The 249,246-nt window shown below is 52.5% G+C and overlaps 12 protein-coding genes across 20 annotated transcripts in view; 8 read left to right on the top strand and 4 right to left on the bottom strand.

Moving 5' to 3' along the window:
- The window catches only part of AP2S1 (adaptor related protein complex 2 subunit sigma 1), a 7,298-nt gene extending 3,421 nt beyond the window's left edge, over window positions 1-3,877 (top strand). The window contains exons 3-5 of the mRNA XM_047792121.1: window positions 2,866-2,979; window positions 3,248-3,307; window positions 3,496-3,877. Coding sequence (XP_047648077.1) covers window positions 2,866-2,979; window positions 3,248-3,307; window positions 3,496-3,597 — 276 coding nt within the window. The 3' untranslated portion in view covers window positions 3,598-3,877. The remainder of the gene's footprint in view (window positions 1-2,865; window positions 2,980-3,247; window positions 3,308-3,495) is intronic.
- Window positions 3,878-36,734: 32,857 nt separating this feature from the next.
- Window positions 36,735-50,628, top strand: SLC1A5 (solute carrier family 1 member 5). The gene is made up of 8 exons (XM_047790879.1): window positions 36,735-37,956; window positions 40,226-40,268; window positions 40,716-40,763; window positions 41,999-42,165; window positions 45,502-45,735; window positions 46,754-46,948; window positions 47,086-47,220; window positions 49,842-50,628. The coding sequence occupies exons 1-8, from the start codon at window positions 37,388-37,390 to the stop codon at window positions 50,074-50,076; spliced, it is 1,626 nt and encodes a 541-aa protein (XP_047646835.1). The 5' UTR covers window positions 36,735-37,387; the 3' UTR covers window positions 50,077-50,628.
- Window positions 50,629-59,937: 9,309 nt separating this feature from the next.
- Window positions 59,938-69,877, bottom strand: FKRP (fukutin related protein). Of its 2 annotated transcripts, XM_047789751.1 has the most exons (3): window positions 69,846-69,877; window positions 68,249-68,310; window positions 59,938-62,905 (listed from the first exon to the last, which is right to left on the bottom strand). In XM_047789751.1, exon 3 carries the CDS (start codon window positions 62,864-62,866, stop codon window positions 61,379-61,381), a length of 1,488 nt encoding a protein of 495 aa, XP_047645707.1. In that variant the 5' UTR covers window positions 62,867-62,905; window positions 68,249-68,310; window positions 69,846-69,877; the 3' UTR covers window positions 59,938-61,378. The 2 variants fall into 2 exon arrangements, with proteins under 2 accessions (XP_047645707.1, XP_047645708.1); XM_047789752.1 differs by lacking the exon at window positions 69,846-69,877 and having other exon boundaries at window positions 68,249-69,571.
- STRN4 (striatin 4) lies at window positions 69,472-95,148 on the top strand. Of its 3 annotated transcripts, none has more exons than XM_047789749.1 (18): window positions 69,472-69,776; window positions 77,639-77,742; window positions 78,244-78,317; window positions 79,239-79,317; window positions 81,120-81,317; window positions 83,169-83,310; window positions 86,640-86,799; window positions 87,323-87,436; window positions 87,789-87,883; window positions 89,540-89,715; window positions 89,824-89,871; window positions 90,162-90,283; window positions 91,404-91,574; window positions 91,668-91,808; window positions 92,191-92,289; window positions 92,489-92,575; window positions 93,700-93,934; window positions 94,164-95,148. In XM_047789749.1, exons 1-17 carry the CDS (start codon window positions 69,495-69,497, stop codon window positions 93,867-93,869), a joined length of 2,262 nt encoding a protein of 753 aa, XP_047645705.1. In that variant the 5' UTR covers window positions 69,472-69,494; the 3' UTR covers window positions 93,870-93,934; window positions 94,164-95,148. The 3 variants fall into 3 exon arrangements, with proteins under 3 accessions (XP_047645705.1, XP_047645703.1, XP_047645706.1); XM_047789747.1 differs by having other exon boundaries at window positions 87,768-87,883; XM_047789750.1 differs by lacking the exon at window positions 69,472-69,776 and adding an exon at window positions 72,619-72,692 and having other exon boundaries at window positions 87,768-87,883.
- A 2,789-nt stretch (window positions 95,149-97,937) lies between these two features.
- Window positions 97,938-139,357, top strand: PRKD2 (protein kinase D2). Of its 2 annotated transcripts, none has more exons than XM_047789746.1 (19): window positions 97,938-98,236; window positions 98,569-98,940; window positions 101,162-101,300; window positions 106,131-106,262; window positions 110,135-110,289; window positions 110,409-110,631; window positions 113,110-113,187; window positions 113,263-113,416; window positions 118,964-119,081; window positions 119,321-119,398; window positions 121,547-121,805; window positions 123,446-123,498; window positions 123,646-123,718; window positions 124,477-124,583; window positions 125,697-125,858; window positions 130,261-130,359; window positions 134,864-135,131; window positions 138,475-138,560; window positions 138,899-139,357. In XM_047789746.1, exons 2-19 carry the CDS (start codon window positions 98,701-98,703, stop codon window positions 139,109-139,111), a joined length of 2,637 nt encoding a protein of 878 aa, XP_047645702.1. In that variant the 5' UTR covers window positions 97,938-98,236; window positions 98,569-98,700; the 3' UTR covers window positions 139,112-139,357. The 2 variants fall into 2 exon arrangements, with proteins under 2 accessions (XP_047645702.1, XP_047645701.1); XM_047789745.1 differs by having other exon boundaries at window positions 98,520-98,940.
- A 5,398-nt stretch (window positions 139,358-144,755) lies between these two features.
- On the top strand, window positions 144,756-155,182 carry DACT3 (dishevelled binding antagonist of beta catenin 3). The gene is made up of 4 exons (XM_047789744.1): window positions 144,756-145,309; window positions 151,328-151,424; window positions 151,587-151,739; window positions 152,940-155,182. Exons 1-4 carry the CDS (start codon window positions 145,061-145,063, stop codon window positions 154,334-154,336), a joined length of 1,896 nt encoding a protein of 631 aa, XP_047645700.1. The 5' UTR covers window positions 144,756-145,060; the 3' UTR covers window positions 154,337-155,182.
- A 2,996-nt stretch (window positions 155,183-158,178) lies between these two features.
- On the top strand, window positions 158,179-164,298 carry GNG8 (G protein subunit gamma 8). 5 transcript variants are annotated; one of them, XM_047792956.1, is made up of 5 exons: window positions 158,179-159,009; window positions 159,454-159,646; window positions 159,865-159,952; window positions 163,262-163,347; window positions 163,705-163,905. In XM_047792956.1, the coding sequence occupies exons 4-5, from the start codon at window positions 163,264-163,266 to the stop codon at window positions 163,831-163,833; spliced, it is 213 nt and encodes a 70-aa protein (XP_047648912.1). In that variant the 5' UTR covers window positions 158,179-159,009; window positions 159,454-159,646; window positions 159,865-159,952; window positions 163,262-163,263; the 3' UTR covers window positions 163,834-163,905. The 5 variants fall into 5 exon arrangements, with proteins under 5 accessions (XP_047648912.1, XP_047648908.1, XP_047648910.1 ...); XM_047792954.1 differs by lacking the exons at window positions 158,179-159,009; window positions 159,454-159,646; window positions 159,865-159,952 and adding exons at window positions 162,213-162,825; window positions 164,116-164,298 and having other exon boundaries at window positions 163,705-163,876; XM_047792952.1 differs by lacking the exons at window positions 163,262-163,347; window positions 163,705-163,905 and having other exon boundaries at window positions 159,865-159,946.
- A 6,658-nt stretch (window positions 164,299-170,956) lies between these two features.
- On the top strand, window positions 170,957-174,197 carry PTGIR (prostaglandin I2 receptor). The gene is made up of 2 exons (XM_047790778.1): window positions 170,957-172,174; window positions 173,243-174,197. The coding sequence occupies exons 1-2, from the start codon at window positions 171,407-171,409 to the stop codon at window positions 173,627-173,629; spliced, it is 1,155 nt and encodes a 384-aa protein (XP_047646734.1). The 5' UTR covers window positions 170,957-171,406; the 3' UTR covers window positions 173,630-174,197.
- A 9,187-nt stretch (window positions 174,198-183,384) lies between these two features.
- Window positions 183,385-191,546, bottom strand: CALM3 (calmodulin 3). Its single transcript, XM_047791225.1, has 6 exons — window positions 191,150-191,546; window positions 186,639-186,669; window positions 184,346-184,489; window positions 184,076-184,182; window positions 183,657-183,792; window positions 183,385-183,561 (listed from the first exon to the last, which is right to left on the bottom strand). The coding sequence occupies exons 1-6, from the start codon at window positions 191,150-191,152 to the stop codon at window positions 183,533-183,535; spliced, it is 450 nt and encodes a 149-aa protein (XP_047647181.1). The 5' UTR covers window positions 191,153-191,546; the 3' UTR covers window positions 183,385-183,532.
- Window positions 191,151-211,763, top strand: PNMA8B (PNMA family member 8B). The gene is given in 6 exon segments (XM_053743521.1): window positions 191,151-191,601; window positions 210,637-210,825; window positions 210,828-211,003; window positions 211,005-211,084; window positions 211,086-211,345; window positions 211,348-211,763. Coding segments are annotated over 6 exon segments (1,572 nt in total).
- An 8,396-nt stretch (window positions 211,764-220,159) lies between these two features.
- CCDC8 (coiled-coil domain containing 8) lies at window positions 220,160-223,018 on the bottom strand. The gene has a single exon (XM_047792040.1). The coding sequence runs from the start codon at window positions 222,250-222,252 to the stop codon at window positions 220,861-220,863; it is 1,392 nt and encodes a 463-aa protein (XP_047647996.1). The 5' UTR covers window positions 222,253-223,018; the 3' UTR covers window positions 220,160-220,860.
- Window positions 223,019-237,765: 14,747 nt separating this feature from the next.
- Window positions 237,766-238,573, bottom strand: PNMA8C (PNMA family member 8C). Its single transcript, XM_053743518.1, is given in 4 exon segments — window positions 237,766-237,800; window positions 237,803-237,879; window positions 237,881-237,949; window positions 237,951-238,573. Coding segments are annotated over 4 exon segments (603 nt in total). The 5' UTR covers window positions 238,373-238,573.
- Between the last annotated feature and the right edge of the window lie 10,673 nt (window positions 238,574-249,246).

Genomic DNA, 249,246 nt, shown 5'->3' with positions numbered 1-249,246 from the left:
AAAAGGCAAACAAAACAAAACAAAACAAAAATGATGGTCCAATGTCAGTTAAGGATCTTGCATTGCCGTGATTGCCACGTCTCTTTGGTCTCTTCACTGAGATGTCTCCAGCTTTAATTCCTGCAGTATTAGTCTGTTTAAGAGACCAGGCCAATTGTCCTATAGACGTCAACAAATATTTATCAAGGGCCGCCTGTGAGTGGAGCACAATTCTAGGCACTGGGGATACAGCAAGGGACGAGGCAGACACCAGTGCCTCCCCTCGGAGAGCTGACAGCTCCCATTCTAGCCAGGGGGAAGCTCTTAGTAAAGATGGCGTGTAGCAGGTGGTGATGAGTGACGAGGTGGGGGTGGAATTGCCGGGGTGTGTGCAGGGGGAGGTGGAATGCAGGTGTAAATGGTTTGGCCAGGAAGCCTTCATTGAAACGGGGACATTTGAGGGAGGACCTGAAGGAACTGAGGAGGGAAAGGAGATGCTCTCTGAGAGGAACATTCCAAGCCCAGGGAACAGCAAGTGCAAAGGCCCTGAGGTAGCGGGAGTGGGCTGGGGCATTCCTGGAATAGCAGGAGGGCCAGGGTGTCTGAGGTGGAGGAAGCCAGGAAGGACATCGGGAGCAGATCAGATCGAAGATCAAATGGAAGCAGAGGGGGCAGGACCTTGTGGGCCATGGCGAGGCCTTGGGCTCTTACTCTGAGTGAGACGGGAGCTACAGGAGGGTTTTGAGCTGCAGAGGGCAAGTGGGCTGACTCAGGCTTTAGGGATCCCTCTCTAGAAGGCAAGAGCAGAAGCAGGGGGAGGTGACTTCTGTGGTCCAGGTGAGGGTTGCTGGTGACGGGCACTGGCTTGGAAGCGGGGTGGGGGTGGTGCGGAGCAGTTTGGTGGCCTCGCCAACCGATGGGCCAAGGACTGGATGAGTGTTACAGAAAGCGGAACCACCAGTAGGGGGCGATATCGGGCTGTTTCTTGGCTGCGGCCAACTGGGGCAGAGCAGGTTGAGGTGAACATCAGCAACAAGGTGTCCGGGAAGGGATGCGGGAGAAGGGTGGAGACATCAGGGATGCGTGTTCTCCCAGGACGTCCTGCTGCGGGTCCCACACTGACTGCTGGAAGTGACAATGTCTGAGGGACTGGGTCGGTGGGGGCGAGGCCCTAATAGACAGGAGCAGCCTGAAGGGCGGGCCAGGTGATAATGTCACAAGGGGCCCTGACCCTCAGATCTTAGGCTCCTCCTGATCCAGGCCCAGGGCAGGGCTGGGGACACAATGGCGACAGGAAGGAACCAGGAGGGCGATAGCAGGAAAGGAAGAATTTTGAGAAGAGTGCTGCTTAGGGTCAGATCCTGCCAAGGCCATGCCAGCGATAACAGCCAGTCTCCAGATAAACTTTTCCTGCCCTCTCCACTTCAGATCTTTTTTTTTTTTTCCTTTTTAGGGCCAAACCCTTGGCATATGGAAGTTCCCGGGCTCGGGTTCGAATTGGAGCTGCAGCTGCCAACCTACGCCACAGCCATGGCAATGCAGGATCTGACCTACCCCGCAGCTCACAGCAACGCCAGATCTTTAACCCACTGAGGGAGGCCAGGGATTGAACCTGCATCTTCATGGATACTAGTTGGGTTCATCACCACTGAGCCACAGCAGGAACTCCTCATGTCTTTTTCTCTTTTTTTCTTTCTTTCTTTTTGGCTGTGCCTGGCATGCAAAAGTTCTGGGGCCAGGGGTTGAACCTGCACCACGGCAGTGACCCGAGCCACTGCAGTGACAATGCCAGATCCTTAACCTGCTAGGCCACCAGGGGACTCTTCCGCTTCCTGTCTTGAACCCTCCCCTCCAGAGCAGGGGCCTTTAAACATTTCATCCTATATTTGTATGGGTTGAAAAAAAAAGTGCAGTTAGAACCCTGGTATTTACTTACTAATCCATGGATTATGTGCAGGAAAAAATGTAATATTAGGAAACACTCAGTGTAGAAATTAACAGAAGGATAAGCTAGGGGGAAAAATGATTAAGAGCCAAGGACTTGTGTCGGCTTTTGCAGTTGCCACCAGGTGGCACCACCCACACACACACACCCACACCCCCCACACACACACAGAGACGCGTGCGTGCCAGGCTGGATTTTTTTCAGATTTTGGGGAGTTTGTGTATCTCTATCTGCTTGTCGCTTTATCTACTTAGACATGCATATAAAATTAGAGTCTGTGTCCCTAGTTCATGCATATTTATTCCTGGGTTGCATTTATGTGTTGGCTGTGGTGATATTTATATTATGTTCAGTTAAGGGCAGGGCTGGGATTTTCTTGGTTGTGGGTCTGCACTGCTCAGCCCGAAGCCTGCTGCACAGGAGGTACTCAGGCACTGTTTATGGAATGCGTGACTAGATTAGTTCCAGGCCAAGGAATTGGACCCTCCCCAGAGACGACAGGGAGCCCCAGAAAGGGGGCACAGGTGCTACAGAACACCCCTGCCTCTCTTTGGGCTCTGGGTTTTTACATGGGCGGCTCCCTCTGCCGTAAAGCACTCCTTCCCATTCACTCCTACTCATCCTCAGAATCTCAGTCCAGATGCCCCTTCCTCCAGGAAGCCCTCCCGGACCCCAGGGCTAGGTTAGCCGCCCACCCCTCTGGGCTCCCACAGCCCAGCCCTGCCCACTCAGGCGACCACCAAGGATGAGTCTCTCTCCACTGGATTCTGAGCCCCAGGCAGGGACAGCCAGGCCACCACTGTGACCGCAGCACGGAGTCCAGCACAGAGCAAGGGCCTCGGACCTCACATGGAACAAAGGGCTAAGGGTGTTGGTGCCCCTCTGGCCGGCACGGGGGGTCCCGGGAGGGCCCTGTCGCTCACATCCTCACCGCCCCGCAGTTCCGGAACTTCAAGATCATTTACCGACGCTACGCCGGCCTCTACTTCTGCATCTGCGTGGACGTGAATGACAACAACCTGGCCTACCTGGAGGCCATCCACAACTTTGTGGAGGTGCGCGGGTGGGCGGGCAGCCCTGGTCCCCTCCCTTGGGGTGCTCGGGACCCCCTTGTTTTCCCCTCAGTCGGGGGGGGGGAGCGGGGGGAGGCGCAGACATGAGGTCTTTCCCGCCCCACCTCGCTGTGTCCTCTGCTCTGGGCTTTCCCTCTTCCTCGGTTTCTTTCCGACCTTTTTCCGCCATCGCTTCCTGATGCCCCTCGTTGCTGGCGCTGTGTGTCTCCCTCCCTGCCTGTCTCTCAGCAACTCTGTCTTCCTCGCCCAGGTCTTAAATGAGTATTTCCACAATGTCTGTGAACTGGACCTGGTGTTCAACTTCTACAAGGTGGGTCCTGGCGGAGGGGCTGGGAGTTGGGGGCAGGAGGGTGGGCCAGAACCCTACAGCCACCCCAGTGCCTCTGCTGCCGCCTGGTCCCTGGCTGTCAGGCACCAGAGCGCCCCCCAGGTCCCGAGGTTCGGATCAGCATCCTGGGGTCTCGCCCCGGGATCTCCCCTTGACCTCCCTTCACTCAGGTTTACACGGTCGTGGACGAGATGTTCCTGGCCGGCGAGATCCGCGAGACCAGCCAGACGAAGGTGCTCAAACAGCTGCTGATGCTGCAGTCCCTGGAGTGAGGGCGGCCGCCCAGCCTCTCACCCCTCCCCGGACCAGCCTGCTCCCTCCCCGTTCCCAGGCCTGGCGTCATCGCCCCCTGCGGCCCCTCCCTCAGCTGCCGTGGAGGAAGGCACCCAGCTGGGTCTGGGCCACAAGGAAGGAGGCCCCACCCCACGGCCCCTGGGCCCCAACTGCGGGCAGAGGCCACTTCACGTGTACCGAGTACCCATGCCTGTTGTCATTGTGTGATGCTGTGAGTGCGTGCGTGGAACCCCCCAATAAATCTGTGGTCCCCGCCTGGCCTCGTGTCTTTGAGCACTTGTCTGTCTTCCCTGGGAACCGTGGGCAGCTCCCGGTGCCCTGCCATCAGTGTGTCAGATAGTCAGTCAACAAACACTCCTCATCCTGAGCAAGGTGGTGGGGTTGGGGGATGGGTGCATTCACACCTGCTTCTGCCCACAGAGGGCACCCAAGCCTGGAAGGGGTGACAGACTGAGACACTGAGCACTTGCTACTAAAATAATCATAGCATTGTTATCTCTGGTGGCTCAGCAGGTTAAGGATCTGGTGTTGTCACTGCTGTGGCTTGGCCCGGGGAACTTCTGTATGCTGTGGGTGCAGCCAAAAGAATATAATAAATGGGAGTTCCCGTCGTGGCGCAGTGGTTAACGAATCCGACTAGGAACCATGAGGTTGCGGGTTCGGTCCCTGCCCTTGCTCAGTGGGTTAACGATCCGGCGTTGCCGTGAGCTGTGGTGTAGGTTGCAGACGCGGCTCGGATCCCGCGTTGCTGTGGCTCTGGTGTAGGCCGGTGGCTACAGCTCCGATTGGACCCCTAGCCTGGGAACCTCCATATGCCGCGGGAGCGGCCCAAGAAATAGCAACAACAACAACAACAACAAAAAGACAAAAAAAAAAAAGAATATAATAAATGATGGTACTCTTAGCCCACATCGACGGCTCTTAAGCTCAGTTCTAAGGATCCATGCCTATTACCTTACTTAATCCTCACGGGATGAGTAGCCCCATTTTCCAGAGGAGATCGCCGAGTTTAAAAGACTCACATAGCTAGTCTGCAGCTGAGCCAGGTTGGTTTTGAGCCCAGGTGGCTCCAGACTCCATGTTCTTTTTTTTTTTTCCTTTTTTTTTTTTTCTTTTTTGGCCACGCTATGGCAAATGGAAGTTCCTGGGCCGGGCTTGAACCTGAGCTGGAGCTTTGACCTATGCCTCAGCTGCGGCCACGCCGGATCATTTACCCACTGCGCTCCAGCGGAAGTTCGCAGAATCCTCAATAACCGCCAGACCGGAGGTGGTTGCAAGTGCAGGCACTGGACCCAGTGTTCCGTGGTTCTCAGGCACGGCCCCGCTGGCACTTGCGGTGGGTTGATTCTTCACAGCATGAGACTGTGCCAGGAGTGGCCCGATTGTCTGCCTCCATCTGCCAATTGCCAGTCCTCAGTGGCCCTCGGCCATTGTGGCAAGAAAACATCATTGCATGTTTCTGGTCCCCTCTGGACTGGTCGCGTCCCCCTCCCCCCCACTCCCCCAGCCCCTGCCCATTGAGAGCAGCATGATGGCCTCTGGCTGCAGCCGTGACCAGCTCCCTTGGCAGAGCCAAGAACAGCACCAGGCATGTTGACTCTGCTCTTATTAATGTGCCAGCGCTTTGCGTCACTCTCCCAACTACAGAGGCAGGCGTGTTCCAGCTCAGCCACATCCACACTGTGCAGACTTGGGGTAAGTCACTTAACCTCTCTGACTTCTGTTTCTTCATCTGGAGTGTGGGTTGAGGAGTTCCCGATGTGGCTAAGTGGGTTAAGAACCTGACTAGTATCTATGAGGGTGCAGGTTTGATGCCTGGGCTTGTTCATGTGGGTTAAAGATCCAGGGTTGCCATGAGCTATGGTGTAGTTTACAGACGAGGCTCGGATCTGGCGTTGCTGTGGCTGTGACGTAGGCTGGCAGCTGCAGCTCTGATTTGACCTTAGGCCTGAGAACGTCTATATGCCACACAGGTGTGGCCAAAAAAAGCTAAATAAAATAAACTGAAAACCAAGTGCGTTATCTCACGGCATATTGAATTAAGGACCCAGCTTTGTCACTGCAGTGGCTTGGGTCAATGCTATTTGATCCCTGGCCCCGGAATCAAAGGGTGGGAACAAACAACCAAAATAAAACAAGTGCCAGCAAGCATGCAGAGCAACCAAACTCTCATATATTGCTGGTGGGATTGCGAAATGGGGCAGGATCTCATAAAGTTAAACATTATGCTTACTTTATGACTCAGCACACAGACTCCTGTTTGGCCAAGAGAAATAAAAACTGGGAGTTCGGGTTGTGGCTCAGCCATTACGAACCCAACTAATTTCCATGAAGATGCGGCTTCCATCCCTGGCCTTGCTCAGTGGGTTAAGTAAGGAACTGGTGTTACTGCAACCTTTGGGGTAGGTCGAAGATTCGGCTCAGATCTGGCATTGTGGAGTTCCCGTTGCGATGCAGTGGAAACCAATCCAACTAGTATCCATGAGGATGCAGGTTTGATCCCTGGCTTCGCTAGTGTGTCGAGGATCCAGCGTTGCCGTAGATGCGACTCAGATCCCCAGGTGCTGTGGCTGTGGCTGTGTCTGTGGCAGCTCCAATCTGACCCCTGGCCCAGAGAACTTCCATATGCCTCAGGTTTGGCCATTAAAAAAAAAAAAAGAGAGAGAGAGAGTGAGAGAATAGGCCAGAAACATACACACAAATCCATGGAGATTTAGTACAAGACAGAAGGGGCCTTCCAGACCCTGGGGGAGGGTGTGGGTTACACCCATGGGCTGGGAGATCTGATTGCTCCCTCACACCATACACAAAAGTCATCCCCGTGGGTTGCAGAACAAAGTGCTTAGATGATGGAGTTCCCATCATGGTGTAGCGGAAACGAATCCGACTAGGAACCATGAGGTTTCGGGTTCGATCCCCTGGCCTTGTTCAGTGGGTTAAGGATCCGGTGTTGCCGTGAGCTGTGGTGTAGGTCACAGACGCAGCTCGGATCCCAAGTTGCTGTGTCTGTGGTGTAGGCCGGCAGCTACAGCTCTGATTCGACCTCTAGCCTGGGAATCTCCATATGCTTTGAGTGCGGCCCTAAAAATTTTTTTTAAAAAGGGAAAAAAAAAATAAGAAGATGACAAACAGCCAAATGGGATAATGTGCAAAAGAGGAAGGGGAAAACAGCTTTAGAAGTCCCCGAAGATGCGGACAGGAGGCAGGCTAGGTACATGGGGTAGGAGATTGGCTCTCTAGCTCAAGCCACATACAAAACAGCTGAGATGTAGCCTATTAGTTATCAGTGGGCTGAGTGAAGAGAGGCCTGGCAGGAGGGTGTGGGAGCCTCAGGAACCTGGTTGAGAGTGAATTCCAGGTGGGGATGGGAGAAATTATTTCTTTCTGGCCGGGGGAAGGGAGAGGCCAGCCCAGCCCAGCCCAGCCCAGAGGGTAATGTTAGCTGGAGAACTGGCTCCATGCCTGACACCTGCCTGAGTCTTTTCAAGGTTGGTCAGGGTCAGCCTTGCCTTCCCTTCCCTGTGATGCAATCCTGCACTTGGCTGACAACATCCTCTTAAACTAACATGGCACAAGTTGGGCACTTTCCTACGAGTTGCTGCACATTAAGCGCTGGAATATCCTATTTCCTTGAGCAGCATGGAATCCACTGTCTTTTCAGGTATGAAGGCTGGACCCTTGGATGGGGTTCATGCCTCTTCTGTCCTTCGTACATCCCACATTCAGTCAGCAGGCAATCCTTTTGGTGTGAGCTTCAACCTGCATCCAAAGTCTTAATCCTGGAGTTCCCACTGTGGCTCAGTGGGTTAAGACCCACTAGTATCCATGAGGCTGGGGATTCAATTCTTGGCTTCAGTCAGTGGCTTAAGGATTCCGCTATGCAGTGGCTGTGGTGCAGGCTGGCAGCTGCAGTTTTTTTGGTTTTGTTGTGCTTTTTGCTTTCAAGGTGCAGCATATGGAAGTTCCCAGGCTAGGGATCAAATTGGAATTGCAGCTGCCAGCCTATGCCACAGCCACGGCAACTCGGAAACCGAGCCCTGTCTGTGACCTACACCACAGCCCACGGCAATGCTGGATCCCTGACCCACGGAGTGAGGCCAGGGATGGAACCTGCAACCTCAAGGATACTAGTCAGATTCATTTCTATTGTATCACAATGGGAACTCCTGCAGTTTTTTTTTTGTTTTTTGTTTTCTTCTTTTTAGGGCCACATCCATGGCATATGGAGATTCCCAGGCTAGGGGTCCGATCAGAGCTATAGCTACCGGCCTATGCCACAGCAACGCAGGATCTGAGCTGTGTCTGCAACCTACACGGCAACGCCAGATCTTTAGCCCACTGAGCAAGGTCAGGGATCGAACCCACAACCTCATGGTTCCTAGTCGGATTCATTTCTGCTGCGCCAGGACAGGGGCTCTCACTCCCACAGTTCTGATTCGACACCCCTCCCCCAGGCTGGGAACTTCCATATGCCACACCTGTGGCCTAAAAATAAAATAAAACAAAAATAAAATAATTAAATTAACTAAAAAAAACAAGGTCTTAACCCCAAGCTACCCACTGGGCCAGCCTCCAGCATCTCCTACCTGGACTATCACAGTCGCCGCCTTGCTGTTCTTTGCCAACAGAAAGTTCCCTGCTCGTTAGCAGAATCCTTTCGCAGGAAGCAAATGATAAGAGAATGATGTCACTTCCTTCCTCAAATTGCTCCTGTGGCTTCCGCTTCATTCAGCAAGACCCACAAGGTCCCCATCCCCTCTCTAACCCCATCTCACAGCAATGCTGGATCCCCAACACACCAAGCGAGGCCAGGGATCGAACCCACATCCTCTTGGATCCTAGTCTCGTTCATTAACGGCTGAGCCATGAAGGGAAATCCCTCACTCAGGCTCTCGAAGGAGGTTGGGACTGGCTCTTCTTCTGGGCAGGTGAGGGGCCGGAGGATCAGAGATGTGAAGTCCTTTAGCTGGAGTTGCACAGCCCAGAAGTCCTGGGATTGTAGGAGGTCTGTCTGTGGCCAGGGCCATCCTCTCACCTTTATGGCTGCGGAGTCTTTTTGCCAAAGCCTTCATGGAAAAATCTCGAGTCCTCATGTCATGGGCCGTTTTTTTGCTTTTGTTTGTTAAAGATTTTTTTTTTGGTTTGTTTTGGTCATTTTAGGGCTGCACTGGTGGCATATGGAGGTTCCCAGGCTAGGGGTGGAATCGGAGCTGTACCCACTGGCCTACACTGCAGCCACAGAACACCAGATCTGAGCGTATCTGCGACCTACACCACAGCTCACAGCCACGTCAGATCCTTAACCCACTGTGCAAAGCCAGGGATTAAATGTGCATCTTCATGGATACTAGTCAGATTCTTTTCCACTGAGCCACAATGGGAACTCCCATGGGCTCTTATTTTGAGTGTCTGTTTTGGCCGTGGCATGCCCTGGCTTAATGTGGGATCTCAATTCCCAGAGCAGGGACTGAATCCTGGCGGCAGCACTCAAAGTGCCAAATCCTAACCACTAGACCACCAGGGAACTCCCTGTTCGTTTGCTTTTCATTATGAACTCATCGACTCACTGGGCCCTCACCATCCAGGGACTACCCTTGCATTTATCTTGAAGCAATCCCCAGGAGTCTATCATCCAGGCACACATTCCCTGGTATCCAGGCAGCCTTAGAATTACTGCATCTTCAGCATGAGAGTCACTAGAGGTGATCCTGTGGCCTCCTCCATGCTGACTGACTTTGTGGAATTGCTTAGCATCATGGCCAACAGTGAGGCCACTGAAGCCAGATGGCCTGGGTTCAAAGCAGCTTTCCCACTCACTGGCTGTGCAGCCTCAGGTGAGAGCCTCTGTTTTCTCATCTGTCAAGTGGGGGCAATAATAACAGTCCCTACTGCACAGGGCTGTTGGGGAGGAGGGGTTATTTATTTATTTATTTTGGCCGAACCCACGGCATGTGGAAGTTCCCGGGACAGGGATCAAACCTGCATCCTCATGGATACTAGTTGCGCTGGTAACCTGCAAGGCCACCAGGGAACTCCTGGTTGGGGGTTTAAATGAGCAAATATACACCAAGAACTTAGAACGGGACCTGCATTTAGAGCAAATATTTGTCTTTGGGAGATTTCAAATCTTTGAGTGATAAAAATTGCAGCAATCATCCCAAACAAATACCAGGGCACAACTGCCTGTGGCGGTGGCGGTGAAGATGACTAAACCGGTATTTTGGTACATGTTTTAAAAAAAATGTCAAAATGCTCTTAGTAACACAAATATTTTATTTTAGCTTGGGAAAAAAAAAAAAACGGAGTTCCCGTTGTGGCGCAGTGGTTAACGAATCCGACTAGGAACCATGAGGTTGTGGGTTCGATCCCTGGCCTCGCTCAGTGGGTTAAGGATCCGGTGTAGGTCCTTAAGATCTGGCTGTGGTGTAGGTCGCAGACACGGCTCGGATCCTGTGTTGCTGTGGCTGTGGCATAGGCCGGCAGCTGTAGCTCTGATTCGACCCCTAGCCTAGGAACCTCCATATGCCATGGGAGCGGCCCAAGAAATGGCAAAAAGACAAAAAAAAAAAAAAGAAAGATAGCCTTTGATTTCCCTCTTCTCCACTTTGTTTCAGACCTTAAGGGTCAAGCCTAATCTGTCAACTGATGCATGGATACGCAAACTACGGTAGACCCATACAAAGTAATTCTTTTAAGTGGCTGCACCCACAGCATAAAGAAGTTCCGAGGCCAGGGCTTGAATCTGAACCACAGCTACAACTGCAGCTCTGACAATGCCAGATCCTTAACCCCCTGGCTGGGGTACGGGTGGAACCTATGCCTCCGCAGCAACCCACTGCACCGTGGCAGGAACTCCCATACAAGGCAATATTGTTCAGGCTTGAAAAGGAATGAAGTTCTGGAGTTCTACTGCAGCTCAGTGGACACAAACCCGACTAGTATCCATGAGGACCAGGGTTCGATCCCTGGCTTCGCTCAGCGGGTCAAGGATCTGGCGTTGCCGCGAGTTGTGGTGTAGGTTACAGAGGGGCTCCGATCCCTCGTTGCTGTGGCTGTGGTGTAGGCTGGCAGCTGCAGCTTTGATTTGACCCCTAGCGCAGGGGTCAAAACTTCCATATGCCATTAGTGCATCTCTAAAAAGCAAAAAAAAAAAAGAGGAATGAAGTTCTGATCCATGCTACGACATGGGGAGACATGGACGAACCTTGAAAACATGCTAAGTGAAAGAAGCCAGACACAAAAGACCACATAATGTATATTCCATTTATATGAATTCTCCAGTACAGGCGAATCCACAGAGACAGAGAGTAGATGATGGTGCCAAGGGCGGGAAGGATGGAGAGAGTGAATTAATGGCTAAGGGGTCCGAGGTTTCTTTTTAAGGTAAAGAAAATGTGCTAAAATGGATTGTGATGATAGTTGCACAACTCTGAATATATTAAAAACCATCAAATTGTACTTTTTTTTTCCTTTTTACAGCAGTTTTTGCAGCATATGGCAATTCCAGGGCTAGCGTTCGAATCAGAGCTGCAGGTGCTGGGCTACGCCACAGCCACAGCAATGCCAGATCCTAGTGGCATCTGTGAACTATGTGACAGCTCGCGGCAACACTGGATCCTTAACCCACTGAGCGAGGCCAGGGACTGAATCCGCATCCTCACGGACACTATGTCAGGTCCTTAACCCGCTGAGCCACAACAGGAACTCCAAGTTGTATATTTTAAAAGGATGCCCTGGTGGCCTAGCCGTTCAGGATGCACTGTTGTCACTGCTGTGGTGCAGGTATGATTCCCGACCCTGGAATTTCCATACGGTGCAGGTGTGGCCAAAAAAAAAAAAAAGGGTCCCCCAAAGTCACATGCTGTGTAATTCCATTAATATAATATTCTTGACATGATAAAATTCTAGAAACAGAGAACAGATTAGTGGTCCCCAGGCGTTTCAGAAGGAGGTGGGAGTAGAGAAAGTGGCCATGGCTATTAAAGGCACCAGGGGGGATCCTTGTGATGGAAATTGCCACTTTTTAAATTTTTAAAAATTTTTTATTTTTATCTTTAGTCTTTTTTTTTTTTTGCCATTTCTTGGGCCGCTCCCACGGCATATGGAGGCTCCCAGGCCAGGGGTCGAATCGGAGCTGTAGCTGCCAGCCTACGCCAGAGCCACAGCAACGCTGGATCCGAGCCGCGTCTGCAACCTACACCACAGCTCTCGGCAACGCCAGATCGTCAACCCACTGAGCAAGGGCAGGGATCGAACCCGCATTGTCATAGATGCTAGTCGGGTTCGTTAACTGCTGAGCCACAACGGGAACTCCGCATTGTCTGTTCTGACCACAGCAGTGTCAACATCCTGGATGCGGTACTGAAGAGCCCACCCCATTGTTTGCGGATTTCCTATTTGTAAAAGCAAATACAGAAAAACTCCAAAATCAATGTAAGGTCATTTGCGGAGCTGCACAGAGCAGCCAAAAAAATTTAGTCTTCAAATACAGACATTCCTGGCTGAGGTCGGCCGAGGCAAGGCTCTGCCTAGTCTTTTCAGCTCTCACCCTGTAAACAAGCATCCCTTTCACGGTCTCTTTGGTGCCACGTTTTTCACATTTTTCTGCTTTCTGTTGGTGACATTTGCTATTTAAAACGGCTCCCGGGCCACAGTGCAGAAATGCTGTCCAGGGCTCTTAAGTGCAAGAAGGCAGGGATGTGCCTTGCGGAGAAAATGCGTAAGATTTTTATATTTGTTACATAAGCTTCCTTCGGGTACCACTTATAATGCCGTTGGCCTGAGTTCAGTGTAAACCAATCAACAATGGACATTACACAAAGTATCTTTAAACAGAAATACACAAAGTTATGTATACTGATGGATTCATGAAACGTTGTGAGCGGAATTTCACAGAAACCCAACCCAGTATTCCCCAGGAACCATGGTTCAGTATTCACGAATGCAGTGTTTGCGGTAACTTTACAGAACACAACTGCATCTAGCAAGGAGAATCAACTGCTCTGTAGTTTTATAAGATGTTCCCATCAGGAGGGAACTGGGTAAAGGCACACAAGATGTCCTCGTCTCAGTGCTTAAAACTGCATGTGAATTTACAATGATCTCGTATTTAAAAGTTTAGGGAGTTCCCGTTGTGGCTCAGTGGGTTAAGAAGCCGACTAGTATCCATGAGGACCTGGGTTCGATCGCTGGCTTCCCTCAGTGGGTTAAGGATCCGGTGTTGCCATGAACTGTGGTGTAGGTTGCAGATGTGGATCAGATCTGGCGTGGCTGTGGCTGTGGTGTAGGCTGGCAGCCGCAGCTCCGATTCGACTCCTAGCCTGGGAACCTCCATGTGCCGTGGGTGCGGCCCAAGAAAAGATGAAAAGACAAAAAAATAATAATAATAACAAAATAAAAAATAAAATGAAAATAACATGCTGGCCCAGAATACTGGAAACAGCTTTTGAAGTCACTACACCACACACATACACACATACTTTGATTTTGGAGATTTATCTGTCTAATCAGCAAATACTCACCGAGCAACTGCTGTGTGCCCACCTTGTGCTGGGCAGTGCTGAAGACCCTGCCTTCATGGGTCTCACAGCTCAGTGGTGGAGACAGACACATTCCAGACTAGGCAGGATTGAGAGAGAAGGATCCCAGTGTGGGCCCTGCATCCAGCCTGGAAGGAGAAATCAGAGAGGGCTTCCTGGAGGAAGTAGCATTTGAGCTGCCCTCTAGAGGATGAATAAACTCAAATCAAAAAGAAGAAGGGTAAGGGAGGAGTTCCAGGAAAGGGATGCAAATGTGCAAAGGCCAGGAAGAAAAAGGCACATGGGAGAATCTGGGGAAATGACAATCTCTGTGGCCGGAGTAGTATGAAAATAATAGTAACAAAGACTTAAAAAGCATCGAGTATGTTCCAGGCTTTGTTCTAAGCACTTTGCATGAGCTAGCTCCTTCATTCCTCACCATCACCCTAGGAGGAAGGCCAAGTTTATAGATGATACAACAGGGGCACAGGGAAGGGTATCGGATTCCACCAAGGTCACTCTGCTGGTTAGCAGTGGACTTAGGAATCACTTGCAGGACTTTCTGACTCTGAGTCTGGCCATTAACTCTGATGTTGTACTTCAAAAAGTGCACATGAGGGAGTTCCCGTCGTGGCACATCGGAAACGAATCCAACTAAGAACCATGAGGTTGCGGGTTAGATCCCTGGCCTCACTCAGTGGGTTAAGGATCCAGTGTTGCTGTGAGCTGTGGTGTAGGTCCCAGACACTGCTCAGATCCCACATTGCTGTGGTTGTGGTGTAGGCCAGTGGTTGTGGTGTAGGCCAGCGGCTGTGGCTCTGACTCAGTCTCTAGCCTGGAAACTTCCATACGCTGCAAGTATAGCCCTAAAAAAAAAAAAAAAAAAAAAAAGACAAAAGGAATTGGGAGAGGGAGGCTAAAGGGGTGAATAAGGGGAGGTGGAGTCATAGGCCATGGTAGGCAGTTGGAGCTTTGTCCCAAGGGTACTGGGGAGCCACTGAAGTTTGTTTTGTTTTGTTTTTTGGCTGTGTTTTTGTAAGTTCCGGGGCCAGGGATCAAACCCGAGCCATAGCAGCAACCCCAGCTGCTGCAGAGACAACACAGGATCCTATTGCACCACAAGAGAACACCCATGGAAGGTTTTTGCTTTCTCAATAAATTTTATTGAAGAATGTATTAGTTATCTGTTGCTGCATAACAAATTTCCCCCATATTCAGCAACTTGAAGCAACAAGTGTTTATTATCTCACATTCCTTCTGGGTGTGAGGAATCCAGGAGCTGGGCAGCTGTGGCTTAGGATCCCACATGAAGTTGTGGTCACGCTATTCGCTGGGACCATAGTCATTCGAAAGCTATGGAGCTGGAGATTGGCTCCCAAGGCCACTCAGGTGATTAATGGCAGGAGGCCTCCGTTTTTCATTGGCTGTTTGTTGGACCTGTGGGCCTCTCCAGAGAGACCTTATGATATGCGTTAAATTAAATAAGGGAGTTCCTGTCGTGGCTCAGTGGTTATGGAACCCGACTAGCATCCATGAGGAGGCAGGTTCCATTCCTGGCCTCGCTCAGTGGGTGAAGGACCTGGTGTTGCCATGAGCTGTGGTGTAGGCTGCAGACACAGCTCAGATCTGGTTTTGCCGTGGCTGTGGCATAGGCCAACAGCTACAGCTCCAATTCAACCCCGAGGCTGGGAACCTCCATATGCCACTGGTGGGGCCCTAAGAAGGCAAAAAGATTTAAAAAAAAATTAATTACATAAGGAAGCCATTAAACTGGGGTAGCCCTAGTACCTTAGCAGCCTGCATAAGCAAACCCACACATAAGTCTGTAAAGGCTTCAACCAAATGACAACTGAAGAAAAACACACAACAGGAGTTCCCGTTGTGGCTCAGCAGGTTAAGAACATGACAAAGTGTCCCTGAAGATGTGGGTTCGATCCCTGGCCTTGCTCAGTGGGTTAAGGATCTGGTATTGCCATCAGCTGCTGCGTAAGTCACAGATGCGGTTCAGATCTGGTGCTGCTGTGGCTGTGGTGTAGGCCAGCAGCTGTAGCTCTGATTTGACTCCTAGCCTGGGAACTTCCATATGCTGCATGTGTCGCTCTAAAAATAAAAAATAGGGAGTTCCCGTCGTGGCGCAGTGGTTGACGAATCCGACTAGGAACCATGAGGTTGCGGGTTCGGTCCCTGCCCTTGCTCAGTGGGTTAATGATCCGGCGTTGCGGTGAGCTGTGGTGTAGGTTGCAGACGCAGCTTGGATCCCGCGTTGCTGTGGCTCTGGCGTAGGCCCGTGGCTACAGCTCTGATTCAACCCCTAGCCTGGGAACCTCAATATGCCGCGGGAGCGGCCCAAGAAATAGCAACAACAACAACAACGACAACAACAAAATAAAAATAAAAATAAAAAATAATAAAAATTAAAATCATTCCTTAGGATTTCCCTCTGTGGCACAAAGGGGTTGGTGGTGTCCCTGCAGAGCGACGGGACGCAGGTTTGATGGTTGGCCAGGTGCAACAGGTTAAATGACATGGCCTCGTAGCAGTAGGTCCCAATGACATCTGGCCTGGGGAACTCCTTAGGCTGCAGGGAGGCCAAAAAAAAAAGAAAAGAAAAGAAAGAAATTAGGAGCTCCTGCTGTGGCACAACTGGATGGGGGATTGGAGGCGTCTTGGGAGCTCTGGGGCTAGGGTTTGATCTCCGGCTATGCACCTTGGGCTAAGGATCTGGCGTTGATCCAGCTGCCCCTTAGGTGGAGACTATGGCTCAGATTCGATCCCTGGCCCAGGAGCTCCATGTGCCGCAGGGCAGCCACAAATGAAAAAAAAAAAAAAAGAAATTTTTCCTTAGTTATGTAGTTGATCTATCTAGGGCCAGTATCCTGTTTGTCTCCATCCTGAATTCCTCCCAGGACTCACCATCCATGTGGCTGCAGTGGCTCATGCCTTGATGCAACCTACAGCATTTGCTGACCTGGCAGGCAATGGCTTTTTTGTCTGAAGTCTCAAAAATGCGAGGATAACAAATCCCAGCCAATCCCAGCTTTCCCAAATAAGGTAAATGCTTAAGCTACAGCCAAACAAATAATTGCCCGGCTTCGCTTCTGGGTCTTTCCAAAAGTTTTATCCCAGCTCTTGTCGGTGGTGGTGGCGTGCTCTTAACCACTTCCAGTTCGTTGCTGCTTGATTGGGATTGATTTTTGCTCAATTTAAAACTGCTGTATATGCCTCAGTTTCTTTGTAACACATGGCAGCTGGATTCCTCCACAGCAGGTGATGAGAGATAAAGAGAGGCCCCAGTGTGAAAACCGCAACCTTTTTATAACCCAATCTAGGGAGTTCCCGATTGTGGCACAGCAGAAATGAGTCCGACTAGGAACTATGAGGTTGCGGGTTTGATTCCTGACCTCGCTCAGATTCAGCGTTGCGGTGAGCTGTGGTGTAGGTTGCAGACGCGGTTTGGATCTGGTGTGGCTGTGGCTGTGGCGTAAGCCGGCGGCTACAGCTCCATTCAACCCCTACCCTGGGAACCCCCATATGCCGCAGGTGCGGCCCTAAAAAGACAAAAGACAAAAAAAAAAAAAAAACCCAATCAAGAAAGGGACAAGCCTTTGGTTCTGCTATATTCTATTCATTGCAAGTTGAGTTACTAAATTCAGCTCACACTCAGAGGGAGGCGGGTTGGGTTCCTTGACTTGAAGAGAGAATATTGTGCTGTAATAAGACATGTATTTGATCTTTGTCCCTGGTTCTGGCGAGGAGCCCCTAAAACCCTTGGAATTTCCTGAGTGACAGAAGTGTCTTTTGTTATCCATAGGAGCCCCTTTACTCATCTCCAAGTTGATGCTAATGAGCACAGGGTCACCTCATAGCCTCTGGATGGAGCCAGTCACCAGAGAAATCAAGGGATTAGGGGCTGGGAACTTTTGCCCCCCGCCACCTCTGGGAAGTGGGGGGAAAAGGGGTCTGGAGATCAAAGCTCTATAAAAACTTTTCCCTCAGTTTACTTTCCATTTTAAGTATTGAAATTACTAAATTCTCCATCAGTCCATTTTTTTCTTTTTATTATTTATTTGTACCTGCAGCATATGGAGAGTCCCTGGCTAGGGGTGGAACAGGAGCTGCAGCTGCCGGCCTACACCACAGCCACAGCAACACCGGATCTGAGCCTCCTCTGTGACCTACACCACAGCTCATGGCAATGCCGGATCCTTAACCCACTGAGCGAGTTCAGGGATTGAACCGCATCCTCATGGATACGAGTCAGATTCGTTGCCACTGAACCACAACAGGAATTTCCATTTTTTTCTTTTTAATAACAGATAACATAATTTAAAGTTTTATATTGAGGGTTTGGTATAAGAAGCTGACAGTCATCTCCTGCCTCAAATTGTGAATCCATCTTCGTTTTCACTGTCTAGGAGAAATGAGTAGTTTCTTTTCTTTTCTTTTTGTCTTTTTGCCTTTTCTAGGGCCCTTCCGTGTGGCATATGGAGGTTCCCAGGCTAGGGGTTGAATCGGAGCTGTAGCTGCCAGCCTACGCCAGAGCCACAGCAACATGGGATCCGAGCCTTGTCTGCGACCTACACCACAGCTCACGGCAACGCCAGATTGTTAACCCACTGAGCAAGGGCAGGGACCGAACCCACAACCCCGTGGTTCCTAGTCGGATTCGTTAACCACTGCGCCACGACGGGAACTCCGAAATGAGTAGTTTCAATATTGGAAGCCAGGGCTGTCTGACTCCCAAAGCTACAGCTCCGATTCAGCCTCTAGCCTGGGAACTTCCATGTGCCACAGAATCGGCCCTAAAAAGAAGAAAAAAAAACCAAATTACCACAAATTTAGTGGCTCCAGAGAAGACACTTTTTTTTTTTTGACCCTGACAGCTGCATTCAGGGGTTCCCTTGCCAGGGATCCAACCCGCTTCACAGCAATGACCTGAGCCACAGCAGTGACAATGTGGATCCATAACCAGTAGGCCACCAGGGGAAAAAAAAAAAAAGCATTATATTTATATTTAAAAATATATTTATATATATTTAAAATATATTTTTAAATATAAATTTATGTGTAAATATATATTATATATATATATATATTTTACATATATATGTGTATATGTATATATATTTGCTTTTAGGGCCATACCCTTGGCATATAGAAGAGCTCAGGCTAGGGGCTGAATTGAACTGCAGCCGCTGGCCGACACCAGAGTCACAGCAACTCAGGGTCTGAGCCATGTCTGCAACCTACACCACAGCTCACCGCAACACCCAATCCTTAACTCACTGAGCAAGGCCAAGGATCGAACCTGGGTCCTCATGCGTACTAGCCAGGTTCGTTACCACTGAGCCACAATGGGAACCCTGTTCCATTCTATTTTTATTTGACAGCACTGCTCTATACATTTTGCTAGTCTACTTACTATCTGTCTCATTCCTACTAATAAAAAGTCCACTCCACGAAAACTGGGATTTCGTTTTATTTACCGCTGTGTCCCCAGGGCTTGCACAGTTCCCGCTAGTGGGTCCTCAATTAATATTTGTTAAATGAATAAGTATTATGGATTTTTTTTCCTGATAAACTCTCTCTCCCATGAACTCTCTTATATTCCCTCGTCCTACTTTACCCTTTTGGCTTCTTCCTCCTCTCTCAGGGACCCAGCATAGGAGCCAGATTGGGCAGGGAGGGGCCAGGTGAGAGGTGGAGAGATTTGGAATAATCCTGGAAGGCTTCCTAGAGGAGGGAGTAAGGCTGGTAAGAGAAGGACTCCCAGGCCAGAAAAGGTCTTCCAGATAATGACACTCCCTCCAGGAATGTGAACCTGCTGTTTCCATGGAGATGGGTGCCAGGTCCCGCCCTTTGACCCAAAGTGATGGAAATATTGTTGCCATGACGACCCCACATCCTCAGGATGGCAGATGTTCTTTGGGTGAAATTAGAGTGATATGAGATAAAAATAGCAGCTCTGGGGAGTCACATTCTACCACCTGCTGTGCAGGCTGGTTACAATCAATGGCTAGACCCCCAGCTGTCTGGCCCTTGGTCGCCCAGCTTCTATCCCTCTTTCCTGTCCTAATGCTTGGGCATTCCAAAACGCACAGAGAGGGCTGTTCCAATGCTCTGGCTCCTGAGTACCTTGGCCTCTTCTCCTCCAAGATCTTGCCTTCCACCCTGCCTCGGTTCTCCCTCCTTCCTGGGATCAGAGAAGACACCTTGTCACAACCAATTACCACTTTCACTCCATCCACAATCTCAACTTTGCACATCTTGCACTTGCCCTATCATTTGAACCTTTCCAGCTCATCCTTCTGCTAACCAGACTCTAGGAAGATTCCCCCCCACTCACCGCCCCCAATTCTCCGGCTAACATGGGCTGCACCTGCTCTGGTTGGATAAAGACCTTCTCAGGTCTCACTTTTACTTCAGGATCTTGAACCTCCAGGGGGCGCTCTTGTCTGGCAAACGGCTTTTAAAGAGACCTGGGCCCCTACTCGCCTCCTGTACCCTTAAATTGAATTAAAAGAAATTGTGGTAAAAGATACATAAAATTTACCATTTTATGCTGGAGAGAGTGTGGAAAAAAGGAAACTCTCCTATACTTTTGGCGAGAATGTAAACTGGTGCAGCCACCATGGTGAACAGTGTGGAGGTTCTAAAAATAGACTTACCATGTGATCCAGCAATCCCACTCCCCAGCATACACCTGAGAACGATTCTAAAAAATGAATACACCCCAATATTCATAGCAGCATTGTTTACAATAGCCAAGACACAGAAGCAACAGAAGTGTCCATCAGCAGATGGATGGATAAAGAAGGTGTGGTACGTATGTACAATGGAATATTACTCAGCCATAAAAATAAATGAAATATTGCCATTTGCAGCAACGTGGATGGACCTAGAAGTTATTTACTAAGTGAAGTAAGTCAGACAGAGAAAGATAAATATTATGGGATATCACTTATATGTGGAATCTAAAAAATAATACAAATGAACTTACTTATAAAACAGAAAGACTCACAGACGTAGAAAACAAACTTATGGTTACCAAAGGGGAAAGGCAGGGGAGTAATAGATACACACTACTATATATAAAATAGATCGGAGTTCCCACTGTGGCACAATGGGCTCAGTGGTGTCTCTGCAGCACCAGGAGACAGATTTGATCCCCAGGCTGGCAGAACGAGTTAAAGGGGCCAGCATTGCTGCAGCTGCAGTGTCATACCTTGGATCTGATCCCTAGCCTAGGAATTCCATATGCCATGGGGTGGCCAAAAGAGAAAAAAAAATTTAATAAGATAGATTTTAAAAAATAAGGATATGCTGAGTTCCCATTGTGGCTCAGTGGTAAGAAACTTGACTAGCATCCATGAAGGTTTGGGCTCGATCCCTGGCCCCATTCAGTAGTTAAGGATCTGGCTGGCTGTGAGCTGCCATGTAGGTCGAAGACGGGGCTTGGATCTGGCTTGGCTGTGGCTGTGGCTGTGGGCCGGGAGCTGTAGCTCCAATTCGACTTTCATATGCCGCAGGTGCGGCCCTTTAAAAAATAAAATAAAAATTAAAAATATATATGTATATTCTAAAATACTATATATATATTCTGTATATATATTCTAAAACATATAAATATAAATATGTATGTAAATTTTTTAAAAGAGAATCTCAGGACTTTCCCACCTATACGTTCTTGTCTCGCTTCCTCTTAGTGAGGCTAGCTGTGGTTGTCAGTACAATGAAACCATAACCAAACTAATGACAGGCTGGTGAGGTTCACGACAATTTTTCCAGCTCCCGTCAGTGATAATCAAGTCGCCAATGTAATCATGCTTCGCCATCACAACTAGAAACTAGAAAATGACCTTGGAGCCTAGCCTAACAAGAACCCAGCAGGTGCCTCTTTTTTTGGCATTGTCGATGCTCTCGAGAATGTCGGCCAGGGCATTCATGCCAGCATCATGATGGCACAAAAAGATGGTGGCTGAATAACATTCCATTGTGCCGATATACTGCATTTTGTTTCTCCTTATTTGATGGACACCTGGATTGTTTCCTAGACTGCTTGTTTTTTTGTTTATTTATTTATGTTTATGCTAGTGGCGTGCAGAATTTCTTGGGTCAGGGATTGAACCCATGCCGCAGCAGTAATCTGAGCCACAGCAGTGACAATGCCAAGTCCTTAATCCCTAGGCCACCGCAGAACTTTTTAATAGCTCCTCCTCTCTCTTCAAACTCCTACACCTCTTCCCTTCCTGCTCATTTTCCTTTTTTTTGTCTTTATTTTATTTCACTTTTTTGTCTTTTTTTTTTTTTTTGGTCTTTTTTAGGGCCCACCCACAGCCTATGGAGATTCCCAGTCTAGGCGTTGAATTGTAGCCATAGCCAGATCGGAGCCGCATCTGTGACCTGCAGCACATCTCACGGCAATGCCTGATCCTTAACCCACTGAGCGAGGCCAAGGATCGAGCCCACATCCTCGTGGATACTAGTCAGGTTTGTTACAGCTGAACCACAAGTTTGTTTGTTTTTTTTTAATAGCTGCATAGGAACTTCCAGGGCCAGGGATTGAATCTGAGCTGCAGCCGCAACAATGCCAGGTACTTTAACTCACTGTGTCAGACCGGGGATCAAACATGTGCCTCTGCAGTGACCCAAGCCGCTGCCGTGGGATTCTTAAACCACTGTGCCACAGTGGGAACTCCTGCAGACCTTTTAAAATTGTGAAATGGAGATATTTACTTTCTCCCACAGGCCTTTTGAGTCTTCTGAATTTTGCACCCTGACCGGATCTTATCCATTTAAATTAATAAATGACATTCTTTTTAAAAATTAGCCCAGCATTTGGCATGCAGGGAGTCAGCAACTGGAAGTTATGTTATTGTGATGATGGGGAAAAAAATGGTCCCCTTGGCTGGTCCCACGTGCTTCCCTCCCGCCACCTCTCCATCCCAGAATACTCATGCCTGGGGAGCTGCGTCTCCCCTGAGCCTCCCACGCTGGCCCAGCCCAAGGCTTGCTCCGAGGTGTTTGATCTGACCACTTCAGAGCCTTTGACTTGGGCTTGCAGCCCATCAGAGGTGGCTGGAGCTGGGCATCCTCCCTGGCTGGGCCTTTGAGGATGAGATGAAAGAGGCTGGGCTGGGTGGGGAGCTCATGGGTCAGCTGGGTCAGCAAGGGGCTGGGGCAGAGGGGAGGCAAGGAGGCAAGCCTTCCTGGAGGGGACCAGGGCCTTTGCTGAGCACCTGCCGTGTCCCCAGGCCTGCGCTGGGGACCCAGTTGTGACCACCCCTTTCCTCCCAGTGCAGCGGGGGAGACAGGCCAGTGACCAGAGAACTACAACCTAGAGTGAACAGGGTTAGGTGGGGGCTGCCTGGTGCAGTCGAGGAGGGCTTCCTGAAGGAGGAGACCCCGAGTTCCTAACAGAGTCTATGACATCCCTCATGAAAACCTACCCTTTGGGCTGCATCTGGCGACCCTTTCCCTCACTCCCTCCAATCTAGCCACACTGGCTTGTTTGCTTGCTTGCTGGCTTGCTTTCTGTCCACTCTATGGCAAGGGATCCGATTCAAGCCGCAGCTGTGACCTAAGCCACAGACGTGGCAAAGCTGGATCCTTAACCCACCATATGGGGCCAGGGATCCAACCTGAGTCCCGGCACTCCCCAGATGCTGCTGATCCCGTTGTGCCACAGTGGGAACTCCTGGCCTTCTTTCTGCTTCCCGAATTCTGCGTCATCCTCACCCTCTGAGCCATTGCACCTGCTGTTCCCTTGTTCTGATTCTTTCCCAGTTCCTCAGCAGGCAGCCCCCTTCTCCTCGTTCAGAGAGCCGACCACTTATTCTTGTGGCATTTAGCTCTTTTTAAGAATTCTCTTATTTCTACTTTCTGCTGACTGCTTCATTTCCTGCTCTTCCCAGCTAGGATGCAGCCTCTCCTCCGTGCCTGCTCCCTAATCCAAGCCCTGGCAGGATGCCTGACAAAGGGTGATGCCCCGTAAATCACTGTTACGAGAAGGAAGGAAGCTAAGATCTCCGCCATAAGCCAGGGTCCTGTGAGGAGGCAGGGAAAGGCATTCCAGGCAGAGGGAACAGCAGGGGCAAAAGCGTGGAGCCGAGAGAGGGCTGGTGTTTCAGAGGCGCTGGGGAGGTGGCATGTGGCTGGAGCAATGAGCCTGAGGAGGAGGCGGAGGAGGAGGCTGGAGGAGGAGGTGGAGGGAGGAGGGCGGGAGAAGAGAGGGGCAGAGGTCCGAAGAGGAGGGAGGCCCGGGAGGGGAGCTTTTATCCCCTGGCCTGTCGAAGACGGTGGGATCTTATTGGGATCTTTTTATGCAGGGGTGGAGGTGGCCAAGGTGCCTTTTTGGGAGACCCGCCTGTCTGGCTCATAAAGCCAGGCCTGAGGGCCAGACGTCACCTCGCAGCGCCTTCTAAGGGCTCCGGGTCCGCCTTCCGCAGAGAGGCCTCTGGATCAGGCCAGACGGCTTGGCAGCCCCATCCGGTCCCCGCTCCCGGGTCACTGCCCTGGCCTCCTCCTGGCCCGGGCTCACGCTCCTCGGAGAACCAGCTCCCCTCCGCAGCCCGAGGCGCTGCTTTTAATAGAACGCTTGAAAAAAATATGAATAGGTAATGAAAGGCACCGGCCCAGCTTTCTAAAGGTACAGGACGGGTGCAGTGTGAACGCCTTCTGTCCTCCCCAGGGCTCTGGGGCCAGGCGTCTCTTGCATTTTCTCCCCGAGACAATCTATCGTTTGTAAGAACACACAGGGGCATCTTATTCCAGTCATTCCCACGATGCTGCACCTCACTTTTTTTTTTTTTTTTGCTTGATGTACTGTGGATTTACAGTGTTGTGTGAGTTTCTGGCGTATAAAAAGCGATTCGGTGACACATGTGACTAACTGAATAACAGACACAGATACAGATTCGTTTTCAGATTCTTGTTCATCATCACAAGATATCAACTACAGTTCCCTGTGCTGTACAGTAGGACCTTGTGGCCTCTCAATTTTCTAGAGTGTAGCATCTGTGTGTTGATCCCAAGCTCCTGATTTATCTTCCCTTCCCTTTCCCCTTTGGGAACCGTAAGTTTGTTTTCTGTCGGTGAGTCTGCTTCTGTGTTGTAAATAAGTTCATCTGTCTCCTTTTGAAAAATTTTCTTTTTCAGCCGCACCAGAAACTTACGGAAGTTCCTGGGCCAGGGATGGAATCTAAGCCGCAGCTGTGCCAACGCCAGCCCCTTAACCCACTGCGCCAAAGCGGGAACTCCTGTGCCGTTTTTTAGATTCCACATATAAGTGATCTCATATGATATTTGTCCTTCTCTCTCTGCCTTACTTCACTTAGGATGATCCGCTCAAGGTCCATCCAGGTTACTGCAAATGACATCATTTCATTCTTTTTTTGGCTGAGGAATAGTCTACTGTATATATGAACCACATCTTTATTGATGTATTTATTTATTGCTTTTTTAGGGCCACCCCTGCGGCATTTGGAAGTTCCCAGGCTAGGGGTCGAATCGGAGCTACAGCTCTCAGCCTACACCACAGCCACAGCAATGCCAGATCTGAGCCCCACCTGCTACACACCAGCTCACATCAACGCCGGATCCCCGACCCACTGAGGGAGGCCAGGGATCGAACCCACATCCTCATGGATATCAGTCAGGTTCGTTTCTGCTGCGCCACAACAGGAACTCCGAACCATATCTTCTTTACCCATTCATCTGTCAGTGGATACTTAGGTTGCTTCCATGTCTGGGCTATTGTAAATAGTTTGTTTTATTTTATTATTTTTTTTATTTTATTTATTTTATTTTATTTTATTTTTTTACTTAAGTGTATATTCATTCATTCAACACATATTTATTGAGCACCTGCTATGTGCCAGGCACTCTTCTAGGCACTGGGGATACAGCAGAGAAGAAAACAGACAAAATTTCCTGCCCTCTTGGACCTGACATTCTAGTCAACAAATAAAGACAGTCAACAAATAAAGTGACAAGTGCATTTTAATATTACATAGTAGGTCAGATGGCACAGTCAGTGCTGTTGATAAAACATAAAGCAGGCGGAGAAGCTGGAGTGTTGAGGTGGCAGGAAGGTTTCTGTTTGATTACGAGGTGGTCAGAGACGACCTTGATAAAGGTGACATGTGAGCAAAGGCCTAGAGGTGGTAAGGAAGCGAGTCACGTGGTTATAAAAGCATAAGAGTGGAACAGCAAGGGGAACAGCAAGTGCAAAGGCCCTGAGGTGGGAGTGACCCTGAAATATACCAAGTCCAGGCTGGAGAGGAGTGAGTAAGGAGGAGAGCTTGTGCGGGGGTGAGATACAGTCCTGTAGAGCCTTGTCCACAAATTGGCTTTGCTGTCTCATCCTGAATATGTCTCAGTGGTGTGTGGGGGCTGACTTGTAACAGTTTGTGAGGCCCGATTGCAAAACCTCTGGGAATTTTGCAAGCCTGCTTTAAATATAGTCATTACTAAAACATATATAAACTCTGGGTCGCCTTGCTGTGCAGTAGCAAATTGACAGAACACTGTAAACCAGCTATGATGGAAAAAATAAAATCGTTTTTTAAAAAGTATATAAACTTATAACTAAATAAATTCTTTCTTGGCCACAGCTACAGCATGTGGAAGATCCTGGGCCAGGGTTTGACCCTCACCATAGCGGTGACCCAAGCCACAGCAGTGATAACGCCAGCCCTTCAACCCACTGAGCCACCGGGGAACTCCTAAATAAATTCTTTTGCACACAACGATTTATTCCTCCTCATTATTATACTACATTTTACTGCCATCTCTGTTCTAGAGGTTAGGAAAATCCCACCTGGAGGATATCTTCCAAGTCTGTGTTCCAGGATGTCACGTTGGTAGCTTAAAACCAGCTGTGTGGGGAGTAATTTACACCACAGACATGGGCAAACGCTGCAGCTCAGGACTGTTTTCTTCCCCAGATAGCTGGCGGTTAAAAATTCACCGACACACCACCAAAGCGCTTGCAGATCTGGCTCATTCTTTTGCAAAGCTGCATAGTATTCCCATGCATGGATGGACCATAACGCATTACGCTGGCCCCTTTCTGATGGGCGCTTGGCTGGCGTCCAGTCTTTTGCAAATGCAAACAGTGCTGATTTCCCACGTGTGTGACTCTAACTGTAGAATCAATCCCTTGAAGCAGAACTGCCATGTCAGAGGGCATGGGCCCTGCTAACGTCAATGCCTGTTGCCTAATGATTTTCCAGAGATCCACCAGCAAATGGGTCAGAGGCCAGAGGCTTCTTCTAAGGAGGCAAACTTGATTGTGTCACTCTGTTGCTTAAACCTTTTGATGGCTTCCGCTGCTCCCAGGGTGAAGCTTTCAGGTTCTCCCATGGCCTAGGCCCCTTGAGGTCAGGCCTTGTCCCTTTTCTTTTTGCAACTGGAAGGTTGCACCGTGACCCCCGCTGTGACCTCTCATAAATTCCACATTGCAATCACCTTGATGATTTGCTGTCTGTCTCCTGAAATTGGCCGTGTTCCTACCCACTCCTGTTGGCTCATGCCTTTCCCTTCTCTGGGAGCTTACTTCCCAGTACCTTAATCAAGAGGCTAACCCCCGCTCTATCAGTTCAGTCCCTTTCTGTTTCAAAAAGCTAAAAACCCCAGTGTAACTGTCTTCAGCAAAATTGGAAATGGATTGGCTCATCTCAATAAAAAGTTGTTGAGTTGGATGGCTTCAGGTATAGCTGGTTCCAGGGGCTTGGATGATCCCATGAAGCCGCTTTTGGCCTATGGGTTCTCTTCCATGTCGGGACCCCTTGCCAGCCCCTGCCTTAGAAATGCCCCTCATGGTCACAGGAGGCAAAGAGCTAGAGGTGGAAGGGAAGGGTCCAGGCAGAGAAAACAGCCCAGAACTGGTGTTAGTAAACCCAGCTCTTGGTGGGGCATAGTAGACAACTCTATAGCTACGTAGCATCCTCCAGGCTGAACCCCAAGGAGATAAGTTCTTGCCCCTACGCTAAATTCTTCCACTGAGGGTCAGGCTAGGAATAGCTGCTTGGGCTCTGAGGGTGGAAAACCTAGGTTCCAACCCTAGAGGGGTGAAAAAAACGTTCAGAACTGGATCGTGGTGATGGTTACAAAACACCGTGAATGTGCTTGCTCAAGGCCACTGAATTGTACACTTTAAAATGGTTAAAAGGGTTAAGGTCGTGTTAAGTATATTTTACCACAGGACAAACACAAGAGGCTGACGATGCTAAAAAAAATAAAAATTAAAAAAAAAAAGTAAAAAGGAGAAGAAAAATTCCTGGTGTGACTACTTAGCAGCTGAGTGACTTCTCTGTACCTCTGTTTATCGGCCTATAAAATGAGGACAATAATAGGCCTCCCCACCTCGCTGGCTTGTTGAGAGGCTCAGGTAGGTAATACATGCATGGTGCTCAGGGTAGCACCCGGGATATAGTTAAGTGTTCAGTAAATGTTAGTTATTATTTTAAATCAAAATATTGGGTGGCTTGCCCAGTGAAATAAGCCAGCTTCAAAAGGTCACTGCTGCAGCCTGTTCGGTTTTCTATAACAAAATACTGCAGATGGGGTGGCTTATAAACAACAGAGGAGGAGTTCCCATCGTGGCTCAGTGGTTAACAAATCCGACAAGGAACCATGGGGTTGCGAGTTCAACCCCTGGCCTTGCTCAGTGGGTTAAGGATCCGGCGTTGCCATGAGCTGTGGTGTAGGTCGCAGACACGGCTCGGATCCCCAGTTGCTGTGGCTCTGGTGTAGGCTGGCGGCTACAGCTCCAATTGGACCCCTAGCCTGGGAACCTCCAAATGCTGCGGGAGTGGCCCAAGAAATGGCAAAAAAGACAAAAAAAAAAAAAACCCAAAACAAAACAGAGGAGTTCCCCACAGTGCCGTGGGTTATAGGATCAGGCATTGCCATTGCTGTGGCTTGGGTTGCCACCATTGTGCAGGTTCAGTCCCTGGCCTGGGAACTTCTGCATGCCATGGGGGTGCCCCCCCAAAAAAAACCCCAGAAATTTATTTCTCGTAGTTCTGGAAGCTGGAAGTTCAAGGTCAGTATAAATGGTTGGGTTGCAGGCTTCTCATTGTATCCTCACGTAGGGAGAATGGGCCAGAGATGTCTCTGGAGCCTTATATATATATTTATTTATTTATTTTAGGGCCACACCCATGGCTTATGGAGGTTCCCAGGCTAGGGGTCCCATTGGAGCTAGATCTGCCAGCCTACACCAGAGCCACAGCTACCTGGGATCTGAGCCATGTCTGTGACCTACACCACAACTCACAGCCACACCAGATCCTTCACCCACTGAGCGAGGCCAGGGATCAAACCCTCGACCTCAAGGTTCCTAGCCAGATTCACTTCTGCTGCACCAGGACGGGAACTCCCAGAGCCGCTTTTATAAGGGCACTCATCCCAGTCCAGAAGGCTCCACCCTCATGACTTAATCACCCAAAGGCCCCACCCCCAAATACCATCACCTTGGGGGTTAGGTTTCAACATATGAAGTTGGGTGGGGAGACACAAACATTCAGACTATCACAGTCACGTCGTGTATGATTCCATCCGTATGAAATGTCCAGAACAGGCAAATCCATAGAGACAGAAGGCAGGTTAGTGCTGGCCAGGATCTGGGGAGGGAATGGGGAGCGAGGGCTGAGAGGCTCCAGGCTGTCCTCTGGGAAGGTGATGAGAGTGACTGCAGCTATGCAGAGGTGAAAGCTTGCACAACAAAGGCCACTGAATCACATACTTTTTTTTTTTTTTTTTGCTTTTGCTTTTTAGGGCCTCATCGGGGCATATGGAGGTTCCCAGGCTAGGGGTCGAATCCGAGCTGCAGCTGCCGGCCTACACCACAGCCACAGCAACTCGGAACCAGAGCCGCATCTGCAACCTACACCACAGCTCAAGGCAACGATGGATCCTTAACCTGCTGAGCAAGGCCAGGGATCGAACCTGCAACCTCATGGTTCCTAGTTGGATTTGTTTCCTCTGTGCCACGACGGGAACTCCTGAATCACACTTTAACATAGTTCTTTTATTTTCATGGCTGCACCTGGAAGATCCTGGGTCAGGGATTGAAGCTGAGCCACAGTGGGATCGTTTACCCCATTGCACCTGAGCTGGGGATCAAACCCACGCTTCTGCTGCCGCGACTGGAGCCATGGCAGTTGGATTCTCAATGCCTAAAACTGGCTCATTTTTGTGTGAATTTTATCTCAAAAAATTTTTCATTGGAACTTTGAAAAAGAAAATTTGGATGGAATGTGTCTGTGATGTTCTTAGGCTGTAAGTGAGACCTTGTGTCTTTTGTTGTCCTGGACAGTGTGTGCCCTTCCCTCTTCCAGGCCTGATATGCCACCCCCGCCCTTTGCTGGCATCGCTCACAGCGTCTCCCCTGGCTCGTGCAATAATTTGCTCTGGGTCTTTGGGACACACTTTCTTTGTCTGTACCAAGGGGGGATCTGACCCTTTGGTTTCTAACGTGTCCTCACATTTCATGGGCCCAGGCCTTACCTGAGCCAGAGGTGGTGGCCCCCTTCGCCCTCCCCTTCTCACCCTAGAAGAAGCCCGACCCTCCCCTCAGCTCTGGCAGCTTGGCCCAGGGCCTGCTAATCAACACCCAGACTGCCCCCTCATGTCACACCGGCCTGCAGATTCTTTTTGTGTGTGTGTCTTTTTAGGGCCACACCCACGGCATATGGAGGTTCCCAGGCCAGGGGTTGAATTGGAGCTGTACCTGTCGGCCTACCCCACAGCCACAGCAATGCCGGATCTTTAACCCACTGAGTGAGGCCGAGGCCAGGGATCGAACCTGCATCCTCATGGATATTAGTCAGGTTCATTTCCGCTGCACCACAATGGGAACTCCAAGTGGTTGACTTTTAATTTCAGTTTTTTGGAGTTCCCGTCGTGGTTCAGTGGTTAACAAACCTGACTAGAAACCATGAGGTTTCGGGTTCGGTCCCTGGCTTCACTCAGTGGATTAAGGATCCGCTGTTGCTGTGAGCTGTGGTGTAGGTCACAGACACGGCTCAGATCTGGTGTGGCTGTGGCTGTGGCATAGGCTGGCAGCTGTAGCTCCGATGGGACCCCTAGCCTGGGAACCTCCATATGCTGCAGGTACAGCCCTAGAAAAGACAAAAAAGACAAAAAAAAATAATAATAATTTCAGGTTTTAAAAATTTCTGCCTACCTGATCTAGCTCAATGCTCCAGCTTCATTTCTCAGCAGTTTCCCCCTTGAAATTTCCACTCTGACCAAATGGAACTATTCTTGGTTTCATAAATTTCTCCCCTCCAGGTCTTTGCCTTGGCTGTGTCCTCTGCCTGAATGCTTTTCCTCCTCCCTTTCCTGACCCTGTTCTGATAGCCTTCAAAATTCATCTCCGATGTCCCCTCCTCCAGGAAGCCTTCCGTGATGGCACGTCCCAAGCTGGGCTTCCCCACTGGGCTCCTCCATCCCAGCCCCACTCAATGTGGGTCATCACTGTCTGTCTGTCTGTCCCACTAGATTAGGAGCCCAGGAGGGCAGGACCTAGGCCTGTCTCAGCCACTGCCTGGCACACAGTAGGTACTTAGGAAAGGTTGGCCTCCTGCATGAATGCAAATCTGAGGGTGGAGGAGAGGCCTGATCACAGGTCTGGTGGAGAAGGCTGAAGGCCCAGAGTGTACTCAGTCCCTCCTGCTGTCAGCCAGCCGGTCTTTTTAGGAAGGACACCTTTCAGAAGAATACCCATTTCGCAGACGGGCAAACTGAGGCCAGGAAGGGCCTTCTTGCTCCATGGGGTTCAGGTTTCCGCCACTCAGGCCAGCCTCCTCCTAGACCTTCTTGCCTCCTTCTCGAAGTCCCTTTTTTTTTTTTTTTTTTAACCCTGATGATGAAATCTGAATCTGGGTAGGAGGTTTGGCTGAGTAGGGAGAGAGCTGGCTGAGACCAGTTGGTTTTTTTTCCTCTCCAAGCTGGAGGAGGGAAGGGGGTGGGACACTCCTGGCCAATCCTGAACCAAACCCTCAAACCTTGCCCTCTCCGCCCCGACCCACCCCTCACTTCCCAAAGGTTCTGGGATTCTAGGGTCCCCTGAGTCCTGGAACCTTCTTCCTGCCTCCCCTCCCTGCAGGTGGGCAGTGATGACGCTGGGCCTGGCCCATGTCCATGTTGCCAAACTGGCCTGGGCTGCGTCTCCATCCCCCAGGGACCCAGTTAGCAGGAGGGCTGTCAGAAGTTTGCTGGCCCCCAGCCTGGCCACGTGCTGCTACAACACCTGAAACCTGGCAGCCAGGTGGCCCCTGGAGCCTCTCAGGGTCCCTGTGCTCAGTGATCGTTGGGGCCTGAACACTCCTGGGGGGAGGCACCAGCCTGTGAGTGTCTGAGGAAATGCGTGGCCTTTTTTCCTTTCACCCTTAGATAAGATAATCAGCTTGATCTCAAAAGGTCATCATGGCACAAGGCTGTGATTTGTAAGGAACCAGCCAAAGCTTGCTTTCTTCTTTCTTCTTCTTCTTCCTTTTTTTTTTTTTTTTTTTTGCTTTTTAGGGCCACACCTGTGGCATATGGAAGTTCCCAGGCTAGGGGGCCAATCGGAGCTACAGCTGCCGGCCTGCACCACAGCCCACAGCAGTGCTGGATCCTTGGCCTCGCTCCGTGGGCCAAGAATCAAACTCGCATCCTCATGGATACTACTGGGGTTCATAACCCCCGGAGCCACAGCGGGAACTCCCCATAGCATTTTATACACATGAACTCGGCACACACCACATGACCTCAGAGGCCACCCTTATCTCCATTTCACAGTTGAGCAGACTGAGGCTGGAGGGTTGAGTGCCTTCCCTGAGGTTATTTAGCTGCTAAGCCAGGAGACAAGAAGAAGATTTCACAGCCCCTGGGTTGAACCACAAAGCCACAGATTTTCTCCCTAAGGCACCCACTCTGAGCAGTTTCTATGAATTCTTGCATAGACGGTCAGAAAGTCAAATGCTTCTTGCATTTGCAGTAGGAGCTGCTATATATTCATTTTTCCCAGAGATGAGAGGCTGTCCTATCCTATACACCCCCTGCGACTTTCCTTTACCTCCTTAACAATATATATATATATTTTTTTGCTATTTCTTGGGCCACTCCCTCGGCATATGGAGGTTCCCAGTCTAGGGGTCCAATCGGAGCTGTAGCCACCGGCCTACGCCAGAGCCACAGCAACGCGGGATCCAAGCTGCGTCTGCAACCTACACCACAGCTCACGGCAACACCAGATTGTCAGCCCACTGAGCAAGGGCAGGGACCGAACCCGCAACCTCATGGTTCCTAGTTGGATTTGTTAACCACTGCGCCACGACGGGAACTCCTATTTCTTTGTTTTTCTTTTTATGGCTGCACCTTCGACATAAGGAGATCCCCAGGCGAGGGGTCGATTGGAGCTGCAGCTGCTGGCCTACGCCACAGTCACAGCCACACCAGATCCCAACCGCTGTGACCGAGGCTGCAGCTTGCAGCAACACAGGATCTTTAACCCACTGAGCGAGGCCGGGGATAGAACCCACATCCTCACAGAGACAACGACAGGTTCTTAACCACTGAGCCGTAATGAGAACTCCAGTAGTATTTCTTTTTTTAATTTTTTTATGTCTTTTTTGTCTTTTTTAGGGTCTACCCACAGCATATGGAGGTTCCCAGGCTAGGGGTCCAATTGGAGCTACAGCTGCTGGCCTATGCTACAGCCACAGAAATGCCAGATCCAAACTGCGACTTTGACTTACACCACAGCTCATGGCAATGCTGGATCCTTAACCCACTGAGTGAGGCCAGGGATCAAACCCACAACCTCGTGGTTCCTAGTCAGATTCGTTTCCACTGTGCCACGAAAGGAACTCCTCCAGCAGCATTTCTTGACCCCCGGATTTGGTATTGAAACCTGCACTCCACCCAGTTCCCCATCTGTCTCATTCTATCAAACACCTCTCAGCATTCCATTCAGCGGATATGGTTTGATGAATGATTGAAGGAATGAATTACTGAATAGACAGATGCCTGGCTAGAGAGTTTAGACTTTATTCCCAGGGAAGCCACTGGGGCGAGGGATTAGATCTGTGCTTCAGAACATTCCAGGCTCTTCTCAGCTCTGAGGATGTGCATGCACTTGTTCCTTTACTTGCAAGACTCTTTCCCTGGGCTTGGGCCAACCCCTTCCTATCCCAGCTGGGATGCCTCCTTCTCTAGGAAGCCCTCTCTCTGACCTCCAGCCTGGATCGAGCATCCCTTTCGGGCTCCCCCATCCCGGTCCCACTCACTCTGTGTTGTCACTGTCCGGGGATGGGCCTGTGTCCCCCTCTGGACTGTACCTCCTTGCCTTGCTCATTAATTGGTCCTCATCACACCACCCATCATAGGGTCCGACTCTGTGCTCAGAATAAGTGATGGCCCCTTGAAGGAAATGTTTCTACCTGGGGAGGAGCCGATAGCAGGGGTAGCTGGGCTGTCAGACAAGGTTCGTCGGGGATGCAGAGACACCTGAGTTTGAATCCCCTACCCGAGTAAGGCTCAGGCCACAGGAACCCTCACTACGCCATCAGCTTCTAAGTCACTAAAATAGGAGAGCGCTCAGGGATTAGTGGAGATAAGATATCATCAAACAGGGCTGAACGCCTCTCCTGCTGCCTCAAAGCTTTGCACCTGCTCTTCCCTTTCACTAGAATATTCTTCCCGTATCGTCCCAAGGTGTTCCTCTTCCTCCTCCGCCTCCACCTTTTAGGGCCGCACCTGCGGCCTATGGAAATTCAAGGCTAGGGGGCAAATCGGAGCTGCAGCTGCCGGGCTACATCACAGCCACAGCAACGCTGGATCCTTAGCCCACTGAGCAAGGCCAGGGATCCAGCCCACGTCCTCATGGGTACTAGTTGGGTTTGTTACTCCTGAACCCCAAGGCAAAGTCCTATACACTCTCAAATCCACATGGGAGGATTTCTTTGGTGGCCTAGCAAGTTAAGGATCCGTTGTTATTACTGCTGTGGCTCAGGTCACTGCTGTGGTGGGGGTTCTATCCCTGGTCTGGGAACGTCCACATACCAACAAAATATATATATGTATATATATTTGCACTGTCTCTAGGACATATGGGGAAACTGAGGCTCAGCTGCTAAGTGGTGGTGCCAGGATTTGAACAAATGTCCATGTGGCTTCAGTGCCCTTGCCCTCGGTGTCTAGCATAGCATGTGGGAGTTTAACATGTGTTTGCTAAATGCAGATGATTTCATATGAGGAGGGTGGGATGGGGGCCAGGGACTTTCTGAAGCAGGTGGCATTGCAGCTGGGAAGATTTGGGAAGACAGAGTGTCTGAGAGACAAAAGGAGGAGGTTCTCAAGGCCACTTGTGCCTGGAGGGCCAGTTCTTCAGATCCTGGGCAAATTCTCAGCTCAGTTTGGCCCTAGTGCCTCAGATCCTGCAGGATGTCATCACAAGCTCACAAAAGTCCTTCCCACGCAGGCTTAGGTAGGGCCCATGGTGACCCAGGGACCAGGAGGACTAGCTAGCCACCAGGGCCCAGAAGCAGCTGGAACTGGTCAGGGGCCCAAATCCTATTCTTCAATAATAATGACAGCAGTTCCCTTCACGGCTCAGTGGTCAACGGACCGGACTAGGATCTATGAGGATGCGGGTTCGATCCTTGGCCTTGCTCCGTGGGTTAAGGATCTGGCATTGTCGTGAGCTGTGGTGTAGGTCACAGACGCACCTTGGATCTGGTGCTGCTGTGGCTGTGGCGTAGGCTGGCGGCTACAGCTCCGATTCGACCCCTCCCCGGGAACCATATGCCACAGGTGTGGCCCTAAAAAGCAAAGCAAAACAAAACAAATACAACGCCCCCCCCGCCCCCCAAAAAAGCTTGTGCCAAAGCAGCAACCCAAGCCACTGCAGTGACAGGCCTCATCCCAACCTGTTGCATCACCAGAGAAGTCTGATATGGTGACTCTTCCCATTTTACAGATTTGGAACCAGGCACCTAGAAGTGGTAATTTGCTTGAGGCCCCATGGCTGCTTCAGTAGGAAGCTCCTGAGAGGATCACTTTATCTTTAGTCTCTGAGCAAGTGTGAACACCTGATATTTTATCAGATAGCTGGCTGGGTGGGGAAGGAATTAGGATTTCAATAGGAGGCAGGGAGGCACAGGGACTCACAGCTGGTTCTCTTTAAGGTTAGAGCCTGGAGAGGCGGGCTTTCAACACCTAGCCTCCCCAGGTGTGGCCTCAAGGCCAGTGAATTGCCCTCACCATAAGCCCCAGTTTTGCCCATCTGGAGAATGGGTATAGTGGTGGATCCAACCTCACTAAGCAATTATGAAGATTCCAATGAAATCAGGAATATGCATTTGTCACAAGGCAGCAAATGTCACTTACAGTTTGTGCATTTTGTGGGGAAAAAAAAGGACTACATACAAATACTGAACTCTGATTAATAAGTGGGGACTTGGAGTTCCCGTCCTGGTGCAGCAGAAATGAATCCGACTAGGAATCATGAGGCTGAGGGTTTGATTCCTGGCCTTGCTCAGTGGGTTAAGGATCTGGCGTTGCCGTGAGCTGTGGTGCAGGTCACCGACACAGCTTGGATCTGTCTGGTGTTGCTGTGGCTGTTGCGTAGCTGGCAGCTGTAGCTCCGATTAGACCCCTAGCCCGGGAACCTCCATATGCTTTAGAGGCGATGCTAAAAAGACAAAAAAAAAAAAAAAAGTATGGTGAAATAGTTGCAGCCTTTGGGTAGTGGGTATATGGATGTTTACTGTAAAATTCTTAAATTTTTTTGGCTTGAAATTTTTCATAATAAAAAACGGGGACATATTTGGTGAAAGTAAAAGTATTAACAGTTGTTAAACTGAATTTTTATTATTTGATTTTATATTTTATTTTAATGGCCACACCTGCATCATATGGACGTTCCCAGGCTAGGGGTCAAATCAGAGCTGCAGGCCTATGCCACAGTCACGGCAACACCAGATCCCAGCCACATCTGCGAGCTAACGTTTCAGGGTGACTCCTTAACCCACTGAGCCACATAGGGAACTCCCTGAATTACACTTTTAATGGATAAATTGCAAGTTGCATACCTAGACAGAAGTGGATTACAATCTTAGTAAAGCCATAATCTGAACCGAGAAACTTTATTTTACAAATTATTACACTGTTAAATAAATCACTCCATCTCATTTAAATCTTACACCAATTAAGTGAGGGATATGCATTTTACATTAGAGGAATTGACATTGTGAGAAGGGGCAAAAGACCGAAATGACGCCCTTAAGAGGAGGCTAAATTGATCTGAAGATGAGCCGCCCCGCGGATAATCGGCACTTTGTACAAACAACTCTCGCCAGGAACTTTGGTAGTTTAAACGCCCCAACCCAATACCCGATCCTTTGGCGGGAAAAAGCCTCCTCCCAACGCCCCGCCCCCTCGAACCCGGTCCCGGGTCCCCCGCCCCTATTGTTATTCTGCCTTCTATCTGGGGTGGCTCGGCCCTACTCAGGCCTAAGCCCCGCCCTGGAGGGCTCCGAACAAGCCTCAGCCAATCGGCTCGCCCCGTGGGTGGGTCTCGGCTCTAACAAGCCTGGTCCGGGTTCTTAATTCTGGCAGCTTCCGCCAAGCGGGCTGAAAGCCACGCGGCAAGCCGGGGAGGTCTGGTCTCAGCTAACAGCTGTTCCCTCCCGGGATTCTGGACCGCCGCCTTAGCGACCCAGGGGCCGAGCTCTGACCCCTCGGACCCAAAAGCCTGGCCCCCACTTCTTCCTGGAGCTCTGTCTTCCAGCCCCCGGGCTCAAGCTCCCCAGCCCTCGGTTTCCAGGACCCAGGCACCCCAGTTTCCCGCCTCCCGGATCCACGCGTCCGAGATCTGCGCCACCCGGACCTAGCCTCTTGAAGACGGTCGTCGTCTGGAGCTTTTCGGAGCCAAGGACCCTAGGTCGCTGGTTGAGAAACTTACTTCCCAACCCTCAGGACCAGAAACCCCAGGGGCTCGCTCCCACTTCCTAGCTTTCGAGCGCCAGACGCAAACGAAGAGCGGAGGAGCCCCAGCGCCCAGCCTAGGGCATCTCAAACACTCAAGCTTTCGAGAGCCAAGAACTTCAGTGCCGTGAACTCGCAGCTCCAAGGAACCTTCCAAAGTTCCAGCCTCCAGGCTCCGTTAACTCCGTTCTAAGGAACGTCAGCGTCCTGGAAAGGAGCCTCAAGTGCTCCCAGCTTCCAGGCGTTAAGGAACCCCGGGGCGTCCGTCATGGTGGCCGAGACGCCCAAGACCGACCCCAAGGCATTCGCGGCTGTGGAGCCCACCGCCAACGGGGTCTCGGCCTTGATCCCCATAGAAGACTCGGACGCGGGAAAAGACGGCTGCTGCGGTTCCCGGGACCAGGTGCGCCGCTGCCTTCGCGCCAACTTGTTGGTGCTTCTGACCGTGGTGGCAGTGGTGGCGGGCGTGGCGCTGGGGCTAGGGGTGTCGGGGGCCGGTGGCGCACTAGCGCTGGGCCCCGCGCGCCTGGCGGCCTTCGCCTTCCCGGGCGAGATGCTCCTGCGCCTGCTAAAGATGATCATCTTGCCGCTGGTGGTGTGCAGTCTCATCGGCGGCGCCGCCAGCCTGGACCCGAGCTCGCTCGGCCGCCTGGGCGCCTGGGCGCTGCTCTTTTTCCTGGTCACCACACTGCTCGCGTCGGCACTCGGCGTGGGCTTGGCGCTCGCGGTGCAGCCGGGCGCCGCCTTCGCCGCCATCAACGCCTCGGTCGGGGCCCCGGGCTCGGTGGAAAAGGCCCCCAGCAAGGAGGTGCTCGATTCGTTCCTGGATCTTGTGAGGTCAGACCCTGCCCTGCCCACCCGGTGGAGGGGTCGGGGGGAAGGGGGCGCTTCGGGCACGTGGAAAGGGGCCGCGTGCTGGGGTTGATGGGAGTGGCCACTCGGACAGGACGGGGGTTTGGGGTCCTCTGGGGCCAGGACAGCCCCAGAGCCCCGGGAAAATGGGATGGAGTAATTGGAGTAGTTCTGGCCCCTCCTAGGGTACAGAGGGCTTGGGTATGCAAGCGGGCCCCAAAGGAGGGGGATAGGCATGGAAGCCGTATAGAGGGAGGAGGAGTGACCCTGGGGGGATTGAGCGGACATAAGAGGGTCTTTTCTGTGGGGAGAGGATCCCGAGGGGATCTTGGAAGGGGATCTTTGGGTGGCCAATAACGATTCAAGTCCAGTTTCTGGGTACAAGTTTTGGGAGCCTTGAGTAAGAGGTCCCTGGAGAACCTGAGGCCATCAGAGTGACCTCTTCCCAGTCCCAGGCTTCCCCATACCACGTGTCACCTAGACAAAGCCAGGTCCTTGTCTCAGCCTCTCTTCCCCACCCAGTTCAGCTGGCCTGGACCTTGGCTTCCCCTTTATATATTCCCGGTATGTCGAGCCACTTCTGCAAACTTTCCAGCCCATTTCCTACTCCGTCTGATCTTCCCCTCGCACTAGGCTGCCCGGAAAGGGGGCCTGATTCTTTTCCTTCTGGCTTCAGCTCTCCGCCCCTCAAAACTTCCCCACTTTTAAGGAAGGCAGACTGCTGAGTCCACATGGCCTTGCCTTTGAGGTCTGCTGATTCAGTGTTTCCAGTCCCCAGTGGTTGGGGACTTCCTGGAAGTGGGGGGAGGAAGTGATGAGTCACGGAACAGGGTTCCCCCAGCCTCTAGAGGCATCAACGCAGGCAGAGAGGGGAGACTCTGCGGAGGCGTAGTATCCAGAAGTTACAGAGTGTAGGTAACCTCCTGGCCGGCGGAGATTAGCTAGGTCCTGACCCAGCCCTGGCTAGCCTGGGTGGATACAGGCCGACTAGCAGGCCGGCACACCCACTCGAAGGCTGTTTATGTGTGCAAGCTTTTTTAACCCTTTTGCCAGAATCGATGTAACTCACTTGGCCAGACACTTGGTGACTTAGCTGGAACATCTCAGAGTCACACACAACTCTTCTTTTTTTTTTTTTTTGGCCGAGCCTGCGGCATGCGGAAATTCCTGGGCCAGGGATTGAACCCACGCCACAGCTGTAACCAGAGCCACAGCTGTGACAATGCCAGATCCTTACCCCCTGTGCCACAAGGGGACACCCCACACAACTGTATAAGCAGCGCGCACACAGCTGGACACAGGCACACAGACACTCCCCGACGGCTGTGACATCTCACATGGGCTTATGCACACACACACACAGCCACCGCCAATAGCTGCACACTGCATCATTGGTGAGAGGGAGGATTCGAGGTTGCCCAGTGGTTAGGACTGTGGAGCCAGCTGGCAAGTTCAAATCTCAGCCACTTCCTAGCAAGGCATGTTTCATCACCTTTAAGCGCCTCAGTGTCCTGTCCTGTGAAGTGGGGCTAACAGTGCACAGCCCTGAGGGCTGTTGTGAGGATTAAATGGGTCGATTTCTATAAAGCACTTAGTGCAGTGCCCACAGACGCCTTGGCTGTGGTTTTTGCTTCACCCTGAGACACATGGGGCCCTTGTCCAACCCCCTTGCCCGCTCAGTGGGGTTTAAGGCATGCTGCTGCACACTTAATCACCCTCAGACACTCTCGCCCAGGCGTGGCCACGGAAACACAGAGGCGCAGTCATGACAACACAGCTACCCTTGTCACTTTCTCACTACCTCTTCCCAACACACCCACATCTTCCCCATAGCCTGCAACCCACCCCAGGGGGGGCCCCCCTGGCCCTCTTCTCAGCTCTCCAGGGCCTCAAGGAGGAAGTAGCTGATGCAAGACGTCCAGAGTGTTAAGTGTGCTGCGTGGGGTGGAGCCAAGGCCGCAACCCTGCCCCAGCCTGCCCCAGGAAGCTGGCATTCCTCACCCTCAATCCACATTCCCTTGGGGCCAGGACACCAGCCTCCTGAGGCTCTAGGAGCCCTGCTCTGACTCCCCACACCCTGGAAAGATGTGCCCGCCCAGGTCCCTCTCTGCCTGGCTGAACCAGCTGGGGCTTGCTTGGGGACCATATTCGGGTACCCTCAGGTTTCCCCTCACTCCCAGAGGCCAGCCAAGCCCCCTCGACACCCCCTGATCTCCCGCCATATATAATACTCCCACCCTGTCTGTCTCTGCAGAAATCTCTTCCCCTCCAACCTGGTGTCTGCAGCCTTCCGCTCAGTGAGTCCTGGAACAGGGGGTGGAGGGGGTTGGGGGGGGTTGGGGGAGGAGGGAGACAGCCGGGAGCAGTCCTTTGGTGCCTGATTTGGGGGCAGTGCCTGGAAAAACACACCTGCTCACATATTTATAGGCCATGTTGCGGGGCTCCTGGGTGACTTCTGAATGCAGCCCAGCCACGCCCCTCCTGAGAATATGCCCTGAGCCTGCTCTGGGTTCTAATTCTAGCTGTGTGACCCCCGAGCGCATACCTTTGCCTCTCTGAGCCTTGGCTTCTGCCTCTGGAGAGGGGGGTTTTGCATGGTGCTACCCCAGCCGGGTTGCTGGTGGGCTGGAAGGAGCTCACGCTTAAGGGGTGCCTCGGGTGGGCCTTGAGGATTGTCTGCGCCTGGATGGGATGGGGGGGCCGCGATGACAGTGGACCCTGACTCTTCCCAACCCCACCTGCAGTACGCAACGTCCTACTCAGAGAGGCCATTCAACGGCACCGTGGTGAAGGTAAGTGGGGGCTGGGGATGGTGGGGGGCCCCTGTGCCTTGGCCCATTGTCGTGGTTTTTCCACTTCGTTCTTACCCCCCCTCTTGTCTTTTCTGTCTTTCTGGAACCTCCATCCTGCCCTCTTTTCCTCCAGCCCCCCCCTTTTCCCTCCCCCACCCCCCTTCAGCCCGGCCTCTAGAGCAGTCTTTTCTTTTTTCTTTTTCCTTTTTCTTTTCTTTTTGTGGCAGCACCCAGGGCATATGGAAGTTCCTGGATTAGGGGTCAAATTGGAGCTGCAGCTGCCTGGCCTACACCACAGCCACAGCCATACCAGATCCGGGCTGTGTCTTTGACCTTCGCCACAGCTCATGCAATGCTGGATGCTTAACCCATGGAGCGAGGCCAGGGATCGAACCCACATCCTCATGGATACTAGCTGGGTTCATTACTGCTGAGCCACAACGGGAACTCCTAGAGTGGTCTTTCCTTTTTTTGCTTTTTTTTTTTTTTTGCTTTTTAGGGCCACATCTGCCGCATATGGAGGTTCCAAGGCTGGGGTCGAAACTCGAATTGGAGCTACAGGTGCCAGTCTACACCACAGCCACAGCAACACCGGATCCTTAATCCTCTGAGCGAGGCCAAGAATCGAACCCACAACCTCATGGTTCCTCGTCGGTTTCATTTCCACTGCACCACGACAGGAACTCCTAGAGTGGCCTTTTCAAAGCTTGAACCTGATCCGGCCTCTCTCTTGCCTAAAGCCCCATCATGTTTCCTGGAGCCCTCGGAAGGCAGCCCAGGCTCCTCACCACAGGTCGTGGGGCCCTGCGAGGTCCAGTCTCTGCCCATTTGCCTACCCAGCCTGATCTTGTGACTCTACCCGGCCCCTTCTGCTCCAGCCACAGCGAATTTCTTTCTGTTCCTTGAATGCCCAAGATAGAGTCATTTCTAGGTTTTTGCCTATTGTTACCTCCTTCTAGAACTTTCCACCCCGACACTCTTTCCTGGGTTTACCCCTGGTCTCCGGGTCTTCAGCCCATCCTCTCTGATTCCCATACTGCCCTGGGTTTCCCCCAGCCCAGCCCTGCCCCCCCCCCCCCCGGGTGGTCCCTGGACCCAGACTCTGAGCCTTGGGAGGAAGGGGCCGGGGGAATGGTCTGTGTCTGCCGGGCCCCAGCAGTGCCCAGGTCAGGCCCTCAGTGACTGCGCAGGTTGACCTGAGGGCCGCTCCCGGCCCCATCTCTTCTTGCCCGAAGGTGCCCGTCGGGGCTGAGGTGGAGGGCATGAACATCCTGGGGCTGGTGGTGTTTGCCATCATCTTCGGCGTGGCCCTGCGGAAGCTGGGCCCTGAGGGAGAGCTTCTTATCCGCTTCTTTAACTCCTTCAACGATGCCACCATGGTGCTGGTCTCCTGGATCATGTGGTAAGTGATGGGCGGGGGTAGGGGTGGGAATGGGGTGACCCCCTGTCTGCTCCTTAGAGCCAGATGGCCTATATTCAAACCCAGTGTCTGCTATTCCCTGGCTGTGTGATTTGGGGCAAGTGACTTGCTCTCTCTGTGCCTCAATTTCCTCATTTGCTTTTGATCTTTTTACGGCTGCACCTGCAGCGTATGGAGGCTCCCAGGCTAGGGGTCCAATCGGAGCAGTAGCCTCTGGCGTACACTACAGCCACAGTAACACAGGACCCGAGCCTGGTCTGCGACCTACACCACAGCTCATGCAGTGCCAGATCCTTAACCCATTGAGGGGGGCCAGGGATTGAACACACGTCCTCATGGATACTAGGCGGGTTCGTTAACCACTGAGCCACGTCAGGAACTCTGATTTCCTTATCTTTTTTTAACTCTTTTTACAGCCACACCTGTGGCATATGGAAGTTCCTGGACTAAGAGTTGAATCGGAGCTGCAGCTGTGGTCTGTGCCACAGCCATGGGAACGCGGCAACTCCAACATTTTTTTTCCCTTTTCAGCCACACCCGTGGCATATGGAAGTTTCTGGGCCAGGGTTCGAATCCAAGCCATAACTTCAGCCTGTGCTATAGCTACAACAACACCAGATGCTTAACACACCGCACTGGGCCAGGGATTGAACTGGCAACCTCACAGAGACAAGCTGGGTCATTAACCCACTGCACCACAGCAGGAACTTCAATTTCCTCATTTTTACAATTTGGAGGAGTTCCCATTGTGACTTAATGGGTTAAGGACCTAAGATAGTATCTGTGAGGATGTGGGTTTGGTCTCTGGCCTCCCTCACTGGATTAGGATCTGGCGTTGCCATAAGCTGTGGCCCAGGTGGCAGATGTGACTCAGATCTGGGTGTTGCCATGGCTGTGGCTTAGGCCTCAGCTGCGGTTCCGACTTGACCCCGAGCCTGGGAACATCCATATGCTGCAGGCACGGTTGTAAAAATAAATAAATACTAATAAAATGAGGACAGTGCTGTATTCCCTGAGAGCTAAGACGGATTCCCAGGAGTTCCCTGGTGGCCTAGCAGTTAGGTGTCTGGCATTGTCTCTGCTGCGGCTTGGGTCACTGCTGTGATGTGGGTTCGCTCCCTGGCCCGGGACTTCTGCATGGCGCAGAAAAAAAAAAAAGACTGATCCCAGAACCTTCTTAATCCTACTGAAAGGTGATGAAAAGACAGCCAAGCTGTGGCCACAGCCTGGCTAACGCAAATCTCACTTTTTGAGATGCCTGTGTTAAATGTTCACCTTTGGATAGATGATGAAAAATAGTGCCTAAAAAAAAAAAAGAAAAATAGTGCCTACTTTATAAGCTTAATGAAAATGATGTGAGCTGTAGGTAAAGCATTACAGTGCTTTAAATGTCCAGCACCTACTGAGCATTCACTGGATGGCAGCTACAGTGGTTACCACTGTGTATGCGCTTTTGTTAAATGATCTCAGATAATGAGGGGGAAAAACATGCAGAGGCCTCCGGCTTCACCCTCGTCATGTCTCATCTCCACGTGGTGTCACACTGATTCGCATGACCCATCTTGAGTCAGAAGGTCAGAAATCAGAAGGGGGTTAGAACTGGTGCCTTTTTTTTAGGGCTGCACCTGCGGCATATGGAAGTTCCCAGGCTAGGGGTCGACTTGGAGCTACAGCCACTGGCCTATGCCACAGCCCCAGCAATACCAGATCCGAGCCACATCTGCGACCTACACCACAGCTCAGGGCAACACTGGATCCCCAACCCACTGAGCAAGGAAGGCCAGGGATTGAACCCGCATCCTCATGGTTACTAGTCAGATTCGTTTCCCGTGTGCTACAATGGGAACTCCCAGAACTGCTGCATTTTAAAATCCTCCCCCATCCCAGTTCCAGTGCAGCTGATGCCTAAGAAGCTGCTTTATGAAACTAATAGAAGCTCTCTGCTGCAGAGGCAGGGGTGTGTGTGGGTAAGAGCAGGCTCTACAGCGGGCAGCCTAGGTTCCCATCCCGGCACTGCCACTTGCCAGCTGTGTGGCCTTAGACAAGTTACTTACCCGGCTGGGCCTCAGTTTTCCCATCTGGAAAATGGCATTGATGGTTCCAGGCACAAGTGAGTTGATACCTGTTAAGTTCTTGGGACTCTGCCCGACCTAGAACATGTCTACAGTAAACAGCCTGAGCTAATATTTACCTAGTACTGTAGAATTTCTGGGCATGTCGCCCTGGACAGAACTTGGGCATTTGGCCAAACCTAATGCACTGGTGGCTAGGAACTGGTGCTTACTTCTGTTACTAAAGAGGAGAAGGGGTTTGGAGACAAACAGCCAGAGCAATCGGGCGGTCAAGGAGGTGGTATTGGGAGCCTTCGTGCCTGGGAGACGCGAGCAACTCCTGGGATCTTTATTCCAGAAGAGAGAGATAATAATCCCAGCTGAAGTATAGATCACTTGTGTGTGTGTGTGTGTATGTATCTTCTTAGGGCCACACCTGTGGCATATGGAGGTTCCCAGGCTAGGGGTCCCAGCCTACACCACAGCCACAGCAATGCGGGATCTGAGCCACGTCTGCAACCTACATCACAGCTCATGGCAACACCCGATCCTTAACCCACAGAGTGAGGCCAGGGATTGAATCTGCATCCTCATGGATGCTAGTCAGATTTGTTTCCGCTGAGCTATAATGGGAACTCTCATAGATCATTAATTGTGTACAAAAAGCTTTCAACTCATTTCAGCTGGTGTCTCGTGTCATCCAAAATTCCTTTGAGGTTGGGCCATTATGGTGTCTGTTTTACAGACCTATTCGATTTTGTTTAATGCGATGATAGCTGTAAGAGACTCCACAAAGGAGCTCCCAAGTGGGGTGGTGGTGAAGATCCAATCACATTCAAGGGCTCAGCACACCAGATATGCCTCAGACCTGGGAGCTGTCTTTAAGACATGAGCCACAGTCCTTTCGTTTTCTTGGTGAGAGAGTGTATTGGTTCAAGTCACTGCTGTTAACAAACCAACCCAGAAATTGTAAATGAGATGCCTGCTGGGTGTGTCTTTCCTGGTTGTGTGTTGAGTCCAAATCTGGTGGGTGACTCTACTCCAAGAGGTGATGGCGGGACTCAAACTACTTTTATCTCCCGGCAGCACATGTTCAAGGGCAGAGAGTGGAGGGCGGCGGAGAGGTGCCTGAACTTCAGCCCCGGCTGCTGTGGGCCGTCTCCTGACTTGGGGGAGGCTGAGAAATGTGGTCAGGACACGTGCCAGCCCGTGCCTGGCCCTGGTGGGCACGTGGTCAGAGGCGGCGATTTGTCTCCTGTGTCCTTAGGTATGCCCCTGTGGGCATCATGTTCCTGGTGGCCAGCAAGATCGTGGAGATGGAGGATGTGGGGATGCTCTTCGCCAGTCTGGGCAAATACATCCTGTGCTGCCTGCTCGGCCACACCATCCACGGGCTCCTGGTGCTGCCTCTCATCTACTTCCTCTTCACTCGCAAAAACCCCTACCGCTTCCTGTGGGGCATCATGACGCCACTGGCCACTGCCTTTGGAACCTCGTCCAGGTGTGACCTTGGGGCAGGCCAGGGCGGGGTTTTCAAGTCTAAGTGGCCTGGAACAGCATCAGGTGTCTGAAATACACCTGACATTTTGTTTGGGGATGTGGGATCTAGGTATAGGGGCCTCCCTTTTTTTTTTTTTTTTTTTTTGCTTTTTTAAGGCTGCACCCACAGCATATGGAGGTTCCCAGGATAGGGGTCGAATTGGAGTTACAGCTGCCGGCCTCTGACACAGCCACAGCCACATCAGATCTGAGCCGCGTCTGTGACCTAAACCACAGCTCATGGCAACGCTGGATCCTTAACCCACCGAGCGAGGCCAGGGATGAAACCCACGACCTCATGGTTCCTAGTCGGATTCGTTTTCTCTGCCCCATGACAGGATCTCCTTGGGTCCCTACTTAAAAGTTTCTCATAAGTTCCTGGAACAACCCACCCCCTTCACATCCGACTTAGAAAACTACTGCCTTGGAGGTTTATTCCTCCTTTCCTAAGAACCCTGCCTCGCCCCAAGGCCTGATGTTGGGGGACTCTAGTGCTTTACCCTGGACCCCACCTCTAAAAGCTTCCATCTCGTGGGCGTTCCCAACGCTCCCTACTGCAGCATTCCCGAGTGCCGAGGAATGCTTGGTCAAGGTCTGAGATGAGGAAAGGCTGTGAGTCAGATGTTCTAGAATTTACGTATGAGTTTTATATGTATTTTGAGGAGCAGCAGTCAATACTCTCCCAGGGGGTCCAGGATACCCTATATTTTGGAATTTCCCATTCTGTGGGCTCCCTAGGAAGAGACGAGCATGGAGAGCTAGGCAAGGCGGAGGGCAGTGCGAGGCCGACTGGGGATGTGGGAAGCGGGGGTGGTGGGGGTGGGGTGTCTAGGCTGGTGGGCGGAGCTTGCGCTGGCGGTACGGGGACTGGCTTGGGCGGGGCCTGGTCTAGCGAGGTGGGGGCGTGGCTTGAGTGATGGGCGGGGCCAGGCTGGGCTGCCCGGGGCTGGTGCTAAACTGACATCCTTGGTCCCCCACAGCTCCGCCACGCTGCCGCTGATGATGAAGTGCGTGGAGGAGAAGAACGGCGTGGCCAAGCACATCAGCCGCTTCATTCTGCCCATTGGTGCCACTGTCAACATGGACGGGGCCGCGCTCTTCCAGTGCGTGGCCGCGGTGTTCATTGCACAGCTCAACCAGCGGTCCTTGGACTTTGTGAACATTATCACTATCCTGTGAGTGTGGGGTGGCTGTGGCTAGAACCCCCGATCCCCCTGACTCCTCCCTTGAGGATGGACACCGACGGGGAAGGGCAGCCCTCTCCCAGCCTCTCCCACTATGGAGGGCCCCTGACCTCCCTTCTCTCCCCCAGGGTCACCGCCACAGCATCCAGTGTGGGCGCAGCAGGCATTCCCGCTGGAGGGGTCCTCACTCTGGCCATCATCCTTGAGGCAGTCAACCTACCAGTTCACGACATCTCCTTGATCTTGGCTGTGGACTGGCTAGTGTGAGTGTGGGTTTGGGATTTCGGGGGTGGGGGAGCTGGGATACTCCTGGCCAAGAGGAAGGTCACAGGAGGGTCACAGGGAGCCTCGGGCAGAAGAGGAGAGGAAGGAGGAGTTCTAGAAGAAAGGGGATGGAAACTTGCGTGTTCCAATCAGAGGGAAGGAAGGCATCTTTGGGGTTCTAAGAGGAACCCCAGAAAGGTAGCCTGCCCCAGTGGTTAACAGAGCAGACTCTTAGGCCGGGCTCCCAGAGCCGCTATTGCTAGTTTTTATGACCTTGGCCAAGTACTTAATCTCCCTGTGTCTCAGTTTCTCCATCTGTAAAGTGGAGAGAGTCGTTTCCCCTGGAGGATTAGATGACTTCTTGCATGTGATTCTCTTAGAACAACTACTTAGAAGGGTAAATAGTAAATGCTATGAAATTGTTAGCTTTCACGACTAAACTATTAAGAGCATAAAGTTTAGAAGACAGTTCAGTTTCAAAGAGTTCCCATTGCAGCTCAACGGATTAAGAACCTGACATAGTGTCCATATGGATATGGGTTCAATCCTTGGCTTTGCTCAGTGTGGCTGTGGTGTAGGCTGGCAGCTGTAGCTCTGATGGGACCCCTAGCCTGGGACCCTCCATATGCTGCAGGTGTGGCCCTAAAAAGAAAAAAAAAAAAGGAAACAGTTTGGTCTCAAAAGTTAAATAGTTACTGTGTGTCTTAGCAATACCATGCCTAGGTATAAACCCAAGAGAACTGAAAACATATCCCCATGTAAACCAGCTATAATGGAAAAAATAAAAATCATTTAAAAAAAAATCCACAAAAACTTATACATGAATGTTCCTAGCAGCACTATTCATAAGCGTGAACAGGTAGAAACAACTCAAATGGCCATCAGTTGATGAATGAATAAACAAAGTGTCATATATCCATATGGTGGCATATTATTCCGCAACAAAGTGGAATGAAGCAGTGATACAAACACATAACACATGACCGTTGAAAACATGATGCCGAATGAAAGAAGCCAGACACAAAGGACCACATCAGATATATGAATCCATTTATATGAGTGGTTCAGAGTAAGCAAATTTCCAGATAGCGCATAGATGAGTGGTTGCTTAGGGCTCAGGGGGTGGGGAGAAATGGAGGATAACTACTTCATGGGTATGAGGGTTTCTTTCTGGAGTTGTGAAATAAATTAAAAAACGACTGGGTGGTATGCTTTTTTAAATTTTTTTCAGGGCCACCCCTGTGGCATATGGAGGTTCCTAGGTTAGGGGTTGAATCTGAGCTGTAGGCACCGGCTTACACTGCAGCTCACAGCAACGCCAGATCGTTAACCTACTGAATGAGGCCAGGGATGGAACCTGCGTCCTCGTGGATGCTAGTCAGATTCATTTCTGCTGAGCCATGACGGGAACTCCAGGGTTATATGCTTTTAGAGGGTGAATTTTGCGGTATCTGAATTATATCTCAGTTTTTTAAAATGGCATACACACCCACACAAAAAATATATAAAGAGGAAGGAAAAATATCCTTAGGATTCTAGGGAGGAGAAAGGCCTGAGGGAGAATTTCGTATTTCAGAGGGAAGAAGAGGCCTCGCTGGGTCTCCTGGGGCCCTAAGAAAAGGGAGAGATGAAAATTTTTTTTTGGCTGCCCCCATGCATATGGAAATTCCTGGGCCAGGTATCAAATCTGATTGCCAGCTGTAGCAATGCCAGATCCTTGGCCCACTGCTCTGGTCTGGGGGGTCAAACATGAGCCCCTGCAATTGGATTCTTAACCCACTGTGCTGCAGTGGGAACTCCTGATGTTTTATTTTTTATTTTATTTTATTTTATTTTCATTATAAGGGCTTCACCCTTGGCACATGGAAGTTTCCAGGCTAGGAGTCAAGTTGGAGCTGCAGCTGCCGGCCTACACCAGAGCCACAGCAACACCAGATCCTTAACTCACTGAGCGAGGCCAGGGATCAAACCCTCATCCTCATGAACACGTGTCAGGTTCTCAACTGACTGAGCCACAAAGGGAACTCCAAAATTTTTTTTAATCTTTTTTTTTTTTTTTTTTTTGGTTGTAGCATGTAGTGGCTTGATAGGGGATTTCAGTTCCCAGACCAGGAATTGAACCTAGGCTGTAGCAGTGACAGCGTTCTAACCCCCAGACCAGGGAGGGGTGAATTTTTGAGGTTCCAGAAGGAACAAATCTTGTGTTCTCTTGGAAGAAGGATCACTGGGTAGCGGAGCTCCTTGGGGTCTAAGGCAGAAAGTTTGATGGACCATTCTGGGATCCTAGGGGAAAGAAGGTAGATTCTAGGGTACTTGAGGAAAAGCTCTTTAAGGTTCTAGAGGAAGGTTCCCAGGATATTTGGGATCCTGGGAAGATGGAGAGAGAAGCTTCTGGGTCCGGGAGGAGTAGAACAGAGCTCTGTGAAGGAGGGCTGGATGGGGTCTTCAAGATCCCAGGGGATAGAGTTCCCGACGACCCAGAGGTTGTCACTGCTGTGGCACAGGTTTGATCCCTGACCCAGAAACTAAAGCAAGAAAAAGATGCCAGGGGAGAGGAGGGAGGATTAGTCCCTGAGCCCCTCCCCTCTTGCTCACCGAACCCCTCGCTGTCCCCCTTCAGGGACCGGTCCTGTACCGTCCTCAATGTGGAAGGCGATGCCTTCGGGGCCGGACTCCTCCAAAGTTACGTGGATCGCACGGAGGCCCCCAGCTCCGAGCCGGAGCTGATCCAGGTGAAGAACGAGACGCCCCTGGCCTTGCCGCCGGCTGCCGCCGAGGAGGGGAACCCTCTCCTGAGACCCTCTCCGGGAGCTGCCGGGGACGCGGACCCCTGTGAGAAGGAATCAGTCATGTAAATCCAAGTGCGGGGCTCCCCTGCCCTGATGGGGGCACTTTGGACCTGGAATCATGAATGAACTGACAAACAGGGGCTCTTGGGGAGCCACTGCTCTCAGCGACCCTCCCTGACCTCGGGTCCCAGAGGCACAGGTGTTTGCTTGCATGTGTGGGCCTGTCTGTCTCCAAATCTCCCCCATTCTTGACTCTTGTCCCCATCCAAGGCTAGGAAATGACAAGATGGAGCAGTAGCAGCCTCCACACCCCATCCTGGGAGCCTGCCCAGCTCAGGGCACAGGACACAGGTCACCAGCGCACTCTGCCCTCTGAGAGAAGGATGTTCTGATGGGTTGCTGCCTCCTTTGCTGGTTATTTTGGTGGCGGCTCTAGCTCTGTGTGTACATGTGCGTGCGTATGTGCCTGTGTGTGTGACTCTCCACAAACATCCCACCCTGTCCGCAGGCCCCTGTTCCCTCCACAGTAACAGAAACACTCCCGGGGAGACTGAGGGTAAATACCGATGTTATTCCAGAGTACATTTTTTTAGCAATAAAACTGTCAAGTATATCTAATCAGATGTTTTTAAGAATTTGTTGAAAAGTGCTAGCTACACGGAAAACAACAAACACCAACCAGAACCAAACAAAAACCTGATAGGAGTTCCCCTTGGGGTTTAGCGGGTTAAGAACCTGACATAGTGTTGCTGAGGGTTCAGGTTCGACCCCTGGCCTCGTTCAGTGGGTTAAGGATCCGGTGTTGCCACAAGTTGTGGTGTAGTTTGCAGATGTGCCTTGGATTGGTGTGGCTGTGGCTGTGGTGTAGGCTGGCAGCTGTAGCTCTGATTGGACCCCTAGCCTGGGAACTTCCATATGTCACAGGTACACCTGTAAAAAGGAAAAAAAGAAACCCTGACAAATTGGACTTCATTGAAATAAAATAACTATTCATCCAAAACCACCCTTGGGGAGTTCCCTGGTGGTACAGCAGGTTAAGGATCCTGTGTTGTCACTGCTGTGGCATGGGTTTGATCCCCAGCCCAGGAACTTCCATGCAAGCCCAGCCAAAAAAATCCCCCAGAACAGTCTACCATTGAAAAGCACAATGAGATACCACTCCACCCACTTACATATCTACTTTCCATGAAACTCCTGAATCTTGGTCCTAGGTATTTACCCAAGAGAAATGAGGACTGTTCACGCAAAAACTGGTACCAGATGTTTATAGCTGTTTTCTTAATTGCCAACATTTAGAAACTGATCATCTGAGTCATCATTTGACAGGAGGCTGCTCAGCAAAAAAAAAAAAAAAAAGATATACTCAACGTGGATGCATCTCACAGGTAACATTTTTATTTTTTATTTTATTTATTTATTTATTTAGGTTTTTGGGGCTGCACCCTCGGCATATGGAGGTTCCCAGGCTAGGGGTTGAATCGGAGCTGTAGCTGCCCACCTATGCCATAGCCATGCCAGATCCGAGTCAGGTCTGTGGCCTACACCACAGCTCACAGCAATGCCAGATCCTTAACCCACTGAACGAGTACAGGGATCGAACCCGCAACTTCATGGTTCCTAGTCAGATTCATTTCCACTGCGCCACGACAGGAACTCCAATGTTTTTATTTTTATTTTTATTGTCTTTTTTTTTGCTATTTCTTGGGCCACTCCCGTGGCATATGGAGGTTCCCAGGCTAGGGGTCTAATCGGAGCTGTAGCCACAGGCCTACGCCAGAGCCACAGCAACGCGGGATCTGAGCCACGTCTGCAACCTACACCACAGCTCATGGCAACGTCAGATCCTTTAACCCACTGAGCAAGGGCAGGGACCGAACCCGCAACCTCATGGTTCCTAGTCGGATTCGTTAACCACTGCGCCACGACGGGAACTCCCAACGTTTTTATTTTTAAATTGCTGTCACGTGCAGTAGCTTAATGGGATCTTGGCTCTCAGGGGGTTAAGGATCTGGGGTTGCTGTGAGCTGCGGAGCAGGTTGCAGATGCCGCTCAGACCAGGGCTGCGAGGGTGAAAGCACCAAACCCTAACCACCAGGTTATAATCTCATAACACGTTGAAAGGAACTGGAAATAGCACATGCTGTGTAATTCCGTGTATATGGGTCTACATGGGCTAAACTGGCCTACGGTGAGAGAAGTCAGAACAGTGGTGATCTCTGGGGGTTCAAAGAGGCCGAGAGCACAAGGGAACTTCCTATGACACAGTAAATGTGTATCTTGATGTGACTACTGCTTACGGAGATGTAAACATTAGGAAAAATTATCCAGTACACTTAAGGTGCATAATATACCCTAGGTATGTTATCTTCCAGTCAATGATTTTGTACAGCCCATGGTAAACTGGCACTGTAACCACCACCATTGGAATGCAGGCATCGCTTCAATTATCCTAAGAGTTCTAATGATGTCTTGGTCTTTTTTTCTTTTTGGCTGTGCCCAAAGCATGTAGAAGTTCCGGAGCCAGGGATCGAACCCTCTCTACAGCAGTGACCCAAGCGACAGCAATGATAATGCCGGATCCTTTGCCCACTGAGCCATCAGGGAACTCCCTTGCTTTTTTTTTTTTTTTAACCCCCCAACTTCCTGTTTGAATCCAAAACCTGCTGCTGGAGTTTCCATTGTAGCGCAGCGGAAATGAATCCCACTGGTATCCATGAGAATGAGGGTTCGATCCCTGGCCTAGCTTAGTGGGTTAAGGATCTGGTGTTGCCTTGAGCTGCAGTGCAGGTCGAAGACGCCGCTTGGATCCTGTGTTGCTGTGGCTGGCAGCTGCAGCTCCAATTTGACCCCGAGCCTAGGAACTTCCATATGCTGTGGGTGCGAGCCTAAAAAGAAGAAAAAAAACCCCAAAAAACCCTGCTGCAAAACTTCTCAGTTCTATGTGAGTCCCGACACCAACCAGGACTCCCCTGTGGTGACAGGGTCCCGCCTTGTGCATTGTTGCAGTGTGTTACTCGTTACTGATACCATCTCCCATTTCCTAGGTCCCTATGTAGACTTCTGCCAGGTGCCTGGAGGCACCTGCAGTCTGGGTCCAATTGTAGATGTTATCTCATAGCTTTAGCATCTTCTGATGTGTAGCAGGGAAATCTAATTCATAATTTGATGCTGGTCAAAATTGTGTCTTGCACACAAATGTAGACACTAGTGAGTCCATTGAGTGTTGAATAATTAAGTAATGGGTGTTCACAATGCTTTCTCTTATGCTAGGATCCTTGATGGGTTGTTAAAGAAAAGAGTGTTGAATGATATTTGGGAAGGTGGGATTTTAGGATGAAGCTAGGAGTGCATTATTTTTCCCTCTTTTTTTTTTTTTTTGTCTTTTCAGGGCTGCACCCCAGGCATATGGACGTTCCCAGGCTAGGGGTCCAATCGGAGCTGTAGCTGCTGGCCTACACCACAGCCACAGCAACTCGGGATCCTTAACCCACTGAGCGAGGCCAGGGATCGAACCCGCCACCTCATGGTTCCTAGTTGGATTCGTTTCTGCTGTACCACTACGGGAACTCCTTTTATTTTCCCTGCTTCAAATAGTTGCTGGAGTTCCCTCTATGGCACAATGGGATCGGTGGTGTCCTGGGATCCCTGGGACACAGGTTCCATCCCTGGCCCTGCACAGGGGCTTAAGGATCCAGCATTGCCATAGCTGTGGCTTAGGTTGTAACTGCGGCTCGGATCTGATCCCTGGCCCGGAAGCTCCATATGCTGAGGGCCACCAAAAAAGAAAAAAAAAAAAGTTGCTTATCTTCAAATTTTTTTTTTTCTTTTTGGCTGCACCTGCAGTATATGGAAGGTCTCATAGCTACTCCCACAGTGGTAACTAGAGCCACAGATGTGACCACACTGGATCCTTAATCCACTAGGCCACCAGGGAACTCCCTTAAAATTTTTTTTTTTTTTTTGCTATTTCTTGGGCCGCTCCCACGGCGTATGGAGGTTCCCAGGCTAGGGGTCGAATTGGACCTGCAGCTGCCAGCCTACGCCAGAGCCACAGCAATGCGGGATCCGAGCCGTGTCTGCAACCTACACCACAGCTCTCGGCAACGCTGGATCATTAACCCACTGAGCAAGGCCAGGGATCGAACCCGCAACCTCATGGTTCCTAGTCGGATTTGTTAACCACTGCACCATGACGGGAACTCAAAATTTTTTATTTAATGCTTTTTTGGGAATGGATTAGATTTAGATGATGAGGCATGTGTGTTTAAAGAGATACATACTGACATGTAATATATTGCATATGCAATCTATAGTACTTAGCCATTTTTAAAATTCCCTTTTCTAAATTTGCTAGGCATATGCCACTAATTTGCCTAAAATGCTGATCTAGGTCATATAGAAAGACCAGAACCATCTCAAGCCTCCTTGGTGTGGACAGGGCCTTTTGTGATTCCCAGACCCGGTCCCCACTAGGATGTGCACTCCAGCGGGGAGCCACCTTTGTCTTGTTCGCTACTGAACACCCAGAACACAGCAGAGGGCCTGGCACATCGCAGATAATCAATATTTGCAGAATGAAGGAGTTGGGCTCCAGCCACAGACCTGCCTGGCTACAAGGGGCTGTTACCCTGGGACAGATCCTGCTTCTGTCACCTGCCAGCTATGTGACTTTGGGCAAGCACTGCCAGGGGTCACCCTCCAGTGACAACGGCTCTGTTACACCTCACCCAAAGGCCACTGATGAAGCTTCTATAAGAGCAGAAGCAAAAGCACCTGGGAGTTCCCCAGTGGCATAGTGGGTTAAGGACTGGGTGGTTGTTACTGCTGTGGCTCTGGTTACTGCTGTGGCTCAGGTTCAGTCCCTGGCCTGGGAACTTCTGCGTGCCTTACATGCAGCCAAAAAAAGAAAGAAAGGGAGTTCCCGTCGTGGTGCAGTGGTTAATGAATTCAACTAGGAACCATGAGGTTGCAGGTTCGATCCCTGGTCTGGCTCAGTGGGTTAAAGATCTGGCGTTGCCGTGAGCTGTGGTGTAGGTTTCAGACGTGGCTCTGATCTGGCGTTGTTGTGGCTGTGGTGTAGGCTAGAGACTACAACTCTGATTCGACCCCTAGCCTGGGAACCTCCATATGCCACAGGAAGCAGCCCTGGAAAAGGCAAAAAGACAGAAAAAAAAAAAAAAGGAAAGAAAGAGAAAAGAAAAGGCTAGGTACGTATGCCACTCTCTGGAGCCCAGCTTTCAACGCCCTTTCCTTTTTCCCCTGCCTCACCCACTCCTGTTATCAGAACACCCCTCTTGCTCGTTGAAGGAGCCTGGCATAGGAGGGAGGGCTCAGGCTGGCTTTGCATTGGGCTTGGGCCTGGGTTCAAGCTCAGAGTGACAGCCTGGCCGGCAGGCAGGGTCATGACTCAGCCTTGTCTTCTGGCGACAGATCAGTGTTTTCTAGGCCTCTTGGACCCTCTCCCCCATATGCTTTTGGGGCAGGGGTCCACCGTATTGAGGTATAATTTACGTACAACAAACGCCATCCATCCAAGCAGACAATGGGATCTTTTTGCCAAATTCATAGACTTGTGAAAAACCACCACAAAATACACAATAGTGGATTTCCCTTTGTGGCTCAGTGGTTAATGACTAGGATCAAGGAGGACACGGGTTCGATCCCTGGCCTTGCTCAGCGGGTTAAGGATCTGGTGTGGCTGTGGCGTGGGCCGGCAGCTGCAGCTGATTCAACCCCTAGCCTGGGAACCTCCTTAGGCCGCAGGTGCAGCCCTAAAAAGAAAAAAAGAAAAAAAAAACAACAAAAAAAAAACCCAGCACAGTAGTCCCACTACCTCCGAATTTCCCCGTGGTCCTTTGCAGACTCTTTCCCTCCCTTCACCCGCCAGGCTCAGGCCACCACCGATCTGCTTTTGGCCCCTCAGGATTCGTTTTTGTCTCTTCCAGAATTTCTAATTAGTGAATCAGATAGTGTGCAGCTTTCTGCCTCAGCTTCTTTTCCTCAGCCGGATGCTCTGAGATTTAGTCATGTTTTTACATGTATCAGTAGCTCGCTTCTTTTTATTTCTCCTTAATCACTGAGGAGTAGTCCATTGTCTGCATGTACCATGTGTCTCACGTGTTCATGGCCATTGGGTAGTTTCCAGTTTGGAGCGATCATGCCTAAAGGTGCGTTAGGAGACGTGTCTTTTAGTGCCATCTGCCTTTCAGAGCAAATATTTTGTAACGTCTGGGGTGATACACAAAAGATTTGCTGCTGGTAAATGTATTGGCCCATCTAACAGCACCTGGGACGTGCACCCCTTCACGCCCACCGTGCCTGGTGTTAACCCCTGGGCTGCCAGGTCAGGGCGAGACGCAGGGGGTCCTGGGGGGAGCCAGGAAGGCAATAATAGGGGACCATTGGTAATGGCCGTTTACCAACAGATTAACAGCCCACAATTTTTTTCTTTTTTCCTTTTTTTTTTTTTGGCTTTTTAGGGCTGCACTTGAAGGATTTGGAACTTCCCAGGCTGGGGGTCAAATTGGAGCTGCAGCTGCTAATCTATGCCATAGCTCACGGTAATGCCGGCTCCTTAACCCACTGAGCGAGGCCAGGGATCAAACCTTCATTCTCACGGACATCAGTTGAGTTTGGGGTTTGTTTCTGCTGTGCCACAAGGGGAACTCCCGATAACCCATAATTTAATATTGTTGTGTTTAGACCACAGGTATGGTCACACCAGTGCATGTGCTGGCTTGAATGTCAGCTCTGGGAAAAGTCCTCTTGGCTCTGCTGAAATGATGCTCATAGGGTTATATTACCTATTGCACATGATATTAAAAATGATCCATGGGAGTTCCCTGGCAGCTCGGCAGGTTAGGGATCTGGCGTTGTTACAGCTGTGGCACTGGTTTGCCAGGAACTTCTGCATGCTGTGGGCTCTGCCAAAAAAAATCCCAGCTGCTCAGCTGCTGTCTTGCCTTTTGAAATGGACTGCATTTTGTCGATGGAATACATCCCTTCTAGGCCGATCTCACCTGGGATGGCCCCCATTCTGTCTGTCTCTATCAATAAATCTACTTTTTACCTAAAAAAAAAAAAACCCTCATATTGCCTGAATTGTAATAAAAAGAAATAGGAGTTCCCATCGTGGCGCAGTGGAAATGAATCCAACTAGGAACCATGAAATCTCGGGTTCGATCCCTGGCCTTGCTCGGAAGGTTAAGGACCCAGCGTTGCCATGAGCTGTGGTGTAGGTTTCAGACGTGGCTCGGATCTGGCATTGCTGTGGTTCTGGCGTAGGCTGGCAGCTGTAGCTCTGATTAGAACCCCCACATGCCATGGGTACGGCCCTAAAAAGCAAATAAATAAGTAAAGGAGAAATAAAAGGATAGGAGTTTGTAATGTACATTTCATTGTTTTCCTTTTTGGCCACACTTGTGACATGTGGAAGTTCCTGGGCCAGGGATCAAATCTGCTCCACAGCTGCGACTTGAGCCACAGCAGTGACAACACTGGATCATTAATCTGCTGAGCCACTAGGTAACTCCTAACATCCATTTTAATGTGCAAATGTGTGAGGTGAGGTCTCATTCCTGGAACCTGAGGAGGCAGCCAAACCTTTACACCTGTGAGGCAGGCAGCTCCCAACCCCAGCTGTAAACACACAGCGTAGCTATCAAATTACAGAGAACCTGGTGAAACCTGATGGAATGTGGTTTTCTGAAATTGTTGACAATCCTTGGCCAAGTTTTGAACAAAACATAATAAAAGCTACCCTCATGTTACATGGTAGTTGCACTTCCTGGAAAATTCAGAACTTGGGAAAATCTTCCAAAAAGGACCTTTGTGTTTGCCTAATTAGGTTCTGGGCTCAGATAAGTGTTTTTGTTTTTCTTTTTAGGGCTACACCTGTGGCAAATGGAAGTTCCCCGGCTCAGGGTTGCATCGGAGCTATCAGAACCATGTCTGCAACCTACACTGCAGCTCACAGCAACACTGGGTCCTTAACCCACAGAGTGAGGCCAGGGATTGAACCAACATCCTCATGAATACTAGTCAGGTTTGTAACCTGCTAAGCCAGAACGGGAACTCCTGGGCTCAGATTATTCTTAACCTGGTCTTTCTAAGTAAGGCTAAAATTTTGTTAGTTTGCACTAGTATGCACTGGTTGTTAAATGTGGAAATACTTCTGTTCTGGCTGGTTAACAGAATAAGAGTTAATTGAGAAAGCAGTAAAATTCAATAACACATTGCAACAGATTCATTAGTTCAAGGTCGTTGTTGTGATGGGTTTTCTGTCATCTCATTGCTTAGTTGATAATAAAGGTTGAATTTTATTCAGAGCTATCAGAGAGTATTATAAGGGCTAGAAAACCTTCGAATGTAACTGCTGTCAGTTCAGGAAGAGCAAAGAGAAAACACCAAACACTATGGATGATGTTAAGAGAAACTTTTTATTGAGATCTCAAGTGCTGAAACATTCTTATTTTTTTTTCTTTTTAATGGACACACTGATGGCATATGGAAGTTCCCGGGCCAGGAGTTGAATCTGAGCTGCAGCTGTGATCCATAGCTACAGCAACCCCAGATCCTTAACCCACCATGCTGGACTGGGGATTGAACTCACGCCTCTGCAGCAACCTGACCCTCTACAGTCAGACCTTTAACCCACTGTGCCACAGCAGAAACTCCTGGTTCTTAACTTAATGGGAAGTTTCTAGAAGCATTTGATGTGGTTCCCTTATGAAACCACAGCCAAAACAAGGTTATTTTAAATATCTATATAATGTTATTTTATGTCAACACTTAGGCACAGCTGTGTCAATCAAGAAATCATACCAACAATTTCTAAATCAAACAAAACCATTATAATAATTTAAGAATGATTTGAGCATTGACTTATGCTTCTGGCAACAACTTAAGTATGTATAGATAGATAATTTTGACTATTTTGAGAATTAAAAAAATATTTTCAAAATGCAACACATATTGATTCATATATTTACATTATCATAACAGTTGCAAAAATATTTCGAACGCCACCCGTTCTTCATAAATGTCCGATGGGACATTTTTAAACAGTATGTAACAAGGGACACCGCTTCATTGCGTGGAGGTGCCCTGCAGGTATTATAAGACATCTCTGGAGTCCCCATTGTGGTGCAGTGGAAACGAATCTGACTAGTGATCATGAGGTTGTGGGTTTGATCCCCGGCCTTGCTCAGTGGGTTAACGATCAGGCATTGCCATGAACTGTGGTGTAGGTCGCAGACGTGGCTCAGAGCCCACGTAGCTGTGGCTGTGGCGTAGGCCAACAGCTGTAGCTCTGATTAGACCCTTAGCCTGGGAACTGCCATATGCTGTGGGTGCAGCCCTAAAAAGCAAAAAAAAAAAAAAAACCAAAACACTCCATTCTCTGGGCCATGCCTTCTGGGAGCCGAGAGGACTGTCTCATTGCAGTGATGATGCAAATCTTCCCCATGTTTCCAGAATGCTCCCTGGGAACCCAACAGACATCAGGCCACTGGCAGGTGCCGTGGTTAAACACAGAAGCTGTGTTATCAGAAGTCAGGCTTGGATGTCTGCGCCTCAGGAGATTGGGCAAACTGGCATTTATCTTCTCTCGCTGGCCTGTGAAGCCTCCTTCTCCAAGGGCTTCACACTTCTGCAATATCACCACCCCGCCCCCACCATTCAGAGAAGCAGTGACTTGCCTAAGGTCACAAAATAAGTAGCCAAGCCAGGAGCCACAATTAGCCCCATTTCCTGGGGGCAAAGCTGAGGTGGTGAGGGCGGCCCAAGTTCACAGCGGGAGGAACCTGCAGCGCCAGGATTTGACCTCAGGCCTCTCCCACTTTAGAGCCTGCGATCTCAAAGCCAGGGGCACACCCCCAAGGGGTGGGTGGGACAAAGTCATCAGGATGAGGCTGGTAAACAAAACTATTTTCAACTTAATTTTTTTTATTTTTAAATTTCCTGCTGTGCCCATGGCATGTGGAAGTTCTTGGGCCAGGGATGGAACCTGGCCCACAGCAGTGACAATGTGGGATCCTTAACCCGCTCAGCCACCAGGGAACTCGTAATTTTAAGATAGAGTAACTTCAGCCTTATTATTAATATACAGAATGATAGTCGTACCTGGATATAATTTATAAATAAAGACACACTTTGGAGGGACATGCCCAAACAGTAATTCCTCTTAGGTTCATGATCACGAGGAAGCTGACTACCTGCTAAGTGGTGTGGGTACCATCTCCGGAGAGGGGCATATTGGCAACAGCCTGGCTTCAAGTCTCTGCTCTGACACTTCCCAAGCTGTCTGACCTTGGACAAGTGACGTTACCATTCTGGCCAGTTTCCTCATCTGTAAAATCAAAATAGCAGCAGCTCTTACTTCCCAGGGTTGGGACGAGGGATAAGTCAGTTACTCCATGAGAAATACTGAGAACGATGCCTGAGACACAGTAAGTGCTCAGGAAATGTCAGCTATGGTTGTGGTTTACCCTGTCTTGCCAGGGGGCTAACAGGGGCAAAGGGCTAATGTAATGAGGTAACACAGTAAATGGAGTGAGGCTGGGATCCAGCTGGTTCCTCTGGGGGTTTTTTGGCAGCGACTTGCAGCAGCTTGATGTGGCATCTCAGCTGCCAGACCAGGGCTTGAACCTGGGCGGCCGCCACAGAGGGAGCTCTGACTCCTAACCACTAGACCACCAGGGGACTCCCAGAACCAGGTTCTTAACCAGAGCACCCTCAGACCTCTGAGCCTGTTTGCTTTGTGCAAGATGGGGTTAAGAGCAGTATGCACCGCACAGGGCTCTCCCAGGAGGAAGGAGCTCGTTTTCTGAAAGAAGGAAAGAGAGTCATCCTGTCCTGACCAGGCGCATGAGACTGGAGAGGGGACCAAAGGCTCGAGAGACATGAAAGCCATGGAACAGAGGGCCCCGCGGACAGTCGCCTTGGCTGCAAGGTAGGACAAAGACGCCCTCTAGTGGCGGAAGAAACCCCAACAGCTAAGTGTCCTGGGGCTCCGGGTGTGCTTGACCCTGAGGGCTGGCACTGAATCCGGGAGGAAACAGAGGCAGCGAAGTTGGGACACTTGCCAGGGGTCCACGTACCGAACAAGTGCAAGAGCCGAGGTTGGAATCGCGACAGTCTGGCTCCGGAACTTACACTCTTTCTGCCTCTTTTCCCAAACTGTCCCAGCCCTGGAGCCCCAGTTCTGGAAATCTTGGGCAGGGCGCAGGATTTGATGTCCGGGACCATGCAGAGCCCTGCAGGGCAGCTTGGCATCCCTGGCCCGCCCACCAAATGCCAGCAGCACCAAGACAAAGGACAGTGCCTTGTGCCCGAATGTTCTCCGGACCCAGGAGCAGGCACTGGAGCGTCAGCTGCTTGCTGCCAAACTCAGGAGTGCCGGGTTGGGGTACTCAGGGTTCTCGATGACCCCGGGGCCGAACTTGAGCTCGAGGAAGCGGCGGTAGTTGTTAGGCGCCTGCGCCACAAAACCGGCAAAGGGCAGGGGCACGAGAGGCTGCAGGAAGTGTTCGGGGAACTCGACATCCTGCCGGTGGTCCAGCCACGTGTCCTTGGTCATGACCCCGTTTCGGGGGTAGAAGGGCCACAGGTCCACGTGCAGGTGGTTGCTCTCGCTGTACTGCACGCGGAAGAAGTCGCCCTCTACCGCCTTCTCCCACACAAAGCCGCGCTCGTCCACCACAGAGCCCGCCTCGGCGCCCCGCAGCTGCTCGCAGTTGCCCACGTCCTCCAGGTAGATGCCCAGGTCCACGTCGTAGTCCCACGGGATGATGTCCCCGTGGCGGGCCGCTCCCAGCAGCGAGCCGCCCTCCAGCCAGTAGCGCACGCCGGCCGCCTCCAGCACACCCACCACGTAGCGTGCGGTTTCGCGCAGCGCGCGCAGGCAGCACGGGGGAGTCCAGCGCCCCTCGTACAGGTAGGCTGGCGTGTCGCCCACCACCGTCCCGAAGCAGCGCGGGGTCTCCTTGTTGCATCCAAACCACTCGAGCCGCCCGCCCTCCCAGCTCACCAGGCGGATGCCCAGCGCCTGGAGCAGCGCCGCGCGCCGCGCTCGCCCCTCGCGCTCCGCCTTCCAGCGCGCGTGGGCCGTGGCTAGCGGGGGCTGGTGGGCCGCGGCGAAGGGTGCATCCAGCAGCTGCACCGTCCAGCCGCGAAGGGCGGTCTGCAGGAAGAGGCTGGTGCCCACGGGCCGGGCTAGGGGCGCCGACAGGTTGAAGAGGTCGCGGGTGCGCAGGAGAACCACGGTGTCCCCGTCCACGGCGTCGCAGCGAGGTGCGGAGGGCGCTGGGCCATAGCGGGCGGTCCACTCCCGCAGGCTGACGTTCAGGGCCAGGCACCGAGCAGGGTTGGCCGAAGCGACGGGAGCGGCCACCAGGCGTGCGCCTCCGGCTCGGAGCACTTCCACCATGCGCTCCAGCTGGCCGGGTGCCTCGGCCCTTGCCCCGTCGGGCACCAGGGCCACGAACTCGGTGGCCACGTAGGTCTCGGGGCGCGAGGCTGTGGCGGGCCGGTCCAGGGCGGGCTGGAGCAGCGCCAGGCGAACGTTGGAGATGCGCGGCAGGGCCAGGGGCGGATAGGGGAGTGTGTCCGAAGCCACCACCACGGGCTGGGCTGGGTCCTGCTGCAGGAAGGAATCCACTAGCTCTGGCACCGCGTTGTCAAAGGCCTCGAACTCCCGCACCAGGACGGTGACGCGCGGACCGGAGGCAGATCCACGGCGGGAGCCCCTGGCCCGGGAGTTCCTGGGCTGGTGCTGCAGCCACGAAACATAAAACAGGACCAGGAGGTTGAGCGTGATGGCGGCTGCCAGAGCAGCCTGGCAGCGGGTGAGCCGCATGGGGCTGAAGTCAGGCCCTAGCTGGGCTTCCGGGGTATCCTGGGCAGGGGGGAACGAAAGCTGGTTGTCAGAAGCTCCCCTACCCATCCTCAGCCTTGCTTTCCTCTCCCAGCCCTTTTTTTTGGGGCCGGGGGGGGGGGGGGGCACGCCTGTGGCATATGGAAGTTCCCGGCCTAGGGGTTGAATCAGAGCCACAGCTGACAACACAGCCACTGGCAACACCAGATCCAAGCCATGCATCTTCTACCTGCACTTGTGGCGACGCTGGATCCTTACCCACTGAGCGAGGCCAGGGATGGGACCCACATCCTCACAGAGACAACGTCAGGTCCCCATCCCACTGAGCCACATCAAGAACTCCCTTCCCAGTCCTTATTTGGTTTCGGTTTCAACTTTTCCTCCTCCAGGAAGCCCTCCCTGATCCCTGGCTGGGTCATGCAACCCCCTCAGGGCTCCTTCAGCCCCCTGGGTTCCCACTCTAGCCTCCCACTCTAACTCACTGCTGAGTAGGGTCCAGCCTGAGGCCTCCACTGGATTATGAGACCCATGAAGGCAGGTCCTGAGCCTGACTGGTCACTGTTGGGTGCCCAAGGCTACCCAGCACAGGGCTAGGTACTTATTAGATGCTCAGGAAGTTTTTCTCAAATGAATCAGCTTCCCTTCTTTCTTGTTTGATCCCACCCTTTTATTCATTGTCAACTTCTCACTCAGATTTGGATTCAGTTATAAATGCCCGGATCCCATTGCTGTCCCCAAACTTGCACCTTCTTCTCTATGTTCCCTGCTCCAGGAAGCCACGCCTGATCTCTCCTTCCCTTCCCTCCCACACCCTGGCCCCCAGGGGTCAAAGCCTCGCCAAGCCCCCCCCACCTTCTTCTCACTTCCTCAAATCCTGTGCCATCTGGCCATCTCTTTCCTGATCATCAGCCAGATGGTTCTGGTTTTGCATGAAAAGCTAGAAATTTTTTTTAAATCAGAATTTTTAATGTTGGCCTCTAATTAGTTTTTTTAGTAGAATGGGTCAAACTCACAGAAACAGGAAGAAGATGATGGTTGCCAGGGGGCTGGGGGGAGGGAGCAAGGGGGGGGTTGTTGTTGAATGGCTGTAGAATTCCAATTTTGCAAGATGACAAAGTTCTGGAGATTGCACAATAACGTGGATATATTTAACAGTACTAAACTATCAACCTGAAAACTGTTAAGACAACAAGTTTTGTTATGTGTTATTTTATCACAGTTAAAAAATCAATTTTTTTTTTCTTTTTAGGGCCGCACCTGCAGCATATGGAAGGTCCCAGGCTAGGAATCAAACAGGAGCTGCAGCTGCTAGCCTGCACCACAGCCACAGCAACACCAGATCCGAGCAGCGTCTGTGACCTACGCCACAGCTCACGGCAACACCAGATTCTTAACCCACTAAGCGGGGCCAGGGATTGAACCCAAGTCCTCATGGGTACTAGTCAGGTTCTTAACCTACTGAGCCACATTGGGAACTCCAAAAAATCTTTTTTAAAGCAGAGTGGGCTGCATCAAGAGGTTGTGCTGGAGTTGCCTGGTGGCCTAGCAGTTAAGAATTCAGCTTTGTCCCTGCTGTGGCTTGGGTTACTGCTGTGGTGCAGGTTTGATGCCTCAGGCATGGCCAAAAAAAGGGGCGGCAGGGTGGGGGGGGTTAGTGCCTCTTTACTCCTTGGCTACACTCCTAAGCAACCCCTAGGTGGCGCTGTCTCCCTGTCCCAATCACAACTTGAAGCTTTGGCAGGTCTCCAGCACAGAAGGAGTAATTAACTCTCTGGCTTCTGAGCAGATACAGAAAGTTTCCCCAAGAAGGATCGTCCTAGGTTCTGCCCCTCCCAGAGAGGGGGACATCAGAGGCCCAGAGAGCCGTCTTGCCTCCAAAACACTTTTGACCCCTCCTCCCCATTCCCACAGCTCCCACTTGACCTGGGTTCACCCAGAACACTGCCCGGCCTCCCTATGGCCTCCTGATGAAGCCCCTCCTCACGGCAGCAGAGGGGTCTCCATAAAGCACATGTCGGACCTCTCCCTCTCTGCTCAGCATCTGCCATGGCTCCCTAGTGCCGTGGGGAGGAAGTTTAAGTTTCCAACAACATCCCATCAGGCCTTGTGTGACCTGGCCCTTGCCTGCCCCCCATTCCAGCCCCAGTTCCTGCCATGCCTCCTCGAGCTCTATGCTTAAGCCACCTTGGACTTTTCTTCAAACAGATGTTATTTCTAAGCCTTTGCAGATCCTGTTCCTCTGCCTCTGGAACACCCCTTCTCTCCATGCCTCTTTTCTCCTGGAAATCTGCTTATGCTCAGGCTTCAGCTCAGATGGCTCCTTTTCCAGGAAGCCCTCTCTGAAATGCAGGCTAGGCCAGAAATCCCCCTAGGGCTGCCTGTTCTAGACTGTGTTTCCCCCAGGAGGGGAGAGACAGCGCTGTCTCTGGCACTCCTGTCTGTCTAGCGTGTGGCTGGGCACTGAAAATGCATTTGGTGAAAAGATGATGACCAGGAGTTCCCACTATGGTGCAATGGAATTGGTGGCATCTCTCATGCCAGGATACGGGTTTGATCCCCAGCCTGACACAGTGGGTTAAAGGATCTGGCACTGTCACAGCTGTGGTGTAGGTTGCAACCGCAGCTGGGATCTGATCCCTGGTCTAGGAATTGCATGTGCCATGGGACAGTTAAAAAAAAAAGAAAAAAAAGATGATGACCAGGGGCAGGGTTTCTGGGTTTCTGTGCCTCTGTAAAGCCCACTCAGGTCCCCGGGGCCAAATTCTGCACTGTGGCCATGTGCTTGGGGCCCTGCCCTGGTCTCCCTGTCTCCTCTCTCTCTCTCCTACCAGGCACGCTCTCCCAGCCCTCTTCACCCATCCCAGGCCTGCCTGCCCTCCTCTGACCCCAGAAGGCACTTAAGAACCTGAGTTGCACTTCAGAGCGACTTATTATTCTTTAGAACCTTAGAATTGCCCTCTGGACCTTTGACGCATCCCTCCTTCCTTCCATCCTTCAGCATCTATTTGGGGAACTCCTACAACATAGCAGGCGCTGTCCGAGGCACTGGGGACACAGCAGGGGACACAGCACACACAGAGACGGACACGCCCCCCCCCCGGGGGGGGGGGGCTCAAGCAACTCACATGATTGTAGGGGGAGGAACCTTTGGAACCACAGAATCTTCAGGGTCTTAAAAAAAATCTTAGACTCAGAGCACTTAGGTATAGAGAAACGCAGCAGGGACCCTTGGGGGGCTTAAGATTTTAACGATTCTAAAGAGACCATCCTCCTGCTTCACCCATGTCCCCTTCAGTTTGTTCCCCATTGGAACCCAAAGGGATCCTGTTAAACCTTGAATTAGGGAGTTCCCTGGTGGTCTATTGATGAGGATTCTGCCCCTGCCCACTTGCTCACTCCACTGCAGTCACATGGACCACCAAATGCCGTTCTCCAAGTATACCCGGGAGCTTCCACCTGCAGCACTGGCTGTTCCCTCTGCCTGCATGATCCCCGCCCTGGGCGGCAGCTGCATGCCTCCTCCCTTGGCCTTTGAGTCTTTGCTCAAATGTCATCTGTCCAGGAAACCCTTCTTCCCCTGGCTTTACTTTAAAAAAAAAAAAGCGCTTCCTATCTCCCAGGTACTTCCTATGCCCCGCCCTGCATTATGTTCCTCCCCTAGTAGTTATCATGTAGATTTCACTTACTTTGTTTGCTCTTTTGTCTGTTTTGGTCCCTGCTATATACCTGGAGTACAGCTCAGTACCTGGCACACAGCTGGTGCTCAAGACATCTGTGTGGAATGACTGACTGACTCCCATTATTCAGAGGGGGAATCTGTGGCCCAGAGAGAGGAAGGCCGGAGGGAGTAGAGCCTCCAGCCCCGGGCCCAGGCCTCCAGCCCTGGGCCCTGGCTCTCACCACACACTGTTCAGCTGCCTCTTGCCAGGAAGTGCCCAACAGGACAGAGAACAGAAACTAGTTTCTCAGGGACCAGGGGGAATGAGAACCAGATGAGGAGGTGAGGGGACCAGAGAGGAAAGCAAGAGGAATCATCTAGTCCCTGACAAGGTCATGCTTGGCTTCCCCAACTGTAAGGACTTAAAATCCCTTCACTGGGGCAAAGTGGATGAAATGATGATTTTAAAGGATCATAATATGTCAACAGTTCTAGCTGCTCGTGATGTGCCAGACCCTGTTCTAAGAACTCTACTGATACTGGAGTTCCCTTTGTGGCTCAGCAATTAATGAACCTGACTAGAATCCATGAGGATTCGGGTTTGATCCCTGGCTTCGCTCAGTGGGTTAAGGATCCCACGTTGCTGTAAGGTGTGGTGTAGGTCTCAGACGTGGCTCGGATCTGGTGTTGCTGTGGCTGTGGCACAGGCCAACGGCTGTAGCTCTGATTGGATCCCAGCCTGGGAACTTCCATATGCCACAGATGAGGCCCTAAAAAAAAAAGAAAAGAAAAAAGAAATTGAGCAATACTAACTTATTTAATCTTTGTGTTATGATCACATTTGAAGATGAAGAAACTGAGGTTCAGAAAGGTAAAGTCACTTGCTTGAGGTCACACAGCTGGGAGGTGGCAGACCCAGGATTTGACCTGGAAGCGGGCTCCAGAGTTGGTTTTTTTTTGTTTGTTTTGTTTTTTTAGGGCCGCACCCGCAGCACATGGAAGTTCTGAGGCTAGGGGTTGAACCCAAGCTGCAGCTACAGGCCTATGCCACAGCCACAGCAATGTGGGATCCTCAACCCACTGAGCAAGGCCAGGGATCGCACCCGCATCCTCACGGATACTAGTCAGATTTGTTACCACTAGTATTTGAGCCACGATGGAAACTCCTCAAGAGTTGTGCTTTTAACCAATAAAAGCTGTCTCTCTTGGGTGCATAAAGACAGTCCATTCTCAGCCCATCTTTAGCGAGATAACCCCTGTCCCCAGCCCTGACCTGACAGGTGCTTTCAAAGTTGAATATGGCGCTTTAATTAATAAGTTCAACGTCGTTAACTCAACAAAGAGATATTTATTGAGTGCCCTCTGTGTTCTGGGGACACAGGATGAACCAGGCAGTTGTTGGACAGGCCCTCCAGAGGGAGGAAGATAGAAAAAACCATGAAAATGACTTACTGACAGGGCAGGAAACCAGCAGGGGGCGTGAGAGAGAAAAAGGTGGCCATGGGAGAACACTTAAGCTGAGATTTTGTCTCTCCTCTCCCCACAAAACAATGTAAGTGGGTCCAGATTCTGCCCTGGCTTGAACCTCAACTGCTGCATCTGTAGAATGGGAATGTGATGGGTAGAGCAAATGAGTGATATGTAGAAAAACCTTTGGGGACAAGGGCAGTTCCCACGAGTGCTGGTGACACTGAGGGGCTGCTTACCTCCTACGGTGCAGGCTGACGGAACTCCAAGGGGGTGGTTCCAGCCCAGCTCAGCTGCACTGCTGAAGGAAGATGAACCAGAAAACCCCAAATCAGCCAACTTCACACAACAGGGCACAATTTCATCTTATGAAATCTCATAAGCTCAGGCAGGCACCACCTACCTGAAGCATCTTAGCAGTGAAAGGAAGGCTGTCATAGCAACCTATACCCATCCCTTCTTTCGTGAATGTGTCCAGAAAGGTAGGGGTAGAAGTGACAGAAGGTGTTACCATGACAACCCCTTCCCTAGACACATTACATTCTGAGAGACAACCCTAAAATGTCTTCTACCTTGGTGGGCCTGGTTCTAGGGTCATTGGAAGGCAGAGTACCCCCATTACCATAGTACCCAGGACTTGGCTCTGCCAGTTTCTCACCTCCCTAGGGATAGCCCACCGTCTTGTAACCATAGCAACTACTCCTCAGCAGAGCATCTCCTCCTCTAAATAAAAACACCTGGCTGGTCCAAGGCCCTCCCACCATGGGAAAGGGGGAGATGGTTACCATGGTAATGCCAACCAGGAGGCTGGGGGGAGGGCCTGGGAAAGAGAGGTTTCCCTCAGCAGTGTCCTTGGGGCTGGGCTCCTTTTTACCTGAGCGCTAGGTGAGGTTGCCATAGTAACCAAGGAGGGTAGGGGCAGAAGGACCACCGGGGACTTGGGTGACCTTAGCAACCTCCTATAGGTAGGTGCAGGGCCAGGAGAGGTGTGGAGCTCCAGGACCATAAAGGTGGAGGGGAAGGGAGGCTAAGGGTGTCCCCGACTGAAGAAGAGTTACTATGACAACCGCCCCGGGCCAGGAATCAGGATGGGGCCATCGGTGAAACCATCCCTGGTGGTCGCCCTTTCTCTCAAAGAGGGACGGTGATCTAGGAGAGTGGTGTTTGGGTCTGGAGAGGGCTAGAATCTTTCTTTGGGGTGAAGCCGGAGGAGGGGGACAGGAAGCGGCCCCTCCCAAAGTCCTGCGCTTCCTAAGGGCGACCCTCCCCCGGGGCCTGGGTCGCGTTTGCCCTCCTCCAGGCGCGCGCCCCTCCCCGCCCCTCCATGCGCGCGCCTTGGGGGTCGACCCGGGTGGGCGAGGCGCACGCCCGACATCGTTCCCGGCACCGGCCCCCCCGGCCCCCGCCGAGCGCGCGCTCGAGGGCTGGCGCGGCCGCGCAGGCGCGCGAGGCACAGCGGGCGCGCGGGCCGGCCCCGGGGCCTCCATGATGGAGGAGCGAGCGGCCGCCGCTGCCGCCGCCGCCGCTTCCTCCTGCCGCCCTCTCGGCTCCGGCGCGGGCCCGGGCCCGACGGGGGCGGCTCCGGTCTCTGCCCCCGCCCCCGGGCCCGGCCCGGCTGCCAAGGGAGGCGGCGGCGGAGGCAGCCCCGGCCCCACGGCGGGGCCGGAGCCCCTGAGCCTGCCGGGGATCCTACACTTTATCCAGCACGAGTGGGCGCGCTTCGAAGCGGAGAAGGCCCGCTGGGAGGCGGAGCGCGCCGAGTTACAGGTGAGCGCCGCCCCGGGACCCTCGACCCCCCAACCCGGCCCGGCCCGGCCCGGCCCGGCCCGGCCTCACCCGCCGCCGCCGCCGCCGCCATCTTGGAGCAATGGCCGCCGGGACTGCCGGGGGGGCGGGAGGGGACCGCGACCGGCCCGCAGACGGAGTGAGGGGCCGTCCGAGGGGGGTCCTGAGGGCTCCTGGGCGGCTGGAGACGGGAGGGGGGGCCCAGGGGCTGGAGGGCCCGACCGGGGCAGCCAAGAGAAAGGGCGCAGGGGACCAGAACCGGGTGGGAGTGGGAGTGAACGGACTGGCCGAAGGGTCCCTGAGAGAGTGGCCTCGGGGACCCGAGCGGACCCCAAGAGAACTCGGCCAAGGGTGATGAGAGGGCATGGAGGGGTCTTGTACGGGAGTGAGCAAAGAACATGCAGGGTGCTGAGGGAGTCACACTTCGTCCCCGTTGGAGGTGGAGCCCGGCGGGCCCCGGGTGGGAGAGAGGGGACGTTGGGGGGACTTGGAACTCGCCGGAGTCGAGAGCAGGTCGGGGCTGGGCTCCCTTGTGAGTAGGCAGAGGAAGTCAGGGAGCTCAGGACGGGTTTGTTTCGGAGTTTTAGGACGGCGGGGACCGAAAGATGGCTCTGCCGGGACTCCGGGGAGGAGAGCGAGGTCTCGGGGATATCAGATGAAGGTGTGTGCCCCTTCCCTCTGAGGAGGAAACTTTGTGGAGCCTTGGCAGTGCGTCGCTACCGCCTTCCGGGAAGGGATCCCGGGGGTGGAATCATGGAGGGGGCCAGGACGTGCCTCAGGAGCCTGTGCTGGAAGAGCTTGAGAGCCGAGAAACTCTTCCGGGATGTGGGAGATGGGGGGACTCCCGCCCAGAGATGGGAGGTGTGGAAGATGTCAGGTGCAGAGCCCCGACCTGGAATGAGAGGAGGTCAGACATGTCCAACGGTGGAGCTGGGGCGTGGGGTGAAGACACGAGGAATTGGCCGAATCTGGGGGTGGTGGGGAGCATTTTGTAGAGCAGGAAGGCAGCCAGAGGAAGAATCTCACAAAGATCCTGGGGTGGGGGGTAGTGTTTGTGGAAGTTTCTGGGAAAGGACTCTGGTTTGTGGAGTAGCTTGAGGGAGGGCTGTACCCCTGGGATGATGTTTGGAAGGCGCGGAGGAGCTGGGCTGGGTTTTGTGACCTTGAGAGATGTGGGTCGGTTTGCTGGGTGTCCCTAGGAGCCTGGGTATCAGAATTGTGAGGATTTTAAGGGTTCTAAGGATGTGCTGCCAGGAGTCTGAGGGGTCCTGGTCTGTAGTGTTATTAGCAGAAGTCAGCGCCTGCTTCAAGCATCTTTCCCCCTCTGATTTGCTGTTTCCCGTCTAGGAGAGGTGGGTACCGAAAGAAACACCTGGTTAGAATTTTGTCCATGGGATGAATAGAGAGAGCATTCCGCAATTCTCCCACCCCTGTAGGGATCCTGGCTCTGTGGTAACTGAGGCTTAGTGCTGGGGGGGTTGGGTGGGAGAGAAATCCTTATGCAAGTACCCCTTGTTTTTGTGTTCCATCTCTCCTTCCAGAGCTCTTTCCCAGAGTACGTCTTTTTAGATCTTCTTAGTACCCCTTCATGTAGGCAGGACCAGTGTCCTTGCCCTCACTCAGCAGCTGCAATAGCAGCTGCTGTTTATTGAGCACATACTATGTGCCAGACATTGTGTCAGGCACTTTAAATAAATCCTTACAACCTTCTGGGAGGGTAAGTGATATCCCCCCCCCTTCCCTCCTCTTTAAAGAAATCAAGCAGAAGAGGAAGTGGAGGCTTTGAGCAGGTCAGTGATTTATCTAGACTCATAGCCTGTGGGTGGCAGAGGTGGTCTGTGGGCTTTCGAGCCCATGCGTTATACTTCTCTGATGTCCAGGACAGAGGAGAAGCCTGTTCCAGGAAGCTCTGGCCTCTGCGGGAACGTCCAAGTAGTCACAGCAGACCTGGGGTTGAATCTTGGTGCTTGGTGTCTGGGACTTCACGCCTGTGCAGCCTGCAGCACCCCCCACCCCACCTCCTCATCTTTGAGACAAACGAGAAAAGATGTGTCTGTTCCCCTCCTTAGTGGTCTTCTTGGGCTTTGGTAGAAAGTTGTGGATAGCACCCGCTTAGATGCTCCTTTGTCTAGGCTCCAGCGCCACTCACTTTGTACTTTGTGTTTTCTTTTGTTCTGTTATATTAGCGCACATTCAAAGGGCTCAGGCATCTGTATGCACATATTATATACATGTGAGTGAAGGGGACCCCCGTCCCTTTCCTGCCCTGCTCGCTAACTCGCCTCCCCAACTGTTTTCTGTGAAAGTAGTTCAGCTCCATGTGTGTAATATATGAGATCATATCATGTGTATCATTTTGTGACCTTTTTTCCCACATAGTCACGCGTCTTGGTGTTCCTTTCATATCAGCGCAGAGAGCAATACTCACTGTTTTTGAAAACTATATTCCACTGGTGTTTGTATCCTAGCTCATTTAATTGGAGCCCTCTTGATGGAATTTTAGGTTGTTTGCAGCAAATATCCTTGTATCCCCGTGTGAGTACAGCAGAAGAGACGGGCGGAGGGGGTGGAACAGGAGAAGAGGTGTGTTTATGAAGCGGGGACTGGGTCTGGCAGGTTGCCCCGCGTTTACACTCACATCAGCAGCACCTCTTTTTATACACTTTGACTTGAGCACTTATCACTTAGAGAGGTGCGACTTCTGTGAGATCCTTTAAGGCCTGGACTGTATCAGATTTTTCCAGCTCTGAATACCTTTTCTCCAAATAGCTGAGTGCAGCTGCTCCTGGCACAGGACCCGTGTGCAGTCAGTGTGTGGAGAATGGCAGAAAACACAGCCTTGTGAGGTCCTGCCAGGAGGCGCCCAAGAATTCAAGCAGGGAGGCAGCATCAGCACAGGTGATAATGAGCAGGACTTTGCCTGGTGGGGGGATTCTGAGAAGGAGATGACACAGTTTCTGCCGTTCAGAAACTTCCAGGCTGATGGAAGAGACTGGTTTGTGCATGAGGCTACAGAGACCTCTGCACGGTCACACGGTAGAGGTGTTTTTTTGGTTTTTTTTTGTCTTTTTGCCATTTCTTGGGCCGCTCCCGCGGCATATGGAGGTTCCCAGGCTAGGGGTCTAATCAGAGCTGTAGCCACCGGCCTACGCCAGAGCCACAGCAACGCGGGATCTGAGCCGCGTCTGCAACCTACACCACAGCTCACGGCAACGCCGGATCCTTAACCCACTGAGCAAGGGCAGGGATCGAACCCTCAACCTCATGGTTCCTAGTCGGATTCGTTAACCACTGCGCCATGACGGGAACTCCCACGGTAGAGGTTTTGACTGTGTGGCTCTGTGCATGATCCGTGGCTCTTCTGGGAAGGGATGTGAGCTCTCTGAGGACAAGAGGAAGCTCAGGGTGGGGCACGTGGGTCTGAACTGGACATTCACGTAGGGGCAGCGGCAGGGAGCCGTGGCGAGTGTGCTGCCGGCAGAGATGGTATGGAGCCGGCCCCTCCCCACTTCTAGCCTCCCACGGGGCACTGAGGGATCCGTGGGGACCCAGCCCTGCCAGGAGCCCCAGAGGAGTGGAGTGCAGCAGATGCAGTGGAGGGCCAGGCGGGACTGAACTGGCACGGGAAGGGGGCTGGGACAGAAAGGTTGGGATGCGGAGGCGTCGTGGCTCTTGGGCATCTCAGCCCCTCCAAAATCTTTGTTGATGCAGCCGGGGTGGAGAGGAACAGCCGGAGGGGAGGCGGCAGCCCTGTCTCAGCGTGGTTTTGGGGGCGCGTGTGTTCCAACAGTCTGGCCAGAGGGAGTGGCAGTGGGTGGATACGGTGGGTGGAGAACTTCCAGATCCCGGCCTTACCTGCCAGCCCACCGCAGCGCTGGCAGATCCTGCAGGGGTGGGAGGGACTGGCTACCAACACTTCCCCCTCTGTGGTATTCCACCAACCCGGGACACTTCAACCACATGTTTCTGGTTCTCTTTTTTCCCTTCTTTGCCAGAGGATCGGAGCAGAATGGGCTTAGTAAGATTCTCACGTCATCATTAGGAGAGGGGAAATCAGGGCTTGATATGGGGGCGAGGAGGTGAAGGGGGAGGCTGAGCAGGTATGAGGGCCGGGCACGATTCTTCTTTCTTCCCCCACAGATGAGGGTCACTAGGTATTAACAGTCCCACCTCCTTATTACTTAAATCCACGCATGACCCCCTTCTTCCTGGTCCTAATCTGGGCCACTGTCATCTCCCACTGGGATTTCTGGGACTGCCTCCTTCAGTGGCTGGTTTCTCTGCCTTTAGCTTTGGTCTCCCCTTGCCCCCACAGCTATCAGTTCTCCACTTTAGAGCTTGTGGAATTACCTCTGCAACATGAAAATCTGATTACATCTCTCTTTGCCTAAAAAACCTTTCCAGGGGGTGCCTCAGTGGGTTGGGAACCCCTGTCAATGTCTCTGAGGATGCAGGTTTGATCCCCGGCCTCACTCAGTGGGTTAAGGATCCTGAGTTGCTGCCAGCTGTGGTGTAGGTGGCAGATGCAGTTTGGATCCAGTGTTGCTGTGGCCATGGTGTAGACTGGCAGCTGCAGTTCCAGTTCAACCCCTAGTCCGGGAACTTCGATGTGCCAGGTGTACGGCCATTGCACAAAACCAGTAAACCAACTAATAATCAAAAAAACACCAAAAGCCCTTCCATACCTTCCCCTGTGCTCTTAGGATAAATTTCAGACTTGCTCATGTGGTCTGTGATCCTTTGTTGGGCCTACAAGCTTCTCTAACTTTCCTCCCTAACCCTTATACCCATTCAGATGCAGGCAGCCTGGCCTTTGTAGAGTTCCTTGTCTCTGTCCTCAGCCAGCTGCGCACTCCACCCCGCTGGCTGACTGCTACTCAGCCTTGGGGTCTTAGCTGAACTGTCCCTTCTTCACTCCAAACTGACTTGGGTGTCCCTCCTCCCATAACCTCCTCTGCTGCCTCACCAGGACCCTGGTCACATCCTGTGTTAATTGTTGCTGCTGTGCTTATCACCTGTGCCCGAGGGCTCCGTTACTTTGCCAGAGCCTCACGCAGTGCCTGGCTGGCACAGGCGGTCCACCAGCATCGGGCATTGCACAGATGTGGGCTCAGCAGGCTGGGCAGGCTCTGGGAAGCAGCTCAGTGACTGAAGCCCAGACGGGAGTGGTGCATAGGGGAGCAGTAACCCAGGGCTTGTGTTTGGTGATCAACCTTTTCTCCTCCACTGCTCCCCCCACCTTCTAAAATGACTCACAGACAGAGTAGATGTGCATGACTGAGAAGATACATAAAGGACAGAAATTCAAGTTCCTGTTGTGGCTCATCAGTAACAAACCCGACTAGTATCCTTGAGAATGCAGCTTTGATCCCTGGCCTCGCTCGGTGGGTTAAGGATTGGGCATTGCCTTGAGCTGTGGTGTAGGTCGCAGGTTCAGCTCGGATCTGGCATTGCTGTGGCTGTGGTGTAGACCTGCAGCTGCAGCTGCAGCTCTGATTCTACCCCTAGCCTGGAACTCCCACATGCCTCAGGTGTGGCCTTAAAAACAATAAGGGATAGAAATTCAAATTTCCATGATGTTGATCACATGTGAGCCCACCTTTCTGGCCTTAAGTATCTATGTATATAAATGTTGATTTAAAGTTTAGAAAGAGGAGTTCCTGGAGTTCCCATGGTGGTGCATCCGGTTAAGGATCCAACTGTGTAGCAGTTTGATCTCTGTAGCTGTTTGATCCCAGCCCCTACACAGTGGGTTAAGGATCCATCGTTGTCACAGCTGTGGCTTGGATTCAGTCCCTGGTCTGGGAACTTCCCTATGCTGTGGATGTGGCCAAAAAAAGCACCACCACCCCCAAACCAAAAAGTGTGTAAAGAAAAAAGTGTTGGGGGGAGTCCCTTTCCCTCAAAGGACAGATGTGGTTTCTTTTCCGTAGCATACCTGTGACATGTATTTATTTGTTCCTTGTTTCTCCCACATCCTCCTCTAGAATATACACCTCGTCTTGTTTGGCGCTGTATTCTCTGTCTACAGCTGTATCTGATACATAGTCAGGGCTCAGTAAATATCTGAGGTGTAAATAAATGCGTGAATGAACGAACGATCCATACGTTAATGCGTGTATATCCCTTTGGATTTTTCAAAGGGAAGCCTGCCATCGCAGTTATGCCTGTCGGGTAGATTCCTAGAGTGGAACTGCTAGGACCAGAGTGGCGTGCAGTCAACATCTTTGTGGATGGGGCCAGATTGCCCTCCCGGAAGGGCTCGTCAATTTACGGCCCCACCAATGGTTTCTGAGTGCGCCTGTTTCCCCGGCTGCGGGGCCGGCCGTGCTCGGTGTTACTGAGCACACTTGGTTCCCTGCTGACCTGAGAGAGAGACCGCTCCCTGGAGCAGGACAGGGATGACAGTGGGCCTGTGGGCAGAGGGCATGCTGTGCTCCAAGTGCCCGGGGGCAGATGTGTCAGGGCCCTTCAAGCCCAGGGAGAGGAAGAAGCCACTAACAACTGACAGTCCTAGAGCGAGGCTTTGGGAATGTTCTCAGCCAGGAAGAGGTGTATGGGGCTTCTCTGGTGGAGCTGTTGGGAGTTCTTCAGTAAGCACATGGTATGTGCGATTGGCTCCATGAAGATGCAGCTGCCGTGGGGCAGGAGGTCTGTAAGCCGTGGGCATCTCTGTTCCACGGGTCTCAGGCCCCAGAGGGATCCTACTCCCTTAAGGCACTGGGCCCATTTCAACACTGGAGGAATGGACAGGGAGAAGAATAAGATAACAAGAGGTAGGAGCTGGCACTCTGTGAGCCCTGTTTTCTAGAAGGGGAAATGGAGGCTCAGAGAGAGTTGGGGCCTTGCCAAAGATCATACAGCCAGTAAGCAGCTGAGCCAGGCCTGGAGCTCAGACGGTCCCAGCCTGGAACAGAGGAGCACTTGGGGAGAGGCCAAGGATGGGCCCTGGGCTCAGGGCTTTGGCACTGGCCTTCCAGGACATGGTCAGGGGCCAAGATCCTACCTCCAAGGCCGTTGGCCCAGTATTTCCAAAGACCTGTTGACAGACCAGAGCAGACCAAGGCAGCCCGTGCCAGCAGACAGTGTGAAGTGGCTGGCAGGGGCCCCTGGTCATGTCTGTGGCATGTCTCCCTTGCCCTGGGCAGGCTCCAGTGGGATGCTTGGTCCCCACCGTGGGGGTTGGGTGGTAAAGCTTTTGCCTTACAGCAGGAGCTGAGCCGAGCCACCCACTCTTGTCCCTAAACTCTAGTAACTTCCCACGCCGCCCAGGGACAGATGCTCTGGTAGGAATAGTGTGACGCCACCTCCACCAGCAACCTTAGGGACAGCACCTGCCTAGGGTGGGGAAAGAGGAGCCCGGGGCTGTTAATACCTATCTCCCCCGCCTTCTCCCCACAAAGCAGGGACCACGTTAGGCCCAAGCTGTCCTCATTTATTATTTTTTTTAATTGCAATTTTATTGAAGTATGGTTGATTTACAGGGTTGTGTTACTTTCTGCTGTACAGCCAAGTGATTCAGTCATACATATGTATACATCCTTTGTCATTTTCTTTTCTGTTATTATGGTATCACAGGATGTTGAATATAGTTCCCTCTGGCTGTCCCCGTTCAGTTTCAGGGGTTCAGGCCTTCTCTTCATTGTGGGTGACATGGAAACAGATCCAGCTCACCCTCTCACTGCTCCACTGAGCCCTGGCTCAGGGTCTTCACGCCTGAAGAAGTGGCCGCCTCATGTCATCGCAGGGGTGGGTCTGGAGCTGAGTGTCCCTGAGTGAGCCAGGGACACGTGTCAGTGGGCCTGAGCCCTGCTGTCTTCCTGTTCCCTCCTCTCCCTGCGCAGGCTCAGGTGGCCTTCCTCCAGGGAGAAAGGAAGGGGCAAGAGAATCTCAAGACAGACCTGGTGCGGCGGATCAAGATGTTAGAATATGCACTGAAGCAGGAGAGGTGAGCCCTGCCATCCGGTCCCCGCTTTGGGGCAGGACCAGTCGGGAGGGTCAGAGGCCGGCTACGCTGCCTCCCAGCTGGGGGAGATTTGGGGTCAGTCTTTCTCCTCCCCATCACCCAGTATGTGTGCTGCTAGGAGAGGGGGACAGAACAAGGCGGGGCGGGGGGGGGGTTAGGAGCCGCACCAGGAGCAGTATTGGTAACGGTGCTTTGTGGGCTCATGTAGCCCTTCCACCAGCCTGACGGGACAGCGAGGGTTCTGGAGGGTGAGGAGTTCTTCACAGACTCCGGCGCTAACAGTCTGCCTGACGCCAAAGAGTGGCTCTTCCCAGCCCCGTGTGCCGTGCCGCCTCCTCCAGGGCTGCTTCCTGAGGGGGCAGCTCAGCTTCCAAGAGAGGGGAGGGGATTAGAGGGACCACCTGCAATCTGGGATGCCTGAGGCCAGTGCTGGCCCTGTCTGTTCTTATGTGTCTCTCATTCATGAATCATTTGTTCTTTTAGGGCCAAATATCATAAATTGAAATTTGGGACAGACCTGAACCAGGGAGAGAAGAAACCCGAACTGTCAGAACAAGGTACCCCCCCATCCCCTCTGCCCCCTCCCTGCAAAACTGAATGTGACCGAGGAGAGCAGAGACGGCTGCCTCTTTCTCCCTGTGCTCCACGGAAAGCAGGGCTGGCCGGGTGGGGTGGGGCCGGGTCTCACTCTCAGGGCCGTCGCCGTAGGATGTTCTGCCAAGGACCATGCTGGGCGCCCCGGGGAGTGGGCCCTCGGAGTCCTGCCTGGATCCCTCTGTGAGATAGACAGACACTCGAGGGCCCCGGTAGTCCGAGCGCCTGGAAAGAGAGCAGGAAGTAAGGACGGCCTTCCAGGCGGAGGGACGCGGGTACCGGGGGACAGGGACCTGGGTCTGGGCGGCCTGTCGGGGCCGGGGAGGCCAGGCTCACAGTGACCACTGTTCTCCCGTCAGACTCCTCCACTCGGAGCGTGAGTTCCGCAGGCCAGGGGCTGACTGATGTCGCCCGGCGCCTAGCTGGGTACAGAGTAGGTGCCCGGTAAATACTCGGTGGGTAAGATAAACAGGTTGCCTCATTTAATCCTCACACCCATCCTGAGGTGGGTTATTAACCTTGTTTCTCAGGAGAGGAAACTGAGGCTCAGGTCGGTAGCCTGCTCTGCCCGAGGCCACGCAGTGGGGAAAGAGCCCAGCCCGCCCGTTGGTTCATCCCGGAGCCTGTTCCCAGTGTGGGAAAATAACACAAGTAGATGGAGTCTGAAGATGGTCTGGGGCTGGTTTGGGCAGTGACCAAAAGAAACTAGAGAGGAGGCGCCAGGAGGGGAGAAGGGTGGGTTTCAGATGCTCTCAGGATGTGACTCCCTTGGAACTGTGACGGTGACGGTGACTGATGCATTGGGGTCTGGGAGGGGGAGGAGGTGGCGGGGCATGGCAGAGCCCTGCCTGAGAAGGCCCGCCTCTTTTCTCTCTGCCCTCCAGTCTCCAATGGCCCCGTGGAGTCGGTCACCCTGGAGAACAGCCCGCTGGTGTGGAAGGAGGGGCGGCAGCTTCTCCGACAGTGAGTGTGTGGAGGGACGGGGTGGGGGAGGCGTGTTTAGCTCGGGAGATAAGCCCGAGGACGCCACCATCCTTCCTGTTTCCACTGGGGACCCTGAGCTATCAGGATCCCTGCCGGCCACAGCGCGATGGCCCGTCCCCCTCCCTCTCCCTGGGGAGGAGCAAGGGAGGACTTCCTGCAGGAGGCAGGCACTTTGGAAGGAGACCCCAAGTGCCTCTGTGCCTTTTTTCCTCTGAGGGTAATGTTAAAATTGTTTTTTATTGGATGTTTTAGAAAATTTGGGAAACACAAAGAAAAAGATAAAAGTCACTTGTAATTCCACCCCCCGAGGAGTTTCATGCCCCTGGAAACATTTTGGCACATATGCTGTCTCTTCTGCTGTGATATGTATTTGTGCCTGTGTGTGTGTTTTAGAGAAGCGAGGGTTTCTCCTTCGCAATGTTCTGTAATGTGTTGCTTTTGCTAAGTGTCGTGAACATCTTTCCATGTAAATTAGTTGTGTTGCATCATTTCAAGACATTTATCATAGTCTGTCACGTGGATAGTCCTAATTTCCTGTGGCCATCGCTTCTGATCTATTTTGTTGAAGATGTTTTTAATAGACATTGTGACAAATACCAGAAAATTACGTGTCCATCTCCTTGATTTCCTTAAGCCAAATATCTGTGAGTTCAATTGCGAGCTTAAGGTGTGTGCAAGTGGTGACAACAGAATGATTATCACAGGTGACGCTTGCTAAACATTTCGCACACATGGATTCCTCGCATAAATCCCCGTGTGACCTGACTGCTAGCATTCCCCTTGTATTCACAGATGACAAAAGCAGGTGCAGAGAGGGTATCTGTTTGCTTAAGGTCGCAGAGAGGGTCTGCGGTGTGATCTCAGGCGGTCCCTCCCCAGCCCGCTTCCCTGCCCCTCCGCCTGGGACTCCACACAGGCCCTGGAGAGGAGACGGCAGGCGAAGGCGGGGGCTGTCTGATGTTCCCAAAGGGACAGAGTCAGGGTCAACGGAGAGGGCTCTGTAGGCGCCTCCTGAGGACCAGCATGGGACTCTTGTCTGCCAGTCTTTTGAAGCCACAGATACCCAAAATTGATTTTTTTTTTTTAAAAGTTTTTGGACCAATTTACCAAATGGCTTCAGGTTTTGTTGTTGTTCTTGTTGTTTTGGGTTTTTTGTCTTTTTAGGGCCGCACCCACAGCATATGGAGGTTCCCAGGGGTCTAATTGGAGCTATAGCTGCCAGCCTACACTAGAGCCACAACAACGTGGGATCCAAGCCTCATCTGCAACCTACACTGCAGCTCATGGCAACACCGGATCCTTAACCCACTGAGCAGGGCCAGGGATCGAACCCGTATCCTCATGGATGCTAGTCAGGTTCCTTAACTACTGAGCCAGGACGGGAACTCCTCTTTCTTTCCGTAAGTTTTTTTTTTTTTTTTTTTAAATAAACACTTGAGTTCTAAGGAACATGTAACTTATCCTGCGAAGCCGTTTACCATGGGCCTCTTTCTTTGGCACATAGTATCCATCAGTCACTCGCTTCCACAGGTGGACGTGTAGCTTGACCCCTGCGTCTGGGCTCTCTGAGCGCCTGTGACGGCACGGTGCCTCTGTATAAAGGCTTCCCCTGGAAACAGTCTCAGAAGGGAAGCAGCAGGATCAGGGGTATGCTTATTTGAAATCTCGGTGTGGCGTCTTAAATTGTTTCTCCAAGAGGGCCATCCCAGTTTGCATCGGCCCCCAGAGTATACAAAGAAGCCAGGAGGCCCCTGACCTGCCCTGGCTCCACCTCCCTGCAGGTACCTGGAAGAGGTGGGCTACACAGACACCATCCTGGACATGCGGTCCAAGCGCGTGCGGTCCCTCCTGGGCCGCTCGTTGGAGCTCAACGGGGCCGTGGAGCCCAGTGAAGGGGGCCTCAGGACTACACCGGGCCCTGGGGGACTCAGTGGTGGTGAGTCGCTGCTGGTGAAACAGATCGAGGAGCAGATCAAGAGGTGAGCCCTTGGGCCTGGTGGGTGCATCCGTGTGCGCCTTCTCCCTCCTGATGGGTTGGGGTCAGAAGGTCAGCAGTGGTCTGGGAGCCACTTCCTTCCTGGAGGGTGTCATGGGCTTCTTTGTTCCAGAACCTTCTGTCCTGGGTCCCCTGCACCACCCCTTCCCCGGTGCCGCCCTGGTGCTGGTGTGCACCACAGCTCCAGGCCCGGCCCCTCCTGAGCCTCAGGCTGATGCTCCCTGGCTCCCCGGAGCCCCTGCTGAGGGAGACCCCGGGCCACAGCGCCCTAGGAGCCCTTGTTCACTCTCTCATCGCTAATCGCCTGATCAAAGTAAACACCTTCAGGGCGGTGACGCGAGGTGCCGTGTGAAAGTCAGTGAGAAAGAGTGACGGGCAGTCATGGCACTTGGGAGGGGGTGAGCAGGGAACACCTCTTCTTGGAGGTGCTGTTTGGGCAGGAAGTGCATGGAACTGAGGCTCAGCCACCCTAGAGTGTTCTAGGCAGAGGGAACGGCAAGTGTAAAGCTCCCAGACGGAAAAGACCTGGCCTGTTCAGAGCCGGCCGAGGCTGCAGGGAGTGAGTGCTGTGGTCTGCAACAGGGCTGAAATCTCAGGAGGCAGAGCACGTAGGGCCTCACGGGCCATGATGTGGAGCTGGGAGTCTAGGCTTGTGGGAAGCCCGTGGTTTCGAGCAGGGGTGTGACATCATCTGATACCCGTACTACTACTACTATGTCGTGTGCTTGTCCTGTGCTTCGAGAAGAAGGGGCTGCTGGAGGGTCCGGCCGGGAGACTCATGCGTTAGCGGGGCAGGGGGGAGGAGCGGTCTGCTTTCTCTTTGGGGTAGGTTTTTAGGGTGAGCCGACACTATTTCAAGGATTGGCTGTTGGGGGAGAGGAAAAAAAGTTAGAGGGTGTGGTCTGAGCCGCTGGGGCAGTGTTGACCGAGAAGGAGAGAACGAGGGGGGATCAAGGGCCGTGGGGTTCGAGGTGCCTCTTTGACCCCAGTGCTGGGGGTGGGGAGCCCCTGACTCCTAAAGCGCCTCTAGTGCACCTGCAGTGGTGGGTTTGAAAGCCCGGGGCTTGGCAGTCACCGAGGCCGGGTGTAGCTGGCGCAGGGAGGTCTGAGCGCTGAGCCCAGGGGTCTCCCACACGCGAGGAGGCCCCGGCAGCCCCGGCAGCCCCGGCAGCCGTGCGGGAGGCGGCCCAGGCGTGACGTTCTGCCGGAGGCCTGGAAGGGAGCGCGGGATCTGGGATCCACACTTGGATCTCCCAGAGGGTCGAGCTCCACCCAGCGGCAGCCAGACACCTGGGCAGTTGACAAGGACTCTCTAGAGCCTCAGCCCAGTGGCCAAAGAGGACAATGTTTGCACATATTTCAACTTTGAACTCTGCCCTCCTGTCTGCCCTGGAGTCAGGTTCGGCAAATACCTTCTTTGCTAAAACTTGTCATCCCGTTGGAGCCTTTGAACAGTGTCCCAGAGGTGGAGAGGGGAGCGGGCTTGAAGGGCTGGGGGTTCGTGGAGTGACCGCTTCCCCTTTCTTCCTGCTGGCTGTGTCCCTGCCCCTCGCCTGCCCTGGGCTCACGGTTTGACCGGGTTGTGGGAATCGGGGCCGCTTTCCCATCCAGCTCTCCTCAGCACACGTGGGGCCCTGTGGGCGGGCTGGGGGCTAGTTCCCCAGAACTCTGGGCTCGGAGCTCAATGAGGAGCTGGGCCTGGTCTGTGGTCCCAGCGAGGGTTCAGAGGCTGGGCTTGAGGCCCAGGGCGCGACCCGAGTCCCGGCGCTCTCCCACCTGAGCAGCTTTGTCACTGGGCAGGACTAACGCTTCCTCTGCCCCCCATCCTGGGCAGGAACGCAGCCGGCAAAGATGGCAAAGAGCACCTGGGCGGCTCGGTGCTGGAGCAGATCCCCTTCCTGCAGAACTGCGAGGATGAGGACAGCGACGAGGACGATGAGCTGGACAGCGTGCAGCACAAGAAGCAGCGCGTGAAGGTGAGCTCGTGAGCCCGGCGGGCCCTCCCTCCCCCTTTCTGCAAGAGGACCCCCGCTTCGAGCCCCAGAACAGAGCACCTCTGTGGGCGCCCTCAGGCTGCCTCTGCGGTCTCATCATATCCCTGCCCGGAGCAGAGTCCCCTGTGCCGTGGCCTCCGTGACCTTTGGGGCCGCCCGGGTCTTTTCTCTCGGAGCTGGCCCCTTCTTCCGCTGCACCCCCTTCTTGCCCTCCAGGCTGGGCCAGCCCCCGCCACGCCCTCTCACAGTGCTCCCCGCTTTGGGCCAGCCCCACCACAGCCGTGCTTAGACATTTTGGGTGTGACTCTGGCTCTGTCTCCCGCAGTGGGTGCTGAGCTCCACGAGGCAGGGACTGTGCGGCCCTCTGCTCTTCTCCCCAGTTCCCTGAGGGAATGTGGCCGGGCCCAGGGCTTGGCCTGGAGCCGGGGCGGGGGGCGGGTGTCCTGTCGGGGACTTCGTCGTCCAGTCTGCTGTTGCTGTCAGGACCCAGGTCTGGGGATACTGCCCACAGGGTAGAGTTGGGTGCTCCTCAGCATGGCCTTGAGATATGGCTGCCGCCACCCTTCACCCCCACTCCTGGGCTCGGAGAGCTGCCCAGCTCCCACCATTCTGACGGCGCCGTTCTTGGGCAGGGCCTGGCCTCGTCTGTCCAGTGACCAGCAGCTTCACAGCCGAGCTCTGTGCCGGCGGCACGAATGTGGAGACGTGGTCTGGTCCTGAGGTGGAGGGGCTTGTGGCCAGTGGCCCACACAGGCAGGTGCCCCCGTCTCATGCCAGCTCTGTCTCCCTCCTCCCTCATCGGTCTGTCCTTCCCGGCCTTTGCTCTGTGTCCAGTGTCCCCGGTGTGGCTCAGCACGGGGTCCCGTGCGGATTAGGCGCTCAGTGAACACACTGAGGGGACGGGACTGTGTGGAGCCAGACTCTGGAACTGGGGGTTACAGGAAAAGCGGGGGTCTCTCAACTCCCTGGTCCAGCGCCCTGCCCCCCCCCCAACCCCCTGTTGGGATTTCACCCGCTTGTCAGGTCTCACCGCAGCCTCCACTGCGCACCCTTTCCTCCTCTCGGCTCCTTCCGTCGGAAATGACTGCATTCTCTCTCAGGCCTTTGCCTCGGTCACGGCGTCTTGTCCCACGGGCCCTGTCGGGGGTCTCCTGCTTCCCCAGGCCCTCTGCCTCTGCACAGCAGGGCCTCATGACCTGCCTGTGGCTCCCAGAGTGCCCGCCGGCCTGGCTATGTACCTTTGGGCACACGATTCTCTTTGTCTCAGCTTCCATCTCAGGGGCTCATAGTCCCTGGGCTGTCAAGGAATTAACTAAAATGAGTGCATGCATAGAAAGCCCTTGGCTGCACGGAAGCTGCCACACCAGGGCTCAGCAGTGGGGCGCCACCGACAGCTCCTGTGGTGTGGGCAGGCCCTTCAGAGTGCCCGGTGCAGTTCCACCCGCATGTGGAGCTCCAGCCCCCACCATTGCCTCCCTGGGCGTGCTGTCTGGACCTTGACCCCAGGTCTTCTCCCAGAAAGGCAGAGGAAGGCAGTCCTGTGCGGGGCTGGCTCTTCAGGATGCCCGAGCGGGCTGCCTCCACGTTCATACCCTCCAGACCCAGCTCAGGGTGAGGGTCAGCCCACCCTAGAGGAACCCACCATCTGATGGAGGCTGGGCCCAGGCAGGGAACACCCAGGAGGGAGAAGGCTTCCTGGAGGAGCCGGCCTGGAGGCCTCAGAATCCCGGTGCCGAGGTGCTCTATGTCTTAAGCCAGCACTTAGAGCAGAACTCAAATATCAAAACTGTCTTTGAAAATTCTGGAACTCCCTTAAGCCATGTAAGTGCACAAGTGCAGTCTTCGAAGTGCCAAGTGTGCAGCTCCGGATGGCGCTTTGTGCAGTGGAGTGATGCTGAAGCCACCCGAAGTTGGAGAATCACACGCAGAGCATCATTTCACGAGGCCGTGTACCCGAGGTGTCTGTGTGGGGAGCGCAGGAGCCAAGCTCGCGAAGTGAGGAAAACAGGATGATTTAGCTCTTACCCCTGGTTAAGACCGACTGTGGGAAACGGGCAAACCCGCCAGCATTCTGGTTCTCAGAATGGAGGAACGAGGAGTTCCCGTCGTGGCGCAGTGGTTAACGAATCTGACTAGAAACCATGAGGTTGTGGGTTTGATCCCTGGCCTTGTTCAGTGGGTTAAGGATCTGGCGTTGCCATGAGCTGTGGTGTAGGTCGCAGACGCGGCTCGGATCCCGAGTTGCTGTGGCTGTGGTGTAGGCCAGCGGCTATAGCTCTGATTCGACCCTAGCCTGGGAATGTCCATATGGCACGGGTGCGGCCCTGAAAAGACAAAAAAAAAAAAAAGAGGAGCGAAGGTGTTTTCTCTAGTTCTAAAAGGAGCTCCTGCGTGTTTTATATATATATATATATAAAATTTAGCCCATTTAGAAAGTTATAAGGAAGATTCGAAGAACCTCAGGTAATCACCCAAGAGCCGTCTTAAAAGAAATGGCTTGGACCTTGCGACCTGGGGCAAGGGCTGCACTCTGTTCAGCCTCCGCTTCCTCATCTGTAATATGGGACCAGTAATTACCATAATGGGAGTTCCCGATGTGGCTCAGGGTAACAAATCTGACTAGTACCCATGAGGATGCCGGTTCAGTCCCTGGCCTCACTCGGTAGATTAAGGATCCTGTGTTGCTCTGGCTGTGGTGTAGGCCGGCAGCTGCAGCTCTGATTCTCCTCCTAGCCTGGGAACCTCCATATGCCATGGGTGTGGCCTCAAAAAGACGAAAGAAATTAATGGTAACTATTCATGGAGTTGTGAAATCACGGATGTGACGCATAGAGGCTGACCCAGAGGGGAAGGGGCTCGTTCCTGGTACTCTCGTACCTGTGGATCTGTTCAGTGAATCCGATCTGGCTTTGAGTGTGCACCTCCTTCCCTCACGTAGGCCCATAGACACAAACAAACATTCTTCTCTCACCCCTGAAAGAGGTGGTCGTATTAGCTGATGTTATTTTGGAAGTACCGTGCTGGGCGTGGGGGGCAGCGGGAGCCCAAGCAGCCCAAGAAGAAGCCACCAGGACGGCACTGTGGGTGTGGGGGTCACAGCTGGGGGCAGAGGCAGAAAGCGCCCCACCCCAGCCAGTGAGGAGCAGGCTCGTCAAGTGCCCAGCAGGGGGTGCTCAGCGTCCGAGTGCTGGGCTGGGGCGGGACGCTGCCAGGCGGCCCAGGCCAGAAACCCTGGCTTCTCTGTTCCCAGAACCCGAGGGCTTGGGCTCTGGGCAAGAGCCCCTGACCTCTCCTTGGTGTTCACGCCCCAGCTGCCGTCCAAGGCCCTGGTACCCGAAATGGAGGATGAGGACGAAGAGGATGACTCAGAGGATGCCATCAACGAATTCGATTTCCTGGGCTCCGGGGAGGACGGGGAGGGCTCTCCAGACCCTCGGCGGTGCGCTGGAGAGGGCACCCACCATGAACTGGGTGAGTTGAGGCTTTTCTGGCCGGCCTTCCTTTACCGCGGGCACATGGCCGCAGGCAGCTGCTTCCTGCCCCAGGGGCTCCACCGGACGGATACGCTTCCTGAGAGGAAGGCCAAGGGGAGCGGGAGGCCTGTGCCCCTTCCCTGGAAAATCCCCGTGGGGACCAGGCAGGCCTCTTCCTGAGGCAGGGCCTCCAGCCCTCCACTCGGGCGGCCTGTTCTTGGCAGACCTCAGGGACAGGATGCAGAGCCAGAGTGGGGCGGCCAGATGGGCAGTGCTGCTGCTGCTTCCTGTCCTGTGACTCGGAGCCACGAGGCCCTCGGGGGTCACGTAGGATGGCTGGGGACTGAGGCCCCGGCAAGGGCGGCCATGGAGGGCCCCATCTCGGTCTGTCCCCCACCCTGGGTCTCGGGCTTCCTAGCCACCCCTGGTTGCAGGAGAGGCTTCCGGCGGTGGGGAGAGGGTCACCCGCACGTGGCTGCGTTGACCTGGTCGGTGACTCCTGCCCCGCCTCATCCCTGCAGAAAGTCGGCGGGTCAAACTCCAGGGAATTTTGGCCGACCTTCGGGATGTGGATGGGCTGCCCCCCAAAGTGACAGGCCCACCGCCTGGCACACCCCAGCCCCGGCCACACGAAGGTAAGAGGCTGCTCCACCCCGGCCCAGTCCTGAGGGGCCCATGGCAGAGGGAGGCTGCAGAGCTGAGCCCAGGGCTCCTGTGTCCTCAGGGTCGAGGCCCGGCCTCTAGTCTGCAGCCTCCCTGTCCCAAACGTTCGTCTGTCTGTCTCTGTCTCCCTCTCTTTTTGTCTGTCCTGCCCTGTCTGTCTGTCCCTGTCTCTTTCTTTCCAGCTGTGATTCTTGATCTGGTCCTCTGCCTATCTCTCCTCCTCACTCCTGATGGCTCTGCCTCTCTCTGGCTCTCTCTCGCTCTCCCTGCCCGCTCTGCCCCGTCCCGCCCCGCCCCTACCAGGTTCCTTTGGCTTCTCCTCAGACGTTTTCATCATGGACACTATCGGGGGCGGGGAGGTGAGCCTGGGGGACTTGGCAGATCTCACCGTCACCAACGACAACGACCTCAGCTGCGATGTAAGTTCTCGGGGTGCCCCACCCCCCGTAGGCCCCGGTCAGGCGTCCCGCGCGGTGCAGGATCTGCTGGGCTCCGACGGTGTCCGCCTGCGCTCAGCCCCTCCCCTGTGACAGAGGAGGATGTGAGAGCGTTTGATGGCTCACCCTGTCTCACAGAGGGGTGCCCATGCAGACAGGTGGTGGGACTTGACTGGGGTCACTGGTGTGGCTCTGGAGCCTGTGCTTTAATCATGCTGCCAGGCTCCTCCTCTCTACAAAGCTGCCTCCCACCCCGGCTTCCACGCACTGCAAGTCCAGGACCTGCCACGGGCAGGAGGCGGGAGCCAAGGGGGTGCTGAGTCAACATCTGGTGTCAGAGTTGAAAGGGGCTTGCGGGGGGCAGTAGTGCAAGTGAGAGCATCTGTGCAGGAGGTGGGACTGAGCTGGCTTTGGAGGGGAAGGTGACCTCAGGCCACAAAACCAAAGCTCAGGCCAGTCTGGGATGTGTGAGGCCCTCGGGGCCGTGGGCTGGAAGCAGAGGAAACCTTAGGGCCGGTGTCCTGGGCCTGAGACGGTGCCAGGCCTCTGGCTGGCCGGGAGTCTCTGACGTGGGTCTGCGTGAGCACGTTCCCGTGGCAGGACCTGCAGTGGGATTGCCTGCCCGCTGATCCCAGCAAGGCTGGGGCACTGCTGGGGCTGTTGGAAGTGAGGCCTGAGCGCTGCAGCCCTACCCCGGGCAGCCTGCGTGAGGGGCTAGACCCTCCGGCCCTTAACAGCTGTGGCAGAAGTGAGGACCTTGAGAAAGAGCGCAGATGAAGGGGTTCAGCAGGCGTGTACCCCGTCTTGGTGCAGGGCCCCGAGGCTCCCCTGAAAATCTGCTCGTTTCCTGAGTGGCCCTCCCCGGGTCGCCCACCTGGAGAGCGACCCTGTCCGCCAGGGCCCGCAGGACGCCTCTGGGCCTTGCTCCCTGAGGCCCACTGAGCCTGCTCCCCAGTCTCTCCCCATGAGCGTGCTTGTCCCCGTCTCCACTCCCCAGCGTCTGGTGCCTGCTTCACGTCTCCTGGGGAGACTTCCCTCGGGACCTCTCTGCCTCCCTCTCTTCCCTAGCTGAGCTCCCCGCAGGGCAGCTGGAGAAATCTGTGCCATTTCCCTGCTCTGATCCCTTCTACCACGCCCCGCCGCTTAGGATGAGATGCGGAGGGCGGCCCTGTCTGTCTCCTGACCGCTCCTGCTGCCTCTGCCTCGGGAACTTTGCACATGCAGTTTCGGTCCTCCTCCCCCCTCTTATCTGGTGAAGTCCTGCTTGTTTGTCACTTCCTCGGGAAAGCGGCATGGAGCCCCGCAGAGGAGAGGAGGGGGCTGCCTGGGACCCCTCTCGGTGCATTTGTAATCCTGCAGAGACCTCTCCTTGTCTCCGCCGGGCTCCCTCTATGAGTCGTGAGATCCCCAGGGATCAGTCACCTCTGTCTCCCCAGGAGCTAGCCCAGTCCTGCACAGTGCAGGAACTTGCTGCGTGAGCGTGGGGACACTGCGGGCCAGGAGGGAGGGGCAGGGGGCCCCGGCTGGAGGCCAGTCCGTGGTGTGCTCCACATGGGGCTGGCAGGGGGAGGGACGACCTCTCGAGGTCCCAGTATCCGGGCTGGATGAGCAGACACTGAGGCATTGCCCCCACCCCAGCTATCTGACAGCAAAGATGCCTTCAAGAAGACCTGGAACCCCAAATTCACCCTCCGTTCACACTACGATGGCATCCGCTCCCTGGCTTTCCACCACAGCCAGTCAGCTTTGCTTACCGCCTCCGAGGATGGCACGCTCAAGCTCTGGAATCTGCAGAAGGCAGTCACGGCCAAGAAGTGAGAGCAGCAGCCCCAGCGTGGAGGGGTGTGGCGGGGGCATCTGGGCGCAGGGGGCAGGGTGACGAGCGGCTCCCAGTGACAGCTGGCTCCTCCGTCTCCCCACAGGAATGCTGCGCTGGACGTGGAACCTATCCACGCCTTCCGGGCCCACAGGTAGGGAGCGGCCCCCAAAGGCAGCCTGGCTTCTGGCGCTCTGCAGACTCCTTCACCCCCGTAGCCGCTTCTCGGCACAGTCTTCGAAGGAGGAAACAGACTCAGGACTTGGGGGAAGGCAGGGCACAGGCAGCCTGCCGGGGGGCAGGTGGGGAGAGGCACAACCAGAGGTCCAGGTGCTGGGTTCTATTTGGCCATCTTTGAAAAATGCTAGTGGAGCCCCTCGAGGTCCCGTGGGGGCTGGGGGAGGAGTTTGGCATCTCCTGCTTCCCCTCCTCGGTATCCTCCAGGGGGCCTGTACTGGCGGTAGCCATGGGCAGCAGCAGCGAGCACTGTTACAGTGGCGGGGCAGATGCCCGCATCCACAGCTGGAAGATTCCAGACCTCAACATGGACCCCTACGACGGTTACGGTGAGGACAGCTCCTCCCCCTGCCTTCCTTCCCATCACCCAGCTGCCGCTGCCGGGGGCCTGATGCTGTGGGAATTGGGGCGGGAGCGCCAGGGCTCCGGGTCTGGTAGAGGGTGGGACAAGGGGCTTCAGCACGTGACCGAGGACGGACTGGATGAGGCAGGAGTGGTGGCGGTGGGTGAGGGTTGTGCAGAGATGCTGATCGGGGTTGAGCTTCAGGGCTGGGAACCAGCCCAGGCCAAGGCGTGGGGAGCCTGGCAGCACTGGATGCTCAGCCCTGTCTGCATGCCTGAGCGGGGAGAGGGGAGAGCGGGGAGAGGGCAGAGCGGGCGAGACGGGAGACGTTGCCTGGGTCAGACGGCAGGGAGTTTGCCCTTTATCCTGGGGCACCTCTAAGATTAAGTGGGGAAGTGACCCGACTGTCGCATCTGTTCGGTGGCTATGTCCCCGCCCTCTGACGCCTCTTTCCAGAGCCCTTTGATCACGCACAGCTCTGTGCTCCAGCCTGTCTTGGTGGAGTTAGAGGCCTCTTGTCTCCCCTGAAGGCCTGTGTACTTTTTTCTGAAGGACAGTGTCAGCCCTGTCCAAGGTCAAGCGTCAGTCCCAGGCAGTATCTGCTCCAGGTCAAGCAAGCCGTTACACAGCAAGTGTGACCAGAGCACCCTGTGTGGCCTTGAGTGACCAGGGAGGCAATGTGGGAACGACCAGAAGGCTTAGGAGAGAGGCGGCAAGGCTGTGCCCGTGGGCAGGGAAGACCGTGGGGGCTGACCTGGAGGGGCCAGGCTGCGAAGGGTCTTGGAGTCACAAAGCCATCCTAGTCCCTTGTCCCCTTAACTAAGTCCTAAAAGGTATATCTCAAGCAGCGGCTTTGTGCTGGGCACTGCCTTGGGCGGGGGTGGGGGGCAGGGGGATGGCGGGGAACCAGGGAAGACCCTCCCTCCTGGAGCGGCCACTCTGGGGCACCTTCAGAGCCCCCAAACCTTCATAGAGCAGCCAGCACTCAGAGCGGAAGTGGCTCTGAGGGCATGAGGACCCGCTGTGGAGCTGGGTGGATGGCCACAGTTGGGGCTCCGGGGCCAGCGGCTCTGACGCAGCCCCTTTCCTCCCTCGGGCGGGTGTAGACCCAAGTGTGTTGAGCCACGTCCTGGAGGGCCATGGGGACGCAGTGTGGGGCCTGGCCTTCAGTCCCGCCTCCCAGCGCCTGGCCTCCTGCTCTGCTGACGGCACGGTCCGCATCTGGGACCCCAGCAGCAGCAGCCCCGGCTGCCTCTGTACCTTCCCCACAGCCAGCGGTGAGTCCTGAGGGGGCCCCCGGCTGCCCGCCCCTCCCCTCTGCCCCCGGGAGGCCCGGGGCTCAGGCACCCTTCTCTCCCCTCCGCCTCCAGATCACGGGATCCCCACCTCAGTGGCCTTCACCAGCACCGAGCCGGCCCACATCGTGACCTCCTTCCGCTCTGGCGACACTGTCCTGTATGACCTGGAGGCTGGCAGTGCCCTCCTCACACTGGACTCCCGGGGGAGCAGCGGTAAGCGCTGCTTCTGTGGCTTTGGTGACCTGGTGCCCAGTCAGCAGAAGGTGGTGCCCCCCACACACCCCCCTCAGGGGCTCTGAGTGGGAAGGAGATGAGGTCCAGTCACTGCCCTTACATACACACAGGGCGCTCGGGAGGGCGGAGGAGAGAGACCTCGTGAGGGCCTTACCCCTGGGCCACAGTCTTCATGTCCGTTGTCCCTGCTGTTCCCCCAGCAGCCGTGTCCCGTGCACAGAGGGAGCACAGGCTCCCAGGGCAGGGAGCGGCCAGGCTGCCTGGGGAGCAGGCCTGCCTGGGATTGCGGCTCTCTCCTCTCCTTTGCCCTGGTCTCCCTGATGCCCCCCTGCCCTCTTTGCCTCTCCCTTTTTCCTTTCAGGCCCAACCCAGATCAACCAGGTGGTGAGTCATCCAAACCAGCCCCTCACCATCACCGCCCATGACGACAGAGGCATCCGCTTCCTGGACAACCGGACAGGTGAGGCCCAGCCTTCCTGGTACTACCGCCCTGCCTCCTGCCGCCCTTGTGCTCACAGGGGGCAGGAGCATACCAGACTTGGATGACAGGACTCCTGGGGTCCACGTTGGAAGCTCACTGGTGGCCCCTCTAGCCCCTTCCCCTTCCCAGGCAGGGCGCAGAATGGAAAGTAACCTGCAGCCCACCCTCTGTCCCTCAGGGAAATCCGTGCACTCCATGGTTGCCCACCTGGATGCAGTCACCTGCCTAGCCGTGGACCCCAATGGTGTCTTCCTGATGTCAGGAAGTAAGTCGGGAGCCTTTCCAGGGAGGCTGGGGAGAGGGCGAGGAGGAGACCTGGGCATGGGTCCTGAGGGACTGCTGCCGGGGTTCCCTGAGGCTGGGGAGCTAGAGCGAAGCTCCTCTGTGGCTGGAGTGACAGCGGTCACAGTAGTGAGGACAGCCAGGCCCTGGGAGCCCACCGTAGGCCTGCTCCCACTTCGTCTCTCTTGACTTGAATGAGGTCAGTCCTGTTTTCCCCATTGCACAGATGTGGAAACTGAGGCCACAGAAGACTTGGTCACTGAACAGTGGGTTGCAGGAATTGAAGTTCGGGTCCATCTGACTCAGGCCACACAAGAGATTTTAGCATTGGGTGCACCTGTCCTCTGTGGCTAAAGGCACTGAGCCCCAGAGACGATAGGGCTGCCCCCCGACCGGATAGGCTGGGTCTTGGGCGGATGGAGAAGGGGCTGAAGGGTGTGCGCTGACAGTCACAGCGGCCTGACCAGAGCTGAGCCTGCAGTGGGGTGTCAGGTGAGATCAGTCCCAGGCAGCGAAGACTCAGTACAGGGCCCAGTCCTCCCAGACAGACAGATAGAACCAGCCTCCACCACAGCCCCTGACCTGGTAACACATAAGTCAGGCCGTCTCCCTGCAGGGGCTCCTGGCCCCGACACTCCCCACTCTCCCCCGACCCACACCCGCCAGCACCCCCACTCAGGCTGTCAGTCCTCAGGCCCTGCCCCTGGCTGTCCCCGCCCCCCAGCCATCCTGTCACACTGACCAACTTGGGCTCACAGCGCTTGTGACCCGCCAGCCTTGTCTACTCTGTTCTCTCGTGTGCTGTCTCACACCCTGGCATGTCAGCTCCACAGGGGCAGGGAGAGGTGCCTGTTTTGTTCACCGCACTCCCAAGCGCAGTACACAGCAGGTGCTCAGTAAACACTAGGTTCCCGGATGGCTGCCCGATAGACTGGAGAGAAGGGCTCTCCTTCCTGCCGGGTGTCTGGAGGTGACTGGGCAGAGGATTGGGCCCCCACCAGACTCCCAGGCCTTCGGACAAGGCCAGGTTCAGGGGATGGGTCCGAGCAAGGAGCCGGGGACCTGGAGCTGCTGGGTGACGGCCCTTCTTCTCCCACGCCTGCACAGGCCACGACTGCTCCCTGCGACTGTGGAGCCTGGACAATAAAACGTGCGTTCAGGAGATCACGGCCCACCGCAAGAAGCACGAGGAGGCCATCCACGCTGTCGCCTGCCACCCTAGCAAGGCCCTCATTGCCAGTGCTGGCGCTGACGCCCTGGCCAAGGTCTTCGTATGATGCCCACCCGGCCCCGCCCAGGCCGCCACACTGGCTGCGGAGCGGGCCGGGCAGGTGGGACTGAGGTGAGGGGCCAGACAGGGGAGGCTTGGCTTAGGAGGGTAGAAGCCCCCTGCATGTGCATCCCGACAGGCCTGGCGTTTCTGGAGGCTATCAGATCCCGAAGTCCTAGTCAGGGTGCCCTCTGAGAAGCGCCAGGGTAGCCCCTGGGCATTCAGGGGAGCGGCCAGAGCTGCCTGACCCCTTGCGCCCTGGAGGTCCTGGTCCAGTCTCCCTCCCTGCTGTCTCCCGTAGGTGACTCCCGGCCTCAGTCTGGAGGCCCGGAGGCCCGGCTTCTTCCTGCCTGCCTTGGAGCCTGGTGGTGCTAAGGGCCCTTTCCCCAGGAGGCCCTCCCCACGGCCCTTCCCCAAGCCTCCAGCCGGGGCAGCGGCCTCCTTCAGGAATCGCCCTCCAGGATGGCCTCTGGGAATTTTCTCTTCACCCTGACACCCACTCCAGGTCTCTGAGCTGCCTTCTCGGGGGCCACACAACCAGGGCTGGGTGTCCTTGGGAATCAGCTTTTCCAAGATGCCAGAAGGTGCCAGGTTCTCTCTTTGAACCCCTGACCCTCCTCCCCACCTCCATGGACCCAGGTGGGAGTTGTGCTGGGAGGAGCCCGAGTCCCCCACTTGCTCAGGGTGGGCTGGGGGCCGGGCTGCCGGCGGGGTTGCTGGCAGGACAACCCCAGAGGCGCGCCCAGCAAACCGCCTCCCCCTTCAGCTCCCTCAGAGGCGCGCCCAGCAAACCGCCTCCCCCTTCAGCTCCCTCAGCACAGCTTTCCAGACACTACCCACGGCCTCTGGGGCCGGTCACTGCCTGGGGAGCAGGTGATGCCCTCAGGGGAGGTGCCCGCCCCTACCTCCCCCAACCCTCCTCCAAGGGCAGCTCCCCCAACCCCCATGGGGTCACCCATGGGGAGAGATGGCCTTCTCTTGCCCCTCCCAGGGGCATGGAGGGTGGAGTGGGGTCCCCCAGTCCCCCATAACTCCCTGTATATCTGTATAAATAAATGGGATTTTAATGGAGCCCCACCCCCACCCATGTCGTTATCACTGTGTGATAGTCTGTCGTCTCTGCTCCTGGCCCTGCCCTTCATGCTCTTCCTCTATTTATTTCACTCTTTTTTGGGTTTCACCCTGTGCCCTCAGCCCCCTTCCAGGTTCCTGTTTATAAGCCCCATCCCTTCTGCCCTGGACTTGTTGTATGTGAAACTTGTCTCAATAAACCCTTTGGAGTAAGATGGGTGGCAGTGCTGACTGTTGAGGGGACTGGGACTTTCTCAGGGAAGTAACTGGCGCTGGGTGGGGCTTGGAGAGAGGGGATATGATGGGTTGGGGTTTTGTGGTAGGGCGGGGGTGCCACAGAGGGGCCCAGAGCTTGGGTGGGGTGTGGGTGGAGGGACGGAAGTAGGGGCACAGGACCGAATCTCCCTGGGCCCCTCCTTTCTGTCCCTAAGCGCTCCCTCCCCAGGGGCTGCAGCAGCCGCCCGGGGAAGAGCCCTGACTAGCAGATGATGTGATGTGACACTTCAGCTCAAGACTCCTCCTGTCGTGTCCCCCCAACACCCCGCCTGGTGCCATGTATGCTGGATGGTTGGTGGTGGGGCCAGAGTGCTAACGTGCAGCACGGAAGGCCCCCTCTCCCTGGCCCATGCCTGGGCCTCATGGAGCGGGAAGGGAGATCCAGGACCTGCCTGCGTGGAACCCCCAGCGGGGAGCTGTCCCGAGGAGGAAGTGCGGGCGCCCTGCCAAGTCCACTCCCTTCTCCCTTCCCTGAGGGACCAAGTCGCAGTGGTGGGCTGTGCCCTCAGCAGGAGCCAGACCCTGTGCTAGCCTCATCCTGAGCCATTTCACTAGGTCCTCACCTCGAAATAGGGAGCAGAGCCTTATGCACGTGTTACAGAGGATGAGAGGCGGGAGCGGGGGCTCAAGGAGCTGGCTGTTGGCCCAGCATGTCGTCGCAATTCCCATCCAGGCCCTTGGGACTCCCTCTGCTTGTTGCTGGGAGGCCTCCACCCCTACCAGCCAGGGGCACCTCCCTGAGCCTCAGTGTTCCCTGTAAATAGGGCATGATGGTAATGCCCATCCGTGTCACACGGCCACACGCCAGTGCCCAGAACAGGGCCTGGCTCCTGTCCAGGGCCCCTGGGAAAAAGAACAGCTGAAGGCCTGGGAACTCACGTTAGTATTTCACTGTGATGGTTGTCCCCCTGCCTGGACAAAGGGTACAGGTGGGCAGATGGCCATCAGATGACACGGAAAGGAACCCAGCTATGGGTGCCACGCAGCCTCGCTCCCCCCTCATTCCTCAGCTCTGTGTAGCTTCCCCAGGTGGTGGTTTAGGTTTTCGCTCCAGCCTTAGACTTCCTTCCCCACCCCCAGCCAGCCCCCGGATGTGGTGACAGAATCGCTACTGTACCGACCTCAGCTGCCCCCAACAGCCCTTTACCGGGAAAGGGGGCTCATCTTGAGGTCCTCATCCCTAACTAGCCCTGCTGGTCTGGAACCCAAGCAGCGGTGGCCCATCTCCACTGGGATGCCTCTGCAGCTCAACCAGCCCATGGCCTTGTGAAGAAGCCGTGGGTGGTAGCAACTCGCCTGGTAATCCTGGACATGTCACTTTGCCTCTCAGAGGGTTCAGCTTCCTGTATGTAAACGAAATGGTAGCAACTCTTTTTTTTTTTTTTTTTTTTTTTTTTGCTTTTTAGGGCCGCACCCTCAGCATATGGAAGGTCCCAGTCTAGGAGCTGAACTGGAGCTGCAGCTGCAGGCCTACACCACAGCCACAGCAACTTGGGATCCCAGCTACATCTGCAACCTATGCCACAGCTCATGGCACCTCTGGATCCTTTACCCACTGAGCGAGGCCGGGGATCAAACTCGCATTCTCATGGATACTAGGCGGGGTTTCCTTCCACTGCGCCACAATGGGAAGGTCCCGCCACTCTATTATTAGCTGGGGAGGAGAAATCAAGTCTGAATTGCTCCTAGAGGAGGCATTTTATGACAGCCTGACACAGTAGGTAAGGCCTCAGTCCATATTTGTGGAATGACTGAATATACCCTTCCATAAACACCCCAGCACTTCAATGTGCCCACCAGCTTATCTGAGCACTAGAGCCAGAGCCATCATCACTCCACGTCTGCTGTGTTTCGGTCACCCTTCTACTATCTCATTAATCCCCACAAAGACCCTCTGGAGTCAGTCCTAATATTGTTAATCTGACAGAAAGGCTCAGAGAGCAGAGGCCACCAACCTAAAGTTACACAGGGGAAGACACGTGCACACTTCCCCGTGAGAACAATGGGCTCTCCAGCTACAAAGTGTGGGTGTGTGATGCTCCCTGGCTGCTATGGCCCTTCCAGCCACCCCCAGGCCTTTCTTTGGCTCTTCACCCTAAGAACTGGGGTGGAGTGGGGAGCTGACAGATGGAAAATACCCCCTTCTCCACCTTCCCTGTGCCTGACTGCCTGCACAGCCCTGGCTCCTCCTGTTTGCTCCTGGCTCTTTGGCCAAGGTCGCTGGAGAGAGACCAGAGGCAAGAACCTCTGCCCGTCAGGAGGCCTCGGTCTTCCCACCTGTGGAATGGACTGGGGCGTGGCGACGCTCTGGGAAGAGGGAAGCCCAGCTCGGAGAGCGGGCCGGCTCTGACCCCATCTCCCACCCTTTCCCCTGCGGTGGGCGCCGGATGCAAGCCCCGCGAGACGGCCCCCTTCCTTAAAGGGCCAGGCGCCTCCTCAGCCCCGGCCTCGCGCCCTGTGGTGGTGTGCGGGTGGCTCGCCCCTCCTTCTCTAGCTCAGAGAAAAGCCGACTTTCCCGACCCGAGTGCGTTGGGGGGTAGGAATCAGTGTCGCCTCCGGGGCTGCCTCTCCTCCCAGGTCCCCAGACCCGGCCGGGGGCGGGCGGTGGGGTTGCCACCCCCAACTCGGAGGCGCTGAGCCCGCCCTCCTCTTCCGTCCCCGGCCCCTCAGCAGGCTCCGCCCTCCCTGACGTCATCGAACCCAGCGCCGGTTGGCCAACTGCGCCGTCGCTCCGGACACTTCCTCCTGGGCCGCCGCAGCGGAGTTAAACTTTGGAGGGGGAAAAAGAGCCCTGGGCGCCTGGCCATCTTCCCTTGCCCCACCCCCACCCCGCCACCCCACTGCCGCCGGTAACACCCCCTTCTCCGCGGTTCCGACCGAATTTTTCTCCTACTTCCGAAACCCGTGAGATTTTCCCACCTTAGCACCCCGGCCCTCGGAATCCCTTTGCCCATCCCCGGGCCCGCTGTCGGATCCCCGGGATCCACTCGAATCCCGCCTCTGTGACTCCTGCTCTCCATCCCCAAGGTCTGGTGAATCCCTCGGGCCCCCTTAGATGAGTCCTCTTAGAGCCACTGTGTTGGCTTCCCCTGCTCCCTTTCCAGTTTCTTCTCTCCCCATGGCTCCTTTAGATCCTGAGCTCTTCTGCTCCCCATGACCCCGACCTGCTAGATTTTCTTCTTTGGTTTCTTGGATTCCCCCGGTCGCTGGGTACCCCCAAACCATTAGCTTTCTACTGTCTGATCGTCTGTGATACCTTGATTCTCGGGCGGGCGTCTGATCCACTAGATACCTTTTCTCTATTTCCCAGGGTCTCACCATCCTCCAGTCCCCTCAACTTGCCAGGTTTCTCTTCTCAGAGCCCCGGGATCCCCGCGCTCTAACCACCAGCTTACAAGATTCCTCGGACCCAGTGATCCGAGCCTCTCTGCTCAGGCCCCTCCAGCCGGATCCCGGGTGGAAGACGGGCGGCTGGTCCCGGGCCTCGCCCTATGGCCGCCGCCCCCTCCCATCCCGCCGGGCTCCCGGGCTCTCCCGGCCCAGGGTCTCCTCCGCCCTCCGGCGGCTTGGAACTGCAGTCGCCGCCACCGCTGCTGCCCCATGTCCCGGCCCCGGGCTCCGGGGTCTCCTTCCACATCCAGATCGGGCTGACCCGCGAGTTCGTGCTGTTGCCCACAGCCTCCGAGTTGGCCCATGTGAAGCAGCTGGCTTGCTCCATCGTGGACCAGAAGGTGAGAGCGTAGTGTTCCCCCCCTCGTCCAGCTCGGGGAGAGGTCTAGAGGAGGGGAGCGCTGGCAGAGGCGACCTGGAGCACAGTGTAGGGGAGGAGGAAGCGGGGGGAGCTAAGCCTTTGGTGAGTGAGGTGTGGGCCTAGGGCTTGGGCCCCCAGGTGCCTCCTCATCTGACTACCCATTTGAGGGAGGCCCCAGGGGTGGGGTGCCCCAGAGGCCTCCCCAAATGGCATGTCCCTGCATGTTGTTGTTTGCAGCAAGACAGCAGGGAGGAAGGGATGGGCGGGCCAGGTGTAGAAGCCTAGAGGAAGGGGTGAGGGGGGCGGGGGGGGGGGGAGAACACCTCCCTGTCTGGCCAGTCCAGGCCTCCCATTTGGTGGAAAGAGTAGATATTGAAGCCAGGGTGGCCATGGCGATCGGGTGACATGTGTGGGTGTGGGTGCCCGCACTAGCTGCCAGGGCTGAATGAGGTCTCAGAGTCCAGTCTCTGCTCCCGTCCCAGGCCTGAGGTGTGTGCGTGTGTGTGGAGGGGCCTCTTGACAATCTGCAAAGGCTCTGAGGTTTCTGCCTCCTTTCCTGATCAGTGTCCCCACCCCTCTGTTCTGAGATTGGTTTGTTAAAACGGGCCTTCCCCACCACCCACTTAGCTTTGGACATCAGGGGTCACCAAGGTGGGAGCCTAGCTGGGCGGGGGGGGGGGGGTGGTCACTGCAAAGGAAAATCCGGTGAGACTCAGTGCTTGAATCCTAGAAAGTTGAAAGTTAGACTGAATAGTGGGCTTCTTTATTGTCGGAATTGTGGACTGTAAAAATGTTAAGATATTAGAGTTCTAAATTGCTGGGATATGCTAGGTAATTGAACTCCTCTGATAGTAAAATGTTCAAACATTAGAACCCGAGGTTGTTGAAATACTAATGCCTTAAAATGTTGGAATATTCTATTTTGTGTTGTTGGAATCCTAGAACATTAAAATGTTAGAATTTTGAAAAAAAAAGTTAGAATTTTGGAATGCTGGGTTGAAACCCTTTAATGCTGAGATATTTGAATATTAGAATCCTAATATCCAAAGGTTCCTAGAACATTAAAATATTAGACTACTGCTAATTTAGGTTGTTAAAATCCTAAAGCATATAATGATAATTTATTCGACTCTAGAATGGGTAATCCTCTACTGTGAGCATATTAGAATCTCCAAATATTCAAATTCTAGAATCTTAGACGCCTCGAAATGAAATCTGGGAGATTCAGAGAAAACCTTAGGCACTGGGCCAAGTCTCCCATTTAACAGACAAGGAAACTGAAGCTCAGAAGAAGACTGCCCAGGCAGTCAGGGCCCAGGGGGTCCTGGCCACCTGCGGCCCCCCTCCCAGCCGCAAGAACAGCAAAATCTTCTTTTGCCATCTGTTTAAACCCCCAAACCATCAGGCCCAGCTCTCACATGCAACTCAGTCTGCTCCTTGGGAAAACAGGCCTGGGGGAGGAGGGGGGGGAATGCAGATTGTCCCCTGGGTGAAATGCTGTGTCCCATGCTCAAATCCTCAGCCTGCCCTCCGGGGCCTCACCCCGGGTTTATTTTCTGCCCTCCCTGTCCAGGTGTCCTAGGGCCCCTTTCCTTCCTTCCCCGGGCTCCACCTGGGCGGTTTCACTTTCTGTTCCACCAGGTTTCATTTCCTGCCCCCCCCCAAGCTGGGGGATAGGACACCTGGGTCCTTGGGGCTCTGGGTTGGGTGGCACCCTACAGCTCCCTTGCAACCCCCAGCACCCCCAACCTGGAGTCGTAAATCCCCCCCTTTCCAGCTCATCCAGCCCCAGTGCTGGGCCTGGAGCCAGGTAACAGGGACTACAATGGATCCAGGAAGGAAGGTGGGGGGGTAGGGGGAAATAAGAAAGGGCTGCTAATTCAGCCCCCCCCCCCCGCCCCATCTCCAGAAGATTCTCGGTGCCTACTCTCCTGGAGCCACTGTCCCTCCCACCCCAGTACACTAGCTCGGCCACCAAACTCTGGCTGGCGCTCTCTCCTAGCACACCTGGGGCCCTGGGGCCCTGGCACCCTGCCCGACTCGAGCTGGGCTTGGGAGGGAACCGGCAGGAAGCGAGGGGCTGCGGGGTCTCTGAGTTTCCGGGGGAAACAGACGGCCCTGCCCCGGGAGGGTTCCAGACCGCTGCCTGCGGCAGGCAGCTCTGAACTCTTCCGTCACCGCCCCCCTCTCCCGCCTCCCAGTTCCCCGAGTGTGGCTTCTACGGCCTTTACGACAAAATCCTGCTCTTCAAACATGACCCCACGTCAGCCAACCTCCTGCAGTTGGTGCGCTCGGCCGGAGACATCCAGGAGGGCGACCTGGTGGAGGTGGTGCTGTCGGGTAAGAACCCGCGGCCCGTCAAGGGGCGGGGCTTCGGGTGGGGGCGGGGCAGCAGAGGAGTCGGGCGGCGAGGTGGGCCCAGAAACTTGGTTCTTCACGTTAGGGGCCAGTGGGCCTAAGCCCCGGCCGCAAATTAGAATCACGTGTACAAAGTCCCGGCCCGGAACGGGCAGATGTACTGTGGCGCCGGCACCCGGTGGAATTTGCACAGCCCTGAGCAGAAATGATCCGCCGCAACGCGGATGAATCTCTCACACTTCTCGCAGAGCGAACCGAGGCTAGACCTCGGACGAACAGTTTCACGTAGGACATACAAAGACGGATACTTTGTGAGAAGCCAGGAGAGTGGGTACCTTTGAGGAAGGTGGAGTTGCGTGAGGGGCACAGAGGTTTAAACTTCATTTATCCATCAGGATCCTGGTGACACTGCAGATACAGTTTGACCATTCATTGAGCTGTGCGTGTTTTCCTTTTTCTTCTTTTGTCTTTGGCTTTTTAGGGCCTCACCTGCGGCATATGGAAGTTCCCAGGCTAGGGGTCTAATCGGAATTGCACAGCCACAACAACGCCCTGGATCCTAGCTGCGTCTGCGACCTTTGCTGCCGCTCATGCAACACTGGATCCTTAACCCACTGAAGGGGGCCAGAAATGGAACCCGCATCCTCACAGAGACAACATCAAGTTCTTAACCCACTGAGCTACAATGGGAACTCCGAGAAATTTTGATTTTCCCCTTCTAAGCCTGCTCTTCCCACAGTCTGTTCCAGCTTGGTGAAGAGTATGACCGTTCACCCAGGTGCTCATGCCCCAAACCTTGGGCCATCCTTGCCTCCTCTTTTTTTTTTTTTTTGTCTTTTTGCCATTTCTTGGGCCGCTCCCGCAGCATATGGAGGCTCCCAGGCTAGGGGTCTAATCAGAGCTGCAGCTGCCAGTCTACGCCAGAGCCACAGCAACGCAGGATCCGAGCCGCGTCTGCGACCTACAACACAGCTCACAGCAACGCCGGATCATTAACCCACTGAGCAAGGGCAGAGATCGAACCTGCAACCTCATGGTTCCCAGTCGGATTCGTTAACCACTGCGCCACGATGGGAACTCCTGCCTCCTCTTTTTCTCTCACCCCTTCGCTTGATCCATCATCAAATCTATTGGTCTTACCTTTAATATACATCCCGAATCTATTTCTTATACCTGCACTGGTCCAAGCCTGGATCACCTCCTGCCTAGCACCCAAGTCAGTTCATGACACCACACTGTTCAGAGCCCTCCTGTGGCTCCTCATTACTCTTGGAACAAAATGCAAACTCCTCAACGTGGCCTCAAGGCTGTCGGTGACCTGGCCCCTGCCAATTCCCCAGATTCATCTCTCTCTTTTTACTCTTTACGGCTGCACCTGCAGCATATGGAAGTTCCCGGGCTAGGGGTCGAATCAGAGCTGCAGCACACAGCTATGCCTATGCCACAGCCACAACAACACTGGATCTGAGCCGCATCTGTGACTGAGGGCAACACCAGATCCTTCACCCAATGACTGAGGGATCGGACCCACATCCTCACAGAGACTTCGGGTCCTTAACCCGTTCAGCCACACAGGAATTCCCGGAATTCATCTTCTCTTGACACTGTCCTTACTTTCTTTGTTCCAGCCATCTTGTCTGCCCCTCTGTCCCTTGAGCAAACCAAGCTCCCTCCAACCTCAGGGCCTTCGCCCTAACTCTTTCTCCCCACCGACCCACCATCACCCCATATTCTCATAGCTAGCACCTTCTTATTTGGATCTCAGCTTAAATGGCATTTCCTCCATAGTCTGAGGTTTCCTTGTTTATTTATGTTTTTATTTTTCTTGTCTCCTCAAAAGAATGTCAGCTCTCTGACAGTGGGGTATAAATCTGTCTTGTTCAGAACTTTATCCTGAGTGTGTAAACAGGGCTTGGTACATAGAACAGAGTCCCCTTTCCATTGCATAATACGAAGAAAAATAGCTTAATATTAGACAAATATGGGCAAGGGTGGGGGTGGGGAGAAGAACAAAATTTAATCCAAAAATGAAATTTTTAAAATACTAGCTTGAGCATTTTTTCTGCACCAGGTACTCTTTTAAGAGCTTTGAATATATTCATTTAGCCCATTAAAAACAAGAACTATAAGGAGATACTTTTATGATACTGGGCACGCTCTTTCCTAGATACCTGCACAGCTCAGACCCTTACCTTTTTCAGGTCTTTGTCTTACTGTCACCTTAAGGGGGCCTTCCCTGACCACCTCTTGCATCTTTTCCATCTCCCTTCCCTGCCTAATTTTTCTTCCAAGAATGTACTGGCATCTCACCTACTGTACATTTTATTACTTAAAAATCTCAAGAGTTCCTACTGTGGCACAGTGGTAACAAACGCAACTAGTATCCATGAGGATGCGGGTTCAATCCCTGGCCTCACTCAGTGGGTTGAGAATCCAGCATTGCCATGAGTTGTGGTATAGGTCGAAGACGTGGCTTGGATCCTGTGTTTCTGTGGCTCTGGCGTAGGCTGGCAGCTACAGCTCCAATTCGACCCCTAGCCTGGGAGCTTCCAGATGCCATAGGTGTGGCCCTAAAAACAAAAAAAACAAACAAAAAAACCTTGGGCCTTCTCTTGTGGTGCAGCAGATTGAGGATCTGGCGTTGTCACTGCTCTATGGGTTGGGTTACTCCTGTGGCGTGAGTTTGGTCCCTGGCCCAGGAACTTCCACATGCTGTAGGTGTGGCCAAAAAAATAAATCTCGATGCAGTTCCTTGATGGCCTAGTGGTTAAGGATCAGGTGTTGTCACTGCTGTGGCACATGTTCCATCCCTGGCCTGGGGAATTTATATATATATGCCATGGGTGCAGACAAAAAAATTAATTAATTAATTAAAATTACACAAGAGGCAGTAAGTACAGTGCTAAAAGCATAGACTCTAGAGCCCCTCTGGCCTGGGTTCAAATCTGCTTCTGTACCTTGCTAGCTGTGTGACCTTAGACAAGTTTCGTAACCTATCTGTGCCCCACTCTTCTCATCTAGAAAACAGGGATGTTGGAGTTCCCGTCGTGGTGCAGTGGTGAACAAATCCGACTAGGAACCATGAGGTTGCCAGTTCGATCCCTGGCCTTGCTCAGTGGGTTGCCGAGAGCTGTGGTGTAGGTCGCAGACAAGGCTCGGATCCCGCGTTGCTGTGGCTCTGGTGTAGGCCGGCAGCTACAGCTCCGATTAGACCCCTAGCCTGGGAGCCTCCATATGCCGCAGGATCGGCCCAAGAAATGGCAAAAAGACAAAAAAAAAAAAAGAAAAGAAAGAAAAAGAAAACAGGGATGAGCGTCAGCGGGCTCTTGCGAGGGCTAAAGTAGTTGATTAAAGTACTCAGAGCAGTGCCTGGCACAGAGTAACTGCTGGATTGGGTGATTGTTAAAATAACATTTCTTTCTTTTCTTTTTGTTTTTTGTTGTCTTTTTAGGGCTGTACCCGCGGCATATGGAGGTTCCCAGGCTAGGGGTCTATTTGGAGCTATAGCCGCCAGCCGGCACAACAGTCACAGCAAAGCCAGATCCAGGCTGTGTCTGCGACCTACACCACAGCTCACGTCAACGCTGGATCCTTAACCCACTGAGCAAGGCCAGTGATCAAACCTGCCTCCTCATGGATGCTATTCAGATTCGTTTCCGCTGAGCCTGAGCCAAGACGGGAACTCCCATTTATTTTATTTATTTTGTTTGTCTCCCACAGTAGAGGCCAGGCAGAGATTTTGTCTCTTTTTTCTGTGTGGTGTCTCTAGCCCCTAGAACAATGTCCTGTAAATATTTGTTGGATTTCCATTTTCAGGATGAGAAAAGTGAGATATATATAGGTAGGGTTTTTTTGTTCTTTTTTTGTTTTGTTTTGTTTTCTTCTCTTGCTCCTCAGGCTATTCCCAGATCAAGTAGATGAGAAACTCTGAGGGTGGGACCCAAGTATCTGTATCTGTTTGGTTTTTTTTTACAGCCCACACCTGCAGCATACGGAAGTTCTTGGGCCAGTGGTCTAATCTGAGCTACAGCTGAGCCCTACCCTACAACACCAAATCCTGACCCACTGAGTGAGGCCAGGGATCGAACCCAAATCCTCACAGAAACAACGTCGGGTCCTTAACCTGCTGAGCCACAAGGGGAACTCCTTTTTTTTTAATTAAATTTTTTTTGTCTTTTTAGGGCTGCACCTGCAGCATGTGGAGGTTCCAGTGTTAGGGGTCGAATCGGAACTGTAGCTGCCGGCCTACACCACAGCCACAGTAGAGCCAGATCTGAGCCGCGTCTGCGACCACCACAGCTCAAGGCAACGCCGGATCCGTAACCCACTGAATGAGGCCAGGCCAGGGATCGAACCTGCGTGCTCATGGATACTAGTCAGATTTCGTTTCCACTGAGCCACAATGGGAACTCCAAATTAAAATTTTTTAATTGTGATGAAATATCCATAACATAAAATTACCATCGTAACCATTTTTCAGTCTACCGTCCAGTAGCGTTAATGACATTCACAAGTGTTGTGCAACCAATCTTCAGAACTATTTTCATCTTGCAAAAGTGGAACTCTGTACCCATCAAACAACTCCCCATTCTCCCTCCCCCCAGTCCCTGGCATAGGCTCACCGAGGTTTTGGCCAGTGGCGGAGCTGGGATTTGAACTCAGGTAGAATGTGGTACACGAGTAAATGATTGAAGGAAAGATCAAACCTTGCAGCGGGGAGGGCTGTGCACAGAACTCTGGGAACACACACAGAGGCCGAAATGACCTCCGCTGGTCCCCGCTCAACCATCCGCCCTTCCCGGCCACCTGCAGCTTCCGCCACCTTCGAGGACTTCCAGATCCGCCCGCACGCCCTCACGGTGCACTCCTACCGAGCGCCTGCCTTCTGCGACCATTGTGGAGAGATGCTCTTTGGCCTGGTGCGCCAGGGCCTCAAGTGTGACGGTGAGTGGGGCTGGAGGCGGGGCCGAGTGGTGCGGGCGTGAGGGCGGGGCCGGGGTAGAGCTCAGGGTCGGGAGGGGGGGCCTAAGAGGCGGGGAGGAGAGCGCCAGAGGCAGAGCTAGGGGGGCGGTCCTGGAGGTGGGGTCGAAGGCGGGGCTTGTGGGGGCGGGGTCTGGCTGGAACGCAGCTTGGGAGTGGAGACTGGGAGGTGGTGCGCCGAGGGAGGGGTGAGGGGCGGAGCTTGGGGAGAGAAAGGTGATGGGGCAGAGGGCGGAGCCTATACCCATCGGGGATCAATCAGAGAAACAACCAGTAGGGAAGCATATAATAAGGGATTTTTAGAAGGAATTTGCTTACAGGATTGTGGGGTCCGGCAATTCTGAAATCTGCAGGGCAGCCGTCGGGAAGGGCAGGCTGTAACTCTCGGGCTGGAGCAGACGCTGCTATCCACAAATGGAACTTCATCTGTGAAATCTCAGCTCTGCTCTTTAAACCTTTCCATTGATTGAAATGGGCCCACCCAGATTAACTAGGATAATCGCCTTCATTTATGTGGACTTGAATCACATTTCCAAATAGCTTTGCAGCAACACGTAAATTGACATTTGAATAACTGGGGAATGCCAGACTAGCCAAGTGACACAAAAAGGGGACCGTCAGAGTCCACCCCTTGGCAGCTTGCACTTGGGTCTGCTAGGGCTGTGGTAACAAAAGACCGCAGGCTGAGTGGCTTAAACCGTGGAAATTTATTTCTCATGGTTCTGGAGCCTGGAAAGTCCAAGATCTGGGTTCTGACAGGTGTATTTCCTGGTGAGGGCCTTATTCCTAGCTGGCAGATGGCTGCCATCTCAGTGTGTGCTCTTACGGTGAATGGAGAGAGCAATTTATTTCCTTTTTTTTTTTTTTTGTCTTTTGTCTTTTTAGGGCTACACCCTCAGCATATGGAGGTTCCCAGGTTAGGGGTCCAGTTGGAGCTGTAGCCACTGGCCTATGCCAGAGCCACAGCAACGCTGGATCCGAGCCGTGTCTGTGACCTACACCACAGCTCACGGCAACACCGGATCCTCATTGAGCGAGGCCAGGGATCAAACCCACATCCTCATGGATGCTAGTCAGATTCGTTTCCGCCGAGAGCCACAAAGGGAACTCCCCTTTCTTTCTCCCCCTTTTTTTTTTTTTTTTGAGAGAGCGATTTCTAATGTCTCTTATTTTTATAAGGACTCCAGTCTCATTGATCAGGGCCCCACCCTTATGGCCTCATTTACATTTTTTTGTTTGTTTTTGTTTTTTAGGGCCACACTTGTGGCATATGGAGGTTTCCAGGCTAGGGGTCAAATCGGAGCCACAGCTGCTGGCCTACACCAGAGCCACACAGCAACGCCAGATCTGAGCTGCGTCTGTGACGTAGACCACAGCTCATGGCAACGCCAGATCCTTAACCCACTGAGTGATTTCTGGGATCGAACCCGAAACCACATGGTTCCTGGTCGGATTCATTTCCGATGCACCACGGCTAGAACTCCTTAAAGGCCCCTTTGCCAATTATAGTCACATTGAGGACTAGGGCTTCAACATATGAACTTGGGAAGAACACAAACATTTGGTCCATAACAAGCACCTGTACTCATCTTCCTAAATTACACTTTCAAAAAAGGAAGTTCCCGTGGTGGTGCAGCAGGTTAATGATCTGGCATTGTCACTGCTCTGACTTTGGTTACTGCTGTGGTGCAGGTTTAATCCCTGGCCCCAGGAACTTCTGCCTGCCACAGGTGTGGCCAAAAGAGAAAAAAGAAAAAAAAAATAGCAGTTCATTCAAAGCTGCTATCAGTACAGCCATTGTCACTGCAGAGGCACAGGTTCAATCCCTGGCCCAGAGCAGTGGGTAAAAGGATTCAGTGTTGCCACAGCTACAGTGTAGGTTGCAGCTGTGGCTTAGATTCAGTCCCTGGCCTGGAAACTTCCATATGCCACAGATGCAGCCATAAATCTTTACATAGCCAGCATCCACACACTATATCCAACTCTTGATGTCTCTGTTTATGTAACATTCATCGTGGCACAATCCTGGGGTCCTCAAGTTCTAGTGGCCATTCTCAGAATGGACTTCGTTGGAATGTCATTGTGGCACAGCAGGTTAAGGATCTGGTAATGCCACTGCTGTGGCGAGGGCTCAATCCCTGGCTCAGGAACTTCCACATGCCACAAGTGTGGCAAAAAAAAAAAAAGAAGAAGAATGAACTTCATTGGTCCAGCATCACTGATGAAGATCCAAGTTCATGTAGATCCAAGAGGCCCAAATGCCTGTACTTTCCTGCCGCTGACACCTTCCTACGGGACTTTGACTCTACCCTGGAACTCATACCACAAGCCGTAGAAGAGATTCTGAAATTCTGTGAAGCATTTATGAGTGATTAAAGGCCACAACTGGGAATGGTTCCTGTTTGCAAAGGCTATTTGCCATTCTGGAGCTCTCGTAATGCCAAGAGCATCCCCCACGCTTGTCTCTGCAGTGTAACATCATGCATCCGAGACGGTGCCTGTGATGAAAAGTGACTGAGCTGGAAAGTCTACAACAGCAGGCGGGCTGCTGGAAGACAGGCTCCATGAACTGTTACGAAAGAAGCTTCCAAAAGCTGGAGGAACAATCTTTGCTCCTGAACAAAGAGAGCGATCCTTTTTTTTTTTTTTAGGGCCACATGCCTGCTGCATATGGAAATTCCCAGGCCAGGGGCTCACATCGGAGCCACAGCAACGCCAGATCCGAACCTCGTCTGGGACCTACACCACAGCTCACGGCAACACCAGATCCTTAAGGCACTGAGCCAGGCCAGGGATCGAACCTGCAACCTCATGGACACTAGCTGGGTTTGTAATCCACTGAGCCACAACCGGAACTCCCTGGAATGCTTTGGAATCACCAGAGATGTATTGGCAAAGGGTACAGGAAGTCCAGTGGGAAATGACAAGCTGAGCCAGACTCTTTCATGGTCAAGGATTAAAAATAGAAAAGAAAGAACAAAGTCATACTTCAACTTGATAGGATACAACGAAAATGCGCTCTTTCCCCAGAAGGCGATGTCCTCGGGTGATGTTCCCTCTTCTCCTATGATATAATTTAAGTATCATGATATATAGTTGATTATTGGTAATAGCCTGTGTTAGGTGATAAGAGAGTAGAAAAGGGAAGAAAACCAAAATATTTGGTACACACATGTTCATAACAAAACCAAGACTATTCAGGGGGTTCCCTGGTGGTCCAGTGGTTAGGACTTGGCACTTTCACCGTGACAGCCCAGGTTCAGTCCCTGCTGGAAACAGATCCCATATGAAGCCATTACTTGCTGGTGGCCAAAAAAAAAAAAAAAGATTGGAGTTCCCGTCGTGGCTCAGCAGAAACAAATCTGATTAGCATCCATGAGGATGCAGGTTTGATCACTGGGTTAAGGATCCGGCGTTGCCATGAGCTGTGGTGTAAGCTGGCAGCAGTAGCTCCGATTGGACCCCTAGTCTGGGAACCTCCATATGCCGCAGGTGTGGCCCTAAACAAACAAAAAAATTGCTGACAGTCCTTTTGGCTGCAGCTGGTCACGTAGTGGGGACATTCTCTTTGCCCAAAGCCAGCACCTGCTCATTGTGTTTTGCCTGCTGGGGTGGCCCAAACCTTTATTCCCAGAGGCTCTCAGCCATTAGCAATTCTGTCTGAATGGGTTTTGAAGTTTTCCGTTGATGTTAATCACACTAGGAGGAGGCATCCTGAGGGATCCGTGTTCCAGATCCTCAGAAAAGGAGAAGGGAGGGGGTGCGGGCGGCGGGCAGAGCTTTCCAGCCCAGACCCGGTGGTGCCTATGTCTCTGACTGTCTGGCGCCCCCAATAGGTTGTGGACTGAACTACCACAAGCGCTGCGCCTTCAGCATCCCTAACAACTGCAGTGGGGCCCGCAAGCGACGCCTGTCGTCCACGTCTCTGGCCAGTGGCCATTCGGTGCGCCTCGGCACCTCTGAGTCCCTGCCCTGCATGGCTGATGAGCTGGTGAGGGGCTGGGGGAGTGGGGAGGGCGGGTGACCTGGACGGGGGGGTGTTGGGGGGTGATGGGGCCCCGGGTGGCGGCAAAGCCCTTAAGCATCCCCTCCACTCTTGCCATCGGGTAGAGCCGCAGCACCACCGAGCTCATCCCTCGCCGCCCCCCCTCATCCTCCTCTTCATCTTCTGCCTCCTCCTACACCGGTCGCCCCATTGAGCTGGACAAGATGCTGCTCTCCAAGGTGAAGGTGCCACACACCTTCCTCATCCACAGCTACACGCGGCCCACGGTCTGCCAGGCTTGCAAGAAACTCCTTAAGGGCCTCTTTCGCCAAGGCCTACAGTGCAAAGGTCAGCCGGGGCCCCCAGGGTGTGGGGGGGGGACAGAGTCAGAAACCCCCCAGGCACACACATACACACTCAGAGGCTTAGGATCTCAGCTGGGCTTGTAGCAGGATGCAAGAATCTACTCTAATCCTGGAAGTGCTGAAGGGCATAGCTGGTTAAGGATCAGGCATTGCTCCAGCTGTGCACAGGCCGAAACTGCAGCACAGGTTTGATCCCTGGTCTGGGAACTTCCATATGCCTCGGGTAAAAGAAAAAAAAATTTTTTCTTTGGGCCGCTCCCGCAGCACATGGAGGTTCCCAGGCTAAGGGTCCAATCGGAGCCGCAGCCGCCAGTCTACGCCAGAGCCACAGCAACGCAGGATCCGAGCCACGTCTGCAACCTACACCACAGCTCATGGCAACGCCGGATCGCCAACCCGCTGAGCAAGGGCAGGGATCGAACCCGCAACCTCATGACTCCCAGTCAGACTCGCCAACCACTGCGCCACGACGGGAACTCCAGAAAAATTTTTTTAATTAAAAAAAAAGAGTCTGTTCCAACCCTTAGGAGCACAGGGCCTGGGAAGGGGAGTGCCCTGAATTCTGGCCTTCCAGAACCTTTGAAATTCTGGAATCCTAGAGCCTCAGTTCTTAGAAACTTGGAATCCTGGCACCTTAAGAATCTACATTCATAGGACACCTAGCATGGAATTCTGAAACTCTAGAATTTGAGAATTCTTGAATCAGAACCTAAGAAATGTAGGTTTTAAGAATTCTGGAGTTAATGGCTCAGTGGTGGCTCAGTGGTTAACGAATCCGACCAGGAACCATGAGGTTTTGGGTTCGACCCCTGGCCTCACTCAGTGGGTTAAGAATCCGGCATTGCCATGAGCTGTGGTGTAGGTCGCAGATGTGGCTCAGATCTGGCGTTGCTATGTTTCTGGCATAGGCTGGCGGCTACAGCTCCGATTAGACCCCTAGCCTGGGAACCTTCATATGCCACGGGTGCAGCCCTAGAAAAGGCAAAAAGACAAAAAAATAAAAAGAATTCTGGATCTGGGTTCCTGCTGTGGCACAGTGGGTTAATAATCTGGCTTGTTTCTATGAATGTGTCAGTTCAATCCTGGCTCATTGTACCATCTGAAGGACCCAGCGTTGCTATAGCCATGGCATAGGTCACAATTGTGGCTTGGATTCATTCCCTGACCTGGGAACTTCCATTCTGCCTCGGGGGTGGCCAAAAAAAAAAAAAATTCTGGATCATCGGAGTCAGCAAAAAAAAATCACAGAACATTTGACTCATAAATCTTAGAACTATTAAATTATAGATTCTCAGAATATGAGAATTTTAAAACAATAGGATTTGAGAATCCTATCCTAGAAATCCACACATGTGAATCTTAGAAATCTAGAATCATATAGCCCACTGAATCTTAGAGTCCTAGAAATCTGATCAAATTTGATCAAATTCTGGAATAGCAGAAGTCTGATCAAATTTGATCAAATTCTGGAATAGCAGAAGTCTACATCCATAAAAAGTTGGAGCCATCCAATTCTAGAATTCATCGGAACAATCAAATGCTAGATCTTAGCTCTCTAGAACTAAAGAACCACAGAAACATGAAGTTCTAGATTCTTGGGTGTACTGAATTCTAGACCTTTGGGCCTATCAGTTTCTAGAGCCTTAGAAGTCTAAAATCATAGAACCATAGAGTCACCAAATTCTACAGTTCAGATACATCAAAACTTAAAACCTCAGACATCAAAGAATCTTAGCATTCTAAGAGTCATAGAACTGTCAAATCGTAGCTGTGTAGAGTTCTGGAAACTTGGACACCAAATTCTGGAGTCTTAGAAATATAGAATCAGAGGACCTTAGAAAAATCAGTTTTCACGCAATCCCAGGCTCTTTGATGTATAGCACCCGAGAACCTTAGACTCATCAAACTCTAAAGCAATGGTTCTCAACCAGGAACAGCTTTGACCAAGGGGGAATGTTTAGCGACACTGGGAAACATGTTTGTTTGGCACATGGGGCTAGTGCTGCTGGTATCTGGTGTGTAGGGGTCAGGAATGCTGCTAAAACTCTTATGATGTACAGAACAGCCCCCCACGGCAAGGAACTGTCCAACCCCTAATGTTCCTAGTGCCAAAGCTTGAGAAACCTGCCCGGGAGAGTCCAGAGTCTAGAACCATAGATTCCGTTCTAGAATTGTCGCAGTCTAGGGTAATGGATGTTTACACTGTTAGACCATCAGACTCTTCTTCAGGTCCTAGGGCCACAGATGCTTCATCTGGCCCTCCTGTTTAATGGCGCCCCTCCATAGTCGGAACTGCGGCTCAAAGGACGGATGACCAGGGAAGGGTCAGCTAGCTTTCCTGCCCCCCAAAGCAAGAGCAAACTCTTTCGAGACTGGGGGTTGGGGGTCAAGGGTCAACCCTTAGAAAGGTGACCTCTCTTCCCTCTCCCACCTGTCTCGGCGTGCCCTGTCCTGCTGCCAGATTGCAAGTTCAACTGTCACAAACGCTGCGCCACCCGAGTCCCCAATGACTGCCTGGGGGAGGCGCTCATCAATGGAGGTAAGAGGCTGAGGGCTGAGCGGGAAAGGGGGGCAGGCCTGGGTGGAGGCCCCTCTGATGCCCCTGTCCCCCCAGATGTGCCGATGGAGGAGGCCACCGATTTCAGTGAGGCCGACAAGAGCTCCCTCACAGATGAATCGGACGACTCCGGTTTTGTCCCGGGCTCTCACTCGGAAAATGTTCTCCACGCCAGTGAGGAGGAGGAAGGCGAGGGAGGCAAGGCCCAGAGGTACCCAGGGCCCCCTCCAGCGAAGGCCCCTCCCCATCCCTACAATGGGTTGACAGCACCCCGTACACGCAAATCCCCCAGGTTCCTGAGGTGAACTTTTTCAAACACCCAAACTTTGTTTTGTTTGGTTTTGTTTTGTGTTAGGGCCACACCAGCAGCATATGGAGGTTCCCAGGCTAGGGGTCGAATCGGAACTGCAGCTGCCGGCCTACACCACAGCCACAGCAACTCGGGATCTGAGCTGCGTCTGCCACCTGCACCACAGCTCACGGCAACACTGAACCCCACTAACCGAGGCCAGGGATCAAACCCGCATCCTTGTGGATACTAGTCACGTTTGTTACTGAGCCACAGTGGGAACTCCCCAAACTTTTTTTTTTTTTTTTTTGCTATTTCTTGGGCCGCTCCTGTGGCATATGGAGGTTCCCAGGCTAGGGGTCCAATCGGAGCTGTAGCCACCGGCCTACACCAGAGCCACAGCAACGCAGGATCCGAGCCGCGTCTGCAACCTACACCACAGCTCATGGCAACGCCAGATCGTTAACCCACTGAGCAAGGGCAGGGACCGAACCCTCAACCTCATGGTTCCTAGTCGGATTCGTTAACCACTGCGCCACGACAGGAACTCCTATTTTTTTTTTAAACTTGACCTTTATTCCTGATTTACATTTTGAACAAGTTTTTAAGCCTTTTTTTTTTTTATTTTTTGGCTGCACCCAAAGCACGCAGAAGTTCCTGGGCCAGGGATCCAACCTGTGCCCCAGCTGTGACAATGTCAGATCCTTAACCCATTGAGCCACCAGGGACCTCTAAGCCTATTCTAACTTACATTATATTTCTTCTTTTTTGAGGGGGGAACTAGTAATATGGTCACTCAAAATGTGTATAGTCAGTCCCTCCCACTTCCCTACTTCCAGCTGCCCAGCCCCTCTCCCCACAGGATGCCACTGGGATCATGTTGTCACAGATCCTTCCAGAAACAGTCCATCTTGCAAAGGGAGAGTACAAAGAATGAGTAAGAACATGGACTTTGGAACCAGAGTGCTGTACGGCCTTAGGCAAGAGATTAACTTTTCTGGGCCTCAGTTTTCTCCTCAGTAAAATGGGGATGAAGTAGAATCTACTGTTTAGTGTTGTTGTGAGGATGAAATGAATTATTACAGGAATTCCCATTGCAGCTCAGAAGGTTAAGAACCCAACATAGTGTCCGTGAAAATGCGGGTTCTATCCCTGACCTCACTCAGTGGGTTAAGGATCCAGCATTACTGCAAGCTACGGTGTAGGCTGCAGATGTGGCTCAGATCTGGGAGTTGCTGTGGCGTAGGCCTGCAGTTGCAGCTCCAGTTGGACCCCTAGCCTGGGAACTTCCATATGCCGCAGGTGCGGCCCTAAAAAGAAAAAAAAAAGTGAATTATTACAAAACAGTGCATGGCGCACAGTAAGTGTTAGTTTAGCTTTTATCACAGAGCCCTGAAATCTTAAAAAGGAAGGGAAAACCCATCTTCTTTCAATCATTTTGGCCTCAGATTGACTTGAATGGCTTTAAACAGGTCTCTTCTTGGAGTTCCTGTTGCAGCTCAGTGGAAATGATTCTGACTAGCATCCATGAGGACACAGGTTCAATCCCTGACCTTGCTCAGTAGGTTAAGGATCCAGCATTGCCATGAGTGGTGTAGGTCCCAGGTGCAGCTCGGATCTAGCATTGCTGTTGCTGTGGTGTATGTAGGCAGGCAGCTACAGCTCCGATTCAACCCCTAGCCTGGGAAACTTCCTATGCAGCAGATGCGGCCCTAAAAAGACAAGTAATAGGCGTTCCTGTCATGGTGTAGCGGAATCAAATCTGACTAGGAACCATGAGGTTGCAGGTTCAATCCCTGGCCTCACTCAGTGGGTTAAGGATCTGGCACTGCCTCGAGCTATGGTGTATGTCGCAGACACAGCTCAGATCCTGCATTGCTGTGGCTGTGGTGTAGATCAGCAGCTGTAGCTCCCATTCGACCCCTAGCCTGGGAACCTCCACATGTCGCAGGTGCAGCCCTAAAAAGCAAAAAAAAAAAAAAAAGACTAGTAAAAAAATAATAATAAAGACAGGCCCTTTCTCCTTTTGCTGTGTCAGTCTTCCCATCTGGAAAATGGGGAAAGGAGAATAGCCCCAACCAGCTAAGACGTAGAGGCTTTCTTCTGGCGGGGAAGCTCTGAAAAATAATAGTAACTTTTACTTAATTACACATTTTAAGTGAGAAAGGGAATTCATATTCAACTCCACTAGAATGTGAGTTCAAGTGCTTGATGACAAGGATATTTGTCTGTCTTCCAAGTGCCCAGGAAAGGCCTGGCTTCCTCTCTGAGGATGACTGTTGATGGAGGAGGTAGGAAGGCAGCAGGGCTGAAAGCTCAGGGTGCTGGAGGCCAAGGGAGCTGGGCTAGATCCTGGCTCCATCCCTGAAACTGCTGGTCACTTGTCCCCGTGCCTTGGATTCCTCCTGGGGAATGAGGACGTGCCTTAGTGACTGTGCAGATTCCATTAGATCATGCAGGTAAAGTGCCTGCCAGGCTCTAAGGGCTCAGAAAATGGAAAAGGAGTTCTCCCAAGTATTTGAATCTTGAATCCCCAAAGCGGGGAGAGTAAGAGATGATCCGTTCCGGATTATGAGAAGAAAATAATTGAATTTCTGGAGTGCCCTGGTAGCCTAGCAACTAAGGATCCAGCATTGTCACTGCTGTGGCTCGGGTCACTGCTGTGGTATGGGTTGGATCCCTGGTCCAGGAACTGCAGCATGCCATGGTGCAGCCAGAAAAAGAAAATAAAAAGATTTGAATTTCCATTTCTCAATTTTTCATCACATCCTTTGAAGGTTTTCACTTTTTTCCTTATGTCAGTGAGTGAAGAGCCTGACATCGTCTCCATGAGGATGCCGGTTTGATCTCTGGTCTTCTTGCTCAGTGGATTAGGGATCTGGAGTTGCTGCAAACACCAGCATGGGTTGCAGATGTGGCTTGGATCCAGCGCTGCCATGAGCTGTGGTGTAGGTCGCAGATGAGGCTAGGATCTGGCATTGCTGTGGCTGTGGTGTAGGCCAGCAGCTACAGCTCCAGTTTGAGCCCTAGCCCAGGAACTTCCATATGTCACAGGTGCGGCCACAAAAAGAAAAGAAAGAATTTCTTTTGGCCACACCTGAGGCATGCAGGAGTTCCCAGGCCAGGGAGTGAACCCAAGCCACAGCACTAGATTCTTAACCACTAGGCCACCATAGAACTCCAGGAAAAAAAAAATTTTTTTAATTGAAGTATACTTGTTTACAATGTTGTGTTTGTTTTAGGTGTACAGCAAAGTGATTCAGTTATATATATATATATATATATATATATATATATTCTTTTTCAGAGTCCGTTATAGGTTATTATAAGATATTGAACACAGTTCCCTGTGCTTAGAGTAGGTCCTTGTTTTATATACAATTTTTATATATAATAGTGTGTATATGTTAATCCCAAATTCCTAATTTATCCCTCCCCCCTAGAAAAATATTAATACCGTAGTGTTAATACGCTGTATGAATATAGTAAATGCATATATAAATAAATAGACATGCGTGGAAGGGAACCTGTGGAATTCAACAACCACTGATGTAAACATTTGTTCTTGAACTAAATCCTTCCCATAAGGACTGTTAGGGTCATTATCCCCATTTCCAGGTTAGAAGACTGAGGCTCAAGGGCTTCAGCCAGTAATCAATAAGGGAAAGGAGCTGAGACTTCACCCCAGAGGGCCAGGGAAAAGTAAACATGGGGAGGAAATTTGTCACTTCCTCGGAGCATCAGTCAATACTTAATGAGCACCTACTGGGTTCTAGACTCCAGGTGCACAGCTGTGAATAAACCAGGTAAAACTCTGACCTCATAGAGCAGACACTGCAGCTGGGGAGACAGCTAATAAATGCAGGCATCCATAGCATCAGATAGTGATAACTCCTATCAGAAATGACATTTAAGCAGTTCCTGCTGTGCTGCAGTGGGTTAACAATCCAACTGCAGCAGCTCAGGTCACTTCAGGGGCACGGGTTCGATCCCTGCCAGGCACAGTGGGTTAAAGGATCCGTCGTTGCCTCGGCCGTGACTTGGATTCAGTCCCTGCCCCCAGGATCTTCCATGTGCTGCCGGTACTGCCATGAAATTGTTTAAAAGTAAATAAAAAATAAACATTTTAGAAGAAATGGGAGGGGATAGAAAATGGGGAGACACTTTCTTATTTAGGGTCATTGAAGGAGCCCTCTCTGAGGAGGTTCAGGAGAAGAGATCTGAGGGAGGCAAGGGAAGGAGTCGTGTGGAGGGTATCTGGGGGAAGCGCCTGCCAAGCAGAAGGAACAGCAAGTGCCAAGGCCCTGAGGTAGAAGCAAAGATGTGCAGGAATAGCAAGGAAGCTGGTGTGTGTGGCTGATGCAGGGGAGGAGCGGAAGAGAAGGGAGGTGAGGCCAGAGCAGGGATGTTGGTACAGGTCACAGCGGTCACCGAGAGTTTCTTACTAGTGCCACCCGGCCCTCACTGCCTGGAGCCTCAGATGCTCTCTCCCAGGTCTTTCCTGGGAGTGGTTAGTAACAGAATCATAGGCTATCAGAATTGAGGGACTTGGAGGGAGATCTTGGGAGAGGCAGTCCCTTTCACAGATGAAGACACTGAGTCTCAGATGAAGAGAAGTGGCCAAGGCCACCCAAGTCCAGGTCTAGCACAGAGATCAAGAAGTTTTTTGTTCTGGAGTTCCCGTCATGGCGCAGTGGTTAACGAATCCGACTAGGAACTGTGAGGTTGCGGGTTCGATCCCTGGCCTTGCTCAGAGGGTTGATGATCCAGCGTTGCCGTGAGCTGTGGTGTAGGTTGCAGACATGGCTCGGATCCCATGCTGCTGTGCCCCTGACGTAGGCCGGCGGCTACATCTCCGATTAGATCCTTAGCCTGGGAATCTCCATACGCCGTGGGAAGCGGCCCTAGAAAAGGCAAAAAGACCAAAAAATAAATAAATAAATAAGAAGTTCTTGGTTCTGGAGTTGGGCAACTCACCTAATTTCTCTCAGCCTTCATTTCCTCCCTGAAATAATAGATCGCGCACACATGAAGGAAATGAGGCACAGAGAGGTTAAGTTACTTGCCCAGTGTCACACAGCTGGCTCCACAATCAGTGGGTCAATACTAATTAGCACTTATTGGAGGCTCACCGTGTGCCAGGCACTGTGCTAAGCTCCTAAGAAAGGCTTCACTCCTCACAGCAACCTCTTTGGGTGGAGAAACAGACAGGAAGGGAGCAGTTAGGTAACTTGCCAGGCAGCCAGACCTCAGAACCCAGCCTCTTAAGGTGGTCCTCTCAAGATCCTTGCAAGAGTCCCCTTCCTCACGGGACGTCTGGAAACCACAGGGGAAAAAATGTGTGGCAACCCACCCCTACCCCATCCCGGCTGCCCAGAGATGCCCCAGCCCCTGGCTTCACACAGTATGGCCCCAGGAGCCATGTTTTCTGCGTGTAACCGCTTATCCCCTCCTCTCACCCATCCTCAGCTCCCTGGGGTACATCCCTCTAATGAGAGTGGTGCAGTCAGTGCGACACACGACACGGAAATCGAGCACGACACTGCGTGAGGGTTGGGTGGTTCATTACAGCAACAAGGACACACTGGTGAGTTGGTGGGGTGGGGCCAGTGGGGGCGGGGCTGGGGTTGTTTGTGGTTAGGAGTGGGCGGGGTCACGCCGGAAGTAGCGCTAGAATTAGAGGGGCGGGCTTGGGGCTAAAGGGGCGGGGCAGGATTTAGGGGTGGGCGGGGCTACGACAGTTGGGGCGGGGTTTGGCTGGGATTAGAGCAGGAGCCAAAGCAGCATGGGCAGCAGACCACCTCACTCAAGCACCTCTCCCAACAGAGGAAGCGGCACTATTGGCGCCTGGACTGCAAGTGCATCACGCTTTTCCAGAACAACACAACCAACAGATACTACAAGGTGGGCCTTCTAGCTCCCAGATCCCCCAGGCCTCCCCTATTTGTCCGCTGTCTTCTCCCCTCCTCTCCCAGTTGCTTCAGCCAAACACCTGCGAATCACCCCCTCTGCCCACCTACTGCTTGCCTGCTTCCATGCCATCAGCAGGTGCCACTCACCTGGATGCCCTGCCCTGTATTTGATCCCCGCTCCATCACTTTCCAGCTGGGGGACACAGGAAAGTGACCTCACCTCTCTGCACCCGGAGTCTTTCACTTGTAAAAAGCCTCAAGAATAGTCAGGCCTGGAGTTCCCGTCGTGGCGCAGTGGTTAACGAATCCGACTAGGAACCATGAGGTTGCGGGTTCGGTCCCTGCCCTTGCTCAGTGGGTTAAGGATCCGGCGTTGCCGTGAGCTGTGGTGTAGGTTGCAGACGCGGCTCAGATCCTGCGTTGCTGTGGCTCTGGCATAGGCCGGTGGCTACAGCTCCGATTCAACCCCTAGCCTGGGAACCTCCATATGCCGCGGGAGCGGCCCAAGAAATAGCAACAACAAAAAGACAAAAAAAAAAAAAAAAGAATAGTCAGGCCTGTTGCCAGAATTCAAAAAGATAATCTACCCGAGGCAATTAGTTTAGGGGCAAGTGTATGCTACCTGGTGAACTCTCAGTAATTGTGTGTTAGCACTATTACTTTATAATTGATTTATTGAATTCTTTCTTTGTATTCATCAGCGCCTCCCACAGACAGCGCTGTGTTCTGGCCAGTCTCATCATGGGCCCTTGCTCTGCCCTTGCCCTCATAGTCTTTCACAGCAGCCAGAGGAGTTGATTAAAATCATCAGAGCCAATCCCCTGGTAGCCTAGTGGTTAAGGATCTGTTGTGACTGTAGCTCAGTGATGTGGGTTCAGTCCCTGGCCTGTGAACTTCTACCTGCCGCAGGTATGGCAAAAAAAAAAAAAAAAAAATCAGCACAACCTTCCAATGGCTCCCACTGTCCTTAGAATAAAACCCAGACAAGGAGTTTCCTGGTGGCTCGGCATGTTAAGGACTCAGTGTTGTCACTGCTGTGCTTGGGTTTAATCCCTGGCCCGGGAACTTATACCTGCCTCAGGCATGGTGAAGAAAAAAAAAAAAAAATCCAGAGCCTTGCCATTTACCTCGAGAGCAATTTCCTTACACTTCCCAGGGCTGTTTGCTTCTCATCCTGCCTGTCGTCCTCCAGCCATGCTGTCTAAAATACAATCCCCACCACAATGTCTTTGTCTCCTGGTTTTATTGACTACATGAGTCAGTCTCTCTCATTCTTTCCTTTGTGTCTTCCTCCCTTCCTTCGTCTTTCAACAGTTTTCAAAGCACACTCATTTCCCTCCCCATAGACCTGCACCTTCTCCCTAGGGCCTCCTCTGTCCCCTTTCTGGTCTCCTATGTCCTATCCTGTCCCAACCATCTTTCACACACAGCCAGTTTGGAGCTCCACACCTTGCTCTAAACCCTTCCATGGCTCCCCAGGGCCCAGGAGACAAAGCCCAGGCTCTTCCCTGTGGCTCATGAGGCCTTACATGGCCTGGGCCTAGTCTGATTAACTTCATTTATTCATCAAACATGGCACACAGGAATTCCCGTTGTGGCTCAGCAGTAACAAACTCGACTAGTATCCATAAGGATGCGGGTTTGATCCCTGGCCTCACTCAGTGTGTTAAGGATCTGGCGTTGCCATGAGCTGTGGTGTAGGTTGCAGACTCGGCTTGGATCCCATGTTGCTGTGGCTGTGGCGTAGGCCGGCAGCTGCAGCTCTGATTTGACCCCTAGCCTGGGAATTTCCATATGCTGCAAGTGCAGCCCTAAAAAGGAAAAAAAAAAAAAGGAAAGAAAAAGAGAAAGAAAGAAGCCAGGCCCCATCCATGTAATGGGGATATGGTCTGTCCCTTGAACCCAAGCCCTTTCTACCTCAGGGCCTTTGCACATGCTTCCACCATCAATTCCATTCTCCCACCAGCTGGCCTCTTCTTACCTTTCCCACCTCTGCTTCCATGTAACTTCTGCCAGGCAGCCTTTCTTGACCATCCCATGCAAACTAAGCCCTTCCGCATTCTGTGCACTGATCTGAGTAAGTGCGGAGCCCCTGGCTCTGCCTGGAGCCCTCACCTGTACTGGCTCTGTGTCCTGCCAGGAAATTCCACTGTCCGAAATCCTCACCGTGGAGCCTGCCCAGAACTTCAGCCTTGTGCCACCAGGCACCAATCCACACTGCTTCGAGATTGTCACTGCCAACGCCACCTACTTTGTGGGCGAAACCCCTGGTGGGGCCCCAGGAGGGCCCAGCGGGCAGGGGGCTGAGGCCGCCCGGGGCTGGGAAACGGCCATCCGCCAGGCCCTGATGCCCGTCATCCTCCAGGATGCACCCAGCGCCCCAGGCCATGCGCCCCACAGTGAGTCCCCCACCCCGGGTGCCGGGGAGGATGGATCTCAGGGGGCTTGGGTGGGGCCCTGGGGAAGGGAAGAGTCAGGGAGAAGATAGGGAATGGCAGAGTGGAGAATGTGGCTTCTGGACTCAGCAGGCCTGAGTCCAAACCATTAAGCCCCAGACCTCCTGTGTGGCCTTGGGCATATCACTTCCCCTCTCTGAGTCTTTTTAATTCATGGAGCTTGCAGTCCAGGAAAGGAGGCAGATCTGTCCCCAGACAGTGATGACTCGCAGTGGGCAGGGCTGGGACAGGGGAGACAGAGGACTGTGGGAGCTCAGAAGGGGATGCCTAATGCAGGCTGGGTATCAAGGAGGGCTTCCTGGAGGAGGCAACATCTGAACTGAGACTTGAAGTTAAGAAGGGGTGAGACAGTGGGAAGCAAATGGCTGTTCCTTTCAGGCAGAGGCAAAAGATGATCAGAAAGTCCCAGGTTCCCGCCTTATGGAGCTCATAGTCCAGGGCACGTGACACATTCAGCAGATCATCCTGGGTGAATGACAAGTGGGGCATAGAGCCCATGCTAGAGGAACCTGACATGGCCCCAGGAGTGACATTTGAGCTAAGACTGAGAGGAGAAGATTTAGCCAAGTCCAGAATGAGGGGAAAAGCATGCCTGGCAGAGAGAACCGCATGTGCAAAAGATAGGAGAGAACTTGCTGTATCTGGGACCCGGTAAGGGGCCCAGCATGTCAGGAATATGAACAGCTCAGGAGAGGGTGATGTCAAAGAGGCAGAGAAACCAGGCTCTGCCTGATTGGCCATTTAGGGGGCTTGGGCTTCTTCCTGAGGGCACTGGGGAGCCATGGCAGAGTTTTGAGCAGGGGAAGGACAAGGCCAGGTTTGTGCTTTGGCAGGATCCCTCTGGCTTCCCTGTGGAGGGTAAATAGGAGAGAGTGGAATGGGGAGACCAGGGAGGAGGCTGAGCGGTGAGGACCAGATGTTCCTCAGCAAGGGGACAGATGTTCACATGACAGGAGGATCAAGACTTTGGAAACGTCTGGCCCTGCCAGGGGTGGTCATGGGGCAAATGCAGGGGAAGATGCCAAAGTCAGCTGGGAGTTCCCCCGAGCCTCAGTTTCCTCCTCTGTAAAATGAGATCATCACACTTCCCTTGGTGCCGAGATTGCAGAGCGGAATGTTCCATGAATTCTCAATCATGACATCACTTTTCTCTTTTTTAAGATTTTTGGCCACCCTGCAGCTTATGGAGTTCCCAAGGCAGGGATCAGATTCTAGCTGCAGTTGCGACCTCTGCCGCAGCTGTGGCAACGACAGATCTTTTAACCCACTGTCCTGGACTGGGGATTGAACCTGTGTCCTGTCACTGCAGAGACACTGCGATCCCTTTGTGCCACAGCGGGAACTCCACGTTATCACTTTTTGAGCCCTCTCAGCACATCTCATTTCCTCCTCTCGCTGGCCTTAGGAGGAAGGTCTTTGCATTGTTCCGGTTGTCCCAGATGAGGAAACTGAGGTTCTTAGTGGACGCGTGAATCATTCAGTAGCCTGAAGTTGCACATTGGTCTGGCTGCAGAGGGTGGCATTAGGGGTGAACATGATCTTGAGCCTGGGGTCCCCTCACCTCTGCCTCCCTTTCTCTACAGGACAAGCTTCTCTGAGCATCTCAGTGTCCAACAGCCAGATCCAAGAGAATGTGGTGAGACCCCACCCACACTCGTGGCCCGCCCTTTGCTCCTCCTCCCTCTCCCAAATAGACTCTGAGCTCCCCTGCTCTCCCCAGTCTCTGTGACCCCTCCCATCTCAGGTGCACCCCCAACCCTCCCTGTCCCCCCCACTCCCGCAGGACATTGCCACTGTCTACCAGATCTTCCCCGATGAGGTGCTGGGCTCGGGCCAGTTCGGAGTGGTCTATGGCGGTAAGGATGCTTCAAAAGGGGGTCTTGGGGGAGTTCCCGTCGTGGTGCAGCAGAAGTGAATTTGACTAGGAACCATGAGGTTGCGGGTTCGACCCCTGGCCTCATTCAGTGGGTTAAGGATCCAGCGTTGCTGTGAGCCATGGTGTAGGTCGCAGACGCGGCTCAGATCTGATGTGGCTGTGGCTGTGGTGTAGGCCGGCAGCTGTAGTTCCGATTCTACCCCTAGCCTGGAAATCTCCATATGCCGTGGGTGCGGCCCTAAAAAGACAAAAAAAGCGGGGGAGGGGCCTTGGGGGTTTCTGGGCTCCAGACCTTCTCTTCTGATTGGCCACATGCTCGCCTCCTTTTCTGATTGATTACAACGCTAGATCCTGGGGGCAGATGGTCGCAGGCTCACCTTTTCTCACTGGGAAAGGCCGATCAATTTCTCCCGGTATTAATATGGAGGGTAAATTCTGCACTGATTGGCCACAGAGCTAGATGCTAGATTCTGATTGGTTACAAATCTAGTTTCCCATGTTATAGGTTCCCTTCCTCGGAGCTCTGTCTTTACCTTCTTTCCTTCCACTTATATTCCCAGGCCCCACCCCCCACCCCTCACATCTCTCCTCCCCCCCCCCCCACCAAGCCTCCTTGCTGGCCCTTCATCCACCTCTGTCCAAACTCTGGCTGTGTCTCTGTGGTGGGGGGTTCTTCCTGCCGGCACTGCAAGATCCTGTTCCCCTCATTTAGACTCCCCCCTACTGTTCCCTGCCCAGGAAAGCACCGGAAGACGGGCCGGGACGTGGCAGTAAAAGTCATTGACAAACTGCGTTTCCCCACCAAGCAGGAGAGCCAGCTCCGGAATGAAGTGGCCATTCTGCAGGTGACCTCTGGGGTCTGGGGCTCAGCTCTGCCCAGGAAGGGGCTTCCCTTCCCGCTTCCTCCTTTGCCTCCTTCCCACGTCCTCCAGTCTGGGGGTTTTCAGGGAAGACTTCCCAGAGGAGGCAATATGCATGTTGAGACTGAAGGGGTGGAGGTGTTCAGAGCAGAGGGACCAGCCTATGCAAAGGTCCAGAGGTGAGCTGGAACACAAAGGCTTCAGGAACTTGAAGGAGTTCAAGGCTACTACACAGTTTCTGTGTAGGAAGGTGGTAGGCAGTGAGGCCAGGGAGATGGGGGGGCTCACACCTTGTGCGTTTTCTCCTGAGGGTCTTGGGGATTTTGAACAAGGGTCCATGGAGGGATTTTGAACAAGGAGGGGGCAGGGTCACATATGCATTTTAGAGAGATGCCTCTGGCTGCTGTTGGAAGGTAGGTGGAAAGGGGTTGGGACTGGAGCGTGGAGCCCAGGGAGGAGGCTGGGTGAGAAACTTAGTGGGAGAGGCAACCCCATCTGGGGGAAGAGGAAGGAGGGCCTGGATTTAAAAGATACCGATGTACAAAGCTCCTTCCCATTTCTCCACGCTTTCTCTCACTCCTGAGACCCTGGGCCTTTGCCAGAATTTCATTATGGAAAGATCCTTCCTGGAGTTCCCAGCGGGTTAAGAATCCAATATAGTGTCTCTGAGGATGCAGATTCTATCCCTGGCCTTGCTCGGTGGGTTAAGGATCCTGTGTTGCCGTGAGCTGTGGTGTAGGTTGCAGAGGCGGCTCAGATCCTGCATTGCTGTGGCTGTGATGTAGGCCTGCAGCTGCATCCCTAGCCTGGGAACTTCCATATGCCATGAGTGCAGCCCCCACTCCCCCCAAAAAAAGAAGGGAAAAAATCCTTCTGGACACCTTGTGGTGCAGGAGGCTGGAGGGTGGTTCTGCCTGCGTCTGTGGAAGCCCCTTCCCCTCCCCCAATGCTACCCCCAGGGGAGGAACCGACCTTTGGGGACATCCTTCTTCTTGTTTGTCCTCCACCTGTTCCCACGGCTTGCCCTCTGGGGTCCCAAGTTCCTAGTCAGCCTGCGTCCTGACCCCACCCACCCTGCCCCCACCCAACCCACCCCAGAGTCTGCGGCACCCAGGGATCGTCAACCTGGAGTGTATGTTCGAGACGCCGGAGAAGGTGTTTGTGGTGATGGAGAAGCTGCACGGGGACATGTTGGAGATGATCCTTTCCAGCGAGAAGGGCCGGTTGCCCGAGCGCCTCACCAAGTTCCTCATCACCCAGGTGTGTCCGTCCCGACCCGCCCCCTGCCCCACCCCGCCCACGGCTCCATTCCCCGTCCCACTTCAGCTTCCCCGCCCAGGCTCCCACCTGCCCTGCAAGAGGCCCCGGATGGAAGGCAGCCGACCCAGGGTGGGAGTCATAATAGTGGATGATAGGAAATGTAATAATAGGGTAATAATAAAAGCAGTCATAGAAAAAAATTAGAATGATAATTTTTAAATAGAATAATAATGGAACAATTAATAGAGTAATAATAATAGATGAATAACAATAGAAACATCCCGGGATAATAAGCAGAAAAATAATAAAGTGGTAACAACTATTATTATTATTAAAAAATAAACGCTTATTTTATATATATTTTTTTACTTTATATAATGAGTCAGGCTCCCTAGGCCTGGCTTTATTCATGCAGAAAAAATGGAAGAGGAGAAAGGCCTTTCTCTGGGGAGCTCATTCATTCATTTATTTATTAGATTGCTCAATAAGCACTGCCTGAGCCCCTGCTCTGTGCCCGGCCCCATGCAGTGTGAGGACACAGCAGTGACCAAGACAGCCTGGCTCTGGACAGTGATCACTGAGAGTGGGTTGCTAATAATGACGAAGATAAATAATATGGTCCCTGACTTTGCTGAGCACTTAGTGTATGCCAGGTCCTATTTTCGTTCATTTAATCTTCATAGCAACCGATGTGGTAGTAGCACAATTACTCCCGTTGTCCTGAGGCTCAGAGACTTTAAGTAACTGACCCAGGGTCACACAGCTGATGCGATTTGAATCTAGAAGCTGTGCTTTTAACTAGTAACGTCAAACTAATTTGTGTTATCCGTGTGTGTGTGTGTGTGTGTGTGTGTGCGTGCATTTTAGTTGGTTTCGCATCACAAGTCACACTATGTTGTTCTGCTTCTTACTTTCCTCACTTTAATAGGGCTTCTGGAAGACTGTTCTATTTTAGTACATAGTTAGCAGAACTGCCTCTTTTTCTTAATTGCACCCCATGATGAATATCACCAAATTCCCCAGGTGCTGAGTATGTAGATTGGTTTCACTATTCCACTCCTACAAAAAACATCCTGTGAACATTCATCCACAAACATCAGCGGGCTCTGGTGGGAGAATTTCAGTAGAACATGTTTCAAATAGTAGACTCCTGGGTCCAGGGAAATGCACTTTAAATTTTTAAAAAGGACGTTACCCAGTTACTCTCTAAAGCCTCTTTCGATCTTTGTTTTCACCAACAGAGTTTGAGGTTGTCTGTTTTCTCACTCCTTACCAACTCTGGGTAATATTATCATCAGTCTTAAAGGTGGTAAGATAATACTTCATGTGGCTTCCTTTGTTGGTTTAAAAATTACGGGTGAGGTTGAGCATATTTCACATATTTATTGGCCTGTGCTTTATATACTCTTTGTCCATTTTTCAGCTGGATAATTCTTTTTTTTTTTCTTTTTGCCATTTCTCGAGCCGCTCCCACAGCATATGGAGGTTCCCAGGCTAATTGGAGCTGTAGCCACTGGCCTACACCAGAGCCACAGCAACGTGGCAGGATCCAAGCCACGTCTGCAACCCACACCACAGCTCACAGCAACACCGGATCCTTAACCCACTGAGCAAGGCCAGGGATCGAACCCACAACCTTATGGTTCCTAGTCAGATTTGTTAACCACTGCGCCACAACGGGAACACCTCAGTTGGATAATTCTTATTGAATTGTAAGAGTTCTTTGTTTATGAAGGACACTGGCTCCTCATTGCTTGTATTGTTCTGGGCTTTTATCCCAGTATTTGTTTTCCTCTTCATTTTCTTCAGGGCATTTTCTGGGTTCCACAGCCTTCTAGGAAGAGCTTTCTACCTGACTGGTACCACACCTGATTCTGGGACATGTACTCTGTTGGTTATGAAGTCCCCTGTGCTGGCTTCCTTCTTCCAGGCCCAGCACCTTGGCTCTCCCAAGCCTTTGTCAGGGTGGTGTGCGGGGTGGGGCCAGAAACCCACTGAGGCAGGCTCATCCAGACTTCAGATGGGGAAAGAAAACCAAGGTGGTTTCTCTTTCTTTCTGGTCTTTTCTCTCTTCCTCTCTTTTTGCGCGTGCTCTTCTCTCTCTCTTTCTCTCTGCAGATTTCTGCTTTCTGCCTCTTGCCTGCCCCACTCCAAGTCCTGTGCTAAGCCCTTTACCTCATGAATTTGCCTAGGCCTCACAACCACCTTTGAGGTAGGTATCACTGTAACTCCCATCTTACAGTTGCAGAAGCTGAGGTGGAAGGAGGCTCCTGGGTCTCGCCCAAGGTCACACACCTAAGCAGTGATCTAGCTGAGGTGTGAACCTGAGTCTTTCTAGCTTCCAATCCTCCCTCTTTGTTCACCATATTTACTGGGAAAAAAAATCAATAAACTGAAGATCTGGAGTTCCTGCCGTGGTGCCACAGAATCGGTGGTGTCTTGGGAGCACAGGGATGCAGGTTCAATCCCCACCTGGGCCCAGTGGGTTAAGGGTCCATTGTTGCCACAGCTGTGGCTTAGGTCACAACTGTGGCTTGGATCTGATCCCTGGCCCGGAAACTCCATATGTTGCAAGGCAGCCAAAAAAAAAAAAAAAAATCCCAAAGATATGTGGAAGAGAATGTCCATATACATCTTTGGATCTCAGTCTCCTTGTCTGTAGAATGAGGAAGTTTGACCCCAGCAGTAGCTTTGAAGTAGCATTTCTGGGAGTTCCCATTGTGACTCAGCAATAATGAACCCAACTAGTGTCCCTCAGGTTGCAGGTTTGATCCCTGGCCTTGCACAGTGGGTTAGGAATCTGGTGTTGCCATGAGCTGTGGTGTAGGTTGAAGAAGTGGCTCGGATCTGGCATTGCTGTGGTGTAGACCAGCAGCTGAAGCTTCAATTTGACCCCTAGCCTGGGAACCTCCATATGCTGTGGGTGCGGCCCTAAATTTCAAAAAAGTAGCATTTCCATACTCAAAAGTCATCCGGCATGCACAAGGAATTATATTCAATATCCTTTGATAAACCATAATGGAAAAGAATATATATTCAGTTATATAATATATAACCGAATCCCTCTGTGGTACATCAGAAATTGACACAACATTGTAAATCACCTACACTTCAATAAAATAACTAAATATTTATTTATTTATTTATTTATTTATTTATTTATTTATTTATTTATTTTTGGCCATGCCAGAGGCATGCAGAAGTTCCAGGGCCAGGGATCAAACCTGAGTCACAACAGTTGACAACGCTAGACCTTAACCTCTAGGCCACCAAGGGACTCCACAATAAAAAAAAAAAAATTTTTTTAAATCATCCAGCAAAAATAATGTGTATAGATATTTCAGTTCTAAGACATAGATTACAACTTCATGCTTCATGAAGAATTTGTACTTCCAGTGAATTTGTTTGGGTTTTTTTGTTTGTTTTTTTTAGGGTCGCACCTGCAGCACATGGAGGTTCCCAGGCTAGGGGTCTAATTGGAGCTACACCGGCTGGCCTAAGCCACAGCCACAGCAAGGTGCGATCCGAGCCAAATCTGCAACCTACACCATAGCTCACAGCAGTGCCAGATCCTTAACCCACTGAGCGAGGCCAGGGATCGAACCCAAAACCTCATGGTTCCTAGTCGGATTTGCTTGCCCTGCGCCACAACAGGAATTCCAATGGCTCAGATATAATCCCTGGCCTGGGAACTTCCATATCCTGCAGGTACAGCCGAAAAAGGGGAAAAAAAAACCCAAAACAACAACAATAGTAACAGCTTACATGGGGTGCTTGCTCTGTGCCAGACACTGCCTTGAGCACTTTCTATGCTTCAATTCATTTAAAGCTCACAGCAACCCACGAAGATGGCTACTGTTATTACCCCCATTTTACGCGAGAAAACAGACCCAGAGAGGTAAAGTGATGCCCAAGACAATAGGGTAGTAAGTGTGGAACCAGGTTTACTACCTCAGTAGACTGACTCTTGAATCCCTCCCACCTCTTAAGGGTGTTAATGTTTGATTTATGACACATTGGTATTGTTTGTATTGTTTCATATTTTGGGTTATCAGTGGGTGAAAAAAAAAATTTTTTAATGGAATCACATAATACCTCCTTGAAAGTACAGCTTTATTCATAGCCCTTTTTCATCAAGATCCACAGAGAGTCTCAGTATCTTCCCAAACCCACCACTCCAGTTCGGCCTTCTTAGGATTGTATGTCCAGCTCCAATCTCTGGCAGAAATGGTTCTGGGGTTCTGAGAGTCTTCTTTGGTGCTCCAGTGCCTCCCCTGGCCCTGGGAGGCATATTTAGGGGGAGAGAGGGGCATGGATAGAGTTTGGAGAGCTGGCTGCTGAAGGAAGAATCTCAGCAGGGAACTTTTCCAACTGTCTTACTGGCCTCATCTCCTCCGCTCAGATCCTGGTGGCTTTGAGACACCTTCACTTCAAGAATATCGTCCACTGTGACTTGAAACCAGAAAACGTGTTGCTGGCATCAGCGGACCCGTTTCCTCAGGTTAGACATGTCCCCTCCTGGTTTGGGAAAGGTCATCCAATACTGGTGGTGGGTGGGGACTGTATTAATCAAGATAATGAATCAGACACAGAAACCCAAGACAGTGATGGCTTAAATCAGATGGATGCTGGTTTCTCACGTAGGGTCCAGCATAAGCATTTTGAGGGTGGAAAAGCAGTTCCATGGAGTTGCCACCACAGCTCCTGCGGGCTTTTGTCTTGGTCTTGATCGACCAAGACCACCCCTCTTCCTCCTGTGAAAAGATTCATAATAGTAGGGAGAGAGAGGAAAGAAACAGGGTAGAGGAAATGGACACACCCCTTTCCTTCCTTAGGTGTCGAATACTTCTTACATCTCATTGGCTAAGGCTTGATCACGTGGTCATGGCTGGCTGCAGGGTGGGGGTGGGGGGGTCCGTGCTGGGAAATGTAGTTTTCATTCTGCCTGGCCATATAGCTCCTTAAAATGAGGGTTTTTATTAAGGTGAGAAGTGGAGAATAGCTATGGGTTGGGGCGGGGAAGTGGGGGGGGACTGGTAATTTCTTATGTGGGTCTCTTAAGAAAACAGTCGTTTTGGGGTTTTTTTGGTCTTTTTGCCTTTTCTAGGGCCACTTCCCACAGCATATGGAGGTTCCCAGGCTAGGGGTCTAATTGGAGCTGTAGCCACCGGCCTACGCCAGAGCCACAGCAACTCGGGATCTGAGCCGCATCTGCGACCTACACCACAGCTCACGGCAACGCCAGATCCTTAACCCACTGAGCAAGACCAGGGATCGAGCCCACAACCTCATGGTTCTTAGATTCATTAACCACTGCGCCGGGGCGGGAACTCCAAGAAAACCGTTTTGATGAGCCTCTGACTGGTCGATGAAAATCCACTTGGGGCACAAGCCACACTGAGCAAGGCTGATGACTTTTAACAGTTACATTTTATTGCGTGCCTGCTGGGTTTAAGAGCCTTTAGCTATAGGGTCTCATTTAGCCCTTTCACAGCCCTGTGAAGTTTTTTCTTTATTATCCATGTTTTGCAATGATTTAGTTCATTTTATTTTAAAAGTTTGTTTTAGTCAACAACTAAAAACTATTGTGTGCCTTGCTATATGCCACGCACCACGCGGAGGCATTAGGAACTGTGTAAGTGCAGACATCCCCACCTCTATGCCCACTGGTTTACAGCTGGGGGCAATTGTGCCCCCCAGGAGACGTTTGACAGTGTTGGAGACATTTTTGGTTGTCACAGCTGTTTGGCAGGAGGAATTGCTACTGGCATCTAGGGATGCTGCTAAGCATCCTACGGTACACAGGACAGCCCCAGAACAGAGGCTTATCTTTCCCTAATGTCAACAGTGCAGAGCCTGAGAAACCCCAGCTTAGAGCGGTAATATTCACTAGAAGTATAATATGAACCATGTCTATAATTTTACATTTTCTAGTTGCCACATTTAAAAAAAAAGAAAAGAAACTGGTGGAGTTAATTTTATTTATTTATTTATTTATTTTGTGTCTCTTGTCTTTTTTTTTTTTTTTTTAGGGCCGCATGTGCAGCATATGGAGGTTCCCAGGCTAGGGGTCAAATCGGAGCTGTTGCTGCCCATCTACACCAGAGCCACAGCAACGTCAGATCCGAGCCAGGTCAGCGACCTACACCACAGGTCACGGCAACGCCAGATCCTTAACCCACTGAGCAAGGCCAGGGATCCTAGTTGGATTCATTTCTGCTATACCATGACGGGAACTCCCAAGTTAATTTTAATAATATACTTTATTCTAGTATATCTAAATATTACCATTTCAACATGTACTCAACATAAGCATTATTAATGAAATATTCTTTCGTTTCATACTAAGTCTTCCAAATCTGGTATATATTGTACACTTACATCACATCTTAATTCAGATATTAAATGTCCATCAGAAATTCTTGGTTTTAGATTTCATAAAATTAACAGTTTGGAATGTAGACAGACCCCCCCCCAAGTTGTTCCAAATATGTTTAAAAGTTTTCTAATAACTAAATCTCAGATCCCTTTTTAAATGTCAATTAATTAAAATTAAATAGAAATAGTATCTCATTTGCACATGCCATGTTCTAGTGCTCAGCAGCCATGTGTGGCCAGTGGCCATCATACTGGACAGCACAGATCATAGAGGGAAGAGTAAATGTTGATCAAATTGTCACAAAAAGGTAGTTATATCTGTGACACAGTTCTCTGAGTTCACATAACTTTATAGCCCAGTTGGAGGGTCAGAGAAAAATCTATCTAAAGAAAGAGTGGTTTTGCTGGGGGAAGGGGGAATAAGTGTTCTAGGCAATGGAAACAGCCTATACAAAGGCCCTGTGGTAGAAAGATCTGTGTTTTTGTTTAACATCTTTATTTTTTTAATGATTTTTATTGTTTCCATTGTAGTTGGTTTACAGTGTACTGTCAGTTTTCTACTGTACAGCAAAGTGACCCAGGCGCGCGCGCGCACACACACACACACACACACATATTTATACATTCCTTTTCTCACATTATCCTGCATCATGCTCCATCTCAAGTGACTAGATATGGTTCCCTGTGCTATCTCATTGCTTCTCCATTCCAACTGCAATAGTTTACATCTCTTAACCTCAGATTCCCAGTCCCTCCCACTCCCTCCCTTAACAGCTTTATTGAGATGTAATTCACATACTATAAAATTCACCAATTTAAAGTTTAAATTCAGTGGCTTTTAGTGTATTCAGAGTTGCACAACCATCATCACAATGAATTTATTTTATTTTATTTTTTTGTCTTTTTGCCATTTTCTTGGGCCGCTCCTGCGGCATATGGAGGTTCCCAGGCTAGGGGTTGAATCGGAGCTGTAGCTGCCAGCCTGTACCACAGCTCACAGCAACACCGGATCTTTAACCCACTGAACAAGGCCAGGGATCGAACCCAAAACCTCCTGGTTCCTAGTCGGATTCCTTAACCACTGAGCCACGACGGGAACTCCCATCACAATCAATTTAGAACATTTTCATCACTGCAAAGAAAGCTCATACCTCTTAGCCATCATTCTCCAGTCCTACCATCCCCCCACCCTCAACCACTAATCTACTTTCTGTGGATTGCCTATTCTAGGTGTTTCATATAAATGGAATAAACTGTATATACAATAGTATAATATATGGTCCTTGGTGACTGGCCTCTTTCATTTAGTTAATATCTTCAAGGTTCATTTATGCTGTAGTATGTGTAAGTACTTCACTTATTTTATTTATTTATTTTTTTCTTTTTTCTTTTTAGGACCACACCTTTGGGATATGGAAATTCCCAGGCTAGGGGTCGAATCGGAGCTGCAGCTGCCAGCCTATACCACAGCCACAGCAACACCCAGATCCGAGCTACATCTGCGACCTGCACCGCAACTTGAGGCAATGTCAGATCCTTAACCCACTGAGCGAGGCCAGGGATTGAACCCGCATCCTCATGGATACTAGTTGGGTTCTTAACCCACTGAGCCACAATGGGAACTCCCAATACTTCACTTCTTTTATGGCCATATAATATTTCCATTGTAAGATAGGTAGAAGAGGGTGGGTCTTAGAAAGAAAAAAAAAAGATGATATATATTATAAGGTCTGTCAAAAAGGCAAAAGTTCTTAGGAAACATTGAGATTTGGGTCAGAAGTTGGGGGTGGCTATTTTTGAAGGCAACAGAGCCTTGGGGGCACTATGAACCAGAGAAGAGTTTTGAGAAGGGGAGAGACAGTGTGAATAGAGGTGGCAGCTGCCTGTGGACTGGTAGGCAGCAGACAGGACCTCGAACCCAGGCCTCGCTGGCCCTAAAGCTTGTCCATGACCCTAGACTGCCTCCCACAAGAGCAAGGTAACCTCATAACTGTTACTGTCTGGATACCATGGTCAGCAGTTTACATGCCTGGTCCCATTTCATCCCCAGGGAAGCCTGAGAGGCAGCTGCAGTTAATATCCCCGATCCAGATGACAAAACTGGGAGTGGGAGAAGTTAGGTCCCTCCGCTGAGATCACCAAGGCTCGCTCTGTGCCCGCCGATGCTCCTAACATTTTCCATATATTTATTTACTCTTTCAGTCCATACAGCTACCCTTTAAGATAGGGACTGTTAGCATCTCCATTGTGCAAAAGAGGAAACAGGCACGAGGAGATTGAGACCTGGTCGACGTGACAGAGGTATAGTGGCAGGGAGCGTTTATCGAGCCCTCACTGCATGCTGGGCGTTTACTGTCCTATGAGCTTTAGCTGGATGAATTCGTGGAACCCTCACCACAGCCCTTTGAGGCAGGCGCTGGTGGGATCCTCCTCCTCGTACAGAAGGGGAAACAGGCACCGAGAGAGGACATCACTTGCCCAGGGTCACCCAGCAGGTGAACTGGAGGAGCCTGGATTCGAACCGGTGTTCGATTTTGTCTGGAATACCGTGGTGGGGGCACACTTGGGGAGGAGCGAGAGGGGAGACCTCCATACCCCCTCAGATCCTCTACCCCTCACCTCCGCAGGTGAAGCTGTGTGATTTCGGCTTCGCGCGCATCATCGGCGAGAAGTCTTTCCGGCGCTCGGTGGTGGGCACGCCGGCCTACCTGGCGCCCGAGGTGCTGCTCAACCAGGGCTACAACCGCTCACTGGACATGTGGTCGGTGGGCGTGATCATGTACGTCAGCCTCAGCGGCACTTTCCCCTTCAACGAGGACGAGGACATCAATGACCAGATCCAGAACGCAGCCTTCATGTACCCAGCCTGCCCTTGGAGCCGCATCTCTGCAGGAGGTGTGTGGCCGGGGGCACTCCTGGGGAGAGGCGAGGGGCGGGGCTTGTGGTGGGGGCGTGGTGAGAATGGGCGGGGCCGCAGGAGGGGTGGGCTCTGAAAGAGCCTGGCGCCATGGGGGTGGAGCCTGGCTGTGGGCGGGGCCGTGGGGAGGGCGGTTTTTTTTTTTTTTTTTTTTTTTTTTTTTGCTATTTCTTGGACCGCTCCCGGGGCATATGGAGGTTCCCCCGCTAGGGGTCGAACCGGAGCTGCAGCCACCGGCCTACGCCAGAGCCACAGCAACGCAGGATCCGAGCCGCGTCTGCAGCCTACACCACAGCTCACGGCAATGCCGGATCGTTAACCCACTGAGCAAGGGCAGGGACCAAACCCGCAACCTCATGGTTCCTAGTCTGATTCGTTAACCACTGCGCCACAACGGGAACTCCGGAGGGCGGTCTTTTAAATAGGGAGGCCCTGGGACCTGAAACCTTGCAGTAGGGAGACTCAAGAGTATGGAACTAGGGTTGCAAGACTCAGGCCTAGACTAGGTTATGTGAGTTGGAAAGGAAGTGCCCTAGAAGAGCTAGGACAGACACTTGCCGCCTTAGGGGCTGAGCAAGATTTGGATTGTCAAGGGCGAGGCCAGAAGAGGGATTGGAATTGAGGAAGGTCTGGGGTGTCCAGGAGAAGGGACAGATCCACCTAATGCGTTGGCCGGGGCCTTGGAGTCAGTCTTTGGGATTGTGACTCCAGAAGGGTTAGCCTTGCAAAAGCGGTGGCACCAGGGGGCAGCGTTGAGGAGCAGAGGCTCGGCTAATTTGCTGGTAATTGGGAATGTGATTGGGATTGGAGATGGGCCTGGGATTGGATCCAGTGACAGAGCGTGCTGGTTTAGAGGCCTGGCTAGAGGAGGGGCAGGACAAGTTGTCCAGGAGAAAGACTGGCCCTGAGACAAAGTCACACCTAGAACCTGGGAGCAGGTGGAAATTTCGAGAAGCATGGGGCTGCAGGGAGAGGGGAGCCAGGACCAGGGTGGACCTTGGGATCTCTGCTTATAGGGGCCTTGGCATCACGGCCTGGTAGTGGTGCTGGGCTCTGTGAGGCACCTGCCACCTTGGGGATGGCCCTGGGAAAATTAAGTCAAGCCTCAAGGCCTTTTGGCTTTGGGGCAAAGCCAGGTGTGAGGGTGACCCAAAGGCAGGGCCAAGATACTGGGGTGTGTCAAGGAGCCCTAAATAAGTTAGAACAAGGGGAAAGTCCTGAAGCCAGAAGCTCAGGAAGACAGAGGGAGTAGGGAGGGAGGTTAGTTAAGGAGACAATCATTTACTCATAACGATTTATTCAACAAATGTGTGTTGAGTGCCTACTCTGTGCCTGGTACAGACTGTCCTAGGTTCTGGGAATACTGGGGTGAGTGGGAGAGCAGGATCCTGTGGGGAGAAAGTTGTGGAGTGGTCTGTGAAGCGCAGGGGGTAGGGCCCTGGAGGGGTGTGGTCTCAGAAGCTGACAGAGAGGGGTCCTGCAGTGCAGGAAAAGGTGGCGGTAGCCTGAGACGTGGGCACTAAGCGATGAGGATATGGATTGACTTGAGTCCTGGAGTCAGTGGGCATCCTCAGGGGTTTCTTTGGGACCCACTCAGAATCCCTTGGTAAAAGCTCATCCTCTGGTGTGCGTGAGTGGATTTTTGTGGATGGATGTGTTTGAGGGAGCCTGTGGTGACAAGGCCTGTACTCAGAGGGTTTACACAGTGAGGCCTTGTCTTTCAAGGCTTATGATCAAGGAAGGAGCCTCAGACAAGTGCTGGCTTGTCCTGAATGCCCGACACTTGCTAATCTTCCTTTTCATAAAGAACAGGCCTCCGACTGAGCCTTCTGCAGGATACCATTGAGTACCATTTTATAACATGCTTTACTTTTGATTTTTGTGACATGGCATGTGACCTTTGGATTTCCATTGACCGGGGTGATGGAAGTTTCCATTTAATATAATTATATATTATATATGTTATATATGATATGATTTATATTGGGAACTCCCCAATTCACTTTTTAAAATTTACTTTTTAAGGGAGTTCCCGTTGTGGCTCAGCAGAAATGAACCTGACTAGAAACGATGAGGTTGCGGGTTCGATCCCTGGCCTCACTCAGTGGGTTAAGGATCTGGCGTTGCATGAGCTGTGGTGTGGTCACAGACGCGGCTGGGATTCTGCATGGCTGTGGCTATAGGCCAGCAGCTACAGCTCTGACTCGACCCCTAGCCTGGGAACCTCCATATGCTGCTGGTGCAGCCCTAAAAAGACAAAAGACAAAATAAATAAATAAATAAGTAAATAAAAATTAAAATTAAAAGTGAATTGAGGGGAGTTCCCGTTTTGGCTCAGTGGTCAATGAACCCGATTAGTATCCATGAGGACTTGGGTTCGATCCCTGGCCTCTCTCAGTGGGTTAAGGATCCAGCGTTGCTGTGAGCTGTGGTGTAAGCCAGCAGCTACAGCTCTGATTCGACCCTTAGCCTGGGAACTTCCATATGCTGCGGGTGTGTACCCCCCCCCCAAAAAAGACACACAAAAAAAGCGAATTGATTTAAAACAAAATTTTATCAATTTTTACAAAAGTTACTCACTAGGAGTGCCCTCCGTGGCGCACTGAGTTAACGATCCGGTTTGTTTGTGTGGAGGTGCCGGTTCAATCCCTGGCCCAGCACAGCAGGTCAAGGATCCAAGCATTGCTACAGCTGTGGCATAAGTTGCAGCCCCAGCTCTGATTCTCCCCCTGGCCCAGGAACTTCCATATGCCTTGGGTGCGGCCAAAAAACTGGGGGCGGGGGATGTCTAAAGTGAAAATTCTCTTACTCTTTTGTCTGCCATGCTTTCAAAGGCAATGGCTATTACAACTTTTTACACGTATGCAAGCAGATATGTGGACATATATTCCATTATTTCCCCTTTTTACTCAGACGGCAGCATACTATACCCAATATTTTGCAACTTACTTTATCTCCATCCCAGTTATCTTGGGTAAATGGGTAAATGAATCGGCTTAAAGAAAAATACTAAGTGAAGAATAGTACAGGTGTACCTGTGCATGAAAAACTTCGAGGGTGGCATAGGAATGGGGAAAATGAGGTAGAGACTTGGTGCAGCGATGTAGGATCTGGTGTGTGCCACGTGGCGGGGAGGGGGGAGATAAATGTGTAATTTAATGAGGAAATGGGTGGGATTAGTGCAGATGAAGCTTCCAAGCCACCTGGGCCAGTACAGAAAGAAAGCCTGGACGTCAGGCCAGTAGGCCGGGGTGGCCTGTTGCAGGAGGCGGGGGCCCCTCACTCCGCAGAGCTTGAGCTGTCTCTCTCCTTCCTGTGCAGCCATCGACCTCATCAACAACCTGCTGCAGGTGAAGATGCGCAAGCGCTACAGCGTGGACAAGTCTCTCAGTCACCCGTGGTTACAGGTGATGCAGGGGGCGGGGGTGAGAGCCATGTGGGTGGGACCGACCCATTAACAGGGTTAGAGGAAATGGCGGAACCACATGTCTCATTGGCTGCGCAGGAAATGAAGGCCGTAGGTACATTTTCATAGGTGAGGAACGTGGCTGAGCCTTCCATTGGCTGGGCTGCAGGAGAGGTTGGAGTTAATTGGCTGTGTAGGTTGCAAAGGGCGTGGTTTCACCTCCCTTGGTACCTGGCTTCTCACTGGCTGGGCGGATAAAGTGGAGGCGGAGCTCTGGCCCCTATTGGCTGCCTGCCCTTGATGAAGCACCCAAACTAACCCCCTTTCTCCCGGGCCCAGGAGTACCAGACCTGGCTGGACCTCCGAGAGCTAGAGGGGAAGATGGGCGAGCGGTACATCACACACGAGAGTGACGATGCGCGCTGGGAGCAGTTCGTGGCAGAGCACCCACTCCCCGGGCCGGGGCTACCAGCCTATGGTGAGCTCGGTGGGACCCTCCCACCCCCGGACCATGAGATGCAGGGGCTGGCCGAGCGCATCAGCGTCCTCTGAGGCCTCATGCTCCCGCCCTAGCTGCCTCGTGATGCCGTCCTCCCGTCCTCAGAGAGAGCGGCCCTCCATGCTATCCCAGCGATGAACTGTTCTAGCGGAAGCAGCTTCCTGCCCAAACTGGATGGGACATGCCCTGGGGGAGGGGCATGGCGGGGGTGGGAGCTGGGGCCGGGGTTTTTACCAAAGCTAATTTCCCAACAATTAAAACGGACTCATCTCTGGCCCTATGGCCTTGGTTTCTGGCCACACCGCACTCATAATCATTAGTCGGTTGCTCACCAAGATAGAGTTTACATGGAGAGAAGATGGGATGAAGGCGGGATGGGAGGGGGTGCGGTGCTGGAAGAAGAGGAGTTTTGGAAGGAGGACTAACTGGGGTAAAGAATAGAAACTGCCAGGAGGGAAGACTAGAAAGGGGAATGGTAGGGAGGTGCATAAAGAGGGGAGAGAAGAGAAATAGAGGAGAGATGAAAGAAATCTCATCAGAGGGGTGAAGGATTTAGAGGAAAGCAAGTCATCTCATGACTTGGTGTTTTGTTTTGTTTTTCTTCTTCATGGCCGCACCTGCAGCATATGGAAGTTCCCAGGCTAGGGGTCAAATAAGAGCTGCAGCTGCCTCCTAATCCACAGCCACAGCCACACCAGATCCAAGCTGCATCTGCAACCCACAATGCAACTTATGGCAATGCTGGATCCTTCACCCACTGAGTGAGGCCAGGGATTGAACCCGAATCCTCACAGACACTGCGTTGGGTTCTTAACCCGTTAAGCCACAGTGGGAACTCTGGCTTAATGGTTTAATTTGTTTATTTGGTGTTGTTACTATTAATCACAAGTAATAATAATAATGCAGTTAGCACAGAGCCGATACACAGTAGTTGGTGTTTTCTCTTAAATTGGTGCCATGACTTCTTTACACAATGGATGTGCTCATTTGCTGTCATCTGTTTGTCACTCTGTGATGATGCTGGAGACGTGGTGGGGGCCGAGACAGCCCAGATCCCACCTTCAGGAGCTTCACCGTTGAATGAAGAGACAGACCTATTTTCCAGCCAGTGATGACCCAGAGTGTGGAGGCCTGGAATGAGAGAGCCCAAGAGGATGGGGCAGCCTAGAGGATCCTGAGGGTCTCTGGGGGCAGCTCTTCTGAGCTGACTTAAGGTTCACCTTGGCCCTGAGGTTCCCTAGCTCCCTGTTGTCATCCAGACTTTTGGCCCTACAGCTGAAGGTAAGAGAGCAGAGCATGCAGTCAGACAAGTTCTCTTCCCACCTTGGTCATGCTCAGACTTACAGGCCATTAAGATTTTCCTGAGCCCAATAGAAACTGGGTGGTATTTAGCAGCCAGGCTAGGATACCAGGCGCTTCTGCTCCATGTCTTCCCAATTTATGTCAATTAGTCCATCTGCCGGTCAATTGCAGAATTGCAGTTCTTTAATTTGAAAAGCTGAATGAACCTCAGACAGTAAGGACCTCCGCAGAAGCGAGAACACATCCAGGGGATAATCCAGAGCCAATACTATTGGGGAATGTCTCTCAGACTCCATCCTGAATACTTCTTCCAAAACCAGTTGGTCTAAGGAGTTCCCTGGTGGCTCAGCGGGTTAAGGATCTGACAGTTGTCACTGCTGTGGCAAGGGTTCTATCCCTGGCCCTAGAACTTCCCTTCTGATGCTATGGGCATGGCCAAAAAAAAAAAAAAATTGAGGAATCAACAGAGGGCAGAATCCATCTGCAATAATAGAACCAGGCCAGGAAATGTATGGAAAGACTATTCAGGCCTGATCCTGGACAATCAAACTGCTTCTACCTTTTTTTTTTTTTTTTTTTTTTTCCCTTGGCCATGCCCACAGCATTGGGAAGTTTCCAGGCCAGGAACTGAACCCGAGCCACTGCAATGACAACACTGAATCTTTAACCATTAGACCACCAGGGAACTCTCAATCTTTTTGTGTTTTCACCTGGAAAAGTCAACAATACACGTGGATGTGTGTGTCTAAAGGATTCACTGAGGAGTTCCCATCATGGCTCAGCAGTTAACGAATCCGACTAGTATCCATGAGGACGTGGGTTCCATCCCTGGCCTCTCTCAGTGGGTGAAGGATCCGGCGTTGCTGTGAGCTATGGCGTAGGTCGCAGACGCGGCTCGAATCAGGCGTTGCTGTGACTGTGGTGTAGGCCGGCAGCTGTAGCTCCCATTCGACCCCTAGCCTGGGAACCTCCATATACTGCAGGTGTGGCCCAAAAAAGACCAAAAAAAGATTCACTGATGCTCCTACTTAATTTAAATTTGAAGCATTTGTTTTCCCCTTGTAATTCCTCTCTAACCCGATAGGTGGATCACCTTTTCATCTGCCCTGTTCGTTTCAACAGCTCACTCACTGACACCTGACACCTACCCCACGTCCCTACTCATACGGATATCTGGGGACAAATCACAATGGGGACAAATCACAATGACATAAGTCACAAGTACCCTGCTTAGGACATGACTTTGCACCTGTGGGTAAACCCTTATCCCCAGAATGCATTTATCTCATCATTAATTTCATCTTCACCCAAGACTGAAATGCAACTCCAGTGGTTCCTGGGTCTGTTGTGGGTTGAATTGTGTCTGCCCCAAATGTATGTTAAAGTCTTATCCCCCAGTATCTGAGAATGTGACCTGATTTGGAAAAGAGAATCATTGCAAATGGATTGAGCCTTGTCCCATGTACCGCCCTTCGAGACCCCTCCCAACCCAGTGCTCTCGTAACAGGAACTTCTCCCTACTCCAACCATCTATGACTCCAGATTCATGTGCTTCTAAAGCTTCCCTAATGGCCCCTTCACAGGCCTCAGTTTCCATAATCACTGAATTTTAACTGACGCCTTAACAACCCTAATGGCAGGAACCGCCTCATTGAACTCACCTGGGTTTCCCAGCGATCACAATATTACCAATCCTGAGTCAACTGGTGCTGCTGATGATACCTCTCAGTATCCGTGGCATTGTGTCTCTTATGGCTCATCTCATGGTCCCAGTCCTATCCTTGCATCTTGGTTTTCCACCTTTAATCAATATTTGTTTTTTCTTTTCTTTTTTTTTGTCTTTTTGCTATTTCTTTGGGCCGCTCCCGCGGCATATGGAGGTTCCCAGGCTAGGGGTCTAATCGGAGCTGTAGCCACTGGCCTACGCCAGAGCCACAGCAACGCGGGATCTGAGCCGCGTCTGCAACCTACACCACAGCTCATGGCAACGCCGGATCGTCAACCCACTGAGCAAGGGCAGGGACCGAACCCGCAACCTCATGGTTCCTAGTCGGATTCGTTAACCACTGCGCCACGACGGGAACTCTTTTTTTTTTTTGGCCAAGCCCATGGCATGCAGAAGTTCCCAGGCCAGGAATCAAACCCAAGCCACAGCAGAAACCCAAGTCACAGCAGTGACAATGCCAGGTCCTTAACCCACTGAGCCACCAGGGAACTCCTAACATTTGTTTTCTGACCAAATAAATAAGGCAATGGTTTCCGTGAGTCTTGGGATGCCCCCAATGATGTGTAATTTACATGTGGAGACTTTGCAGCCATTATCAGTGTTTCAGTGTCCCTTCAGTCTATCAATTCCTGAACTTCACTCTTTCTCCTGCCAAACCCCTAACTCACAAATGTAAGAGATCTGCCAAATCTTGGGAGGCGGACACTCATGCATATGATCTCCTTTTTCTCGTTCACCTTGGAACAAGAAACCAAACACTTGGGAGTAAACTCTTAAGGGTTTAATATGGCTTCTGACCACGTGTGGGCAACTCTTATACCCAGGTTGGGGGCTTCCAGGAAAGGGACTTGTATGGTGTGGTTGGACGCAACCACTGCATGTTCATTCCCAGGAACTCGACAGATGTCATCAACATCAAAAGGCCGACAAGGAAATCCACAGAATAGCTACTGCTCTGACTCCACCAACCAAAGATCTCTCTTCACTGACTACTTGGAACCCTCTCTACTGGCTGTCCTCTGGTCTCAAGTCTGGGTTTTACTCCCTTATTCAACCATTAATAATGCTCTTTTTTTATTGCTCTTCTTAGAAATACCCATTTTCAAATGGCTGGTGACCAGAACACTAAATCACCTCCAGATCCAACATTTTTGCCAGCAAATGGCTCGACCGGTTTTATACAAACAGCAGGGATGTAAACCAATCCTGACATCACCCCAGACACTAACTACTAAGAAAATCTTGTTTGAAAGCAAGCTCCCCATATCCCCCTTCATCAATCAGATCATCTCCCCATCGCTGGTGAATTCAGGCAGTTTACGACAGTCTAGGTCTGTCTTAAACAAGAAAGGGATTGAATAGTTTGTCTCTACTAAAATCCAGATTCATTTTTCTCCTTGGGACCAGCTAGATGATTTTTTTTACTTATTTATCAGATCCCTCTGTGACTTTATACATGGAAGGCACTGCTCCAAGCACCTGACAGACATCTCAGTCCTCGTAACAACTGTGAGATAGGAAGTATTACAACCCCCATTACACAGCTAAGGAAACTGAGGCACAGAAAGGCTAAGCACATTTCCTAAGGTCGCACAGCTGGAAAGTGGCAGAGCTGAGGCTCACCTCAGGCAGTTTGGTTCTGGAGTCTTTGCTCCTAATCACTAACATTGCCTCTTCAGCTCAGGACCAGAAGGTCATTTGGTGCACGGGGTATCATAAAAAGAGGGAGCTTCTTACATGATTTTCTGGGCCTTGGCTGTTAGGGAGTCAAGGGCATGAACTTCGGAGCTTGATCCTCAAGGTTGTAGGTACTCGCACTCGGCGTAGTGACACAGGCTGGCCGCCTGGGGGGGCGCTAGCCCCGCTTGCCGAGCCAGGGAAGGGAGGAGGGAACCTTGGTAACGAATGTCAGGCTCAGACTTTTCCGAACCATAGAACGTTGAGAACAGAGCATCTTAGAAGGCTGAGAACAAAGCCTCTTAGAACATAGAACAAAGGTCCCTGGAATCGTAAAATGGTGAGCGCAAAGCCTCACAGCATCTGTGAGACAAAAGATGCTAAGATTCTGTTCGGGTGAAATCATAGAATTACACCCATGGTTTTGCAGTTCCAGAATTTGGGACATGCTCTCAGAAGTAAGACTGGCTATCAGTGCAAAACGAGAATGCGAGGCCCCTTGCTCAAAAAATGAGAAATCCAAAACTAACAGCAGAATGTTAAATCAAGTTTGGGGCCTTTCTAAGCCGGCCAGTGAAGCTCGCCCCGCTTAGAAGCATTATTTTATGGGAGGATGTCGGAAGTTGCCCTGGCCCTCTAGTTTTACAGCTGAATGTCTCGGAAGGCTTCCTGGAAGGGGAGGCAAAATCTGGACTCGACTCTTAACCCTTTCCGCCCCCTTGCGCATCTTCAGAAGCAGAAGGTTAGGAGGGGCGGAGGGAGAGGAACTGCTGCCAAAATGTCACGTGCACCCATTCTTTATTTATAGATCACCCCTGCCCCTCTAGCGGGACAGTCCAATGGTAGCCTGAGCTCCCCCGCAAGGGGGCGGAACCAGCTGCGGGGACCCGGGAGATACGGACCAATAACATTGGAACAAGGGCGGACTTGTTTCATTGTGACGTGTGGGGGCGTGGCCATGGCCCAACGGCAGGCGAGAGGCGGGGCGTGGCGCGGCGAGGTGGCCCGTAAGCCGAGCGAGTAGGCAGCTGCGAGCTTGCGTTGCGTTGAGGGGCGCGGGTGCACAGCCGAGTATCTTCGTAAAGGGAGGGTACCGGCCAATAGGCGATGGTTGCTCTGTCGCCGGGGGCGTGGCCATGCAGATAAGGCGCGGGTGGGCGGCCCAATGGGCGGGCGCCTATGCAGATGAGACGGTGACAGCCGGGCCAGCGGGCGGGCGGGCTGTTGGGGCGGGGAGGTGGGACCTGGAGAGGGGTGGCCGCGGGGCCCGGCCGGGTTGGGGCGGGGGGCCGCAGCCATGATCCGGGCCTTCTCGTTCCCGGTGAGCCCCGAACGGGGTCGGCTGCGGGGCTGGCTGGAGGGCAGCCTGGCCGGGCTCTGCGAGTTACACTGGCTCCGGGAGAGGCAGGAGTACCGCGTGCAGCAGGCGCTGCGGCTGGCCCAGCCCGGAATGGGGGGCGCCGAGGCCGAGGACGAGGAGGACGCAGACGAGGACGAAGATGCGGCGGCGGCGCGCCGGGCTGCAGCAGCCCTGGAAGAGCAGCTGGTGAGGGGCCGCCTGTCCGTCTGTCCCTCTGCCCTCGTCTGTGTCTGTCTCTCTGTCTCGGTTGGATGCTCAGACACCCGTCCGGGTGGGGGAGGGAGGAGGGGGAAAAGAGAGGGGGGTGGGGCTGGAGAGTCTGGGCGGCGGGTGGGATCAGGCCTCCCTGCCCCCAGACTGGGGAAGGGGACTGCATCGCCTCCGCCGGACCCACGAGTGATGCAAAAGCCCATTCCCTACACCCCTTCCCCAAAGCGAATCCATCTGGGCGCCAAGTATGTGTCAAGCCCGGGCTGAGTGTTAGGCAGGCGTTGTCTTCTTGCTGCTTGGAGGATAGGGGGTGATAGTTCTCATTTCAGAAAGGAACAAAACGGAGGCTCAGAGAGGGCCAGCGACTCACCCAAGGTCACACAGCGGGATCCAAGCATGCCCCTCTCCCAGCCTCCACACCAGGGCTCCGTCTTCCTAAGTCCTGGTGTGCTTGGAGATCTCCGGAGGGGGAGGGGTGGGGGGAGGGGATCCTCGGGCCTCCTGAGGAAGGGATTGCTGCTGAGAGGAAGCTCGCAGCCCTTTAGGACCCCATGGTGATCTTGATCCTCTGGTGACATTTTCCTACCTGGTCCCAGCTCTGGTTAACCCAGGAGGTGGCAGATTGAGGCAGCCCGGGGGTCTGACTTCTAGATTCCCTGGGCGCTCTGAGGGTGGAAGATAAGCCAAAGGTCTCCAGAATGACTTAAGGAGCATCGTCGCACCTTTCTCCTTCTTTATGTCATTTCTTAATTCTCCTGACGTCTTCCTGGGTTTCTTGCACTTTTTTCCCCCCCTACAGCCATTTCTCTGTGACTTTCTGTATCTCTTTCTCTGTCTTTTGCCATCCTCTGTCTCTGTCTGCCTGGTCTTCCCTTCTTGCATTTCTGCACCTCCCTCTCTTCTCCTGCCCCACAGTCCCTGTCCCTCTCCCACCCCCCACCGCCTGCCAGGCCCCAGACTCAGGCTCCACTTGCGGATCCCATCCTCAAGCCTGTGTGTGGTCAGGCTTCCCGTTTGGGGAAACCTGAGCCGAGGTAGCAGGGGGGAGGGGGCTCTCCCTGCCGCTGACCCCGACTGCCCCCTCCCCAGATGGGGAATGGGGAGGAAGACTGAAGCCAGACTCTGGGGCCGCAGCGGCGGGGAGAGGGACCCTGCACATTCTTCTCTGGAAACAGAAACAGCTGTGGGAGGCCCCACCCCCTCCTAAAGTTAGAGCCGCGTGGTGGGGGCCTTCACCAGCTCTCCCCCCACCCCAGGCTGGCTGGGCTTGGGAAGGCACCTCCCACCCCTCCGAGGAAAAGAAGGCTTGGGATGGGCCAGCTGTGTCCTGCCTCCCTGACCCTCAACCTCTCCCTCTCTCTGCCTCAGTCTCCCCCTCCTCTGCCCCTCTGTCGTCCTCCCAGCCTTCAGTTACCCCCACACACACACCCCACGAAGTGGTAGTGGAGAGGCCTTCCCCCGCCCCCACCCCCCACCCCCCAATCTCCAAGCAAAGCTCCGTCCCAGCGTCAGGGAGGAGGCGGTGGCAGGCGACGGGAGGGAGACAGCGCCACTGAGGGAGGAGCAGAGAAGCGCTAAATATAAACTCCTCCGGTGCTGGGGGTTCCTGGGTCCTTCCAAAGAGGGGGCGGGGCCTCCTCTGATCCCTGATCCTCTGTCTAGTGATACTTACCCCTCCTCCTCCCCCCCCAACCCTTTGAAGCAAGAAAGACTGAAGCCAGAGTTGATTGTTTCTAATAGGAATGATGGGGGATGCAGGTAGAGATAGGGGGTGTCTCAGAGAAAAGAGGCAAGAAACCCGAATAGGGGCAGGCGTCCTGTTGTCTCTCACCAAGGAAAATGGGCCCCTTTCAGCAAGAAGGACTTAAGTTAGACTTTCAGAAGGACTTCCTAACAGAGATAAAGGAAATTGGGTCCAGACTAAGGACATGTGAGTGGGGAGAGCAAGATCTGGGAAAGTTTGGGCCAAGGGGTCTCCAGGGCGCCGAATCACATTCATGTTAAGCTTGCCAGAGCCGGACAGCCTCTGAAGGGCTTGCAAAAAAAAAAGGATGAGGGGCATTGTGGGAAGGCAGGGAGCCAGATCCAGGCCAAGGACCTTCTGATCTCTTAAAGATTCATCCATTCCCTTGCAGCTGGAAGGAATGAGGTCAGACTTACAAATGGGAGGGGTTGTTGACTTGGGGGTGTGGGGGGTCCAGGCACAGGGGAGGAGGAGCCCTCTGCTGTCTATCTTTCTAACTTCTGCTTGTCCTTGCAGTGGAAGAACTGAAATTAGACCTGCAGAACTTATGGGGTGGTGGGGGGATCTTTTTCCTTTATTTCTAATTACACATGTAAAACATGTTTAATACTTTCCTTGATGGAAATTCATAGCTTTCATGTAATAAAAAAAGCCAGCGTTGATTAAGTGCTTAAAAATAACCACTGTTTAAACTCATTTAATCCTCCCAACAACTGCACAGGAGGGGGAGTTGAATGATGCCCATGTTACAGATGAGGAAACTGAGGCCCAGAGAGGTGAAGTAACCTGCTCAAGGTCACACAGCCTGGGAAGTGGCAGAGCTGAATTTGAACCCTGGCAATTTGGCTCCAAGCCAGGCCTCCGTAAATCCTTCATCTCACCATCCTGTCCATTCACCCTTCCCTTGCCCCCTAAATGTACCCTCTCGCTGTGACCACTGCCACTGTGACCCTGGCGTTAGTTCTGCATCAATGCTCAGAAACAGCTTACACATAACCAAAAAATATAGAGTTTTGCTCTGCTTTTTACAAATTCCAGTTTCTTGGGTGAGGTCTCAGAGACCATGGCAGTGGTTCTCAAAGTGTGGACCAGCAGCATCATGTGGGAACTTGTTGGAAATGCAAATTCTCAGGCCTGGAATCAGGACCTTTGGTGGTTGGATCCAGCATTTATTTTTTTTTCTCTCTCTCTTTTTTTTTTTTTTTTGTCTCTTTAGGGCCACACTCACGGCATATGAAGGTTTCCAGGCTAGGGGTCGAATCAGAGCTGTAGCCACCGGTCTACACCAGAGCCACAGCAACGTCGAGCCGAGTCTTCGACCTACACCACAGCTCGCAGCAGTACCCGATCCTTAACCCACTGAGCAAGGCCAGGGATTGAACCTGAGTCCTCATGGACGATAGTCAGTTTTGTTAACCTCTGAGCCACGACGGGAACTCCTGGACCCAGTAATTTAGATTTTCACAGCTCCCCCCCCCAGGTAGTTCTGATTCACCCTTATATATACATTCTGCATTTTTCTTTTTCCACTCCATGATAGATCTTTGTGATGGTTCTATATAGAAACTGCCCCATTCCATTCTAACAGCTGTGTAGTATTCCACCGTGTTCATTCATTCATTCATTCATTCCCCAAACATTTTCTGAGTGCCTGCTTTTTACTGTGCTATTATTCTAGGCAGTTGGGAGGCGGCGGGCTGTGCAACTGTGTACGAAACAGACAAAAAGCTCTGGGCTTCTGGGGCTGGGGCTGACATTCGAGTGAGAAAGATGATCAACCAAGGACAGCCTGATATATCATTTTAGGTCAAGAGGTCACTACTGCTCTGTGGGGGAAACAGCAGGGCAACCCAGGGGCAGAAGGATTGGGAGCTATTTTGGAAAGGGGGGTCAGAGACGGGAGCAACCTGCAGGAAGCAAAGGAGTGAGACAGGAGGACGTGCTGGGGAAACACATCCTACCCAGAGAGGGTAGAACCTGCAGGGTTCAGGGAACTGAGGAGGCCAGTGTGGCTACAGCAGTGTCAGCAAGGGCACAATGGGCAGGGGACAGGGGCGGCCCTGGATGTTTTTTAGCCACCTCCGTTGCTGCACAGTTCGGCTGCCTTCCTGGGTTCTGCTCAAAGATGACACCACCCCAGAGCATCTCCATACACTCAGGGCAGGAGCCCAAAGTGGAACGATTTGGATTTGTTGACTTTCCTCCCATAAACAAGCCCAGATAGGGGCTTCTGTTCTGGGGGGAGGGGCGAGGACGGGGCCCAGGAGCGCAGCCTCTAGAGTCGGAAGCTGGGGGGGGGGGGATTTGTCTGCGGGGGAGCCGGCCAGTCTTTCTGCCCTAAATAGGCAAGGCTGGGCGTCTGCCCTCCGCGCCCCTCCTCCCTCCCTCCCTCCGGCCGCCTGCCGTCCAGACAAGCCGCTTTTGTCTGAGGGTCAACCGTCAGCCCGAGACTGCCGACTGCCGCTACGTCTGGCCTCGCCCAGATCCATGGGAGACTCGGCCTGACTCTGGCCCTGTTTTGCAAAATGGGGTTAAGTCCTAGTGCCTTGGAGAGCCCATCTGAGTTGTTTCAGCCCCTTCCCCCGCCACCAGCCGCAGTCATTCCCCGTAAAGGGTTTTTTACTTCATTTATTCACATCTGGTAGCAAAGGATCTTTTTCTGCAGCAAGAAGGATCTAGGACAGACCCAAGAGAGATTTCTCATGGGGACGAGGAGCTGTGGTGGACACTCCACTCGGGGTGGGAATAGAGGAAGGGCCACAGAAGGATGTGGTCCCCGCTGGGGGCGGAGGAACCCAATGGGCCTCGCTGTTGTGGTGCCACCAGGCTAGATTCACAGAAAGACTTTCCAGAAGGCATGGGGGATTTCTTCCGAGAGGAGCAAAGATGTCTAGGAGTCGTGGTCGGCCTGTTTTATCCAAATGAGGGAAAGAGTCAATCTGCAGCAGGAAAGACTTAAGGAAGAGGTGTTTGTTTGTTTGTCATTTTTGTATTTCCCAGGGCCGCACCTGTGGCATATGGAGGTTCCCAGGCTAGGGGTTGAATCAGAGCTACAGCTGCTGGCCTACACCACAGCCACAGCAACCCAGGATCCTCAACCCACTGAGAGAGGCCAGGGATCAAACCCGCAACCTCATTGTTCCTAGTTGGATTCATTCACCACTGAGCCACGACGGGAACTCCAAGGAAGACTTTTAGAAGACTTTGGTGATGGGCAGTGGGGGAAGGTGGAGGCATCTGAGAAGGGAGAGTCCAGGTCTGGGAGAAGGCAGACCAACGGATGGCGAAGAGAACTGCTAGGTCCTGGACACAGGCGTGTAGCAGTGAGCTGCCCTTACAGCAAGAAGACTTGAAGTTACACTCAAAATAGGGACATTCTGGAGTTCCCATCATGGCTCAGTGGTTAATGAATCTGACTAGGAACCATGAGGTTGCGGGTTCCATCCCTGGCCTCTCTCAGTGGGTTAAGGATCCGGCGTTGCCGTGAGCTGTGGTGTAGGTTGCAGACGCGGCTCGGATCCCCCGTTGCTGTGGCTCTGGCGTAGGCCGGTGGCTACAGCTCCGATTAGACCCCTAGCCTGGGAGCCTCCATGTGCCACAGAAAGCGGCCCGAGAAAAGGCAAAAAGACAGGAAAAAAAAAAAAAAAGACATTCTAACAGGGGTTAAGGGGCCATGAACGCCAGATGCAGGGAACAGCTGATAGGGAGGGGACAAGGGATGGGGCCTTCTGAAGCTTTATCTCTCGCACCAAAGACAGAAAGAGGTGGCTGCAGTAGGAGGGACTGGAGTTAGACAGCCAGGACTTTTTTTTTTTCCTTAGGGCCATACCCATGGCATATGGAAGTTCCCAGGCTAGGGGTCAAATCAGAGCTGCAGCTGCCGGCCTACACAACAGCCACAGCAATACAGGATCTGAGCCACGTCTGTGACCTACACCACAGCTCATGGAAATGCCAGATCCTTAACCCACTGAGCGAGGCCAGGGATCGAACCCGAATCCTCGTGGATGCTAGTTGGATTCGTTTCTGCCGAGCCGCAACAGGAACGCCCCAGAAGGACTTTCTAATGGGATGAAGGGACAGAGCTCTTGAAAGGAATACTGGAACTTGGGTACCGCTTCTACCTTTTGGAAATTAGAGCCTCCGTGTCAAGGTGAAATTCTGCCCACGAGCTCCTAGAATAGGGGACTAGCCAGCAGAAGACTTGGGGGGGGGGGCTTCTGACCATCTTGCTGTCCCCATGTCCTCAGGAGGCCTTACCCGGGCTCATCTGGGACCTGGGCCAGCAGCTGGGAGACCTGAGCCTGGAGTCTGGGGGCCTGGAGCAGGAGAGCGGGCGCAGCTCAGGTGAGCATGGATGGAGACAGTGGGGTCTGCCTGGGACACCCCAGTCTTTCCCACTGTCTCCTGTTTCTCCGGGTCCCCACTCTCTGCTGCTTGATCTCCTCCTTCCCCCATCCTCCCTCCTGCCCCCCCCCAATTGTCTCTCCTTTTCTCTTTGGAATCCAGGCTTCTATGAAGACCCCAGCTCCACAGGAGGTCCAGACTCACCACCTTCAACCTTCTGTGGGGACAGTGGCTTCTCCGGATCTGGCTCCTATGGACACCTGGGTCCCTCTGAACCCCGGGGCATCTATGCCAGTGAGAGGCCCAAGTCTCTAGGTAAGGGGGGTGGGGTTGGGCCCGGAGAACCAGGGCATGGACGCTAAGGATGCTTTTGAGCACAAGGATCTGGAGTCAGACCGACCTGGATTCGAATTCTGGCTGTGACATTCCCTTTGGGTGTGATTTTTGAGCATTTTACTGGGCCTCTGTTTCTCCATCTGTGAAAGTGGGAATAATAAGAGTACCTTCGTGATAGGAAGTTTTAATATGCATTGAGCCTCTGCCCTAAGGCATCAAACTTGGCACATGGCAGCCATTCAGTAAATAGAAAGTGCTGTTATTTAGTCAAGTAAGTTTCTGAGTTGCTATCCCAGGGGGTCAGGGATATGGCAGGAAAGAAATTCCTGTGTTGGAGTTCCCGTCGTGGCGCAGTGGTTAACGAATCCGACTAGGAACCATGAGGTGGCGGGTTCGATCCCTGGCCTTGCTCAGTGGGTTAAGGATCTGGCATTGCCGTGAGCTGTGGCATAGGTTGCAGGCGCAGCTCAGATCCCGAGATGCTGTGGCTCTGGCGTAGACCGGCGGCTACAGCTCCGATTAGACCCCTAGCCTGGGAACCTCCGTATGCTGCGGGAGCGGCCGTAGAAAAGGCAAAAAGATCAACAAAAAAAAAAAAAAGAAAAAAGAAATCCCTGTGTTCATAAACCTGAACATGGGAGAAATGGTCCCATGAGAGAAATAGATAAGATATAAGATAAATAAATAAGTAAAATATAGGAGTTCCCGTCGTGAAGCAGTGGAAACGAATCTGACTAGGAACCATGAGGTTGCGGGTTCTATCCCTGGCCTCGCTCAGGGGGTTAAGGATCCGGCGTTGCTGTGAGCTGTGGTGTAGGTCGCTGACACAGCTTGGATCTGACGTGGCTGTGGCTGTGGTCTAGGCCGGTGGCTACACCTCTGATTAGACCCCTAGCCTGGGAACCTCCATTTGCCTTGAAAGCGGCCCTAAAAAAAAAAAAAAAAAGGGGTAGGAGGTCAGAGACGCAGAGGCAGGACAGACCAGGCAGGGTCTTGTAGGCTACTGTGAAGATTTCGTTATGAACCTGGTGTGCGGGAAGGGATGAGAGCAGGGGTTTTGTTGGTTTTTAAGGGGAGTGGGAGGGCAGGGCAGGCAGAAGGCAATTGGCCCCTCCTAGGCTCACTGAGAAAGGGCTTCGAGAGCCTCTCCACTCTTCCCTTTTTGCCTTCCTCCTCTAGGAGACGCCAGTCCCAGCGCACCCGAGGCGGTGGGCCCTCGGGCGGCCGTGCCGCGGTCCTTCTCGGCGCCCTACCCATCGGCAGCGGGGTCTGCGGGCCCGGAGGCCTGCTCCTCCGCCGAGCGGCGGGCCCGCGCGGGGCCTTTCCTGACGCCCAGCCCCCTGCACGCCGTGGCCCTGCGCAGCCCGCGGCCTTGCGGCCGCCCGCCCCCCGACTCGCCCGACGCGGCGGGCGCCGGGCGGCCCCTGGACGGCTACATCTCGGCGCTCCTGCGCAGGCGCCGCCGCCGGGGGGCGGGCCAGCCCCGGACCAGTCCTGGGGGCGCGGACGGGGGCCCGCGGCGCCAGAATAGCGTGCGCCAGCGGCCTCCCGACGCGTCCCCGCCCCCCGGAGGCGCGCGGCCCGCGCCCGAGCCCCCGGTGGAGCGCGCGGGGGGCCGTCCCGCCAGCCCGGCCCCCTTGGGCCGCGCGTGGGCCTCACCGTGGGAGTCGGAGGCGGCCCCCGAACTCGCCGCGCCGCCCTCTGCCCCCTCGCCCCCTGACAGCCCGACGGAGGGTCGCCTGGTGAAGGCGCAGTACATCCCGGGAGCACAGGCCGCCACCCGCGGCCTCCCCGGCCGCGCGGCGCGCCGCAAACCGCCCCCACTGACCCGGGGCCGCAGTGTGGAGCAGTCCCCACCTCGGGAGCGTCCCCGGGCTGCGGGCCGCCGCGGACGCATGACCGAGAGCTCTGGCCGCCGGGGCTCACCCAGGGCTCGCAAGGCCTCGCGCTCCCAGTCGGAGACCAGCCTTCTGGGCCGCGCCGCAGCGGTTCCTCCGGGCCCCCCCAAGTACCCCACAGCCGAACGAGAAGACCCTCGGCCGCCGCGGCCCCGCCGCGGTCCAGCTCCCACGCTCGCGGCCCAGGCCGCAGGGTCCTGCCGCCGCTGGCGCTCCACCGCTGAGATCGACGCTGCCGATGGGCGCCGAGGCCGGCCCCGCGGCCCTGCCGCCCGAGGCCCGGGGCCTGGCCCATCCCCGTCAGCTCCTCAGCGCCGTCTGCTCTACGGCTGCGCGGGCAGCGACTCAGAGTGCTCGGCAGGGCGCCTGGGGCCCCTCGGACGCCGGGGCCCGACCGCCGGTGTCGGCGGCGGCTACGGGGAGAGTGAATCGAGCGCCAGCGAGGGGGAGTCGCCTGCTTTCAGCTCCGCATCCAGCGACTCTGATGGCAGCGGTGGCCTCGTGTGGCCGCAGCAGCTGGTGGCAGCCACCGCGGCCTCCGTGCCAGTGGGTGGTGCAGGTGGAGGGGCGCCCGCGGGCCCCGCCAAAGTCTTTGTGAAGATCAAGGCTTCCCACGCGCTCAAGAAGAAGATACTGCGTTTCCGTTCGGGTTCTCTCAAGGTCATGACTACAGTGTGAGTTTAGGGGTTTGCTTGGGCTCCCCCTTCATGGCCTCTGCACCACCACACCCCCCAATCACTGACCCTTCTACACCTCTCTTCCAAAGACCACCATGTTTCTCTGCTTCCAAAGACCCTTCCTCAAAGTCCCATACAACTGCAGTCTTGGCTGAAAAGGCTCCCCCTCCACCACTGGGAGGAATAGGGGAGGAGCCCTGTTTGACCCAGTGCATCTGCCAGCCCTTGGGCAAGAAAGTTCCCTTTCCGTAGGCCTCACTTTCTTCATCTATACTGTGGGTGTACTATGGTATGCAGAAGGGGTAATTCAGTTTGGATTTCCCCATTTTAGTTTAGACACTTAGTCTGTTTGTCTACCTTCATGTCTCTCACTGAGCCCTCTTATTCCTCTTTGCCATCCCCAGATATGTCACCCCTCCTCATTCACAAAGTGCCCCCCTTCATGTCCCTGGCCCCTTGGAATATCCTCTTGGCACTCTGGACAGCGATTCTGTGTCTGACCCAGACAGTGCCTGCAGAGTGCCCTGGGAAGGAAAGAGGAGCACTGACTTTGGGGTTTTGAGGGTCAAGTAGGAGTTGGTAATACCTGGAGAGACTCTTTCACCTCCATCCCTGGACAGTTATGGAGGTCGAAGAGGGGAAGGAAGATGGCTTCTATCACGTGGCACCCCCTGTGAGAGGGAGTAGGGGGAGCCCAGGATGACCCTCAGCTGTTCCAATCCAGTATTTTTTTCTTTTTTAAAAAAATTACTGTATTTATTATGACGATGGTGACTCCCCAGTGCACAGGGGGGCCAGAATCTGTGTTTCTCTAACCTCTTTGTAAATAAATGCACAGTGTTACATACATGGTGGTGGACTCTCCTTCTGTGGTCAAATGGGCTTTTCCTTTGGACTAATTTATTGAGCACCTACTGTTTGCTTTGGATATGGTTGTGTCCAGAACAGGTGGCAGATCCCAAGGTAGGTCTCAATAGTATTTTCTTGCCATTGAATATTTTACTTCCATGAATCTGACCTCTGATTGAGTTTTGAGTTTTGTTTGGTTATAAATATGGTTTCAGAAAAATGAAAATAATGAAAACTTTTAAAAAATAAAAACTGGAGTTCCCATTGTGGCTCAGCAGTAATTAACCCGACAAGTATCCATGAGATGCAGATTCGATCCCTGGCCTCCGTGGGTTAAGGATCCGGCATTGCCACGAGCTGTGGTGTAGGTTGCAGATGCAGCTTGGATCTCATGTGGCTGTGGCTATGGTGTAGGCCAGCGGCTGTAGCTCTGATTCTACCCCTAGCCTGGGAACTTACATATGCTGCACATGCAGCCCTTAAAAAAATAAACAAAAATAAACAAAATAAAAATATGTAAAGGGGCAATTCCAGATCCCTTCTCTCAGAAGTCATCATAATCACCCTGATGTGCATTCTTGTATGTTTTCTCTTATGTGTTTACATACATATATGAACCTATAAGTATATAAATATATGTAACTATATGTATATAAGTGTAGTTATACTCTATATGAGTAAAACTATATTTACATAACTTGAACCGTGTGTATGCATTGTTTATCAATATCTTTGTTATCTGTACCTTAAGATTTCTATGTGGGAAGGATGTTAATTAGGAATCAAATAGTATTGGAGTTTCTTTGTGGTGCAGCAGGTTACGAAACCAGCGTTATGGAGTTCCCGTCGGGACGAAGTGGTTAACGAATCCGACTAGGAACCATGAGGTTGCGGGTTCGGTCCCTGCCCTTGCTCAGTAGGTTAATGATCCGGCGTTGCCATGAGCTGTGGTGTAGGCTGCAGACGCGGCTCAGATCCCACGTTGCTGTGGCTCTGGCGTAGGCCGGTGGCTACAGCTCCAATTCGACCCCTAGCCTGGGAACCTCCATAAGCCGTGGGAGCGGCCCAAGAAATAGCAAAAAGACAAAACAAACAAACAAAAAAACGAATCCAGTGTTGTCACTGCAGTGGCTAGGGTCTCTGCTGTATCACAGGTTCTACTCCTGGCCCAGGAAATTCCACATGCCCTAGGCAAAAAAATAAAATAAAATAAAATAAAAATTAAGAATTGGGAGTGCCCGTTGTAGCTCAGTGGTTAACGAATCTGACTAGGAACCATGAGGTTGCGGGTTCGGTCCCTGCCCTTGCTCAGTGGGTTATTGATCCGGCGTTGCTGTGAGCTGTGGTGTAGGCTGCAGATGCGGCTCGGATCCTGCGTTGCTGTGGCTCTGGCGTAGGCTGGCAGCTACAGCTCCGATTAGACCCCTAGCCTGGGACTCTCTGTATGCCGAGGGAGTGGCCCTAGTAAGGGCAAAAAGACAAAAAAAAAATTTAGAATTGAATAGTATTATTTAGCTTTTCCTTTTTATTCTGTAATGCTTTTCTATTTCTTATGTCAGTTCTACTAAGTTGTATTCTAGGAATTTGCTTATTTTATCTAAATTTATTTATTTTTTGGCCACATCTATGGCATGATGTTCCTGAGCCAGGGATTGAACCCATGCCACAGCAATGACAATGCTGGATCCTTAACCTGCTAGGCCACTAAGGAACTCCACTTTTCATCTAAATTTATTTATTTATTTATTGTCTTTTTGGGGCCGCACCCGCAACATGTGGAGGTTCCCAGGCTAGGGGTCGAATCGGAGCTACAGCTGCCAGCCTACACCACAGCCAGAGCAATGCAGGATCCGAGCTATCCACAGCTCACGGCAATGCCAGGTTCTTAACCCACTGAGCAAGGCCAGAGATCAAACCTGCATCCTCATGGATCCTAGTCAGTTTTGTTACCACTGAGCCATGACAGGAACGTCCATATTTTCTTTTTTTTTTTTTTAATATTTATTATTTATTTTTCTCTTCAGGGGGGAACCTGTGGCATATGGAGGTTCCCAGGCTAGGGGTCTACACCACAGCTACAGCAACTCAGGATTGGAGCCGAGTCTGTGACCTACTCCACAGCTCATGGCTGAATGAGGCCAGGGACAAAACCCATATCCTCATGATACTAGCTGGGTGCGTTACTTCTGAGCCACAATAGGAACTCCTCCAGTTTTGTATTTCTTTCTCAGGATTGCATTGGCTATTCAGGCTTTTTTGTGGTTCCGCACACATTTTAGGATTGTTTGCTCTATTTCCGTGAAAAATTCCATTGGAATTTTGATAGGGATTGTATCGAATCTGTAGGTTGCTTTGGGTAATATGGACTTTTTAACAATATTAAGTCTTCCAATCCATGAACATGGGATATCTTTCCATTTATTTATGTCTTTTGTTTGTTTGTTTGTTTTTGCTTTTTAGGGCCACACACATGGAGGTTCCCAGGCTAGGGGTCCAATCAGCTACAGCTGCCGGCCTACACCACAGCCACAGCAACACCAGATCCAAGCCGCATCTGCGATCTACACCACAGCTCACCTCACCACGCCGGATCCTTAACCCACTGAGCGAGGCCAGGGATGGACCCTGCAACCTCATGGTTCCCAGTCAGGTTTGTTTCCACTGTGCCACGACGGTAACTCCTTATTTATGTCTTCTTTGATGTCCTTTATCGATTTGTTTGTTTGTTTGGGTGTTCCCATAGCATGAGGAAGTTCCTGGGCCACGGATCAAATATGTGCCACAGCAGTGACAATGCTGGATCCTTAACCCACTAAGCTACCAGAGAACTCCTATCAATGTTTTATCAATGGCTTTTTTTTTTTCAGGGCCACACCCGTGGCATATGGGAGGTTCCCAGGTTAGAGGTCGAATGGGAGCTGTAGCTGCCATCCTACACCAGAGCTCACAGCAACACCAGATCCACTGAGCAAGGCCAGGAATCGAACCCACATCCTCATGGATACTAGTCAGGTTCATTAACCACTGAGCCACCATGGCAACTCCTTATCAGTGGCTTTTTCTTACAATCACAGAGTAGTGCTGTGACTATACTATCACCACAGTAAATTTCAACACATTTTCATTACCCCAAGCAGCAAATCTGTACCCCTTACCTGTCATCCTCCAGTCTCCCCAGTCCCTGGCAACCACTGATCCTCTTTTGTCTCTATGGAGTTCCCTGTTCTGGACATAAAAATGGAATTGTGCAATATGTGGTCTTCTGTAACTGTTTCTTTCACGTACCATGTTTTCAGAGTTCATCCATGTTGTAGCTTGTGTCATTATTTCATTTATTTTCATTGTCAAATGATATCCCGCTATTTGGATATACACATTGAGGTTATTCATTCATCAGTTGATGGGCATTTGCATTGTTTCCATTTTGGGGCTATCATGAATAATGCTTGCTATGAACATTCGTGTGCAAGGTGTTGTTTGAACATATGTTTTCATTTGTCTTAGGTAGATACCTAGGAGTGGAATTGCTGGATCATCTGGTAAATCTTGTATAATCTTTTGAGGATCTGCTAGACTGTTTTCTAAAATGGCAGCATCATTTTATATTCCCACTGGCGGCATATGAGCATTCCAGTATCTCCATGTTCTCACTAATGCTTGCTATTAATATCTGGGGACTTTGTTTTAAACAAGGTCCCTCTGGCTGCTCTGTGGGGATCAGGCTGAAGGAAACAGAGGCAGAAGCTGGAAACCCAGTGACCAGTGACTATAATAGCCCAAGCTGGAGAGCTTGGTACCTGGACCAGACTGGGGGCAGCAGAGGAGGTGAGAAGTGACTGGATTGTGGACAGATTTTGAAAACCACTGAGTTTGAGATACGCCAGACTTCCAGGTTCAGTAGGGGTTGGGCATTGGATACTAGAGTTACTGTTGGCATTCGTTGCACGTTTCCTGAATAATTAAAGTCAGAAACGGAACCGGAACCTAGGATCTCAGTTTCTCCCTCCAGAAAATGGGGACAGGAGTACCATTGTCATGAAGCTGGGGGATTCCTGTGCATCACAGGGCAGGATTGCACATCTGGTGACTAAGGTTATGCGTAGGGTGGAAAGGTCCGCAGCTTGGAAGAGAAATGGAGGTTGCACTCGGTTCAGGCAGTGTCCGCCCGTCTGCCTCCCCCGCCCCCAGCCTCTGGCTGCCATCTGACAGAGAGAGGGAGATTAGGTCGTCACCCTGTCTTCCCAGCTCTAAGCTGTGTTTCCTCCTCAGGGGCTGACCGGGCCAAAACTGCTGATGGAAACCAGCTGCGGGAGGCGCCGAGGTTCGGCGTACGCCCAGGCCCCTCCCCGGCGCCGGCCGACCCCGCTAAGGGAGGAGGACGGGGGCGCCCCAGCTCCCCTCCGTTCTCCTGCAGCCGGGCCCCATGCCCTGGCATGTCCGGCGCGCCTGATGCTTTCCAGATGTGAGTCTGGTTCCCCTCCCCCACCTGGCCCGGGGGATCCTGCGGGGGAGGGGAGAGGGGAACCAAGGATCTGACACCTCCCATCAAATCTCTACCAGGTATCTGGGCCAGGGTCCCCTCCCAGCTGGTCTCACTTCCCTGTCCGATCGGTAAAAACCGAATCGGGATGGGCTGACTGTGGTAGAGACTCTGCTCTCTCCATCTCTGCCTCTTCCCAGGACTCTGGCTCGGCCCCTCCCGTAGCCCTCCCGTGTGGCAAGGTCGGATCGCGAGTCCCAAGACCCTTCCCTCGAGCAAGTCGAGCAAGTGAGCAAGTCGCACTCAGGCCACGCCCTAGACACGCCCCGAACACGCCCACTTAAGCCCGGCCCCCAAACCACCACGCCCCTTCAGCCGCCCCGAGGCCACGCCCCTTCGGGCCCCGCCTCCGCTGTCAGGTCCCCTGCGGAGGGCGCAGTCTGCCTGTGTGTCTCTGGGTTTCTGTGTTTCTCGGTCACTATTTCTGACTCTACTTTTCTGTCTGTCTCTCCCGTACCCCGCATGTCTCTGCTTTTGTCTCTCTCTGCAACACTCTGCCTGTCTCTGTCTCTCTCAGTTCCCTAGGTCTATATCTCTCCAAATTTCCGTCCGCTGTCCCTTTCTGTCTCTCTCTGCATTTCTATCCCCCATCTCTTAATTTCTGTGTCCATCTTCAACGCTCTCTCTCCAGCTCTGTCCACCTGTCTTCGTCTCTTTCTCGCATCTGCTTTGCCCTCTGGGTTTCCACCTCTTCCTGCAGCTTTGGTGATGGTGGGGTGGGCGGCTCGGTGGGCCATGGGCGCCCCCGTGTGGCCGCCAGAGGGTTGTCAGAAGAGGACAGAGGGCTGAGTGTGTGAGCCCACAGGGGTGGGCTTAGTGTATGACGCAGTGGGTGTCTGTGGGTGACACTGCAAGGTGGTGTGTGATGCCATGAGACTCACTGCGTGAGTGTGCATTACCTTGAGATCGCGCGTGATGCAGAGGTTGTGTGTGGCTGAGTGACCTTGTGAGACTTTCTGTGACAAGAATTTGGGTATGACTGTGAAATCATGTTACACTAAGTTGTGTGTGAATGTGTTTGTGAGGGGACCTAGATGACATATAAGCGACTGTGTGTAACACCATGATATTGGGTGTGCCTGAGACACTTTGGGGGACTCTCTGCGACATCGAGAGACCATATGTGAGCTAGAGATCGTGTGTGACATTGTGCAACATGGCGAGGACAGGAGCATTGTGTATGTCACACGGGTAGATGATGTGTGAGGGACGGCAAGAATGAATGAGTGTGATCCACCAACTTATGGCGTGAGAAAGCAGCGTGGGAGGTCTGGGGGGGCTGGGTGTGACCCAGTGACTCTGTGAGTGTGAGACAGGATATGTCAGCCATACTGATGATGTGTGAGAAGCTGGATGTGACTGTGTGTGACACGGGGACACTGAGAGACTGGCCCCGTGTCATGACAGTTGTGAGAGCGTGTGCAACTGTCTGGGGCACTCAGATGAGTGTGCGAGAGAGACCTTCTGTGGGTAAGTGTGTGACACTGGGAGATTGCTGCATGAGGGTGACAACTGTGTGCGACACAGATTGTGAAGCTTGGCAAGACATCTTGAGAGATTGTGTGCAACACTACGTGGAACTGTGTGTGCCCACTTGACCCTCTGGATGGTCTTTCTGACCGTGGTTGTGTAGGATGTCACTGGCGATGATGGGTTGCACTAGGAGAGATTGTGAACGGCTGTGTGGCATTTCGAAAGACCGTGTGCCTTCGGCGCTGTGGGAGGTTTTGTGTGGAGCACAGGTGATTCAGGAGACGGTGGCAGCATCCTGTGACACAGCAAGATATTGTGCCTCTCTCCGCCAGGGACCATGAGTGTGAGTCTGCATGCTGAGCGGGGTTGTCTGGGATGGGGTGACACTGAGGGGGCGGCTGTGACAGAGTGGCAGGGCGTATGTAATGGGATGAGAGGCTGTGGAGGACCCACAGGAGATGCGTGTGATGGTGGAATAAATGTAGCAGGGCATGGGGCACCTCTTGAGACTGTCTTTACCTGTGAGTGAGTGTGTGAGTGTGTGTGCAAGAGACTGAAAGAGGACACTGCAAGAGAGACAGAGGAAGGGGGAGACACAGAGAACAGAAGACACAGAGAGAATGGACAGACGGGCAGATGTAACAAGAGGACTCGGACAGACAGACTGGAGGAGGCTAGGGCTATAGGGATGGTGGTGGAGGTAGCTGGAGGAGGTGGGTCCTCAGGGGCTGTGCCCCCGGAGAGGGGGCGGGGCAGGTGGGGGGGGGGGAGGGGACCCAGACGCTGCATCCCAGCCTCTGCCACCCACTCACCATCCTAGCCCCGAACAGCAACAGGTAGGAGGCTCCCATGCTTGTCCCGACACCTCATCCCTCTGCCTGAGAATGAATGAATGAGTGAATGAATGACTTTCTACGTCTGCATCTCCGTCAGCCTCTCTCGCCCTCTGTCCTTCCATGTCCCCCTTCTTCATTCCATCTCCCCTCCATCTCCCTCTCTCTGTCCCCAGTCCCTTCTCTCCTCTGTCCCTTCATCTCTTCTGTGTCTTTCTCTCCCCCTCTATCACTGTTGCTCCCTCTCTGCTCCATTTGTCTCCCTCCATCCCTCCCCAACCCATCCATCTCCCCTTCTTTATCCTCCCTCTGTCCCTTTGTCCCCTTTGTGCTTCTCTCCCCATTTCACGCCACCCCTTTCTTTACTCCTCTATTTGTCTCCCCCCTTCTCTCCTCCCTCCACCACTTCGTCCCTCTGCAATATCTCCATCTTTCTATCCCTCCTCAGTCTCTTTATTTACCCCTGTGCCTCGTCTCTCCCTCTGTCACTTCGTCCTTCCAGTGCCCCTCTATCTGCCCCTCTCTCCATCCTCTTTGCCTCTCTCCCAGTCTTGCCTGGGTTGCCCCCCTCTTCAGGCCTCTCTCCGGCTGCTAATGAGCAGAGGAGCCTTTGAGGTGGCCGGGACTTGGGGGGGGGGGCGCCGAGGGGGCCGGAGGGGGCAGCTGCTGCCAAGGCCCTAATGAGGCCCCCTCTGTGCCCCTCCCGCCGCGATCTTAATTCCTGGTTCTCCCTGGAACCACCGCTAATTGGCCTGCGGAGGGCCCCCCTCCTGGCTCATGCTCTATCCCCAGGAGGTGAGGACACCTGGATCTCCCTGGATACTGATCCAACACCTGTGGCCCTGTCCTTCCGTCCTCTGCACTGTCTCTCAGCCTCCCATCTGTGCTTCCCTCCTGCCTGCCCTCTCCCCTCCCTGTTCCTCCCTCCACCTGCCTCTAGGTACCCCACCTGCTCAGCCCTCCATCCCTCCTCTTGCCCCTCTCCTCTCCATCCGTCTCTCCCTCTTTCCGCCGCCCACTTCTTGGGCTTCCAACTGTGCGTCTCTTCATCTCTCTCCCCATTTCTTGTTTTCCTCTCCCTTCCTCCACCAGCCTCTGGGCACCGCATTTGTGCGCCCTTTAAGGTACTGGGTCCCACCACCACCGCCATCCCTATCTGGGGACCCGGCTTTGCCCTAGCTTACCCCTCAGCCCCCACTCCGGGCGGCTTTTAACCCTTTCCCCGCTGCAGTCATGTCCAACAACATGGCCAAGATCGCGGAGGCCCGGAAGACGGTGGAACAGCTGAAGCTGGAGGTGAACATCGACCGCATGAAGGTGCTGGGTTGGGCAGGAAGGAAGGCGAGGGCGCTGGGGCTGGGACCTGGACTGGGTAGTACCTGGAGCTGGGCCGGGAGCCCGGGGGCGGGGGGGGGGGGGGCCGTCGGGGAAGATCCCTTTCGGAACCAGCCTGGGCGGGGGGGGGGGGGGGGGGGGGGGGGGCAGAGATTAGAGGGGCCAAGGCAAGGGGCAGGGCCTGAGAAGGGGCGGGGCCAGACCTGAGGCGGGGCCCAAATGGTGGGCTCGGGGATAATGGGAGGGGCCCAGGCCTGGTAAGGGGCGTGGCCCAGGCAAAGCGCGGGGCGGGGCGCAGCGGGGCCGGCGGCTTGAACACCTCCACTCCTACACCTGCAGGTGTCGCAGGCGGCCGCTGAGCTCCTGGCCTTCTGCGAGACTCACGCCAAAGACGACCCACTGGTGACGCCGGTACCCGCCGCAGAGAACCCTTTCCGCGACAAGCGCCTCTTCTGCGTCCTTCTCTGAGCCCTCTCGACAGTTGACCGTGCCCTTGCCCTCCCCCGCCAAAGTATGAATCTAATAAACGCGGTGACTGTGGTGGTGGTGCCTGTGCTTTCAGGGGAACGGAGGCACGTGCAAAGCTTGGGGCCACCGTGGGGGATCCGGCATCCCTCCTCACCCCTACTGAGTGTGTGTGGAGTGCCAGGGGTGGGGTGAGGCTATGTGGGGTATGTGGATGTGAAGGGTTCCGGGCTCTGGCCTCCCCAGAGTGTTCCAAGATCCTGAATTTACTTAATCACCCAACAGCCCCAGAAAGCAGCTGGCTCCTTCTAGGACACCTATTTTACAGACGAGGAAACTGAGCCAAAGGAGGTCCTTTACTTAAAGGCACAGGTAAGAGGTTATAGGGCAAAGACTGGACTCCAGTGTCCCGGAACCGCTGGCCTGACCTCTCTTCTCTCCTCTCTCCTGCATTGGAGGTTCTTAGAATTCCTGAGGCCCACCTTTCTCATCCCTTGAATGATTCTACCCACTTTTTCTTTCCGCATCTGCCTACTCCCTGCCACAGCGCCACCCACACCTTAAGCACCGAACTTTTCTCTGTTCATTTATTCATTCTTCCAAACACCTCTGGTCCTGTGCTGGTTGAAACTGGGGACATGACCATGACTGAGACAGCTCTGGCCCTGGGATCCTGGGGTTCAGAATCCAGTGGCAGAGACAGACCTGTCCCCAGATGGTGATGATGCAGAGTGGCCAGGGCTGGGAGGAGGGGAGTTCAGAGGAAGCACCTGACTTAGCTTGAGGGTCAGGGAGGGCATCCTGGAGGAGGGGCTATCTGAGCTCTAAAATGATGGTAATAGAACCTGGGCACCCAGAGAAGAGCGAAGTGTGGCTACAGGAGACAAATTAGTGTGTACATTCCTTCCCATTTGCTTTGGTCTGGGGACACGGGGACTGTGACATCCCTGGTTTCTGTCCTGTGTTCCCGACTTCACATACTGGTGGTCTGCAGGACATATATAGCCTGCAGTTAAATAGGAGTACTTCAGGATTTCCTGTCGTGGCTCAGTGGAAATCAATCCGACTAGGAACCATGAGGTTGTGGGTTCGATCCCTGGCCTCGCTAAGTGGGTAAAGGATCTACTGTTGCTGTGAGCTCTGGTGTGGGTTGCAGCCGTAGCTCGGATCTGGCATTGCTGTGGCCGTATCATAGGCTGGCAGCTACAGCTCCAATTAGACCCCTAGCCTGGGAATCTCCATATGCCGTGGGTACGGCCCTAAAAGGACAAAAAAGACCAAAAAAAAAAAAAAGGAATACTTTATATAAAAGTCCACATTATTTCTGGCTTCTTCCAAATTGGAAGGTCTGGGTCGACCCTGCAAGGTGAGAAGAGGCTGTGAGATGGGCCCTGGGCTTTCCAGTTTGCCAAAGTCTCCACCATACCCTATTGTCTCCTGGTTAAGGAGGTTGAGCGTCAGTCCCTGTTAATCACAGCGCCTGTGCCAGGGGCTTCTTACAGAGGAATGTCTTAAATTATGTCTCTGTAGAAAACAAAGAAAAGGAGACTGGGTGAGCTATTGGCTTGGTTAATTATTTTACCTGGTTGGTCCTGGGGCCACTGAGTTTTTGACCCCTCCCCTCTCCTTATGCCTTCTTGTCTGGAGACTGACACGTGGATCTGGATGGAGATGGCTCACCGGGCCTCCCATTCCCAGAGAAGGGATGTGCCTGCATCTGGCAAGGGCTTGATTATTCACATTGGATTAGGGTCCCCTGAGCCCCAACTCTGAGTTTCCTGTTGAATTGAGGCAGGAGAAGCTGTAATTACATCTCTCTCCTGCCTCCCACCTCTCAGCTGGCTCCGGCCTGGTTGCATCATGTCTGTGGGAGCCCCAGGGGAGACGGGGGACAGAGAGAGCCAAAGATGAGCTGTGGGGTGGGGGGAGGCAGGAGGCGGGATGCTGAGAGCGAAGTTGCCAGAGGAATTCTGGAATTTCACAGACAGATCTAGCATCCTTGCATCTTAGAACCCAAAATACCAAGGAATCTAGAATCCCAGGACCTTTGGAGGGCTGGAATTCTGGAGTCTTGGGACCCTGTGGGGCCAGGATACTGAGGTCCTGTCCCTTTGTTCGACTAGGATTCTGGAGCTCAGCACTTCAGGAGTGTAAAGATTTCTTGAGCCTGGACTGTTGCAGTTTAGACCCTTTGAGCCCCAGGATCTTGGAGCTGGTCTTAGGGGATGGACACTGGGAGACCAGCGAGGGGTGCTGGCTGACCTGGTTGGGGCTGAGGCAAGGAGTGGGAGGAAGTGTTTGCCTGGAGAAGGAGGTGGGGTGAGGGAGCCTGCACCCAGACTGAGGCTCTGAGGGAGGAGAAGCCAGAGGGACAGCGCCGTTCCCCGGGTGATCAGCCTCCAAACTGGATAATCTCATTAGCTAGCGGGTATGACCCTGCAGCACCACCTTCTGTCACCCGCTGCTCTTTCCTGCCACCCCCAGCTGTGACGTCAGCTCTGGGGACAGGCCCTGGCTGGAGTCAGAGCCAGACCAAGAGGCAGCAAAGTGAACGCCTGGGGAAGTGGCTGCACCCAGCGGATCCCCTTCCACTTCACTCAAACCCCAGGGCTGTGCCCAGCTACTTCCCCTCCACACCCCACGACAATGGCTCTGATGTCATTGACAGAAGAGGGGGGCGCTGGTAGCCCGGAGCCATAAGGAGCCGTAACCATGGCCTTTGCTTATTGGGAGTTCAGGGCCCAGTTTCACAAGCCCCATCTCACTCTTTTTTTTTTTTTTCTTTGATGTGGGATTTCAGTTCCCAGACCAGGGATTGAACCTGGGGGTGTGGGGGGGGCAAAAGTGAAAGTGCCAAGTCCTAACCACTAAACCACCAGGGAACTGCTAAGCCCCATCTCACTTGATTCTCTTGGTAGCCTCAAGGATTCTGTTTACCCCCATTTTTTATATTTATTTTTTAATTTTAATCTTATTTATTTATTTTTTGCTTTTTAGGGTCACACCCTCAGCTTATGGAAGTTCCCAGGCTAGGAGTCACAGTAGAGCTGCAGCTGCTGGCCTACACCACAGCCACAGCCACAGCCACGTCAGATCCCGGCCGCACCTGCAACCCACACCACAGATCATGGCAACGGCGGATCCTTAACCCACTGAGTGAGGCCAGGGATCGAACCTGTGTCCTCATGGATGCTAGTCAGATTTGTTTCCACTGAGCCATGATGGGAACTCCCTCATTTTTAAAATTAATTAATTAATTAATTGGGGGGGAGGCACCTATGGAGTTCCCAGGCCAAAGATCAGATCCGGGCTGTAGTTGCCACCTAAGCCAAAGCGGCAGTGAACCTGGATCCTTAACCCACTGTGCCCACTGTGCTGAGTCAGGGATTGAACCTGCATCCCTGTGCTCCCAAGATGCCGCCAATCCCATTGCACCACAGCAGGAACTCCTACCCCCATGGTACAGACACAGAAGACCAGCACGGAGAGGTGATGTCACCTGGTCAGTTGAGGCTTGAATTTGGAGTGGGAGGAGCCCATGGGTGACTTCAGGAGAGGCCGGAAGGGTCCACTTGAAGGACAGAAATGAGAGGATCCCAGGTGAGGGACACAGCCCAGCAAAGGCAGGGCAGGAACCACAAAGTAGGGACACCAGGAAAAGGCGAGGGAAGCAGCAGCCCATAAGCTGGCAAGGGCCCATCTGGGGTGAGAGAGGGCAGTGGGCAGAAAACTGGCCTCCAGCTATAGGGCCTGGGACCTGCCAAGGATGGATGGGTCAGATGGACACACAGCAGTTTCTCACAGCAGCCAGTGGGGATAGGTGACAGGCAGGCCTGGCAGACATGAGCAGCTGGTGGCATGTGATGAGGGGGCACGAGTGGGGTCAGCTTCCTCCCAGGGCAGGGCCAGGAGGATGGAAACCAGGGAGCCAGGAGAGGGTCAGGCCCAGGGCAGCAGCCTGTCCAGATGCAGGCTTGGATAGGCAGCTGGAGGTGCTGGCCGGCAGGTGTGGGAGAGCCAGTCCTGGTCCCATTTCCTGGCCTGCTTGGTGTGTGCCTTCTTGACACCCACCCAGATGGAATGACTCAGCTGAGGGCCTGCCCGGGGCTCCAACTCCAACCTTCCACTTTCATCACTGTCACACATCACTTGGGAACATGCTCCCATGGGAAGGCGATCTCTGAGCCTCTCTGTGCCCCCAGCCCTTGGCACATGATGAGTGAGTCAGGGTCCTTGAGTGAAGAACAATGCTGGCAGCTACTTGGAATTCCCATTGTGGCTCAGTGGTTAACAAACCCAGCTAGAATCCATGAGGTTGCCGTTTCGATCCCTGGCCTCACTCAGTGGGTTACGGATCCGGCGTTGCCGTGAGCTGTGGTGTGGGTCACAGACGCAGCTAGGATCTCGCGTTGCTGTGGCTGTGGGGTAGGCCGATGGCTACAGCTCCGATTCGACCCCTAGCCTGGGAACCTCCATGTGCCACGGGTATGGCCCCCAAAAGCAAGTTAGTTAATTAATTAATTAAAACACCCAAACACTGGCCGCTACTTGAGGGCTTCCTGGAGGCGGCAGGGTGAATTCCGTCTCTAACCTTCATACGATATCCCAACAAGGGGGGGGCAGCTGTCTGAGGAAGGACATTGAGGCTTAGGTACCTTCGGACACACGGGGGCAGACACAGCCATAGTGAAACACGTGGGCCCCCCATACACAGACCGGCGTGGACACCCCAATAGATACAGTCACACAAAGCGATCTTAGAGGAGAGACTGTCCACTCCGCTGCAACACACATGCACACACACACACCAGTAGATGCTCGCATAGGTCATGCAAACCCACCCCTGAAGCTCACACCTCCAGGTTCCCCAGCCCCCCCCTCCAGGTAGCCCTTACTCCTGGTCCCTCCCCCGCCCAGGCTGTGTGTCCCTTTCTGGCCGTCTCTGGGCTCTCCGCTCCTGCACTGCCCCAGGGTCCCTCTGGGGAGGCCCAGTCCTGTTCTTAGCAGCTTGCTGGGGGGGGTGGCGCTGACTCACCCACCCACAGCAGCTCCTTCCCACATAGCTACCCACCCCCAAAAGTCTCCCCACTCCCCCGCCCAGCCCAGCCCGGGGGACCTCTCACCCCAGGGCCCCTGGATGGAAGAGGAACCCTTCGGGGCCCTTATGGGCCCCGGCTGGGGCACCAGCAGGCAGAGGCCCTGGGTCCTCTCCTTAGGAATAAGCTACGGGCACCCCCCTCTCCCGCTCATGCTGGAGCCCCAAACTGATGCCACGGTTGCCGGGGCACAAGTGGGGAAACTGAGGCCTGGAGGGTGGCATGTGTGAGGTGTTACTGGATGGGAGCAGCGTGGACTTGCTGAATGTTCCACAGCGCCTGGTGGGGCAGGGAGCCAGTGGGAGGGAGGCTCCAGGAAGCAGTGAAGCAGAGCTCCCCCTCACCCCAGCCCTGCAACTCCCCTGATGCTGAGACAGGACGCAAGCCTGCCAGGCATCATCCTTTATTAATATCATAGAACTTCCTGAGTTCCCTCTGGTCTGCCAGAGATCACAGAGTATGGCGGGGGGATCATGTGGCCTGGTGCGTGCACACACACACACACACACACACACACACGCTCACACACACACACAGAGGCACCCTCAGAGCAGGGCTAAGTGGTCGGAGCCCCTGGGGTGGCTGGAGCTGGGCTATCATCCATCAGGGCGGAAGCTGAGGATGCCAGCTGGGCATGGGTGATTGGGAGGTGGGGGAGGGGGGGAGGGGATCGTGATCATGGTGGGGTGGGAAGGGAAAGCCTATGGCTGCCCAGTGCCCAGCCCCTGGGGTGAGGAACATCCTTCCTGGCCTTGGATGTGACACAATTATCTACACAGGCCCACTCCTTGTTACAAAGAGGGGTCTGGGATGGGCCCCTGGCCATAGTCAGCCACCAGGCTTATGAAGCCGGTGTTACCCCATTGCACGGATGAGGAAACTGAGGTCCACGGGCTTCCTGTCCTGGCCGGGGACCATCAGAGAGCAGGCAGGTAGTGAAACTGGCGTGAGATCTTGAATGTGTACTCTCTGCGCTTAAACTGCCTCCCTGAGAAATCAGGGGTGTCTGAGAGGGTCCTTGAGCTCCCACCTGGCCCTCATGGGCGGGGAGGCTGCAGGGGAAGCCTTGAGGTTCAGTGGCAACAGTGACTGGTGATCACTGTGCTGGCAGGGGGACACCCAGGCTGACTACACTGGCTGGAGGGTGGTGGCTGTGCGGCTGGCCATGTGTTTGGGGTGGGGTGGGAGAAATGGAGGAACAGCGGAGTTGGAGCCCTGGACGGCTGTCTGTGGCTAAAATATTCCTTGAAGTCAAGGTCACCAGAGCTTGGCCTGGGGCCTGGGAGTGCTGGGGTGAGAGGTGGGGGGTGTGTCCCCCTCTGATGCCCGAGAGCAGTGGAAATCCTGGGGCAGACCTGCCCCTTATCAGTGGATGACAAGTCCAGCGCCCCCCAAGGCTCTGTGGGGTGGCTGAGTGTGCAAGCTGGGAGCCCCAGGACGGACTCCAGGGACTGGCATTTTGTTCTCTGGGCCACCTCTTCCCCCTGCCTTGTGGAAGGAGTGAAGTCTATCCAGGGAACAGAAATCCCAGTGGTGCCTGGAAAACACTGCATCAGAGAGGAATTTCCCGGTCATGTCTCAATCCCTGGCAGTGTCCTAACCCCGGATCCTGAGCCCAGAATAGATGCCAGAGGCCACACCAGACAGCCTTGAGGACTTGTCAGCTGTGCCCCTCAGGTCCTGTCCCCACTGGGTGTGATGACTCAGGTGATCCCTAACCCGGGTCCACTGAGCGATGCTGGGAAGGGACAGGGTGGCAGAGACCTGAGTGTGGGGAGACGGCAGGTGGCTCAGTGATGTGGGCTGGGGGAGAGGACACAGGGAGGGGAGGCAGAGGCCTGTCCTGGGCAGGGGGGATGGAGGGAGCCGCCAGGGAAAGGCGGGAGGGAGCCCAGGGACCGCTGGAGAAAGCAGGGGAAGGGAGGCGGGGCAGAGAGAGGAAATGAAAAAGCCGGGGCGAACGAGCAAGCCAGGAGGGAGGGAGGAGAGAGGGAAGGAGGGAGAAGTTGACACTCGGCGTCGGACCCAGCGAGAGACACCCAGGAGAAGCAGCAAGGGGACAGAGGAGGGACTGGGAGGCTGCAGAGGTGCGGTGGGGAGGGGCTGGGAGAGGGCAAAGCCGAGACCGGGAGCGAGAGCTGTCCGGGGACCAGGGAGGAGACAGAGACGGAGCGACAGCAGGAGACGGAGACGGAGACGGAGAAAGAAAGTGCTAGGGGCTTGGCGAGGAGAGGACTGGACCTGGAGACCGAGGCAGAAGGAAAGAAAGAGGGGAGAGAAATAGACAGAAATTGACGCCCAGCAGGACCTGCCGCGGGGTCGACGGGGACCTGAGCCCACTCCCTCCAGCTGCAGCGGGGACCACGGGGAGCACCGGCGGGGTTGGGCGTTGCAGGGGCGGACCCGGCCTCCCCCTCCCACCCCATCTCCCACCCCCGGGGACCCCTCCAGCCCGGCGGTCGCCCGCGGCGAGGCGGGGGATGGCTGATTCTTGCCGGAACCTCACGTACGTGAGGGACTCGGTGGGCCCGGCCACCAGCACCCTGATGTTCGTGGCGGGCGTGGTGGGCAACGGGCTGGCCCTGGGCATCCTGGGGGCGCGGCGGCGGTCACGGCCCTCGGCCTTCGCCGTCCTGGTCACTGGGCTGGCCGTCACCGACCTGCTGGGCACGTGCTTCCTGAGCCCCGCCGTGTTCGCGGCCTACGCCCGCAACAGCTCGCTGCTGGGCCTGGCCCGGGGCCGCCCGGCTCTGTGCGACGCCTTCGCCTTCGCCATGACCTTCTTCGGCCTGGCCTCCACGCTCATCCTCTTCGCGATGGCCGTGGAGCGCTGCCTGGCGCTCAGCCATCCCTACCTCTACGCCCAGCTGGACGGGCCGCGCCGCGCCCGCCTGGCGCTGCCTGCCATCTACGCCTTCTGCACGGCCTTCTGCGCGCTGCCCCTGCTGGGCCTGGGCCAACACCAGCAGTACTGCCCGGGCAGCTGGTGCTTCATCCGTCTGCGCTCGGCGGAGCTGGGTGGCTGCGCCTTCTCGCTGGCCTACGCCAGCCTCATGGCCCTGCTGGTGGCCGCCATCGTCCTCTGCAACGGCTCGGTCACCCTCAGCCTCTGCCGCATGTACCGACAGCAGAGACGCCACCAGGGCTCGCTGGTCCCCAGCCCCCGGGCAGGTGAGGACGAGGTGGACCACCTGATCCTGCTGGCCCTCATGACTGGCATCATGACCGTGTGCTCCCTGCCCCTCATGGTGAGTGCCCCTTGTGAGTGCCCTTTGCGGTGGGGCGGGGAGGGGGGGAGGAGGAGGGCAGCAGCCAGCTTTAGCCTCCAGGGGCTGCGCCCATTTCATGGATCTGGAGACTGAGCCTCAGAGAGGTCAGAGGCTGTGGCCACGGTCAAGCAACTCCCCACTCCCAGGAGAAGTCTTTCCCCATTTGCTTCTGCCCCATTTCACTCCTCCTGACCCTTGTCGCCCCTTCTCCATCTCTAGCCCCCACCCCTGCCAATTTCACCCCCAGGAGCCTTCCCCTGCCCCTGCCTGATAATAAGACCCGCCAGGCATTGAGTACTTGCTCTCTGTACACCCTCTGCTCAGGGTTTAGAAATCCTTTCTCAGATAATCTCCAAAATGATCTTCATCACATTTTCCACAAGCACTTAGCAAGAAGTGGGATGACGTCCCTGTCCCTGCCCTGTCACCATTTTCACAGATGAAGGGTGATAAGGTCTCTTGCCCACGACCACACAGAGGCAGGTCTGGACCCTGGGCTCCTCTGATTTCTGAGTCAGCTCTCCCGGCTGCCACACTCCCCACTTCCCCATGCCAGCCCCGCCCAAGTCTCTGCCCTTGGCATCTCCTAGCCTCGCCACTTTCCGGCAGGAACTCCCGCCCTGCCTCTCCAAAATTGCAGCAGGGCGACCCTGGCCCTTGGCACCCAGTCACCCCGCTTAAACCCTGGGCCTCAGTTTCTCTTTCTGTAAAATGCAAGGGCTGGGCTAGATGTGTGGATTGTCCAACTTTGGGGGCGGTGACAAAAGACCCAGAGGCTGGACACGCTCAGGCACAGCCCTGGGACCCAGTCCTGGCGTCGTGGCCCCATCTCTCCCCCTCTAGGGCTTTGCAGTTGTTCCCTGGGGCTTTTTCTCCCTCCCCCCACCCCATGTACTTGTTACTTAGTTTTCATCTTATTCCCTTCCCCATCCAGCAGGCTACCCCTCCCTCATTTCTGCCGGTGAGCAAGGGCTGGGAGAGGAGCTTTGGGGGGTGGGTGGAGGCAGGACTGGTGGGTGGTTCTTGACGGCCTCACTCTGCCCCCAGATCCGAGGCTTCACCCAAGCCATCGCCCCGGACAGCAGCGAGATGGGGGACCTCCTCGCCTTCCGTTTCAACGCCTTCAACCCCATCCTGGACCCTTGGGTCTTCATCCTTTTCCGCAAGGCCGTTTTCCAGCGCCTCAAGCTCTGGTTCTGTTGCCTGTGCCTGAGGCCCGCCCAAGGCGACTCGCAGACATCCCTCGCCTGGCCCGCCTCGGGGAGGAAGGACTCAAGGGCCCCTGCTGCTCCCAGGGGGAAGGAGGGGAGCTGGGTGCCTCTGTCAGCCTGGGGCGAAGGGCAGGGGGCACCCTTGCCTGCCGCACAGCCATCCAGCAACACCGTGGGAACGCCGTCCAAAGGGGGGTCTGAGACCGCCTGCTCCCTCTGCTGACATCTGCCCTGCGCTCTCCGGCCCTGACTTCCGGGAGCGGGAGCCAGAAGTTCGGGGACACGGCTGATGGCTGGGGGTGGACAAGCCCAGAGATGGATCCTGGAGCCCTGTGTCCCGGAACATTGACCCTCTGAATTCAGGGGGTGATCAGCTGCTATTTCTCCTCCTTCAGGGTGGCTGCGCGGGCTGTGGAGGGAGGGGGAGAGGGAGCCGGAGCAATTATCCTGGAGCATAAAAAGGACAGTTCTCTCCAAATATCCGGTGGCCTGGCGGCCTGGTCCGGCCGTTGCTTGCCCATCCATCTCACTATCTAAATATTTAGAAAGCAGAAAAGTTCCCAGCAGCTTCTGTGCAACTCAGGTCTGCTCTGGTTAGGGTTCTGGCTCTGACCCTCATTCATTCAGGGTGCCCCGCTTGCCCATGCCTAATCTCCAGAGGACAGCCCTGCCCTCTCCCAGCCCACTCCAAGGCCCCCCCACCATCTCTGCCCCAAGGGAGCCACAGAGTCTGCGACAAGCTCCCTGCTTCCCTTTACTTTTTTTTTTCCCCTCTTTTTTAGGGCCTGCTGGAGGCATATGAAAGTTCTCAGGCTAGGGGTCAAATCAGAGCTACAGCTGCCGGCCTACAGCACAGCCACAGCAACGCCAGATCTGAGCCGTATCTGTGACCTATGCCATAGCTTGCATTAACTTTGGATCCTTAACCCACCGAGTGAGGCCAGAACTTGCATCCTCATGGATACTAGTTGGGTTCTTAACCCCCTGAGCCACAACAGGAACTCCTAGTTCTGATTCCCGCCCTGGACTTGGGAGCCCTGGTCCCAGCAGGGGGAGGTGGGAGGGACGGGAGACTGTTGCATTGTGGGTAACACCACTGGACAGGTGCCTGGGAAACTGCATAGCTTGGTGGGTTCCAAGATGAGGATGATGGAGCCATGGGATGCAGGGGAGCTGGAGAAGCTGGAGGGCAAAGGGGTAGGAGGCAGGGAACTCAGGGCTGGGCCTAGAACTCAGACTTAAGTCCCATGACCCCATCCCTGAATAGATGGATGCCCCCTCACGGAGCCTGACCTCACCTCCTGTGTCCTTTCGAAGCTCTCCCAAAAATGTCATTCAGGAGTCCCCTTGTGGCTCAGTGGGTTAAGGATCAGGCATTGTCACTAGGGTGGCTCTGCTTAGAGCTGTGTTTTGGTTTTGATCTCTGGCATGGGAACTTTCACATGCAGCAGACGCAACCCCCCAAAACACAAAACGTCATTCATTCAACAAGGCAGAGAGCGGGCGCTGACTCTACCAGCTGCTGGGGACACGGATCAGTCTCTGCCCCACCCTGGACTCCTCTGGGGGTGACTTCCAGTCTTCAGTTCCCCTTCTGATTGCTGGGGTGATTTCCAGCCCCCTTCTCATGGCCATTCTCTGCACTCAGGCACAGCATCAAGGGTGTGCAGGGGGCAAGCATGAATGAACTGGAGCTTAGGGGGATGGTGGGTGGTGGGGGAATGGGAAAGCCCACAGACTTCCCTCCGCTCCCCACCACTTCCGCCTTCCCTTTCTCACTTGCTTCATGGTTAAAACAATGCATCTGCCTGGTGGGGGCGGGGAGTAGGTGAGGCTGAGTTTCCTATAAAGGCAGTAGCAGTCCCTCTCCACGGTGGGATGTACCCTCACTCCATCTGGCTATTATTAGAGCCTTTCTACGGAGACTGGAATCAAGGTCCAGAGAGGGCGCTCACCGGCCACAGGCCACACAGCAAGGAGAAAGCCGTCTGCAGGTGGAGCTGGTCTTTACATCTCCTTAGGCCTGATCACTGCAGGACCGGGACCGGTGCATTTGCCTTCCTGAGCCTTGATTTCCTTTTACGTAGAATGGTCATCATGACCCAGAGCTCAGCTCGCAGGGCTGTGCTGAGGATGAAATGAGTCCTGCGAAGAGAAATTTAGCGCCAGCCTGCAATACATGTTACTGTTCTCGCCGTTGTGGTCGTTGTGGCTACGGTCTCTGGCACCTGGGTAAATGTGGTTTGATATTCAGCAACACTCTACTTCATTATTTTGACTTTTTTCCCCCCAGTTACTGTGTTTCGTATGAAGGGTGTCTTCAAGAGTTAAAAATAGTTCAAGATGACGCTTCCTGGGTGCAGGACTTCCTTTTGGGGTGATGAGAGGGTTCTGGTGATGAAAATGTTGCAGTGGGGGTTGTACAACATCACAAGTGGATTAAATGTCACTCAGTGGTATCCTTTAAAATGGTACGTTTTTTGTTATGGGTATTTAACCACAATAAAAACCCCTATGTAATACTGAAAAAAATTTGAGGAAGTTTAGAAACTTTTATAGCTGTCTTGGCAGAAATACTATTACATTGTTTGATTTTTTTTTTTTTCCTGTTTTTCGATACCCTGTAGCATATGGAGTTCCTGGGCCAGGGATTAGATCTCAGCTGCAGTTGCAACTTAAGCTGCAGCTGGGGCAACACCAGATCTTTAACCCACTGTGGCTTGGGATCGAACCTGTGTCCTGGTGCTACAGAGACGCCTCTGATCCCGTTGCACCACAGCAGGATCACTTATATTGCTTGAATTTCATAACCAAAATATTGACTTATATGTGTGACTGGGTCACTTTGCTGCACAGCAGAAATTGCCACAATGCTGTAAATCAACTATACCTTCATTTGAAAAAAGCAATTTCAAACAGAATGTTGATCTGCACCAGAACAAACCAACAAAAACAGGTCAAGAAACATCAGGTGTTGGTGTTGTGACTCAGCGGATTAAGAATCCCACTAGTATTAATGAGATTGCGGGTTTGATCCCTGGCCTCACTCAGTGGATTAAGGATCTGGCGTTGCTGTGAGCTGGGGTGTAGGTCCCAAACATGGCTCGGATCCCTAGTTGCTATGCCTGTGGTGTAGGCTGGCAGCTGCAGCTCTGATTCGACCCCTAGCCTGGGAAGCTCCATATGCTGCCGGTGTGGCCCTAAGAAGAAAGCAAAAACAGAAAGAAGCTTCAGGTTGGGTCCAGGCTTTGTTCTCAAACCTGGCCTGGCCTGGCCTGGCCTCACTGGGAACCGGCCGCTGGAGCACAGCCGGTAAGGAGGGGCGGGGGGGGGCAATTCAGGCAGGAGTCAGGGGGCAGGGCTGCCTACCCTGGCCAGACCCAGGGGTGGGGGGGCCGCTTGCCTCCTCTCTCTGGGCCGCCCCCGAAGGTGGCTCAGTTTGGCCTCTTAGCCCTTGCTAAGTGGGGGCGCAGGGCGGGGCTTTTGAGTCCACAGCACCTTCACCTGAGCCGAATGCCATGCTCAGTCCCGTCTTCCGGGGGTGGGTCGAGGGGAGGAGAGGTTGAGCCCTGAAGCTGTTTTTCTGCTGGCTTTGGCCCACCAGGCCTAACCTCGCAGAGCCAGGCCCTCTCCTCCGCACCCCACCGTTTATCTCGGACCCCCACCGCCTCTGGCCTGGATGCCTGCAAGCTTTCTGCGGGGCTGGGGGTTTGACAGAGCTCCCGCCCCATCTGCCCGCAGCCCCTCCGGGATGGTTTGGAAGCGCCTCTCCTAGCAGGGCCCTGACCCCTGACTGCCCGTGTAGCCTCTCCACTGGCTGCCGTGGTCCTGCCTGGGGGTCCTGTCTGAGCTGTCGCGTCACCCCAAGCTCGCCAAGCTCCAAGAGCTCCCAATGCCTGGAGGCCACTGCCACCTGCTCTGCGCAGCCACGGCCGAGGTTTTCCCCAGGAGCCCGCGTGCTTTAGGGCCTCCACCTCTCTGCTCATTGAGGTCACCCTTCCGGTAAGAGCGTTTGCCCTCTTCCATGTGTTGAACGCATCCTGGCGCCTTCAGGTCCTGCTTCGGCTATCCTTTCTCCTGGAAGACCTAGCCACTCCTCTTGGGCACTCTCAGGGCCGCGGGGGGCCCTGGGGGCCCTCGCTGCAGCCACGGTAGCACAGACAGCTGGTCACTCATTCCGCTGGCTTGTCCTCCTTTCTCTTATTTTTGGCCATGCCCAGCTCAGGGATCGAATCTGTGCCACAGCAGGGACCTGAGCCACAACAGTGACAACTGCCAGGTCCTTAACCTGTTGAGCCACCAGAGAACTCCCAAGTTGGCTCTCTCTTTTTTTTAAATGGCTGCACCTGTGGCCTGTGGCGGTTTCCAGGCCTGGGACTGAATACAAGCCACAGCTATGGCAATGCTGGATCCTTTAACCCACTGCTTTGGGCGGTGGATTGAACCAATGTCTCCGCAGAGACCTGAGCTGCTGCAGTCAGGTTCTTTGTGTGTGTGTGTGTGTGTGTGCGCGCGCACGTGCGCCTTTTCTTGGGCTGCTCCCATGGCGTGTGGAGGTTCCCAGGCTAGGGGTCTAACGGGAGCTGTAGCCGCTGGCCTAGGCCAGAGCCACAGCAACGTGGGATCCCAGCCGCGTCTGGGAACTATGCCACAGCTCACGGCAACGCCGGATCCTTGACCCGCTGAGCGAGGCCAGGGAGCGAACCCGCAACCTCATGGTTCCTAGTCGGATTCGTTAACCACCGCGCCACAACGGGAACTCCTGCACTCAGGTTCTTAACCCCCTGTGCCATAGTGGGAACTCCAAGTAGGCTCTGTCAGGCTTAGTCTCTGCCAGGTTTTATCCCCATGACGCAGGGGCGGGTGGGGGGAGGGGACACGGCAGTGACAGAGGGCCTTGGCCCTGTTCTCCTGGGGCTCATGGTTCAGAGTGGGCAGGGCTAGAGGTTGGGGAGGGTGGAGTCTAAGGGGACATCAGGGAGGGCTTCTTGGAGGAGGAGATGGCTGAGCGGGACCTGAGGACTGGGGGAAAGTGAGCCAGGTAGAGGAGCACTGCTGTGCTCACAGTTCTCACTCTGGCCTCCAATGCCTCCTTTCTTTCTCCTCTCGTTCATTCATTCATTCAAAGCACAGAGGAAACGAATCCGACTACGAACCATGAGGTTGCGGGTTCGATCCCTGGCCTCGCCTATTGGGTTAAGGATTACAGTGTTGCTGTGAGCTGTGGTGTAGGCCAGAGGCAACAGCTCTGATTCGACCCCTAGCCTGGGAACCTCCTATGCCGTGGTTGCGGCCCTGAAAAGGCCAAAAAAAAAAAAAAAACTGACTAGTATCCATGGGGACGCAGGTAGGATTCCTGGCCTTGTTCAGTGGGTTAATGATCCGGCGTTGCCATGAGCTGTGGTGTAGGTCGCTGGCGCAGCTTGGATCCTGGTTTGCTGTGGCTCTGGTGTAGGCCGGCAGCTACAGCTTTGATTCAACCCCTAGCCTGGGAACCCGCATATGCCACATTGTGGTCCTAAAAAGACCAAAACAAAAAAAATCCCCAAACTTCATTTCTGACCTAAGCCAAGCACACCTAGGCCAGTTCCCCAGGATTTGCAGTTCTCTGGGACTACTGCACTCACTGCCCCACCTGCTGGCTATTTCGGGAATGACATTTAGAGATGGTCTCCGCGCCACTGCCACACCTCTTCAGGAATTGAGGGGAACGTGGACTTTGATTTCCGGGCCCTAGTTGGGCACCTCCCAATGCGTCCCCGTGTCTATTCACTCTCTCAGGACCGACTTTGAGCTGGCCTTACTAGGATCCGTGAGCCTGAGTTGGAAATGTCTTCCACTCCAAGCATCAGCTCTCCTCGGTGCCTGCCTCGTGTCCATTAGCAGCACAGAGCTCCATCTCTGTCTTCGATTAATAAAGAGTGGGAACAGGAAGTCAGAAGTTTTTAATAATGCAGGCTGTCTGTGAGTAATAGTCTTTCAAAAAATAAGGCCCAAGGGGGGAAATAAAATGAAGGCAGTAGAGAAGTGCAGGAAACATGATGCTGTGGTTAAGAAACAAGGGGCATTTGGGAGGTGGATAATCTGAGTTCCAGCTCAGCCTCTTCCCAGAAGTGTGGTGCGAGAGGCTTTACCTGCTGGGGGCCTCCGTTCCTTTCCCATCAGCTCCCAATGGTAACTTATCTCGTGCTCACACGCTCACTGCGGATTTTGTGCGTCATAAATGGGTGCCGAGTTTTACCAGGACTCAGTCTGGCCCGGGTGAGAATTAGATGAGATGATGTCCAGAAAGTGCTTGTCACAACCCTCTGAGGTGGATATTTTTATCGTCCTCCATCGAGAGAGGATTACTGTTCTCTATTTTGCAGACTGGTAAACTGAGGCTCAGAGAAGTCACTGCTTGAGGTTGTCAGGTAAGAAGTGAAAAAGGCGAGAGCTGAGGCAAAGGGAGTGTACAGACGTGGCAGTGAGTGGTCACACTGGGCTTACAGCCCAATTCTTTGAGTCACCAAAATATGTCTTCCTCTCAACTCTAAGATCCACCACTGTGACCCTGCCTCAGCCTAGCTGTCTCTGGCCTACCCAAAGCCATCTTTTCCTTTCTCTCTTCCTTTATGACCATTTAGCAGTTCCTGCTGTGGCTCAATGGGTTAAGGACCAGAGGTTGTCACTGAGAATTTGGATTTGATCCCTGGTCTTGCTCAGTGGGTTAAAAATTCAGTATCGGAAGTTCCCGTTGTGGCTCAGTGGTTAACAAATCCGACTAGGAACCATGCGGTTGCAGGTTTGATCCCTGGCCTTGCTCAGTGGGTTAAGGATCTGGTGTTGCCATGAGCTGTGGTGTAGGTTGCAGATGCTCTATGAGTAGGCTGGTGGCTACAGCTCAGATTAGACCCCTAGCCTGGGAACCTCCCTTTGCCACAGGGATGGCCCTAGAAAAGACCAAAAAAAGAAAAGAAAAATCAGCATTGCTGCAAGCTGTGGTGTAGGTTGCAGATATGGCTCCGATCTGGCGGTATTGTGGCTGTGGTGCAGGCCCGCAGCTGCAGCTCTGATTTGACCCCTAGCCTGGGAACTTCCATATTCTACAGGTGCAGCTGTAAACAAAGAAAAGACCTTTACTCTAAAGCCAGACAGCTGAGAGCATGGACTCCTTGGGTCAGATCTGGTTCAGATGCCAACTCTGGCACTTTCTGCTTAATCACTTTGGACCAGTGTTTTCACTTCTCTGGACCTTGGTTTCATAGTCTGCAAAATGCAGATTAATAGCATCAGCCCAAATGGTTGCTTGGATGAGTCAATGAGATGGATGCAGATCTTAGAAGGGAGCCTGTGGAGTAGGGAAGCACCCAATAGAGAACGGCTCATGCTCCCTGGGCACCCACTGCACCCCAGGCCTGGCTCCTACAGGTTCACTGGGGATCCTCGGCTAGCCCTGGAGATCAGTGTTACCATAGCCCCACTTTACAGCAGGGACAGAGAGCCATCTACCCAAGGCCACATGCAGTTAAGGGCCCCAGCCTCCAGTGCTCCACCATCTTTACTGTACAAATACCCAGCTGCAACCAGGTGGCAGGAAAAGGGGGCCCGGAAGCTGGGGCTTTGGCAAAATGGCTTAATAGCTCCCAACTTTCCCTCCCTCAGTGCTGGGCTCCAGCGACTGCCCCACACCAGGCAGATTCAGCCGAGGCCCAACCTCTCTGCCACAGGAAGACCCTTGAGGTAAGGCCCTGCCAGGCTTCTCAGTGCTCCCAGGCCAGGTGAAGGTGAGTCTTCTTATTCCACCGATCTCTCTGCTTGCCTTGTGCCCCGGCTGTGGCTGAGTGATTGTGCAGCTCAGACGTAGACAATGACAACCGACCATGGCCCGAGAGAGAAGCGCATGGGTTTTGCAGTTGGGAGCGGGCATGTGTGTTTTGGGAAGAGTACCCCGCTCCGCCCTTCTTCTCTACATTCCCACTTACCTCAGGGAGCCTGAGGGGCATCCTCTTCCTCTGCTTTGCAGTTCTTCTGGTGTTTTATTTTCCCCAAGTCTTACTCCTCTGCCTTCTCCAGGAACTGTCTGAAGTCCATGAACTCAGGACCACACCCCTTTTCTCCCCACTGTTCAAACTTGGCACTTAGGCTGCCTGACCCTGATCCCTGTTGAGAACCCCCCTCTGGCCAAGGCCCTCAGACCCTGTCTTTTTGTTCCCCTGGATGACACCCTTCCTCCCCCTGCATAGCTACCTTACAGGGCTCAGCTCAATGCTGCCCCCCCAAGCAGGATGCTCTCATAACATGATGGACCGGACTCATCCTGCAGACATTTGCATGACTGACATGCGCCCCAAGGTGGAGTGGGTCTCTCTGCTCAAGGGTACAGGCCCCATGCTGGCCGATGGCACTCTAAGCTGCCAGGACAGAACCCTGCCTTCAACGACTGTGCAATCTGCTTGGGACCCATGCAGGGAGCAGGCCCAGAAACCAAGACAAGAGGGGAAGAGCCAACTCAGGTAGTCACTGTATTTTATTGGAAAACATTGATATATATTTTTCTTCACAGCTTGAACTGAACACAATATTGCCCGGTTTAAAAAAAAAAAACAAAAAAACCCCCAAAAAACCAAAACCCAAACACTCCAAAACGTCCACAGCCTCGTGCCCACCTGCCCTTACCCTCAGCTCTCAGCTGGGTCTCCCACTGTGCCCCACCCCCCTTCCCTCCCCGGAGGCTGGGGACCAGAGGGTGGACGACAAGAGATTCTCAAAGCTGGGCAGGTCCCAGGAAAAGCCACTTGATCGACCTGGGGGGTGGAGGGCAGATGAAATGAAGAGAAAAAGGAAAAAGAAAAATCCAGAAGACCGAACTGCCCACATTGACTTCCTTGTCCCAGAGGCAAAAGTCAGAAGCAAGGTCACGGATCATGCTCTCCGCTGGGGCGCGTGGGGGCAGGCAGGTGGGCAAGGGGAGGGGCGGGTAGGAGACAGCGCAGAGGTGGGGGAGCCAGCCAAGTCACCACGGGGAAGCGGGAGGGGCCGGCTGACCAGGAAGCGGAGCTGCCTGCGCCCCCAGGCCAGCTGGCCGACAGGATGGCTTTATTGCAGGAGTGTCCCCTGGAGAGCGAGGTGGGGCGCATCTGCCCTCTCCCCGCCCTCAGCTAGCCCGGTGTGGTTTTGGATAAAATTAAAGTTTTCAGGGGCGTAGAGAAGAAAAAGGAAAGATAACCAGCACATCACAAAGCGGCCATCCCACATCCATGCCGAAGCAGGGATCTGGATGCAGGTGGGCGGGGCGGCACAGGCAGCACATGGGATGTTAGCACCAGGTATTTACAGGACAGCTTGAGATCACTTCGGGACGCGGGCTGAGCATGTTCAGAGGGGCCGGGGCAGCGCCCCCACCTTGCCCGCCCTTGGGAAGCCAATGGGATGTTTCACAAGAGTGGCCCACGGGATCTGAGTGTTGTCCACTCTGCCCAGCCCCTTCTGTGGGTCGGCCTCCTCAAGCGGTAAAGAATGCCAGCTTCCAAGACTCCCTCGCCCCTTGACCTCCTCCTGGGCCACATTCAGTCAACGCAGCTCTGGAACCTCCCCCCCACCCCTGCCCTCAGTCCTTCTGGAATGCCTGTCTTGGCACCCCTGCCCCAACAGACTTCCGGGATGGACACATGGACTCACGTGGCTGGTTGCATGCAATGGCCAGAGGCTGCTTTCCTCCCCAGCTGGGGGCTGAGGCCCCTCCCTAGCAGGTCCTAGGACAGGGCTGGCAGTCACTCCGGCACCCAAAATAAGATGACAAACGTAAGGAAACAAACCAAAACGGACGAGAGCCACCCGGGCGGGAGGAGGGCAGAGGGCCCCCCAAGGGAAGTGGGGGGCTCATTTTATGAATACATCAGGCCTCGGAAGATGTGCATGGGGCAGGGGAGGGCAAAAGGAATAGATGGGGGGCCGTGGGAGGAGACTCAGGAGGAAGAGAAAGAGCAATCATGCAGCTTGGGACAATCTTTTGTTGCTTTATCAGATTCTCAGTCAATCAATTGGTGTTTGCTAGAACCGGGATACGCAGGGGAGTGTTGAAGAGAGTGTGCGCGCGGGAATAGAGAGATCAAGAGAACGGGCATCGCCAGCTGCCCGGGGGCCTTCACTTTGCCGTCATCATCTGTACAAACTCTGTGAAGGCAGAGACGGGGAGGTCAGCCGGGGGGCCGGGCTCAGCCCCATGCCGCCCTCCCTGCCCTGTGGGCGGCGGGCGGGGGTCGGCTCACCTTCATAATTGACCTGGCCGTCTCCGTCGATGTCAGCCTCTCTGATCATCTCATCCACTTCCTCGTCGGTCAGCTTCTCACCCAGGTTTGTCATTACGTGGCGCAGCTCTGCGGCGCTGATGTAGCCGTTGCCATCCTGGGTGTTGGGGGAGAGACAAAGGCTTTGAGCTCGAGGCCTCAGCCTGGCTCTTCCCTGGAGGCGGCGGGAGAGAGGCCACAGCACAGGGACTGTCAGTCCTGCTCACTTGGGGCTTCCTGCAAGGGCCCCTGCAGGGGCAGAGAAAGATGGCAGTGGGGCTGGCACGGCGACCAGGGCCTCCCAGAAGTGGTGACTTGGTGACTGGGGTTGTGCTGGGCATTCCAGGGTCCCACCTGTCCTGTCTCCCTGCCGGAGTCCCAGAGTCACCCGGTCAGCTCACCTTGTCAAAGACACGGAAGGCCTCTCGGATTTCCTCCTCGCTGTCTGTATCCTTCATCTTTCTGGCCATCATGGTCAGGAACTCCGGGAAGTCGATGGTCCCGTTCCCTGCAAGGTGGGGAAGGGAGCAGGAAGGCTCTGGGCCTGGGTCCTGGGCCATGACCCCAGAGCCCTGGCAGGGGAGACACTGCTCATCCATCACCAGAGGAAGGCTCTCCGTGGCCACCAGGGTGACTGGGACAGGGGCTGCCCACCCATCCTAGGGGCTCACCATCCGCGTCCACCTCATTGATCATGTCCTGCAGCTCGGCTTCAGTGGGGTTCTGTCCCAGGGATCTCATCACTGTCCCCAACTCCTTGGTGGTGATAGTGCCATCTCCATCCTTGTCGAAGAGGGAGAAGGCCTCCTTGAATTCTGGAGGGAGAAAGAGAGTGAGATGAGACCTCAGGGAACAGGCCCGCCTAAAGAAACCAGAATAAGACTTTGATTCCAGCCCAAGCCTTTCGCCTCCGTACTCAGGGCCGCCCCTTCCTCCTTTCGCTCAGCACTTACTGAGCACCTGGCCTAGATCAGGGAAAGCCACCTGTTTTGCCAACCTAGCTCAGGGAGGACAGAGCAGAGAGTGGACCGACAGCGGCCTTAGGTCATTCTATGTTTCTCTTTGATCCCTGGCTTCAGCCTCCCCCTCAAATGATGAAATGGGCCAAGGTCCTGGAGGGGCCGAGAGCCAAGAGAAGTCTGCAACTGAAGTATGCCAGCCAAGGGCAATGATTGGGAAGGGAAGGGAAGGAGAGGCCGCAGAGGCCTTTGGTTGGCACGGCCTCCCTCCTGACTGGGACCGCCAGCCCCGTGCCTGGGGTTTCCAGAGGAGCCGAGCACCGCGTGCGGTGGAGTGTGGGGGTGGTTGGCAGCGGAGCACGGCTGATGGCCGAGGCGTGGGGTGGGGGTGTGGGGGAGGAAGGGGAGGGGATGGCTGCCAAGCCAGGAGGATGAGGAGCTAGTGGTGCCGAGTGGGAAGGCCACAGCTGGGGATGCATCAGGAGCCGGGAGCGGAGCACGTGGCTCCTGCCCTCCTACTGGGCCCAGTTTGGCACCTGGTGCTCCCTACCCCCAAACCCTCGGAGAACAGATGCCTGGCAGCCTATTCCCAGAGGGTGTGGGCTGGGGCAAGGTGGTGGACAGTTTGCTAATGGGGACGGGGGTTGGGGGGTGGGGATGTGGGGTGCGTTTTTGTGTCACCCGAGGGCAGAGCTAGGGTTGTGGGTATAACAGGCATGGTGGGAACCACGCATACAGCCGAGAAGCTCTGCCCCCGCCTTTGGGCCCTGGAGAGCCATGCCTCTCCTTGGGGACACTGGCACCTCCCCACGCTGAGCCCTTGTTGTTCTTTTGGGGGGGGGGGGGTCCCATGGGCACCCTGTGCTCGGGATCCCTCAATAAGGCACCGTTTTCTGGCTTTCCTCAGTGGGTCTCCAGAGGCACCCAGGGCCAAAGTTTACAAGCTGAAAGTGTGACTCTGTGCTGGGGGGGAGGGGAGGAAAGGAGAGAAGGCACGTCCACTCCTGCCTCCTCCCACTTCAGGACTTGTCACGTGTAGCCGTTTCAACTGGACAGCAAAACTGGGGTTGGTAGCTGCTGGGGCCCAGGGGCTAATTTGTGGTGGCCCAGGCAGCTCATAGTCTGGGGAGAGGGGGACACAGACACTCAACACACTACTTCCTGCAGCTGTGACTTTCTGGGCTTTGGGGGCGGAGGGGGCTACAAAAATGAATTCGATGGGACCCAAGGATTTCTTTCAGCTTGCTGGCAGACAGGTGATCATTGCTTTACCTTATTTTAGTTATTTAGTCAACACAAATTTACAAGCACCTATTATGTTTTAGGCACCAAAGGTACAGCAGGGACCAATAAAAACAAAGCCACCCAAAAAAGAACTCATCTAGTGACAGGAGACAGAGCAGGTAAAGACATCGTAGGATAATCTCAGACAGTGAGAAGGGCTATGAAGGAAACAGTGACGTAAAGGAAGCTTGTCTATTTGAGAGACAGTCAGGGAAGGCCGCTCCAAGGTGACATTTGAGCCGAGACCCAAAGGATGAGAAGATGCTGCCCATGCAAAGTGCAAAGAGCGGGGGAGGGGAGGAGGCATCTCTGGCACAGGAAACAGACAGAAAGCGAGTGCAAGCACGCGCAGAGGGGAGTGCAGAGGTGGGAGTGACAGCCAGCTCCTGGGCGGCTCCTAAAGTGGGCCAGGAGCTCTGCAGCCCACAGGGAGGCAGGGAGCTCACCTCCTGAGCCTGACCAGGAGGCGTTGGGACAAACAGCTGGGCTCACCCTGCAGCCACTGATTAAAAGGCCGAGATGACCCATGGCCAGAAGAGGCGCACAGCCTCGCCATCTGGTGAGGGCCGGCTTGGGACGGTGGGGTTTGGTGTTACTGGGGCAGTGGTGTGCTCTACGCACACAAGTTTATCTGTCAGATGTTCCTCCTGGCCCGAGTGAGATTTGGCCAGGGATGCAGAGGCTGTCCCGTGCCAGGGGGAGGGGAGTGAGGCCAGCTCACCTGCGATCTGCTCCTCAGTCAGCTGGTCAGCCTGGAAAAGCAGCAAGGAGAAAGTTAGTCACGGATGGGCTGGCCACCCGGCCGCCACAGACACATCTTCCTCTCTCAGCCCGGCCCCCTCTGGCGAGGCTGGTTCTGTTCGGCCTTCCAGGTACCCAGGCAAGGAGGTCATGCCAGAGCCAGGGCCTGGGATCGAGGCCGGTGATTCGGGAGGCTGGGGACAAAGGTGGGCTAGAACCCCAGGCCTGCCTGATGCGGGGCCCGATTAAGTTGCCCAGACCCCAGGGTTTCCAACCCGATCCCATCCTCTGGAGCCACAGTGGGTGGGAAGAAGTGCCGCCCGAGCCCCAAACCACTGGCACTGGCACAGCACGGGTTCACATCTCCGAGCCGTTACTGCTGCTGGGAGCCCCAGAGGCTGAGTGAAGGGAGCAGTTGCCCTAGAGGCCTAATCAGGCAGCTCTAGAAGGCTCCAAACTGAAACAGGCCAGTCCTGGGGCTGGGCAGAGGGAGGATGTCTGGGCTCTTTGCTAGTTTCTGTGTCACCGCTGTAGAGGCACTTGGTCCAAGCACGGTGAACCCAAGTGGCAAAAATTCTCCTAAGCGCTGGCAGAGGCACTTGGAGTGCCTGAGAGCGCCCCATCAGGCGCAGGCAGCCCCCTACTCCCCTGGGCAGGGTAGGTGCAGGGTGCCATCCTGCTGTTTCTTTTGGGCAGGAAGGGCAGCTGTTGGGTAGGGGACTGCAGCAAGCAGGGCGCTGGTGGCAGGGGCTGTAGGACTCAAGTCAGCTTCCCCTGCTGCGCTGCAGTTTTTAACCCTTGCTGGCCCTGGCCACTCTGGGACTGGCCAGTCGGTGGCAAGCAGCCCTTGCTGCATGCGGGTTTGGGGGTAAGAAGCAGAGGCTAGCCTGTCCCGCACTGGTGTGCTGGGAACCAGCCAGGCACAGGGATCCTCTGGGAAGAAGCTGGGAGCAGGGCTCAATCCCAACCTAGCTGGAGCAGGGCTCAATCCCAACCTAGCTTTAGGCATCAAAAAAGGAATTTTCCTTGGTTTTTGTGAATGCTGCTAAGAAGGTACCACTCTCCCCACACCACTGCCCTCTTCCTTTATTTCCTTTCACAATTAGGGGAAAGGGCTCCACATCTACAGCAGAGTCTGAGAGCCTCCCAAACTAACGCGTACCATTGTGCATATCTGAATTATTCTATGTAGGGGTTCCAGAGATTCCATGCGAAGCTAACGACAACCACCTCCCACCCTGTCCCAAATATGAAGACTGATGACATTAGAACTAATCAAAAATGTCCTTTGTCATTTTTTTTTTTTTAAATCTAAGGGAAGAGGAACTTGAGCCAAGCCCCAAATAGGCAGAATAGAAGAGGAAATCAAAGTGATGATAAGAGGGGGGAGATGGCTAAGGGAGGGGGAAGCAGGAAGGTAGAGAAGGAAAAATACCACATGTGCACATTCTGGAAAAGTCCAAAGTCTAAAGGGAAGGTTAGGAGGCGCAGTGGAGACACTTTTGCACTGTTTTCAAAAAAGACCCAGAGCTGCTGGGCTCCCGAACGCCAACCTTGCAGCCCCAGGCCCACAAGCCCCTTGTTCCACTCACTTCTCTTGGCTTCTACAGGCAGAGGACTGAGCTGATCCCCTAGGTTCTGACACCCAAGGAAGCTGCTGGGGGAAAGTGAGAAGAGAGGATGGGCTTCTGGTTACCAAGGCCAGGCAATGCCAGGGGAGCGGGGAGAGGCAGAGCAGAGGGGAGAGCAGCAGTCTGGGGAGGAGGGCTGCCGTTCCACCCGCTTCCATCCTCTCTCCCGGCCTAGATGGCAAAAGCCAGTCTACTCAGGGACCTTCGCACCCCACCACACCATGCTCTCTGCAAGAAGCTCACTTCTCCCCACCTTCAGGCAGCACCATCAGGGGTGGGGGCTGGGTGTAAGGAGGTTGGGACAGGTTGCAGAACGCCCCAGAGTGGCTCGGGGCTCTGAAGGCAAAGGCCGGTGTCTGCAGCTCCCTCCCCACCGACAAGCTGGAAGGCGCAGAGGCGGCACTGCCACGCTCCACTCCTTTACAAGGTTGCTGCAAATAGGCGTGGCTCTGCCTGAGGGGCCTGTCACATGCACACTCTCTCTCTCCCTGCAAGGAGACCCTCTCCCCTGCTTGGGGAAGGAGGTCTGAGCTCTGACCCTGAGATGGCAAAGCACAGCTACTGCCCAGAACACTGACTATCTGAGAAGTGATCCCTGCTGGGGACCACTTCTCAGGGCTTCTTCCCTTTCCAGATCTAAACATTTTCAGCTTTCATCAAAAACTGTCTCCAAAATAACCCAGCTGGTCTCCTGCTTCCTTATCCCGCATTTTAGGCTCCAGCAAGGGGCTGGACATGAAAAATAATAATAATAATAATAACCTTGAGGTGGGGGAGGGAAGAGTATTATTTCTCTGCCTTGCCCCAGCCCCCAGCCAATGCCAGAGAGCAGTGTTAGATGAGATCAGAAACCAAGGCCAGGGCCCCTCACCCGGGCCAAGGAGGAGCCACAGTGCTCAGGCCAAAGTCCAAGGCCAGTTAACAGCAACTCCTCCCACCCATACCTTGCTGATAACATATGGAAAGAGAAAACTAGTCAGGGCCAAAGCTCGGGTCCTATTTGGGAGATGGGGGACCTCTTGGCACCTGCCAGTGATTCAGGCACCTTTAGCAAGGTTCTGCTGGGGGAAAATGGGGTAGCGGTGAGAGGAGCCATCAGGTCTGTGTCAGCAAGTATGAGATCTGATACACAGCAGCGGCTGCCTGTTCTCCCTGGCCTTGCCAGGGAGGATGGCTGCACTTTGTTCTGAGGCCAGGCCTGGGGGGCTGTGGGTGTTGTGGGTGGCAGAGACTAGAAAAGAACTCGTTCGCTGGTTTTCTCTCAAAGCCCTAGCTGTGTGAATTCACAGAAGCACTCAGTGAGGGCCCTGAACGGAACAAGTGGCCCTCAGGCCGATGAAGGGGTCCCTCTGGAGGTTCTCTCTGGTCAAGCTCTGCAGCCCCCACCCCGAGGCCACAGGAACAGGCGTCTGATTGTCACTGACGCCACACTGTACTGCACTGTCATTTGGCACAAGCGAGGAGATGCAGAGCAGTGCGTGGAGCTGGAGACCACAAGAAAACCAACACTCCTGTTTGGAGAAACCAGCTCTCTTGGTCTGAAAGGGCCATCAAGGGGGTGAGGTTCAAGGCTTAAAAAGCTGGCTCATTTGATGCATCCCAAACTTTGATTTCCCCACCCCCATTTCATGCAGCTTCAGTGCGCAATAGAGGCCGAAACAACTCCGCCCACTGGCTCCCACTGCCTGGTGCCCTCTGCCCAGCCCCATCTTATGAGAAGGGGACCCTAGACCCACTCTCTCTGGCCTCTGCAGCCAGCCGCCCCCCATCCAGACTGAGCAGTCTTTGTCCCGGCTTTGCCCTGGAAACTTCCAGGAAGCTACCCACATCCACCTCCAAACCTAGGCCAACCTCAGCTGCCATTCATTTGCTCCAACATGTCTGTGGATCACCTTCCACCACCCAAATCAAAGTGCTCGCCCACCCCTCACCTTGGAAACCCACCCCCTCGTGAACCCAAACACAACACTCCTCCCCACTCCTCTCCCCCCAAAACCAACCTCCTGTCCTAGTTCACCAGCCTTAACCCACTAGTAACCTCAGAATCTTCCCTGGCTGCCCCCCAACATCAACCACAGAGCCCCCGGACCCCGCACCACTGGCAAGCACGCTATCCCCTTTTAACCACTTCCCGACTCTAATCCTTTCCAGTCCCCATAGGCTTCAGAGCATCTTCTAACCTCTGTCGCCACCCACCCTAGGCTCTTCCTCCCCAAGCTTGCACCTCACCCTCCTCCTTCTTCCTCTGCAACGTCGGTCTCTGGAGAACCTCCTTCTCTCCCCTCGAGGGTCTGGTCTGCAGGAGTGACCCCCACCTCCCTGGTCCCAGGAGCACCCCTCCCCACCCAGGCCCAGTTATCCACGGCCCCCTTTTGGGGAGCTCCCTAGCAGCCTGGCTTCCTTCCGATCCCCCTTTCCCTGCATCCTCTCAGGACCCAAAGCCTTTATCAGGGCACAGATCACCCCCTTCTCTAGCCAACGTTTCTTCCCTCGCTCCCCTGGAATCCAAACACCCCACTTCGGGGACCAAACGCCTCATCCTGGGTCCAGGAGCCCTTCCCATTTGAGGGTCCAGATGCTCCATCCCGGGTTCCAGTGCCCCCCTTGGAGGACTCAGGTGCCCATTCTGGGGTCTAACTACCCCATGCTGTACTTCTGGAAGACCCCCAAAGCCCTTGTGGGATCCAAATGTCCCGCTCTGGGTTCCAATGCCCCCGACTGAGGAGCAGAGAGGGGTCCAGAGGCGCTCGCTGGGGCCGAAACGCTCCCCCATTCTGGGTCCGCTCGCGCTCTCAGGGGTCCTGCCCCTCCGTGCCCGCCTCAGAGCCCCCGGCCTCGGCGGCCTCTCAGCCTCACTCACCATGGCGAGGCCCGGGGTGTCCGGAGCGCGGGGGTCAAGATTCCTCCGGCGGCGGCAGCAGCTGCAGCAGCTCGAGCTCCGCCGCGCGTCCGCGCCTCCACACTCACTGCCCGCAGCGCGCGCCGCCGCCGCCGCCGCCCGCCCCAACGGTCCCTCAACGGCCGCTGCGCGCGCCCCGCCCCGCCCCGCCCGGCCCCGCCCCGCCCGCGCGTCGCCGCACTGCGGCTCCCACGGATCCCTCCGCGCCTCCCTTCGCGCCTCCCTCCGCGCCTCCCTCCGCACCACAGGGCCCGCGGATCTCTCGCTCTTGGTTCGCGCAGACCTGTGTTTACGGCCAGCCGCGCGCGCACCCGCCGCGGGACTACTTTCCGTCGCCGCGCGCCCCGCACCCGTGCGGCTTTACTTTTCTCCTCGGCGGAGGGGCACCTCACGGCGGCGCGTGATGCGTCCCTGTGTGAGACGCGCCGCTATTGGGCCCGGGTTATGGCGGAAATGAAAGCGCGGTGCCGATTGGTCCGGCCTTCCCTGCAATGCGTCAAATTGGGGCGAGCCACTGTGTGGTGGTGGTGGGGATTCTGAAATGTGTGGCTGCGTGGAGCCGTGAGGTGTAACGAGGCGAAGGGGAAAACTCTGTGACTGTTAGAGAAGCAACTACATAGTCTTTGCAGTCAGAGAGTAGTAAGAGGGCTGGTGGAAGATGCAGAAGCTCTTTTTCGGCCCTCCCCTCTAACAGATGGAAGATGGTGCAATCCAAAATGCGGGCCTGGAAGCTCCGCCCCTAACTGGACCCTCCGAGTTGGCGGGGTCTACAAGGTTCAGCTGGTTACTTAGAACTTCCATCTGTTGGGGCCAGGTGTCTCCACCCTGAGACACACTCTACAGGTGTGCAGAACGCCTGTCCCCCTTCACTCCTGATTGGCCCAAGGTCTGTGAAGCTGGGGCCACCCCGGGACGATCTCTGGGAATATGGCATTAATTCAGCCTTCAATTAAGCCTAAATTGAGCGCCTCCAGTAAGGCTGGACCAGTGTACTTGGCTTGGCTGGGGAGCCCAGACTTGCACTGTCTTATTGTGTTGTAGACCACCTGACTCTTGCACTCCTTGTTCCAAGGTTCCAACCATAGGAGGAAAAGAGTGTGAAGGTTAACTGTGACTGTTTCCTGGAGCTCAGAAACAGTTGTGAGCGGTCATTTGATTGAATTGTGGTTAAAAAGGATGTGTGCAGAAGCGATATGTGAAACTTTTGGACATGCCCTTAAGGGGGTGGAGGGCATGCTGTCCTTTCTCTCCCCTTGCCTGCTGATGGAACAGCCTGGTAGGCATTAGAGGAGAGACCAATGGGAGCAAACTCACCTAAGATCTGGATGATTTTCTGGAGCAGAGCTCACCTTTTTGTCCCCAGTGCCAAAATTTTATGCAAGAGAGAGACTTTTTTTTTTTTTGCTTTCTAGGGCCACACCTGTGGCATATGGAGGTTCCCAAGCTAGGGGGTCAAATTGGAGCTACAGCTGCCAGCCTACATCACAGCCACAGCAATGAGAGATCCCAGCCACATCTGCAACCTACACCACAGCTCAGGGCAATGCCAGATCTTTAACCCACTGAGCAGGGCCAGGGATGGAACCTGCATCCTCATGGATCCTAGTTGGGTTCATTAACTGCTGAGCCACGACGGGAATTTTGAGGAATACATTTCTCTATGGCTTAAGTCACTGTTATTTTGGGTCACTGTGTTATAGCAGCCAAACATGAACGTGTTCCCTTTTTGGTTAGTGCCCTTGCATTGGTGGAAGCTGACTCTGGTGCTTGCTTTGGGGGAGGACCTGTGGTTCAGGTGTAAACCATCAACTTGTCTTATTTCCATACCTCTGACTGGTTCAGAGCCAATTGTGTGACTTCGTGCATGTGTGCATGTGTGGCATAATTTATTTATCTATTTATTTTTATTTATTTTTTTACTGTGGCATGTGGAAGTTCCTGGGCCAGGGATTGAACCTGTGCCACAGCAGTAACCCGAGCTGCTGCAGTGATAACGCCAGATCCTTAATCCACTGCACCATGGGGAACACCACAGCATAATTTACATTCAATAAAATGCCACAGGGAATTCCTGTTGTGGCGAAGTGGAAACGAATCCGACTAGGAACCACGCACGAGGTTGCAGGTTCAATCCCTGGCCTTGCTCAGGGGGTTAAGGATCCAGTGTTGCTGTGAGCTGTGGTGTAGTTCGCAGACTCGGCTCGGATCTGGCATTGCTGTGGCTGTGATGTAGGCTGGCGGCTGTAGCTCCAATTAGACCCCTGGCCTGGGAACATCCATATGCCACGGGTGCCACCCTAAAAAAGCAAAAAAAATTAAAAATAAAAATAAATAAATAAATAAAACAAAAATTAAGAGAAAAATAAAAGGGTTTTAGGTATTCAGCTCAGTGAGGTTTTTTTTTGTTGTTCTTTTTTGTTCTTTTTAGGACCACACCCAAGGCATATGGAGATTCCCAGGCTAGGGGTCGAATACACCCCTGGCCTATGCCACAGCCACAGCAATGCTAGACCTAAGCCCTCTCTGCGACTTACACCATAGTTCACGGCAACACCAGATCCCTAACTCACTGAGCAAGGCCAGGGATTGAACCTGGGTCCTCATGGATACTAGTCAGATTCCTTTCCGCTGAGCCACAGTGTGATCTCCCAGCTCAGTGAGTTCTGACAATTCCATATACCTGTGTAACCACCGCCTAAGACAAGCTGTATGTTTCCATCATCCCAGAATTTAGCTCCTCTGTGGCCCTTCCCAGTCAATTCCTGTCCCACTCAACCAAAATGTTTCTGGCTTCTGCCATTAGAGATTCGTTTTGCCTATTCTAGAGTTTTGTAGAAATGGAATTGTATGGAATGCATTTTTTTGGTTGGATGACCAATGTAATATTTTGGAGCAAATGTTCCATGGACCATACTTATACTCAAATATCTATTTTGGTTGTTGATCTGGAATTCACATTCAACTGGATTCCTGTATTTCTTCTTTTTTTTGTGTGTGTGTGTGTGTCTTTTTAGGCCCACACCCAGGGCATATATAGGTTCCCAGGCTAGGGTTCTAATCAGAGCTACAGCTGCTGGCCTACACCACAACCACAGCAATGCCAGATCCTTAATGCACTGAGCAAGGCCAGGGATCGAACCCGCAACCTCATGGTTCCTAGTCAGATTCGTTTCCTCTGCGCCACAATGGGAACTCCCAATTCCTGCATTTCTAATTGCTAAATCTGATGATCCTGACCTCAAAACCCTTTCCTTCCACTGCTGGGGAATAATCTTGGTGACCTCACAGAGGATCTCCTGCCCTTCCAAATCTTAGGTTGTCCTATGCTCCAGAGAGGCAAGAATCTTGATGTAGCTTCAAATCTTCTGAGCTTTAGGAATGATCAATAAACTAAGGCTTAACCCCATTATCATCAGGAAAATTCAAATTAAGATAGTAATAACAGGGAATTCCCTTTGTGGCTCAGCGGAAATGAATCTGACTAGTATCCATGAGGATGCAGGTTTGATCCCTGGCCTCACTCAGTGGCTGGGGATCCAGCTTTGCTGTGAGCTGTGGTGTAGGTCACAGATAGGAGTCAGATCCCGCATTGCTGTGGCGGTGGTGTAGGCCAGCAACTATAGTTTCGATTCAACCCCTAGCCTGGGAACCTCCATATGCCGTGGGTACAGCCCTAAAAATTTTCCTAGAAGTCATAACACACCAGTTCAGTTCACATCCATCACCTGGATAAACATTAAGTCCTCCATACTGTCTGTTCCACGTCACACTCTGATGACCCCGTTATTTTTCTGACCTCAGTTCTTGATGCTCTTCTCCTCTCAGTCTCTGTTCCAGCCACTCTGGCCTCATTGCATATGTGGCCTTGAACATATATGGGTGATTCCTGCCTTGGGGTCTTCTTCAAATGGTCTCCCCACAATACTTCATGCGGTTTGTCTCCTCTTTAGCTTCAAGTCTTTGTTCAAACAACATGTCCTCAGTGATGGCCTACTTTGGCCATTCCATTTAAAATTGCATCCCAGGAGTTCCTGTTGTGGCTCAGTGGTTAATGAACCCAACTAGTATCCATGAGGATGTGGGTTTGATCCCTGGCCTGGCTCAGTGGGTTAAGGATCGAGCGTCGCTCTGAGCTGTGGTGTAGGTCACAAGTGTGGCTTGGATCTGGTGTTGCTGTGGCTGTGGTGTAGGCCGGCAGCTGTAGCTTCGATTTCACCCCTTGTCTGGGAACTTCCATATGCTGCTGCAGATGTGGCCCTAAAAAGCAAAAATAAATAAAATAAAATAAAATAAAATTGCAACCCAACACTCCCAATTCCATTTACCTGGTTTATTTTTTTTCATAGGAGTGGCCACCTTCTCAAATACGATATAGTTTTCTTTCTTTTTGGCTGCGTCCGTGGTATGCAGAAGTTCCCTGGCTAGGGAATGAACCTGTATAACTGCAGTAATTTGAGCTGCAGCAGTGATGATGCTGGATTCTTAACCTGCTGCACCACCAGGAAACTCCTAGATTGCTTCAGTTTTTCACAGATTGCTACTCGAGAACCATCCAGTCTAAATGGTGGGGTCCCCAAATGTACAGAACTCTCAGAGACAGGGCTGTAATCAGTGCTTTTCTGTCTATAGAAGTCGTATACACGTTATAAACCCCATCATGTTTTTCACCCCAGAAAGAAGGACAGCCTAAGCTCAATCCCATCATTGACCCTCCCCCAGTGCAGAAACGGCAGCGACTACATTCAGCAAAAGATGCTCCCGGGGCCCCCATTCATGTCTGTAACCATTAGACTGCAGCACATGGGACCATTTGCACAGATTTCTGTCACCTTCTTTTCCTTCCTGGCTAAAGTGTCAGAAACACCAACTGGGGGGGGCGGGGCATGGCTTTGTACTCTGTGAGCTCACTGCATTAAGCCTCTAGGAGTTAATTTTGAGTTAGCCCAATGCCGTTTATTCCATTCACGTGTGCCCACCCCAGCTCATGGGCAGTTCTGATGGGCACAGGGGCTGTGAACCTGGATGACCCAGTCGTAGCTTCTTGAGCTCCCACGGGGGCAGGGAGCAGCACTGGCACTGCTGGAAATAGATGTCAGCCCTGGTAAGCCTGGGGCACCTACCAGCAATGCCCATAGTGGGTCTTGCTCTGGATCCTCTTCTGGTCCATACACCTGGCATGTCAGTCTTCACCTGACCCCCACTGAGTATTCTTTTGATTCTCATCCTACAAATTCAGAAAGAAAGATGGCAAAGGACCAGGGACAGTCTGTCAGTGGCAAAGCTGGGATTTGGGCTTGGATGCTGGGCCCCCAAACCTGAGATCTTGACTTTGAGGCTCTTTTGCCTCTGGAATTACCCACTGAATTATCTGGAGGTCTTTGGTCAGCCATTCAGTAAAAGGCAGGTCCAGCCCATGGGTCTTTAAATATCCCCCTGCAAGAGATAGCCTCTCCCCCAAATGACACTTTTTGTCCTCAAAACAACTCTTAGGTGCCTGGATTTAGGGTTCTAAGACCAAAGCCATAGGGTGTCTTCAGCCTTCTGTATTCCCACAGTAAAACATCCCCTCTTTCCGGAGAGTGGGCAAGAGAGACTGCGTGGGAGATTTCACTCCACTCTCTGCTGCCTTCAGGAGTCTGGCAGGTTTTGTTTTCCAGAGATGGCCACAATCCCGTGTCACATCCACATGCTCTTCTAGAAACTGAGTGGCACTTAGAGACTGCCTTGACAAATGAAATGGCAGTGATGCTCTGTAATTCCAAAGCTAGCTTGTCAAAATGCTACCCACCTCCGAGTTGTTCTCTTGGACTCCAGCTGCCATACTGCAAGGAAGCTCAAGCAGTGGGAGGGAGGGGCCACATGGAGAGGAAATGAGGGCTCAAGCCCTCAGCTGCAGCTGAGCTCCTAGAAGACAGCTTGCACAAGTGTGCCGTCTTGAAAGCAGATTCTGATGCTATCCAGCTGACACCAGGTGGGGCAGGGTACTGTCACTGCCTGCTTCAAATTGCAGATTTGTGAGCAAAATAATTGCTGTTTTAAGCCACCAGGGTTTGGAAGTGAATTGTTATGCAGCAATGGATAACTGGAACAAAAAAAACAAGCAGCTACCAGTTGTCACTCTGCATCCATGGGGGATTGGTTCCAGGACTCTGTCCCCCCCCACCCCCTTACATAAAACGGTGTAGTATGTGCATATACCCAACACACATCCTCTGTATACGTAAGCTCAGCTGTAGATTACTTTATATACTTAATATGGTATATTTGCTATGAGGGTAGAGCATGAAAAATCAAGTTTTGCTTTTTAGGAGTTCCAGTCGTGGCTCAGCGGAAACGAAGCTGACTGGTATCCATGAGGACGAAGTTTTGATCCCTGGCCTGGCTCAGTGGGTTAAGGATCCAGCGTTGCTGTGGCTGTGGCGTAGGCCAACATTTGCAGCTCCAATTCAGCTCCTGGTCTGGGAACTTCCATATGCTGCAGGTGCGGCCATAAAAAGAAAACAAACAACCTCCCCAAAACAGAGGGCTGCTGTAATCAGAAAATGGCCACAGCTGTCTCCTAGGTTCAGAAAGCACCCCTTGCACTGAGTCAGGGCCACACTCATGTCCAAGTCCTGTCTCTCTTCCTGAACAGTATAGTCCAGAAGAGTAGAAGCCAGGCAGACATGAGCTCATACTCCTAACTCCACTACTTCCTGGTTGTGTAACCTCGGACACTTTAATGGGCCTCTCTGAACCTCAGACTCCTCTTCTTCGAAATAAGCACAGTACTTGGAGTTCCCGTGGTGGCTCAGTGGAAACAGATCTGGCTGGTATCCATGAGGATGCAGGTTCGATCTCTGGCCTCACTCATCAGGTTAAGGATCCAGCACTGCTGTGAGCTGTGGTGTAGGTTGTAGACACAGCTTGATCCCACGTTGCCGTGGCTATGGTGTAGGCCAGCAGTTACAGTTCCGATTGGATCCCTAGCCTCGGAACCTCCATATACCTTGGGTGTGGCCCTAAAAAGAGAGAGGAAAAAAAAAAAAGCACAGTACTCATTTTTCTCCCTACATCTTTCAGGAGGATTTAGTGAGGTTATATATTATATATCCGAAGTGCTTAGCCAAGAACATAGCACATAACGAGTGCTTAATAATGGTCAGCCGTGACTTACCAGGACTGTCCTGTGGCTGGATGTTGAGAGTCCCTCACTGGATAGCCTCTCCTGAGGGTAGATCAGGAGCTTTCCGGATCCCACCACACTTCCTCTGTGCTGAATTTCTCTGCCTAGACTAAGGATTTTTGGGTTTTTTTTTGTTTTTTGCTTTTTATGGCCTCACCCGTGGTATATGGAGGTTCCCAGGCTAGGGGTCTAATTGGAGCTGTAGCTGCTGGCCTACACCACAGCCACAGCGACTTGGGATCTGAGCCTCATCTGCAAACTACACCACAGCTTACAGCAACGCTGGATCCTCAACCCACCGAGTGAGGAAAGGGATCAAACCTGCATCTTCATGGATACTAGTCGGATTTGCTTCTGCTGCACCACAAGGGGAACTCCCGAGACCTGGGTTTAAAATACTCAAGGCTCCCCCAGTTTTTGGCCGTGTGACCTTGGGTAAGAGATTTAACCTCTCTTTTTGGAATCCTCATCTGCAGGACGCAGGGTGGTCATATTCCCTCCTTAGGGGGCTGCAGTGAGGACGGACAGTGTAGAAGGCATAACACAATGTCTGGCACCCAGTAGGTGTCCCTACTGTGTGTAGAGAGAGGGAGGGGGACTCTCCCACCCTCTGCAGAATCTCCGGGGATCTCTGTCCTCGCCGTGTCCTCCGCCGCAAGCCTGAACAGGTGGGTGGTGGTAGTGAGAGGTCCGGAGAGGAAGGGAGGAGCAGGGGTCTCCTAGACGGACCAGTCGCCTTGCTCTCTCACGTCCCACCAGCGAGCGCTCTGGGGAAGTGACGATCGCGCTGGCCGCCACCGCGCGGTGACCATAGCTACCGCCATGTGTGAAGCTCTCTGCGCGGGGCTGAGAGCTGTGGTTCCCTTAAATGAGACAGAGGGCTCAACGTCTTTGTTAAAAGCAAGCAATCTAGGAGTTCCCGTCGTGGCGCAGTGGTTAACGAATCCGACTAGGAACCATGAGGTTGCGGGTTCGGTCCCTGCCCTTGCTCAGTGGGTTAACGATCCGGCGTTGCCGTGAGCTGTGGTGTAGGTTGCAGACGCGGCTCGGATCCCGCGTTGCTGTGGCTCTGGCGTAGGCCGGTGGCTATGGCTCCGATTCGACCCCTATCCTGGGAACTTCCATATGCCACAGGAGCGGCCCAAGAAATAGCTAAAAAGACAAAAAAAAAAAAAAAAGAAAGAAAGAAATCTAGCAGAATCACAAGCATTTGTTGCCATTACGTCTGGGGGGGGGGAGGTACCAACGGTCCTCTTAAAACCGACATGTGTTTATTCCTTTTAATAATAGAGATGATGTTATCACCATGGTAACAAATGATCAAGGAAGGCGACCAATCAGAATTGCAGGTTTCTCTCGGAGGTTATTCTTCTTAAGATAAGGCAGCAATTTCTAGGAGACTCTCAAAGACTCTTTTGTTCAAATTATCCTTCAAGGACAGTCTTAAGGGAACAGACCAGGTTGGTGACAGGAACTCAAGCCTCCGGATTTCACAGGGAAACCAGATGGGTGTTCTTGGGGAGGGTGCTCTGTTTCCTTCCGGGGCAGGTCCTTTTGATGGGCTTCATTATGCAAAATATGTAGCCACTGGAAAAGAGAGACCATCACCTCTTTTATACATTTTCAGCATTATTTTTATTACAAAATTCAAACCACTTTTTCACACTTCTCTTTGTTCAGAGTTGGGACTTCCATTTTGTGTGTGTGTGTGTGTGTGTGTCTTTTGTCTTTTTTGTTGTTGTTGTTGTTGTTGCTGTTGTTGTTGTTGCTATTTCTTGGGCCGCTCCTGTGGCATATGGAGGTTCCCAGGCTAGGGGTTGAATCAAAGCTGTAGCCACCGGCCTACGCCAGAGCCACAGCAACGTGGGATCCGAGCCGCGTCTGCAACCTACACCACAGCTCACAGCAATGCCGGATCGTTAACCCACTGAGCAAGGGCAGGGACCGAACCCGCAACCTCATGGTTCCCCTAGTCGGATTTGTTAACCACTGCGCCACGACGGGAACTCCAGGACTTCCATTTTTAAGTGCTGGCTCTGAATCTCCTCAGATGACGTCACAGGCAGAACCCAGCACTTTGATCTGGGACATCTTAGCCTCCCGAACCATGAGAAAATACATGTCTGTTGTTTAGGTCACCCACCCCAGGGTGTTTTGTTATCGAAGCCTGAGCAGACTAAGACATCGAGTTCCCTTCTACCGCCCATAGGCTCAGTGGCCCAGACACTTCCCCCCTCCCATCCCTACACACCACTGAACAGGGGCTTCCCCCCTCCCATCCCTACACACCACTGAACAGGGGCTTCTGTCCAGGTCAGTCTGAGTGGGTAGGGGTTGGAAAAAAATTCTATTTTCTTTTGCCTAGTTTCTTTGGTTGTGGCTTTTTTTTTTTTTTTTGTCTTTTGTCTTTTTAAGGATGCACCAGTAGCATATGGAGGTTCTCAGGCTAGGGGTCAAATCAGAGCTGAAGCCGCTGGCCTACACCACAGCCACAGCCCACGCCAGAAGTGAGCCTCTTCTGCAACCTGCACCACAACTCTATGGCAATGCTGTAACCTTAACCCACTGTGCAAGGCCAGGAATTGAACCTGAGTCCTCATGAATGCTAGTCGGGTTCGTCAACTGCTGAGCCACCATGGGCATCCCTGTTGTGGTGCTGTCATAATAACCACCCTCTCTAGCTGTGCTCTGCCCATGCAGAAACTGAGCTCTGTAAAGCTGGGGCTTCTCAACAGAAGCTACTCTAGGTATTTCAAACAGGAAATTTAATGCAGGGGATTTATTACAAAAATATCCAAAGGGCCAGAAAATCAAGAGCCAGAGAAGAGAGCGGTAGGGGAAGAAAGGAAGTAGTATATATCATCCCCTTTCTTCCTTCCTTCTTTCCTTTCCTTCCTTCCTTCTTTCTTTCTTGGCTATGCCCAAAGCATGTGGAAGGTCCTTGCTAAGGACTGAACCAAGCCACAGCTGGGACCCAAGCCACAGTGGTGGCAATGACAGATCTTTACCCTGCTGAGCCACCAGGGAACTCCTGTACTTCATTCATTTTTTAGGGCTGAGTAATATTCCATTGAGTGGATATGCCATGCTTCATTTATTTATCCTCGGATGGTCATTTGGGCTGTTACTACCTTTTGGCTTCAGGAATAATGCTGTGATGAACATCACTGTACAAGTTTTTGTTTTAACCCTTTAGTATTTCTGTTTTCAGGTGACTAAAATGGTCTAAAATTGATAGTGCTGATAATTGCACACCCCAGGGAATATACCCCAAAGCACGGAAGAGTACACTTTAAAAGGGTGGATTTTATGGTATGTGAATTATAAACCAATAAAGCTGTTAACAACAACAACAACCCTGAAAGGACTTGAGCTTAATTGTACATTTACTTACATAAGTTTATGATAGGAGGCAAAGCACACAGATTCTCTTCATAACCCAGGAGGTTCTCTGGCCTGTCTGTTCAAGGTGAGTTAATTAGGAGTGGATTAGAGTTGGTGTCATGAAGGGTTAAATCACACACTTGAGGAATAAGCTCTATTTCCTGAACAGGCAATAATTAAACACACCTCCCTGTAGCCAACATGTAAGCCAAGCTTCGTGGTCACCTCAGCCTCAAGGTTAAAGATGAAATTCCAGGGAGTTCCCATCAAGGCTCAATGGTAATGAATCCGACTAGTACCCATGAGGATGCGGGTTCAATCCCTGGCCCTGCTCAGTGGATTAAGGATCCAGCATTGCCATGAGCTGCGGTGTAGGTTGCAGATTCAGCTCAGATCTGGCATTGCTATGGCTGTAGCGTAGGCCAGCAGCTGCAGCTCTGACTCTACCCCTGGCCTGGGATCTTCCATATGCTGTAGGTGCAGTCTTAAAAAGAAAACAAACAAAGCAAAATGAACTAGCCAGGACACACTGTTATGTCACAAAAGGGAAGTCATTTGTATAGATCCGACATTCAAACATTCATTCCTTTAAGAAATAATTTTTGGGGCATTCCCTGGCGACCTAGTAGTTAAGGATCTGGCATTGTCACTGCTGTGGCTTGGGTCGCTGCTGTGGTGCAGGTTTGATCCCTGGCTTGGGAACTTCTGCATATCCTGGGTGCAGCCAAAAAAAGAAGAGTTTTTTTTGGTTTGTTTGTTTGTTTTTGGCTTTTTGGGGCCACACCCACAGCATATGGAAGTCCAATCAGAGTTACAGCTCTGTGGCTATGCCACAGCCACAGCAATGCCAGATCTGAGCCACGTCTGTGACCTACACCGCAGCTCATGGTAACTCCAGATACTTAACCCACTGAGCAAGGCCAGGGATTGGATCCACATCCTCATGGATGCTAGCCACAGCAACACCAGATCTGAGCCATGTCTGCAACCTACACCACAGCTAACAGCAATGCAGGATCCTTAAGCCACTGAGCAAGGCCAGGGATGGAACCTGCATCTTCATGGATTCTAGTCTGGTTCATTTCTGCTGCACCACAATGGGAACTCTGAAAGAAATATTTTTGAGCAGCTTCTGTGTGCCAGGCCAGGCTTTCTCAACACCAGATCTATTGACGTTTGGTGCCCATGATTAGTTTCCTATGGCTTCTGGGACAGATGATTACAAATTTACTGGCCTGAAACAACAGACATTTATTTGTTGACAGTTCCAAAGTTCAGAAGCCCAAAATGGGTCTCTTTTTTTGGCCACACCAGAAGTTCCCAAGCCAGGGATCGAACCTATACCACAGCAATGACCCAAGCCACAGAAGTGAAAATTCCAGATCCTTAATTCTCTGTGCCACAAGGGAACTCCCAGTATGACTTCATTTTTTTATTTTTTATTTTTGTTATTTATTTATTTATTTTTAGGGCCACACCTGTGGCCTATGAAATTCCCAGGCTAGAGGATGAATCAGAGCTGCAGTTGCTGGCCAACGCCACAGCCACAGCAATGCTGGATCTTTAATCCACTGAGTGGGACCAGGGATCAAACCATAATCCTCATGGATACTAGTCAGTTTCATTACCACTGAGTCACAACAGGAGCTCCCATGACCTCATTTAAAATAAATAAATAAATAAATGACTTCCATTTGAGTCACTTATTTTTTAATTTTTATTTTATTTTTTTAAGAACCACTTTATTTATTTTATTTTATTTTTGTCTTTTCTAGGGCCGCATCCACAGCATATGGAGGTTCCCAGGCTAGGGGTCTAATCAGAGCTGTAGCGGCTGGCCTACACCAGAGTCACAGCAATGCCAGATCTGAGCCACATCTGCGACCTACACCACAGCTCATGGCAACGCCGGATCCTTAACCCACTGAGCGAGGCAGGGGATTGAACAACAACCTCGGGGTTCCTAGTCAGATTCGTTAACCACTGCGCCACAACAGGAAATCCTTTATTTTTACTTTTTAATGGTTGCACCTGCAGCATATGGAAGCTCCCTGGCCAGGGATTAAACCCAAGCCTCTGCAGTTGGATTCTTAACCCACGATACCACAGTGGGAACTCCTGATCTCATTTTAATTTAACTAATTATATCTGCAACAGCTCCATTTCCAAAGAAGGTCACATTCTGAGGTCCTGGGGGAGACAACTTCCCTCCTAAAACTTCTGAGGTTAGGTTATAAAGCCGCTGGAGGAAGGATGCTCAAGAAGGTGAGAAAAGAGCATAATCAGCTACCTCGGGGTAGATGGGATATGGAAATACAGTGAGATATATGAGAGATATATGAGATATATGAGAGGCCAAAGGCAAGAGGCTGCAGAGAAGGAAGGAGTTTATACACTAAACAATCTGGCAGGCATTTATCAAGTACCTGGAAGCCAGAATTCAGAATTCAGATTTTGTGGGTCAGGAAGTCAGAAAGCTTTGGCTGGGTGTTCATCTCTGCTCTGGGGGCATCAGCTGAGGCAGCTGGGGCAGAAGGATTCATTTTCTTTTTCTTTCTTTCCTTTCTTCCTTCTTTCTTTCTCCCTTCCTTCCTTCCTTTCTGTCTGTCTTTTGTCTTTTTAGGGCCACGCCCGCGGCATATGGAAATTCCCAAGCTAGGGGTCTAATCAAGAGCTACAGCTGCCAGCCTACACCACAGCCACAACCACGCCAGATCCCAGCCGCGTCTGCCACCTACACCACAGCTCATGGCAACACCAGATCCTTAACCCACTGAGCGAGACCAGGGATCGAACCCGCAACCTCGTGGCTCCTAGTCAGATTCATTTTTGCTGCGCTGTGACGGGAACTCCTCTTTCTTTCTTTTTGACTGTGCCCACAGCGTGCTGAAGATCCCGGCCAGGGATGAAACCCTCTCTATCACGGTGACCACAGTAGTGACAATGCAGGATCCACAAAGGAGCTTGGAGGATCCATTTTACAAGATGGCTTCTTCACTCCCAAGTCCGGAGCTTCCCTTCCTTCTCCTGGGCCTACTCAGAGCAGGATGCTCTTATGGTACTATGGTACTCTATGCAATTCTTACATAGCAGCTCAGGGCTCCAAGAGATGAAGATGGAAGCTGCCTGTTCTTTAAAACCTAGGTCTAGGAGTTCCCATTGTGGATCAGTGGTTAACGAATATGACTAGGAACCATGAGATTGCTGGTTCGATCCCTGGCCTTGCTCAGTGGGTTAAGGATCCGGCATTGCCGTGAGCTGTGATGTAGGTTGCAGACACGGCTCGGATCTGGTGTTGCTGTGGCTGTGGCATAGGCCGGCAACTACAGCTCTGATTAGGCCCCTAGCCTGGGAACTTCCACATGCCACAGGTTGTGGCCCTAGAAAAGACACACACACACAAAAGCTAGGTCTAGGATTGTGTCATTTATGTCATATTCTGTTGGTAAAAGCAATCAGGTCTTTTGGCCCAATCAGTCTGAGACCATCAGGAACAAACCTGTTGTATTATTTGCTAGGGCCCCTTTAACTGCATAGAGCAAACTGGGTGACTTAGAATGGACACAGTCCTGCTGTTCTCCAATTGACCACCAGATGGCGCAGTGGATCTGGTGTTAATTACTATTAGGAGCTCAGACAGGGCTTTTGTTAATTTAGTTGAGATGACTGAATTTCTTTGTCAAAAAAGACTTGGGCTGTTATTTCATAATGTTCATGGAAGGACAGAACTAATCCTTTCCTGATCCGACAGAGAAGACCTACGATTATCTATTCTTTAAAAAAATACAGAGCGGCTCTTTAATCTTGGTATCACCATGGCAACAAATAATCAAGGAAGACAGCCAATCAGAAATGTAGGTTTCTCTGGGAGATTTTCTTCAGAGACAATTTCTAGGAGAATCTCCCAGGCTCTTTTTCAAATTCTATTTCCAAGGACAGGCTTAAATAAACAGAGAACTGAGGAGGTGGGTAACAGGAAAATTCACTTGAGGCTCCTGGCTGCACAGGAAAACAAGATGGATGTCTGGAGATTGTTCACAATTGTTCCTTTATTGAAGCAGATTCTTTTTTGTTTGTTTTTGGCTGTGCTCGTGGGATGGGGAAATTCTCAGGCCAGGGATCTGACCCACCCCACAGCCAGATTCTTAACCACTAGCCCACCAGGGAACTCCAGAAGCTGATTTTTTTTTTTTTTTTTTTGCTTTTTAGGACCGCACCTGCAGCATATGGAAGTTCCCAGGCTAGGGGCTGAATCGGGGCTGCAGCTGCTGGCCTGGGGCACAGCCATAGCAACCCCAGATCCGAGCCGTTTCTGCAACCTATACCAAAGCTCACAGCAATGCTGGATCCTTAACCCACTGAGCAAGGCCAGGGATTGAACCCACATCCTCATGGGTGCTAGTGGGTTTCATAACCCTCTGAGCCACAGTGGGAACCACAGAAGCTGATTCTTTAGAAGGATTTATGATGCAAAATAGTATCCCTCCCACTGAAGATACAGAAAAGAAGCTACATCTTCATCTCTCTCTTTCAATGTTTAAAAAATTATTTTTGCAGCGGGCATGAGTTCACTGCAGTCATTAATAACGTTGATTGGCTGCTCTAAGAGTCGTTTCCAACCCCTTTCCCATGTACCATTTTTAGAGACTAAAAATGCCAGCTCCCCTCTTCCCCAGACTCCCTTGCAATGATGGGTAGGGAGTGACCCAGTTCTGGCCAATGAGTGCGTTGGGGGCTTTGGGGAAATTTTTTGCTAATGAATTAAAGAGGAGAGGCAGGAAAGGAAAGGATTCTGTCATCATCCCCCACCTTCCTGCTTTTTGCTCGTTATGTGAGAAGGTGATGCCTGAAGCTTGGCAGCCATCTTGTAACCATGAGGCAACAAGCTGGGAGGCAAAAGCCAATGACTGGAAGAATAGGAAGGTTCTGGGTTCTTGATAGCACACTTGACTAATTATACCCAAAAGCCTCTTTCCTACAAAATTTTAATTAAAAAGCTAAGAAATATCCTTATTGTTTATGTCTTCTGCTAATTTGGTTTTCTGTAATTTGTAGCCAAAATATCCCTGGCTGATCCTTGCTCCCTCCCAGATTGCACTAAAGCAGGGCTGCCAAACTCAAATATCCAGAGGTCAGGTGGCTGATGTGAGTGGAGAAGTAGGCTGGACAAGGATTCCAGCAAGTGGAAGACTTGTGCCCTGTGAAAGGGGGAGCCAGGAGTCAGCTCAGCAGAAATTCAGCCTTTGCAGGCAGCACCTCTTGATTCCAAATGTTGTCGGTGAATTTGAAATTTAAGAACACTGTATAGCAAAGAAAACTGTCTCTGTCCTCTGCTTGAAAATGAAGCTGATATAATCTTATTTTATGTTCAATTATATAAACTTATAAAAGGAGAAAAAACCGCATGGATCCTATCTCCTAACTCCAGGAGATGCTCCCCTCTTTCTGGACAGAGCAAGTTAATTATAACAGGATTAGTGATACTTTAGTCAGGGAGTTAAATATTTCCAGCTGGAGCAATGACTTCTATTTCCTATTTTTGAAACAGGCAATGAGGAGTTCCTGTTGCAGCTCAGCGGTAACAAACCCAACTAATAACCATGAAAACATGAGTTCAATTCCTGGCCTTGCTCAGTGAGTTAAGGATCTGGTGTTGCCATTAGCTGTGGTGTAGGTCAAAGACGTGGCTCTGATCCCTCACTGCTGTGGCTGTCGTGTAGGCTGGCAGCTGCAGTTTAGATTCATTCCCCAGCCTGGGAAATTCCATATGCCATGGGTACGGCCCTAAAAAGCCAAAAAAAAAAAAAAAAGAAAGAAAAGAAAAACAGGCAATGAATATAATTTCCCACCACAAACATTTGAAACAAGCTTTGTAGGAACAACAGTCTCAGGGTGAAGATTTTATTCCAGAAGGGATCAACATGAAACCAATGGGGTTAAAGTGGCCTCTTAGAGCCAAGCTTCTCATTCACTCATTCATTTGTTCATGTTCATTCATTCAACTAACATTTACTGTCTCCTCTGTACCACACACAATTCAAGGCACTGGGATACAGCAGTGAACACACAAACACGGGTCCCTGTGTGTATGGACTGTACATTCTTTTTCTTTTTTTTTTTTTTTGGTCTTTTTTAGGGCTGCACCGGAGGCATATGGAGGTTCCCAGGCTAGGGGTCAAATTAGAGCTGTAGCTGCCAGCCTACGCCACAGTCACAGCAATGCCAGATCCAAGCCACATCTGTGACCTACACCACAGCTTATGGCAATGCCAGATCCTCAACCCATGGAGCGAGGCCAGGGATCGAACATGGGTCCTCATGGATACTAGTCGGGTTCGTTACCACTGAGCCACAGTGGGAACTCCAGAGTTTCCTATTGTTATGGGCAGAACTGTGTCACCACCTAAGATCCTATGTTGAAACCCTAATCCTTTGTGCCTCAGAATGTGACTGCATTTGGAGATGGGATGCTTAGAGAGGTAATTAAGTTAAAATGAGTTTAAATTTCATGAAAAGGCTCTAATCCAGTATGACCAGTGTTACAAGAAGAGGAACTTAGGACAGAGGCAGGTAGGTAGGGAAGAGTTTGTGAGGACACAGGGGGAAGACAGCCGTCTGCAGGGCGAGGGGAGAGGCTGCAGGAAAAAACCAACCTTGCTCACACCTGGATCTCAGACTCGTGGCCTTCGGAATTGTGAAAAAATAAATTTCTATTTGTTGAAGGCACTCAGGCTGTGGTGCTTTGTTATGGTAGCTCAAGCAAATAAATACATCCATCACCACATTTGGAAACTACAGCCAACATTCTCAACTATAATTCTAATCAAGGCAGAATCTAAGTACTTGCGACTTTTTTTGGTTTTATTTGTTTGGGTTTTTTGTTTGTTTGTTTTAGGGCCATACCTGTGGCAAATGGAAGTTCCAAGGCTAGGGGTGGAATCGGAGCTGCAGGGGGTTCCCATTGTGGCTCATCAGGTTACAAATCTGACTAGTATCCATGAGGATGTGGGTTCGGTTCCTGGACTCACTCAGTGGGTTAAGGATTCGGGGTTGCTGTGACCGAGGTGCAGGCCAGCAGCTGCAGCTCTGATTTGACCCCTAGCCTGGGAACTTCTATATGGTGTGGCCCTAAAAAAAACCCAAACCCAAAACCAAAACAGGTGCTGGCTATGCCACAGCCACAACAACACCGTTTCCAAGCCACATCTGTGACCTACATCACAGCTCTCAGCAACACTAGATCCTTAACCCACTGAGCAAGGCCAGGGATTGAATAGGTATCTTCATGGATACTAGTCAGGTTCTTAACCTGCTGAGCCACAAAGAGAACTCCTTAAGCCCAGCTCTGACAGGTACCTGTTGTGTGATGCTGGGGAAGACTCTAAATTTCTCTGTGTCTCAGTAAATTGGGGATCATAACCACCCCATTATAGGGGGTGCTGCGAGGATTCCATGAGATCAGGCATGAGAAGTGTTTCCATGGCACGTCCCCACGGGTGTGTGTGTGTGTGTGTATATATATCAATTAGGAATAATTTCTGCAGTAACAGCCAGCCCCAACTTGCCAGCCGTGGGAGTAAGGCATCTTGAAAGAGAATCCTTAGCTCTTAGTAGAGACCCTGGAGCCAGTGCCACATGGAGAAGAGATGAACACGTACAAAATATATGCCAAATATATGCCCTAACCCTAACCCTAACCCTGCCCCAGGTTATGGGGCAGTTTGTTATACAGCAAAGATAACCAGAACATCTATGAAAGATTGTTTACTGGCTATCCACACAGTGATCCCTGACCCTCTTTCTTCCTAAAAAAAACCTGGATTATATTCAGGTATCAGACAGAACTTCCTGGACTTTAATCAGTGCCACCCTTGGACGGGGGTGGGGGGTAGCCGTGTGACTACCAGCCAAAGTCAGTACTGGCCAAAGCAATATCGAAGGAGGTCTGGGAGTTCCCATTGTGGCACAGAAGAAACGAATCCGACTAGTATCCATGCGGTATAGGTCACAGATGTGGCTTGGGTCATACGTTGCTGTGGCTGTGGCGTAGGCTGGCAGCTACAGCTCTGATTTGACCCCTAGCCTGAGAGTGTCCGTATGCCACAGGTGCAGCCATAAAAAGACAAAAAAAAAAAATTCTATTGCCCTTCAGGTCTGAACTTGGAGACTCACTTCTAACAAGTAGAATATGGCAGAAGTGGCACTGTATGACTTCTGAGATCAAGTCACCTAAGGCTCTGTGGCGTTCTTGCTCTGTCTCTCCCTGCAGTCACTCACTCTGCACTCAAGCAGCCCTATGGAGAGGAACTGAGGCTTCTGGCCAAAATCATGGGAGCGAGCCATTCTGGAGGCATGTGTGTGCTGGTCCCAAATGAGCCTTGAGATGACTGCAGCCTCAGCCAACATCCTAACTGCAACCTTATGAGAGACCCTGAGCCAGAATCACCCAGCTAAGCTGCTCCCAGATCCCCAACCCTCAGAAACTGTGAGATAATGACTACTTTTTTTTTTTTTGTCTTTTTAGGGCTGTACCAGAGACATATGGAGGTTCCCAGGCCAGAGGTCCAATCGGAGCTGTAGCTGCTGGCCTAAACCACAACCACAGCAATGCCGAATCCGAGGCAAGTCTGCAACCTATAAAACAGCTCATGGCATCGCCAGATCCTTAACCCACTGAGGGAGGCCAGAGATCAAACCCACGTCCTCATGGATACTAGTTCATTTCTGCTGAACTACGATGGGAACTCCTTGACTGTTCATTACTTTAAGTCACTTTTAAATTTGTAGACACAGGAAAAAGAAAAAAGGGAAGAAATCCTCGCCCCTCCTGCTTCAGATACCCTGGCTCTGGGGTCCAAGCCAGCAGTCAGAGAGGAGGCTGGTCCCTCTTCTGACACAGCCAGGAATGCTAAGATGGGCCTTCAGGGTTGCAGAAACAGAGCCAGCAGCAGCAGGTTGACCCAGAAGGGCAAGAAGAAGCACCAAGAAGGCCTGCTTTCCAGGTCGGCGAGGTGGGAGTCCGAAGACTCTTCCTGGGACAGCCTGAGTGTCGTGATTGAGGAGATGGATCAGGAGGACTTGAGCAGGGGTAACAGAGCGTGTGCGGGACCATGCTCCAGGTCACTGCCAAAGAGCTCATTAAGATGTGGGCCCTCCTGAGCAAAGAGCATGGAGAGGGTCTCTGCGAGTTCTTGGCCTTGGCAACGGTGAAGGATGAAGACAAAAAGAGGGAGACAGAGAAAGACACACCCCACTCCCCCCACCCCTGCCGCCGGGGCTGAGTCTATCAGCCTGGACATCCAAGAGTACTGGAGCTAATTCCCTAACTTACTGGGTCCTTCTCAGGTGGGAGGAAGGGACCATGGACAGTGATGCCTCCCATAGTCAATCGCAGGAAACTGGGGACCCAGAAAAAGAGGGGCTGGACAATCCCGAGTTTGTGGTCACTGGGGCTTATACAGACCCCTCAGACCCTTGCACCGGTGAGATGGTGAAATCATTTCTGTGATCTGAGCCCCTGGGCTGGAGTGACAAGAAAGGCAAGAAAGACGCCCTTCCCAAGGTCTTGACCATCATGGCCAAGGACACTTCCAGAACTTAAGCGGAGGTTCAGGCTGCCAGGTGGACGCCATGGTCCTGAGGAAGGCCAACGACGATGGGCACCTGCGGGAAAGCATCGCCGCAAGGATTGGGCCGAAGACCCCATTCCAAGGAAGGCAGGCTCCGTGTGGCCCGCTGGGGACCTGGGGCGGTGCCGAGGAAGATGAAGTGGGGCGAGTCCCCCCAGGGCTAATGACGCTCCTGGCGGTCCAGGAAGTGGCCGAGGTGATGGAGGAAGAAAAGGAAAAAGCCTGGGAAGGCAGGAGGTTCAAAGGCGCCAAAGGCAACGTGGGGGATGGTGGCCCCGTGGAAAAACGGGAGCCTGAGCCCGAAGATCAAGCGTCTGGGGAGCGCTGGGCCAGGCGACTCGCAGGGCCCCAGGGGCAGGGGCGGTGGCGCTCCCCAGGAGAAGAAAGCCCAGGATGAAGCAGGAAGGGGAGCGCGGGCTCCGAGTCAGCCCGCGGAAAAAAAGCGCCGCCTGTGCCACCTGCAGAGGAGGGTCTGGAAAAGCAAGCAGTGGGCAGCCGCTTAGCGCCGCGCAGCACAGCGGAACTCTGAGCCCCAGTCGAGGCGGGGCGAAGCGCGGAGGGAGCGCAGAGGAGGCCCCACCCCCACCCCCGGCTGCTGTGGGCTGCCGGCTGGGGGCTGCCCTAGCGGCACATGGGCTCCCTCAAGCCTTCTTCCCACCGCCTGCCTTGGAGCCGGCCTTGGCGAACCTGGCCTGGGACTCCCAGACATCTCCGAGCCTTTCTTCTTGTACCTATGGGAGCGCACCGGGTCGCAGTAGGGGGTTCTTAACTCGAATGCTGGGGTGGTGGCATCATCCAGTGGCATACCTTTCCAAACAACTTGATTCTTGCCCAGGGGTGGCCACCCTGCATGCGGGCACTTGCAGCCACAGCACTCTTAGTGTCAGAAGCTGATAAATTGACTATGGGACAAGAACTAACAGTGCGTGAGCCACATTCGGGGCTGACATCAATGGAATAGAAGGGACAATACTGGCTGGCTAATGCCCCGATGGTCAAATATCAAGGAATGTTATGCAAACGTCTGTGCACTGGCCTGGAGGCAGCAAGGACCCTAAACCCCGCAGCCCGACGATCTGTAGCGCCCAGCCAGCCAGATCAGGACTGCGTTGAAGTCACGGATGAGGTACTTCCCAGCCGGCCGGATTTAACAGACCAGCCCCTCCAAGACCCAGATGCTGAATATTTCACCAATGGTAGCAGCTTTGTAAGAGGGAAAACGCGTTGCTGGGTATTCTGTGGTGACCTTACATTCCACCACTGGAGCAAAGGGTCTGCCAAAAGGGAGTGCCACACAAAGGGCAAAGCTCATTGTGCTAACCCGAGCCCTCCAACTGGCAGCAGGGATACATGTCAATATATACACTGACTCCAAATATGCCTTCACCACCGTCCATGTGAGGGGGCTTTATAGAAAGAAAGGGGCTAATCAACTCAGGAAGGAAGGACATAAGTATGGCAAAGAGATCTTTGAAATCTTAGATGCTGTGTGGGCCCCTAGAAAAGTTTTGGTCACACACTGTCGGGGACATCAAAAGGGGGACACCACAGTCGCTTGGCGGCAGACGGAGAAGCAAAACTCAAAGCCTCCAAGGGGATGATACAATCAGTGGCCCTGATAGCCGCACTGTTCCCTAGCCCGCTGGCACAATGGGACCCAAGCTACTCACAGCATGAAAGCACCTGGTTCCACCGAAAAAGGAAACTGCCTCCCAAGTGGATGGGAGACAGCCGAGTTGCAATTCCTGAGGCCCTGGCTCCAGCCTTTGTCAAACAGTTTCATCAGGAGATGCACATTGGCCAGGCGGTTCTTGAGACTACACTGGGCCGACACCTCTACATCCCTCGGCTTGCCAGCAGAGCCCGGGGAACATGCGAACAGTGTGAGACATGTGCACGAAATAACCCACGCCAGGGGCCGAGGGCTGCCCCGGGATACAAAGTGTTGGAGGGGCCCCATTCGAAAATGTAGTTGTGGACTTCACTGCGCTCCCCCGGGTCCGAGGGTGCACATACCTGTTAGGCTTTGTGTGTGTGTTCTCTGGGTGGGTAGAGGCCTTCCCTACTCACACTGAGAAGGCACATGAGGTGGCTTGATTTCTCCTAAAGGAAATCATTCCCTGATTTGGGATTCCCATCACCATTGGATCAGACAACGGACTGACATTTGTGGCAGAAATAGTGCAATTGGTGGCAAAGGGATCAAAAATCACCCAGAAGTCGCACACAGCTTATCGGCCCCAGAGCTCCGGAAGGTGGAATGGATAAACTGGACTCTGAAATGACAATTAAGCACACTGTGCCAGGAGACACACCTACTTTGGAGCCAGCTCTTGCCAGTAGCCTTGCTAAGAATTAGGTCCAGTCCTACTAGACAGACTGGGTTTTCTCCTTACGAAATCCTCCATGGGTGCCCCCCTCCTCTCATTAAGGGTATAAGGGGGGACTTAAAGGAATTAGGGAACCTCATCCCGAGACAACAGATGCAGGCGCTAGGTTCCACCCTGGCCACCGTCCAACAGTGGGCTAGGGAACGGCTGCCTGTAAGTCTAACCACAGACCTTCAAACCAGGGGATGCTGTATGGGCAAAAGAATGGACTGTCCAGCCATCACAACCTCTTTGGAGGGGCCCGTTTACTGTCATTTTATCCACCCCTACTTCAGGAAAGGTGGCAGAAGCAGCTCCTGGGATTGACCACAGCAGAGCAAAATCAGCCTCTCGAGACTGGGTGTGCATCCCTGATCCCTCCACGCCGCGCAGGCTGCCCACTCGAAAGAGGCAAGCTGCAGCCCTGCGCTAGTCACTCTGGAGGCTGACTAGCCTGTGCACGGCAGAAGCTTGAGGAATCAGCCACCAGACGGAATAAACAGACTGGGGGCCTTCCTCATTTCTGTCCCCTTGTTGCGCTGCCACCCCTTGTGCTTGTCTGTTATTGTGGTCACTGTTCTAATCTTTGCCACAGGGTTAGCAGAGACTGCTCCGGCTGACTGGAAATGTGGCAGAAGCGCGAGCTCTGCTTCACCTTCTGGGTAGGATGTTTTGTTGCTATTGGTTGCTTCTGGTCTGGGCCCCTTTCGCCCCTTTCGTAGACTCAAATTCCACCACTTGTGCTAAGTGTAGAGGAAAGACTTGGTGTCGGGAGCGGGCTGGAGTGTCCTTCACCTCCTATGCCTACCAACCAGCTGCTTGTTCTCAAGGTACCCCCCCACCCTTTGGGCATATAATGGTAAACGGTATTGGATGGGATGAATAAAGACAAAATACCCAGAGGGTTGCACTTGCCCGGGACCAAGGAGAAGAAACCCAGGGGCTTGGGCCTGTTGGACATATAGCGGGCATTGGGACACATCCGATGGAGGGAACGTTCAGGATCACGCCCAGCCCCAGCTCGCTGGAGAAACTATACAAAAACCAAAACAACAGGCAGGTCCAAGGCCCCCACAATCGGGGTCCAGCCCAGTCTAGGACCAACTCAGGAAGGACCTAGGTCCAGACCGGGACTGCCCCACTCTAGGGAAGAACCTTTTCATGGACCTAGCTGAGAGACTTGCCCATCAGTTCAGTGTCACTCACTTGGGTTTGTGGAGGGGCCCTTATGAGTGAAGAATGGCCTTGGAAGGGGACCAGCCTAAATGCACTCCATTTGCTTCAATGGAATCATTCCATAATGGAGAGAGAAAATAACCAACCCCGAAGCTGGGTTTTGGCCTCAGAGGTAACTGGAGAAGAGTGTATTAGTAGAACAGGACCCGATTACACACAGTGGGTAGGAGAAACTCCATGTCAAAGAAGACTCTATCAGTTTCAAATGGTGGCCAAATACTCCTACTGGGCATTGGGCCCTGGCCTCTGCAGTAAGCATTTCCCAGTGTCAATCCTCTCCCTATCAAGCCACAGTCAATTGTACCATACATGCTGAAGAGGAGGCCAATCCATTCTGTGGCATAGCTGTAAACACTGGGACAGCCTCACTCTTAACGACCCCAAACACTGGAGGGCACCTGATGGGCTGTTTTGGATATGCGGAAAAAGCAGATACATAACTCCCCGCTTGATGGAAAGGGAGGTGCACCATTGGAATAAACCAACCGGGATTTTTCCTCCTGCCCAACCAGGAGGGAGAAAAGTTAGGGGTTCCCCTTTATCAGAGGCTAAAAGTTAAAACCAAGAGAAGTCCTATGATAAGGGGACAACAAAGATGGGGGGAAGAATGGCCACCCTGGAGAATTATTGAAACACATGGCCCAGCCACTTGGGCACAAGACGGGAGTTGGGGCTACCAGATCCCTATGTATATGCTCAATCCAGTTATCAGGTTACAGGCGGTACTGGAAATTATCACTAACCAAACAGCCACGGCCCTGGAACTCATGGCAAAATAACAGTCACAAATGCGCACAGCTATTTACCAGAACCACCTAGCCCTAGATTACTTATTAGCAGAGGAGGGAGGAGTACGTGGAAAATTTAACCAATCTGACTGCTGCCTCCAGGTAGATGACGACAGCCAGGCTGTAGCTAACATAGCCACAAACATTAGAAAAGTGGCACATGTCCCCATGTTCCCATACAGATTTGGAAGGGCTGGGACCCTGGAGAGCTATTTGGGGGATGGTTTTCAACCTTTGGGGGATTCAAAACCCTCATAGGTATCGGGCTCATGATCTCAGGAGGCTGCTTGATCTTACCCTGTCTGGCTCCTCTGGCTACAAGATCTGTCTCCGGCCTCACCGAAGCCATAGTGGAGAGAAAAACAACCACACATGTGATGATGCTGTGGAAATATAAACCTCTAGCCCAAGATGATTCGATGATTCTCTTTGACCCTGAGAAAGGGATCAGAGCATCAAAGGAGGGAGTGTAGAGGGGAGGGGGAAGGGCCCTCCCAGAACAAAGGAAGGCAACAGGCAACACCAGCATCTGTGTGCGCAGGTGCAGTTCTGCAACAATGTAGCATAACCTGTATCCATGAGCACAGAGGTATCTATAACTCTGCTCAAAATTTATAGAACACCTTATAAGGGGGACAAAGAAATTTAGATGTGGTGGGAACACTAACCGGGTATATAAGGCGATGCCCCTTTGCGTTTGGGGCTCAGCCTTTGCATATGAATCCGCTGAGCCAGTGCCAGCACGAATAAACACTGCATCCTGGTAAAAAGACTCAGGGTCTCGTTTCTCTGTATGTAAGTCCTGCACCAAGGTCTGATCCAGTCTCTCACCTCTCTTACCTTTTAAAGGATTCTTGGAAGTCCCGTCATTGTGGCTTAACAGAATCTGACTAGTATCCTTGAGGATGTGGGTTTGATCCCTGGCCTTACTCAGTGGGTTAAGGATCCAGCGTTGCCATGAGCTATGGTGTAGGTCACAGACACAGCTTGGATCTGGCATTGCTGTGGCTGTGGTGTAGTCTGGTGGCCACAACGCCAATGTGACCCCTAGCCTAAAAACATCCATATGCCGTGGGTTTGGCCTTTAAAAGACCATCAATCAATCAATCAATCAAGGCTTCCTATGTCAAGGTTTCCACGAGGTCAAAGCCAAAGTCCTTATGGTTGTCTAGACCTGCTCTGACCAACAGGGTAACCAATGGCTGCAAGGGGTAGTTTACATTTAAATGTAATTAAAATTAAAGAAGAGTGAACACCCATTTCCTCAGCCACACCAGTCACATCACAGGTGCTCAAAGCCACACATGGCCCTCGGCTACCATACCAGCGCAAAAGAGGACATTTCCATCCCCACGGAAATTTTTCTTGGATGGCATTGGTCTACTCACTCTGTCCCCATGTCCCTTCTCTGCCTCACTGCCCACCACTCCCATCGACTCAGCCTCCCAGGTCTCCTTGCTGTTCAGGGAACTCACCAGGCACATTCCTGCCTCAAGGCCTTTGCACTCGAGGTTCCTGCTGCTTAGAGTGTCCTTCTCCAGGATGATTTCAGGGCCCTGTCCTTCACTTCATGTGGGTCTATCTTCAGAGGTCACATCCCTAGGGAGGGCTTCCCACCCTGTTAAAACCATAACTCTCCCCGAATATCCTCACTTTATTTCAGAGCGCTGACTGCCACCTGCCACACTAGTTTCTAAACAGCATACTGACTTCCTTTGTTTTTTTTTAATATAATGATTTTTACTTTTTTCATTATAGCTGGTTTACAGTGTTCTGTCAATTTTTTACTGTACAGCGTGGTGACCCAGTTACACATACATGTATAGACTCTTTTTTCTCACATTATCATGCTCCATCATGTGATTAGACAGTTCCCAGCGCTACACAGCAAGATCTCATTGCTTATCCGTTCCAAAGGCAACAGTCTGCATCTACGAACCCCAAGCTCCCAGTCCATCCCACCTGACTTCCTTTGTTGATGGCGGGCACTGGTGAGGTGGGTATTGCATGCAAAGTGCAAAAAGGGAAGGTCAGGTTGTCTGAAGATCAGGAATGCAGGGCCTGCTGCCGCCCTGGGAAAGTGCTGTGGCCCCAGGTTGCTGAGCTGCTGAGGTTCCACAAACCAGGCAAATTGGCCTGGTTTGTGGAACCCCTGTCCCACGTCGCTGCTGCTGCTACTACGGCTGGGCTGGAGCAGTTTTCCAGAGAGCGTCCCCTCGCCCACTCCCATTTGCCACCAGTGCCCATGGGCCAGCAGGTGGCTGGGGCCGAGGAGCCTTCGCGGTGTTGGGGGAGGGGAGGGGAGGGGAGTTGCGGCAAGGGCCGCAGAGCCACTTAGGCACTGCGCTGGCGGACTGGGCGGCTCCTGGGGTCCGTTAGGCCACGTGGCTGATCAGCTTCTAACTGCTGAATGACCGATGAACTGCGCCGACTTGGCAACCCGATCCCAAACACGCTTGGCAAGGAAAGCGCTAGAAGTCTACATCCGGGTGGGAACCAAACTGAGGGGACACGAGAGGAGTGTCTCCAGCCACTGCCTGGACAGCGGGGAGCGCAGAGTCCTCAGAGGCCCCGCAGCCGCGGGTTGGTCCCTGCGCGGGAAGCCCGGGAGCTGCCAGAAGAGGATGGAGGAGAAGTGGCGGCCTCTGAAGAGGGCGGCGACCCAGGAAAGGCTCGAGGGAGCCGGGCGGGCCACCAAAGACGTGGATCCAGGCCCGGGTCCCAGGCTGTGGCAGGACGCGAGACGGACAAGTGCAGGCCCTCTGCAAGCATCATGCGGGGCAGCGGGTGGGAGGCAGCGAAGGTCCTAAGCTTCCTAGACGAGTACAAGCTACTGCCCTGCGCGGGGGTGGTTGCAGGAGAGAAAAATCCGGAGGGCAGGAGGGGAGAGGGATGAGGCTGGCCGATGGCCGAGGGAAACGCACAAAGGAGGCAGGAACAGCCTGTGCAGAAGCCCCAAGCCAGGTCTATGGCGATCTGGGTTTATTCACGTGTAACCCCTGACTATTCCGGTGGTGCCAGGATTCCCGGTAGGGCGTCGAGGAGACGGTGTCTCCGACACAGACCACCTGCCTTCACCAAGGTAACTGTCTAATTGGATTCCACGTGACTGGAGTTTAGCTCGTGAGCGCACAGAGGTCCCTGGGGTGTGGTGGAGTCCAGGTGTGCAGATGGGCCAGGAGCTTGCTCCCCTCCTCCTCCTGGGACCTAGACAGGAACTGTCCCGCCCTTGGACCGAATCAAACTGAGACAGGTTCCCTGAGATTCCTGGGGATGTGAGTTGGTCCAACAACCGCCAGGAGGGAGAAGCTAGGGCTCCAGAAACAAAAAACAACACCCCTTTCCACTTATCCGGTGTCCCCGCCCCCTCAAGCCCGGGCCGCAGGGCCCCGCCCCTCACACAGGCCGCTTCCCCCAGCCCCACGCCCAGGCCTGTGAAGGTAACGTCAACTCAGACCAGTTGCCGTGGCCCAGATATCCACCAGGTGGCGCGCCAAGACCGATGGTTAAGATTGTGGGCGCGACGGTTCTTGAGCACGAAAGGTGCGTGGAGCACTGGTCCACCGCCTAGCGGCTTCAAGGCTCTGCCTGTTGTTTGAACGCCGGGCTGCAGAAAGTGGACTTTCCCATAGAGCAGTAGTTGTCAAAATAAGATCCTGAAACCTGCTGCATTCACATCTCCTGGGAACTTCTTAGGAATGCATATTCTCAGGCCGGGGCCAGACCCACAAACCTACTGAATCAGGTCTAAGAAGCTCAGGCCAGGACTCCTGCCAGTCAGGAGGACCGAGCTGGTTTTCAGACCTCCCTCCACGAATTCCTTTTTCTCCTGCTTGTATCCGGGCTGGGGAGTGGTCGTTTACTGTCTCTTTTTCCCCTGGTGAGGGTGGGGGAGGGGGAGACACGAGACAACGCGCAGAGATGTCCCCAGCTCCCAGAGCTGTAGCAACCTGATCTCTCACGATTAAAAGCTCCAGTCCCAGCATACTCCAGTCCCAGCATACTGCTCACCAACACACCGCAGTCCACCTTGTGGCCTGTTCCTATTGCAGTGATTTTTCTCAAGGTGTTCAGCAGCCAAGCTGCTCCAGGAGATGTTTGTGGGGCTTGATTGAAACAGACTCCTGGCTTGCACAGCTCACCCTAGCAATTCACAGCTCTGGCATGAAGGGCCCCAGAACCTTCATTTTGGACACGTTTCCCTAGTGATTCTTCTGTACCTGGGAACCACGATGGGACAACGCATGTAAATGGCAAGCCCTGGACCCATCAAGTGTGGGGATGGCAGGCAAAGTGAGGTGAACACGGGTCACCATTGTGGAGGTGGGAATGAAGGGGACACAGGGCATGACAAAACCACCCTGGAGCGTTCTTCAGTTGCCGGGCCCAGAGGCAGGAAATAAGTTTGTAAACATGTTTATTTTTAAGTTCAAGGAGGCAGTCAATGTAAGTGTTCAGGCAAGATGGTGAAGAAAAAAGGGGAAGGGGAAGGAATTTCTCCCCTGCCTCCCTTTTCAAGTGGAGCACCTAGAGTTGCACTTGAGGAAGTTAAAATCTTGGGTGATGCAACCTCGTTGTATAGGTTTCTTTACATTCTTTGAGTTGCTATGAAGAGTCTGTATTTTTTTTTTTTCTTTTTTAAGGGCTGCACCCATGGTATATGGAGGTTCCCAGGCGAGGGGTCTAATTGGAGCTACAGCTGCCAGCCTACGCCACAGCCACAGCAATGCCAGATCTGAGCCACGTCTGCACCACATCTCACTGCAACACCAGATCCCCAACCCAATGTTCGAGGCCAGGGATCAAACCTGCACCCTCATGGTTCCTAATCGGTTCGTTTCTGCTGCTGCATGATGCGAGCTCCCTAGTCTGTATTTTTTTTTTTTAAATCAATGCATGAAAGATACAATTTTAGCAAGAAAAAAGAGGGGTGTTAGGTGGAGATTAGAGGGGTACTGCCAGGCCCTTGATTTATCTCCATTTTCAAGTGTGGAGACAGATTATAGCATCTCTGCCCAAGTGCAGGGGAGTCAGGGACACACCCTGGCTGGCCAATACTGTGACAGGTGGCAGGGTCCTCTGTGACCCCCCTGCCCTCGCCTCACAGCTGATCTTCTTGCTCTTCATGTTCTGCTTCTGCTCTGGCCTCAGGCCTCAGGACCCTGAGGCTCCTGGCCTCGCCTGCCCTGGGGACTCTCTTGGGCAGGGTGGGCAACCTGGGGGTGTGCCAGAAGGCTCTCTGGCGCTTTCGAAACCACGAAAAGCGGCCGGGGGTCTGGAACCTCACTGTCTTGACCGGTTTCCGGGTCCTGGCTCCTGGGGTTGCCCCTGTGGCTCTGCAAGCAGCTGAGGATTCAGCTTCCTGGACAGCCAGGGCCTCTGCCCTCTGACTACATGCAGCTTCTGCCCTCTGGTCAGGAATGGCCTCTGCCCTCTGGACAGCTGGCGCCTCTGCCCCCTGGATAGCTAGGGCCTCTGCCCTCTGATAATCTGCAGCCTCTACTCTCTGGACAGTTGGGTCCTCTGCCCCCTGAACAGCAGGGGCCTCAGCCCTCTGATTTTCCACAGCTTCTGCCCCCTGGAGAGCTACTACCTCTGCCCTCTGATCATCTGCAGCCTCTGTTCTCTGAGCTCTAGTTGGGGCTTCCTCCCTCCTGCGATGACGGAAGGAGGCCCAGTTGATTTTGGGTCTCCACCGACTTGGGGGATTCTCAGGCACCCGCCCATCTCCTGCATTTCCCCTGTCCTCCCCGAAGCTTGAGCTGCCTGGCACCGATGCGCCATCCCTCTCCACCCTGGTAGAGGCCTGCCGGGCCTCACCCACCCCTGGGCTGGACCTCGGTGCCCAGCCCTTCACCCTCCGCTTCAGCTTCCCCCAGGACACCTGGCTGACATATTCCCGCCATCTGTCAGCCTTGGACAGCTGGGGCCCAGGATTGTCCTCAAACATGGGCACTGGCAGGGTCACACGGCGGCGGGCCGGCAGGGCACTGGGCTTCTTCTCTCCTCGCCTCAGGAAGGCCTCCACCAGTTCCTCATCATCCTCGCTCTCCAGGTCGCTCCCAAGGAATTTGCTGCCCAGGTAACTGACAGGCATTTTGCGAACCCTCCTGCCGCGCCCCGTGCCTTTGTGGTCCTTGTCATCCTTGTCTCTGGAGGTTTCAAAGTCGCTGAACTCGCTGTCACTGGCATTGCTGCTGTCATAAGTACCCACGACCAGCCGAGGAGGTGGTGTCACCATCTGCGGAACTCTCCTCCTCGATCCGGGCTCCTTGGACTTTTTAGGGGGCTGGGGCGGGTGGGGGGTGCTCTTCTCGATGATGCGGGCCACATCCTCCAGGGTGCGGCCTTCTTCCTCCAGAAACTGGATCAGCCGCTCCCGAAATTCCGCCTCCTTGGTGGCGGGCTTGGAGATAACCCTCCAGACGCCTCCCGCCAGCCTGACCTCGCGAGGGATGAGCAAATAGTCTACGTCCTCGCCGATCTGCAGCATCCCCACCGTGGAGTCCTCCTCGCGGCGGAACACCTTGCCGATCTTCTTGAATGTCCCCACGGGCTTCAAGGCTTCCACGAGGACGTCCAAATCCACATCTTTGCAGATGTCGGGGACGCTCCAGAGGATCAGGCAATCAGGGGAAGGGAGGAAGCCCCAGGGGAACCAGCCCCCCACGTGGCTTTTCTCGAGGGTCTTTAAGATCTCCAGGGTGAAATCTGGAGTGCGGGCAAGGAGCCCAAACTACTCGCAGCGCCGAGTCTTGGGGTGGGGATGCGGTCCCAAGAGCGCGGCCGGGAATCTCACCTCCCAGTTTCTCTGCCCGCAACAAGTCGGGTCGTGATCCAGTTCGCTCCCCTCAAGGACTGGTGGGAATCGATTCAGGGTGCTTACGTGAGTCGGAGTCTCAAGGTTCCAAGCCCGCCGCAAGCTGCAAATGGGTGTCCCGGCTCCAACTCAGTGTAAGGACTGCTGGTGGCTCTTCCTGTGCCAGGCACAGGGGACGTCCCTGGAACTTGGGAAAGGACTTTGCAGACAAAGACGGCTCAGCTGTGGCTGTTCAACATGGCCGAGGCTCTTGGAGGCCGCAGCCAGCTCCCCAGGAGGGTCTCCCGCCCCTAGGCAGGCTGCCACCTCGGTCCAGGCTGACCTTGACGCGCCTCCGCCCCCAGCCTGCGCGCCCAGGGCCTGCGAGCGCGCGCGGGCAGGAAGTTCCTCCTCGCCTTCCCCCTGGATGAGGCCCACCTTCCCCCTTCTCGGCTTACACTCCCGGACTCCGGGAAGACTGACAGGGGGGCTGTCCACTCCCCTCGGGGCGCCCTCACCGCCCTCCCCCCCAGGGGTGTGGCTGCGCCCCGGGCCTCTCAGGGGCCCCGGCTTCCAAGCCAAACGCCTGCGGCGCCGACGCCCACGTCAGCAGCTTTCCCTGAGAAAGGCAGCAGTTCCCGAAACTACCATCCCAAATGTGCGGGTTCCAGCCCAGCCCTGAAGGTGGGCGCGCTCATCATCGGGCAATCCCTTGGAAAGCCACTGACAGTATAGTACCATCTTAAAATCAAGTGACTTTGGGTACCAGCAGTTCCTAGCCATATACCCAGACATGTGGGTGAAGAACTTGGTATCGAGGTCTTATTGCAGCTCATCATGGGGCTTGGCACAGAGTAGGTACTCAAGAAATATTTTTGGGAGTTCCCGTCGTGGCGCAGTGGTTAAGGAATCCGACTAGGAACCATGAAGTTTAGGGTTCGATCCCTGCCCTTGCTCAGTGGGTTAAGGATCCGGCGTTGCCGTGAGCTGTAGTGTAGGTTGCAGACGCGGCTCGGATCCTGCGTTGCTGTGGTTCTGGCGTAGGCCGACAGCTACAGCTCCGATTAGACCCCTAGCCTGGGAACCTCCATATGCCGCGGGAGCGGCCCAAGAAATGGCAAAAAAATATATATATATATATATATATTTTTTTTTGAGTGAATGAATGCACCTAATTGTTCACCCGTAGGGACTAACGGTGAAATACTAGGCCGTTATGAAAAAGAGAAGTGACTGAGAATAAACACATTTTAGGGAGCACTTCCTACATACGAAGGACCATGCTAAGTGCTTTTTATAAATTAACTCATAAAATTCACACAAAACATCAGGATACAGATAATATGATGCTCATTCCCATTGTACAGCTGAGGAAATAAAATCAATCTCTTGCTCAAGGTCACATGGCCAGGAAGAAGACTGAACCTGGATTTGATTCTGAAACAGTCTAATGTGTGTGTAGACCAAAGGGCCTAGGTGTCTACATACATTTGTCACGTGTAGAAGCACTGCCAACAGTGGCTATATCTGGGGACCCCGGAGGTGGTAGGGACATGACTTTTCACTCTATCATTTTGGAGTGCTTCAATTTTTAGCAATCAAAAATGTTATCTGAGGAGTTCCCGTCGTGGTGCAGTGGTTAGCGAATCCGACTAGGAACCATGAGGTTGCGGGTTCGGTCCCTGCCCTTGCTCAGTGGGTTAACGGCGTTGCCGTGAGCTGTGGTGTAGGTCACAGACGCGGCTCGGATCCCGCATTGCTGTGGCTCTGGTGTAGGCTGGCGGCTACAGCTCCGATTCAACCCCTAGCCTGGGAACCTCCATATGCCGTGGGAGCAGCCCAAAGAAATAGCAAAAAGACAAAAAAAAAAAAAGTTAACTGAAATAAGTTAAATTAAATTGAAGGACCTCAGATACCTCAAAAATGTTAATTGAAATAAGTTAAATTAAAGGGTCAGGATTCGCAAAGCTTCTTGGGTAACTGTGAGGCAACCACATGCACAGCAACAACTGCCTTAGTAATAATAATGGTTAACCTGCATGGACGCTTTCTTTGAAACCAGGCATCCTGAGTGGGCCTGGTATGAATCCGAAGAGGTACACCGAAAGGTGAATGCCTTCACTATCATCTCCTTACAGCTGGGGACACTGAGGCTGGTCCCCGATTGCACAGTTCCAAGTGGAGAGCCAGATATTTGAACCAGATCCCAGACGTTAGAACTAACTCCGGGTTCTGAAGATACAGCTGATCTGCGTCCTCCTGAGAGTGCTAGGCTGTTTGACCCCTTAAAAGCCATCACATGTCCAGCTGCCCTCATTGCTTGCCTGGATCCATACAAATCCCTCCTCGTGGGGCTCCCTGCTTCCTTCTCACTGCCTATAATCAATCCACCCCCAACCTAGCAACTTAAGCCAGATCTGTCTCTCCTCTAATTTTATAAAGTCCTCGCCATCACCCACAAAGCCCCACTTCCCGCTTTCTCTCTTCCTCACTCCACTCCAGCCACACCTGCCTCCTCATTGGTCATCCAATACATCGGGCTTACCTCCACCTTCAGGTCCTTTGCACTCACTGGTCCCAACACCCAGAAAGTTCTGCCCCTACCTTCTCTTGGCAATCTCCCTCTGCTCAAATGTCATCTTTTTTGTTGTTTGCCGTGCAGAAGGTCTCAGGCTAGGGATCTAGCCCATGCCACAGCAGTGACAATACTGGATCCTTAAGCACTAGGCCGCTAGGGTGTTGCAAAAGGTCATCACTTCAGAGGTCATACTGCACCCTCCCCAAATTACTGAGCAGTCTCTACCCTCTTGAGGACCCTTTAGCTTAGGAATTCTTAACCTTTTCCATGTCAAGGACCCTTTTCAGGATAGTTTTGCAATGCATGGTATTGTATTATTGGATTACAAAGAGACCAATTTTAATATATACAAATGTTAAAAAAAAATTCCCCAAACACCAAAAAACCCGGGTAAACTAGTGACTGTAATATAAGGTATAAAAATAAACACATATAATTTCGTTTAACTCACAGCATGTGATTTCACTTAACTCATGAAGGAACCGGGCAGATGTTCGGGGTAAGCGGGAAGAGAGAGAGGGAAAGAAGAAAGAAAGATACTTGGCAGGCAGAGGACGGCTAAGGTCTCAGGGAAATTTTTGTACAATTATTGGCTCATTTGGATTGTTTTTGCTTTTACAGAGCCAGGTCGCTAGGCTTTGCTGGATTTTCTCCTTCTCAAAAACTCCATCCCAACTGCCCCCGGGCTCAGTCCCCGCCCCCCCCACCGCGCCACGCCCTTTTTTGCACGCGCTTCTAGCCCCGCCTCCCAGCGGTCTCCATGGCGACGAGGAGACGCGCTCCCTCGCTAGAGGCTGCTCTGAGAGGGTGGGCGGGGCAGGGCAGCGCCTCTTCTCCGCTTCTTTTCCCATCTCTAGGCCTGATTTCCTCAAGTCAGTTTCTCTGAAAAGCTGTTTTGTAGGGGCCCGAAACTAAAAATTTCTAAATGTTGACTTAAGAATCCAGCCCTGAGATGTCAAGGCTTCCACGTGGGAATGACCTCGCAGATGAGACACTGGGTTTTGTAACTGGTAAAAGTTGTGTATGTGGCGGAGGCGGGGGTGGGGTGGGGTGGTGGAGATTATCCTAGAAATAAAATCCCAAATGTTCAACATTTTTGCAAAAATTGCCAACCCCTGGGCAGTTCCGCTGTGAGGGATTTAGATTCCCAGTTCTTTGGCAGGCGAGATTCTCCAGCCGCCCCAGAAAAAACGATAATTATAGCTCCCACTTTTACACTTGTTTAAAAGAAATGAAAAACCCAGCAAGAATGGAGAAAGAAAACAAAACATGGCTCAAATCTCTCTACCCAGCTACCCTTGGTTGCCACTCTAGAAAATAATAATAAAGGTGAAAAGTACATGTTAAGAAAATGCTGGAATTGCCGAACTGTATAAAATAAAAAATATCTAGCTACCAGCCCTAAGCCTCCAGCCCCTTCCCCCAGAGTAATCTCAATTAAATACCTCTGTGCTTTCCTGGAAAAAAATTCTTGCAGGGATAACTTTAGAATTTACCTCATGAGGGTTTTTAACATCATCCTGAATTATTTTCACCACATCGCTTCCTGGTATTTTCTTATTTATTGTCTCACCCTATTGGAATTCCAGCCCTATGAGAGCAGAGATTTATATTTGTCTGGTTCGTTCACTGCTGAATTCGCAGAATCTAGAACAATGCTGGTAGGCGCTCAAAATATTTGTTGAATGAATGAGTGAGGGGATTAGGCTAGATCTAGTGCTAAAAACTTGCTTTTTTCATGTGTTGAAGCATGTGTTGAAGTCTTTCCATATCAGTTAAAGCAGATCAATCTCAGGGTTTTTTTGTCTTTTGTCTTTTTAGGGCTGCACCTGTGGCATACAGAAGTTCCGAGGCTATGGGTCCAATTGGCGCTGTAGCTGCTGGTCTACACCACAGCCACAGCAATGCAGGGTCTGAGCCACGTCCGCGACCTACACCACAGCTCATGGCAACACCAGATCCTTAGCCCACTGAGCAATGCCAGGAATAGAACCCAAGTCCTCATGGATACTAGTCGGGTTTGTTAACTGCTGAACCAGATCCTATTGGGTTAATTGATGGCACATAGTAGGTCCTCAACATGTACAGCAGGAAGCAGCCTTGTGGTCCACACTCTGCCCACATAATTGGGTCACCCCTGCCTCCCACCCTCCTCACTCCAAAATCAGAAGGCTGTTCGGTGAGTATGGAAGCAAAACCAATGGTTAGAGCAACCATATATTTGAGGAATCGTCCATTCATTCATTTAAGTGGCACATTTCTCTAAAACAGTGATTATCAAATCTGGTTGCTCATTAGAATTACTGGGGAGTTTTAGAAATCAGTTTCCTGAGTCCAATTTATTGGATCAGAACGTCTTAGGGTGGGGGTAGGTTATTGCATTAAAAAATCTTCCCAAATGGGAATTCCTGTCGTGGTGCAACGGAAACGAACTGACTAGGAACCGTGAGGTTGCGGGTTCCATCCCTAGCCTCGCTCAGTGGGTTAAGGATCAGGCGTTGCCATGAGCTGTGGTGTAGGTTGCAGACAAGGCTAGGATCTGGCATTGCTGTGGCTGTGGTGTAGGCCGACAGCAACAGCTCTGATTAAACCCCTAGCCTGGGAACCTCCATATGCAGCGAGTGCGGCCCTAAAAAAGGACAAAAGACAAAAAAAAAAAAAAAAACCTTCCCAAATGACTCTGACAGAGGTGCTGGTTGGCAAGGCTGAGCAGAAACAGCAGAGGAACTAAGTGTCCCCAGAGGAACTCTGCCAACTGTAAGTACAATACCAGCCAAAAGCCAGATTGGAAATTATAATTTGTCCACTTTTAGCAACATAGAGGGGCCCTTTAAAGGAGGGGGGCTCACAGGCTGAATAATGTCTACCCAAAGATTTCAGGTCCTAATCCCTGGAATTTGAAAATGTTTTGGGAGAGCCCGTTGTGGCTTAGCAGTAACAAACCTGACTAGTATCCACAAGGACGAGGTTCAATCCCCGGCCTCGCTCAGTGGGTTAAGTATCCAGCGTTGCCACGAGCTGTGGTGTAGGTCACAGACTGAGCTCAGATCCCATGTGGTTGTGGCTGTGGCAGGCCGGCAGCTGAAGCTCCAACTCAACCCCTAGCCTGGGAACCTCCATATCCCTCACGTGTGGCCCTAAAACACAATAAATAAATAAATTAAATAAATAAAATGTTTTATTTGGAAACAGGGTCTTTGCAGATGTCCGTAAGAATCTGAAATGCGATTGCCATGGATTATGTGCATGGACCCTAACTGCCTCTAGGAGTGTCCTTAAAAGATCGAAGCACACAGAAAAGATGTACTGAATAGGAGGAGGACATGTGACAATGGAGGCGGAGCCTGGAATGATGGGGCCACAACCCAGAAACACCTGAGTCACCAGAAGCTGGAAGAGGCAAGGAAGCTCCTCCCCTAAAGCCTTTGAGGGGTGCAGCCTTGCCAACACCTTGATTTTGTCCTGCTGGCTGGCAGTACCAACCGTGAGAGACTATATATCACTGTTATCCTGAGCCAGCCGATCTATGGTCATTTATTACAGGAGCCACAGGACGGGAATCCAGATCCTCTAGTGTGGCTACTAATTCCCCAGACTCCAGCAAAGAAAACTCCAAGTTAAAACATTCAACTTCTAAGAGGGAAGGTGTCTACCCCAGGGCCTCAGAAAGTGACCTTATTTGGAAATGGAATTGTTGAAGATATAATTACTTAAAATGAGATCAAGAGTTCCCACTGTGGTACAGTGGGTTAAGAATCCAACTGCAGCGGCTCAGGTCGCTGCAGAGGTTTGGGTTTGATCCCTGGCCAGGGAACTTCCATAAACTTAATTAAGGATCCAGCAGTTGTCACTGCTGTACCTCAGGTCACTGCTGTGACATGGGTTTGAGTTGCTCAGTTTACTGTTGTGGTGGAGGTTCGATCCCTGGCCCTGGAACTTCTGCATGCCATGGGCTTGGCCAAAAACAAATTCAAGTTGTATTCCTTGACCTTGTTTCTCAAGAACAATTATCCCTGAAATAAAAGAATTCTTGTGCAGTGTTCTGACTCTCGGGAGCCAGTTTTGCGTGATGGCAATTTTGACAGTGTTTTAAAATGCTCCTGCCCCAGCCTGCAGAGCTTCCATCTGCTGCCTGTCTCTCTTCACCTGCCTCACACCAGGGCGACCCAATGGTTAGACCTCGCTTCTCTCAGGAGTCTAGGAAACCTTGGGCATTTACGTGTCTCACACGGAAGTTTCCTGTAAAGCTGCCTCCCCCTTACTGTGCCGTTGATCTTACAGACAGCATCTTTCTGAGTCTTCATGAAAACCTTCAGCAATAGATACTATTATTATCAACCCATTTTACAGATGAGGAAGTTGAGCCAGTAAGCCTTCAGACTACCTCACTCTATTTCATTTTTAAAAAACAAGTCAGCTTTATGAAAGTATACTTTATATCCTGTGTAACATAGTCTTTTTTTTTTTTTCCTTTTAGGGCTGCATCTGCAGCATATGGATGTTCCTGGGCTAGGGGTAGAATTGGAGCTGCAGCTCCTGGTCTATGCCGCAGCTTGGGGCAGCAATGGATCCTGAACCCACTGAGTGAGGCCAGGGATTGAACCTGCATCTTCACAGACACTGTGTTGGGTTCTTAACCCACTGAGCCACAAAGGGAACACCTAACGTAACCTTTTATTTATATATTTGGCTGCACCCGTGGGATGTGGAAGTTCCTGGGCTAGGGATCAAACCCTGTACCACAGCAGCGATCTGAATTACTGCAGTGACAATGCCAGACCCTTAACCTCCTGAGCCACAAAGGAACTACATGATGTATCCTTTTAAAATGTCCATTGTGATAAATTTTAGAGTCACTGTCGCCACAAGCAAGATATAGAACACTTTGGAGTTCCCTTGGAGCACAGCGGGTTAAGGATCTGACATTGCCATTGCTGTGGTGTGGGTTCGATCCCCAGTTCCTGCACTTCCACATGCCATGGGCATGGCCAAAAAAAAAAAAAGAAAGAAAAAAAACATTTGAGAACACTTCTGTCACTCTAGCAAGTTCCCTTGTGCCCATTGTGGCAGTCCCCCCCCCTTTTTTTTGTCTTTTTGCCTTTTCTAGAGCTGCTCCTGTGGCATATGGAGGTTCCCAGGCTAGGGGTCTAATCAGAGCTGTAGCTGCCAGCCTATGCCAGAGCCACAGTAATGTGGGATCCGAGCTGCGTCTGCGACCTACACCACAGCTCACGGCAACGCTGGATCCTTAACCCGCTGAGCGAGACTAGGGATCGAACCCGCAACCCCATGGTTCCTAGTCTGATTTGTTAACCACTGTGCCATGATAGGAACTCCTGTGGCAGTCCCCTTCTGCCTACCCTAGACCACTGATCTTATTTCTGCCCCTCAAATGTTGCTTTTTCTAGAGTTTTATATAAAAAGAATCATATAACACGTCCTTTTTGTCTGGCTTTTTTTTTTTAACTCATCATCATGATTTTGAGATTCATCTATGTTGCTATGTGTATCTGTAGTTCACTCCTTTAAGTTGCTATGTAATAATTTGCTGCGTGAATACTCCAAAATTTGTTTATCCATTTACTGGTCAGTGGAGATCTGGGTTGTGGCAGCTTTATGATGAAAGCTGCTATGACTATTTCAGAGCCTTTCTTTCTTTCTTTCTCTTGCTTTTCCTTCCTTCCTTCCTTTCTTTCTTTCTTTCTTTCTTTCTTTCTTTCTTTCTTTCTTTCTTTCTTTCTTTCTTTCTTTCTTTCTATTTTTTTTCTTTTTTGCTTTTTAGGGCTGCACCCACGGCATATGGAAATTCCCAGGCCAGGAGTCAAATTGGAGCTACAGCTGCTGGGCACAGCCACGGCCACAGCCACAGCCACAGCAACGAGGGATCCGAGCCTTGTCTGCGACCTACACCACAGCTCACGGCAACGCTGGATCCCCAACCCACTGAGTGAGGCCAGGGATTGAACCCACATCCTCATAGATACCAGTTGGATTAATTTCCGCTGCACCACAGTGGGAACTCCCAGAACTTATGTCTTTCACTATTTCTGTTGCAAAGAATCTGGACATGAGTGACATTAGCTGCACTTTTCAGATGGGGAAACTGAGGCCCAGAAAGGTGAAGTTAGCTCCCTGAAGGCACACAGCTAATAGGTGGCAGAGTCAAGATTTGAACCCAGGCCCGTGTAGCTCCAAATCCGTTGACACTCCTTCCATCGTGTGCCTGCTAATGCCAGGGGAGAGGTGGGTACTGTCTCTTGAAGGTCATTACCTTGGTGGATTCACCAGTCTGCCCTCTGGCATCCCATGTTGCAAAGCAGCCTTTTGTCAGCACACAGAGAACATACTGTCCCGAGGGAGCTGGGTACTAGATTATCAAGTTCAGGAATCTGAGCTCTAAAACCAGGCTGACGTGTTGTTTGTTAATGCAAAACAACCATTACTGGACCTGGGATCCCAACAACCAGCACTTAACAGCTTGCCCCTCTCAGCCACGGTGCTAAGTCATTTATACGTCTAAACAGGTTTACTTCTCCCCCAAACCTGGTGAAACAGGTTCCCACTATCCCTATTTTCCAGATAAGCAAGCTGAGCACAAGGAGGTTAAGTGGGTTGCCCAGGCACATGCTCTGGGAAGTGGAGGAGTCAGGACTCAAACCCAGGCCATCTGCCCAATACCTCTACATTGGCATCCGCTGCCTTAGCTGGCAGGCTGTCTAGTGAGCCAGCTGATGAGAGGAATTTCAGGTTTAGTTCTCCTCTATGCACTTACACAGATATTTCTCTCTCTGTGTTGTATGTTTAGCACGGTATTAACCATGTCTTCTACTTTCTGCACACTGATGCTTTAACAGCCGGGGCCTTGCTGACCCTTGAGGGACTGCTCCTTCCTGAGTTAGACAATTCCTAGAGAGAAGGAAGAATGCTTGCCCTCGCACTTGTTCTACAAACGTGAACCGAATACTCGGTCCAGAGCCCGCAGCCTCAGTACTTCTGTTTCAGGCCCCCATAGTCAGGGCCACCATCCACCTGCTCTCTTCACCCCAGAGCCAGGTCCTGGACAACTAGAGATGGCACCTTTGTCCCAGAGCCTGATGGAATCACTCAAACTTGCCAATCCTAAGCCTTCCTACCCTGCCTCACTCATTCCTTCCTGCAGAAACCACAATAAAGGGGTTCCCTCATGGCGGAGTGGCTTAAGGATCTGGCGTTGTCACTGCTGTATCTCTGGTTGCTGCTGTAGCACAGGTTTGATCCCTTGCCCGGGAACTTTTGCATGCTGCACCTGTGCATGCTCCCCCTGCGAAGAAACCATACTAAAGGCTCTTGTCCATGGTTCCCCCTGTCCCTCCGCCTCCTGACCAACACTGGTCCTTCTTTATGTGATCCCCCCAACCCATGGTGTGACAATCCCCTTCTTTGGGGATCTGTGTTGAGACATAGTCCGAGGTCAGAAAGACCTAATTTGGGAGTTCCTGTTGTGGCTCAGCAGGTTAAGAACCTGACTAGTATCCAGGAGGATGCAGGTTTGATCCTTGGCCTCGCTCAGTGGGTTAAGGATCCAGTGTTGCCATAAGCTGCAGTGTAGGTTGCAGATGCAGCTCAGATCTGGCGTTGCTGTGGCTGTGGCATAGGCTAGCAGCTACAGCTCCTATTCAACTCCTAGCCTGGAAACTGCCATATGCTTCAGGTGCAGCCCTAAAAAGGAAAAAAAAAAAAAAGAAAAAGAAAGACCTGAGTTCCAATTTCTCTTGAGTTTTTTTTTGCGTGGCCTTAGGCAAGTCACTTAACTTTTTTTGAGCATCACTTTCTTAAGCCGTAGAATGAGAAGATGATCATCATGATAAGAGTAGAGTTTGTAACCACTTATCGCCTCTTCTGAAATCAAAGCTCTGAAAGCTTTGCATCAAAAAAAAAAAAATTGCAAGAAGTTCCTGCTGTGGCACAGTGGGTTAAGGATCCTGTGTTGTCTTGTGGTGGCTTAGATTCAGTCCCTGGCCCAGGAAACTCCATATGCTGTAGATGTGGCAAAAAAAAAAAAAAAAAAAAAAAAAAGAAGAAGGAAGGAAAATTGGAAGCAAGATCTAGGCTGACATGAAGCTATTTACAGTATGCAAAAGTTCCCAAGCCAGGGATAAAACCCAAGCCACAGCAGTGACAACACGGGATCCTTAACCCACTGTGCCACCATGGAACTCCCCTATTTATGGTCTTAATTCGTTTCACTTAATGTCAGTATCCTATACTTCTCTACTATGACAATACTAAGGGATATGATTGCGCAAGCTGCACAAATCCCCCTGGGGGCAAATTACACACTATAAGATATAGTCACTGTATTACTTTCCTAAAACCCAACCCCCTGAACCACATCTGGCTGGAGGGTTTTGGATCAGGGTTTGTGAATGGATAGTCCCATGACTTGAGGGCTGGGAAAATACAGTGAATGAGTTAATAAAGGACTTTGCACAGTGCCTGGGACATGGGACAGATGTTATTGTTTTTGTTCCAGATAAATTGTTTCACCTTTCCCATCAGCCCCTGGAAACCTAGGAGACAGAAGAAAGCTGTGTGTTTTGGGTTCTCTTGGCTATGAGATGTGATAACACTCGATTTTAAAAACAATGCAGCCCTGGAAAACTTCAGGCAACCTATGGAAGTGGTTTTCAAAACATTTTTTTTTTAGCAGCCAGATTGTTTTTCCAAATTAAATCTACCATGGATCCCCTCACATATCACAGAGCAGGCTCTGACTGCACTACCATCCATTTATTTTATGAGTTCACATTTATGCAAGATAGCATCAATCTCAGAGAACAATGAAGAGCTTTAATTGAACCCACATTTGGAAATGAGGGATTTTATTTTATTTTATTTTTCGCTTTTTAAGGCCACACCCACAGCATATGAAAGTTCTCAAGCTAGGGGTCCAATCAGAGCTACAGCTGCCAGCCTACACCACAGCCACAGCAACACCAGATCCGAGCTGTGTCTGCGGTCTACACCACAGCTCACGGCAACGCTGGATCCTTAACCTGCTGAGGCAGGGATTGAACCCGCATCCTCATGGATCCTAGTCAGGAGCCACGACAGGAACTCTAAAATGAGGGGTTTTAAAGGCCAGCTACACCCTTCCCTCAGCCAACACATCCAATTTACTTAGGGTTTGCTGTGTGCCAGCCTTGTCTTAACCCACACAGGTAAGTAGCTTCAAATGGCAACTGTTTATGCAACAGTTTGATTTGCAAGCTCAGGAAACTCTTCGGTCCAGAAAGAGAAGTGGTAGGATATTTGGGTTTTATGGCCAACCTTGAACAACTACTCACGTTGTGTATACCAGCATGAGTGTTGTATGGGAAACTCCCCAAACCCACAGAAGCACAAAAGCAGTCCTTTTTTTTTTTTGCTTTTTAGAGCCACTCCTGCGACATATGGAAGTTCACAGGCTATGGGTCAAATCGGAGCCACAGCCGCTGGCCTGCATCACAGCTACCACAGCCAGCAACTTAGGATCTGAGCCCTGTTTGCAACCTACGCCACAGCTCATGCCAACACCAGATCCTTAACTCACTGAGCGAGGCAATTGATACTGCTTGGGTTTGTTACCACTGAGCCACAACAGGAACTCCCCTACGTCAGGTTCTTAACCCACTGAGCCACAGCAGGAACTCCACAAATCCAGATCGGAGCTTCCTCCGTGACTTACATCACAGTTCATGGCAATGCTGGATCCTTAACCCACTGAGTGAGGCCAGGGATCGAACCCTCATTCTTATGGATCCTAGTGAGGTTTGTTACCACTGAGCCACGACGGGAACTTGGTAGGAGAACAGCATGCCACAGATGAGTGTGTCTGAGGTTTGTGTAGCATTTATTCAAGCTTAGACTCTGAGGGAACAATAAACAAAATAGTACATTATTCTGTCGGTGAGTATGCACAAGCTGGAAATTTGCATGAAATACAAAGATAAGTAGAGAGCTACAGACCTCTAGACCATGGATGCACTTGCAGAAGTTCAAATGTATGAGTGAGGATGGCAGGAAAACTTTATCCCAACCATTGCACAAAAGAAATGCTGGGCTGATGGTGGAGAGCCAGCTTGGGGAATGGATGGAAAATCAGTCTTCCAGGTTTGAGGTCATGTCAAAGAAACTGAACTCTAAAAATTCTTGTCTTGCAAGGTTCTAACAGGAGTTTCTGACTGCCTGAGGGTGCGTCACTTGCCTGCATGCTGGCTGAATGCTGGCTGCCTCCTGGATGGGGGCGTAGGGAAAGAACTTCCACCTTTGACTCTGCCAGGGGCCAAAACAGGGTAGCCTTTCAGAAAGAAGAAAGGAGGTTGGATCAGAAGACAGAACTGACTGACGCCCACCACACTAATGTATGCGGGGAGTATCTCCACAATCACAATTCAATCTGCTATGTAGATTTTTTCTTTTCAACCACGCCTGTGACATGTGGAAGTTCCTGGGCCAGGGACTGAACACGTGCTGCCACAGCAGTGACCCAAGCCATTGCAGTGACAATGTGGGATCCTTAACCCACTGCACCACAAGAGAACTCCTCAAATTGCATTTTTGAAAATAAATTCAGCTCAAACCTTTGCAAATCCCTGAACTAATTGGAAGTCTGCAACCTCAAGGGTCAGACATCTGGAACAAGAGCTAACTCCATCTATCCGAGGATATTTGGATTTTACTTTTCTTGTGGTTTTTCTTCACCAGCACGGGAGACTCAGCTTATAGTCTTGGGGACTATCCGTTAATGTTGTCAACCAATAACTCTGGAAAGTGACCTCTTAATTATTACCTCCTTTTGGACCATTCCCTGGAAATTCTGCCTTTTGTATTTTAGAGAGTGGAGCACAAGTCAGAGCTTCTGGGATTTAATCTGGGGAGACCCATATCCTCACTCCAGGCACCGATTAGAGCAGAAGGGCCCCTCCCACATCTGATCATCTCTGTAAGAGAGATCCAGCATGTAGAGAATAGCGACAGCTTTTTTCAGAGTCACACACAAAGCTGTAAGATCCTCAGATGTGGCGAGGAGGCAGTTTAATTTCCCAGCTATGGTCTCTGCTTGTCATCTGCAAAAGAGTGACCCACTCCGGAAAAGTTTGTCGAGGTACATCCTTGGAAAAGGCAGAAAACAACTCTAGACTTGGCAAAGATAGGATTGTCCAGCAAAGCTGGAGGGATCTGGGCCTCCTCCACAAAACACACTCAGCAAGAGTTTGTCTCCAACCTCAGGCCACAAAGGATGGAGAAGGGGCTAAGTGTCCTTTTTCTGGAGCACGGACCTAGCTGACACGTTCTTCCTGCTTGGCTTTTCCCCAACCCTCATAAGAGACCTGCAAACCCTTGGAATTCCGGACCCAGCTTCTCATTTTCCATTTCCTCGGCGAGGTTTAGCAAGCGCCCGTGGTCTCCACTCTGACAGACACCTTGCTCCGCTCTGACCGCGACTGCGCAGCTGGTCCCGCGGCGGCGTCTGCCGGGTGCGAGACGTAGTTCGCTGATCTTTGACACCCTTCCTCACTCAGAAGCTACCCTCACTCACCACTCAAACAAAGCCCACACGCATACTCAGACGTTACTCCCACACTTTCTTTTTTTTAATTATTTTTAGGGCCGCACTCGCGGTATATGGAGGTTCCCAGGCAAGGGGTCGAATCGGAGCTACAGCTGCCAGCCCAAGCCACAGCCACAGCAATGCCAGGTCTGAGCAGCGTCTGAGATCTACATCACAGCTCAGGGCAACGGCGGATCCTTAACCCACTGAGCAAGGCCAGGGATCGAACCCGCAACCTCATGGTTTGTAGTGGGATCCGTTTCCACTGCTCCAGGATGGAACTCCCACTCCCACATTCTTAAATATTGAGCACAACTACTCAAATATTCTTCACTCGAGCTTACATACTCATATTCAGATGCTACCCACACACTCAAATCGTACCCATGCTTGCTCCCATGTATTCAAGGATTCAAACAACTCGGATGCTACCCGCGCCTACTCAATATTGAATATAGGTGCCACGTGGGCAAGATTTGGGTCTCTTGTTCCCTACTGTATCCCCAGTGCCTGGTACACCATTGGTGCCCAGGAAATATTTATTGAAATGAATATCTTTACTCAACCCAATATTATCCACCTCTGCTCAAATGGTACCCACGCCCACTCAGATGTACCCAAGTAGCTCGAAGGTCACCCACTCACTATGAGGGACGTGAAGGCAGAAAGTTACTTTGGATTTGTCCAGTTCTGTATCCCCAGCTCCTGGAACAGTGCCTGGGACATAGTATGTGTGCAACAAATATCTGTAGAATGAATGAATGGATGGATGAGTGACCCACAGTTAACTAGATGTTAACCATATCCACTCAGATGTAACCCACAAAGTAACAGATAAAAATACCCGCCTTCACTCACACTAGTCAGATGACTAGTTATTCATTCTCACTCAGGAGTTACCCGATCATGTGAACAATATCCATTCTCACTTGCATTATCCACATTCACTGGCATTGCCCAAACTCAGAGGGTACCCACCCTCCCACAGTGGTCACCCACACCCACTCAGCCGACACCCACCTTCATTCAGCCGGCCCTACGCCCACCCCACATCACCTCACAGCTTCTTATCAGAGGCATGGTGCCGGCAACATTTTTTCTTGTGCTTCGCTTGCCTTTCTTACCATCTCCAGCCTTGTTCTCCTTCTCCGCTGAGTCCAGAGGTGACACCCACCAAGGCAGTGGCCCCAGCCCCAGGCTTCTCCCCGGGCTGGGGTACATGGCACTTTATGGCAGGCAGAAAGTGGGCCTGTCACTGTCCGACACAGTTCCTGCCTCAGGACGTGGGCCACATCCTCCACCGTCCAGCCCTCACTCTGCAGGAAGAGGTTCAGCTTGGTCAGGAATTCAATATCCTGCTTCCAGGGCGTGCAGACCACTCTCCACCTGCCAGCCTTGCCCTTGATCTCCTGGGGGATCACGACATAACTGATGTCTTCTGCCAGCCTAATGATGACTGCCTTGGATTGATCTTCTTCTAGAAAGGCCTTCCCAGCCATTTCGAACTTGCCCAGAGGCTTTAGGGGGGCCTGGATGATCTCTTCCAATTCCTCGTGGTTGAAGTCTTCTGGGATACCCAGGATCATCAGGGACTTGTAACTGTCCACCTCGAGGGCCTGGCACCCGTGTTCCAACTGTGCAATGTCCTTTACTCCAAAGAGCATCTTGCCCAGCTCTCTGAGGCAGCAGTATGCCTGCTGGTGCACACCTGAGCTACCTCGGGAATCCAAAAACCTATCCAGGATACCATGATCCCTTCTCAAAGGCTAAGAGAGAGGCCTCATGAGGCTCAAATCATCCACCTCACTCAAGGATGCTCCAGGCCCTGTGCTAGGGCTGCACAGTGTCCAGCCTTCTGTAGCCTTCCTCTGAGGGGGCTCTTGGAAATTCTTAGGGACTTACACAGAATGAAGCAGGGGTGGGTTTCTGCCAGCTGGCTCGTGGATCCTGAGTCCTAGGCAAGGCCACACCAGGGAGGCTCTGAAGATGCTGCTCCCTCTTCCTTGGCAGTAGTCTTCAAAGGTCCTCAGGCCCTTGTGGTCCCAGCAGATCTGGGGCTGCTGACTGCCTAGAGGCTGCTGCCTCCCAGGTGTCCTGGGTGGGTGCCCTCAGGCAGGGTGACTTCTTGCCACTGGCCCAGAGGCTGCCCTCACTGCCCCATGGCCTAGCTAAGACAAGGATATGGCCGCAGCACTTGCTCCCAAAGTGACTTCAATGCCTCCTTCAGCTCTGCGGGGGCAGCGGTCTCCATGGCAACAGAAGAGCACTGCCTCTGCCACTGGCCCAACCCAGTCGCATTGAAATCAGAGTCTGAGGGGGTTATTCAGGGATGAGGGGTCAGTCGCTGCCTTCAGAAGTACCCTCCCTTCTCTTTTGAGAAAATGGCTGATTCTAGGGGTCAGGGGACAGGGCAGGTACAAGATGAGCCTGGAACATATTTGGGGTTACAAAGTAAGGAAATATTCAAAGAATGATGAGAACAGGTGGAAAGGCACAGAGCCAGCTTGAAGGGCTCCTGCTGGCCAAAAGTGGGACCTTTTGAGCGTCAACATTAAAAATGAGAGCAACAGGTCATAACATCTTGGGGAAAAAAAAAGAATCCATCAATCTATGTGGATATAAGTAAATGAATAAATGGAAAGTTTGGTGGAGGAATGTGGGCTATTCCGTTCTCTCACATAACTTATGAATCAAAGGGAACCAAAGTATCTTTATCATGGAATGTCCTTGTTTGTAGGACACACTCACTGTAATATTCAGAGATGATAGGGCACCAGACTGGCAATTTACTCTCGAAATAGTTCAGGAGGGGAAAAAGTTCTTTGACCCTACTTGCAACTTTCCTCTAAGCTTATGAGTTTCAAATGACCTTCACAATGGCCATTTCTCCTCTCACTATCCCAGTAATGATAGCGGTAAGTTTGAATCAGATTGACATCCTCCAAACTCCCAGTTCCAGGGATGGGCATTGAACGGCTTGAACTAATCAGCATAACCCCACCCCCCTGCCACAGCGATTGGCTCAGAAATGGTCACCCAGGTAACCCGGGCCTAAGTCAATCCCTGCCTTCTACCTCCTGAGTCTTGGAGATCAGTTAAGGGCTGGATGCGTGAAAGCAGCCCAGTAAGAATGAAGGTTAGGAGTTTTGTGACTAGTCTCTTTCCCCCTAGATGTGACATAATTAATATGAACCCAGGCCCGAACTCATATATACACGGGAGACGGACTGGTGGTTGCCACAGACAAGGGGTCAGGAGTGGAAAAAATGGGTGAAGGTGGTCAAAACATACATACACATTTAGAGTAATAAATAAGTACTACGGATATAATGTACAACATGAGGACTTTAACGCTGCTGCGCAATGTATGGGAAAGTTGTGAAAAGAACACTAATTCTCGGCAGTGACTGTTTGTTTTGCTTTTTAGGGCCACACCTGCAGGACATGGAGGTTCCCAGGCTAGGGATGGAACTGGAGCTGTAGCTGCCGGCCACACCACGGCCACAGCAACGCGGGATCCGAACCGCGGTGTCTACGACCTACACCACAGCTCCCTGAAAACACCGGATCCTTAACGCACAGGGCGAGGCCAGGGATCAAACCGGCATCCTCATGGATACTAGTCCAATTCATTTCTGCTGTGCCACAACAAGAACTCCCTGATGATTTTGTAAAGGTATGGTTCACCTAATAAATAAATGTGAAATAAAAAAAAAAAAGAGTACCAAGAGTCAACACAAGGAGAAAATTTTTTCCCCTTTCCCTTTCCTTCTTTATTTTCATGGTAGCTGTATGAAAAAGCGGATGTCAGCTGAACTTATGGCAATCATGTCACAATATAGGTAAATCAAAATGTCATGCTCTATGCTTTAAACTTACATGGTGATGTACGTCAATTATTTCTCAATAAAACTGGGGAGTGGGGAAGTCTTATAATAAAGATGTTTCTAGAAGTTCCCATCGTGGCTCAGCAAACCGGACTAGCATCCATGAGGACGGGGGTTCGATCCCTGGCCTCACTCAGTGGATTAAGGATCCAGTGTTGCCGTGAGCTGTGGTGTAGGTTGCAGGTGCGGCTCAGATCCCACGTTTCTGTGGCTGTGGTGTAGGCTGGCAGCTACAGTTCTGATTGGACCCCTAGCCTGGGAACCTCCCTATGCTGCAGGTGCAGCCCTAAAAGACAAAATAAAATAAAATAAAATAAAGATATTTCTAACAAGCTCCTTGTAAAAAAAATTGTCATGAATTTATGAATCCTTGGGGCACCACTGAACACCCCTGGGTTTATACACATTCCAAACTGAGAGGCAGGCGACAGAATGGTTCATTTATTGGATCCACCAGTATTGCCTGAAAAGTTTCCTTGTTCCAGGCTCAGGGCTACATGCTGGACATACTTGAGCGAATGAAACAAGCTCTGCTTTTAGGAGCTTAGTCCAGTGGTTATGACAGACCCAGCCAGCTTGTTTACAGCCAGGGAGAGAAGCCTTATAATTATCACAAAGATATGTTCTGATCCTTGGTGTGGGACATAGAACACGGTATACTAATTGGGACATGTTTTGCTGAAGTTGAAAGACAGAACTACATAAAGTGCCCTGAGTAACTGATCCTATCTGGCCTCATCCAGGAAGGCTTCCTGTAGGAGGTGACACTGGAAGGGATCTTGAAGGACAAATGTAATAACCACAACAATAGCACTGTCTTTAAAAGGAGTCATGGCTATCACTTACATAGGACATGCTATGTGCCAGACAACATTTTAAGCCCTGGATCTGTAGTCATTAATTTTTTACCACAGTTTAGGAGCTAGACATTGTTGGTTGATTTAGCTGCTCATTCACTCAAAAAATATTTGAGAAGCTCCTGTATTTTATAGTCAGAAAAGGACCAGAGAAGTTAAAACACTTTCCTAGGGCCTTACAAATAGCTAATTTTAAAATTTTCTTTTCTTTGCTTCCTGCTTCCTTCCTTCCTTCCTCCCTCCTTCTCTTTCTCTCCCCCTTTCTTTCTTCCTTTTTTTTTTTGTCTTTTTCTGGGGCCACTCCCGCAGCATATGGAGGTTGCCAGGTTAGGGGTCGAATCAGAGCTGTAGCCACCGGCCTACGCCAGAGCCACAGAAACGTGGGATCTGAGCCGCACCTGCAACCTACACCGCAGCTCATGGCAACGCTGGATCCTTAACCCACTGAGCAAGGCCAGGGACTGAACCCGAAACCTCATGGTTCCTAGTCGGATTCATTAACCACTGTGCCACGACAGGAACTCCTCTTCCTTCCTTTCTTTCCTTCCTTCCTGCTTGTTCTTTTTTGGCTGCCCTGTGGCATATGAAGTTCCTTGGCCAGGAATCAGATCCTACACACCGGATCCTTAAGCCACTGTGCCAGGCCAGGGATTGAACCTGTGTTTCAGCATTCCAGAGACACCCCAGATCCTGTTGTGCCACAGTGGGAACTTTGATTTTAATGCAATGTAAATTTTTTCGGTGAATTTTCTTTTCTTTTTTTGGCCATGCCCACAGCATGTGGACATTCCTAAGCCAGGAGTTGACCCTCCGCCACAGCAGTGACCTGCGCCACAGCAGTGACAATGCTGGATCCTTCACTGGCTAGGCCACCAGGGAACTCCTCTGTGAATTTTCTGTTATATCTTTGCCCATTTTTAAAAGTTTGAGGCTCTTGTGGTTTTGTTTGTTTGTTTTTTGTCCTATTAGGGCTGCACCCATGGCATATGGAGGTTCCCAGGCTAGGGCTCGAATGCGAGCTACAGCTGCCAGCCTACGCCACAGCCACAGAAACGTGGGATCTGAGCCGCATCTGTGACCTACACCATAGCTTACAGCAACACCAGATCCTTAACTCACTGAGCAATGTCAGAGACTGAACCCATATCCTCATGGATACTAGTTGGGCTCATTAACCGCTGAGCCATGATAACAGGAACTCCTGTTTGTTTTTTGATGGAGTAGGAAAGCTTTAAAAATAAAGGAAATTAGCATGATGTGTGCACCACGTGTGAGTTGTATTCTAGGCATCCACAGCAGTGACAATGCCAGGTCCTTAATCTGATGAGCCACATGGGAACTCCATGGTTTCCCCCCCCCCCCCCCCCCCGAGCTGAGGAGTAAAGAAAGCTTTACAAGTAAAGAAAATGAACATACTGTCTGCATCACCCATCATGACTACTTTTTTTTTGTCTTTTTGCCTTTTTCTGGGGCCACTCCCAAGGCATATGGAGGTTCCCAGGCCAGGGGTCCAATCGGAGCTGTAGCCGCCAGCCTATGCCACAGCCACAGCAACGTGGGATCCAAGCCGAGTCTGCATCCTTCACCACAGCTCACGGCAATGCTGGATCCTTAACCCACCAAGCAAGGCCAGGGACCGAACCCTCAACCTCATGGTTCCTAGTCGAATTCGATAACCACTGCGCCACGACGGGAACTCCCCATCATGACTACTTTTGCAAGTTTGCTGTTTGTCTTTGGACTTTAGGGTATATTATGTCTTGCATAATTAATTGTTTTGTGTGATTGAATGCATCAATCTTTTCTTTCACGACCTAGGGTTTGTGTCATGCTTAGTAAGGCTCTGCTGCTCTAACATTACAAACCAATTCATCATTTTTTCTTCTGTTCAAGTGTCATTTTTTTTTTTTTTAATGGCTGCACCCGCAGCATATGGAGGTTTGTGGGCCAGGGACTGAATCCGAGCCACATTTGTGGCAATGCTGGATCCTTTAACCCAGTGTACCAGGCCAACAATCAAACCCATGCCTCCACAGTGACCAGAGCCGCTGCAGTTGGATTCTTAATGCACTGCACCACAATGGGAACCCCTCAAGTGTCATTTTTTTAAAACATTTAAATCATAAATCTACCTGGACTATATTTTAGTTAGGGAACCAAGTTTATAATTTTCCAGATGTCTTTCAGCTGTCTTATATTTATGGAGAAAAATATATTTTTTCTTCAATGATACGAAATTCCGCTGTTCTCACATATGTATTCCACTCCTGTCTGTCCTGTTGAACTGTTTGTCCATATATAGACCAGCCCCAAACTGTCTGAAAACTATACTTTTATTATCTGTTGTCACACACAGAAGACACTGTAACGGAATGAAATATGTCTGAAAACTATACTTTTATTATCTGTTGTAACACACAGAAGACACTGTAACGGAATGAAATAAAGAATGATGGTGGGTCTCTTCACTGTGATGGGGAAGCATAAGCGAAGAATGAGCTGAGAGATCAGGAATTCCATTTAGGGACGCCTTGAACTTGATATGCGTAGCAGACATCCAAATAGAGTTAGACACACAAGCCTGAAGTTCAAGGGAGAGATGAGGCGGGGATATAAATTTAGACGTCATTGGCACACGGGAGGTATTTTAATCAGGATGAGCTCATCTAGAGAGAGGGCGTGGAGAAAGGAGAGAAAGTGGCCCCGGGGGTGGATCAATGCCAGGCAGAAGAGGAGGAATCAAGAAATAATTCTCCAGGGTGTGTCTGCAGAGCCAAGAGAGCAGTAGCCAAAGACTGGAAGTGGATGAGATGCCCACTTTTTAAAGGACTTTTTAGCAGATCGTGGTGCCATCGTGTAATGGAACACATGCACATGGGAAGGAAAGCAGGAGGGAGTTCTCTGCGTGCTGATATCCAATATCCAAGTCCCTTCCTGTGAAACAGTGTACTGAAAGCCTCAGGAAGCTTGCTGACATAACAAGCCAGGGTGTGTGTGTGTGTGTGTGTGTGTGTGTGTGTGTGTGCGCGTGTGTTTTACCCAAGTGTTTGACATGACATAAATGTCCATCAATAGAGCAGTAAATGAATTGGTTTCACCTGGGAGGTGATGTCAGCAAGGTGGTGACATAGATCATTCCTGATGTAACTCCCCCTCATAAGAACAACTAACAACTTTTCAAGAACAAGTCACCGCTAAAAAAATCCTGGAACATGGGGGTGAGGCTGAAGCATCCCCTCAACCACAGAGACCAAGGTGGATTTCACAGTGGGAAGCTAAAGAAGCAAATTTGTATTTTATTTTTTATTATTATTATTTTTTTGGCCACGCCTAGTGGTATGTGGAAGTTCCCAGGTCAGGGATTGAACCTGTGTTAGAGCAGCAACCCTTGCCATGGTAGTGACAATGCCAGATCCTTAACCACTAGGCCACCAGAGAACTCCTGTATTTTTTTTTTTTTAACAAAAACATATAGTGCTTACATGTTAGATACTGTTCTAAGCACTCTGCAAATATAACTCGGCTTATCTACATACAAATCCTCTGAGGTAGGTATTGCTATGACTGCATCCTCATCTTACTGATAGAACACTGAGGCCCAGAAAGGGGAAGCGCTTTCCCCAAGGTCACACAGCTGGTAAGAGGCAAGGCTTCCTAATGTTGAGCAATCGGGCTGCAGAATCCACACCCAAACTCTACCCCAAAACACCTCTCTGCAGGCGTAGCCAATCTCACCCCTGTTCTTAATAAAGGAAGATGCCAGATCAGCAGCTGGGGATTCCAGCTGGGTGGGGACATTTGGAGGTTTGTGGAGAGGGGAGAATCACCAGCCTTGGAGAGGAAAACTCACCAGAAAAACAGGAGGGTTACGCATTTGAGGTTTATGGTACTGGGTTTTCTGTGAAACCCAGGAGGCTGGTTCTTTGAGTTTTCCCTGCATCGTGGCAGGGCCTGGCTTCGGCACGAGGAGAAGTGGGGCCCCTCCCCAGTCCCCAGCCCATCTGCAAATCCTCCCTGTGCTCTGGGCCCTGGAATCTGGCACCAGCTGGCCCCCAAGACCTTCCAACCCGCCACCTGGTGCTGTGGGAGCTGAGCTCCCAACCAAGCAGGTCCCCAGGCTGAGAGGGAGAGGAGGGCCTGGAAGTGTTGTCACAGGCCAAGGTCCAAAGGAAACAAGTTCCCTCCCAGGAAGGGGAGCTGTGGGGTTGGAGGGAAAGAGGTGCCAGGATTTGGAGGGCCTCCAAGGCAGTTTGGGAAGTTTCGCTTTGAACCCCAGAGAGAATGGGGTCCTGCGGGGTGGGGGGAGGGGGGCTCCCACAGTCATGGTGAGTAAGGATAGACCCGGGGCTGTGGAGTCAGCCAGGTGCGAGTCTGAAGGTCAGCACTGCGGGTTATGTCTTGGATGTCACTTTGGGAACTGGGATGGACTGAATAAAATCCCCCAATGACAACTGCCATGCTGATCCTGGGAATATGTTGCCTCTCGGGGCAAAAAGGAAGTTCAGGGTTTGAGGAGAGTGGCCTAGATTGTCCAGGTGGACAACGGAATTGTCCAACGGAATCAAAAAGCTCCTTATAGGAGGTCCTGTCCTGGCGCAGCGGAAATGAATCCGACTAGGAACCATGAGGTTGCAGGTTTGATCCTTGGCCTTGGTCAGTGGGTTCAGGATCCGGCGTTGCCATGAGCTGTGGTATATGTCGCAGACATGGCTTGGATCTGGCATTGCCATGGCTGTAGTGTAGGCCTGAAGCTACAGCTCCCATTCGACCCCTAGCCTGGGACCCTCCATATGCCGCAGGTGCGGGCCTAAAAAGACCAAAAAAAAAAAAAAAAAAAGCTCCCTATAAAGAAAAGAGGGAAGCAGGAGTGTCAGAGTGAGAGGGAGGGAAGCAGAGCTCTGAGTGATCAAGAAAGGGCGGCAGGCCAAGGAATGCAGGCAGCCTCCACACACTGGAAAAGGCCAGGAAAGGGGTTCATCCCGGAGCCTCCAGACGGAACACAGCCCTGCCGACCCATTTAGACTTCTAACCTCCAGACTTAAAAGGCAATACATGTGTGTTGTCTAAGCCACTAAGTGCGTGGTACCATCACAGAAGCAGAAGCTTGGTAGAGCAAGTATCTTCGTCTCCCTGGGTCTCAACTTCTCCATCTGCAAATTCGGGAGAGCTGAACCCTCACAGCATTGGGATGAAGGTTTGATGCACAGATACACTGGAAGTGCTGTGGTGGCTGGCACACAGTAAGTGCACAATAAATCAGCTCTCTGCAAATGGAGATAAGCCATTCCTCTCTCCAGCTAACATTTATTGAGCATCTTCTATGTTTTGGACACTGTTCTAAGTGCTGGGAATGCAGCATGAATGAGACACACACCCACCCCAGCCCTTCGTGGGGAGGGGGGCGTCCATTCTAGAGAAGGAGAAAAACAAAAGAAATGAGTAAACTCTATGGGAGGTCAGATGGTAGTAAGTGTACATAGCAAACAAGAAGGGGGAGTTGACAGAGCTGTGGGACTGGGTTAGGGAGGTCTTGTCAATGACAAAGGGACAAATGACAAAGGGACATTTCAGTAGAGACCTGAAGGAGGCGAGGGATCAAGTCCTGTGGAAATTGGGGAAGAACCTTAGCAGAAGGTTTTAGCAAGTGCAAAGGTCCTGGGGTGGGAGCAGGCCTGGAGTTTGCAAGAAAAAAAGCAAGAAGGCCAGAATGGCTGGCAGGGGGAAAATTAGGGGGAAGTGAGGCCAGAGAGGTGGCAGATGGAGGAAGGGCAGGGGGTCTGCAGCTTTGGGGGCTCTGGCTTTTATTGGGAGTGAGGCTGGAGCTGTGGGAGGGCTCTGACTCTGACTTCAGTTTTAATGGCTGAGTGGGGACCACGCTGTGGGGAGTGGGAGTGAAGCTGTGAGCACAGTGAGGATATAATCATAGGACTAATAATAGGGTTTGCTGGAGCAATAAAAATAAAGTCTGTGTTTGCAGAGCAGGTGCCTGGCACATATGCTAATGCTAATTATTACTGTTATGGAAATTGTTGTTATTTCCTCCTTGTCACAGCAGATTCCAGAGTCACAGCTTATCATGGATCCCCCCCACCCCCAGGTTGTAAATTCCGCTCTCCCGGGAGAGGACTAATCCTCACCTCCATAGGACCTTCTATCTCCTCTGTGTTTCAACCTCTTCCTTATTCATCACAATCATGACACTCAACTCCAAGTGGTTACTATGGTAACATCCTTCCCAGCCCCCTTCATCACTACCCACCTCTGCTTCTAAGGCTGAAAGCCAGGGACTCTTTTTGCCAGCATCCTTGACTACTAGTCACAGTCACATAACACTATCATGGCCGAGGCAATGAAAGCAGAAGTCAGCTGGGAGGCCTCTGGTAAACCTCTGTGTCCCTGTTAACAAGGGCCAGAAAGAGCTCTCCCCTTTTCCCTGCCTTGAAAGCGGAAGTGATGGTCAGAGTTGTGGCAGCCATTCTGCGGTCATGAGGCAAGAGGCACAACCATGAAAGTCCACACATTAAGGACGGTGAGGCAAAGAGACAAATCACCTGGGACATGAGACGTCACCTTCCTTGGGATTTTTGTTACGTGAGAAAAATAAGTACCTATTTACTTACGTCATTGTCTCCTATTACTTGCAGTCAAACGCATTCTTTACTGGTTTACTTACAGAAGAGAAATTGGGTCCAGAGAGCACTGGGGATACTCAGTGTTACACAGATAATTGCTGGAGGTACCAAGATGGGACTGCAGCGGAGGACAGGTATGGGCCTCAGACCTTAAGGCCAGAGAGAGACTGCCTCAATTCTTCTTTGGAAAAATGAGAATTTCAGGAATGTAAGTTTAGAATGTGCCAGGAGCTTGTCCTGGGAAAAAAAAAAAGCAAAAAACAGTTGGTCTCAGATTCAAAAGCTAAAGTCAACAGGCAGAGACATGCAGGGAGGAGAGACTCAGAGAGAGAACTGTTCATATTCCCAATTGTCGTAAAGTTTCCAAAACAAACAAACAATAAAACTAGGTGCTTAGGATGTATCAGTAAACAAAAAATAAATGAAAATTCCTGCCTTTGTGGAGCTTACATTCTGGTAGGAGCAGACAAATAATAAGCAAAAAACATAAATATGTAAATGATACAGTAAACAAGAAAGTGATAAGTCCTAAAGCACAAGAGGTGGGGAGGAGGGTGGCAGTTTCTGGCAGAGTGGCCAGAGTATGTCTCATTGGACAGATGCCTTCTGAACAAAGACTTAAAAGAAATGAGAGGGGAAGTCATGGAAAGATTCGGAGCAATAGCAGTTCAGGAACAGGGACCAGCCAGTGCAAAGGCGCTGGGGCAGAACCATGCCTACTGTGATCAAGGGATAGCAAAAGGCCAGGGTAACTGAAGCAGAGCCAACAAGGGAGAGAGTGGAGGGAGATGAAGTCAAAGAAGTAAACAGAAGGAAAAATTAGTAGGGCTGTGACGAGGTCTTGGGCTTTTATTCTCAGGGAGATAGGAGCCAGGGTTCTGCGCAGAGAGCGACATGACCCGACGTAGGTGCTGACAGGAGCCTTCTGGATGCATATGGGGAATCTTCTGGAGAAGGGCTGGAGGTTGCTGGATATGATGGGTAAAAACAGAGGATGATGCCCAGGGAAAAGTGGATTTCAGATAAAGAGTGAGTACTATTTTAGTTCTAAGCATGTCCCATACAATATTTGGGACATATGCCAAATGGAATTGTTTATCTGAAATCTAACTTTCAGTGGGTTTATCTAGCAATCCTGGGAGCAGGCAGGAAGGTGGGAGGA

The sequence above is a fragment of the Phacochoerus africanus genome, chromosome 8 (assembly GCF_016906955.1).
Source record: "Phacochoerus africanus isolate WHEZ1 chromosome 8, ROS_Pafr_v1, whole genome shotgun sequence".
NCBI lineage: Eukaryota > Metazoa > Chordata > Mammalia > Artiodactyla > Suidae > Phacochoerus > Phacochoerus africanus.
Note: the sequence above shows the minus strand (reverse complement) of the source record. Positions and strands in the feature narration are given on the sequence as shown.

What these genes read in the sequence shown, in the direction of transcription:
- SLC1A5 (XM_047790879.1), top strand. Translation starts at nt 37,388, where the DNA reads ATGGTGGCCGAGACGCCCAAGACCGACCCCAAGGCATTCGCGGCTGTG. An exon ending in TCAACGGCACCGTGGTGAAG is followed by an intron (nt 40,764 to 41,998) that starts GTAAGTGGGGGC and finishes TCTTGCCCGAAG; the next exon opens with GTGCCCGTCGGGGCTGAGGT. An exon ending in GCCTTTGGAACCTCGTCCAG is followed by an intron (nt 45,736 to 46,753) that starts GTGTGACCTTGG and finishes GGTCCCCCACAG; the next exon opens with CTCCGCCACGCTGCCGCTGA.
- FKRP (XM_047789751.1), bottom strand. Translation starts at nt 62,866, where the DNA reads ATGCGGCTCACCCGCTGCCAGGCTGCTCTGGCAGCCGCCATCACGCTC.
- STRN4 (XM_047789747.1), top strand. Translation starts at nt 69,495, where the DNA reads ATGATGGAGGAGCGAGCGGCCGCCGCTGCCGCCGCCGCCGCTTCCTCC. An exon ending in CGGAGCGCGCCGAGTTACAG is followed by an intron (nt 69,777 to 77,638) that starts GTGAGCGCCGCC and finishes CTCCCTGCGCAG; the next exon opens with GCTCAGGTGGCCTTCCTCCA. An exon ending in ATCGAGGAGCAGATCAAGAG is followed by an intron (nt 81,318 to 83,168) that starts GTGAGCCCTTGG and finishes CATCCTGGGCAG; the next exon opens with GAACGCAGCCGGCAAAGATG.
- PRKD2 (XM_047789746.1), top strand. Translation starts at nt 98,701, where the DNA reads ATGGCCGCCGCCCCCTCCCATCCCGCCGGGCTCCCGGGCTCTCCCGGC. An exon ending in CCCAGGCCATGCGCCCCACA is followed by an intron (nt 121,806 to 123,445) that starts GTGAGTCCCCCA and finishes CTTTCTCTACAG; the next exon opens with GACAAGCTTCTCTGAGCATC. An exon ending in CAGCGGACCCGTTTCCTCAG is followed by an intron (nt 130,360 to 134,863) that starts GTTAGACATGTC and finishes TCACCTCCGCAG; the next exon opens with GTGAAGCTGTGTGATTTCGG.
- DACT3 (XM_047789744.1), top strand. Translation starts at nt 145,061, where the DNA reads ATGATCCGGGCCTTCTCGTTCCCGGTGAGCCCCGAACGGGGTCGGCTG. An exon ending in GGAGAGCGGGCGCAGCTCAG is followed by an intron (nt 151,425 to 151,586) that starts GTGAGCATGGAT and finishes TTTGGAATCCAG; the next exon opens with GCTTCTATGAAGACCCCAGC. An exon ending in TGAGAGGCCCAAGTCTCTAG is followed by an intron (nt 151,740 to 152,939) that starts GTAAGGGGGGTG and finishes TTCCTCCTCTAG; the next exon opens with GAGACGCCAGTCCCAGCGCA.
- GNG8 (XM_047792952.1), top strand. Translation starts at nt 158,826, where the DNA reads ATGTTCTCACTAATGCTTGCTATTAATATCTGGGGACTTTGTTTTAAA. An exon ending in GACTGGGGGCAGCAGAGGAG is followed by an intron (nt 159,010 to 159,453) that starts GTGAGAAGTGAC and finishes TTTCCTCCTCAG; the next exon opens with GGGCTGACCGGGCCAAAACT. An exon ending in GCGCCTGATGCTTTCCAGAT is followed by an intron (nt 159,647 to 159,864) that starts GTGAGTCTGGTT and finishes GCCTCTTCCCAG; the next exon opens with GACTCTGGCTCGGCCCCTCC.
- PTGIR (XM_047790778.1), top strand. Translation starts at nt 171,407, where the DNA reads ATGGCTGATTCTTGCCGGAACCTCACGTACGTGAGGGACTCGGTGGGC. An exon ending in TGTGCTCCCTGCCCCTCATG is followed by an intron (nt 172,175 to 173,242) that starts GTGAGTGCCCCT and finishes CTCTGCCCCCAG; the next exon opens with ATCCGAGGCTTCACCCAAGC.
- CALM3 (XM_047791225.1), bottom strand. An exon ending in CCTTCCGTGTCTTTGACAAG is followed by an intron (nt 183,793 to 184,075) that starts GTGAGCTGACCG and finishes CCCAACACCCAG; the next exon opens with GATGGCAACGGCTACATCAG. An exon ending in CGGCCAGGTCAATTATGAAG is followed by an intron (nt 183,562 to 183,656) that starts GTGAGCCGACCC and finishes CTGCCTTCACAG; the next exon opens with AGTTTGTACAGATGATGACG.
- CCDC8 (XM_047792040.1), bottom strand. Translation starts at nt 222,252, where the DNA reads ATGCTGCAGATCGGCGAGGACGTAGACTATTTGCTCATCCCTCGCGAG.